General features: G+C 39.9%; 3 protein-coding genes across 3 annotated transcripts in view; 2 read left to right on the top strand and 1 right to left on the bottom strand.

Moving 5' to 3' along the window:
- Nucleotides 1-10,558, top strand: part of LOC126100190 (mitogen-activated protein kinase-binding protein 1) — a 366,221-nt gene extending 355,663 nt beyond the window's left edge. Inside the window, exon 29 of the mRNA XM_049910749.1 lies at nt 7,429-10,558. Coding sequence (XP_049766706.1) covers nt 7,429-7,781 — 353 coding nt within the window. The 3' untranslated portion in view covers nt 7,782-10,558. The remainder of the gene's footprint in view (nt 1-7,428) is intronic.
- Nucleotides 10,559-100,806: 90,248 nt separating this feature from the next.
- Nucleotides 100,807-232,833, top strand: LOC126100858 (integrator complex subunit 10). Its single transcript, XM_049911526.1, has 13 exons — nt 100,807-101,020; nt 106,828-106,895; nt 106,969-107,096; nt 118,205-118,320; nt 149,486-149,567; nt 154,411-154,538; nt 160,054-160,160; nt 160,250-160,401; nt 179,166-179,441; nt 188,393-188,592; nt 201,203-201,382; nt 216,836-217,092; nt 232,661-232,833. The coding sequence occupies exons 1-13, from the start codon at nt 100,871-100,873 to the stop codon at nt 232,818-232,820; spliced, it is 2,004 nt and encodes a 667-aa protein (XP_049767483.1). The 5' UTR covers nt 100,807-100,870; the 3' UTR covers nt 232,821-232,833.
- Nucleotides 232,834-275,868: 43,035 nt separating this feature from the next.
- LOC126100412 (innexin inx2-like) lies at nt 275,869-278,846 on the bottom strand. Its single transcript, XM_049911007.1, has 2 exons — nt 278,625-278,846; nt 275,869-278,536 (listed from the first exon to the last, which is right to left on the bottom strand). The coding sequence occupies exon 2, from the start codon at nt 278,277-278,279 to the stop codon at nt 277,197-277,199; it is 1,083 nt and encodes a 360-aa protein (XP_049766964.1). The 5' UTR covers nt 278,280-278,536; nt 278,625-278,846; the 3' UTR covers nt 275,869-277,196.
- Between the last annotated feature and the right edge of the window lie 9,512 nt (nt 278,847-288,358).

Genomic DNA, 288,358 nt, shown 5'->3' with positions numbered 1-288,358 from the left:
GCATGAGAATGTACATAATTTGCACTGTGTTTAAACTAAAAACATTTGAGCAATGCAGACTGAATGAAGGTGTCAGCTAGTGCTACAAGGAGCCGAAAGATGAAACACACTAAATGTGGTTCAACAGATGTGGGACAATGTTTACAGTGATCACAAAACTGCGCGGGCACTATAGAGACAGTTTGGAAATGGTTTTGATTGGTCATGATACCTTTATTCGTATGAACCTAGTTGATCCTATCAGCCACCATGCAGAGTTGAGTTTTTTAGCAACAGGAGATACAGCACAAATTGTTCAAACTTTTACAAGTTTACCAGTTTAAATCCACTAAGTAGAGTACCCTGGTGTCGAGAAGTTTAAGCACATAAGGTTTGTAAACACTACTTGATGGCCGACATCGTGCCAGCGTCATTTTACATTAGTTTTTTTTCGCACGAACATTTTTTCATAAAACACCAATTGTGGGAAAATTATAAATATGTTGATGCAAAATCAGATGTAAATTAACATTGTGGACATAGGAAATGTCCACAAAAAAGAACTGTAAACAGCGGGAAAATGTTAACTCCAGGAACGTAAATGTGGAGTTATATTGTATCTGCTCCATGTATGCTTTACAATCCAACAGCTAATTTCAGAATCTCTGTGTGAATGCGATGTAATCTAACTGAAATTGTCCCGTATCTCCCAGCCTTTTCCAAGTATACCTTCTCCTCTTGTGGTTCTTGAACAAAGTATTCACTATTACTAGCTGAAATTTGTTGCAGAACTGTCAGTCTTTCTCCTCTCTCATTCCTAATACCAAGCTCATATTCTCCCGTTACCCTTTCTTCTCCTCCTCCTTCCCCTACAACTGCATTACAGTGCTCCATCACTATTAGTTTTCCACCTCAACTTATAGTGTGTTTAAAATACGTTGCGATTCTTGACACTTGGGTACGGAGTGAATGGATGGAAGCATGGTTGCCAGTGTGTGCGGAGTATGCCAGCTAGCTGCCGTAATGCTACACCTTCTTGGTGCAGAAGCTAACAGGCTCGCTTGACTGAATGAACAGCAGAGCACACAAGCTGGTCAATCTGCAGTCTTTATCAAACTGTCCAGTAAAAAAAATGTGATTCTCACATGACTTACAGCTTCATTCATCAGCTTCATGATGAACTGCCTTTCATTTCTTAATACTCATAGTTATTGTGATTAAGTAAACTACTGCAATAAATTCTTAAAATTTGCAGTGAAGAATAGCGGTAGCTATGAATTTGCATTTGGTGCTTATTAGATTGTAAGTTGCTGCATACAAAATGTAGTCAACATATTGAACTATTCTTTAAACTTGGAAGGATATCACTATCTTTCTCTTACCTCAAGAAGATCGATGTACGTAAAGTGCCCCATCATAAACGCACATGCCAGAGAAAAAGTCAGAATGAAATACTCCAAAATCCATCATGCCTCATAAAGGTTGAAGATATTGAAACAAGATTTTAGCAAATGATAGTACACAAAAAGGAGAGCATTTTGCCACATGAGTAATATGTGAAACTCCCATACCTTCCACGATGTTTGAGAACTACTGATTGTTTTCAATGAAATAAGTCATTTTCAGTGTTGATCAATAGCAAATGAAACAAAAATTGGTGTGCATTTTGCAACTAAACAAGTGAGAAAGTTACATGTTTATTTTTATACTGAGAATTGGCTTTTCCATAAACTATAGACCTGTCTTGCCTTCAGTTGCTAGTTAAATAATACCCTGTTTCTGGATTCTTTCACAATTTAAAATGCATTAGAATGTTAGTGAGATGAATATTTGTAAACTTTGCTGTGTTTTGACAAAAGAAGCAGACTTTACCATGACAACAAGAAAAATTACCTATTACTCAAATCTCGTGACAGTCCTTCATGAATACATTTCTTCTCAACTACCTTCTTGATATGGCTGACAACTCGAGGCCAGTCCTCTGGTGTAACATTTATGATGGTTTCTTTGGTCAGCATTTCAACCCTATTGAGCAAACTTTTTGTTGTCTTTTACCACATTACTTTTCACCTGTGCTTATATATCTTCAATCAGATTTAAATGAGCATTATATGGAGGAAGCTTGATGCAACTATGCCTTTTAGCGTCAGCCAGTTCATTGATCTGATAGCTCTGCAAGTTCCATCAAGTATTGTAAAGTTGTTTTTGTAATGCCATTTAGCCTGAAGATGAGGTTTAACCCTCGAAACATGTCGCTAAAGAAATAAGTAATACAATAGTTGACAAAGTTTGTGACTGGTAGCGGTAATTTAAAAAAACCTTTACATATTTCTTGAGACAGTCACGGTCAAAAAATAGTCAAAATGGCTTCAAATTCCATCAACCCCACCTTATACATGCTAGTTCAACTTTATCTGTTGGAACATTTTTTTGTATCAAAAAAAAATTTACATTGTTGGAGTTTTATCCATCACAAGAGAGTAATATAGTGCCTTGTCCGTTTCTGTTGTTGAATTCCTAGGAATATTTTGCAGCAGACTACTATTGTTGTAACCAGTGAATGTGTTCTTGGACAAACAATTTTATTATGAGTCTCATGTTCAGATGTGCTGCACTGTTGTTATTAATGCAGTGACAACACAGAACTCCCATTCACAATACCTGAGGACTGCAGAACACTTCAACACAAAAAAATACCACTTTAAACTGAGAGCTGGCGAATATAGATGCATTTGATGCACATCACCTAGTAATACTGTTCATTACAATGTGACAACAGGTATGTTTTACCAACCAAACCACTGGTGGTGTGGTGTAGGTACCCATTGGTGTTATCTGCGTATTGATATCTCATCCCTTCTGGTGAGCCAAAAGTCGCAGCTAATTTTAAATGCACAATAAATAGTGAAAGAGGAATCTAGTCCAAAAATTTCAACATTTTGGGACACTGCCAGAATGGAGTGTTCCAAATGATTTCACTACTTAGGGACAGTGAAATGGATAATAGTTTCTTAAACAGAAGCAATAACATGTTCCATATAGTCTGTTAATGGATTTATTTAATATTGCAGTTATAATTTTGGCATGTGTGCCATCTTTGTAACAACTTCACAATAAACCATTTCAGTTATAGAGATGCATTCTGTTCTATAAATATTTGAAGAATTATGAAGTGGGTCTATAATGATATGAAATAAGATAAATTTTTACTCACCACATAGAGGAGGTGCAGAGTGGCAGACACACACATCGAAAGAAAAGTTTTATATTGTAAGCTGTTGGACTAAGTCCTTCTGATGCTGTTTGAGGGAGTGTGCAAGGATATGGTGGGGACAAGAAGGTGAGCTGCTAGGTGCAGCCTCTAGAGGCTGTCTAATGGGGAAAAAGGAAGAGGAGTAAATCAGTGAAATTTTTTTGCATATATGCGAAAACCAACAATCTGCAGGAAACAAGAGTTTGGAAATAAATGTTAGCTTGTTGTTAGTAATCCCCAAATACATAACAAACAAAAATAAACATTGGCCATTATAGCTTATATACGAGGTGCGTTCAAGTTCTAAGGCCTCTGATTTTTTTTTCTAATTAACTACTCACCCGAAATCAATGAAACTGGCGTTACTTCTCGACGTAATCGCCCTGCAGACATACACATTTTTCACAATGCTGACACCATGATTCCATGGCAGCGGTGAAGGCTTCTTTAGGAGTCTGTTTTGACCACTGGAAAATCGCTGAGGCAATAGCAGCACAGCTGGTGAATGTGTGGCCACGGAGAGTGTCTTTCATTGTTGGAAAAAGCCAAAAGTCACTAGTAGCCAGGTCAGGTGAGTAGGGAGCATGAGGAATCACTTCAAAGTTGTTATCACGAAGAAACTGTTGTGTAACGTTAGCTCGATGTGCGGGTGCATTGTCTTGGTAAAACAGCACACGCGCGGCCCTTCCAGGACGTTTTTGTTGCAGTGCAGGAAGGAATTTGTTCTTCAAAACATTTTCGTAGGATGCACCTGTTACCGTAGTGCCCTTTGGAATGCAATGGGTAAGGATTACGCCCTCACTGTCCGAGAACATGGACACCATCGTTTTTTCAGCACTGGCGGTTACCCGAAATTTTTTTGGTGGCGATGAATCTGTGTGCTTCCATTGAGCTGACTGGCGCTTTGTTTCTGGATTGAAAAATGGCATCCACGTCTCATCCATTGTCACAACTGATGAAAAGAAAGTCCCGTTCATGCTGCCGTTGCGCGTCAACATTGCTTGGCAACATGTCACACGGGCAGCCATGTGGTCGTCCGTCAGCATTCGTGGCACCGACCTGGATGACACTTTTCGCATTTTCAGGTCGTCATGCAGGATTGTGTTCAGAGAACCCACAGAAATGCCAACTCTGGAGGCGATCTGTTCAACAGTCATTCGGCGATCCCCCAAAACAATTCTCTCCACTTTCTTGATCATGTCGTCAGACCGGCTTGTGCGAGCCCGAGGTTGTTTCGGTTTGTTGTCACGCGATGTTCTGCCTTCATTAAACTGTCGCACCCACGAACGCACTTTCGACACATCCATAGCTCCATCACCACATGTCTCCTTCAACTGTCGATGAATTTCAATTGGTTTCACACCGCGCAAATTCAGAAAACGAATGATTGCACGCTGTTCAAGTAAGGAAAACGTCGCCATTTTAAGTATTTGAAACAGTTCTCATTCTCACCGCTGGCGGTAAAATTCCATCTGCCGTACGGTGCTGCCATCTCTGGGACGTATTGACAATGAACGCGGCCTCATTTTAAAACAATGCGCATGTTTCTATCTCTTTCCAGTCCGGAGAAAAAAAATCGGAGGCCTTAGAACTTGAATGCACCTAGTATTTATCTGAAAAAGTAATAAAAAAGCTCCTTTTCATGATAAGTCGAAATAAGTGATGTCATAGTTAGTGTTTTTTAAATATAGCGAGTACATAGGATTTAGAGGGTAGCCAATACATTGTTAAAAGCAATGTCGCTACAAATGGTATCAACTGTACGTGGTGTATGTTTTTTCAGACATGTCTGAAAGAACAGACATAATTTTGATCCTATAGCCACTCTGAATAAAAACAGAAAGGAATTAATAATACTAGCTGCCAATGGGCGCTGATTTATATCAATGGGGCAGAATGAAAATTTGTGCCAGACTAGGATTTGAACTCAGTTCTTCTACTTACTAGGCAGATGTGCTGACCACTATGCCATCTGGACACAGTGGTCACTGCAACTACACAGATTACCCTAGCACGCCTCCTGTTGGAACCAATTCCTCAACTTATACCACACACTACTGATGTAGTGCCCCTACTCATTAGCCTCATTGCCAATTCCTGTGAGAGTTCAAATATGTTGTGCATATAAACTGAAAGGATCATTGCCATCTTTGCCTTAATTATATTTATGTGGTGTCTTCTTTTGAACATGTCCGAAAGAATGTACACCATTTTGATGCTGCAGCCACCAGGAATCAAGAGGCGAAGGAATTAAAGACTGATTCGTATCAATGGGGCAAGTTGAAATGCAAGTTGTCTGCTTACTAGGCGGACATGCTGACCAATAAACCTTCTAGACACACTGGGCATCTCAAATGCATGGACTACCCTAGCACACCTCCCATCAGACCCAAATTCTCACTACTGATGTCGGACCCCTGCTAATTGGCCTCACTATGTGCATCAGCTTGCTGATTCCCATCAGGCTTTGAGGTTGATGTGCCTCTGCACTGAAGGGATCATTGGTCGTCTTTGTGGGAATGACATATATGTGGTGTCTTTTCTTGCTGTCCAGTGTTATCGGACAATTTTACGGGGTCTGCGATTATTGCATCAAATGTAATTTCTCCTCTGTTTGCACACCACGAATTTCCCATCGAAACTTTTTTGTTGCTGTGGAACATAATAGGTTGCTGTTTCGGTGTCGAATCATTTTCTGTTGTTCTGGAACACTGAAGGTCACTATTTTCCTGCCTGAAAGATCAGAAGTAGCATTTTTTGCATTCTCCAGTCTCACTCACATAAACTTGCTTTAAGATGTAAAACACTCAGAAAATTTACTAATAATTTTATTCAGCTTTTATAAGGTTGAATGTGATTTCTGCATTTCCTGCATTGAGTACATTAAATGTCAATTAAAAATCGCCTCTAAAGTAAGTTTTTGGTTTTATTCTTACATTCCTATAATTCTATCCTTATAACTATACTAGTTGTCTAATAAAAATTATCCATGATTTTGGATAAAAAAAAATTGGAAAATCATGTGCAAAAAATGACCCATAATTTTGGATGGAAAAATTTGAAAATCACCTGCAATAGAGGGTTAATGAAGGATACAATGAACCTAATTTTGATAAAGCATTAAATCTGTTATTCATCAAGTAAAGTGAGTTGGACAACACATGAGAAACAATTTTATTGCTCTGTGCCTTATTGTTAAGAATGTTAGGCAATAACAATATAAATTTTCTATTGTTCTATTAGCAACGTACAAATTACAATGTGCAATACTAGCAAGTCCTTGAGGAGCTACAGATGCCATGAAATGTTATTGGTTGGATATTATTATTCCTACCTCACCACAAAAAGTACTCTTCACACAGAAAAATTAATTTTTGGGTTTCCCTTTATTGGTAAATCTGTCTTACAGCCAGTACTGACAGGATATTTTGCAGTTTCTTCTAGCCTGTTTGTGTTAATGTGCTGGTATCTTTAATTTTTAATGTCATCCAGCATTCCATATCATCTTTATTGTCTCCCTCTTCTCCTTGCAATCTTTCATATAATGACTCTTTGTTGCAGGTGATTTATTCACAATATGTAGAAACCAAGAGGCTTTTCTTGTTCATATAATTACCACCAATTTTCTTCTCTCTCCTATGTTTTCCACTATTGATAAATAACTGGTACTGTTCAGTCAGTGTCTGTATTTATTTCCAAGACTGGTTTGTTCATGGCTAGATAGCAGATGTCTGTTAAATCATTTACATGTTAGAAAGTGACATTCATGTGTGCTAATTTATTCTGCCTGCCAGCTTCAGATGACTTTCTCATTAAGACAACGTAAAATATTCCTGGTCAAAATATAAAATGTGTAAGTTAACATTCTGAAACAATTCTTGTTTTGACAATAGACATCAAGTAAAATTATGTCTCATAAATGTCTGGAGTTTGCAAGTCTTTTGTAGCACATGGAGAACAAATACATAATTTAAAAACATTAATTTTCAGTTATTTAATTTTCAGTTATTAAGATACACATCTTTTATCAAGGATATTATGCCTATTCCTGAAGACAGTTTTTAATTTGCAATCTGTGAAAGAGATGTTTGGGTTTAAATTTTAGTGAGACATTATCAGATAAAATTTCTCCATTGTACTGAATATTTGCAGTTTACTGTAATTTCATATGTAAGAAAAATATTTCTCTATTTCAGTGTCCCAGCAGCTTTGCAGCTCTGTTGCTGAGCAGCTGACACGTACAGCAGACAGTGTGGTGCAGTTATACAAACGATTAGCTGTAGAGGGAGACGATAATGCGACAGCAGCAACAGCCATGTTACAGGCGTTGGAGGAAGCAGTAGCTGAAACACAGCGCACATTGCGTTTAGTGACTGAACCTGCCCCGAGTCCTGACCAGACATCACCTGTGTCACAGTCGACATCTCCATCTGGGCCAGAGAGTCAAGAACAGAAGAAAGTGATGGTCATGATGCAGCAATACTCGGACATGTTGCTTTCCATGGTGCATCAGCGAATGAACAGTGCTGCCCAGCAGAAGCCAAGCTAGGTTTTTCTCTAGTGTTCAAAAGAACAGGTTTACTCGTGCTGGTACTGATTGTGACAGTCAGTGTAATTTGGTGAAACAGGATTGTATTTGCACAGTCCAAGAGACTCAAATGTGATTGTTAAATTTTTAAGGAATTGTGCACCTGTAGAATAAGACAATATTATACACAATGTTTCAGATATCGTTTTTACAGCAGGCGAATAAGATTATGTTCATACATAAGCATTCGTGACTTTTCAAGATCCATGTGCAGAGCAAGAATCCATTGGTTTATGAAAGTTCAGGATAACTTACTATTGTAGCAACATATATAAATCTGTTGCAGTAAAATACCATTTGCGTGGTTTTCAGTTATGATTCTAGTAAGGGAATTTGAGAGTTGTCATCTGGTAAATGCAATGGAACACTGTCTGAATCTTAAGAGACTACCACAAAAATATTTGTAGATGGAGATGTATTTTATGAAGCTTATAAGATGCTTTCTAATGTGTTACTAAAGTGGTATCTGAAATTCTATGAAATGTGCAGTGCAGTTCAGTATCAGATCATGAGGTGTAAGATCACTTCTTAAAATGGCTTCTTTTTGGTAACTGCCAAATGCCATATGTATATTGCCAGAGGGGACAGACTTAATTGGTGGCCCTTGATTGTAAGATGATTTTGCTAGCAGCTTGTGTAACCAGCAATAGATTTGCGGATGAGTGGCATTTACCATGAGAATTTGCCACTGAGTTATCGTAAACAGTATGTGAAAACTGACCTCCCTACCTGTCTTCAAATATGTGCACCTAAATGTTTGAGAACCTCTGCCTTAAGCATTTTACTTTCACCCTCTGAAGAAGTGTGGACATTATAAACAGTAAATGATGTGTTTGACACACATGATTATAAAAATGTGGTGGTTCTGCAGTTGAAGAGATTCAGATTGGGTACTAGTCATATTCCGCAGGTGGACTTGAAAATTTACTTACTGAAACCATAAAAATATGTTGTGTGCTGAGTTATTTAACAGCCTTTACTTTGTACTTCTGAAGCATCCTTACATGAAGATTCACTTAAAATATGTTGATATAGTTTGATTTTATGTACACTATTTATAGAAATTGTAAATTTTACACAGTATTTGAAAATTTGATGTGTGCATAAATTCTTTTGAGATGTGTTAAATGGATATGTGATTTAAAAAATAATACGTCATCTTGTAACGTCTGCTTGCCGCAGGAATATTGTGATAAATTTTTATAGAATGTGTGATGATTGTATTGGTAGATGTGTTGTTCGATTAGCTAATGTTCAAGTGATTGGTGAGTAATTTTCCACAATGCCCAAGTACCATGAATCTATGTACAACTAAAACTTTTACAGCAGCTGACTTAATGTTTAACTTTTATTAAAATAACAAATTCAAAACAGTGGAATAATAATGACACAGCCACAAAGTTGAAACAAATTTAATTTTTGAACATATTTCATCAGAAGCCTTTTCAGAAAAACTGTGGATTCCTAAGTTGTGCTATTAACAAAAATATTTATAATTCATTAATTTATTCACATGTTAAAATTACTAGAGCCTTGCATATTGTCGTATGTACCAATTTGTGTGTGTGTGTGTGTGTGTGTGTGTGTGTGTGTGTGTGTGTGTGTCAGCATGAATCTCATGGCACTTGTAAAACTTGTGTTTCAACTTCGAATATACAAGATGTAAATAATTGTTTAATATGTTAACAAAATGTACAAATATAATAATTTCTGTTAAGTTTTACTTTTTAATGTTATGTGTATGACTTAGCATGTCTGAATGGTTAAAATAATAGTGTTGAGTTAATCAACTGTTACAAAAATTGTACAAAATTTATGATTCATTGGTTAAACTCCAGTGTAATTATTGAAAAAACAATGATTTTTACAATGTTACCTTAGTTTTATGAAATAATAATTTTCACTTGTGACAAACTCAAAATTAGAAATTGTGTTTTGACGTATGAAATGGGTTTGTCTAAGGTGAAATGAAATTGGTATATGCAGTCATTGACTACTGTGTGTTTTGTTACCTTTTTGGGAAGTATACTATTGACTAAAGATGTCTCCTGCCCTCCTTTCCTCTATTCCTTGTAAGAAGAAATATTTGCGGGGAAATGATTAAAAAAAAGTGAATACTGTTTTGACATTGCTGCTTCCTCTATACTGTTGCTCCTAAGCCATAGTAATATGTTTTATTCTTGACCTTTCGGGAATAATTTTATTTAACTATGGAGGATTTGCTAATGGTTCATTGGCTTGCGTTTATATTTCTTCTTGTCAAAATCACAAATTTATTGGTAGTCCAATAATGTGAACAAATCTGTTTTCGTGGTTCATCTTAACTTTTTAAGATTGTTGTTGCAGTAATGATTGCATTTTGTCACACATGGTTAAAAAGTTGCCAAAAAGTTTCTATACATAAATCTTTTGTGTAATTCTCGTTTTCGACCCAAGCTGTAAGAGTGATGTGAACTAATTGTACCACTCATCAGAAACATGAAAGATGTGTAAATTATTTGTAATGGTTTTCTGGTGAATAACTGGTGAAGAAATCATGTAATATTACTGTCACCCAAATATTAAGAAAAAAATTCTGCTGCTTGATTACAATGACAATCCTTCATTAACATGTTTGTCAGTAACTGTTTCTCCGAGGGAGGGGGCAGACATACTACTGTCTAATTTCTGTGTGAATGGTTTGCAAAAGTCCTGTAAAGTGTAGCTCAATAAAGAGAATAAATGACTGATGCTGTTTATATTTTGTTTCATTTTGTCAACCCTGCATGTTTGTATTTGGCTAAGTAATTATTGTCTTACTTGACTTAATTTCTTTGGCCCCTATGGGGGCATAGGGCATCCAGGAGAACTCGCCATCCGTCTCTGTCTTTTGCCATTTGCCTCAATTCTGCCCAGCTCTTACCAACTCTTTTTGCTTCCCCTTCCACTGTCCTCTTTTATTGGCACTAGAAATATTGTTTGATTTTGGAAAAGCTGCTAAGATCAGCTAAACTAAGCATTTTGAAAGTCATAGTTATGAAACTTCAGTTTTAGTTCTTTTTTTCCTCACTAGTACCTAGAGATATGCTTGTGAAATAAATAATAAACTATAAAACACACACACACACACACACACACACACACACACACACACACACACACACACACACTCTCTCTCTCTCTCTCTCTCTCTCTCTCTCTCTCAGTACAGTATCAGATGTTCGAAAATATTTCTATCGACTTTGCAGGATTAACACCGAGTGCCATATTATGAGCAGAATATCTTAATGAAAACTGCCACACACATAATATTATGGGAATGGCATTTTTTTGAACATAAAAGACAACATAATATTATGGGCATGGCACTCCAAGTGTTGCTATGAGGATTACATCAAATGACTGGATTAAGGTGAAAACTCCCAAATGAAAAGAAAGATTTAACAGATGGTGCCAGTCTCCAAAAGCGAGAATTCCAATGATGCCAAGCATGATATGCAAGTTCCAGACATATTTTGCTGTCAGGTATTTGTCTCAGAATCCAACTGAGTAATTGTGATACATAATTCATAGCACTTCCCAAACTACTGTGAAGCTCAAGCCACTACTTGAGCAGCATTAAAAGTCTACTTCTACTGCTAATTGCCAGAACCATTCTGTTTGTTTTAAGTGGTACTGTCCAATCCACTGATTTTTTTCCCCCACTTTTTCTTCTGTGAACAACGTAATCCCAAATTCATAAACCCCATCTTCAAAAGTTACTACCATGTCCTCCAACAACAACAACAACAACAACAACAACAGTGGCAGCAGCAGCATTCTCCAGCTTCCTACTCTCACCTCATAATATAAATAGCTGTAAAGATCATTGCAAATTCCACCCTCTGCCTCCCACTGCGCGTCTGGAGATTAGAATAGGCCCGAGGTATCCCTGCCTGTTGTAAGAGGCAACTAAAAGAAGTCTCACTTTTCGGCCCTGTAAGTTCAGGTCCCATTTCATGGTCTGACCTGCCACTTTCCAAATTCTACAGAAGTGCGGGCCACATGGCGAAGGATGCCTTATGTGATGCTTGAGTTATCCATAGTGCCCTTAGATTCGATCTCCTGAACCTCTTGTCATGGCTTTGCATCTCCACCTACAATTCAACTATTTGGGCAAGGACGCTTTCCGGGGTATGTCATCTTCTTCCGTTGCCTCCTGTCCTCTTTCACTCCCATGACAGTATTGGGTTTCTCTGTGCCCAGTATCTAGCACGGTAGCCAGTCCGTTGTGGTGGGGCCATTGTGTACCCATTTGGTGGTAGCCCCCTGACAACACAGGGATCAAACTGCTGATGCCTGAGCTGTAAACTCCCCACGTATGCCGAGGACTAGATATGTCTGTCTTCCTGGGGCATCAGGACTTCCGGTAACGGCCATCATGCCAGGTGGTCTGTGCTGTGGCCGGGTGGTGCCCGTGGGGAGAGCCCCTGATTGGAGTGGGTGGCATCAGAGAGGATGACCTGCAATGAAGTGGACTAAGTCATCTCTTGCTGGTGACCGTAAGGCATCAGCAGTCTCTAAGAAGGGCAAGATCGAGTACAATGATGACAGATAAGACCCCAAATCATTTCCCTCTCTCACTACACAATGGGAGGAACATAGGGCTAGAGAAAGAAGAGAGCCATATTTGCCTTTGCATTTAGTCCGTAGCAGAATGGACGGGGACTCCTTTCTACCTATGAAGCGTCAATTTTTTGTGGACCATCTTGAGGATAAGCTTGGGGAAGTGACAGTGCTGTCCAAGATGAGACGTGGTGCAGTTTTGATTCACATAGCATCCCCAGACCAATCCCAGGCTTTACTTGCTTGTGACAGGCTGGGTGATATTCCTGTTTCCGTCACTCCCCATAAAAGCCTCAACATGGTCCAGGGGATTATTTTCCATTGCGACCTCCTCTTGCAGTCCAACAATGAGCTCTGCGCCAATCTAGAACGGCGGGGTGTTCATTTCATCCGGCGCATTTATAGGGAACCCGAAGACAACAGGGATGCTACCGGTGCCTTTCAGGGTGATTCATTGCCTGAAAAGGTCAGGGTGATGGTTTACTGCTGTGACGTTAAACTGTACATTCCTCCCCCTATGCGGTGCTTTAAGTGCTGGAAATTCAGGCACATATCTTCCCGCTGCACTTCCAACACCACATGTCGAGACTGCAGATGTCCACGGCATCCAGATACTCCCTGTGCGCCTCCTCCCACTTGTATCAGCTGTGGAGAGCAGCACTCCCCCTGCTTGACAACTGCACAGTACTCTAAAAGGAGTGGAAAACCATGGAGTACGTGACCCTGGACCGGTTGAGAGGCTAAACGTAATTTTGAACGATTACACCATGTTTGGTTGATGTCCACGTACGCTGCAGCTACATTACCATGGCCATCACAAGTACCACTCGTACCACACTCCATGCCACGAATCGTGGGCCCTCCGGGTCTCCAGAATACATCTACCCTCTTGGTGGTAGGGGGAAATCTCCTATGAATGGATGAAAATGGGGAAGAAATGTCTTTAAATATTTTTGTTATTTACTCTTTCAGTACGAACTTTGTTGTAGAACCCTTTTTTTTACTTGTGGTGATAAAAATTCATTTAGACATAATTAAGCACATTTAAAATTACGTGAACTTTAGCAACCCTCTCATGCTGATAAATTCAAACTAACTGATTAATAACATTTATGACTTTGAAAATTATTTAAATCAAATTTTTTACGTATTTCAGCCTTGGCACTCATTTTCTAAATGCAGTGGGTTTTTAAATATTTACTGAATTCTATACCGGCATTAGCTATGGAACACAAGATTGTTTGTCTCTGTTAGCATAAAATGGTTAAATATTGCCAAGCCGACCTGAACGTTTAATCATCATTGACAAAACACACTTCACTATACGTTTAAGTTATTTGCTTTAGAAATTGAAAGAACCAACAGATTAACAACTTCAACATTAATTATCAACCTATGAATGCACAAATGTAAAACCAGTAATAAATTCAGTCAGCCTCAGGAGCGCTGTAAAAGAAAAATATTTCGTAATTAACTGCTAATTTTTACCTGCTTCCGATTTACGGGTTTGGTTAATTTTATAGCGGAACAATTTTTTAAATGTGCCGCTGCTGCAAATCGTTCGGTCAAGGCACAGCCCAGCAACACCAACGATAATCGCTAAAAGTGCTGAAAATTCTTTAAATAAATATTATAGATGACATGGGCAAGCTAATTTACGTTAGTAATACACAATTTTGATCAATTATAATGTATTTAGACCACAACAATAATTAAAATTACACACCTTTATAATTTCTCCTCTAATGGCGGCTAAAGACAGATACAGACAAAAGAAGTCTACTCATGCATATAATGCTACGTCACAGGTTCCTGTCTCTCTCTCAGCTCTCGAGGAAGACGACAAAGAATGCACATTATGTAGTGCTATTTATACTATTGCTGATTATTACTATCTCTTTGTAATCTTACAACACTATTTTCCTCTGTGGCTATATTTTTACATTTTTTCATCGCAGATATTAACATATTTCGTAATTACATTATGAGTATATAAATATTACAATCATAAATACATCGAGAATATTATTACAGAAAATATTACAATAATAACCAACGTCCTTTATACAAAATTAAATAATATTTTTTGTTAAACAATTACAGTACATACGAATTGCTTCATAGCGGCGTACATACTACAATTAAACGTCATTTCAGTTTATTAACAGTGTGTGTGCTGCCAGGGAACGTTACACAAGGTCTCCACTAACACTACAGTGGACACTCGCCATTGGCTAAAGGAGCCAAAAGCTGCTGGACGATGAGCTTTACAGTCTTCCTCCGTGCCTGAAGCTACTGTAGAGAAGTCCACCCAGCAAGTTCCTAAAGAGAAGCAAGAGGGAAAGCAAACAAAGAAGTCTGCTAAGAAAAAGGATCCTCCCGTGGCCCCATCACCACCACTCCCTACCAATTCTGAACCTGCAGATGAGGTGGAGATCTCAGCATTCCCTGAGGACCTGGATCTCACTGATGCCTCATCCACAACAGGAATGGATACAAATAAACAATCGGTGGCAACAGGTGAACCTGAGGCGTAGCGTTCCTCCTTGCATGATTCGTACCTTCCCAGTGTCACGATAACGTCATCCTCCAATGGAATTTCTGTGGTTTTTTCCACCACCTGGCTGAGCTACAGCAACTGTTAAGCTTTACACCTGCTTTCTGCATTGCCCTCCAGGAAACCTGGTTCCTGGCAATGCGGACCCCTGCGCTTTGTGGCTATAGGGCTTATTACAAGAACCATAGTGACTATAATAGAGTGTCAGATGGAGTTTGTGTCTATGTCCTGAACTCAGTATGCAGTGAACCTGCGCCCCTGCAAACCCCTCTTGAAGCTGTGGCTGTTAGGATAAGGATGGTGCAGGAAATAAATGTCTGCAACATATATCTTCCTAGAGATGATGCAGTACACCTGAATCCATTGGCTGCACAGATTCATCAACTGTCTAAATCTTTTCTACTTTTGGGAGATTTTAACGCCCATAACCATTTGTGGAGTGGTACTGTGCTTACTGGTCGAGGTAGAGATGTCGAAACTTTCCTGTCTCAACTCGACCTCTGCCTCTTAAATACTGGGGCCCCCACACATTTCAGTGTGGCTCATGGCACTTACTTGGCCATTGATTTACCCTCTGCATCCGAGGACTTCTCCCATCTGTCCACTGGAGAGCCCATGATGACTTGTGTATTAATGACCACTTTCCCATCTTCCTGTTACTCCCCCAGAGCTGTTCCCCTGGACATCTACCAAGATGGGCTTTAAACAAGGCAGACTGGGAAGCTGACGACATCATATCCTTGCTACATTATATGAGTGGGGTCTCCGGGGTCCGCTCCTGATTTTTATCCAAAAGTTCGTATCGCTCCATACTTTCCATGTCCAAGTTGGTGCCTCCCTTGATTCCCCCCCATATCCAGGAGAATGGGGTCCCGCAGGGCTCTGTATTGAGTGTATCTCTATTTTTAGTGGCCATTAACGGTCTAGCAGCAGCCGTCGGTCTCACCTTCTCTGTATGCAGACGACTTCTGCATTTTGTACTGCTCCTCCAGTACTGGTGTTGCCGAGTGGCGCCTACAGGGAGCCATCCACAAGGCCCAGTCATGGGCTCTAGCCCACGGCTTCCAGTTTTCAGCCGCAAAGTCATGTGTCCTGTACTTCGGTTGGTGTCGTATTGTTCATCCAGAACCAGAACTTTACCTTAATGATGATCCACTCACTGTAGTGGAGAAATATTGATTCTTAGGACTGGTTTTCGATGCTCGATTGACATGGCTTTCTCATCTTCGTCAGCTGAAGTGGAAGTGCTGGCAGCACCTCAATGCCCTCCACTGCCTGAGCATCACCAACTGGGGTGCAGCTCGCTCTACACTGCTGCGGCTCTACAGAGCCCTTGTTCAATCCTGTCTTGACTATGGGAGTCTGGTTTATGGTTCTGTGGCGCTCTCAATGTTGCGTTTACTCGACCCAGTGCACCACAGTGGCATTCGACTGGCAACAGGAGCTTTTAGGATGAGTCCGGTGACCAGTGTTCTGGTGGAGGCCAGAGTCCCTCCATTGAAGGGTAGGTGTGCACAACTGCTTACCAGTTACATTACACACCTTCATAATTCTCCTGCGCTTCCAAATTACCGTCCCCTTTCCCATCCGTGGTGGTTCATCTCCCGCATCGGAGGCCTAGGACAGGGCTTAAGATTGCGGTTCACACTCGATCTCTTCTGTGTGAAGTGGAGTCCTTGCCTTTACCATCTATACCTGAGGTCCATTCACGTTCACCACCACGGTGTACACCTAGGCCGAAGCTTCGCCTGGACCTTTCACATGGTCTTTAGGACTCAGTTCAGCTCATAGTTCTCTGCTGTCACTTCCTCTCAATTCTTGACATGTACCAGGACCATAAATGGTTTACACCGACGGCTCGATGTCTGATAGTCACATATTGAACAGCTCTCCTTGCCAGATGGCTACAATGTTTTCACTGCAGAGCTGGCAGCCATTTCTCGTGCTTTTGAGGGCATCTGCTCAGGCCCTGGCGAGTTGTTTCTTCTCTGTCCTGACTCCTTGAGCAGTCTACAAGCTATCAACCAGTGCTACCCCCAGCAACCTTTGGTAGTCACCATCCAGGGGTCCATCTACGTCCCGGAACGGTCCAGTTATTCCGTGGTGTTTGTGTGGACCCCAGGCCACATCAGAATCCCAGGAAGCGAAATTGCTGACAGGCTGGCCAAACAGCCTACACAGAAACTGCTTCTGGAGATTAGCATCTCTGTAACTGACCTGCAATCATTATTACGCCACAAGATTTTTCAGCTTTGGGAGACGGGATGGCATAATCTCAGTACGCACAACAAACTGCATGCCCGTAAGGAGACTTTGAATGTGTGGAAGACCTCCATGCGGGCCTCTCACAGGGACTCTGTGGTTCTCCGGCTCCACATTGGCCATATACAGCTAACACATGGCTACTTCCTCCATCACAAGGACCCACTTCGGTGTTACTGTGGCTCACATAACTGTCAACCACATCTTGCTGGACTGCCCACTTTTAGCCGCTCTGCGGTGGACTTTTAACCTTCCCAGCACTCTACCTTCATGTTGGGCGACAATGCCTCAACAGCAGAATTAGTTTTACATTTTATTCGTGAGGGGGGTGTTTATCGTACCATCTAAGGGTGGTCATTTAGCCTTCCTCTGAGGTCGCTACCCTGCCTCCATCGTAACTCTGTCACACTTTCTTTGCATTTGCTTGTCTTGGTGATTGTCTTTTCCCTACATGTGTTCATCTTGCCTTGTCTTTTTGGGTGGACATTTTAATGTGTTTTAGTGTGGCTGGCTCATCCTCTTTTATTATTGTGATCAGCCAGCCTAGACCATATGTCTATATTTTTAATACCTTCTTTTACTTTTCCTTGTGGTGTACATTTTCCCTGTTTTTTGCTCATTCCATTCATTTGCTTTTTAGGTGTGGTGTTGGTTGTTTTTGTACTTTGAGCCTTGTTTGCATGAGGAAAAAGGGACTGATGACCCTGTAGTTTGGTCCTTTTATACACCAAAAAAGCTAACCAGCTAATCCACCCCATGCCCCCACAAAAATTCCATAATATTCAGCCAACTCTAGACAAATGTCACCAGACTAATACTCTACATTAAAAGTGTGAATCAGTCCTGCTATCACCTCTCCACAGTTTCAAACCCATTACCAAATTGCTCCAAGGTAGTTACCATTGACTTCACCTGCCTGTGGATCAATAGCCCCCATGTTGATACCCATGACCTCACCATCATTAAACATACATTTCATATTGTCATGCTTCTCCAAACCTATAACCTCACTTTTTATTCATATGGTGATCTATACTTTAATCACTTGTTGTAGAGGGGAAGATGGGTAACAGATCAGTGGTGCAACTATACTCACTTCACAACCTATTTTGTCCACATGTACACAGGCCACTTACACAAATCCTTACCTCCCCACATTTATAAACCTCTCACCAGGTTCACATTCATTGGTGATACATCCATTATCTGACAGCAGGATTAGTTTAATTCTCTCAAAAGCTTCATGCACTCTTGTCACTAGCAAAAACAAGCATCACCAAAAAGGAAAAACTCTAAGAAATATAAATTTTGTTGCTCTTAAGGCTCCATTTTGTGTCCTTTGCTGTTTATAAGCTTCCTATGTTTGTGAGGTTAAGCAATGTGTGTGCAAGATGATGATGACAGTACTGTTATATGTTCTGTTGCAGCATATGAGAGGAGATATCTGGGTTCAAAGTCCAAACAGCATCCTTCCACAGTCAATGGTTTCCCCTTTCCTGTAAAACGAACACAAATCTTTATTAACAGGGATATCCAGGAAAGGCATATGACAATAATTTATTGACAAAGTTTGGGAACAATTTTTCTTGAGTAATGGTAATATTAATTGCAAGTACAGTAAAGCAAGTTCTGGGAGAATGTAAATAGGAGTAAATTTAGGAAAAAGGTACCACTCACTTAACAGAAGAAATGTGATGTCATTAAGAGACATATCTGAGAGAGAACGAAAGCTTCGTTAGCTTCTGGAATAAATCATTTGATGACCTAAATCATTTCACACACACACACACACACACACACACACACTCTTTCCTGCTCATCATATAGTACAATCTCAGATGGAGCAATTGAATTATGTCCTTCACCAGGGCTTGGATTACCCATTATCATGTTAGGAAATGATGGACATCCTACCCAACATCCTTCCCACTCTTCATAAAATGGTATTCTGTCACCCACCCAACCTACTAAACATCCTGGTCTATCCCTACACCGCTCCAAACCCCTTGTCCCAGGGGTCGAGAGCAACAAATGTCCAATGCACCCACCCAGCACCTCCTACTGCAGCCCTTTCACAGGATTATTGTAACTCATCAAAGACAGGACCAGCTGTAAAAGCAGCCATGCCATATACCAACTGCTGCAATCACAGCACAGCTCTCCACTGGAATGAATGGCTACTGCGGAACTGGGGCCAAGAACAAAGTTGACCACCCAGTGGCACAAATTCTGGAGTTCAATGGCTGCTTCTCAGTACAGGCCATATGGATTCCTCCTTCCAGCACCACCTTTTCTGAACTATGTAGATGAGAGTTACCCTTGCAATATTGCCTTCACTCCCATAATCCTTCTGACTGCAATGTCTAGTAATCCACTGTCTCCATACCCTCTATCAACCAGTTTCCCCATCTTCTGCCCTTTCATCTGTCACAATCAACACCATCGTCATCATCATCATCATCATCGTCATCATCATCAAGCACCACACCGATGCCAGTGTGTCAAATGTCTCGCCCGTACTCCTGTCACCCATCACTCCCGCATTCATATCCTACACAACTGCTGCCTCCCACAGAGCTGCTAGCTACCTGTAATTAATCTTTCTTCCCACTTCCCAACTTTTTCTTCCAATTACCACCCCAACACAACCCTCACCCCAGGCCGCCTCCAAACAGCAACCTTGGCATTGTATGTCCTCCCCCCCCCCCCCCCCTCCTCCCTCTCTCTCTCTTCTCTCTCTCTCTCTCTTTCTGTGTGCATGTTGGAGTGTAAATTTATGGACGTGAGACAATATGGAGTTAATTTCCTTATTTTTAAGCCTGCTCCATCTTCTTGTGTAATATTCTCTCTATGGTCACCTACTTCATAAAATTAACTACTATTCAGACCAGCTAGTAAAAATCTGGATACCATGCTTCTGCTCTTGCCAGTGGACTACTTGTCCTTGCAGTGTTTTCAGTGTTCGAGGCTGAAAGAAAGCAGGAATACTCCTCGGTTTTACTTATTACCAACAATATTTCTTCTTTCAACACCAATCTATTCAAGCTTCTTTAGATACTGAGCCAATTGTCATCATATGTCTATATTACAATCTTATCACAAATATGAGGACACAAGTGAGACTACAATGAGAATACATTTTGAAAAGTAAAACGACCAAGACTGTAAGACAAAATGGCAGTCTTAAAACTTCTCTTGCTCTTGCTTCTTCGACATCACTATTGTTACTGTGAGTACCGTTCTTCCGTGGTCGCAACATACCTCCGAGGTGCTATGTCCAAGAACAAGTGGCTCACAGCAGGTAGACACACTAAACTTTTTGTCCCGTCTTGCAGATATGCTGGCCCATACCTTGCATTACCTGCACTTAATAATAATAAACCATTTCTCCAAAAATGTGCTGTCTGAAACTTAACTATTAATAAAAACTTTCACTAAATGTCATGATCATCTTTAATCATTTAGAAGTACTAACAGTGTAACCCACCATTTTCCCTAAAATGGTGTGTTACACCTCAGTGTGTGTGTTTAGGCAGACTGTAAACACATTTTCTGTGGACAGGGTAGGTGGACAATTAAAGAGGTAAAAAGTATATATTTCTCATTTTGAGAAAGAAAACTTAATTGTAGTGAAACTGATGTTCATATTGAAACAAGTGCCCCAATTTAATAAACTGCACTGAGTGAAAATTTTCTTGCTGGTATATTTACATTATACAATTTTTTAGGTGTGTACATAGTTGGTAAACTGCAATGGAAACAAATTAATTAGATTTATGAAATGGGATTAGTTCATATCCTGTATAAAGGAACTTAATAATTTTTTCTTATTGATAAATGTATAGTTATTCGATTCTCATACCAAAGATTAATTTAAAAAGTATTTAACACTGATGGACAAAACAAGATTTACACTCTTCGTTTATTAGTTTTAGGAATAGTGACCTTTCTTGGTTCTCTTGTCATGGTGATTAGATGTATAAAGGAAGCGCTTGTCAAATTTGAATGAAATTGTGATAAATAATGAAAGCAACATCTGAAACACATGATGTTGTCATTTATTATACCATTGTTCCCAGCTCCTGTAACTCTGGAAGATTATTATCATTTTAATTTTTATGGAGAATTTAGATGGGGGCGACAGTCTCCTCGACATTGCTGCTCAACAATAGAGGTACTTGAACGCATTCATCTCTTTCCCTTCGTGGCTGCCAATGTCAATTTCAATATATAGGTCTAATCTGGCATGACATTCAGAACCTGCAATCTTTCTTTTCATTTAATTACAAAGTCAAATTATTTTGTTTCTTAGATGAATAAATGCATTTTAACCACAATTCTTTCTACCCATGTGACGGGGAATGATAGTACTTCGAACGTACATGTCTCTATCCCGATCATATGTTTGCATACAACTGAGTGTGTTCCGACGTAACTATACTTACGACCCATTTCCATTACAGTATTAATTTTGATTTTGAACCACTCACTCACAAATATACATGCCTGGTTATTTTGTGTAGTCAGTTGGGTGTATTCCTTAGTAACATTACTTTTAATATTCAATGGTGTAGTTTCCACAATTGACCTTTGCCTCTGTGGCAACGCTTTCTGAAATACAGCAGCATATTGTTGTCATGGCAAAACATGTGAAGCTATGGCATTTAGCTCCAGCAGCCTGTTAACAGCACACTGTGTCACTGTGTAGAAAGGCAGTCAAAACTGACCATAGGGTGAGGTGCCAAATTGAAAGGTTACTGTATTTGCTTCTTAGTTCCGTAAGTTCTTAATTATTTTAGATAGCTAGTACTGGTCCCCCATGTCTCACCCTTTCTCACATGTACATGTGGACAGGCTCACATGCTGCCAAAGTTGTCTTGACTATGCTGTAGAAGTTTCGCTAGGAAGCCCTTGCACATCCTCCATACAGCATTGAGCTCTCATCATGTGATTTCCTTATGTTTGGAGCCCTGAAGAAAGATATTTGTGGCCATGGATTTGCTAAGGACAAAGAGGTGCATGCCTGGGCACAATCACAGTTCAGTACGCAACCACAAAAATTTTTCCATGATGACATTAACCAACTTGTATTATAGTGGGATAAATACATTAACAGTTATGACAAATACTTCTGAAATAATAAAGAGTTTACTTACTTTTTTTCCATGTGTCTCATTTTCATTTGACTACCCCCTATAATACACTCCTGGAAATGGAAAAAAGAACACATTGACACCGGTGTGTCAGACCCACCATACTTGCTCCGGACACTGCGAGAGGGCTGTACAAGCAATGATCACACGCACGGCACAGCGGACACACCAGGAACCGCGGTGTTGGCCGTCGAATGGCGCTAGCTGCGCAGCATTTGTGCACCGCCACCGTCAGTGTCAGCCAGTTTGCCGTGGCATACGGAGCTCCATCGCAGTCTTTAACACTGGTAGCATGCCGCGACAGCGTGGACGTGAACCGTATGTGCAGTTGACGGACTTTGAGCGAGGGCGTATAGTGGGCGTGCGGGAGGCAGGGTAGACGTACCGCCGAATTGCTCAACACGTGGGGCGTGAGGTCTCCACAGTACATCGATGTTGTCGCCAGTGGTCGGCGGAAGGTGCACGTGCCCGTCAACCTGGGACCGGACCGCAGCGACGCACGGATGCACGCCAAGACCGTAGGATCCTACGCAGTGCCGTAGGGGACCGCACCGCCACTTCCCAGCAAATTAGGGACACTGTTGCTCCTGGGGTATCGGCGAGGACCATTCACAACCGTCTCCATGAAGATGGGCTACGGTCCCACACACCGTTAGGCCGTCTTCCACTCACGCCCCAACATCGTGCAGCCCGCCTCCAGTGGTGTCGCGACAGGCGTGAATGGAGGGACGAATGGAGACGTGTCGTCTTCACCGATGAGAGTCGCTTCTGCCTTGGTGCCAATGATGGTCGTATGCGTGTTTGGCGCCGTGCAGGTGAGCGCCACAATCAGGACTGCATACGACCGAGGCACACAGGGCCAACACCCGGCATCATGGTGTGGGGAGCGATCTCCTACACTGGCCGTACACCACTGGTGATCGTCGAGGGGACACTGAATAGTGCACGGTACATCCAAACCGTCATCGAACCCATCGTTCTACCATTCCTAGACCAGCAAGGGAACTTGCTGTTCCAACAGGACAATGCACGTCCGCATGTATCCCGTGCCACCCAACGTGCTCTAGAAGGTGTAAGTCAACTACCCTGGCCAGCAAGATCTCCAGATCTGTCCCCCATTGAGCATGTTTGGGACTGGATGAAGCGTCATCTCACGCGGTCTGCACGTCCAGCACGAACGCTGGTCCAACTGAGGCGCCAGGTGGAAATGGCATGGCAAGCCGTTCCACAGGACTACATCCAGCATCTCTACGATCGTCTCCATGGGAGAATAGCAGCCTGCATTGCTGCGAAAGGTGGATATACACTGTACTAGTGCCGACATTGTGCATGCTCTGTTGCCTGTGTCTATGTGCCTGTGGTTCTGTCAGTGTGATCATGTGATGTATCTGACCCCAGGAATGTGTCAATAAAGTTTCCCCTTCCTGGGACAATGAATTCACGGTGTTCTTATTTCAATTTCCAGGAGTGTATATCGCACCTCCCTTGGTTGCGCAGAATTCTTTCTGTTTCGCTTTGTGATTTTAGAAACTGTTCTTGTCTTAATTCTTCTTCATGTAAAGTATTCATTATTATCAATTAGGCACTCACTTGCCCAATTTTATCTTTGCTGTTGTCTCATTTTCACTTATCTCAAAATAAATGAGGAAAGCTGGACCTAATTTCACTTCTCCTAGTAGCCGTGCAGCAAAAAGAGTTGCACTTACATCTTTGCACCATTTTTGTGAAATAAATCAGTGGGTCTTACAATACAACAGTGAGGACAATATTATTCCATTAAAACACTAAATCATTTTATATTTTAGTAAGGAGGAGAGAGAATATTGACAAAATACAGCTGCCAGACTTCTTCCGCTAGTCTCAGCAGCGGCAGGAGAAAGAGTTACATGAGATACTGCTTGCTTTAATCTTTCAGGAAATATTCCTCGACTGATTACAAAGATAACTGAAGTGTGGCACTACCAAGCCAGCATGAGATTTTAGTACTGTTGCTGAGATACTGTCGTAGCCAGTACAGTTACTACCTTTAAGTGACCTGGTGATTTTTGTGATCTCCCTAATGCAGGCTGTTCCGGTTCGTCGGCTCTGTTGTGAGCCGCGGAGCGCTCCCTGCTCCAGGGAGCCGTGTCGCTCGCTGTGACCATTCAAGTGGGCCGACACGCCGGCACGTGGCACGGCTGGCTGGGGCAGGCGGCAAGGCAAGTGTTTCGATGTGCCAGCTGCGTCTTACAAGATCGACAACCTCATACTCTTAGCTGTTAAGACGTGGTGACAGACTACACCAGGAAATACGATCTTCACGAAATAAATAAGAAACAACTGTTTTACAAGAAATTGCATACTAAATTTATTGGGCCTCTGTAGCTCGACATTTTATTTTCACTACAAGATCGGAAATACCAGGCGTCAAAGTGTTCGCAGCGTTAATGCGGAGGATGGCCTTCATAGTTGCATCCTGAAGAAACGATCGTTCCTTACTTTTTATTCTTTTCATTGCTGAGAAAAGCTGCTCACAACAATACGTAGATCCAAACATGCACATGATCTGAGCGCCATTGTTGTGAAGCTTGGGTTCAAATGGTTCAAATGGCTCTGAGCACTATGGGACTCAACTTCTGAGGTCATTAGTCCCCTAGAACTTAGAACTAGTTAAACCTAACTAACCTAAGGACATCACAAACATCCATGCCCGAGGCAGGATTCGAACCTGCGACCGTAGCGGTCTTGCGGTTCCAGACTGCAGCGCCTTTAACCGCACGGCCACTTCGGCCGGCTGTGAAGCTTGGGAAATGTTTTTTTGCTGTAATGAACGATACCATCGTGAAAAATCTAACGTGTTGTAGTACCTCTCTTTCAACAAAGTTGAATTTTGCAAATTAATAATCTCCAATTGAAGTGACGATGACAAGTCATCGGGGGAAACTAAAAAGAGAATGCTGAACACCTTAAGTTCCATTTCCAAACTAGCGAGGTCTCGGAATCGTGTTTCAAACGACGTGATGAGCTGATTTAACTTTGATTGGTAATCGCCGAAAGTAGTACCTTCAGGTAGTTTTAAAGAAGCAAGACGATTGAAGATCGTTAAATGTCCATTACTCATCAGCCTCTCAAATAAACGTAACTTTTCCATGAACGCTTTGATCTGGTCGTGAATGTCAACGATTAGCTGCCCATTGCCCTGCAATGACAGATTTAAATTATTCAGATGCATAGTTATGTCAGCTATGAACGCCAGGTCTGATATCCATTTTATATCTTTCAGACAACGCATTTCTTCCCCTTTCATTTCGAGAAAAAGGGATATTTCCTCACGAATGGCAAAGAAAACATCAAGAACTTTTCCGTGACTCAGCCAACGAACTGTACTGTGGTAAGGTATATCCCTATTCTCCGCTTCTATATCTTTCAGGAACCCTTTGAATTGGCTATGATTCATACCGCGACGCCGCACAAAATTCACACACTTCACGACATCTTTCATTACGCCACCTAGCTCTACTGTTTTAGCACACAGTGCGTCTTGGTGAAGAAAACAATGAAGAGTCAAAATGTCTTTCCCGAATTCGTCCATGAGTTTATTGGTGACGCCCGATCATTTGTAGTGCACCGTCTGTCGCTACAGAATGGAGCTTATACCACGGCAAATTCATATTGTCCACTGATTCACAAACAGCTTCAAAAATATCACGTCCTGTTGCGGTGTAATCGAGTGGTACGACATCCAAGAGTTCTTCAGTTACTTGTAGCTCCATGTCAACACCACGCACAAAGACTGCAAGCTGAGCCAGTCCGATATGTCGGTGCTTTCGTCAAGCACTAGCGAAAATACAACGAAGCTCTCCGCCTTTTTCCTGAGCTGTGTCTCTAAATCCGCTGCCATGTCTAGGATTCGACGAGACATTGTTTGCATCGACAGGCAAAACCCTTCAATTGCCTGCATCTCCCTTGGAACAAACATTCTGCAACTGCTACCATGCACGATTTTACGAGTGGTCCCACCGAAAACGACTTGCCACTCGTCGCACTGATGTGAGCGACCCTGTAGCTTGCTCGAATTGCAGAGTCAGTAGTATTTTCTCCACTCTCATTCACCTGAAAACTATAAAAGCATTACAGAACACGAACTATGTTGCATGTTTTGATACCCTCCGTATTACGAAACCGTTTTGAACTTACGTCTCCTGGTATGCCTGGCTACCAGTTCTCTGCGTGCAACGCCTTCTACCTCATCGTACTGCGCTGCGTGAAGACGTGTGTAATGTCGTTATATATTGTACCTCTTTGCAGAATTAAATACTTTATGACATACAAGACACTGCCGTCGACCATCCCTGTCAGTGAATAGAAAGGTATGCTCCAATAGAGGTACAGGGTTTCTGCGGCTAGTCGTAGCTGTCATTGAACACGGATTATTGCGTGAGTCGCTACGGTCGCAGGTTCGAATCCTGCCTCGGCCATGGATGTGTGTGATGCCCTTAGGTTAGTTAGGTCTAATTAGTTCTAAGTTCTAGGCGACTGATGACCTCAGAAGTTAAGTCGCATAGTGCTCAGAGCCATTTGAACCATTTTTTTTATTACGTCAGTTGCGGCTGCATGCGGCCAGGGGGCAGTGAGTTCGCTTTCCCCCTCCACACGGCCTCCGAGCTGCCGCAGTGAGCGCGCCGGCTCCCTGGAGCTCGGTTGGAACAGCCTGCACTAATGGATGAGCCTGCAAAATCATTGTCTGGTGATTCAGTGTGCATTACTTCGCTAAGTAAATTTAACGGGTCTCTTTTGATGTACAATTTTTATCCCTAAGTTTTGAGCTACTGTTAGGAAGAACTCATTGAATTTAATAGCAATGAATTTTAATTTTCTGTCATCTGTCTCAGAGCTAGTGTCATCTGGGAGTTATGGTAAATACCATTTGCCTTGCTGAGTTTATTCGTTTCATGCCTAATGATGCTCCAAATTGTTCTTGCCCATTTCTTGGAATTTTCAATTTTTGTGCATAGTTCATGATTTTTATCTTTTGACATAAATTTTGCTATACTGCTTATAGTACTTTTGATCTGAGCTAGTCCTTTCCATTAAATAAAGGTTGTTATTCCTAGCAGTAGATATTTTTATCCTAAGCTTCCACTGTAAATTTCCCTGTCACATTGTAAAGGAAAACTGGATTCATCTGATCTAAATGTAGTGAGGTATCTCAGACAGAATGCTCTCTCCCATGCCAATGGCATGGATTCCAAAAATGTTGGTAGTACAAAACTCAATTCGTGCTTTTCTCACATAACATCCTGAAATCCACAGATCATGGCAGTCAGATACAGTACCAGTAAACTCCCAAATCTATAAACAACCAAGCTCCCACATATAAAACAGCTTCAAACTTCTGATGACTTTACAAATGAGTTAAATATTTAATGTTTAGTATATAAATGAGAAAATGTTTAGAAAAGGTTTCAAATTTTGCTTGATGTTTGTTATGAGTCAGTAAGTGCTCTCATTACCAAACTCTGGAAGCATATAGTGTGGGTAATTTACACTCCATTTGAAACAAAAGCTAGTTTTTCATGCATCTCATAATGCTTATGATGTCATATCTGCGTAACTATGTATCGTACAATGATACACTGATGCAACAAAGAAACTGGTAAAGGCATGCTCATTCAAATACAGAGATATGTAAACAGACAGAACACGACACTGCTGTCGGCAATGCCTATACAAGACAAGAAGAGTCTGGCACAGTTGTTAGATCAGTTACTGCTGCTACAATGGCAGATTATCAAGATTTAAGTGAGTTTGAACATGATGTTACAGTCAGCACATGAGTGATGGGACACAGAATCTCCAAGGTAGTGATGAAGTGGGGATTTTCCCATACAGCCATTTCATGAGTGTACAATGAATATCATGAAAACATCAGATCTCCAACATTGCTGCGGCCAGAAAAAAGTCCTGCAAGAATGGGACCAACAACAATTGAAGAGAATCGTCAATGTGACAGAAGTGCAACTCTTCCACAAATTGCTGCAGATTTTAATGTTGGACCATCAACAACTGTCAGCATGTAAACCATTCAACGAAACATCATCAATATGGGCTTTTGGAGCTGTATATCCACTCGTGTACCCTTGGTGACTGCATGACATAAAGCTTCACGTCTCGCCTGGGCCCGTTAACATCGACATTGGACTGTTGATGACTGCAAACATGTTGCCTGGTCAGACGAGTCTTGTTTCAAATAGTATCAAATGGATGGATGTGTAAAGGTATGGAGACAACCTCTTGAATCCATGGAGCCTACATGTCAGCAGGGGACTGTTCAAGTTGGTGGAGGCTCTGTAAGGGTGTGTAGCGTATGCAGTTGGAGTGATATGGGCCCCTGATACTTCTAGATATGACACTGACAGGTGACACGTACATAAGCGTCCTGTCTGGTCACCTACATCCATTCATGTCCATTGTGCATTCCGACGGACTAAGGCAGGGCTTAACAACTGGCCGGTTTTGAGCGCGAGTGCTCGCATCTGCTCAGGCACGTGCTCGCGAGCAGGTGCAAGGTCGCGGAGTAGGGAGGGAGGGGAAATGCGCGCGCACATTTGAATAGGGCCGCAGCGTGCCTATTGAATTCGCGCCGACTGTGTAACGTTTAAAGTACTACGATCAGCTCTAACAGTCACTTCGCTGGTTAAGAATCATGTCAAGTCGCCGTTGTGTAACCCCAACCATGCTTTCGCAGTTCAACCCCCATTGGGAGGAATTGTATGTTTACAGAAAAAGATGGTGTTGCAAAATGTTTAGTATGTCACAAAACGCTGAATTCTTTTAGGAAATTTAATTTGCAGCGACATTATATGTCGTACCACGCGAAAGACTACGGAAGTGGAAAATGTGATGGACCAGATCGTGCACAGGAAGTTATTAAACTTAAAAGGAAGCTATCCGAAGAAGATCTGGTCGACGAAGAAAAATCTCAGAGTTAGTTACAAAATTGCTTTGCTTTTAGCAAAATCCCTGCGCCCCTTCACTGACGGTGATTTAATAACATAATGTTTGGTAGTTGCAGTGGAACATTTGTGTCCATCTCAAGTTGAACAGTTTCGGATTGTGCCATTATCTAACATGACCATTATGCGTCGCATACAGGACATGGCAGACGACGTCCAGAGCCAGCTTGCAAATTTCTATAAAGATTTTATGGCGTATTCTCTAGTTCTGGACGAAAGTGTTGATATCACTGGAACAGCGCAGCTTGCGATATTTATTAGAGGTGTTAATAGAGATCTTCAGGTGAGGGAGGAGCTCCTCGATGTAGTAGCCATGAAGAACACTACAACCGGAAATGATATTTTACGTTGTGTTGAATAAAGTGTTGAAAATATAGGATTGTCGTGGAATTCTTTAGTTTTAGTGTCTACAGACGGTGCACTAGCGATGACAGGGAAAAAATCAGGTTTCGTTGCGCTGTTGAAGGAGAAAATGCAAAAACTGACTCTGCCGAATGAAATAAGGGGCGTTCACTGTGTGATCCACCAGGAAAACTTATGTGCAAAGAGTATCACTCTAAAAAATGTGATGAGTGTTGTTCGTACAACCAATTATATAAGGAAGCATGGGCTACAACACAGGCAAATTATATGCTTTCCTGAGGATGTAGAAAGCCAGTATGGTAGCCTGCCTTATTACAGTGAGGTCCGCTGGCTTAGTCGTGGCGAATTATTAAATCGATTTTTGTGCCTATTAGATGAGATAAATATGTTCATGGAAATAAATAACATGTGTGTTTCTGAATTGAAAGAGCCTTCATGGAAATGTGATCTTGCGTTCTTAGCAGATTTAACTAGCCATCTGAATGCTTTGAACATTTCACTACAAGGTAAAGATCTGCTAATTACTCATTTCATAGATCGAATACGAGCTTTTAAAATGAAATTGACACTTTGGGTGAGTCAGCTGGAAACAGGAAATCTAGCTCATTTTCCTAAATTATCATCCATGCAAGATGTTCACAAAGACTGTGAACGTTATTCACATAGTTTAGTTGCCCTTAAGGAAGAATTTGATCAACGCTTTCAAGATCTGACAGCACTAGACAGTGATTTTGATATGTTCTCCTCTCCATATTCAGCGAATATTGAAGAGATTCGTCCTGAGCTGCAACTATAAATTATTGACCTGCAGTGTGACAGAGAATACAGAGACAACTTTCAGAACAAGAAAAACATTTTGGAATTCTGCAGACACTTCCCTCAGGATAATTTCCTCGTTTGCACAAACTGGTGGCTACAATAATATCTATGTTCGGTTCCACGCATGTTTGTGAACAACTGTTCTCTGCAATGAAATGTAACACGACGCGCGTGAGAAACGCATTGTCTGATCGAAATTTAAACTGCACTAGACTTGGCCACTGTTTCTATGTTTCGATACAGTGTATCGATACGTGGAACTGTTTCAGTGTTTCGGAACGGCTGTGGTTCACTGTTTGGAAACAGTGGTGTTTCATTCCGCCCCTGTCTCGGATAACCGGACCAGATTCGATCTCGAGCCAGACACAGAAACTGTATCGTTGTTTCAAAATAAGGCTGTTTCAGTCCACCTGTGCTTGGAATGGACTAATTGTATCGAAACAGTGATGTTTCATTCCGCTCTGTGTCGGACGAGATTCGGGCACGGCACAGGTACTGAAACACAACATACCACTTCGTGAAACACTTTCAAGAGTGTCAAAATCTTTTTGACAAGCAATAGCATGAAGCTTAAGATATCCGAAAATGAAGTTTCGTTTCTAGCTGACTGTCCTATCCCGAAATGGCGTAACATCTGGTTTATAAACACTAACCAAACAATAAAACAACGCATACTATTCACATTCAAAATAATAAATATGTGAAAATCATTCAGTTAAATTACACTTTTTTATAACATACGCTTCTCTGTTCATGTACAGTAATCATATTAAGAAATGCAAGTAAGCCTACAACATTGTGAATAAAAAAAGGCGTAGAGTGACAGTTATTAGACATATATACAAATCTGATGTAGGTATAATTTCAAGCAATCTGTTTGGCATATCACTGATAGTGTAATGGTGAACGGGAAGGGCTGGGAAGCATGGTGAATTTATAGTAACGGTTCGAAACACCTTGAAGGACAATTTTTTTTTCTGTTATATTTTTACTATTTATTCGAATTATTTGGCATTATTTGTGAGGCTACAGTCACTGTGCCTATTACACTGTTCGACATGGGTTCTATTTCAGATATTAAAGTATGTGCTTCTAGACCATTTTACCGTGGGAAATTCAAATATGTAAACAAAATATCGTTGTCAGGGATACTTTTTATGTAATATGTATATATATGTATATTCACAATTCATGGCAAACACAGAGACGTTATAGAGAAATACGGGTATGTTGCCGCATCCAGTAGTGATAGAACGTGATAATTTCTTGTGCAACAGCAGGTGGGAAGAATCAGACATCATTAGGTTATCCCCCGCCACACCTATGTCATTAAGACCACCTGAAACATCTCATTAACTCGAACGGCGACAGCCGATCGCTGCCTCGGCAGTAAAGCTTCACGTCTCCTAGGGGCAGGTGCATCGAGTTTACAGTGGTGTTAGCCGCAATTTGTGTCAGTCTTAACGAGTGGGTGTTTTGGCTGACAAGTAACTGTCTGTCATATTTCCGAGCACGGTTGAATTTTTTAGTTCCTGTGTGTAAACTGATTGAGCCTGGTGCTGAAGGTAAAACGACTGCTTGTTTTTACACATCAGCGTTCCTCTAGTTCCCTACTATTAATTTAATACAGGTGTATTACCAAAGTGGTATTTTTAAATTTGCAGAAATGCCACGTCGTCGTGGATGTCGATATAAGCCGGACAACCTCTGCTACATCTGTGGGAAGTTCACTTTTGCCAGAAATGGGAAGAAAATTTCTTCAGTCATAAAGAAAGCATACAAACATTACTTTGGAGTAGAGGTAGGAGACCAAGATAAAGTATGGGCACCACATTTCTGTTGTGCTACATGTTACTGCAAACTAACTCAGTGGTGGAAAGGTAAAGAGAATGTGGCGTTATTTGCTGTTCCCGTGGTGTGGAGGGAGCCTAAGGACCATGTTACTGATTGTCATTTCTGTCTAACAAAAATTCAAGGTTTTACAAACAAAAAGTCGAAGAGGCACATTATTTACCCAGATCTGCCTTCAGCGAGAATGCCAGTGCAGCATTCCGACAACCTTCCAGTACCTTCAAGAGCTCGAGGTCAAATTCCGAGTGACAGTGAAATAAGTAGTACTGAAGAAATCACAGATGATGATTCTTTATATCACTGCACAAGTGAGTCATCGCCACATTTGTTAACACAGGCAGATTTAAATGATTTAGTACGTTATCTAGGACTAAGTAAACAAAAGGCGCAGCTGCTTAGTTCAAGGTCACAAGAGTATAATCTACTGCACTAAAGTACTAAAATCAGTGTGTTCAGGTACAGAGAACATGCCTTTATTTCTTATTTTTCAACTGACGAAGCACTGGAATTTTGCAATAACGTTGCTGGCCTGATGAAAGTGCTGAACTTCACTTATATTTCACAGGAGTGGAGACATTTCATAAATGCATCGAAAACAAGTCGGAAGGGTGTTTTGCTCCATAACGGAAATAGAATACCCTCTATTCCAGTAGCTTACGCTAGTTTTACAAAAGAGAATTACGAATTCGTACAAAGGATGCTAAATTCATTAAAATACAATGAACACAAATGGAAAATATGTGCAGATTTCAGGGTAATTGCTACGGTACTGGGAATGCAACAAAGCTACACAAAGTAAGCCTGTTTTCTTTGCGAGTGGGATAGTCGAGACAGAAATTCTCACTACATGAAAAATAAATGGCCTAGGCGAAGATGGAAAGTTGCCGAAAAGAATGTACAACGTGAAAGTCTGGTAGCTCCTGAATATATACTACTTCCACTGCTTCACATCCAACTTGGCCTGATGAAACAATTTGTGAAGGCCATGGATCCAACAGGCTGTGGGTTTGCATATCTAGCTACCAAATTCCCCCGTCTTTCAGCTGCAAAAATAAATGAAGGTGTATTTGTGGGCCCACAAATCAGGGAGCTGCAGAAAGATGCAAATTTTGAAGCATGTTTAACTGATAAAGAAAAAACCGCATGGGACTGTTTCAAGACGGTGTCGGAAAACTTCCTCGGAAGAAGAAGAGATACTAACTACAAAGCAATGGTGAAGGATATGATCAAAGCATATCAGGATTTGGGATGCAATATGTCTCTGAAGGTACATATAATGGACTCTCATCTGGACTACTTCACAGAGAGTTGTAGTGACGTATCGGATGCACATGGGGAAAGATTCCATAAAGACATTTCTACCATAGAAAGGCGCTATGAAGGGAAGTGGGTACCTTCTATGTTAGCAGATTATTGCTGGAATATCATTCGAGAGAAGAAAGATTCACAATACAAGAGAAAAAAGTGATGTGCATTACAAGGCAGATGCTCATTGTTTGTCAATTTTCTGTAATTTCTCATGTCAAATAAATGTTTCGAAGTGTATACACAAAGGTTACTGTGTTATATGTTAGATCCAACCCTCCATTAATGTGATGAACTTATAACATCATAAAGATGTGCATTTGTTTGTCGAATTTCACCTCACGTTTGCTGCACTATATCAGAAACTGAAAAGAGAAATAAAATTGTGATTACTCATAAACTATCCCTGACAGAAAAAAACCAAAAACAGTTTTCAATTCAGCACTCAAAATACAACTAGAATCACAATATTTTTCATCAGAAATAGAAAAAAAGGTTTTTTTTGTAGAACAGTGTTATCCACAATGATTCCCTATGTGTGCATGTAAATTAGCACGATGGGTATATTACCCATACTAACGGAATGTGGGAATCCCAGTAGCATATCCGTTGGTTCTGCAGTTTGCTCCCACCTCCAGTTCCGTTCGTGGTGGTTCTTCTGTCTTCAGCTATGGCTGTCCTCAGCCAATTGAAAAGTATGAAAGTCACACGACACGAAAGCAGCGCATTTGCTGCATGAAATACGAAACTGCCAAGACGTCTAAGTGATAGTTTCATACTTTCTGCGATATGATTAGCGCTCTCGCACCTCATTCGTGTTTATATGGACATACTTATACAGTAGACATTCAAGATGATAAAATGTGTAGTTTATTAAATTACAAAACACAAACTGTTTCACTGTTTCGAAACAGCGTATCGAAACATTACATTGTATTGTTTCATTTGTTTCGAAACAGTTACGTGTTTCAGTTTGCCCATCTCTAAACTGCATGCTGCGCTTACAATGCACAAGAACAATTACTCCAAACATAGACGCAATTGTAAAGGGGAAAAAGTACAAGATAACCGAGAATCCCACACTTCAGTGACACCTTTTATTGTGTAACAATTCACAAATTAATACGAATGTACAGGCATACACTAAGCTAATAAAATTATGCGGCACCTGTACATTCTCCTTTATTTGTTTCATTTGTCGCAGTAATAATTCGTGAGTGATATCCCTGCAGCTGGCCGCGGATTTACATTGACTGGCGGCAGCTTTTATGTGCCCCACGTGACTCTCCCCACTCTCCACTCTGGTCCGGTAGTGGGGGTAGCGTGCTCGCGCTGCTCCGTGCTCGCCCCTTGCTGCTCACAGCTTGCTCCGCGAGCACGTATGTTGTGAAGCCCTGGACTAGGGCAATTCCAGCAGGATGTAGTGACACTCTACACCTCCAGAATTGCTACAGAGTGGCTCCAGAAACACTCTTCTGAGTTTACTTTCGCTGGCTGCCAAACTCAGCAGACATGTACATTATTGAGGATATCAGGGATGTCTTGCAATGTGATGTTCAGATCTCCACCCCCTCCCCCCGAACTCTCACAGATTTATGGACAGCCCTGCGGGATTCATGGTGTCAATTCCCTGCACTTCTACTTCAGACATTAGTTGTGTCTATGCTACATTGTGTTGCGGCACTTCTGTGTGCTCATCTAAGTGATATTAGGCAGGTGTACCAGTTTCTTTGGCTGTTCAGTGTTCAGTGGTATATATTATGAAAAGGATAGGTTGCTACCCACAACATAGGTGAGACGGTGAGTTGCAGACAGGCACAATAAACAGACTGCTGAACAAGTAAACTTTTGGTCAAAAGGCATCCTTCTGTAACACCAACACCCAGCTAACCCCCCCCCCCCCCACACACACACACACACAAGCACACACGTGACCACAGTCTTTGGCCACTGAGGGAAAGGAAAATCGCAGTAATATCAGGGCAATGTGGAAGAGAGTTCTCAAAAGACTGGAAGTTCTGTCTCCCAAGAAAACAAAACTGGACAAGTCAGTTAACACAGCAATTCTTTATGATCCGATCACTATAAGCAAAGAGCAATATATCAAGGACTTGAAGAAAGAACTGGCAATTCTGAAGAGTACAAACTCTGTACTGAAGGAAAAAACTGCAGCCATGAAGAGAGTAAAGAAAAACAGGGTACGATATTTCCTGCCAGATGAAGACTGTGTGCTGGACTGAGCAAGACTTGAACTCAGGACTTATGCCTTTCACAGGCAAGTGCTCTAACAACTGAGCAACCCAAGCATGACTCACGTCTCATCCTTACAGCTCTGCTTCCGCCTGTACCTTGTCTCCTACCTGCCAACTTCAGTTAAGCACTCCTGCGAAACTTGCTGGACTAGCTTTCATGGAAGAAAGGATATTGCGAAGACATGGCTTGACCACAGTCTGGGGGATGTTTCCAGAATGAAATTTTCACTCTGCAGCATAGTGTGCCCTGACAATAAAACTTCCTGGCAGATTAAAACTGTGTGCTGGAGCAAGACTCAAACTCAAGACCTTTGACTTTTGTGAGCAAGTACTGGTCCAGCAAGTTTTACATGACAACTTCCGTGAAGGTAGTAAGGTAGGAGTCAAGGTACAGGCTGGAGTAGAGCTGTGAGGATGGGTTGTGAGTTGTGCTTGGCTACCTCACTTAGTAGAGCACTTGCACACAAGAGGTAACGGTCCAGAGTCCAGGTTTGGTCTGGTACACAGTTTTAATCTGCCAGGAAGTTTTGTACCCCCTGTTTCTTAACTTTCTATATAGCAGCAGTCTTCTCTTTCAAATAAACATTTGTACTCTCCAAAATAGCCTGTTATTTCTTCAAGTCCATAATTTATTGCGCTCTGCTTATAATGATCGGATCAGGATGAATTACTGTGTTAGCTGACTTGTCCATTTTTGTTACTCTGGCGGCCAGAGATAGTGGAGATGTGTATGTGAGTTGTTTTTGCATGCGTGTGTTGAGCACTTGCCAGCGAAAGCAAAGATCACGACTTCAAGTCTCCGTCTGGCAAACAGTTTTAATCCACCAGGAAGTTTCACGTCAGCACACACTCCACTACAGAGTGAAAATTACATTCTGGAAACAGGGGGCACCTTAAAAAACGTCTGTTCCTGACAGTATGAAGACAGAAAGAATAAATAAGGTGGTTATGACTCAGTCTTTCCCCTAAGGACAAATCCATGGTGCCTGATGAAGCAGAAAACAAATAAAAAATAAAACTATGATAGAAATGGAATTCGGAGGACACTGCCAATGCCCTTTACTAAAAACGGACAAAGCAGTTTAAGTATCAACCAGGCCTTTTAATCGAAGTGAAGCAAACCAAGCGCTGTATGATGTGTGAGATACAGAGGCGAGCGAGTGCGCCGGGACTTAACCCCAGTTCACTGCTAGTAGCGCCACGTCACCTTAACGCGTCTGCTTTGTAGCGCACAAGTATTGCACCACAAATTAGTATGAAATTAAAAATCAAAATTTATGTTTAAAACTTTGTTAAATTATAGTTTAGTGTAATAATGTTCCAAATACCAAGTATTGATGTTCTAAACTTAATAGTTTACGGAAAAATGCCATTTTAAGAGAAAAATCAGACGTGCTAAATAATGACGCTAGGAAGCCAGAATCTGGTCAGAAGGTGCAGTTAGAAGTTATAAATAAGTGATGCTGGTTTCCAAAACCACAAAACAAAAATTAACGCCAGAATCCACATTTTTCGGGAAAATCAGAGGCGCTAAATAATGGACTTAGAAACTTTAAAATTTGTTTTATGCTTCAGTACACCCCAAAAATAATAACAGAGAGTCCACGTTAATCTACCTCTTATAGTTTTTGAGTAATTAAATAAAAACTAATTTTGTAACTAAAATGTACCTAAGTGTTGTAGATTAAGTATTTGAAATTTTAATGATAGAGGATTTTGGTTACACCAGATGATCAAATATATCAAATAATAGAGCTACACCAAGTTTAAGATTTGTAACATAAATAGCATCTGATAAAAATCTTAGCAAAGTTATAGTTCAGAGGTAACAATCTACTATTAATTAGTTCCACTAAATAAATTCTATTAAGCAAAGTTTTCATTCTAGCGAGCTGAAACTTTCTACGAGCTTTCAAACTGCTTATCCGCATACCAGCAAAAATTATAGAAGTTTCTGGTGTAATTGGTAACTATATTATTAAAGATTATGTGCCCGAGATAGCGGTCGTTTGTAGACTGCCGCCAAATGCAAATAGACAGACAACATGTTTTCTCGGCAGTCCGCAGCGGCACCTTATAAATCCAGCCCCTGAAGCAGTAGAAAGGTTCACTTAATTCTCAGACACTGTGAGGTCCACGCCAGTTAAACGTCTGGTGGCGCTCTGCCTCGGATGACGTCAGAGCCAAGCTGTAACAAGCGCGTATTTGGCAGTGAAAACTGATAGTGGACTTGCGAGGACTGTACACCGTCCTGGATTGTTTAGAATTCGGTAAAATAACTGTTAGTGTGCCGTCCGTGTGAAATTCAATTCCGCGTGGCAAGTGGTGAATTTATTTCCACTTTCATGGCGAGCATTAATTTTTGAACATTTATTGCGAACTTTCAATTGAGTGATGTTAGTCAGGGCGAAAAACAATCTGGTAGGAAGTTACCGTAGAGATCACATCTGAACTGCTAAAGGTGCTGTTAGGTTAGAAAGACTTGTTTTCAATTGAACATAACGCAATTTTAAGTGTTGTTTGTGAGAAATTTTAATTAAATTAAATCTTGATTGGAACTTACTTTTACTGAAGTCATAGTCCTGATCCCGCAAAGAATTGGGAAATAGACACTTTTCTTTCAGTGGGCTGGACCGGAATGTGGCCGTGAAGACTGGAAACTAAGGTCAGTACGTTTCCCTTCGCTTTCTGGCTGACCATCAAATTACACTCCTGGAAATGGAAATAAGAACACCGTGAATTCATTGTCCCAGGAAGGGGAAACTTATTGACACATTCCTGGGGTCAGATACATCACATGATCACACTGACAGAACCACAGGCACATAGACACAGGCAACAGAGCATGCACAATGTCGGCACTAGTACAGTGTATATCCACCTTTCGCAGCAATGCAGGCTGCTATTCTCCCATGGAGACGATCGTAGAGATGCTGGATGTAGTCCTGTGGAACGGCTTGCCATGCCATTTCCACCTGGCGCCTCAGTTGGACCAGCGTTCGTGCTGGACGTGCAGACCGCGTGAGACGACGCTTCATCCAGTCCCAAACATGCTCAATGGGGGACAGATCCGGAGATCTTGCTGGCCAGGGTAGTTGACTTACACCTTCTAGAGCACGTTGGGTGGCACGGGATACATGCGGACGTGCATTGTCCTGTTGGAACAGCAAGTTCCCTTGCCGGTCTAGGAATGGTAGAACGATGGGTTCGATGACGGTTTGGATGTACCGTGCACTATTCTGTGTCCCCTCGACGATCACCAGTGGTGTACGGCCAGTGTAGGAGATCGCTCCCCACACCATGATGCCGGGTGTTGGCCCTGTGTGCCTCGGTCGTATGCAGTCCTGATTGTGGCGCTCACCTGCACGGCGCCAAACACGCATACGACCATCATTGGCACCAAGGCAGAAGCGACTCTCATCGCTGAAGACGACACGTCTCCATTCGTCCCTCCATTCACGCCTGTCGCGACACCACTGGAGGCGGGCTGCACGATGTTGGGGCGTGAGCGGAAGACGGCCTAACGGTGTGCGGGACCGTAGCCCAGCTTCATGGAGACGGTTGCGAATGGTCCTCGCCGATACCCCAGGAGCAACAGTGTCCCTAATTTGCTGGGAAGTGGCGGTGCGGTCCCCTACGGCACTGCGTAGGATCCTACGGTCTTGGCGTGCATCCGTGCATCGCTGCGCTCCGGTCCCAGGTTGACGGGCACGTGCACCTTCCGCCGACCACTGGCGACAACAACGATGTACTGTGGAGACCTCACGCCCCAAGTGTTGAGCAATTCGGCGGTACGTCCACCCGGCCTCCCGCATGCCCACTATACGCCCTCGCTCAAAGTCCGTCAACTGCACATACGGTTCACGTCCACACTGTCGCGGCATGCTACCAGTGTTAAAGACTGCGATGGAGCTCCGTATGCCACGGCAAACTGGCTGACACTGACGGCGGCGGTGCACAAATGCTGCGCAGCTAGCGCCATTCGACGGCCAACACCGCGGTTCCTGGTGTGTCCGCTGTGCCGTGCGTGTGATCATTGCTTGTACAGCCCTCTCGCAGTGTCCGGAGCAAGTATGGTGGGTCTGACACACCGGTGTCAATGTGTTCTTTTTTCCATTTCCAGGAGTTTAGTTGCCAGGTTCACGTGATTAAAGACGGCATCAAAACTTTAAACCAGTGAAGTGAAGGAACTTACTCGCCACCCCACAGAAGTACTTAGTTTAATTAAGATTATAACTGCACTGTTAACACCTTTTGAGGCCAAGGCTGTCCTAAACTTTGGTGGAATAAACACTTGACAGTCATGTGAGCTTATATCCTTTGTAAGAGGTTTGGAAATTAAATAGTGGCAACTATTTGTTCACAACTGATACAAAAGAGTTACATGTTTGCACCTGTTAATGTCATTCAAAGTAGTCACCAGTGTTGTGTAGAACCCGTTGCTAGCAATGTGGAAGGCGTAGTATACTGTTAGCAGAGCCTGTTTTGTTGATCGTGTGAATGGAGTAGTCTAAACTTATGGTGATCCTTGTGTACAACTGTGTTGTGTTTGGAGCATCAGCTGCTACCAGCTTTGCGAAAAAAGCGGCGACACTTTCAGCGCAACCCACCCATCATTTTGCACAACAATGGGCGGGCGCCTACAGCGCGAGCTGTGTGGCTGCTCTGTTCGCTCGATGGGACTGGGAAGTTCTGTACCATCCACCATACTCCCCGGACTCAAGTCTTTGTGACTTTGATTTGATTCTGAAGATGAAGGAATTGGTGTGACAATGACAAGCTTTCTAGCAGATAATCATTGCAGAATACTGAAATTGTCCTCCCCCCCCCTCGTGATAGCTGAAGTAGCTGAATGGTCAGTGTGACAGATTGTCAATCTCTGGGCCCAGGTGTTCGATTCCCGGCTAGGTCGGGGAATTTTCTCCGCCCAGGCACTGGGTGTTGTGCTATCATCATCATCATCATCCTACTATCCTCATCGCAGGTCGCCGAAGTGGTGTCAAATTGAAAGACCGGCACCCAGCGAACGGTCTGTCTGACCGGAGGGGAGGGGGGGGTTGCTGGCCATACGAATAAATAAATAAATTATAGAAATTGGAGTTGGGGTACGTGTTGTAGCGGTCACATGTGATATGGATGACATTGGACAAGCCTTCAATGACAGCGAAACATGGGAAGTGACGTAGTTCACATACGTCACCACATCCAGGTTTGCTGAGTTACTGCTATAATTCAGTGCAGCATCTAAAATTCTGACGAAAACAATAACAAACACAGTTCTTACTGGCAGCAAAAAATTTCATCCTCATAGTTAATACTCAGAACGCCTTCAACTGGATGTGATAATTTCTGTGAACTACGTCACTTTCCTTGTTTCGCTGTCGCTTAAGTCTTGTCGCTAGAATATTGTGCGGCATGGGAGCGAAAAATCAAGAAATTTGATAACAACTTGGTGTATCCACAACTAATATGTATTTTTCGAATCCTGTGGACTATCCAGTGAAAATATGTGTTTTTACGACGTACTGCATTTGCTAAAATTATTGGGAAATCACTTTATATTGACGACGAAATCACCTTTTCTGACTGTACCGTATTTATGAAGACTTTAATAGAAGCTCTTTTGCAGTACGAATCAAGTGACCTCTCTCACGTACCATATACACTGACCAACAAGAGCACTGGGTCATATGAACAGAACGGAGAGTATGGTTCAAATGGCTCTGAGCACTATGGGACTTAACATCTGAGGTCATCAGTCCCCTCAGTCCCCTAGAACTTAGAACTACTTAAACCTAAGGACACCACACACATCCATGCCCGAAGCAGGATTCGAACCTGCGACCGTAGCAGTCGCGCAGTTCCGGACTGCAGCGCCTAGAACCGCGTGGCCACCGCGGTCGGCAGAACGGAGAGTATACTTTATACTGGAAATTTCGAACATTCTCAGGTTCGCTCGAATAAAGCGAGTCGGAGAACATACTTCAACCGAGAATGTTCTCAGCGTTAGTAAAAAGGGGTGAGTGAAGTTGCTCAAAACAAAGAACTTCTACGATGTCGTAGTAAAAAATTAGAGGAGCTTCTCATAAGCGTGAAACATTCTCCGTTTCTTAAAGCGATGAAGTGATCTCTGTAGCATACTTCGAGCTAAGTTCTGTTGAGTCTGAAGGTAGTAATGGCAGAATTTATGTTGTAAAAAAAATAAAAATAAATATATGTCTGGCGAACTTACTTATTTCCAGCATCTTCAAAATCTTGAAAGAAGAGGAGGTGACCTTCCAAACGGTGTAAAAATTAAAACATTTTCGTTGCTATCTAGCAGGCTCAAGTTTTCAGACTGATGTACGAGAAGGCTTAGGTTTATGCGACACAATTGCGTCACTGACATCTCAGATGTTCGTCATCATGACTTCTCACAGTATATATATTGTATTTTGTTATGTTAGAATTAAGTAGGCGAATAAGAAAAATTAATAGTAGATTTATTACAAAACTAGCGATCTGTTTCTCATAACGAACCGCCAAGCAACCCCTTACATACTCGACGCGGAAACAGACAATTACGCGTAGTATTTCACCAAAATTACCTCGTGTTAGAAAACTCTAACAGAGTTCCGGTTTGAAGTAGATGAAAATGTCATGTGATTTTAAGATTTCGTCCGCATAGTATGTTTATCTAACTTCAACAACAAAGAAGTTTCTCGCATATCCAGACTATGTTAACATCGCAAGAAACTGCATTTTTGTAAACCATCCATAATCAACTCAATAACTTGTTGCCGCACATAAAAGTAAAATTGAAACGATGTGTAACTCTTCCAGAAAACACTGATGCCAGTTCCATATTTGTACACTGTCTGAGCGAGTTGAATGAAATGTAAGAGTACGAGTGTGCTCTGTGCCAGACACGGCATATGAAACACACAGAGAACCTTTGTAAGTAGGCTGTTTATGTTTTCTTTATGTAAGTAGGCTGTTTATGTTTTCTTATTGGCAACGTTACGTAGCGCTCTATATGAAAATCACTGGCTGTGCTGTGTGCAGTCTGTGGCTAGTTTGCATTGTTGTCTGCCATTGTAGTGCTGGGTAGCGGCAGCTGGAAGTGAACAGCGCGTAGCGTTGCGCCGTTAGAGGTGAGCCGCCAGCAGTGGTGGATGTGTGGAAGGAAATGGCGGAGTTTTGAAAGTACATATATTATGACTTTTGATGATATTAAGGTAAATACATTGTTTGTTCTCTATTAAAATCTTTCATTTGCTAACTATCCCTATCAGTAGTTAGTGCCTTCAGTAGTTTGAATCTTTTATTTAGCTGGCAGTAGTGGCGCTCGCTGTATTGCAGTAGTTCCAGTAACGAAGATTTTTGTGAGGTAAGTGATTTGTGAAAGGTATAGGTTAATGTTAGTCAGGGCCATTCTTTTGTAGGGATTTTTGAAAGTCAGATTGCGTTGCGCTAAATAGTATTGTGTGTCAGGTTAGGCACAGTCGTGTATAAATTGTGCTAAGGGGACGTTTAATATGGCGACCCTGCCAGGATTCGAACCTGAAATCTTCTGATTTTTTTCTTGTAGTTTGTGTATTTAGTGTAGCTTTTGTTTATTGCTAGCGCGTAATTATAGAGAGAATTTCCTTGGTAGTTGTGGTTTTTCATTGTTGCACAGTAAAACAGTTGTGGCATGCATGTAGATTTGCACCAAGTATTTCGCAGCTGCACTTGCAATTAACTAGATATTATTTTCAGTTCTATGTTAATGTGTTCTCTTATTTTTGCTCTTCAAATTGTGCTTTTCTGTGTTATCGTGTGAAATATTGTGACAATAATGGCGTGTGAAAAACGTAACACTAGGCTCCAAAGTAAACTGAGAAATGACAGTGAAGACAAAGGGAGTGTGTTAGTGCCACCGAGTAATGAATTAACTAATGTTCAAAGTAGTAATTTGGTAATAGTACATAGGGAAATGGAGCGGGCTGCAAACAATGGTGTAGACACTGAAACAATTAGTGAGCAGAGAAGCATTATCGATCGATCGGTCGGCAACAGCTTGCGTCAGGAATCCGAAATGACAGGACACAATCTTGCAAATACTGTAGATTCAGGTTTTGCGTCCTCACCCTTTTCTCAAATAAGTCAAGACACATTTTCTGCTTTTCAAAGTGCGAATATTGCCGGTTCAAATGCTTTGCCGAATAGCACTGAGGAACATGTTTCAGTCACCAGTGCATTGTTATTACAATTAATGCAACAAATGGGACAAAAGCTTCAAAAGTTAGACACAATGGAACAAAATCTTCAAAAGTTAGACACAATGGAACAAAATCTTCAAAAGTTAGACACAATGGAACAACACCAGAGACAAACACAGCAACAGTTACACACAATGGAACAAAATCAGAGACAAACACAGCAAAAGCTTCAAAAGTTAGACTCACTGGAACAAACTCTCGAACAAACACGTGAAGATTTAACTGCTGAGTGAGCATTTTCAACCTATTTTTTCGCGGCATGAAAATGCATTACAGAATCACGAAGCAGCCATAAAAGAACTGCAAACCATTGTTCATGAAACTCATGAGACCTTGTGGGCTAAAATTGACTCAGTTGCATCTTCCGATTCGGTTACGCAACTTGCAAAACTCAGGAAAACTTAAAGGACACAGTAGATTCGATTTCAACACAAATGGACACTCTGAAACTTGGTTCAGAAAAACACACTGAGGAAATGTGTTCACTATCGGAGAAAGTAGCCGAACTTTCGGATCAGGTCACTAACTTATCTACAAAGGTAGATGATGATCTGAATGACACAAGACCTGTAGCCTTCACTGACACAGAAGAGTATGAACAAATAAGAAAATTCAAACAAAATCAAAATCAAATCAATACACAGTACAAAAGAGAAATCCGGGAAGTACAAGATCAGTTGACGCAGGTGATACAAGAATTACATATTTCAGAGGACACTCACGCTCCAATACGGGAAGAGGAACTTAGAAATACAGAAAAGCCACAAAATAATAACACAGGGCATTTCGGTAATTATGAAAAGAATTGGCAAGGTGGACGGAATTTTGAGATGGAATTGCCGACACGACGTAACAATGACCGATATGCTACTCGCCGACATGATGACTTAGACTATAAGCTGTTCATTACTACGCGTAAATTCAAAACATTTAAGAATTCTGCCAACGACATTCATCCACAAGCGTGGCTCCATCAATTCTCTCATTGTTTTCCTCCCATCTGGTCATTAGAACACAGATTAGAATTTATGTGTGGCTATTTGGAGAATGAACCAGCTGTAAGAATGCGATCGGTCATTCACGATTGTCACAGTGAAGGAGAATTTTACCATGCGTTCCTCTCAGCATATTGGTCACAAGCTACACAAGACCGAGTAAAACATAGCATCATGATGATGAAACACTTTGAACAATCTGAATTTTCCAGTCTTGTCAAATATTTTGAAGACATGTTGCACAAGAATCAGTACCTGTCAAATCCATACAGCCCCTCAGAACTCATCCGCATTTGCTTAATCAAACTGCCTGAACATTTACGGCATATTATTTTGGCAGGACGTTGCAAAGACGACATTGAAGCTTTTCAGGGACTCTTACAAGAATTAGAAATTGACACAGACAGTCGCGGGATGCGAAAACAGGAAAACAATCACTACAGGTCACATCCGTCACAATTCCGTGACGACAGAAACAATAAATGGCCACGACAAACCTATTCTTACAACGTAAATCGTGACCAAAACAGACACCACCCATATGACAACCACTGGCAGAGTAATAGTTACAGGGAAAGATCACCTTTCCGCGGTAATGACTATCACAGAGACAATCAGAGAAACAGACAATATGGGAACCAAAACAATTATTATCAAGGGAGACAGAATAACTTTAGATGCAACGGTCCAGCGCGCAGTTACGACTCAGGCAGAAATTCTCCACCACATGACCGACAAAACAGGAACTATGTAAACTACCGACAAAACGACAGATCTGAAGTCCATCAGAACTGGCGAACTTCAAACAGGGCAGAGCCTTCTCGTCACGGTGAATTTGTGGAAGTTAGGTCTCCAAATCCCAATAACGACGCGCGCCAACAAAGAAACAGACAATGACTCGCACCGCAGGCATAATCGTGCGCCAGCTGGCTCCGAGAAAAATAACATTACATCTGGTACTGCTAATGAGATTTTAATGCAACATTTTGGTTTACTTGAAAATACATTTGGGATTTAAAGTACTTTCTGTGAGATTAAAGATGACTTAGTATTTGGTTTCTTTGACAGCTACAAGGTTATATTACGACACTACTAATGTGTGACATAATTTACATTGTTGCTTTTGCGGTGTATCTGTTTTATATCTGCACAGTTTTTTCTGAATCCTTCTGGAAAGCAAAACATGTTTTAGTAGTAACTTTTGTGGTATAGCTACAATGAGACAGCCTTTTCCATTGCACAATAATACGTTACAGCACAGTAATTTCTTCATCACAACAATAAGCGTAATAACTAAGAAATCTATATGCAAAGCATTTCACTTTTGTTTATCATGAGGTAAGTACATTGGCTTCTGCTGAACTTAGCTTTCGGAGGACGATAACTACGACACTCCCACAGAGATTATCTTACAGCAAGACGCACATTTAGCGCTACAGGACATGTATTTGAGTGATTAATTTTGTACTTAAAACATTTATTTTTAAAGATTTTTGAATTACAAAGAAAGTTTTCCGTGATACATTTCATTCCATTGCTGTAATCTGTAACACCTGAGGGTATAATTACATTAATCCTCAAGGGGGTACACGCCTACTTTGTGTACCATGTGTTTGGCAAGCACAAGGAGCCCTAGCTAATATGGTATTTGCTTATACAACTTTACACATCGGTACCATATTTCTCTAACACACAAATTACACAGCTGTCTGATCATTTAACAGAGAAACAAACATCTTTTTACTACGTCAGTGACACATGTTTACGCAATTACACAGTTGGGTAACTTCACACTTATGAAATTGTATTTTGTCTGTACTGTGTGAACTCTTCATATTTTTTCGGAACTATTGTGATAATATGAGAGCTTTGAATGATGTATTTGGTATGAGATCATGATTTTTAAAGTACGTTTGAGGCAGATGACACTATTGAAATGAGCAGAGAATATTTTTTATGGTTTGAAATTATTGCAGAAAGCTATGACTTTTTTGAGATTTGACTGAGGTGTTATGATGTTATTTTTACGACGACGATGTGTATTATGCTGTTGAGGTATGTTTATGGCAATAAGATGATGCTACCATATATGAGGAATGTGATTACGTGTTTATATGTATATGAATAATGAATAGAAGTTAGGGACTCTTGACTTGTGAAAAAGGATGTTGGAAACCAAGAATCGACTTTAAGAGTTATGAAATGTGTGTAAATGCGTGAATGTATCACAATGCCGGCGAAAATTTTTTTGGACACTGTTATATTCATAGGATTTTGTTTCTACACATTTGCAACGTAAATTCTCGACCTGTGAAATTTTTATATGAGACTGTCACTGTAGCGGAAACTGCTGTCGTAAATATTTCCGTAAGAAAGTTAAGTGACCACCTGCACGTAATGCGTCGTGGGCACGCAGCTGTGTCAGACGCCGGGATAACAAATCATTAGTGAGTGCCTAGTCAGAAGCACAGGTAGAAAAAAAAAGAAAGGGGAGACCATTGTCCTCGCTATTGACATTTCCTTGTTGAAAGCATACTGTGGAGCTCGTGATATGATATTTACTAAAATGCCTAATGAAATGATATTTACTGAAATGCCTAATTAAATGACAAGAAATATTTTTACATCTGCACACCTGATTACGACAAGCGTCTTTCTACGAGAGTTGAGAGAATTTCTACTAACTTATGAAATGTCACATGACTATTGAATGATATTTTTATGCTTTGGTTTGTGTAATTGCTTATTTCATTTGATATCTGGTTTCCAGCTGTGTTGCAGCATTGCTTTGATAAAATAAAATGCATTTGCTAATGTGAACACTTTCTGTCAACAGATCTATTAAATAATAATTTTGTAATCCACATTCTTTAAAAAAAAGGAGCACTTGGAAAGGAAAGAACAATTAGAAGGGACTAGTAACAGTAACTGGACACATAATTTTCTTTTCAAGTACATGGTAATATTTTTTTTACAGTAAGTTGTTGTGGTGCACCACTTTAATTACATAGACATTAAGATGTGAATATACATTTCCCTTATCTGCATTGTTGTTTTTACTGTAATATTTTTTCTGCTTGAGCTATGTCATGTTTAGGTGTAAGTTGCTGCTGTTTGCCAGGCATAGTGTTATTGAATTTGACTTTGTATTATTCTGTTAAGCCAGTTTTACTAATGATTTATTTTTATTATTTGCTGCACATTGCCTTAGATTAGTTGTAATATTACAATTGCTTTGCTAATTTCTTAATGCTGCTTGCTTCGCAAATCTACGTTTTTTTTTCATTGCTGTTTATATTAATTGTTTTATGTGATGCTGTATTGCCTCGTCCCTTGGTATATATATCTGAGCTCAGTAGATTTAAGTTAGCTTAAGAGGGGAAGACTATTTAAGAAACTAACTATGATGACTTGGAAGAAATGTATTGAGAAGCTATATGAAAATGGTTTGGGCAGAAAAAAAAGGATACTGTACAGTGGAGAAAAACTATTTTTGAAAGAGGATATTAACAAAAAAAGTAGGGTTTAGGGACAGCAGGTTTAGGTAGGATTTTCTTGGAAATAAATGTTGAGGTAAGATAATGGTAAATAAATAATGAGGTAAGAAATGTGTGAACAGAATACAGAAAGCATGCTTGGATAGAATTTTTTGGCTGGAGCAAATATCGAAATAAGACGAAAGATCTATGGAATTTTGGGTTGGACTGCAGTACCAAATGTTACACTGAAAACGAACCCTGTCCTTTCCTTTTGTGTTATCCCACTATGTGTTTGTGTACCCTTGTGTATTTATGTTCTTTGTATTTATACTGTATGTTTATCTGATAAGACTTATGTTGTAGAATTTTTCTAATACTCAGCTACATGAACTATGATGAGGAATAATGTTATCCTCAAATATAATTTGCATTAATAATCTGTTATGTACTTTGTAAAGGTACTTAGACATTATTTATTCTGTTCTGTTTTAATGCTCATGTGTGAAGTTGATGTTTAGCAAGTTATTCTGATCTTTTCTGTATGTACTCGTGTCATAATTCCTGTAACACTGATGTATATGGTATTTCTATTCTTTTGTAAAGCCCATATTACTACAAATGTTATCTGTATTGTTATGTTTTTAATTATGTATTTTGTACCTTTGTTATTGTATTCTTATGTTATAAAATTGTAATTGTCACCAGTTCATGATATTATTAACTTGTTAGTTACATTTCACTGCACACGTTTCTGTTGGTCACAGTAATGCACAACATGTGAGAAGTAGGGACTGTTGGTGTTTGCACGTGTGTTAATAATTCAGCAAGGGACTGGATAACAGCATTGCTGGTTCTAAGGACAATTCCAAAAACTTTGTGAGTGCACAAGTGGTGGTTATGGACTTGCTCTATTATCCACAAGACTCTTCAATGGTGATTGTGCACCTGCACAGTTGCAACAGATGGCTGCTGGCCGTCTCTACAAGGAGTACAGTGGGTCTACACCTTTGCTGACTCACCAATACCATTATTTCTACAAGGACTACAGTGGGCCTGTCCACTATTTCTACAAGGACTGCAGTGGGTCTGCACCTCTGGTGGCCCACCAATACCATACTCTCTACCAGGACTACAGTGGGTCTGCTCTGTGATGACCTACCTACCAATATTCTTCAGAACTTCGAATGACTCTGCTGTGGGTTTGCTCCATTGTGGCCCATTACCTGTCAGCATGTCAAGAGTCAGCACTGTCTTTCCGTTGGAAGGACACCACTACTTCTTCAAGACTGCATGGAAATCCACTTCTTCTGTGTGCAATTTTTTTTACTAATGAGACTTTGTGAAAAAAAACTGTAATTACTATTATGATGAATGATCAGGACTATCTTTATGGACTGTGAGAAAATTTTAGCTTTTGACGAACATTGTGTTAATAAGTGTGTGCATTTGATATCTTTGTTATTGTAATTATGAAAAATTTTTTCAAATCATTATTAGCCACTGCCCAAAAATATTTTTTAAAATTTTTTTGTGGGGAGCATGGGGGCTATGTTAGTAGGCTGTTTATGTTTTCTTTATGTAAGTAGGCTGTTTATGTTTTCTTATTGGCAACGTTACGTAGCGCTCTATATGAAAATCACTGGCTGTGCTGTGTGCAGTCTGTGGCTAGTTTGCTATATTATGACTTTTGATGATATTAAGGTAAATACATAGTTTGTTCTCTATTAAAATCTTTCATTTGCTAACTATCCCTATCAGTAGTTAGTGCCTTCAGTAGTTTGAATCTTTTATTTAGCTGGCAGTAGTGGCGCTCGCTGTATTGCAGTAGTTCCAGTAACGAAGATTTTTGTGAGGTAAGTGATTTGTGAAAGGTATAGGTTAATGTTAGTCAGGGCCATTCTTTTGTAGGGATTTTTGAAAGTCAGATTGCGTTGCGCTAAATAATATTGTGTGTCAGGTTAGGCACAGTCGTGTATAAATTGTGCTAAGGGGACGTTTCACCTTCTCAAGAAGCAGGGGCGGTAGTGAAAAGGAACTCCCCCGTCAAAGAATATGATTATAATTTTTTACTCATACGAAACAGAGAACTTTCTTAGAGAATGTTCTTTTGCTCTGAGAATCTTCTCTGGAGAATGTTCCCTTTCTTACTGATACAACAATTATGGCCCCCGACCTATTATCGATATAAACCCTTCCAGGCGATAGCAGTGTTTCCTGGCGAGGACTGACTGCTGGTCAGTCACACACAGTGCATGTAATATCAGTGAGTGTGCTGATCGTGTGTAGAATGGGGAAGGCGCACGATCTATCTGAGTTTGACCGTGGGCAGACTGCGATGACCCAGAGGCTCAGCACGAGCATTTCGGGAACTGCACGATTTGTCGGGTGTCTGAGGCGGCCACCCCTCATTACAGATGTCGGATGTCATAGGCTGGGCAGACTGGTGAAGCAGGAAAGGTGACATACTGAGGCGGATGTAACATCAGTCTTTAATACTGGACAGAGTACAAGTGTGTCTGAATATACAGTGCAGCGAACACTCCTACCGACGGTCATCCACAGCCGACGACCCGTGCATGTGCCAATGTGAACAACGCATCGGCAACTGCGACTGAAATGGGCACATGACAATCAGCACTGGACATTGGCGCAGTGGCAGAGCATTGCAAAGTCTGACGAATCTCGATGCCCTCTTCATCGTGCCAACGGGAGGGCTTCTTCCAGGGGAAAAACTCCTTGACACCTGTTAAGTGGGATAGAGATAAGATGGCAGCAGTTCCATTATGCTCTGGGGAACATTCATGTGGACACACACGAGTACAGTGGAGGTCGTGCAGGACATCACGACAGCCAAGGATTATTGCAAGCTGATGATAATATTTCCCGACATCAGTGGTATTCTTCAACAAGATAATACGCCATGGCACAAGGCCAGGAGTGTGATGGAGTGGTTCAAGGAACACAGTGGCGAGATCCAATTGGTCACCCCCCCCCCCAAACTCACCGGATCTGAACCCAATCAAACACATCTGGGATGTGACTGAATGTGGTGTCAGAGCTCATTGCCACCCTCCCTGGAATTTACAGGAATTAGGTGACTTGTGTGTGCAGATGTGATGCCAGCTCCCTCCAGTGACCTACCAAGGCCTCATTGCTCCCACGTCCTGATGTGTCGCCACTGTTATCCATGCCAAACGTGGACATTCTGGATATTAGATAAGCGGTCATATGTTCAGGCTAATCAGTGTACAGGAAGCTCAGTGAATGTGAGCAGACCTACGGTCATAACATGAGAATGGCTGCACGGCTACTTTCACATCACATTGCCTAAGCTGTGAGATACGTCTGCCGTAAAGATCGGGAAAGAAGCTTCACTGAATAGATAAGCGACGTGTTCAATGTGTTGAAGTCGAGGTACACCCAAGATCCCAAGATCAAAAAGCACCACTTAGAACTGGTTATGTCTTTGCCCTCAGGAGACAAAGGTCTTTTTACAAATTTGCTCCAGTTTAAAAAAGGACTGGTACATAAAAAAATTACTTTTTGGACCTTTCAGAGACGTGAAAAATGCTGGGGCAACCTACATCCTGACTGCCAGACTAAATCAAGATTATCTAAAAATTTCTTTACTTTCTCTCTTGGTGCATTTTATAATAATAATATGACCTTCAAAGTGAAAAACAGAATTCGCCTACTAATACTGACTGAAAATGCGATACTTACACCCTTGCCCCCGGGTGGCTGTGTGCAGGTTAGAAGGAGGTCTCTTGAGGGCTGCGACCAACCTGTCTGTGTGCTAGACACACTGGACCTATGCCTGGGTTGGGTTGGGTTGTTTGGGGAAGGAGGGCAGACAGCGAGGTCATCGGTCTCATCGGATTAGGGAAGGACGGGGAAGGAAGTCGGCCGTGCCCTTTCAAAGGAACCATACCGGCATTTGCCTGGAGCGATTTAGGGAAATCACGGAAAACCTAAATCAGGGTGGCTGGACGCGGGATTGAACCGTCGTCCTCCTTATGCCTGGAGTTATGGTCTGGGGTGCAATTTCATATGACAACAGGAACACACTCGTGGTTATCCCACACACTTAGAGTGCAAAATTTTGAGTCAAACTGATGGTTCGACCTATTGTGCTGCCATTCATAAACAGCGTACCAGGGACTTTTACCAATAGGATAATGCTCGCGCACATAGCAGTGTTGTAATCTAACACGCTCTTCAGAGTGTTGGCCTTCTCGATCACCAGATATGTCTCCAGTCAAGCACTTGTGGGACGTCATCGTATTACTGGAGCACCATACATAACCAACATTAATTGTTCCTGTATTGACTGACCAAGTGCAATTGGCATTGAACTCCATCCCAAAAACTGAAATCCGGCCCCTGTACAACACAATGACTGCAGGTTTGCACGCTTGCATTTAACATTTTGACGATTACACCGGTTTTAATGTAGCAGCATTTTACATTTGCAGTGGCTTGTCTCGCGCTTACATTAACCTGTGCTCTTGCAACGTTAATCACTTAAATATGTTACCTAGACAAATCTATTCCCGAAATTTCATTATTCTACATTAATTATTTTTGGGTGATGCATTTTTTACGCCAGTGTCCTTAGCAGGATACATCGCATTCAAGTGCAAATACATCGACAGTTCATTAGAAGCTACACCAGTAAAATGCCATGTCGGCGGAAAATTAACAGCAAAACAAGACTGCATACATGTACTTTCCATGGGTGAGTTTACTTCACCATTACCTGAGTGGTTTGCTACACTATAGAGTTATTTTTGCGTCTTTTCATAGAGCAAATATTTCAAGTTGCAAACGCGTGGTGGAATCATGAAATGCACTAACGCTGTCAAGATTTCTCCCATTCGAAAGTAAAATAATTGATTTATATGGAAGAATGAGAACTGTCTTCGCGTCAAGATCGTAAGGTGAGTTTCGTAATTCTGTCATTATATTCTGCAAATATGCCTGAACTAACGTAGCACGGAAAACTGTAAAATGTTCACTGTAGCCACGTGCATAAACACGTATGAGCGATGATCGTCTACAGCTACATTTGCAGAATGACAAGTGTTGTCATCAGTGTTTTTATCGTTTAGCATTTCCTTTCGAAAATTTCAAACACTAATTCTTTCGAATTATCTTGAACCCCATCAATGAGGTGCTCAAAATCGAATGAAAAGAAACGTGAAAATTTTTTTTCCTGTCTGAGATTCCCGTCAGCGAGTGTACGACTGCCCTATATTTCAGATTACTGCATCTATATTACTTTTACAGCAGTGCAAGAAAAATAACCAATAAATCCATAAAGTGTCAAAAGTTTGGGTGTTCACGTGCTCATGTGCTCTTCGTCTTACACAGCAGCTACCGCTGCCTCTCTGTCTTCCCTCCTCTCTTTTTTTTAACTGTGCTCTCTCGGTAGTCATCGCTGATTGTGAAAGCTCGGACGCTGGTGAAACAAAAACGCGAAAATTGGAATATCCCTAACAGTCTTCCTTTAGGTAATAATAGAATTGGTGGCCGAGCGGTTCTAGGCGCTACAGTCTTGAACCGCGCGACCGCTACGGTCGCAGGTTCGAAACCTGCCTCGGGCATGGATGTGTGTGATATCCTTAGGTTAGTTAGGTTTAAGTAGTTCTAAGTTCTAGTGTACTGATCACCATAGAAGTTAAGTCCCATAGTGCTCAGAGCCATTTGGTGGGAAACTTTGTTCCTGTATTAATAACAAAGAATTTCTTACTGACGAACCCGAGTACGACATTGATGATGGCGAGAGTTACTGTATTCCAAAAGAAACACATCGAAAGGGGTCCCGTCCGCCTACCGACAGAACAAACAACAAAAGTGCTAGAGAGAGAGAGAGAGAGAGAGAGAGACAGAGAGAGAGAGAGAGAGAGAGAGAGATGGAAGCGTCATTTTCCCAGTAGAGCTCAAAGTCTCTCCCTGTGAGGCCTTTTCTACACACGTCAAAAAACGTTTTGCATCACCACGGCTCCGAGAGTTCCGGAACAAGTGCAGAAAATTGGAATTGAGGTCAACATAAACATCATTTCCGCCGTGACTTTTCATGCTTTCCCGACGGATCTGTTGCAAATACGCTTCTCGGGTTTGCCGCCGGATCGTATTGTGTAAATCGTACAATATTTCTTCGATGCAACTGCTCGACATCATCAGGTGGTGGTAGCTGCTGCTGTCACTGCTGCAAGGAGCGACTGATGATAATCGCGCGGCGGCGTCGGAATTTAATCATGACGGGAGCAGGCAATACGCGTGCGCGAGAAGACGCTCATTGTTGGAGAAAGCGGCGCTCCTGGTGCCCCCTACTGGGAGCTGCAGAAAGGCCATCCACGCGTGCGCTTTATGACCCATTGACGCACTCCACCTTAAGTGATTATGTTGTCCCCATACACTTCACAAAGCTGCCGATAGATTTCTATCGGTGTACAGTTTTTTGCAGTCAGAAACCTTATTACAGCACGCACTTCACACTTCGCGGCATTTTCAATTAACGCTGACATTTCAAACTGTCACAGTAACTCAACGGAGTACTGCACGAACCTCTCACTAGCACGGCAAGATGCCGACTGAGCGGCGGAATGCCATGACACCAAGATGGCCGCGCTATCCCCGCCCCTAACGGACACAAACGAAAACGTACTGTACTTTGTGGATAGCCCTCGTACAATTGCGGTCAGAATTGTATGATATTTGACAATGAGTGAAGTGGCTCTGGAAATAGGAATATCTGTGCCTTGACATATTTTCCTCTTTGCTATCACGGTATTCCACGTCAACTCCATACCTTCCTTAAGACTGGGCATAGTCATTCCTTTTGCACATTTCCTGCAGGATCCGCAATAGACCCCAGTTACTGTTCGAGTGTGGATCCGCCACACGTTATATCTGAAGAGATGTTGTGATGTGGATCCACAGTACACCACATCTGGGATAGAGTTGCAGATCCACAATATACCACATCCGAGTTAGCATTAGAGTGTGAAACTGCCGTGCACTATATATCCAGAGTGATGTTCAGAGGCGGATCCACCACACGCCACATCTGGGATAGGGCTCACAGGTGGACCAACCACGCGTTGCGTTCGAAGATGTGTTCTGTGTTCAAAATTGAGTCCACCAGTAGGAGGACCGGGTCCTGGGAGCCCTCTGCGACACATGAACGTATAAATACATACAGAAAACAGAGCAAAAGCACTGCAAAAGTGGAATATGAGGGTGGAGGCGACTAGATGCAATCGAGTACAGTGCCATACTATGCCTCCTGAGCAGAAAAATACTGTATTTGCGCTAGGTATTGGCAGCTGTACTATATTTACAAGCAACTTTAGAACACGGAACGAGAGGTATGTCATGATCAGAAGGGTGGAAGTGACATAAACAATCGATAGAATTGCGAAAAATGACAGAAAATACGTATAAATTGAGGGAAAATATACCGAAATGCGGCGAAATTGAGGAAGTAATTGCGTGTCTTCTGATTGGCGCAGAACAATTCTTGTACATGGAGACAAGTATGTGACAGCAAGAGGAATGTGAGAAACGTCGGCATGGAAGCGAAGGAAACCAGGGAAACAGTCCCTTTTTTCCATAGAGGCAGCATTCTACCCTATATCTATTGAGGTAACAGTGATACACGCGAATTGACTACAGTATTTGACGCTTTTCAGAAAAACAGAGAACCATCTGCCTCTAAACGTATTTGAATCTGCGTTAAAGGATAACAGAGAGTGGATGGGGTGATTGATTGAGATGGAGCTTTAATGAGGTACGATTTAATGGCAGACTGATGATGCATTCTAGAGAGGGAGATGATGCTGCAGGTCATATGACCATTTTTTCCGCTGTTCTGTCAGGATACATCAGTCGCGTGACATATCCTGCGTTCGATTCGTATACACCACGTTTTCTGTACGTCGTGACTTAGAGCTCTGCCTACATGCGATTGATAACAGCAAATCTCTCGGTCATCAGGGAACTTCCATCTCATTTGTGATGAAATGTGACCAACCTGTTTCGACATATTCTGCTAAACGAACGAAGATTTATACGATGTACTCCATTTCCCAGTCGTTTTGGTTATAAAATCGAGACTTCAACTTCATAACTAAGGTGATTCTAAGTTAGCGGCAGGTGTTTGTGAGACACTGCAATCCTCGTGTATACATCTGCTTGACAGATGTCCTGTTTACAGTGTTATTGGTGGCATGACGTGTAATTTCACATGCCTGACACCACTGCTATTTGCTTATCTGTTTGCTTGTAATTCTCCATTGCTAGCGATCATTTTATATAAGACTGATGAACCGTGGTCAGATGTGAACAGTGGACGCTATACATCTCTGGAAAGCTATATTGCGCATGTATCACACAGAGCCGCTGTTTTAAGGAAGTAGTTTTTTCACTTTACAGTTTGTTACGACAGTTTATAGTAAAGATACCTGCATGAAGGATGTATGTCATGCACTGGAAATACATTTTCCTACAGTGGGATATTAACAGGGCTGCATTCCACGCGTATGATAGGTCGGAAACTGAAGCGATCTAACATCATAGCCGGCTTTGGGTGCAGAACCGTGTAGGCTTAGGAGTACATGTGTTCATGTTCTCTCTTACCAATACCCTCTTGGTGCTGATCCCAGACACTAGAACAATACTTTAAAATTGGTAACGTAGTTGATTTCCATAAAATTCCTCAAACTCCATCCGTCTGGAGCTCCATCGTGCATAAAAACCACCTGTTTCTTGTTCTTCTTAATCGCATTCTATCACAACACTTTCAAATCTGTTACTATACACCGATAAGGGGTGCTAACCTCCTCGTCACTGGCGAATCTAGAGAAATCTTGTGCGCTTGGATGAGCGAGGAGTCAGCAAGTTCCATTCATTCACGAGAAGCGAAATGTAGTGGTCTACTTATGGCCAGCTGCAGATTAAATTGGTAACGGTACTGCAGAGTGGATTGCTTAAAGACAGTGTGAGGGCGTCTTTCAGTCTCTAATTTTATGCTAAGTCTGCGAGAATGCTCTGTGATTCCCATCCACATAGAGATAGACTGTAAACTATGCACTATGCTCGAAGTGCTAGAAATATGTAGAGCGCTGTCTGTAAAATTGGTAAAATTGTTCACACAATCAACTGTAATGCTTATTATTTCAGTACATCGGGGCGTCTTTTCCATCCCATCCGTCCACTGGTACGGTGTTGGTTACCACATAATAATTGACTGACATCACTTGTTTGAGTTGGAGAAAGAGTTTTGGTGGAGGGGCTACACCTTCTGCGGATGGGTAGCAGTGACACAGTGATCGTGTACATGACTGCAAGATGAGGAATCAGCCGAAACAGAATGCAGAGCCATCAGCTATTCCTTCACTGTGACAGATGAGTTTAAATGTAGAGGTCGTCAATCACCTTCGGACTGCAGTTTGGAAACACTCCACGACGTCGCCATAATCTTCCAGTTTCCTTATGTTGTAACTGTCTTTTATTTAAAATCATCCAGTGTGTGTGGTATGTTATGGTAGCAGCAGTAACAACATGATTTACACTATGCGATGTCTAGTTTTTGTGAGAGGCAATGGGTCAGAACGTGTCAATGTCAGTTTAGAACCTGTCCTGTTGACTGCTTCTACACATTACCCGCCTTTATTTAGTTGAGAGAACATCGATTGTGGTGTGTGCATCAAGCAGGTGAAAGATGGGTGGAAGACACGTTTGCCAGTCCTCTAGACATGAGAAACACCTTAGTGGACTTTGTAAATTATACGAATGACATGAAATCTGTTATATCATCAACATCGGTATTTGCTAATGGAAATATCAGTTTCAAATGATAATTAAATCGAAACCCTTAGCAGCCGACAGGTGTTGGTGATATACATCAATGGGGACAGCTGAAAATATGTGTCCCGACTGGGAGTCGAACCTCCTGCTTACATGGCAGATGCTCTAACCGTCTGAGCCACCAAGGGCACAGAGGATAGTGCGACTGTAAGGACTTATCTCTTGCACGCTTCCCGTGAGACCCACATTTCCAACTGCCTATAACCTACATTCGTAGTGTTCCTAATAGATATTTGCCCATTCACTCATTACTCGCGCCAGACTAAGCTGACAAGTCCCGTAAGCGTTCAGGCAAAGTGTGTGCATTCACACATAGGAAGATCAATGGCTGAGTAGCCTTTTAACTATATGAAAATGGTATCTGTTCCTGAAAGAAAAGATACCATTGATGACCGTGCAGCTTCACTAGAATGAATTGATAACTAAATCGATTTAATTATCATTTCATTTTAGTGATTTAGATTTAATTACCATTTCATTCTATTCAGTTCAATATATTCCTTCAACCATGGGGACTGATTGACAAATATATCCCAGCTGATTCTATCTAGCTCCGTCCCTAACCTGAGACACTGCTAGAGATTATGATAATGAGTTATGTACTTCTGCTTGAGTCCAACAGTGACCATCAGTTTAGGGATAGTGCTTTCTTGTGGAACTTGTTGCTCTGGACATAGCAGCAAATCGTGTGTCGATTCATGCATACTAACAGGGTATATGAGGTCTGCCTCCACCACACACTCTACATCAGAATTAGCTGCCAGACCCATTATTTTTCCTCCTATTCCCTGTAATTCGTTTTCGGCACCCATGGAACCCACTGCTGCTTCATCGTATAAGTTATTCACATCCAATTATAGAATATAACTTCAACTGAGGGATGCATTGAACCTCACATATATACATGGGTTATTTGCCTTGGCATGTCTATGAACACACTGGCAAAGTCCCCCATGGATCCCAAGCTCAAAGAAAAGAAGCATATCAGCATCAGTCAAAATTTTGAACCTGCATCTCGTTTACTTGATCACTGTGTCCCAGGACGACCCAGGTGACATGTATTAAAAGGCAGGGTCCAGAGAGTACGTGGCCATGCATACACTCTGCAAATTTTCAGAAACATCTCGAGCAAGTGCATGTCAGTTTCCATGTATAGTCTTGCATATTCACCCATACTGGGATTGTTAAATTCCTGCAGATATTCACGACATGCTCATAATCTGCATTAGTTATGGCATCGCCAGTGAGAATACAGGTAAATGCAGATATGTAGGGTAGCCTGGTTTCGTTGAGTTTTGCCTTATATTCATAAGGGAAAACTCCTTTCATAGTCACAAGTTGAAACTTCTCCTCATTGGGATATGCAGATCGGGTAATGCGCATATCCTGCTGAAGTAGAGTGTCAAGAAGTTTCTGGAGTGAAGTCTACATGAATTGTAGTGAGGGAAGGAAGTGGAGCGTAATTTTTGGCGTCATTCGTTTTGAGCAAGTACTCTACAGTCTCAGACAGGACACTGACCTGATTTTTCTTTGTACCGCTATTAGCCAACTGCTCAACTAGAAAGTGAGCATCATATCCACTTAAATTATGGAACAAGACAGGTATGTGTTGTGATAACTTATACTTTAAACTACATGTGTTGTGAGCTGCACCGCAGAACTTCCCCATAAGATGATAATGATCTCTACAGGAAGTTTCAGGTTTTCTATCTAACAGCAGCCCAGAAATATGACAGCTGGGCGCATTGTTGTATAAAATTTTATCTCCGCTGATTCGATTATGGGGATGTTCATGTTGTAAAACCTGTTAACATCCACTGAGAGTTTTTCAAGCTCAGTGCGCAAACAAACCACAGGATTATCACTAAAATAAGATTACTAGTGGTTAAGTCTTGAATCATATGAGCATACAAGTTGGTATGCTTCCGCATACGGTACGTGTTTTTTGCATGAAGATGGTATGTGAGGCTAATGTGTTCCCTTCACAGCAGATGCAGGGGCAAGCAGACATTAAAAGGCACTGTAGACAACAAACAGACATCGTTCCTGGTGGTGAGCATTCTTGAGTTTAATGAACTTGTTTTTTCTGAAGGCATAACAACACGTACCACTTCTTTGTATTCACAATCCTGCAGATGCCTTTTTAAATACTTTTCTTCTGAAGCAAACGTGATTTTTATGTTTGTGTTTCGACAACTGTCTGTAAAGGACGTGGGACATATCTTTGATTCAGACAAAATGCTGATTATGACCTTCAGATAAGAGCAGCATGTTTACTTATAGATTACACTGACCTGCATATTTGTAAAAAGGGAATGGTCCAACTACAGTATATTTGTCCTGCTTCTGTTGCTATTTATCATCATTATCATCAGGTTCATCTGGCTTGCTTTTCTGCTTCTTCAGGCCATAAATGTGACCCAATATTCTGGGACTTTGTGCCTCAAATTTTGGTCTGTCCTGAATCTTTATGGGGAACTCGATACCATCAAAGTTCTAACATTCACAAATGTTAGGGCCTATTCTGTATCCAGATGTGCACTCTGGATTCTGTTTAATTTTTCTTTCACAAGCCGGGATTGACCATGCAAAAGAAGCATTATCCTTTTCATTTTCAAAGTTAATACAAACATGCTTGTTCGTAATATCCTCAGGGAGATTTTGATAAAACTGGCCCCTCCTTTTAACGGATCATAGACATGAATATGGATGTCGAGGTGTGGTATTTGGCTGAGTGCCTTAGCTGAACCTTTTATTTGCATCTCGGAAAGCTGGGCCACATAGCTCCCAACATGGATTCATGATACTACTCAGCAACTGATGTGCTCCAAGATATAATGCCATTATCACCCCAGATGTAGTGCATGCTTTTCTCTTCTACAGCAGAGCACTGCACTGCATTTAATGGCTTTAAATCTCAGATCGTCTATGGCTCTGACCAGCTCTGTCTCCAGCACTGGAGGTATGCTTCTAGGAACCCATCTGAGTCACGACACCTCCTGGCTGGATTCTCAATTCTAGTGAATGACATCCAGCCTTCAAAGGCCCTAGCAACTGCTGAGTATTCTAGAGGGGTCATGAGGCCGCTTATCTGATGTCCTTCACTATCAGGCTGGGAGAGAAAACTACCACCAGCCACAGGTTCATTATCATTAATACTATCATTAACACTACCGACAAAACTATGTCTAGGGTAATCCAACGACTGTGTCTACCTGTGTTTTGGGGAGGAGGCGTCTGATGTGATGAGGGGTATGTGCAGAGGCACACTTACCATTTATTTCAGGCAAGGGCGATCAGCCTGAGCTGGGGTAGAAGGAGGTGGCGGCAGTGAGGTACTTGGGAGTTCTCTGGCTGTGAAGATGGCGCTTGTTGATGTTGTTGTATGCTGGAGCCTTCATCACTGCGAGCCTGATGGGTGGGAGATTGTTGTTCTTCTTCTTTTGACTGAATCAACCACGAACGCCAGAGGGTATGCGATTGTGGAGGGATCAGCACTACAGCAGTCACAACTGGTTCCACCAGCCATAAGTGCTGCTTTATATGGTGATGCACACCAAAAAAATGGGTCAAATGGCTCTGAGCACTATGGGACTTAACATCTGTGGTCATCAGTCCCCTAGAACTTAGAACTACTTAAACCTAACTAACCTAAGAACATCACACACCTCCATGCCCAAGGCAGGATTCGAACCTGCGACCGCAGCGGTCATGCGGTTCCAGACTGAAGCGCCTAGAACCGCATGGCCACACCGGATGCACACCAACCAGGTGTGTGTTTGACATCTCTCCCCACAACCACCACTCTAGACACTTGTGGCACAGAGAGCTGTTGTGGTGGCAGAGTTGGTGAGGCCTCTGTAACAAACAAATAACAAAAGAAATTAAGTATAACACTCAAGGTTTTTTCATATATACTGTAAACAAATAACAACAGTTAAGTACATCAACATCCCAGAATAATAATAACTATATGCTGCAACGATGGCAGTTGAATTATAATCACCTTTTACACTCTGGCTCTGTGGTTGAGCAGTTCAGTCAGGTCTTCTGCTAGTTCTCCCACCCAGTCCAGTATTTCCTCCTCCTCCCTTCCATCTTCCTCACTAGCCGCCAACTCACTCATGCACCCACTCCGGTATTTCACCCTCGTCAGAACTGCCTTGGAGCCACTAATCCATCTGACTGAAGTCGTCTACAGCACGATACTGGTTATAAGAAAAAAACAACAACAATCGGTAATGAAACTGTCTACAATGAGATATTGATTACACATAACTATGAAGAAAAAGATAGATACCAGATGGAAGTGATGACTCCTGGTCATAATCCTCTATGTCTATGCATACCCCAGCCAGGTTCTCCCCTTTCTCCATTGCAATAGCTACAACAATGAAGGCTATATGTCTCACAGGACTGTGTACGATGAAAACAAAAGTCTAACGGCAATATATTACAAATTTACTTACGTTCCTGGTGTCACTGTCTCTCGGCCTCCAGCAGCTGCTCAAGTTCAGCCAGCTGCCACTCTACTGCTGCAACAGCTACACCAAAACTTCAGTAAACACTTGTTACGATTTGAATACATCATGAGCTGTCTTCTGAACACGTAAACTATCAAACACACACAGAATTTTGAGATGTGCCTTAGATGAAGGTAGCATAACCTCTCGAGCTTGTTGCTGCTGCTGCCGACTTTCATCATCCAGCTGCCGCTCGAATTCTAGAACGACAATTGAAATGTTATAAGCCTTTGTTACGATCTGAATACTTTAAGAGATATTTTCTGAGGATGTAAACTGTCACACACAGAACTTGCAAATGTGATTACATTGCTGATCCTCAGCTTCAAGCTGACGCTCTATGTTGGCCAGCATTTCGGGAATGAATGCTGTAGCAGCAAGAAGGAGAACTTTTATAACCACTTCTTACGAGAATGTATCACAATCTTGAAAAATGTGAATACTCTGATGCGAAATTTTATAGTTGTCACAATTCTAACTCATATTATTTTTATAAACACATTGTTCAAATGGTTCAAATGGCTCTGAGCACTGTGGGACTTAACTTCTGAGCTTATCAATCCCCTAGAACTTAGAACTACTTAAACCTAACTAACCTAAGTTCATCACACACATCCATGCCTGAGGCAAGATTCGAACCTGCAACCGTAGCTGTCGCACGGTTCCAGACTGTAGTGCCTAGAACTGCTGGGCCACTCCGGCTGGCACACTTACATGGCAATTGGTCCTAGATTGGACATTTCCCATCACCACTGGCACTGGCACTGCTAATGGCTGCAACATGCACGTGAGCACAGCTAGGCACTGTGCAAGACACACTGATGATGGTTGTGTGGGAGGGTGGATGGGCTTTATATACCTTCAGGATCCACCCTCTACTTTTCAGAACACCAATAGGAATTCAGAACGCCATACCAGCAAGTCAGAACATGCCTTCTTTCTGTTCATGCAGGCTGGAGCAGACTTGGTGCAAAAATGGTTCAAATGGCTCTGAGCACTATGGGACTAAACATCTATGGTCATCAGTCCCCTAGAACTTAGAACTACTTAAACCTAACTAACCTAAGGACATCACACACATCCATGCCCGAGGCAGGATTCGAATCTGCGACCGTAGCAGTCGCGCAGCTCCGAGACTTGGTGCAGGTGGCTGAGAAAACAGAACATTGCTGTGAGTCGAGAGCTATCTTTAAAAAAAATTCTGGGACAAAAAGATAGAGGGAAGTTTCGAAAACAACCTTCGTTTGCTGGCAAGCAGCTGCATGTAGTACGAAAGTAGCACACAGCTGATAACACCATTTGTTCATTCAGACACAAACAGATAGCCTGGCACTTGCGGTGTTGGCTACATCCCTTGAAATACATGTTGTTTTTCGTCAGGGCCCAGCTGTGTGAGGAAGACAATAACTTTCGAAAACAAATCTATTGTTTGTTATAGAGGGTATGGCAGGCACCCACAGCCACATGCTCCATGGATAGTGGCTCAAATTACAGTGGTATGCCTATTACCTTTGATCACTGGCTGGGCGCGAGACAGCTGTGACCCCTGCAAGGCGTGTGGTGTAGCGCTGAGCTGCAGCAGGAGGTGGGACAGCTCACGTCCCGTGTGAGGCAAAAGGTGCGGCGGAGAAAAGGGGGGCGGGGAAGGCGGAGGCGGCCCAGTCCCTGTGTGGTGAGCTCTCAATGTCACACGAGGCATCTACGACCTGACCTAGGGTGGGTCCCATGGTTCTGCTGCCAGCCACCAGAGGGCGCGCCAAGTGGTGCGAATGGTATGGCACGCATGGTTGTTCATTCAGCCATAGAAAAACGTGCAGATGACAGCCCTCACCTGACAGGCATTACGGCGTGCTATGCCATGCTGCATGTTAAATATGCGATTATGAGCGCTATGTGTAGCACCTGATGCCGCATCGTGGAGTATCTTAATGGTGGGTAAACGACAATATATGATGTGATCAGAAGTTAAACAAGTGTATCCATGTCATGCAAAATACAAATTATATTCTCCGTAGTGCATAATTCCCCAATTTCCTGTCCCCTGAATTTTTTCGATTCTACAACCTATCCCCATTCTATAAACAATTTCGATCAAAAAATTTCCGTATTATAAATAATCTCCATCAACAGTTTCTGTTAACATTAAGTTCCCTGAAATTACGATTGAACTTCGCAGCGAAAATTCAGAATTCCCGCCAAAATTCGAAATTCCTGCCAGTAGAGCAGGATGGGGAGGAGGCAGGGACCCATGTGCAGGCTGGGGAAAGCCCACGATGTCATCTGTGGGTGGGGCTCAGGGGTAATTAATTGTTCAATTTAATTAATTTGCATAATTAATTTGATATCAATTTGATATGGCAGATCAAAGCAATGCGTCAGACCAAGACCCAAACTCAAGACCTTTGCCTTTCATGGGCGAGTGCTTGACTGAGCTACCCAAGTGCTATACTTGATCTGTCCTCACAGCTTTACATTCGCCAGTACCCCATCACCTACCTTCAAAAGTTCGCAGAAGTTTTCCTGCCAAACTTGTTTGACTAGCAATAATGAAATAAAGGATATTGTAGAGAGATGACTTAGCCACCGCCTGCAGGATGTTTTCAAAAGTTTTAAACCACCAGGAAGTTTCATATCAGCACACACGGCGCTGCAGAGTGAATACTCATTCTGGCGTTAATTGAGCTTTGTGCAGAATTACCTTCGCTTGCTAAGTTATTGTTCAAGTGAAAATTCATGTATAAGACGTTATTGGGACACGTTTGCCAACATCTGAAAAGACAGAATTCTGAATAATTGTTTACCTTCAGGGCTCATGCTGGTGGTGGAGCATAGGTTTTTTGTTTGTATTTTATTATGATTCATTATCTTTGTTGTTTGGGCTTTAGGTTTGCTGTTGCTCGCCTGCAACTGATGATAACTTGCTGTTAGAAAATAAAGAAGAAATAAAACCTTGCATAGTGAAATTTTAAAACAGAGATACTGACTCTTTATTTGAAATAAAATAGAATTTGGCCTTTATTAACCTTGAGCCACAAACAACGAAAGAATAAAAGAAAAGATATCTTAAAAATTATGCAAAGAAAAGAGATTAACAATTTTCTGTAAGCTTTGTCAGAGAGTAACAGTTCAGAGATGAAATTCACTTGTATTATGTCTATCTAGATGAGTATAATCTATTGGACTCTATTTGGGGAAAATAGAAAAAGGTATTTAACCATTATAGACGATAGACGGAAAAAAATATTTGATAGTATCTGATCTTCGCCATTGTATCCCTTGCTGAAGATGTATGATGCATGATGTCCATGCAGAGACTAAGAGTGCTCAATGGCTGTAGAGTACTGGGTCGTTATCCAGAATTGTTAGTCCGTGATTACAACTACACATTGAGCAGCGCCCTCTTGTACAATGTTTTGTATGGGCCAAGGCATACACACAGATAGCTGTCGCTGAGAAAGACATCCTGAAGATGCCCATAATTATATCATTCAGCCTGTTTGAAAGCAAAATCATGACATTCAGTCTCAGGAGCGCTGCACGGACATGGCAGAGATTTATCAATACAGTGATGCAAGACTCATCATTGTGTTTTGGTTACCTTGATGGCATATTGACATTCACATCGTCACCAGAAGAACGTCACCAGCAGAAGTTTTCAAACGGCTGGGAGAATATGGCATTGTTCTGAACACAGCTGTAAGTCGATTTCCTTGACCACCAAATCTCTCTGTCAGGCTGCCTACCATACCTGACAAAGTGGAGCACATCCAGCAGATAGCCCAGCAGTCCACGTTTAAGGAGCTGTGGCGATTCGTAGAGATGTTGAATTTTTGTCGCCAACATCTACGAAATACAACGGAAATTCAAGAGCCGTTAATGACTGTGCTGGTAGGTCCAAAACGCAAAGGGAATGCAGCAATTACATGAACAGACCATATAACTGCTGCATTCAAACAAGTCATACATGCAATAACAGACACTGCATTATTGGCGCACCCGGAGCCTAGTTAACACTCGTGGTAGAAGCAAGCCAGATGGCAGTGCCACTGTGTTACAACAACGCAGCTGTGTTGTGTGGAAGCCTCCAGCCTTTTTTCACGGAAACTGTCGACATCCCAACAAAAGTAGAGAGCACACAATCGAGATCTTTAGCAATGTACGAAATAATCAAAAACTTTCGTTGTCAGCTGGAAGCCTGTGAGTTTACCGCCTTCACAGATCACAAACCAGTGATATATGCCTTTTGACAGTACTACATCAAGTGTCCAACGAGGCAGCACAACCAGCTACTTGATATTGCACAGTTCAGCACCAACGTTAAACACATATCCAGGATCAAGAATATAGCAGCACACAGTCTCTTCCGCGTCAGCAGCAAGCAAAATGTACAGACCTGGAATTGCAAGAGCTGTTGCAGGACAAGTCACCATTGGACCTGCAGTTAGTCAACGTTCCCAGTACTGTCAGCAAGCTGTACTGCGACAGGTCTACAGCAAAATCGCACTGTTTTTATTGGTAAGAATCAGGAAAATTCCGATGAATCTTTGCACAACCTGTGCCAGGCGGGCTCGCAGCCTACGATATGCCTAATCTTAGATCGCTGTGAGTGACCAGTTATGAAGAAAGACTGCCATAAGTGGAAACGACGCTGCATACATTGCCAGCGGAGCAAGGTTAACTGGCACGTTCATGCGCCAATCAGAAACTTCCCTGACGCGCCAAAGCATGTACATGTCGATGTAGTGGGACCATTACCCCCTTCAAATGGTCAACGTTATCTACTGACTATGATTACAGATTCACACATTAGCCAGAAGCTGCACCTGTCGACAACGTCTCAGCAGAAACCTTTGCGTGTCTTTTCTTGTTAAACAGTCACGATTCGGCTGGCCTCTACACATATCAACAGACCATGGTAAACAGTTCTAGTCGGATTTGTGCACCAAGTTAACAGCGTTCTGTGGAATGAGCCATCACAAAACAACCAGCTGCCACCTGGCCAGCAATGGACTGATAGAGTGTGGGCACCGAACTCTAAAAGTAGCCTGATGTACAACAATGCTTGGTGGGCAGAAGCTCTACCGATGGTTCAGCTTGAATTACAAAAAGCATACGAGTACAAACCTGATCTGGACGGTTATTCCGCAGAACTAGTGCACAGAGAGTTGTTACGACCGCCTGGCGAATTTGTAGATGTGGCTCCACAGCCTGGTACAAACCCATCTACCTTTGTTGGACGTCTCAGCGACGAGGCCAAGAAAATCCGACCCTTGCAACCGTCTAGACACAGAACTGTTTCCACGTTTGTCCACAGAGATCTCAGTACATGCCCACATATTCTGTTACGTACTGATGGTATCAAACTGGCCCCCAATCACAATACATTGAGCCACATAGAGTTATCAATAGGGGAGACTGCCCCCTGAATGTTCCAATCAACAGAAAACTTGCAAGCGTTATAATCAACAGGCTCAAGCTAACATATGTCTTCAACGACATCCCCCCTCCCCAAGACACAGTGAACACACCTCATGCATTAACAGCAACTCCGGCACCAGCATCTACCAGGACGCTGGCTCCGGAGGGACCAGCACACCACTTGATCTGGTTGATGCAATCACTTCCATGAGATTTGGTTGATCCAACAACTTCTCAGTGCGCTTCCTGGACAGGGCTCTGCTTCCCCTGAGGGAGATGTAGAGACCTGGCCAGCAATTCTCTAAAGTGTATTGCATGAGTGTTTCACACATGTGTCATGCCACGAGTGTTCGTTTTCACACTGTAAAATTAGTATCACACTGGCCGCCAGGAGTGCTGTGTTTTGTCTATAAACTCCAAACTGTTTACTCATAGGTTATAGCAATTTATCATGTTTATGTTTACGCTGAGTTGAGTTCTGTCATGACTGCCATCTTCATAGCTCATAGTAACCAGTCCTCAAGAGTCTTATTCGTTTTCTCACAAGTCTTGTCTTGGCGTACACAGCATCTAAGAGATGTTATATGTTACTTGACCTATGAACAAATAAAGTTCTTGTCATCCCCGCAAAGGAGATAACGTTTGTGCGTTATTTGTCGTCAACGAAGCTGGCTAACTGGTTGGACAGGCCAGTTCTCAGCCATATGGCTAAATGTTGTACTTTGGTGCCAGTTACACAATAATTTTTGCCTCTACACAACACTTGACACACTTTCTACAACACTTATAAGCTGTGGTGTCAGGTTTTCAACTTAAGCTAGGTGAGCAACGACTGAATCATTCACATTCATCCGATATACAAGAAAAGGCTGTGTTATAGTTAACTTCCTGATGTCTGATCGTTGCTCATGTATGAATCTCAACTTTTGCACATTCTATGAGCTACCTCACAATATGACAGATTTTACATTTCATTTTCCTCTACTGTTGAGGAAATCGGGGACATAGCCTTGAAATTTGCTCTTATTCACGATTTCAGACCGTATCATCAGTTTTAGCCAGTTGAACTCATGTTCCAATTACATCATCAAAAACTTCTTAAGCACTAAGAAATGCAGTCATCTGTAATTTTGAAACTTGAGAATTATCCCTATTTAATTTTGCGAGATCTTTCATAGAGGCTTCTTCAGCCAACGTAGATTACTTTTCATCTGAGGATATCGCGATTGAGATAATGTAATGACGCCTAGTAATGGGTGCTGACAAAGTTTTTCTGAGGAACTTATCACTATACTCATAAAACAAGTTGTGTATTTGACTAGGACCATAACTTAATGAAGTATTTGAAGAGAGAATTAACATTTTTGTACTGACTAAGTGATTTATATATTTGACTAAGCTTAAGCCCATTACAACAGTTAACTTAAGACTAAATACACTCATAATGATGAAACACAAAGAGTAAATGAGTGCACACATCTCTAAATATTAGGATCTTTATGCTTCAAAGAAACTGATACTAAATGTACTTCTTTCAACAAACCAAATAAATAAAAATAATTTTTCTCTTAATCATGACATCCCTCTTCTGAATGATGTAGAAGGTTTGTTTTCGGTCTATAAGTATATGTTACATTCCATTAATCTCATTTTATTGAAACAACTTTCATTCTGTATACTTTAACAAAGCTCTTGAGTGTTCCACAAATGTTACTGCAGATGTCAGGAAACAGAAAAGAGATAATAGCTACTGAAATGTGAGACAGATACTTAATAATCAGTGCATAAATGATAGACTTTCATCAGATTATGTTACTCATTGGTAAATAGTGTCCTGCCTTCAGATTTCACTCTCAATTGCAATACGAAGGCAAAACCAAAAAGTCAGCTAACATACTTACAATGTTTTGGGATGATGCTGAAGAAGACTAAGGCCACAATTCAGTGATATGTGGATTACCTCAACGCCTTTCCTGCTTGCATAGAAACTAATGTAACTATATTTTTCTTTTCTGACACCATTAAACAAACAATAACACAGCATTATCAAAACTGTGAGTGGCATGATCTATAATAACTTTCTAAAGTCGCAGAGAAAATTTAGGATTGGCCAAGAATAAAAAGAAAACAACTTTAGAAAATGGAGACGGTCATAAAAACTCACCTAGGAAAATTCAGACAAGAGAGAAAAGAAACATGAAAAAGAACCTTTGAAAAATGGGTTTATAGGAACAAAAGAAATTGTCATGAAAAATACTATTATAATTTCTTATCAGACATATACTTTTAGGGTATCAAACACCAAGTTCTTGGTTTAAAAATTAAATTAGTGAAATGGGAAACTGTGAAATATTGGCAACATTTTGGCAGAGCTTTAATTTTCCAATTCCAGCAGTTGAATTAGAATTTTCAGCAATAGCAAAAAATCTTGAGGAAGATTTCCCACCAATATAGCTAGAAATTCATGAAGAAATCAAAATACCCTAAACTATCAAAGCAATTGGTGAAGACTCATTTACAAGGCGATTATTGGAATGGTCATAACCAAAGAATATAATATATCAAAATTTATTTTTTCAGAATACTTGGAAAACATAAAACTTTCCAGAAGAGTAGAAAACAGCATCAATCCTCCCTTTACATAAAAGGCAGATGAACAAAGTCGAGTGTCATTTCTACTAAAAATGTTTCACAGATTTTCATTGATTTTCAATTGTCTCAAGATAAATTTCTTGGTTTTCACAGTTGTGCATAAATTTACTCTTTGTTTTTCTTCATTATGTGTGTTCATGATCTTAAGCCAACAATTGTAAAATAAGCTGATTTAGTTACATAAATAAGTCATTTGGTTGATACAAATTCTTCTACCACTACTATAAAAATATTGCCAGAAGTTCTTCTGAATGGAGCTGAAGGAACCTCAGAACTAGCTGGATGAATATCAAGTTGGTTTTCTAAAGAGAAGATCTTGCTCAGAAAAGATTTTTAACTTGAACTAAAAAATTCGCTGCAGAATGTTAAGCAGCAAACCTACAATAGTATGATTTATTGATTACAAAATTAAATTAGTTTCTGTAACCAGAGAAACAATAGACAGAATTATAAGAGAGTTTTGGCATTAAAGCAAAATTATCAAACACAATTTATAAAATTCTAAGAAATAGGAAAGTTATAGTAAGTATATGTCTGTCATTTGATGAGGGGACAACAATCATTGTTATTGCTGTTTAGGTGTGTATGAGAAAAAATGCAAGTATCTGGAATTTAGTGCTAAAAATAAATCACAATAATTCTGAGAACAAAATCAAATGGAATTCAACTATCTTTTTCAAACGATTTTGTAATAACTTCAGAAAACCTAACAGAAGAAGTTACTGATATAAATCTTCTGTAAAGTATAGCAAATGGAGTTTGTTTGAAAAAACAAAATTCGTTATCTATACTGAAAATGTAGCAAAATTCTTTCAACGACAGACTGGTAGTAAATTTAAATATCTTGGAGAAATCATGCAACACTATGGACAAGAAAAATTTATAGTAGATGTAAGAGTTAATGGGAGTATCAACGTCCTATCCTAATAATTTAAATTCAATATATTTGTTTCCCATTTTCTCAGGAACTATCTTAGGTAATAAAGCAAAGCTTTGCCAGGATATAGAGCCATGTTTAATAAAATCCCCAGATTTAATATCAAGTATCTAATTTTCTCAGGTATCAAGACTTGAATTTTTTAATCAAGGTCTTAAGAAATTATGCAATTTTCTAAAAATCATTTTTATGATCAAACTAAAGGTGCTATTTCTACCATTGAAGATCTATGTCAAAGTAATATCGCTGTCAATAACAAGTAAAAAGTTCAGAGTTTTAGCATAAGTAGTTTCTGATAATCGGAAACATTAGCAAAAAAAAAAAAAATCAAGAAATTTAAATGAAGTATATCTTACTGTTGAATGAAGAGACACCTAAAACTCTCCAGCTTTGTAATCTTTATCTTCTTGAGGATCAACGACATGCAGTCTCTTTCTCTGTCTGAAGGATCGTACTGCTTCTGCTGTATTTTTAACCATAATTTCTGCCTTGGAGTCTTGCTATGTATCTAGTTCTTATAGGACTGCTCCTATATTATGACCAGATTTAATTACATATTGCTTTAGAATCTTTATTCTACCTATATTTCTACAACTGAACGTGATCGCAACACCATTGACCCCAATATTCAGTATTTTCAAGCCCACAATACATTTTTGTGCATACTGGTCCATACAAGATTGTTCAAAGACTCATTTACGTTTTGAGTGTTTCCTGTGAGGCATTTCTGGATGTGCTAGATTCCAATACACTGGCTTTATTACTACTCAGGGATGATTGGGTATATTCGGTGTTTACACCAGTTAATTGAACACAAGTTGTGTAGTGGCTCTCATCACTTGATGTTGAAACGTCTCTGTAAGATTAGTTTCATATTATTTAACTTATATTTCATGCTGTTCATGCTTATTCATTTGTGATTTGGTTTTGTACCTCGTGTTTGTCCACATTCAGTGATACTGAGTAATAGTATCGATTTTTCCAGTAAGCACCCAGTCTCATGCATATTATGTATATGTTGTGATTCCAAAATTCCGTTCTCCCTTCATCCTCTGTTTGAATGACCGAGTGAGTGTGCATGTTGAATCTTTCTTTTATATGCTGGCAGTAAAGCATGTAGCTGTCTGCTGTGATAGTAGCAGAATAGTCTATGCAGCTTTCTCAGTCAAGGTAAAGAGATTGTACTTTTTCGGTAGTCATTGGACAGTAGTTAAGTTGCAGTGGAAAGGAGCCTTCTGGCTTCCTCCGCCTACCTGGGGGAAGCTCGTTACCGTGAGAGCATGCTTCGGCACTCAGAACTGAACCTTTGGTGAGTGAAGACGGTAGTCTTAAGAGCGACTTGATGCTCGCAAGTGTGTTAATGAATGATGGTGTGTTGCTGTTCTACCGTATATGTGCATTTGATTTGCTAGATCAGTTTCAAGTCCGGCATTCGACTTCTTATTATTTTCATCCTTTACTCGCGAGTAAATTTTCTGTGTTTAGTGAGTTTTTCAGTCCATACTTTGTGTTACCAGAACACATTATGTAGGAAGTCGTTACTCCAGTACAGGTTTAAAATTCAATTGTCTGCCTTTCCTTTTAATTGGAACGTATGTGTAAACTTTTCTGATGTATGAGTGTTTTATTTCTTCTGCTTTTCATTTCGCTTCAATTTTAAGATTGTGTAGCTTTGTTCATACCGTATGGTAGTAATTTCACAAAGTGTAATTTCAGTACCATCTCGTTGAAGTTTTGTTCTTAATTCCATATGATATTATATTGCTTTTTGTGTCTATATGGTTTAAATTTGTGTCCTAGAAGTCTTCACGAGTCTTAATAATTTGTTGAAGATTCACTGCATTTGGAGGTGTTTCTCGCCAGCAAACCTTAGTTTCACATGGAAGATCGTGCAGATAAATTTCTTTGTCAGGAAGTGTTCCATAGTATTTGTACTCATAATAATTCAATCATAGCAATAGGGATGAACCTCTGAGCCTTTGAGTTATTGTGATGGGCATTATTCTATTTTTGTGTGTGTCAATCTTGTATGTATGTATGAACCTTTCCCATGCACACCTAAGATTTACTTTTTACTTATCATTGAATCATAGCTCAGCACTCAGTACAATAATAAGAGAATTAAATAATCAAATAGAAGGTTACTACACACTATAGTTTAAAATTACTTTGTGAAGTATTAATATGATACTTTATTTCAGTAAACTATGTGAAACTGTGATGCCTGTTCCTCGAAAGAGTTCCTTCCATTCTCTAAGATTATTTTAATACATAGAACCTGATATTTCTGAATCACAAAAGACAGACCTTATAATTCCAGATTTTTGTCTGATTATCTTATTCTTTGTTGAGGCTTAAGCTCCTGCTTGCTCTGAATTATATGATTTGTAGTATGTATTTAAATTGTTTCAAGATGCTCATTACGTCTATTCACATGGAAAGTTTAATTAATGTTAACGTGTTAGAAATGCTTTCCAGTCCGGTAATTAAATTTTCCCAGTTTTAATTAAATTGTGTAGCAAACTAGCAAAAATTTGTGCCTCGCAGAACTTACAGCACAATGCAGAGTACCACATTGTCTAACTTTCCCAGTTTCTCTTGGAAAACCACTTTCCAGATAACCATTCACCCATTGGTAACCATTTAACATCTTCTGGAAAATTTTACCCATTCTGTTTTTCTTATTCCTCCCATGTGTTTGTATTCTTTCTGAAGGCTTGGACATAGTAATCACTTAGCTACTGACTGTTCTGTCAGTCAAACATTCTCTAGTAGTCTTGCCATCTTCAAGTTTTTTGCTATAAAAGCTCTGACTGATTTTATGCAGTCAGGTACCCATTTGTTTATGAAGATGATAGATACATCCTAACTTTTGGGCTGTTAGATCATCACAGGGCCTGCTGTCAGTTGTTGAGTTGAATCAACTGGAATTACCATCAACAATGAATTTAGCATGGCGCACCCCACAATGTTCTTCAGAGACTAAAAGATCTACAGAGTTGAGATACTGTCCATTCCTCCACTGGATTCCTCATATGGCTTCTGACAGTTGTGTTCATACAGTTGTTTCTTCTCATTATTGGTACCCATTTTTGTGCATCCATGGAAATGTTTTGACAATACTTCAACATCAAGCACCTTCCCGGTATCAACACTTATGGCAGCTGTAAAAGAATATTTGGACTGATTTCCTTTTTACTGTAATGATCCATCAAATGCTGTGCAAATGTCATTGTTATGATCATGTTCTTCAGCTACTTCCGCTCTTGCAGAGTCCATTGATTCTTCTACAGTTACTTATACTGTTTCCCCTAAAGAATCTGTGTATCTTAGAACACTAGTTCGGAGCATGACAGATTCATGACAGTACACAGCGTTTTTCCAGCCCTAGGGCCTTTACTGATGCATCTCAGCGTATAGAAATATCTAACGTTCGTCACAAAAAGGTTGTGGCAAATTCTGTCTCTTAGTCATGTGATGAAGGGAGTCAGAAATCACCAACACTCGATTAATCATAAAACGCTTTTATTCACTTGATGCAATAACACACTGAACAAGCATGTGAAAGTCTGTGAACAAAAGTAAAAACATATAATATTGGTCAAAAATAGTTAAAGTCAAATGGCAAAGTTAACGTTTGTGGCTGATAGTCGTGACAGAGCACCCGCTTACCTCCCACTCACATGTGACTGACAGAAGGGGTGTTCGTCGATTGGAGTAGTTTCCAAAAGCTGGGACTGGCGAGGAATGGTAACTGAGAGGGTGTTATCACCCAAGACCTTATCTGTGAAGAGGTCGTGGTTAGCATCTTTACAGAACTTGAAAGACCCCAACAGGTGCCTGATGAGTGTCATTGAGTTATCTCATTGCGTATATGAAAGGATGGAGAAAATGAACACCGTACTTTCTAACTTCGATGGAGAAGTACTCCAGACTGAGGTGGTAAACACTATGGGATGAAGGGGAGACAACCCATAGAGAGACATGTCATACGGGTTTGCAAGATCCTCGTTTATATCAGGTGTTGCATTTTGTAGAGAGGAGGTGGTGGTATCATTGGAGGCATAGGTCTCCTCAACCATGACAGATGTCTCTGTAGGTACCATCGGGAAGAAGGTGGGAGTCGACCAACGACCAGGCCAATTTCACTGTGTTCACAGAAACTGTTTGACGTTTGTCATTGAAGGAAATGTCCAAGGTATTCTGCTCGCAACTGGGGACCTTGTGAGGACTTGAATATGGTGGCTGCATGGAGTCACACACAGTCATTTCACAGAATGACAAAATCACAGTGTGTGAGGTCTGTGTGGACGAAGATTCATGGAATGGTGTGAGGCCTCGATGGAGCACTGCAAATATGGGAAATATGATCATGTACCTGCTCAATCAGAACAGGGAGTTCATTATCATTTGGGATGGGAATGTGCTCAACAAACTTGACAGAAAGGATTAGGGGATCGCCATAGAGAACGTTAACCAGTAAATCCTGTAAATCTTCTTTGTGGCTGGTGCATACTCCGAGAAGAATAAATGAAACCACCTCCAGCCAGGAACCATTGTGACACATGAGAGCTACCATAGGAGTGCGGTGTCAATGTTCAACGAGGCCATTACTCTGCAGGTGTAACCAGTGGTGTGGAAATTGTGAACACCAAAAAGTTTGCATAACTTGGCAAACAGTGACAACTCAGTTTGATGGCCCTGGTTAGAGGTAGTGGAAGTGGGGCAGCTTAAGTGAGCAATCCAATAGTTGACAAAAGCCTTGTCAACTGTGTTGGCTGTGATATTGGTCAGCGGGTTGGCATTGGCCCATCTCATAACTAGATCGACTATGTAGCAGAAGCTATCAGCGGAAGGAAGCAGGCTGACGATGCCAATATGGACGTGGCACAATTATTCATTTGGGATGCCGAATGTCCCTAGCGGACAGTGAGTATGTCTGCTGACTTTGCTCCACTGGCAAGGATTGCAAGCATGCCCTTTCACAGTGGTTACTCTTCACTCTTGCCAGATGAATAAATTGGTGGCCGGTTTGGTAGTGGCTTTCACGCCAGGGTGGGTTAGATTGTATAGTGATGCAAACACTGTCTGTCGAAGAGGTGGGGGTACTACTGGGCGAAGGTTACCCATTAAGGTATCACACAATAGACATGGGGGAACTAGATAGAAGGTGAGGCTGAGGACTCAATGATCAGTTAGTATCTCTGAACATGTGGTACCAACTCGGTGTCGTTATTTGTAGACACACTAGTTTATCCATGTGAATAGGGAATGTGATGATGCTCACCCAGGACAGCTAGTCGGCAACCACTTTGTCAGAGTCATGTATACAGCGAACGTCCGTTGAATACTGGTAGATTGGATTCATTTGGTGTAGGTTTCAGGGGGCCAATCTTTGCTGGAACTGCAAATGGCGTCAGCGAGCGGATGGTGGTCGGTAAAAATAGTGAACTCATGCCCCTCAGTATCCTCACAGAAGAATCTGACCGCCTCATAGAGCATGAGGAGTTTTCGGTCAAACGTTGACCATTTATGCTGGGGGAGTGAGAGGTTTTTGGAAAAGAATCTAAGAGGTTCAGTGGTGAGCTATTGCAGCACTGCAGCTATAGACGTATTGCCTGTGTCAATGGTGATTCAGCTGCAGCAGTCGGGTACTGGGTGAGCTAATTTACAGTGAGAGTGGAGTTGGACTTAAGGTTGTTAAAGGCTTGATGCATCTCGTCTGTCCATGGCAGTTTCTTTGCACCCAAGGTGATTTTTCCTATCAGAACATCGGTGAGAAGGGCTTGCATGGCGGTAGCGTGGGGAAGTTAATAATACTAGGGAATCTGCACAGCTTGCAGTAGTCTGTGGGTACAGGGAGGTTATCAGTAACTTCGATACAGTTGGATGTTGGTCGAATATCTTCAACTGTTAAGGTATTTCCAAGGAAGGTCTCACTGGCACTACTTAGATGGGATTTATCGTTACTGATTTTTACACCATTGTTATGAAGTGTTTCCATGACTTGAGCCAGGTGCAGTTCATGTTCCTCAACAGTGGAGGGAAACATTAGAATTTCGTCGAGGTATGTATATACAAATGGAAGGTTAAAAAGTATAGAATCGATAGAGCATTGCCATGTCCAAGATGCATTTCTGAGGCCATATAGCATGAAACAGTATTCAAACAGTCCAGAAGGAGTGATTAGAGCAGTTTTAGCAATGTTATCTTTGGACATAGGTATTTGGTGGTAGGCCTTGCTACAATCAAGTATGCTAAACACTTGTGCACCATTGAGTAGTTCAGCGATGTCCTGAATATGAGGGATTGGATGATTGTCAGTGATAGCTCAGGCATTGAGGACTATGTAATCCCCAGAGATGCAGAACGACCCATCTTTCTTTTGAGCAAGGTGGATGGGGGAAGACCAATTACTAACTGCACTGCAGTTGACAGTTGACTAACAATAGCCTTAGCATGGCGCAGTTGTTTTGGGTTGAGGAGCATATCCTTGTGACAAATGGGGGAGGGCCTTTGTAGTGATGATCTTGTGACTAGTACCATTAGTAATGCTAGCTACCAGGGCATCATTCGAGTCTACAAGAAGAACGATACTGTCTGTTTGCTTAGGAAGGTTGTACTGGGAGGGGCGATGTCACTGGCCTGAGCCACTTGTGTAGAAGGCAGCGCCACAAGGGGTGGCTGTCGAAGTGTCATCTGGGTGTACTGAATCTGCGTCAGACAACTGATGTAGTATCAAGTGAGCCTGCGCCAGTTGTGAAGATGCTGCATCTATCTGTTGGGGAAGAGCGTCATTGTGAACTTAAAGAGCGTCAGAAACAGAGTTCTCAAATGTGAGCTTTACCAGTGCAGTGGTGATTTTAGCCATCAGAGAAGATCACTCGGAAGGTGAGCTAAGGAGGGGATTATTTAGGTGGTTAAAGGGAGAAGAAAGGCCAGATGAGCCTGGGACCAGGGAGTCAGAAGCATGGTGTAGTAATGCTGCATCCTCTGTGTTAGGGGAAAATCCGAAGTGTTTAATGAAGTCAATGTCTAACACAGGTTCGTCGACATCCACTATGTGTAAGGTCCATGCAAAACTCAAGCCACCCATGAAATGGACTTGAATGTCTTTAGCACCCTGGACATTGATACTGGAGCTGTTCACAACGTATAAAGTCAGTTTGGTCAGAGATGTGTGAGCAGGGGCCAACGCAGTAGGAATGGTACTGGCCACTGTGCCAGTACCAGTGAGATATTTCAGGCCTTATGTGCTGCCCAATACGTATAGACAACCCTGTGGCATGGATATTGCATATGCTAACTGTTGCTTGATGAGGTGTGATGAGCAGGTGACACAGGCAGCTGTGCCCAAACTGCTCTGCAAGAGGAGTTCAGGAATGCACAGCATGGTCAGCAGTTTCGTGCTGCATCTCCAGATGTAGTGTGAAATTGGCACAATGAATCCATGGGGTGGGTGTATTCTGTGCTAGTTGCGCACCATTGGCTTGTGTATGAGTGGTGTTCCCTGTCTCTTTGGAAGAAACTTCATTCAGTGTGCATTCTTGAGTGGCCTCCATCGACCTGCATGGGAGCAGGGGGAAGGGGGGTGGGAGGGGGCGAAGGTAGTCATTGGCACCATCCCTATCCTCCTAGTGAGTGCCTGTGTTGGTGAATAGATGCTGATGCCAGAGAATGCTGTAAGCTCGGTCACTGAGATGTAGCTTAGGCTCCAAAGGATGTGATCCATGAGACAGTAATTGCAGTTGTAACTAGTATAGGAGTTTGACACGCCATAATGTCCATAGCACAACGTCTGGCGTGAAATCAGCATTGAGCAGTGTATGTAGAGGTCACCAGAGCTGAATCCATGATCCCAGGTTCTCTTCGTGTATGGTGTGGTGTAACACCTCAGATGGCGGTTGCGACAAATGCCGGGTGAGGGTGGCCTTTGCAAGAAAGTACTTGTGATGGGTCGGTTGACACAGAATCAAATCGGTGCTCAAGTCCATATGTTTGTATAAATGGCTGACTGAGACAGATGAAGTTCGAGTCACCACCCATAATGCCATAAAGGCTGAAGATGTCGTCAGCCAGAATGAACCAGGTCCAACGGTTTTCTTTCAACAGCAGAGGTAATTTAGGATACCTGCCTTTCAGTACCTGTTGTCTGGGTGAAAGGTGTATCGGAAGAACAGGAGGGAGTGTATGTGAGAAGCTGCAATGAGTGATGAAATCCTCATCGAGAGCAGTGAAGTGTCCCATGGTTTGCAACACAAGGTTATCATGGGGGTGGGTGGGAGTCGAGGTTGTGACCATACGTAGAACACGATGCAGAAACGCGGTTAACTGGCGCAGCAGAGATGACATATGTTGCACAGTGTGCCGACGATGTATGTACAAGCAGAGTGAGCATACTGTGTGATGCATCCCCCAAGACCCCTGTCTGGGAGGTGGGGGTGATAAATTGCAACGTGGAAGGTGCAGGAGTGTGGTCGACTCTCGTGGATAGAACAGCCATGGCTGTGAAAATTATTAATGGAAGCTGTGTAGAATTGTGCAGTACGTTGAGCAAAGCAGTTCACTGTTTTGTGGCCACTGAAGGTGGACGGCAAAGTATGAAACTCACCTACCCCACACTGGGCAGTGAGACCTGGTCCATTACACATGTAAGCAGCAGATTGTGGAGCTTGTGTAATGCAGCTGGCAGTGTGATCTGGGGAAAGCATGCAAGAAAATGCATTTGGTTCACGTCATAGTTAAAGTGATGGGGTTAGGGAGCTCAGTTGTGTTGCAGAAAGATGTGAGCATTCTTTTTCCATTTTAACAACAGCTTGTAGAGGGTAGCACACTTGAGCTTCACAGTCTGAATGTGGTGTGAGAATACCGATGTCATGAGTCGAATGATGGTTGGTTCATTGTTTACAAGGTGCAACACTTCACAGTAAATGGTCACTGAAACAATGAATGGAAACGAAAATAGTCCAGGGTCACCGATGTGGCAAATTCCGCCCCTTAGTAGTGTGATGAGGGAGCCAGAAATCACCAACGCTTGATTAATCATAATACACTTTTATTCACTTGAAACAATAACAAAGTGAACAATCATATGAAAGACTGTGAACAGAAGCAAAAGCAAAAAACATTGATCAGAAGAATGAGAATCAAACAGCAAAGTTAATATTTGTAGTCGATAGCCCCCGAAATATTATTCTTTTCAAATTTTTCAGATCTCTAAAATTCTTTCTTACTTTCACAAGTCGAAGAAGAGACTTCCAAACTAAGAACTAAGCCATATCTTTGGAAAACATTTTCAGAAATTAGTATCTCTCAATCACAGAAATTACAGCATGAAGTTTGAGTAAACATTGTGTTTAGTACATTTAAATCTAATATGAAACTGATGTCGCTAGCACTGGTTTCACTGTACATTTCATTTCCATTCACGGGCTTCTTCTTGGGAGCACTTGGTGGTGAACGACTTCATTCAGGATTGCTTAATCTAAATTCATTCTCTGTATGTAAGCTTCCAGCAGGATATGTTCTGTAGAATCTATTTTCCTTATTTCTTCTCTTCTTAAATATTCCCTTCGGTGGAGTCATGTTAAAGAGAAGAACACCACTCAATGAGCAACAGGTCAAAATACGAGTATACACAACTAAAAGTGTTAAAAGTGTAATGCACCTTACAAAATGTGGCTGATACCATGCATTACACCACAAATAGGAATAGATCTCACAGCAATCAATGTAGCCAAGTTATGCATCAGAATGTTTACTACAAATCAACAAAAATACTGCTTCTAGAGCAAACAATTCCTGAGATATCGTGTTGTAACTGAACAAGTGATCATGGAACCTGTAGAAATTACTTGTGCAGTAAATTATTTCAAACTAAATTAAAAACGCTTATTGTCATCCAAAACCAACGAAAAATAGAACAAGTAAAAGAGAAACCTCCAAACAACAATATTCCATGAAAAAACAAAAATCGACATTTTATACTCACACTAGCTTGTGTACTCCACTTTCATGAGGGATGCACACATGCAATAAAAGTGTTACCACAGCGAGCTGAATACTGCAGTTGCATGTGTGATTTCCCAGTTTTCAGCGGTATAACTTAAGAACACAACTTGCCATGACAAGTTCGACTTGGTTGTATTTTGTTACACCTCTTTCCTCTCTCCAATGCTCCTGGATGACTGTATTTTGAAACGACACAAGCATTCTATCACAGTTATCTTGCAGTAATAGCTGCTGTAGTCCATAGAACTTCAGTGTGTTTTCATTTTATTACAGAAAAAAGTCAAAACAGTGGTCCGCAGGTACAACTTTGCAGCATCTGGAACTACAGTAAGAACGACCTATATTTAATGTTCTATAGTAATGTGTTTGTGTATGTTTGTGTTTGTGTGTGTGTGTATGTGTGTGTGTGTGTGTGTGTGTGTGTGTGTGTGTGTATGTGTGTGTGTGTGTATGGTTCCGCACAATATTTGCAAACCAATGACGTAGGCCTAGAGCTAAATTTTGAAATATTTTTGGACGAATAAATAAATAAACTTAATATGTAATCAAAAAATCGAATTGTCTACCACTGTGATTTGTGAGAACAAGTACTGTATAAATTGTGGATTATATGCAGGAAAGATTCCCTGAGTGGGATTTAGCAGCTATTAAACTAAAATTTAATTATTTAAAAGTCCTAGATCAATGAATACAATGAGACTGTAGAATCTTGGAAGAGTGGCTTGTTTGCAAATAATACCTGACAGCTGTTGGTTAGTTTGCTGAAGCATATATCATTTTCGTCTTCGAGTGTTATTTCTTTTGTAAATATGTTTGTGGCCCCTGACTTATCTCTGTGTGGGTCCGATGACCTAAGCAGTTTAGACCCATAATATCTTACCATAAATTTACAAAATATATTTCTGTGTGAAGTCTATATTCAGAACAAGCATTTGGGTTTCGTATTCCTTGTGTTAAACTCTTGTCACAGCTCTAATCCCATAGCCTGCACTACACCATTAATACCCACCTACATGATTTCTGTTGACGCCATGTTGAAAACTATGAAATTATGTGGAATTTGTAACATTCTGTGTAAACAGTGCCTCATAGTGCCACTGCAGGAAGTCACAAGCTGTGACATCGCATTAGTTGCATGTGTGAACTCGACTTTCATAAAATGACAAAAGTGTGTGGTGTAACTAAAAATATCTATAACAAGAAATTAGTACAAAACTTAAGAAAAGAATGTTTATATGCATGTGAATAATTAACTAGGAATTATAAAGTGAACAGAATACTTGAGAGAAAGATTATCAGAAATCATGTGTGCAATACAAACTATACATGGTTGGAAAATGAGACATGTAGAGGACGTCTGCCATACAGTAAACATAAGAAGTTATGGCAAAGTAAAGATTAATCTTCTTTGGGCATCTCTACCAAAAGAATAGGAATAGGCTAACAAAACGAATATTCCTGTATTTGTGGAAAACGACGTCAACAATTACGTGGATTACAGATATAATTAAGGAATTAGGAAGAAGCTACTAAAAATCGGAAATAACGTGAAAGAATTTTTTTAAGACTAAAATACTGTATTTAGGACGCTCTATAGGCGGAATATATAGGAAATTATGAGCAACTTGGAGAGAATATGTATGAAGACAAAATGACAATAAAATGAAGGAGTAGTGGAACAACAGAAAAATTAAGGAAAGAAAGGGAATTAAAGTCGTTAAGTGATGTTAGTTTGTCAATACAAAGATAAACAAACAATGCAGCATTTCTAGAGTTCATTCTGTCATCTTTCCTTACAACCCCTCCATTGTAGACACTTGTTCCTACATATGGGGTAGTGACACTGGTGAATTGTCTGCTAATGCTTATTTGCATGTGTTCTCATCAGTGTAAACTGTCTCGACTCGGAGAAGATGGTTAAATCAAGGGTTTGTGTGAATGAATAATAATTTATTGTAAGTGACACTTAATATAATAAAACATTCTTCCAAGAACATGAGAACGCTGAATTCTTTTATTTCTGCTGTGCTTAGTAGTGTCTTCTACGAAAATAAAACTGAGGGAGATTAGTTGAGACAGATAAATAACGGAAGAAAATATATTTTTTACCTTGGTCTTTGCTCTAAGCACTATATTTATCGCTTAATCAGCATGTACTTAACAATATTCTAAATGTGTCTCCAGTTGTTCTTATGCTGCAGTAATTGTATGTTGAACAACATTTCTTTAAAATGGCAGCTAAATATGTGTGACAGAACTTTACTGAGAAGCAGCTAGGTTAATGTGAGATATTTCAAACCGATTAGTCATGACAAGCGGATCTTGATACAGCAATAATACATTATATAATTTATGCTCCATTATAGAGCTCACATCTACTCTGTTACAATTATATGTTGTAAGTGACAAGCCCTCATTACAAGAAGCCAGTTTTGACCAGAAAGTTCTCATGTAAAACAGGTTTTATAGAGATGGCGAGTAATCATGTGCTATGCAGTACATCTGGCACTCGACAAGCTTGAGCTAAACTCAGCGTTTCCACACTGGCATTCCACATGAACTTTTTCTGTCTTTCATCTTTCTCACCAGGCAAGAGACCACAATAACTCTTTGACATTCAGAAACACTCAGTGGGGCCAGAAACCATGAGCACATTCAAAGACTGCTGAATCACAGTTGAATCATTCACTGCATTTTTCTTCTTACAGAGATGGTGATATGTGCTATTAGCAGAGCTGAATTAATGTACAGGCAACGTATGCCTTGACCTATAATATTGAGGGGAAAGAGGGTGCTGAGAGACATTGAATGACGCTTGTATTTTCAGCAGAGTTGATAACAAATGCAGAAAAGGATAAAGAATTGAACGAATTGAATCTAATCTGAAGACATAAAAGGCATGCCAGCAGGCAACATGACTTTTATTGAAACTTCCTCGCAGATTTAAACTGTGTGCCCCACCAAGACTCGAACTCAGGACCTTCGCCTTTCGCGGGCAAGTGCTCTACCATCTGAGCTACCGAAGCACGACTCACGCCCAGTCCTAACAGCTTTACTTCTACCAGTATCTCGTCTCTTACCCTCCAAACTTTACAGAAGCTCTCCTGCAAACCTTGCAGAACTAGCACTCCTGAAAGAAAGCATACTGTGGAGACATGGCTTAGCCACAGTCTGGCGAATGTTTCCAGAATGAGATTTTCACTCTTCAGTGGAGTGTGCGCTGATATGAAACTTCCTTGTAGATTAAAACTGTGTCATTTATTTGCAAGCGAAAATATATACGTTCAAACACATAAAAAGATACGTACAAGGAAACCTGCATACTTTAATCGTTACTTTTTTCCTGATGTATCTAATAATATCATAAATTACTGTATTTCTCTCCTTCTGTCCATCACATAAAGTCAATTCAAGTCACATGATCTCAACTAGCAGGTGTCCTCAATTACTTTCTCATGGGAATTGCATATCTTCACTAGGTGGTTCTCAACTGTTTTTAGGCTGGAAGTACATGTGCATAATACGGTTGCTTATATATATATATATATATATATATGTATGTATATATGGATGTTGGAGTCTAGATTTGTACGAAAACGACACTTATCAGACTCATATACTTTTCAGCTATCATGGATAGTTTTTATATTGGAGAAGGAAGACTGAAGTGCGAAACAACACAAAAAAGAGAGCATCTGACTGAAAAATATCTTTAAGGTGTAGAGACGATTAATTTCACACATACTGTGAGGTACTTCAGGAAGAGGAATCTGCATTTAAATATTTTAGAAAGTTAAAGCACCAATTTTTCGCATTTGTTACATCAATTTGCATTAGACATAGCTAAAAGGAACACAGTGTTACGAGCTATCATCACCCTTATGAAAGATTGGTTTGTTTAAGGTTAAGTTTAGTTGCCAGTCCAGTACAATGTTTTATGCAACATGCATATCTCCCTCAATAACTTGCCCTTCAAGAGTTGTAGGTTTTATTTACATTATGTATTCGGCTTTTAATAGATCAAGTGCCTTAATTGTATTTGCGTTAACTAGTGAATCTACATAAATATTGACCACGAATACTTGCAGACCTGTCTCACACGCAGTCGGCAGAGTTACTTAATAAAAATTAGCATGCCACAAATATATATTAAAACAAACTATTCTAATATATTGTTCGATGTATACTTCACAAAAAAAGAGTTTTGCCACTATTGTAGTGTCTGACAGTTTCAGTCCACTTCTTTATCAAACATTACAAATACTTGACAACGTACAAATAAATTTCACTTACTAATCAGCCTGATTCTATCCAAAACACTTTTTCACTTCAAATTGCTGGCACACTGCAACCTTTTTCATTGTTGAATATTAAATACCGATATGTATACAAACCCACTTCATGAATGTAGTAGAACGCATATATTTTATATGTACTATTCAAAATCCATTTCTGGCACATATTAACTACAATACAAGTGTGAGAAGGTTAAGATAGTTAGGAATCAAACCTCACACGTTATTTATTTGTTCCACAATGATTCTTTCCTTACAGAGTTTGAGTACCTCCTACCACTCATGTCATGTAAGTCAGATTGCTGCCTCACTGCTTCAATCAGTCTTTTGTCATATATTGTTGTTGTTGTTGTGGTCTTTAGTCCAGAGATCGGTTTGATGCAGCTTCCCATGCAACTCTATCCTGTGCAAGCTTCTTCATCTCCCAGTACCTACTGCAACCTACATCCTTCTGAATCTGCTTAGTGTATTCATCTCTTGGTCTCCCTCTCCGATTTTTACACTCCACACTTCCCTTCAGTTCTAAATTGGTGATACCTTAATGCCGCAAAACGTGTCCTACTAACCGATCCCTTCTTCTAGTCAAGTTGTGCCACAAATTCCTCTTCTCCCCAATTCTATTCAGTACCTCCTCATTAGTTACGTGATCTAACTATCTAATATTCAGCATTCTTCTATAGCGCCATATGTCGAAATCTTCTATTCTCTTCTTGTCTATACTGTTTATCTTCTGTGTTTCACTTCGATACATGGCTACAATCCATACAAATACTTTCAGAAAAGATTTCCTAACACTTAAATCTATACTCGATGTTAACAAATTTCTCTTCTTCAGGAACGCTTTTCTTGCCATAGCCAGTCTACATTTTATATCCTCTCTACTTCGATCATCATTAGTTACTTTGCTACCCAAATACCAAAACTCATTTACTGGTTTAAGCTTCTCATTTCCTAATTTAATTCCCTCAGCAACACCTGATTCAATTAGAATACATCCCATTATTCTCATTTTGATTTTGTTGATGTTCATTTTATATTCTCCTTTCAAGACACTGTCCATTATGTTAAGCTGCATTTCCAGCTCCTTTGCTGTCTCTGACAGAATTACAATGTCGTTGGCTAACCTTTTACTTCTTCTCCATGTATTTTAATTCTTACTCCAAATTTTTCTCTTGTTTCCTTTACTATGTGCTCAATATACAGACTGAATAACATTGCGGATAGGCTATGACCTGTCTCACTCCCTTCTCAACCACTGCTTCTCTTCCATGCCCCTTGACTCTTATAACTGCCATCTGGTTTCTGTACAAATTGAAAATAGCCTTTCGCTCCCGGTATTTTACACCTGCCGCATTCAGAATTTGAAAGAGAGTATTTCAGTCAACATTATCAAAAGCTTTCTCTAAGTCTACAAATGCTAGAAACGTAGGTTTTCCTTTCCTTAATCTATCTTCTACGATAAATCGCAGATTCAGTATTGACTCACGTGTGCCGACATTTCTACAGAATCCAAAGTGATCTTTCCTAAGGTCAGCTTATACCACTTTTCCCATTTGTGTGTAAAGAATTCGTGTTAGTATTTTGCTACCATGACTCATTAACTGATAGTTCGGTAATTTTCACACCTGTCAACCCCTGCTTTCTTTTGGACAGGAATTTTTATATCCTTCTTGAAGTCTCATACATCTTGCTCACCAGAGTTTTGTCATTGCTGGCCCTCGCAAGGCTATCAGTAGTTCTAATGGAATGTTGTCTACTCTTGGGGCCTTGTTTCGACTTATGTCATTCAGTGGTCTGTCAAATCCTTCATGCAGGATGATATCTCCCATTTCATCTTCATCTACGTCCTCTTCCATTTAAATAATGTTGCCCTCAAGTACATTGCCCTTGTAAAGACCCTCTATGTATTCACTCCTCCCTCCTTTCTAGTTTCCCTTCTTTGCTTAGGACTGGTTTTCCATCTGAGCTCTTGATATACATAGAAGTGGTGATCTTTCCTTCAAAGGTCTCTTTAATTTTGCTGTGGGCAGTATCTATCTTACCCCAAGTGATATATGATTCTAAATCCTTACATCTGTCCTCTAGTCATCCCTGTTTAACCATTTTGCACTTCCTGTCGATCACATTTTTGTGACATTTGTATTTCTTTTCACCTACTTTAGCCATGCGGGGTAGCCATGCAGTCTGAGGCGCCTTTTAATCTGCAGTTCATAACCAATGAATTGTGGTCAGAGTCCACATCTGCTCCCGGAAAGGTCTTACAATTTAAAATCTGGTTCATAAATCTCTGTCTTACCATTATATAATGTATCTGAAAGCTTCCAATGTATCCAGGTCTCTTCCACTTATACAGCCTTTTTTCATGATTCTTAAACCAAGTGTTAACTACGATTAAGTTACACTCTGTAAAAAATTCTACCACTCGGCTTCCTCTTTCTTTCCTTACCCCCAGTCCGTATTCACCTACAGCTTTTCCTTCTCTTCCCTTTCCTACTATCGATGATGATGATGATGATGTTTGGTTTGTGGGGCGCTCAACTGCGTGGTTATCAGCGCCCGTACAATTTCCCAACTTTTGCTCAGTCCAATTTCGCCACTTTCCTGGATGATGATGAAATGATGAGGACAACACAAACACCCAGTCATCTCGAGGCAGGTGAAAATCCCTGACCCCGCCGGGAATCAAACCCGGGACCCCGTGCTCGGGAAGCGAGAACGCTACCACGAGACCACGAGCGGCGGACCTTACTATCGAATTTCAGTCCCTGATGACTATTCATTTTTCGTCTCCCTCAATTATGTGAATAATTTCTTTTATCACATCATACATTTCTTCAATCTCTTCATCATCTGCGGAGCTAGTTGGCATATATACTTGTACTACTGTGGTATTCTTGTGCTTCATGTCTATGTTGGCTGCCGGCTGCTGTGGCCCAGCGGTTTTATGCGCTTGAATCTGGAAACGCGCTGGTGACACGGTTGCAAGTCTGAATCCTGCCTCGGGCATGGCTGTGTGTGATGTCCTTAGGTTAGTTAGGTTTAAGTAGTTCTAAGTCTAGGGTTCTGATGACCTCAGATGTTAAGTCCCATAGTGCCTAGAGCCATTTGAACCATTAGCTAAGTTAGGTTTAAGTAGTTCTAAGTCTAGAGTACTGATGACCTCAGATGTTACGTCCCATAGTGCCTAGAGCCATTTGAACCATTTTCTATGTTGGCTACAATAATGTGTTCATTATGCTGTTCATAGTAGCTTGTTCATGTTCCTGTTTTTTATTCGTTATTAAACCTTCCCCTGCACTGACTTTGTATTTATAACCCTGTATTCACCTATCCAAAAAACGTTTTCCTCCCACCACCAAACTTAACTAATTCCCACTATATCTAACTTTAACCTATCCATTTCCCTTTTTAAATTTTCTAACATACCTGCCTAATTAAGGGATCTGATATTCCATGCTCCAATCGGTAGAATGCCACTTCCCTTTCTCCTGATAATGACACCCTCCTGAGTAGTCTGTGCCTGGAGATCCGAATGAGAGACTATTTTAACTCTGAAATGTTTTACACCCAGAGGACGCCATCATCATTTAACCATACAGTAAAGCTGCATGCCCTCAGGGAAAATTACAGCTCTAGTTTCCCCTTGTTTATTGCCGTTCACAGAATCAGCACAGCAAGGCTGTTTTGGTTAATGTTACAAGGGCAGATCAGTCAATCATCCAGAGTGTTACCCCTGCAACTACTGAATTGGCTGCTGCCCCTCTTCAGGAACCACACGTTTGCCTAGCCTCTCAACAGATACCCCTCCAATGTGGTCGCACCTACAGTATTCTATCGGTATAACTGATGCACCCAAGCCTCCCCACCAACAGCAATGACAATGGTGACAATGGTTCAAGGGGTGGGGGGGAGAGGGGGGTTAATTATTGTACAAGTATAAATTTTAGTAAAAGAGATAACGAAAATAAACAATTAACGACAAATAACAAAAATAATGAATAACAAAGACAGAATGAAAACTGATATTGTCGATAAAAAGCAAGATGGAATGAAGTTTGTAGGATGAGCACACAGCTGTGTATTGGGAGGAAAAGACCTTTGTGGTCACATGATCAACACCAGATGATGATGTCAGCTGTCAAAACTTTCTTTTTGAGAAACCCTGACGATGCCATGACATGACATGATGTGACTTGATATGAGGTGTGGATGCTGCCATTTGAAATGCATTGCAAAATGTTTTGATATAACCTGACGTGACACTATGAGGCAGTCTGTATGAACTGACCTTGAAATATTCAGACACTACAACACTGTCAAAATTGCTTTTACAATGTTACTTATAATCCGTCTTGACTGCAAAAATGTTTATTCACATAACATTGTTTATTCACGTAAGAAACAGTATAAAACCAGTGATTGTGGTATTCCTTCAGACATTATGTCTGTTTTTGCAAAAATTGCTTTTATTTTTTAAGTGTATATGAAGTAATATAAAGCTACATGTTTAATTATGTGTTCGTGGCAGGCTTATTTATTGTTAAGCAGCTTTCTCGATTGCGTGTCAAACTGCTTTGCAAGCATCAGTGGACAATATTGATGTGGTTTCACTAGCTAATCTCAGTGCAAATAAGGCACTATAGAAAGCCAGATACAAGATACAAAGGAAACCTTAAAATCTTGAAGGGAAAGGTATTGAGGAAGCTATGCCTATTGCACAAAAATTTAGACTGGACTGGCAATTAAACTTAACCTTAAACAAACCAACTTTTCATTAGGGCTGATGGCAGCTCACAACACTGTGTCCCTTTTAGTAATTTCTGATGCAAATATGTCTAACAAATGCAAAAATTGGTACTTTAACATTCTAAAATATTTGTAAAATGCAAATTCCTCTTTCTTTAGCGTCTAGAATGTGTGAAATTCCTTTCCTGATGACATTTTTCGGATTCATACTCTTTTTAGTGTTGATTCGCATTTTGGTCTTTCTTCCCTAATATCCCTGCAAGCTGCAAACAGTTTGAGTCACATAAATGTCATTTTCTTATATATGTTGACTCCAGCGACCATGTATATGAGCCACGCCACCTTATGTGCACTTCGCGCGTAAAAACAATTAAAAATCACCTTGCAAGCCAACAATTCCCGCAAAAATATAGTGATGAACAGGAATACCAGTTGATATCACATGATTTCAATTGACTTGACGGGACTAGATGTAAAAGACAGTCACTAACCTCAATATTAATTGTATTGAGCTCACTGCAGGCAATTTGCATAGACTCCGCCGTGTAGGTACCGTGACGTAGCGGAGCCGTGACAAGTGTGAATTGGGGCCTTAAGGAGAGACAAAAGCATAAAATCCCCACTATAAAATGAATGATCTAGATGAAAATAGATTGACTTTCAATGTTACCAGACAACGCCACCTTCAAAAATAATTTCCCGATAAGCTTGACGTGACGTGATGTGACGTGACGTGACGGTTTCTTTACGACCTATGTGAATTACGTCGTTTGAAATGGGATGTGAAATGATTTGACGTGCGGTGGCAGCCATTGCGAATTGGCCTAGAGTCTAATGTTGTCTTCGCGATCTCTTATAGGAATAATATCCGTCCTCATTAAATTCTTTCAGCCTGTGGCGAAAGGAAAACAAATAATAAAAAGTAGGACTATGAAGACACAAATACACGAAATTCATTTTTATAGCAAAGAGTGAACGCTATGACACTAGGTTAACTTCTAAAGGTGTACAATTCGTAAGCTCCTCTTTTAACGAAAAAAAAAACGCGTATTTAAGTGTTGCCTGTGTTTATGATAATCTGTGTGTGCCGTGCCATATTTTAATAAAAAACACTGGTAGTCAAGATGAATTACTGGATAAACCACATGTAAGTACAAGGAACTCATATCCACTTGCAAAACGTGCATCTTTGCAGCGAAATATTGAAGAAATCCGTTGTGAAATAGCTGCAAAAGAAAAAATAATCAACACTCTGTGTGACGACATAATTAAGCTGCAAAAGAACTTGATTTATTTAGAATCTTCAAACTCTGCAAATATTTTGCAAGCTTTACTGGTAACAAACAAGAGTTATTATGACGATCATTTTAGGCCTTAAAAGTTCACTCGCCCATTTCAAAGTGAAACAGTGTTTCAAATTACCGATACACCAATAAACATTCGCAATGACTTAGAGACTATCAAAGTGCAGAAGATAAGTGTGCAAATGAAACTGCAAACACAATAGAGTCAACAGAAGTGACAAGAATGATAGGAAAGCAATCTTTTAATGTAAATATTCACTCAGATAGTCACGGACGCGTACTCGCGAAAGTTCTGCGTTGGGATTATGATGTTAACTCTTGTAGCTATGTTAAACCTAGAGCACCTATGTGCGAAATCACAAATAATGTAAAAGGTGGAACTTCACGAAATGCAAATGAGTTTACAGTAAAAATGGGGGTTGCCAATGATGTCTACAAGAATGAATTATCTTGAGCTGTACTAAACTTAAAGTTAATGTTGGAATCTAATACAAAAAGCAAGCTCATCATCATTGGAATACCTCACAAACACGACCTTATAAATGACTCGTATGTTAATAAAGAAATTAATGAAGCCAACACGCAGTTTGAGAAGCTCTGTACAATGCATCAAAACATACAGTTCTTGCCTCTGAACTACCTGGAGAGAAAATGCTTTACCAGACATGGACTGCACCTTAACGGTAAGGGCAAGAAACTTCTCAGTTATAAAATTATGGAATTGTTGGTTGCAGCTCACAGAAATAATATTAATAATGTGCTGATAGCAGGAGAACCACGTTTAGCTTGCCAGCCACATACAATAGCTCATCAAACCTTACCAACTGTAGCAGCAAAACCGACACTATCTACTGATAAAACACAGATGTCACCAACTCCTTCTCTGGAAACAACAGCAATTACAGAAGAAGCTCTATTGTCACCCCAAAAACAATCACAACTACTATTACCAAAAGAACGCAAAAGAACTTGCTCCCCTTCTAACAGCCGTGTACCGCAAGTCTCTAGAGGAACAGAAGGTTCCAAATGATTGGAAAAGAGCACAGGTAGTCCCAGTCTTCAAGAAGGGTCGTCGAGCAGATGCGCAAAACTATAGACCTATATCTCTGACGTCGATCTGTTGTAGAATTTTAGAACATGTTTTTTGCTCGAGTATCATGTCGTTTTTGGAAACTCAGAATCTACTATGTAGGAATCAACATGGATTCCGGAAACAGCGATCGTGTGAAACCCAACTCGCTTTATTTGTTCATGAGACCCAGAAAATATTAGATACGGGCTCCCAGGTAGATGCTATTTTTCTTGACTTCCGGAAGGCGTTCGATACAGTTCCGCACTGTCGCCTGATAAACAAAGTAAGAGCCTACGGAATATCAGACCAGTTGTGTGGCTGGATTGAAGAGTTTTTAGCAAACAGAACACAGCATGTTGTTATCAACGGAGAGACGTCTACAGACGTTAAAGTAACCTCTGGCGTGCCACAGGGGAGTGTTATGGGACCATTGCTTTTCACAATATATATAAATGACCTAGTAGATAGTGTCGGAAGTTCCATGCGGCTTTTGGCGGATGATGCTGTAGTATACAGAGAAGTTGCAGCATTAGAAAATTGTAGCGAAATGCAGGAAGATCTGCAGCGGATAGGCACTTGGTGCAGGGAGTGGCAACTGACCCTTAATATAGACAAATGTAATGTATTGCGAATACATAGAAAGAAGGATCCTTTATTGTATGATTATATGATAGCGGAACAAACACTGGTAGCAGTTACTTCTGTAAAATATCTGGGAGTATGCGTGCGGAACGATTTGAAGTGGAATGATCATATAAAATTAATTGTTGGTAAGGCGGGTACTAGGTTGAGATTCATTGGGAGAGTCCTTAGAAAATGTAGTCCATCAACAAAGGAGGTGGCTTACAAAACACTCGTTCGACCTATACTTGAGTATTGCTCATCAGTGTGGGATCCGTACCAGGTCGGGTTGACGGAGGAGATAGAGAAGATCCAAAGAAGAGCGGCGCGTTTCGTCACAGGGTTATTTGGTAACCGTGATAGCGTTACGGAGATGTTTAACAAACTCAAGTGGCAGCCTCTGCAAGAGAGGCGCTCTGCATCGCGGTGTAGCTTGCTCGCCAGGTTTCGAGAGGATGCGTTTCTGGATGAGGTATCGAATATATTGCTTCCCCCTACTTATACCTCCCGAGGAGATCACGAATGTAAAATTAGAGAGATTAGAGCGCGCACAGAGGCTTTCAGACAGTCGTTCTTCCCGCGAACCATACGCGACTGGAACAGGAAAGGGAGATAATGACAGTGGCACGTAAAGTGCCCTCCGCCACACACCGTTGGGTGGCTTGCGGAGTATAAATGTAGATGTAGATGTAGATGTACCACAGTCAGTTGTTATGGCAGCATCACCAATGACAGAAGCATCAGCCTCCACAACTTCGGTAGAAGAAGAAACTATAGCAATAGCTGTACCAGTAGAAGACTCCTGTGCCCCACCATCAACATCTCAGCAGGCCACAACCATGGTCTCCAAGGTCCCATCTCCAGCATCACCTGAAGGAGCAGAAAAAGAAGAGATGAACAATGAGAGACACTTTTTTCAAACCTTCTACCGTCCACTGAAATATCTGCTTCCACTTATCCTAGAACAGGGGCGGGCAAACGTTGCACGCGGCTCATGAGCACACAGCGCTGCACGCGTGCTGCTCGTGTGCAATCGTCGAATGGGGCAGTGGCGACAGCCGGCAGGTTGCGGCAGTGTAGTTCCAGGCTAAGCTGCGGACGTTGAAGCGAAGCGACCACTACGTAGTGAGCGTTGTATTTCAAGAACCGGAAAATGCAGAATGAATCAAGGAAACGCAGAAGTGGAGATTTACTATCTTTTAAAAAGGAACGGGAGAATCATTTTTTCTTTGTGCAAAAACGTGAAAATTCGAAATGTATAATATGTGACAGTATTCTCGCTGGTCAGTGGAAGTTTAATATTGAACGCCATTATAATAAATTTCAATAAGCTCCCCTACTTAGTGCAATAAAAGAGGAATTTCACAAGTGATTTGGGGATATATGATACTTATCCCAAGGTTTTGAATAGTTCTCGAGACAATTTGCTGTTTCTGTAGTTGCAAATGGAATTAATAGATCTACACTGTAGATTCTACAGCGTAGTTCTCGTATGAGAGACAAGTTCCTTTTGGCAAGACGTGTAATAGATTTTTATCACGACTTTCCACAGCAAGAGTTTCCTCGTCTCCATCATGAAGCCGCGAATATAATATGCTTGGCTCGACATACGTTTGTGACAGATTTTTTTCTGTTATGAAAATTGATAAGTCTCAGTTAAGAGCAAACATCAGTAATGAAAATTTACGTAACTGTTTGCGTTTGACTTTATGTAGAAATTTTATTCCAGACATTAAACGTTTTGTAAACTCCACTTGTGATAATTAAATACAACGTATCGTAGGTAATAGGTACTCTTTCAAACCATGATTTCTTTCAAGCACTCGTACTAACCTTATTCCTTCATTCAATAAAGCAGGCCAGGAAAAACAACGCATTGCAGGGGAACACCTGTTTACTGCACACGTGCAAGTGCACCGCACACGTGCAGGATTCCTGCCCACCCCTGTCCTAGAAAAAGCCATAGAAGTAGAAGACCTGCTGTTCACGAAGACTATTTTTTATGGGATCAGTGCCGCATCAAGAAATAGAGGAAAGCACAAGTCAAATCGTAAGTAATGTGTGCACAGGCCCCTTAACAGGGAACCAGTCAGTAAATCAAGTATCAATCCTGATGTATTGAGAGATTCTAATTCAACACCCATAAACTGCAACTTTACATCTGTATTGAAAGATAAATTCTGTATATTGCACCAAAAGAAGCCTTAGACGAAAATTGGAGCTTTTGAGTCTCATGTTAAATGAAAACCAACCTCACATATTGTGCTTTACAGAACACCATGTAAGGTCTGCCATGCTGATGACCCACCTGGAAGGTTATGTTTCAGCTGATAGTTACTGTAGATTAAACAGAGAGAAAGGTGGATCTGTAATTTATGTCAAAGAGGGTATACCTCACAAATCACTTGACTTAAGTATGTATTGCGAAGAATTTAATTTTGAAGCATGTGGATCTGAAATTTTTGCTGATAATAAGTCTGCTCCTGTAACAATTTAAAGGGCTCCTGCATGGAAAATCTGTATTTTCTTAAAATTGCTTGAATCAGTTTTGGTAAAAACGTATTCAAAGGCTAAGCAGTTAGTCATTATGGGTGACTTTAATGTAAACTTCCCTTAAGGCTACCATATATATATAAACACCAGTAGAAGAGAATTGAAACATTTATTGGAAACCTTTAATTTAACTCCAATAGTTCGATTTCCTACCCGAGTGACAGATACCAGTGTAAGCCTTATTGACAACATCTTTATTGATAAGTTTAGTAGTGGTCTTAGTACTGTATGTCAAATTCTTAATGGTCTGTCAGACCATGATGGGCAGTTGCTTTTTCTTAATGACTTATGTTCTGGCATTAAAAAATATAAACCAGTTTTTAGGTCCTTCAGAACAATCAATGTGGACACTTTAGAAAATTTCAATCAGCTCTTGCAACAGACTGACTGGAGCCCAATATCCAAAGAAACAAATGTCAATATTAAATTCAACTTATTCACAGATGAATTCATATCCCTCTTTGAAGCAGTATTTCACAAGAAAACTATTAAAATTAACCCCCAGAATTGCAAAATCAAACCCTGGATTACAAAAGGGATAAAAATTTCATGTAATACAAAAAAATGGTTATATATGTCACAGAGATGTTCTGAATATCCTGCAATAAAAGAACACTACAGATTATATTGTAAAATCTTAAAAAGAATTATAAAGTGCTCCAAAACCTTACATATTAAAAGTGAAATCGACAAAATAAAAACCATCTGGGATGTCATCAAAAGGGAGCTGGGATAAAAAGAGGAGAGTGTATCCAGCGTAGCAATAAGACAGTGTGTAAATTTAATTAAAGAAACGAATGCAGTTGCAACAGTCTTAAATGAGCGCTTTCTAACAGTTTCTGAGAAAACTGGTTCTAGGGGTTCTGTGAACGAGGCTATGGACCTTCTGAAAAGATCTGGTCTGTGCAAAATTAATCAAATGCTCATAACCCCAGTTACAGTCATTGAAGTGAAATGGATCATCACTAAAATGCAAACCAAAATGCCATCTGGCTTTGATAATATCTCCACTAAGGTACTTAAACATTGTCATAATGCCATTTGTGTAATACTTTGCTATATATTTAATGAATCCCTTCAACAAGGTATTGTCCCTGATAGAATGAAGTATGCTGATGTGAAACCATTGTTCAAGAAGGGGGAAAACTGATGCTTCTAACTACCCCCCTATATCCCTTTTAACATGCTTCTCCAAAGTTCTAGAGAAACTGATGCATATGAGAATTGTAGAACACCTGGATTTCCACAAGGCTCTTAGTCAATGCCAATTTGGTTTCCAATCAGGCCTGTCAACTGATGATGCCATATTCTCCTTTACTAATAATGTTGTAGAAGCACTGAACACTAAATTGGCTTCAGTTGGTATTTTTTGCGACTTAACCAAAGCCTTTGACCATGTGAGCCATGAAATTCTCCTTTCAAAAGCATTCTATTATGATTTAACTGACACAGTGGGAATGTGGCTCAGATCATACCTGACTGACAGAAAGCAGAGGGTATTGCTGAATAATGAAGGTGGCTCAATAGCTTCATCTGGCTGGGGAACAGTTAGTGTAGATGCGCCGCAAGGTTCGGTGCTTGGCCCTTTGCTCTTTCTTATTTTTATTAATGACCTTCCTCACTGTTTTAAGGCTACCATCAAATTTAGTCTTTTCGCAGACGATACATCCCTTCTAATTGAAAAAACACCTGGAAATGATATCGCATCATCTGCCAACTTGGTGTTTCATGACCTCCATAAGTGGTTCAGATCCAACAGCCTAACATTAAACCTATAGAAAAAAAACAGTTTATACATTTCCATGGGTCAAGATGACATAAGTCTAAGCTGTAATGATCAAGATATACATCAAGTTTTTTCAACAAAATTGTTAAGCCTCCACAATGACAAAAAATTAAATTGGTCTTGCCATATTTTGGACTTGAGAAAAAGACATAGTTCAGCAACTTATGTTCTACATATTATAGCAACAACTGCTAATAGTGATGCTGTTAAGGCTGCTTATTTTGGCTATTTCCATTCATTGTTATCCTATGGCTTAATATTCTGGGGTAACCACCCAATGCCAAATAAAGTATTTGTAACTCAGAAAAGAGCAATTCGAATTATAAGTGGAGTTAACAGGAATCATTCACACAGAAATCTTTTTAAAACACACAAATACAACAATGACCTCACAATATATCTTGCCCCTTATGTGTTTTTCAGCTAAGAACCTACACATGTACAAAAGCAATTCTTCTAATCATGACTAGGACACAAGATCAAAACATGACTTTCATGTTGACAGAAAAAACTTGAGTCTGATACAAAAGGGAGTATACTACTCAAGCATAAAGGTGTTTAATGCACTCCTGTCTGACATAAAAAATCTTACCAGTGAAATGCCAAAATTTAAGAGTAAATTGAAGGAATATTTTCTGGGAAAAGCGTTTTACTCTCTTAATCAATTTTTTAATGCAACATTGTAACTTAGATGTAATACTTTACGTAATATTTGCTATTGCCACTTTGTAACTTAATACATCTTACACCAGTATGGGAATTCGTGTTCAGGCAATTGGCACTATCAAATTCCTGCTAATGTATAGTTTTTAATGTAGAAAATTATTATTTATTATTTTATAGTTTTCTACCTCTGTTTTACCATAGAAAATGCTTAAGCCTGTAACTGTTAACATATATTGTTTCTTATACACCAATTGCAATTTACATTTGTTAGCATGTACAAGTAGGCTACTGTGTTAATTTATATTGTGACTCGATCCAGATCCATGCAAGTCTTTTGTATACCGGATCTACAGAACACGAATAAATGAATAAATAAATAAGTAAATGTTAGTTGGTGACACCAACGTCCACTGATCAACATCAACAGCAAAATTTCATTTCTGTGTAACTTTGACATTGCCATCACATTTCGCTCCATTGCAATCCGTTGACAGCCTGCTGACAGCAACATCTGTCACTGCATGGCGCAAATGGCTGTGTCCGATTACGAGCGATTTCTTTCTGTCGCCAACCTTTTGCTGGTGTGGGTGCTTGCCCAGATAGCCGGCTTGAAAAGCCAACTATCTCAGCACCACTGCCACAGGCGCCATGGCGACCTTGGGACCATGAGACCCAGGGGGGGGGAGGGGAGATCGAGTGTATGGTCAACATGAATCATGATGCACGTGCGGCCGCACATGTGCGTCGATTCGTTGACCATACACTTGGCACCAGGGGACCCAGGGGGGGGGGGGGAGATCGAGTGTATGGTCAACATGAATCATGACGCACGTGCGGCGCACATGTGCGTGATAGCGCCTGTGGCTGTGGTGCTGAGATAGTTGGCTTTTCAAGCCGGCTATCTGGGCAAGCACCCACGCCAGCAAAAGGTTGGCGATAGAAAGAAATCGCGCGTAATCGGTCAAAGCCATTTGCGCCATGCACTATATAAAGGGGTATGTTAGGGTCTTCTGACAACTTACTGAACACTGCGTCTGCCTCTGACCTCGCCGAAACTGAACTTCGTGAATTTTTCGTAAGTACACTACGAAATGGTTTCTACTTTGTACAAATTGAGCAGATTTGTAATAATAGGACACCTGGACAATGCTCTCCATTCAATTGACTTATATATTCTGGATATGTCGAAAGAGGATATTATTTTACATTTTAGAAATGAAAAAATCAGTTATATTCTTTCACGTTATCGTTTATTACCATATTATATTTTTCACAACTCAGAAAATGTACCTGTGTTGCGAGAAATTGTAATAGAAGCTTCTATGTTTGGAAGAAAGTTTCGTAATTCAGAAAGGAAACCTTGGAATGAATTATGTGTATTAGCAATGAGTGATATGGAGCCTTTCAATTTCTTTAACAGTGTTTTCAATATAAGTGTGCAGTATTATTGTATTAAGATCAATAATTCATACTTGAAGAATTAAAGATGGAGAATAAATATTTGTGAGCGGTGTGTAAATATTGCTGACTGTTTTTAAGTTCTATCACAGTCTAGACTGTGGTTCCATACCACAGTCTTGTCAAGTATGCATCGATCACAGTGCGGCATCGATCTTCAATTTCAGATGTGGCATCAGTTATCTCTGAAAGTTTTGTCATAGACATTATGTGAGTAAGTTTGTAAATAGAAAACACACGTGCGTCAGTGCGTGTGTTTATTCGTATAAAAACAAACATGCCGACAATGGTATTAGTGCCAGAGACGCTTTCGGATGAAGAATATCTGGTTGAGAGAGCCAAAGAATCGTTGAGTTTTAATCGATATGAAGCGAAGTCATGGATGATAACGGCAAAAACATTATTCCCAGACAATTTTGGTGTTCAGGTAATTGTTAAATTTAATAGTGTGTAGTTTAATTCATTTGCGCTTAACATTTCTTCACATTCAAACGTTGTAGGAGAAACAGTTGCACTTATACATGTAGATGCTATTCTTAGCACGAAGTGCTACCCACTCTTGCTCGCTACTAAATTAAACGCACTAAGACTTTCTCTTGTATAAATAAGAGAAGATAGAAAAAAAAGAAACAACTCATTTCAACATGAAACACACATTTTATGACACCAAAGTGACAATCTTGGGTTTTCCATGGCTTCGTCAGTGTACAGACTAGCTGATCTTAATTTTAAATGTGCTGATTGTCTGATGGGAATACCGAAGTTAGTGGTGGTACCATACGTCGGCTTTACCCCGTGACTTCATGAAGATAGCGTACAGACTAATGAGTAACGAAGGAGGTGTATTTGTCTTAGTAGATAAGAAACTCAAATCTATTGAGATAGAATTTGACACAACATGCGAAATTTTTTGGACAAGACTGATTGGATATAAAATTGTAATTCGATCCTTCTATTGACTGCCAGACTCACCTTTTCATACAACCGAAAAGTTTCAAGAAAACCTAAGTTCACTAGTATGCTAGTTACCCGGTCGTACTGTAATTATCAGAAGAGACTTAAGTTATCCAACGAACAAATAGGATAATTACAGCTTTGTAGGTGTTGGGTGAGAGAAGACATCCTTTGAAACATTACAAAATGCCTTGTATCCCTAGACCAGGTGGTCACTGTCGAGGAGTGGAACAGTCTTTACCAACAGCGCATTGATGAACTTGTGGATAGCATGCCATGGCGAATACAGACATGCAGCAATTGCAAGAGGACATGCTGCTGGGTACAGCAATCTGGGCCACCACCTCGGAAGGCCTCACTATGTGGTGGTACAACATGCAATGTGTGGGTTTCATGAACAATAAAAAGGGCAGTAATGATCCTTATGTTGATATCTATTCCAATTTTCTGTACAGTTTCCAGAACTCTTGGAAACGAGGTAATGCAAAACTTTTTGTGGTGTATGTGTGTATATACACGTAAATTTTCCCCAAAAGTCTCACTGCTATCAATTTCAGGTTTCAACCAGCTATCTGTACCTAGTATCAGCTAAGCTTCACTGCTTTTCATGAGTGCTCCAAACTCTTTCACTTTGTTGTGAATACTTCAGCAATTTACCATTACGATTTAAATACTCTTACCTGTGGGAGGCATTTCTTTCGATCATACACTGATCCTTATGGGTTTCTACAGCTATAATTATCTGGATTGGATGGAGAGTTGCCTAATCTAAAAAGCCCTTGTGTGAACCCCACATACGGTCAGTTATCTGTGTAGCAGTGCTTACCTGACCTATTTAGGGTGACCCTGTAGTTCTCAACCATATGGCACAAGTTCAGGAAGTGGCAGCCAAGCTTGTCAGAGAACCTTTGAAATATCTGGTTTAGCCCTTTCACTCAACACAGAACCAAAGGGCCACAATCAGTTCTGGGGACAATGCTGCAAATTGTGAGCTTCGTTGAAACTCCACGTGCAAGGCTGATCTTTTCAATTCATTTCTATAATAGTAGGGAAATGCAGTCAATCTACAAAGGAGACCGTACAAACATGCGTGCAACCTGTTCTAGAATATTGCTCAGTTGTGTGGAACGCATACCAAATGGGATTAACAGGAGTTTTTGAGTGGATAGAAAGAATGGAAGCACAAATGGTCGCAGGTCTATTAGACCCATGGGAGAGCGTCACAAAGATGCTAGAAGAACTGAACTGGTAGACACTGGAAGAGAAATGCAAACTATCCTATGGAAACCTGCTTAGAAAGTTTCAAGAAGCAACTTTAAGTGATGAATTTAGGAATATGTTACAACCCCCTACATATTACTCCTATAGGGATTACAAAGACAAGATTTAGTCTAAGTACAGCATGCTGAGAGGCATTTAAGCAATCATTCTTCCCACGTTCCATGTGGGAATGGAATGATAGAAAGCGATAATAATTAGTACGCTGGGACATACTCCCTGCCATGCTCTTCACAGTGGTTTCAGGGTATAGATGTAGATACTCCTACTCTCTCTCTCTCTCTCTCTCTCTCTCTCTCTCTCTCTCTAAAAAATCGAAATAACTGTTAATGAAAACACTACCACATGTATTTGTCACTGGTTTGAAAAGCAGTGGCTTTGGTCAATTTCATAAATTCCCACACTGCTAACACTTCACACATTCTGCCACAAGGCCATATAACTGGAGAAACTTAGTTGCAGCAATCATATCGTCACCCATAGCAGCACCTAACAATTGACTAGTAAATTTTGTCATAAACTCTGTACCTGGTACCACATGAAAACTTAAAAAAATTTATTTCGAACCGTTAACAACACAATAAACTAACTCTTTCAAAGCTGAAAACATGTCACTGACAAGGCAAAAAACTGAACTCCCGAAACACAAAGTAACACATGCACCAAGTCCAATGCTGTACTAAAAACACCACACACAAACAATTTAGAAACATAAGCATCTGACGAATTCTTTACAGACGAATGGAAAAACTGGTAGAAGCCGACCTCGGGGAAGATCAGTTTGGATTCCGTAGAAATGTTGGAACATGTAAGGCAATACTGACGCTATGACTTATCTTAGAAAATAGATTAAGAAAAGGCGAAGCTACGTTTCTAGCATTTATAGACTTAGAGAAAGCTTTTGACAAGGTTGACTGGAATACTCTCTTTCAAATCCTGAAGATGTCAGGGGTAAAATACAGGGAGCGAAAGGCTATTTATAATTTGTACAGAAACCAGATGGTAGTTATGAGTTGAGGGACATCAAAGGGAAACAGTGGTTGGGAAGTGAGTGAGACAGGGTTGTAGCCTATCCCCAATGTTATTCGATCTGTATATTGAGCAAGCAGTAAAAGAAACAAAAGAAAAATTTGGAGTAGGAATTAAAATCCATGGAGAAGAAATAAAAACTTTGAGGTTCGCCGATGACATTGTAACTGTGTCAGAGACAGCAGAGGACCTGGAAGAGCAGCTGAATGGAATGGACAGTGTCTTGAAAGAAAGATATAAGATGGACATCAACAAAAGCAAAACAAGGATAATGGAATGTAGTCAAATTAAATTGGGTGATGCTGCGGGAATTAGATTAGTAAATGAGTTTTGCTGTTTGGGGAGCAAAATAACTGATCATGGTCAAAGTAGAGAGGATATAAAATGTAGACTGGCAATGGCAAGGACAGTGTTTCTGAAGAAGAGAAATTTGTTAACATCGAGTATAGATTTAAGTGTCAGGCAGTCATTTCTGAAAGTATTTGTATGGAGTGTAGCCTTGCATGGAAGTGAAACGTGGACGGTAAATAGTTTAGACAAGAAGAGAATAGAAGCTTTCGAATTGTGGTGCTACAGAAGAATGCTGAAGATTAGATGGGTAGATCACATAACTAATGAGGAGGTACTGAATAGAATTGGAGAGAAGAGAAATTTGTGCCACAACTTGACAGAAGAAGGGATTGGTTGATAGGGCATATTCTGAGGCATCAAAGGATCACCAATTTAGTATTGGAGGGCAGCGTGGATGGTAAAAATCGTAGAGGGAGACCAAGAGATGAATACAATAACCAGATTCAGAAGGATGTAGGTTGCAGTAAGTACTGGGAGATGAAGAAGCTTGCACAGGATAGAGTAGCATGGAGAGCTGCATCAAACCAGTCTCAGGACTGAAGACCACAACAACAACAAACATCTGACACTAGTGTGTGCCACCACCTACTCCAACAATCCTTCTGCAGACACGATCCATTTCAAAGATGCCACACCACAATGACGTCACATAACACAGCACAGTTACCTCATGGGCCAAAATTGGTGGGTGGTAACACAGTCTTCTGTTGACCCTGTCTAACTGTCCTATTACTTTTTCTTCCATAAAAAGTTCCTTATTTTTAAATTTTTTGTGTGATTCTCAATTTCAGGATTCTGTGTGATTCTCACTGTTGCCAATATTATCATCCTTGGTGACTGACAATTCCGCAAGCTTTCTCGTACCTCTAAAAACTCTATACAGATAAATTGTTTCCTTAGCAGCTCCTGTTGCAGGTACTGTCTGCTACACCTGCAGATATGGCAACCTTTGCCTGTCGTTTGCTGACTCAAGAGAGAGATCTACCTGCATGAGTAACAAGGACACCAGATGTTGTCTGACCAGTTTCGTTGCACCTTTTAAAGTCTACATCATTGTAACAATCGAATATGCCACTGCACAAGTCAGGATAATAGATTATACCTGGTTCACATGTACCTGCTGTGTTCCAGAATACTAGTTTTACTCTCACCATGTATTCTGTTGATGCTGAGTCAAGCATCAGGTACATCAGTGCTCCAACTACTTCTTAGTAAAAAGTTGATTGGATGGCCCAATGTCTTTTAATGTTAAGTAACATGTTTCAACATTTTCATAACTTCAGGTTTTTGGCTTATGAAATACAAATACTGTACTGAAATTTCGTGTAGCTATCTTTGATTGAATACAACCACATTTTTTCCCCTTCTTTTTTAAAAAAGTCTTGAAAGTTCAGCAGACATTCATTGACATCAATTCATTTGGCTTTGTTGTCTTCTTTCTCTCATGAAATTACAAAGGATATATTTTTATGTAAATATGTGGCTCGCAAAATTCCTTTTTCAAGGGAATATATATGCCTAATATAATTTCTAGCATTTACGAGGGTTGACTGAAAAGTAATGCCTCCACCTTTGTAACTCTTCAACAGTTGGCAGCATTGAAATGCATCAGGTACTGGCTTGTTCCGTAGCCTCTTCCTTACAGCTCCAGTTGGCAGGAATGAATGGTTGTGTTGTTACAGTGCAAAGTATGGAACCCTGTGCAGTCAGTCAGTCAATGTGATTTAAGCAACATGCAGTCATGAATATTGGTAATTAAATATCACATTCTAAGGATTATTTCTGCATTTGATTTATTGAAATATTCACATCCAAACCCAATTAACGAAGGTAGAGGCATTACTCTTCATTCACCCCTCATATTTGGCATGGTCTTTATCTTAATGTTAATATGATAATACTAGCCGGGGTGGCTGGAGGTAGTGGTCATGTTGGTTTGATATATGCTTACATGAGCGAATGTGTGTATGTTCCTCTTCTGTGAAGAAGGCTTTGGCCAAAAATTTATATGAGAGTCTTTTCATCATTCCAGTCAGCAGCTCATAGTGTCCGATTTATAGTGAGCAGCAATCCATCCTTTTCTAATATTGAGATAGTTAAGTGTATATTGTGCTCTAGTTTGGCTATTGCTTTAGTGACTTACTTGGCTGCTAGGAATACTACATGCATGGCTTGGCACATTTGTTGTGACATTATCTATTTATGTTTCTACATATGATTGACAGCTTTGTGTTAAGAAGTGCCATTTGAAGATATTTTTAATCACAATGAACATTTGCCATGAAATTGGAATGAAAGGAGTAACCATTTTACCATTATTCCCCAAACACCAACTGAAAATACATTTTTGCACAGTCTTAAGTGGAGGTGCTTCAAACTTCACCAATTCCTGTGTAAGGTGGTGAATCATAATACACCGATACCACACCAAAATATGGGAAGAAACAACATGGACAATTCATGAATTGATGTTGCTGGAATCCTTAGGAGGAGTTTGTTGATCTATCATGTATCTGTTGTTCTCTGTTGTGCGGCATTAGAAGTATTATTTTTTTTCATTTTTACTGTTAATATTAACATTTAATTTTGATTAAAATTAATTTTCTTTTTTTATGTCTGCAGTTTGAAGCGTACCAGATTGAAAAGTCAGCAAGGAGTGTAAAAGAAGCAGCAAAATGCATAAGCCAGATGTGAGTGTCAGTATTGCAGTCTTACAATTATGAAACACATATTGGCATTAGTCTAAATGAGCTGTTCTTTCAGTTTTCAGAAGTTTCAAGATGAATCTGAACTATGGCTCGAAGTTGAAGCAATTACATCGGCATTGCGAAGTGACAGTGGTGATCCAAATATGGTTTTTCTGCGAGATATGTTCAGCCATATTCCTACAGGTATGAGGCTTGTAAATGAAAAAGAAGTTCTGTTTTGAAATAAACATCAGAACAAGAAAACTGTAGATGAACTGTCAGAATGCTTTCTGAATGGAGTTGATTTGATTTTGGTATTCTCTTTATTTATTTATTTATTTATTTATTTACATTTCCGTGAAGGTCACTGCTCTGAAAGATTGAAAAAGCACTGGATATTCTTATACACTTATTGTTGCTAGACATGCTAACAAAAGAGAAGTTGTATTTTCCTGGTGAAAATATTATATGCTTGTTTTCATAAACTAGGGAAGAACAAAACAAAAAATTGCAATAAATGAAAAACTAACAAGGGAATGGTCTAAATCATCATGTCGAAACCTACACTGAAATTTGTTCCACAGGTAGAATACACTGAAACAAATGTACTACCAAAGTTTCAGCAGATAAGGCGCATTGCAGATATCTGAAAAATCGTAATAATAATAATGTTGAAGGTTTTACTGCACGAAGGACCACTTATAACAGCAGTTTGTACAGTCCTTCCTGCCAAGCATGTGAGTTGGCAAGTTAGAAGGCGCAACAAGAGAACATAGTGTGGAGTCCAAAGTGCACTCACACAAATGTTAACCAGTTAAACCGCACCAAAAATGTCTCATATCTTTAATATTTTGATAACTTTCAATTTGATTCAACAGCTAAGCCGTTGTGGATGTAATTGTTACCCAAGTGACTAGAAAATCAAGACGTTACATTGCAGACAACTTCAATCAGTTGGAACTTTAATTTGTTCACAATTCCTGTAGCACAGTTCCTATAATAATTTGTGAATATTGTATATTTTACTAACAATGAAGCAGTTCCTTGTTTGTTTCCTGCAGTCACCACAAAAATGCAAAGTGCGAATTCGATGACTAAAACAAACATTTTCCTTCCATCAGACACATCTGATAAAAGGAAAATTAATTAATCCAGGCACTTCACTGTAATTGTTAGTTTTATTTGGATGCAACTGGATGGAGTAAGAAATGGGCATGTCTGTTCTGCATACTGTACTGTGTACCAGGCATACTTGATTAAAATGACTGATGTTTAAGAATACTGTTGGAGATTGTATTTGTCTGACAGTTAAAAAAAAAATGCTTTACATCATGGAGACCTTTCTTCATCAAGAGGCTGACTTACACTATTAGTTCAGAGTGGAATCTGAATTACATTAATAGTCTTTTTGTCATCCTCTTAAAGACAGAGGTGTCATTATGACCAGGCCAAGAGTCCAACAAAAGCAGTGAATTAATTTCTACAACTGGTAAGGAAACGTTTCGGTTGTAATATTGAAAATTATTCTCTCCGATTTTTCCAGATTTTGTTACAGTGATTACAAGATTTTTGCAACTAAACAGTCCTTTTTGTTAATTTTTGGTCTTGATTTGCCATGAGGTTTGCAAAGATAGATATAAAGCTGCTTAAACATTAGTACACTGATACATATATTCTTGTATACAGATGTGGAGACTGTGTTTTTTTAAATAAGAAAGTGTGGTTTGCATATAGATATTGCACAAAACTTGACTGATTCCATATATACACAGCATTTTAAGGGATAACGAGAAGCTTCTTCTTCACAGTAGCTGTGAATTTCTCTATAGTATTACCTGTTAATGACACTTTTACTTTTAAGTAAATGTAATGATTTTGCAACTTTCTTTTCTGTATAATTTCCTAGCTCTGTGTAACCAGAGGGCACAGTCTTGTTGATCTCTCTTGGTAATGATGCATTGAATACATAATCTCTCTTGGTAATGATGCAGACATATAAGCAGTTCTAAATCTTTTGAATATTTTCTCTTTCACATTTCTGCAAGTTTCATTCTGGCTCATATTTTGTACTTAATGTAAATCTTTCTTCTGTTTATACAATTTACATTCAGATTTTATGAAACAAAACACTGCATAACTGTAAGTGCTTTCTCTCTGCTTTGCCTGGCCAAAAGATTTTCAGCCTTTTCTTTGTCTAGAACTGTCAGTTATTTCCTGCTCCTTCAAATGTTAACACACTTTCTAATGAAATGTCAATATTCAAATGAATTTCCAAGAAATTAATTAATATATAGTACATATGTAGGTCTTTAGGAGAAATAGGTGATTTTGATTGCATACCATGTTCTTCACATTTCTTCTTTAAAATGTTTAAAACATCATTACTGTGAGACTCTGGAACCTGCACAAAGACAGACGCTATTAGCAAGCATATACAAAAAAAATGTGAAGAAAATTAATTTAGTTTTATCTCCATCGTTAACATTTAGTGATACGGCAAAGGGAGCTGCTAATTATTATGGATATTAAATGAGTTGTGGATTCTGGAGACTGTAACTGCTAAAAATTGTGACACTGAAACTGTCGATGAAAACTGAAAATTGCTTTACAAATCATGGTCGCGCCATGCTGTATTATCTGCTTACTGATATGCTGACAACCAGGGATATGTGCCTGCTGCGTTGCACATGTGCTGCATGTTACAGCTACAATTGGGGTGTACATTTCTCCAACCACTTGGTGAGCTTTGAATTTGGCAGTTTTCAGAAATAATAAAAAGAAATACTTTCAATGTGTCTTAGCAGCTAAATTTTTGACATTAGTTTCTTTTGGTGTGTACTTCCTGCATAAAAAATTTCAGGGCAGGTATCTACATGTCAGATCAGACCATTCCCTTGTCAGTTATTAGCACTGAAGTTTGGTATTTTGTTAAGATAATACTGTTTCATAAACCCACTCCTTGCAAACCAGTGACACTGCAATCTCCCTGCATCATCTGTATGTAGGAAACATATTACATAATCAGGTAAAATGTATTGACAGCGGATTGGAAGCAAAGGTGGTAAAGTTCTGAAAGGGATGTCTTCAGCTAAGCAGCACCCATTTTGACTGGGAAATATTTGTATTTTATTCTTTTTTATTCAATCTTATCAGATATGGGCCTTCAGGCCATCTTTTACTCCAGATTTGGGTTTCACACTTACAGTACTTTTTATATCACATAAAATAAAATGAAGCACTGGTAGATAGACACAATAAAACAAAAACACACACACACAAATTTCAAGCTTTCGCAACCCAAGGTAGCTTTATCAGGAAAGAGGGAAGGAGAGGGAAAGACGAAAGGATGTGGGTTTTAAGGGAGAGGGTAAGGAGTCATTCCAATCCTGGGAGTGGAAAGACTTACCTCACGGGGAAAAAAGGACATGTATACACTCGCGCACACACACACACACACACACACACACACATATCCATCCACACATATACAGACACAGGCAGACATGGCAGACATGTCTGCCTGTGTCTGTATATGTGCGGATGGATATGTTTGTCTGTGCGTGAGTGTCTACCTGCCCTTTTTTCCTCCTGAGGTAAGTCTTTCCGCTCCTGGGATTGGAATGACTCCTTACCCTCTCCCTTAAAACCCACATCCTTTCGTCTTTCCCTCTCCTTCCCTCTTTCCTGATGAAGCAACCTTGGGTTGCGAAAGCTTGAAATTTGTGTGTGTGTTAGTGTGTTTTTTATTGTGTCTATCTACCAGCACTTTCTAGTTTGGTAAGTCACAGCATCTTTGTTTTTTATTTATATTTTTTCCCACGTGGAATGTCTCCCTCTATTATATTAATAAAATAAAGTATATTTATGACATGCAACATGTTCTTGTAAATGCTGAAGAGAACTGGATTCTTCTTTCGTGTATGGACAATCTGGCACTGTCAAGTCCAAAAAGTTACTCACCTTGCCTTTTACAGATAACAAGCTTCTCCATCGTAAAACTGAAATAAATATTTTCGATCACTGCCTACTTAAGACATTGCAACCAGGAAGCTCTCTTATCTTGAAATCACACTGAATTGGAGGAGTAAGGTAGCTGCTGTTCTGCTTTTTACAATCAGTTGAATTATAGGCAAGCGAGTGCTGACTTTTATTGACTGTCTTGAAATTTATGAGAAATTGTTACGACTCCCATAAAGAATGAAATGATTTATTTTAGAACTTGTAAAGTTTATTATTGTGGATAAAACAAAGAAATTTACCATACAGTAAAACATTGTGACATGCCAGTTGAGGAAGCCTGGTCTAAGATGTGCTTAGTGGTGGAAGCTGGAAACCTAACACTGAGGCATTTGGCAAGAAAGAATGAACACAATGGACTATCTGAATAGATTAAACATTAAAAAATGATGTAGAACTTTACACAAGTGCAATGAAATGCCATAGACAAACATACTGTGAAGACAGACTGTGACTGAATGTAATATTAGTGAAAGAAACATAAAAAAAGATAAAAACAGTGCTAATGGCACTGTATTATCTCTGACTGTAATTCAGATGAACTGCTTTCAGAGTATTCTGCTTCACATAGTGGTCTATGTCATTTGATGCAGTAATACCATGAAATGAATTTTTGGTGAATTTCGTTAACAGTATTGAGAAAACAGTATGTGTCAACAATATCATGCCACAAGTTTGTGATAATTCATGGCAGACCAGAGTGGAGTGAAACTTGTTAATAAAATTCATGTTTCAAATTGTAATATGTAAAGTATGGTTTAATAAAATAGAATTATGGCAGGTGTATTCTTCGAACATTAAAAAATGCCATTATGTGTCGATGATGTTTTATAGCCAGTGTTTTAAAAGTATGGCACAATCATGCACACATAATCCTAAACAATATTAGTCTTTTTAATTCAAAACTGCACAGTTAATATTCCCCTCAAAAACTGGGCAGAGTGGCTGTGGGAACCCTAGCATGTATTACAAGTACTGTATGAATAAACTGGGTCCGGCTCTACCACAGTTGACTCTTTCTGGTTTCTACAAGCTTTGCAATGTATGCATTCTGTGAAACTTTCTTCAACATTTCAATGTGTTTGCTCCACATAATTTTTGTGTTTGCTCCACATAATTTTTGTGTTTGCTCCACATAATTTTTGTCACAATTAGCTTTTAGCATCTTAAGTTCTTCATTGCAGAGTCTAAAAGTGCTTTGTTCTTAATAGATGGTTACCCAATAGATTGAAGATTGTGTGTCTGTTAATTCTTCTGTATGTTGTCAGTGTTTTTCATGTGTAATGGATAGATCCTATTGATAAGGCTTCTCTTGTCCTCATCAAATTGATGTAAGAGTATGCTAAATCTTCAAATTGTAACCGTAATTCTAGAAAACTGTCAGTGATTCTCTTTCTTTCTAATGAAATGCTGAGATGGTCACATCACACAGTCATCTACATATGTGTTCTGCCACATCCATACTCCTGTTGGCCAGCAGATCAAAAGACAAGTCAGTCTGATCTAGTCAGTGAAAGGATTCATTATATCTGTCACAGAATTGATGATGCTGTGGACATAGTTACTTTGTCTCAAACCAGCTTTACAACAGGCAGACAAACAATTGGTGGATTATTCCAATTCTGGACTTAGTTATTCCATGATGGCTTGTTACGAATTTAATAAATATTACAGTGAAAATAATTGCTATCATGGCAGTATCAATTCTCAGGGAGTAACTGATTTTTCAGTCACATTGAGCTGAACTCTCAGAATGTTGTGCTGGGTTGTGGGAAGAAACGTAGGAACAATCTTTCTTTTTTTGTCTGCATCGTATTAATAAAATTTTGGTTGAATCGTCTAATATATTTTCTCTTAACAAAGACACAAAAATCGATGGAATGACATGATGCCACATTCCTGAAAAGAATATGTAGCAGTTTTGAAAAAAGAACTGGACTTTAAATCACTGAATAGACAAAAGTGACATACATCAAAAGAATAATGAGCAATGTAGTAGTGAAGGTCAAGTTTCTTGTTGCTGGTGACAATATGCTGAAAAACATTGAAATGTCAAATGCAAAAATTGCTATACACCCAGGGATCAAGTCTCAGCAAATGAGATAACATCTGAATAAAATCTTACGTTCAGAAGAAACTTCAAGAGATGAATCCAGCTGGAACTACAAAGTTTTATACCTACATGCGGGGACAAATTTTCTTCAAATCAGCGGTGAGGAAGAAATCATCAGCAGGGCAAGAAACATAATTCAAATGGCAAGACATCTCTGCAGTGCTTCTAGGATTGCAATGAGCAGCATAATATACAGAAGATCAGTATATAGCTAGAATAAATTCTGGTATCAAGGAGCATTGCAACAGATTGTGAACAATATTTGTAGATCTTAATAAATTTTAAGTAACAAATGTTTTACATCTTAATAAACTGGATTGCAAAACACAGTAAAATGTTCACTGATACTTGTCATACCACATGAAATAAGAGAAACTAATGAGTGCTGATGGAGATGTCAAAGAACCAAAATAACTTCCAATCAATAGTAAACCTAAAATTATAACTAGAACTGACTAAAATTATAACTAGAACTGAGAGAACATATATGTAAATGGATTAAATGTCGAATACTCAGATGACAAAAGTTCCAAAATAGATGAGCTTCAAATTTTTTGTCTGAGTTTAAAAGTATTAAATTTATTTATTTAAATGGACACTGGCTTAGTGAAGTTATAGTAAAAATCTTAAACAAAATTGAAATCTTGAGGGTTCCTATGTCATATTAAGGAACCTAATTGTTGTTGTTATATCAATTTATAGAATCCCAGGGAAAGTCACAATTGAGCATTTCCTACATAAATTTGTGTTTGATAGAAATTTGTGTTTGATAGAACACGTCAGTAAAGCGAAAAAGGGGGAAAAAAATAAATGTAATTGCTGCTCATTTTAACATCAATGTGTTGAGTGAAAGCAGTGAAGCATCAAAATTCATTGATTTAATTAAAAAAAAATAGGTTTCAGTTTAAATTTTTTGGAAACAGTGAGAGAAAATGCTGTCAGGTACATGTATTGACAATATTTTAACAAATTATGTTTTTGAAGATTCACAACTTTAATCAGGAAAACATGATTTCATTTTATGACAAGCTGAATGAGACAGAATAGCAAAATATTTCAGTCAGTGGAAACTTTGAACCATTCTTAAGTGGTTTTTTGACTATTTTCAAGGAAATGTTTCCACCTAGAACTTGTTTTAATAAAGAAGAAATAAGTTAAAACATATCCCTAAAAGGTATGAAAATCTCTAGTGTTGAGGAAAGACAGCTACATAATGAGCTAAGATATAATAAAAATACTGACTTATTTGAGTATGTGAGATGATATAAACGTACATTTAAGAAAGTTGTCAAGGCAGCAAAAGCAAATGGCAAATAACAGTTTAATTTTAAGACATGAGAATAAATCTAAGGCATGTAGTCAGTTGTGATATCTGAATTAGGTATTAAAGTATCTAGTCATGAAATCTGTAAAATCAAGCTTGAAAGTAGGATTGTAAATCCAGTTAATGTTTCGGAATGCTTCAATGAATTCTTCATTAATGTATCCAAATCAGATGTCAATGTTGGAGATTACGACAACCAAGTATGTCCCTTCATACTAGATCAGATGTCTGAATGCCTCACAAAATTTAAAACAGTGTCATCAGTAGAGTTGGAACATATTATACTAATACTGAGAAACAAAGATTCTGCAGATTGATACCGACAGAAGTTCTCAAATTTATGTGTAAAATAATAGGACACCCACTATCTATAATACTAAAACAAAATCTTTTGAACATGGATGTTTCCCAGAGGTGCTGAAGTATGCAGAACTAAAACTGCTGTTCAGAAAATGATCAAGAGAGGATATGGGAAATTATCATCCGATCTCTCTTCTTCTAGACCTGTCAGAAGTATTGGAAAAAGCAGCTGCCATGCAGATTCAAAATTTTATTGAAAAATATGAGATTATTTTGAAAAATTAATTTGACTTTGAGCATTATAGATTCAATTAGCAAGTTTGTTGACAGAATTAGCACATCATTAGACAACAAAAATATAAAGTTTAAGGGATCTTTTGTGACCTTACAAATGGCTTGATTCAGTAAATTGTGCAATTCTTATCCATAAACATGTTTGTACACCATGCTAAGCAGTGGTAAGGGCCGGTAGTTTTGTGGAAGATTTCCTGGTTTACCTGGCTTTAGGAGGGCAATTATCTTGGCACATTTAAGTTCTTGGGGTATGTTTCCTGTCTGCAGTAGTGATTTGAAGAACTTTGTGAAAATAGGTTAGCAAAGCACTGCTTAGCATGGTGTACAAACTTCTGGAATGAGTACTACGTAACAGGCTCGGTCAGGCAATACTCACAGCCATCCCAGTAGAACAAGCCAGCTTTCGTCCCAACCAAAGCTGTGCAGACCACGTCCTGGCCCTTACAACACACATTGAAGTGGGATCCCAAAAGAAATTAAAAACATCTGTGGCCTTCATTGACTTGTCAGCAGCCTATGACACCGTCTGGAGACAAGGCCTACTCTATAAACTGATGAAAATAATTCTGTGTCAAAAAGTGACAAAGCTTATTGGTAACATGATTGGTAACAAAGGATTCCAGGTCGTCATGGGAAACAAAGTCAGCAGCCAGAAATTCCTTCAAAATGGCTTACCTCAAGGCTCAGTATTAGCCCTACTGCTTTTCAGCCTATACATTGCTAAAATGCCAGAAACAGCTTGTAGGAAATTTGGCTATGCTGATGACTGGGCCTTTGCAACAAGGCACACCGATTTTGGTACAATGGAAGAAACCCTGACTTCCGGTCTGTCTGCCCTGGCAGCATACTTCCATAAATGGAGGCTTAGGCCTAATGCCAAAAAGACAGAAGTAACTTGCTCCCACCTCAATAACAGAGAAGCTGACAAAGCTCTGGAAGTATACCTTGACAACACATGCCTCAACAACAACAGGGAGCCGAGGTACCTAGGGGTCACGTTAGACAGAACCGTGTCGTTTAAATCATGCCTTACAAAAGCAGCTGCTAAGGAGAGAACAAGAAACAACCTCATCCATAAACTCTGCGGAACCACCTGGGGATCAACGGCAACAACTTCAAGGATGTCTGCGCTGAGCCTGGTAGACTCTGCAGGGGAGTACTGTGCACCAGTATGGCTAAACAGTAGTCATGTGAACAAAATCAATGTCGAACTTAACAACACCGTGTGCATTATTTCAGAAACCGTTAGGTCTACACCTAACATATGGCTACCTGTCCTGAGTCATATACCTCCCCCAAAAATATGACGAGAAGGAACCTTGGTCAGGAAATACAACAAGATTGAAGCAAACCCTGAACTGCCGGTACACATCGATATACCTGATCTGAGTATCAAGAGGTTTCGTTCAAGACATCCTCCTCTTGCTCTTGACAGCCTCACTGGGGCTGACATCAACTCTTGGAGAAGAGAATGGCTCCAAAATGCCCCAACAACTTGCCACCTAATGCCTGTATTACTGAAGCAGTGCCTGGGTTTGAACAGCCCTGCAAGATCTGGTTAACTCTGAACTGCCTAAGTACTGGGCATGGAAGATATGCTGACCCACTCTTCAAATAAGGACTGCTGTCTTCGCCAGCATGTGACTGCGGCATGCCTAAACAGACCATCCAACACATCAGAGATGAATGCAGTGCCACAGCGTTTAGTGGGGACTTTGAAGAAATCCTCATGGCATCCCAAAAATCCGTTGAATATATACAAGGACTAGATATTTGTCTGTGAATATATGTAATGTTATGTAATGTAGAATAATGTGATCCAATACTGAAATGTACCTAAATGCCATACGCTAAATAAAATAAATATCCGTAAACATCACAGGTATCGAATTAGAGGTAGTGTTCTACACTGATTTACTTCATACACGTACAACAGGAAACAGAGAGTGGTTGTCTTTAGAAATGTAGCAAATTATTCTTCCAAATGGAAGGCAATAGCTCAAGGCGTCTCCCAAGGTTCTACCCTTGGACCTGTTTTGTTTCTATTCTACATTAATTACTTATCAATCAATATAAATGCCCCATCTGTTTTATTTGCAGATGACACATCTGTATTAATTGAGGAACATGAGCTAGAAACTATCCCTACCTACATCATGAATACAATAGATCATTTAGAAACATGGTTTCATCTCAGTGGATTAACTCTGAACATCCCAAAAACTCATGTGATCCAGATCAGAACAAAACAATAAACATCCCAGGAAATCAAAATAAACCACAAAATCAAAATCTAGAAGAAGTGGATTCCATGAAATTTTTAGGATTAAACCAAGACAAGAATTTAAATTGGAACGAATATGTGAAATATCTAGTAAACAAACTATGTAGTTTTGCATTTGCAATGCAAATATTAGCTAATACCACTGTCATGGACACAAGGATAATTACTTACCTTAGCTGCTTCCAGTTAGTTATAAGATATGGTATTGTATTCGAGCAACTTAATGCGCATACTGAAGTTACAGGAAAGAATTATTAGAAACGTGTGCTGTGCATCCAAGAAATCGTGTCACCCATTATTTAACAAAGTGAAATTATTAACAATAGCCTCACTATATATTTATGACATTCTAATTTTTTTGTGTAGCAGTTTAGAATTATGCAAGGAGAACTTGTTTGATCACACTTACAATATAAGAAATAAAGAAAATTTTATGCTCCCTGCTAATCGTTTAAAGTTGTATGCTCAGACTCTCCAGTACACGGGATTGAAAATTTACAACAAGCTAAAAGCCAAGAACATTCTAAGCTTGAACCTAGATTCACCAAAAAGTAAGTTATATGGTACTCTGCTTCAGTGATGCTATTACACAGCTGAATATTTCATGAACAATGAACTGAATATTTGAGCAGGATGTAGTTTATCAGTTATCTTTTTATGTGAATATGTAAATCTAGCTTCTCACAAAAGAAGTGACATTAATAATTAAACACTGCTACATCTTATTAACTTTATATCAGAGAAACTGTAGTAACCACATTTTGATGTGTCTCCTGTACTCCCATCAAATGATTAGTTTATGTATGTTATGAGATGAGTAAATCACAGTTCACCTATGCTAGGGATTTTAAAATTACGTCAAATTTCTTTGTGATTATAGTGCAACAGTATGAGTCTTATCATTTAATACATCATAGGTTAAATACTGGCCATTTAAAACATCATCTTTATCAGTCCTAAATTTTCTTTATAACTTCCAGACGTGCAGCATGAGTTGCTGTTGCAGACTGCAAGTCGCAGTGAAGATACAATGGAACATTGCCGACTACTATTGCTTCTCTTGCGCCAGTTCCCAGCTACAATTCCGCAGCATGGGGTCTGTATCAAATAAAGATATTTCAGAGCAAAAAATAGACTGAATGTGAATGAAACTGTTAATAACTCTCCCCTCTGTTTTGTCCTTTTACTTTAACACTAATTTGTATAAGAAGCAAAGTGAAAATTTCTCATCCTGCCACACAGAATCATACAGAAATCAGTGAAATATTGTTATATAACAATGTAGGATGAGACAGAAGTGGAGATACAAATTAAACTTAAGTACTGGGGGAAGAATTAATGAAAATGGGTCTTAAAGTAATCAGGACAAGACTTGGTTTGGTGCTGAGTAGGAACTCTATAGCAGTCATCTAAACCTTTGAGATAAGGAATAAACATGGTAGACAAGTTCCAGTACTTAGTGCTGTTTTGTCAGATAACATCACATACCAAGAGATTCGATACGAGAGTATGAAAAGCTTCCAAATTCTATGATGCAGTTTTTCAGATACTTTAGGATTAAACATTTGTACAAGCTTCTAAGATCAGCATATGCAAAACATACCTTTTACCTGTACTAATTCATGAACTAAAAAAGCAGCAGTAATAGGACTGAATTAAAACTATAAACAGGCAACAGAAATAAAGTGTTTCTTTTCTTCTCTGTTGAATACAAAAAAGGGGATAAAGTAATAAAGTGAGAACTTAACAGCATCCACTATGGATAAAATTCACAGAAATGAGGAAATCGGACAACAGTTAGGATTAGAAATAGCCTGCTGAAGACCCTTGAATTGAAGAAATTGGAGCACTGTTGGCATACCTGCATCTACATCTACATAAATACTCCACAAGTCACCATACAGCACTACTTGTTATTTTCTTTCCTGTTCCACATCCAAATAGAGTGTGGGGAAAAACAACTGTCTTTATGCCTCTGTATGAGCCCTAATTTCTTGTATCTTATCTTCATGGTCCTTACGTGCAATGTATGTTGGCAGCAGTAGAATCGTTCGGCAGTCAGCTTCAAATGCCAGTTCTGTAAACTTCCTCAATAGTGTTTCTCAAAAAGAATGTCACCTTCCCTCCATGGTTTCCTATTCGAGCTCCCGAAGCATCTCTGTAACACTTAAGTGTTGTTCAAACCTACTGGTAACAAATCTAGCTGCTGGCCTCTGAATTTCTTTGATGTCTTTTTTTCAATCTGACCTGGTATGGATCCCAAACATTCTAGCAGTACTCAAGAATAGGTTGCACCTACATCCTATATGTAGTTATCCTTTACTGATGGACCACACTTTCCAAAATTCTCACCCACTGCGGGTCTGGGGTTGCAATAGACCCGAGGTATCCCTGCCTGTCGTAAGAGGTGAACTAAAAGGAGTCTCATACTTTTCAGTCCTATAAGTTCAAGTCCCATTTTATGATGTGACCTGCCACTTTCCAAATTCTACAGAAGTGCAGGCCATATGGGAAAGGATGCCTTATGTGGTGCATGAGTTATCCATAGTGCCCTTAGATTCGATCTCTTGAACCTCTTGTCATGGCTTTGCATCTCCACCTGCAATTCAACTATTTTGGCGAGGACATTTTTGTAATCTTCCTCCATTGTCTCTTGTCCTGTTTCTCCCCCATGACAGTAATTGATTTCTCTGCGCCCAATATCCACCAAGGTAGCCAGTCCCTTGTGTTTGGGCGTCATGCACCCATTTGGTGGTAGCCCCCTGACAACACAGGGATCGCACTGCTGATGCCTGATCTGTAAACTCCCCACCTATGCCAAGGAGTAGATGCTTGTCTTCCTGGGGCATCAGGACTCCCGGCAACAGCCATCATGCCAGGTGACCTTTCCTGTGGTTGCATGGTGCCCGTAGGGAGAGGCCCTAATGGGACTGGGCGGCATCAAGGTGGATGACCCACAATGAAGCAGACTAAGTCATCTCTTGCTGGTGACGGTATGGCACCAGCAGTCTCTGAGAAGTGCAAGATCGAGTACAATGCTGACAGATATGACCCTAAATCATTTCCCTTCCTCGCTACAGCATGGGAGGAACATAGGGCCACAGAAAGAAGAGAGCCATATTTGCTTTGGTATTTAGTTTGTAACAGAACGGACGGGGACTCCTTTCTACCTATATAGCATCAATTTTTTGGTGAACATCTTGAGAATAAGTTTGGGAAAGTGACAGCGCTGTCCAAGATGAGAAGCGGCGCAGTCTTGATTCATACAGCATCCCCAGCCTAATCCCAGACATTACTCACTTGTGACGGGCTGGGCAATATTCCTGTTTCTGTCACTCCGCATAGAAGCCTCAACATGGTCCAGGGGATTATTTTCCATTGCATACTCCTCTTGCAGTCCGACAACCAGCGCTGCGCCAATCTAGAACGGCAGGGTATTCATTTCATGTGGTGCGTTTACAGGGAACCCAAAGACAACAGGGTTGCTACCAGTGCCTTCATCTTGGCCATTGAGGGCGATTCATTGCCTGAAAAGGTCAAGGTGATGGTTTACCATTGTGACATTAAACCATATGTGCCTCCCCCTATGCAGTGCTTTAACTGCTGGAAATTCGGGCACGTCTTCCCACTGCCCTTCCAACGCCATGTGTCAAGATTGCAGACATCCACTGCATCCAGATACTCCCTGTGTGCCTCCTCCCACTTGTATCAGCTGCAAAGAGCAGCACTCCTCCTGCTCGCCAGACTGCACAGTACTTCAAAAGGAGCGGAAAATCATTGAGTACAAGGCCCTGGACCGGTTGACTTACCAAGAGGCTAAACGTAAATTTGAACGATTACGCCTCTTTCGGTTGACACCCACATACACTGCAGCTACATTACCATCACCATCACAAGTACCAGTTGTACTACACTCTGTGCCACGAACTTTGGGCCCTCCTGGACTCCAGAATACATCTGCCCCCTTGTTGGTAGGGGGAAAATCTCCTTCCGTTGCTTCCAAAGTACCTACTTTGGGAGCAAGCCCCCCCCCCCCCCCCCCCTCAAACGCAGGAGCATCGGTCCCCTCCCCCCCAGCCGGAGAAGCAGCAGCCTCCTGCGGCTCCTCTCGTCCTCTCTCCCAAGGTCTCCACTAATGACACAGAGGACACTCACCAGTGGCTAAAGGATCCAAAAGCTGCTGGACGAAGAGCTTTACGGTCCTTCTCTGTGCCTGAAGCTACTTCAGAGAAGTCTGCCCAGCAAGCCCTTAAAGAGAAGTGAGAGGGCAAGCAAACAAAGGCGTCTGCTAAGAAAAAGGACCTTCTGGTGGCGCCACCACTGCCACTCCCTATCAATGCTGCACCTGCGGATGAGGTGGAGATCTCAGCATCCCCTGAAGACCTGGATCTTACTAATGCCTCATACACAATAGGGATGGATACAAATACACAGTCGGTGGCAGCAGGTGACCCTGAGGCATAACCTGCCTCCTAGCATGCTTCATGCCTTCCCAGCCTCACGATAACATCATCCTCTAGTGGAATTGCTCTGGTTTTTTCCACCACCTGGCCGAGCTACGGCAACTGGTAAGCTTTACACCTGCTTTCTGCATTGCCCTCCAGAAAACCTGGTTCCTGGCAATGTGGACCCCTGCCCTTTGCGGCTATAGGGATATTACAAGAACCATAGCAACTATAATAGAGTGTCAGGTGGAGTTTGTGTCTGTGTCCTGAACTCAGTATGCAGTGAACCTGTGCCCCTTCAAATCCCTCTTGAAGCTGTGGCTGTTAGGATAAGGATGGCACAGGAAATAATTGTCTGCAATGTATATCTTCCTCCAGATGGTGCAGTACCCTTGAATGCATTGGCTGCACTGATTCATCAGCTCCCTAAACCTTTCCTACTTTTGGGAGATTTTAACGCCCATAACCCTTCATCCCCTGGCCGAGGTAGAGATGTCAAAACTTTCCTTCGTCAACTCGATCTCTGCCTCTTAAATACTAGGGCCCCCACCTTTCAGTGTGGCTCATGGCACTTACTCAGCCATTGATTTAACCCTCTGCAGCCCAGGACTTCTCCCATCTGTCCACTGGAGAGCCCATGATGACTTGTGTGGTAGTGACCACTTTCCCATGTTCCTGTCACTCCCCCAGCTCCATTCCCCTAGATGTCTACCAAGATGGGCTTTCAGCAAGGCAGACTGGGAAGCTTTTACCTCTGGTGTCACCATTTAATCTCCCCCACATGGTACCATTCATGTGGTAGTTGAGCAGGTCACTAGAACGATCATTTTTGCAGCGGAAAACACGATCCCTTCTTCATTAGGGTGGCCCCGGCGAAAGTCAGTACCTTGGTATTCGCCGGAAATCACTGAGGCCATTAACGAGCATTGGTGAGCTCTACAGCGACATAAGTGGTGCCCTTCCCTAGAGCACCTAATAGCTTTTAAACAGCTCCATGCCTGCATTCGCCAGCTTATAAAAAGACAGAAACAGGCATGTTGGGAGAGGTACGTCTCGACCATTGGGTGCCATACATGACCTTCCCAAGTCTGGACGATCAGATGTGCTTGTGGGTACCAGACCCCGACAGGTGTTACTGGCATTTACATCAATGGTGTGTTATCTACCAACGCAAATGCAGTTGCTGAGCACTTTGCTGAGCACTATGCTCGAGCCTGTGCATCACAGAATAACCCCACAGCATTTCACACCCTCGAATGGCGGATGGAAAGGAAAGCCCTTTCGTTCACTGAACGTCACAGTGAACCCTATAATGCTCCTTTTACAGAGTGGGAACTCCTCAGCATCTTTGCACATTGCCCCGACACAGCTCCTGGGCCAGATCAGACCCACAGTCAGGTGATCAGACACCTGTCGTCCGATTACAAGTGACATCTCCGCGTCAACTTCAACTGGATTTGGTGTGATGGCGTCTTTCCATCACAATGGCTGGAGAGCACCATCATTCCAGTCTCAAACCCGGTAAAAAGCAGCTTGATGTGGATAGCTATCGGCTCATCAGCCTCACCAACATTCTTTGTAAGACGTTAGAATGTATGGTAAGTCGGCGGTTGTGTTGGGTACTGGCGTCTCGCGGCCTACTGGCTCCATGCCAGGGCAGTTTCTGCCAGGGTTGCTCTACCATTGATAATCTAGTTTCCCTCGAGTCTGCCATCCGAACAGCCTTTTCCAGATGCCAACACCTGGTTGCCATCTTTTTTGATTTACCAAAAGCTTACGACATGACCTGGCGACATCATATTCTTGCCACATTATGTGAGTGGGGTCTCTGGGGCCCGCTCCCAATTTTAATCCAAAATTTCCTATTGCTTCATACTTTCTGTGTCCAAGTTGGTGCCTCCCACAGTTCCCTCCATATCCAGGAGAATGGGGTCCTGCAGGGCTCTATATTGAGTGTATCTCTATTTCTAGTGGCCATTAACAGTCTAGCAGCAGCTGTCAGGCCTTCGGTCTAACCTTCTCTGTATGCAAACAACTTCTGCATTTCGTACTGCTCGTCCATTACTGGTGTTGCCGGGTGGCACTGACAGGGAGCCATCCACAAGGCGCAGTCATGGGCTTCAGCCCACGGCTTCCAATTTTCAGCCGTGAAGTCGTGTGTCGTGCACTTCTGTTGGCATCGTTCCATTCATCCGGAACCAGAACTTTACCTTAATGATGATCCACTCACTGTAGTGGAGACATATTGATTCTTAGGACTGGTTTTTGACACCCGATTGACGTGGCTTCCTCATCTGTGTAAGCTGAAGTGGAAGTGCCAGCAGCACCTCAGTGCCCTCTTCTGTCGGAGCATCACCAACTGGGGTGCAGATCACTCTATGCTGCAGCTCTACAGAGCACTTGTTCAAACCCATCTTGACTGTGGGAGTCTGGTTTATGGTTTGGTGGCACCCTCTGCATTGCGTGTACTCGACCCAGTGCACCACTGTGGCATTCGACTTGCAACAGGAGTTTTTAGGACGAGTCTGGTGACCAGCGTCCTGGTGGAGGCCGGAGCCCCTCCATTGCAGATTAGGCATGCACAACTGCTTGCCAGTTATGTTGCACACATTCATAGTTCTGAGCATCTGAATTACCGTCTCCTTTTCCCATCCCCAGCGGTTCATCTCCTGCATCAGATCCCAGGTCAGTGCTTAAGATTTCTATTCGCGTCCGATCTCTTCTGTCTGAAGTGGAGTCTTTGCCTTTACCACTTATATTCGAGGTCCATTCACGTACACCTTCATGGTGTACACGTATGCCAAAGCTTCGCCTGGACCTTTCACATGATCCTAAGTACTCAGTTAACCCCTCAGCTCCCTGCTGTCACTTCCTCTCGATTCTTGACATGTACCGGGACCATGAAGTGGTTTACACTGACACCTCGATGGCTGATGGTCACATTGGCTTCACGTATGTTCATGGAGAACATATTGAACAGCACTCCTTGCCCGATGGCTGCAGTGTTTGCACTGCAGAGCTGGCGGCCATTTCTCGTGCTCTTGAGTGCATCCACTCATGCCGTGGTGAGTCGTTTCTTTTCTGTACTGACTCCTTGAGCAGCCTACAAGCTATCGACCAGTGCTACCCCCGCCATCCTTTGGTAGTGACCGTCCAGGAGTCCATCTAAGCCCTGGAATGGTCCAGTCGTTCCATGGTATTTGTGGGGACCACGGGCCACGTTGGAATCACGGGAAATGAACTTGCCAACAGGCTGGCCAAACAGGCTACATGGAAACCGCTTCTGGAGATCGGCATCTCTGTAACTGACCTGCGATCATTATTACGCCACAAGGTTTTTCAGCTTTGGGAGACAGAATGGCGTCATCTCAGTACGCACAACAAACTGCGTGCCCTTAAGGAGACTATGAATGTGTGGAAGACCTCCATGCGGACATCTTGCAGAGACTCTGTAGTTCTCTGCCAGCTCCGCATTAGCCATACATGGCTACCTCCTCCGTCGCAAGGACCCACCTTGGTGTCACTGTGGCTCACATATGACTGTCGTCCACATCCTGCTGGACTGCCCACTTTTAGCTGCTCTGCGTTGGACTTTTAACCTTCCCAGCACCCTAGCTTCATGTTGGGCGACAATGCCTCAACAGCAGATTTAGTTTTACATTTTATTCGTGAGGGGGTTTTTTATTGTACCATCTAAGGGTGGGCATTTAGCCTTCTCTCTGAGGTCGCCACCCTCCCTCCATTTTAACTCTGTCACACTTTCTTTGCATTTGTTTGTCTTGGTGGTCGTCTTTTCCATACATGTGTTCATCTCACATTTTCTTTTTGGGGTGGACATTTTAATGAGTTGCAGTGTAGCTGGCTCATCCTCTTTTATTATTGTGATCAGCCAGCCCAGACCATATGCTCTATGGTTTTATTACCTTCTTCTACTTTTCCTTGTGGTGCATGTTTTCCTCGTTTTTTGTTTGTTTGATTCGTTTTCTTTTTAGGTGTGGTGTTGAGTGTTTTTGTACCTTGAGCCTTGCGTGCACCAGTAAAAAGAGACTGATGACCCTGTAGTTTGGTCCCTTTATACCCTAAACCAACCAACCATTCAACCTTAATTCTCCCAATAAACCGAAGTTGACCATTCGCCTTCCTTGCCACAGTTCTCATATGTTGTTCCACCTCATATCACTTTGCAGTGTTATGTCCAGACTTGACTCTTTGAAGCAGGACATTAGTAATGTTGTATCCGAATGATACAGATTTGATCTTTCTACTCATCCGCATTAACTTAGATTTTTCCATATTTAGGGATGGCTGCCATTCATCACACCAACTAGAAATTTTGTCTAAGTCATCTTGTGTCTCCTTATAGTCAATCAACTTTGACACCTTACTGTACACCATAACATCATCAGCAAACAGTCACAGATTGCTGCCCACTCTGTCTGCCAAATCATTTATGTAGATAGAGAACAACAGCAGTCCTTTCACACTTCCCTGGTGCGCTGCTGATGATAACCTTGTCTCTCATGAACACTCGCCATCGAAGACAACGTACTGTGTTCCATTACTTAAGAAGTCTTTTACCACTCACACATCTGTGAACTTATTCCATATGCTCGTATCTTCGTTAACAGCCTGCGGTGCGGCACCATGTCAGATGCTTTCCGGAAATCTAGAAGTATGGAATCTGCCTGTTGCCCTTCATCCATAGTTTTCAGTATATCATGTGAAAAAAGACAAAGCCGAGTTTTGCATGAGCAAATGCTTTGTACAGCCATGCTGATTCGTGTGCACAAGCTTCTCGATCTCAAGAAAGTTTATTCTATTCCAGCTGATAATATGTTCAAGGATTCTGCAGCAAACAGAAGTCAGGGATATTGGTCTGTAATTTTGCAGGTCCACTTTTTTACATTTCTTATATACTGGAGTTGCCTGCACTTTTTTCCAATTGCGTAGGACTTGGTACTGGGCGAGAGACTCACGATAAATGCAAGCTAGGTAAGGGGGTCAGTGCCATAGAGTACTCTTTGTAAAATCAAACTGGGATTCCATCTGTACCTGTTAATCCATTTGCATTCAAATCTGTCAGTTTTTCTCTACACCATGTATGCTTATTACTGTGTCATTCATACAGGAGTCTGTCCGATGGTCAAATGATGGTATGTTTGTAAAATTCTGCTGTGTGAACAATTTCTTGAATGTAAAATTTAGAACGTTGGCTTTCGTTTTGCTATCTTCAACTGCCATACCAGTTTGGTCAACAAGGGACTGAATGGAAGCCCTAGACCCACTTAGCGATTCTACATAAGACCAGAATTCTCTTGGGTTTTCTGCCAGATCTTTAGCCAAGGTGTGACAGTGGTAGTTGTTGTATGCTTCACGCATAGGTCTTTTCACAGACTCGTGAATCTCTGCTAACCTTTGCTTGTCATTATTTATGAGTTCACTTTTGAACTGATAGTGCAACAGCCTCTGCCTCCTCAGCATCAACTGAATTTCTTTATTAAACCAGGATGGGTCTTTTCCAACCTTTATCCACTCTAGACCATGATTTACAGTCTGCTTGAACTTTACCCATAATTCCTCTACATCCATCTTACTGGAACTAAATGGTGGCAGTTGACTTCTACGTGAGATATGTATAACTTCTTATCTGCTGTATCTAGCAGAAACACTCTCCTAGCCTTCCTGATTGATTTATTTACTTTCATAATCGTAGTTGCTATAATGACATCATGATCGCTAATCCCCATTTCTACACTGACACAGTTGATTAGGTCCGGCCTATTTGTAGCTACAAGATCTAAGATATTTCCATTGCGTGTGGGCTGCTGAGCTAGCTGCTCAAGACATTTTTCAGAAAACGTGTTCAAAAGTATTTCACATGACTGTGTATCTGTAGCCCCGCAATGAATCCATAGACATCCTACTCTATACTTAGCATTTTAAAGTTGCCTCCAGCAAGTATTGCACGATCTGGTTATTTACGCACTGTTGACTGTAGATGTTCTTTGAATGACTCTAGAACTGTCACAGCAGAATTGGGTGGCCAGTAAAAACATCCAGCAATTCACTTGGTTTCACTTACACCTGTTATAAGTGACCAGATGACTTCACTGTCACACTCAACTTTGACCTCAATATAGACAATATTTTTGTCAGCTGCAATGAACAATTGCCTCCCTATGGCCTCTAATCTTTCTTTCTGATATACGTTCAACAACTTGCTAAATATCTTGGAGTTTTCCACTTAGGATTTCAACAACTTGCTAAATATCTTGGAGTTTTCCACTTAGGATTTCAGCCAGCTCTTGGTCCCAAGAACAATTTGAGCACGAGAACTTTCCTGGAGGGCAGTAAATTCAGGAACTTAACTACAGATACTTGCACAATTTACTGATAAAATTGTGACAGTTAAAGTCTTTTTCTTCTGCACACCATTTGAGTTCCCTTGATGCATATTGACTGGCGAGTGTTCATCGGGGCATCTCAAACTACTGCCTAGCCTAAAAAACCCTCATGTGCACTCCACAAGTACTCTGGTATCTGATTAGCTGCTTCCTCTGTGTAGTGCACCTCTGACCTATCAAGGGGAGTCCTACAAATTCCTACACGATAATGCATGTATAGAAAGACTGTCACAGAGTTGATGAAGCCTTTGGTTGAGAACCTCCACTCAGCTCCAGACCAAAGGCCCTGATCAACTCTGGTAACAATGCTACAAATTGTGAGTTCTGCTTGCACTGTGCACCCAAGGCCAGCAGTCTTCGTCAACTCCGCCAGCCATATGTATGAACTGAAGATTGCCTTAGAATCCATGCAACAGGAATCATTGGCACCAAAATGAGCCACATGCAGATAACTGCACCTTGCACACTCAGTAGCCTCAGGCAAGGCCGCCTCCACATCTCAGATGAGCCCCCCCCCCACTGGCAGACACACTGAGTGCACATTGGCCTTCTTTCCAGCCCTGAACACTATCTGTCTAAGGAGCTCCATAACGCAACAAACATTGGTCCCCAATAACTAGCAAACCCTTCCCTCTGTGTGCCTTTGCAGACCCCACTGAAGGAGCAGCCACCTGTCCACACTAAAGGTGTTGAATGGGCAAGGCCAGGCGACCAATCTTCACATTGGCCCTCCGCTTAGAGTGATGCGAACGTGTCACCCCCTGCCTCTAACCCTGCTGTGAGAGTGGATACACCGCGTCGGATGCACTAGGAGGTGCCTTGGAAGCAGATTCTGTGGGCAAAACAAGCGACACTTGAGGCGTTCCATGCAATGTGCAAGAGTCTTCACCAACGCTAAACCCTGAGGTAACAGCTTGAAGGTTACCGACCAAATCCAAGAGCAAATTCAGCTGTTCGCAAACTGCGGCCAGCTCTTCCTGTGGCTGCACACAGCATGCACACATCCTAGCCATCCTATCAAGACTAACTGAAGAAGTGAACTGTAAAAGTAGACAATCCTAGATATGCAGCTTGCTATCCTCCTGATGTGTCACCAATGGACACTGATGCATTAATGAGCTACATAGCTGGCTGTTCAGTGAGCAACTATTGCACTACAGACTGAATGAATTTACACTTACAAAAATGTGAGATTAAACTTGCTAGACAGAGAAACCTGCACAAAGTTTAATAAATGTACTTTGTGGCAAACACAGAAAAAGATTAACACTTAACTTGCCACTCTGTAGATGTGTATCAGCTGAGAACTGGAGCCTTACTAACTGGCTTACTAAATGAAAGGACAGTTGCTTTTGAAACAAAACAAATTAGCAACTACTGCACTACAGACCAAATGAATTTACACCCACAAAAACACAGGATTAAACCTCTTAAAAAGAGGAACACACATGAAATTTAATAAATATACTATGTGGCAAACATAGAAAAAGATAAACACTGAACTTGCTGCTCTGTCGATATGTTTCAGCTGAGAGCAACAGCCTTACTGACAGGCTTACTAAACGAATGGATGATTGTTTCAAAGCAAATCAAATGATCTACTACTGTGCTACAGACTGAATGAATTTACTCTTACAAAAACGTGAGATTCCCCCCCCCCCCCCCCTTAAACACAGAAACACATCTGAAATTTAATAAATATACTATGTGGCAAACACAGAAAAAGATGAACACTTAACTTTCTGTCCTGTAGACATGTATCAGCTGAGAGCAGGAGAGAGGCTCCCCATATGACACTCTGGGCTTGCTTTGATCAAAATGTCCCTGGGGAGAGACCAAGAGGAAGACTTTGTGACGCCTGGGAGAAATAAAGTCTCACAGGCCTGAAAATGTGAGTTGCCAGCTGGCATCATATTATGAACGAAAGCATTGTAAGGGGAAGAAAAGTTAAAGGAGCTTATCTACAAATACATCAGGCTCATTGGAACAGGAAAATGGTGATGATGATGAAGTGATGATAATGATGATGATGATATTATAAAACCCCCTTTTTATGCTTTTCAACCAACTGACCCAGAACAGTGTAAAATGCAGGAAAGTGTAAAACACTTGTAACACAACAAATAAGAATGAATTAAATTTTGCATATCGAAAAATATCTAAAATAATTAATTATTTTTGTTTCTTTCTAACAGCAGTTAGCTGTATTTGTCTCTCCACAGTATACAAAGCATCAGTCACAAAGGCAATAGCTGAGTGCTGACACATAAACTTCGTTCCAGTCATGTCCAGTGGTGTAAATAAACCACAGAAGCAAAAGTCTCTCATGAAATGTGAAACTTATTATTGATAACCGTTATAAGATTACAGTAAATAAAACTTGTAGCACAAAATTGGTCAAAACACAAAAGGTGGCAATCTTTGTAAACATAGAACAGCAGGCACTAATTCTACAGCTTGTTGCTGACTAGGAGGTAATATGGTTCAGGGTATGTCCTGTTTGAGAAAGATGGTGGAAATTGTTGTCATGTAATGGGGTATCTTGAGGAGGATTATTTACATCTGACATTAGGTTGTACCAACCTAAGAATGTGCGTCTAGTACAGAGCAGCGTATTTCATACATAAGTAACAACAATTCGTGAAAGCCCATTATAGAGATGGCCATTTTCAGAAGCAATGTCTTTTGTAAAAATTAAATTACAGCTGTGGTAATACAATGCAGGAGCAGAAGGAAGGTTGTTAGTTTCCCACCCTTCCTAACACTGTGAACCTGTAATACAGGTGGCTGTGACCCAACATGCTGACAAAGAAAATCTTGCTTACTGTACTGTGCTAACTAATGCTACATTACGTGATCAATGACTTTGCTTATAGTCTGCATTTTCTGATTTGTTGCAAGGCTGACATTGAGCAGGAATATGAAGCACTTTTGCAGAAATGTGTATGAAAATCAGTGTTAAAGGTCGTGGTAGTATCAAAGAAAACTTAAAAACCTGAAATATTGTAACAAGGAGTCATTAATTATGGGAAAGGATTGTACTGAGAGAATAGGACTTCTGTTGGGACCAAGAAAACGAACGTAAAAAGCAGAAAAGCATAAAGCAAAACATAAAATGCAGGAACATAAAAGGGGTTGTACTATATGTTGGTTTGTGTTGCACAGCGTAAATCAAGTATCAAATACTTCAATGCATGGTTTATTATCAATGGAAATCCATCTTAAGTTTGGTAAATGTTATAAGAAGTATGTTCCTTCATTTTCCAGTTTGGCTAGCTGAATTCAAATACACTGCCTGACAAAAAAAGTGAAGCACCCAGAAGGGGAGAAGGGAACAAAATGAAAGTGCACAGGTTCAGTTGGTATGTGATGTTATTTCAGTGATCACAAATCAAGTCAAATTTACGAAGAATTTGATAGTATGAGCTCACTTATCAGTATGATGTTACACCCCTCTGGCCTGGATGCATGCATTGATTTCCTTCGGAAAGGTGTCTTAAAGCCGTTGTGTCCTCTCCTGAGGTGATCTGACCCACAGCTGTTGTAGCTGATCCTTTATTTCCTTGATACTGACACTGGGATGAAGTTGACATGTAAGTTGGTCCCATATATGTTCTGTCAAGGTTGGATCTTTGGTTCTTGCTGGCCACGGAAGTACCGTAACACAGACAGTTCATAGAAACAAATGCCATGTGTGGATGAGTATTGTCCTGTTGAAAAATGGCACTATAGTATTGTTGCATGAGAGATAACATATGAAGAAAAGAAGCAAAAGGAAATCTGAAGTTCTAAATCTCTCTTTAGAAGAAATCATTCATGCAGAACAACCGTCCTAACATAGTGCTGTTTGACCGTAGCACTGATTCCCATGTGGAGGACATAGTAATAGGTGTACTTGGCTCGAGAAAGAACTGAAAGAGTTGAAAACAAATACATCACCAGCTCTGAATGGAAACCCAAATTCAGTTTGACACAGAGTATCTATGGCATTAGTCCCTTACTTAGCTTGCATTTATTGTGAATCTCTTGTCCAGTACAAAGTCCCAAGCAAATGGAAAAAAAGCACGGGTGACTAATGTGTATAACTATGTTAAAGTAATGGGTCCACAAAATTACAGACCAATCTCCTTAACATTCGTTTGCTGCAGAATACTTTAACATATTCTGAGTTGGAGTATAATGTATTTCCTTGAGATGGAAAAGTTTCTGCCCACCAATCACCATGGATTTAGAAAGCATCACTCATATGAAACTCAGCTTGCCTTTTTCTCATGATATCCTGTGAACCTCAGATGAAGGGCAACAGACAAGTGTTGTATTCCGAGCTTTCTAGAAAGTGTGTGACACAGTGCCCCACTGTAGACTGTTAATGAAGGTCTGAGGATATGAATTAGGTTCCGAGTTATGTAAGTGGCTTGAACACTTCATAAGCAGTAGAACGCAGCATGTCATCCTCGATAGCGAGTTTTTGTCAGTGACACGGGTATCATCAGGAGTGCCACAGGGAAGTGTGATAGACTGTTCTTCTTCTCTATATGCATAAATGATCTGACGGACAGGGTAAGCGGCAGTCTGTGGCTCTTTGGTGATGACACTGTGGTGTACGCGAAGGTGTCATCACTGAGTGACTGTGGGAGGATATAAGATGACTTGGACAAAATTTCTGGGTGGTGTGATGAATGGTTTGCTTTCTCTGTGCAGATGAGCAGAAAAAATTATTCCATAATGTTCAAAGACACTAAAAGTAATGTGCTGCTTGACAGTCACAATGATTAAATATGTAGGCCAAACAGTACAGAGCAATATGAAATGGAATAAGCATGTAAGGACAGGAGTAGGGAAGGTGTATTGGGAGAATTTTAGGGAAGTGTACCTCATCAATAAAGGAGGCCATATATAGAACACAAGTGCAACCCACTCTTGAGTACTGCTCTAGCGTTTGGGATCCCCACCAGGTCAGATTAAAGGAAGAAATTGAAGCAATTCAGAGGCATGCAGATAGATTTGTTACTGGTAGGTTTGATTGACACACAAATGTTATGAAAATGCTTTGTGAACTCAAATTGGAATCCCTGGAGGGAAGATGACATTCTTTTTGTGAGATGCTATTGAGAAAGTTTAGAGATTGGCATTTGAGGGTGACTTCAGAAAGATTCTACTACTGCCAATGTACATTTTGCATAAGCACCACAAAGACCAGATAAGAGAAATTAGAGGCCATACAGAGACGTATAGACGGTTGATTTTCTCTCACTCTATTTGTGAGTGGAACAGGAAAGGAAATAAGTATTAGTGATACCTCCACCACATGCCGTACTGTGGATTGCATAGTATCTCTACCAGCTGTCACCTGAAGTCACACCCAATGGTTCCACACACCATGACACCAGGACTAATATCACAGTGTCTCCAAAACATTGGAAGAAATGGACCACTCTCCAGGTCACCACCATTCTCTCCGATGATGGTCACTTGGAGTCACACAGAACTACGACTCATCGCCAAACACAGTCTGATGCCTTTCATCAGCATTCCATGCTTTTCAGTCATGGGACCGCTCTAAACACAGCCATTTATGTTGTGGTGCTCAATCTTTCTCTAATATTTTGGATATGCCATCCTCTGTTCTTATTTTCGAGTATGTTAAGGTTTTCTGTTTTAAATCTCCCTCATTCTAATTGGTTGGCTTCAGTTTATGTCTTTGTGTGTGTGTGTGTGTGTGTGTGTGTGTGTGTGTGTGTGTTTGTGTAGTAGAGCCCCAGGTCCAGTCTGCCTCTGGCAAGTAACTGCGTGTGTGCATAAGGAGGAGGAGAGAGGAGAGTTTCAAGGTGCCAGGCAGTAACTTCCCAGGTACACCTGCCTCAAAGGGTTCAGGCCCCAGTCTTAATACTCTTGCTATTTAGCCAGCCCATGCCACGACACGCTTCCGTACTTCCACTTTCCCTACTCCTCAGCGAACTCTGTCACTTCTCAGGTGCTTCAAAAGCCTGTCACAGACAAAGGCTTCACTTTATCCATCTTTCCATTCCCATGTTAGAACTATTAGTGCTAAACAATTCCACTTTTTTATTGACAGTAACAACAGCAAGAAATGAACATGATACCATATGTGGTCACAAACACAAAATACACAGAATAACATTCACTCTTCTAAACATGATAGGAAAATCTGCTGGGCAATGCAACTGTATAACAATCACAATGCTCGAAAGCAATAAATGAAACATAAATCTAATGGGATGGCTGTCTTAGTTGATAAACAGCTTGATGCTCCCAGTGTTCTGATTGCCCTTTTCTGATCAATTTCTGGATTGACAACTAAGCGGTAGTGTCCACCACAACCTTTTCTACTTGATAGTGTCCCTCATATAACAGAATTTTGCAATTTTATTTTCAGTTAAATCAGATCGATGTTGGTTAGTCACCAGTACCAAAATCCCCTTCCTTGATGGCAGGTTTCTATGTAGTTGTGTCATGCCAGACCTTCCTAATGCTTCTTTGTGCCTTAGCCTTCTTAGAGCAACTGCTGGCTTTGTTTGAACATCTTCTTCTTGTGTATGGGGTATCTCGTCTGTAATTGCATGACTACAAACTTTCCCAAAATTGTTTTTGCCAGGGTACAACCAGTGGAGTCATGTATAAATTATTATATATGATGTCTTGAAACTGTGGGATAAATTTGACCCTGTTTCATCTGTCCCATTGAACAGTATATTTGGAGTTTGTAAATTGTACAGTGATGAAGTTCCTACCATTTTTATTGGTTTGAAGGTAATTACTGCATTGATTCCATCCAGACTGGTCATTTAGTTGACCTGACCTTGTCACATTACTAGACCTACATTTTGTGGTACAAACCTTTGGTAGCCACACTCTTTCACTGAATCAGCATCTGAAATTAAATATTACAGGCTCTACACTTAAAATAAGTCAAAAGTCTCCTTTGGAAGTTCGAAATGATAATTCACTGAGATCCTGCCAGTAAAGCCCAGGTCTCACGCAGTCTAACAATGTTTACACACAGGTAGTTAGTATGGACATATTTGGAGCTTAATAGTCACTGTTTCTTTCAGAAATAGAATTGAGCACTTTACATATGAAACACTGTGAGGCTGCATCACTCTTAATGAAGTACATACTTCATGAAACAGGTTTTATAATTACCAATGTTTTGCAGCTGAACCAAACCTGCACATTGTAATGGATACTGCTCATATCAATGAAATATGTCCATTCAGCCTTAATTAAACCAAATGTAGAAGGAACACAAACAGGTCCCACGGTTGGACTGTGCATAACAGATGCCAAGCTAATAGTGATGCTAGACAGAAGAAGATTAAATCAGAACTAAACAAACACTAAGAGCAGACTGACTGAAGTAGCATGAGTGTTGACCTTATAAAGATTCACTCCATGGTATTAATGAACTATGTTAATTTATAATAGTTTATAAATTCTGCAGGTTAGAAAGTTCGCCTTTTATTGGCTATTAAGCCTGTCATTGTGTTTTGTTTGTACGTTATTTGACATGAGCAACATCTATTAAAATATACAGTACTAATTTATGCCCATGCTGTGTAATCTTGGGTTTATGAACGTGGGGTTCATCTTGTGTGTTAAAATTTTGTAGTTTTTCATCAGAGACTCTTGCTCATCTATATGGGTGTCACTGGATTCAGAAAAATGAGGCGATCAAAAGTTTATCAACACATCCCAGAAATTTACAATAGTATAATTGGCACTGAAAGTCCAGACCATGTGATATCATTAATTAACACCATCCTTTGACCATTAAGTTTGGGCTAATGTAAATATGTTACTGAAAAGAGGAAAAATAGCTCTTTAATTTAAAAGTAGTGCCTCATTTTGAATCTATGTGTAAGTGCATAAGATTTTGCCTATGACTAGCTGCATAAAATTTTGTAACTGTGATAACTTTTGGTCACCATCATTTCTAATGAAACTTTTTAATTCATTACAATCTGAATAACCAACTGAATAATAAAGTTTTGCGAGGGAATTTGTTTCTAGAATTTTGATAATTTCCACACCATGTATTCAGTGCAAGAACTGTAATATCGGAATTTTGAAAGAAAAACTTTGTGAAAATTTTATATAGACCTTAACACATTAAATAGGATTGCACACAAAGTAGAACAGCGGGAGCCAACCTGTCTGTATTCTGGCCCTTATTTGCTGTGATTTAATCCTTCATTGTTCGTTAGCTCACAATTTCTCTTCTCTTAGAAATCATCCAATTTTGACAAATTTTTTAGGGATTGCTTAGTGTTAACTGTTGGAACAATGAGTAGTTGTCGGTTGCCCACATATTAAAGGAATAGTCTCTCTGGGGCCTATGGGTCATTTCAGGTGTCACATTTTAGACATGTTGCACCGGAAGAACTGAGGAGAGTTCTGCTACTAGGACTGTATGCTGGACCAGTCATTAAAGAGCATCTAACTCTCTACTGACATGCCCCATTCCAGAACTGGCCTAAGAATTCCCTGTTCAGTTGTGCAAAGTCTGCACAGTAATGACTCCATTATAGGCCACCACAGACTCACCTTGGAAACAACATGCTGTCTCAAGGCATGCGTCAACTGACAGTAGCTGATATTAAGAGTGTTGCACCAGGTCTAGTAGTTCTGTAAGAAGTCAACAGGGCGTACTTTTTATTATAGGCCACTAAAATGTTCCCAGTTAGGAGAAGTGAACTGTATGCTGGAGTGCCAAAACTGTGAACTGTTCATAACTTGGCCATGAAATGGTTCTTCTCTGATTACACTTCACGAATAGTTTCCTGCAGGAACAGTTGCTGCTCTATCTGTTCTTGTAAACTAACCTGCTTGGTTCTATCCTCCCACTCAGGGGGCAGCTACTACTGTAGAGAGTAAGTTTAACGGTGTCTTGGTGAGTGTGGTTCAGAGCTGACCTGTACACTTGCTGGTATCAGACACAGGGGTTATCAGCAGTGCCCTTACTGCCAATCCATTGCCTTTCTCTGTGTCGTTAGTAGCAGCTTTGTAGGAGGCATTACCTGACGTCCTATAGATAGGCCTGTCCGCACTATGTTCAGAAACTCGCCAGTCAGTTGTGCTGTGTATCATATGGCTGATGTTATCAACTAATCGTACTTGTCGCTCAGCATACTGCAACATCATCTTTCATCTTTTTTGCAGCTCCTAAACGGAATTTCTCCATCATTCCCTCTGTTAATTCAACCTTTATTTCTATTATGAAAGGGGTTCTGTGTGCCCTGAAATAGTCATACCAGTTTCTCCAACTCGTTCACTAAGTGTCTCGAGTGTAGCTTTTTGCTCCTCTATTTGGAAAGCAGCTGTCACAATGTTTCGTCAGTCCCCTGAAATTTATCCTCACATCCATCAATCTCGATCAGACTTTCACCTGTGCCTCCTTATTTGCCACAAGCACCTGATCCAAAAGCTCTCGCTGTTTTGAATACCCTGAGTTTGATTGTCTAGGTGCCCCGAAAATTCATCATGGTGAGCATCCTAAAATCGGGTTTTCATTGCTCCAGGTACTCACAACTGCTATTCGAATTTTATGTCTAATTCTGAGCTTAGCTTGTCACACTGTTTCCCTAATTTTTCTTCCAGAGATGTGTGTAATTCTCTACTTTGAGCATTTAACATTTTGTCTAACTTCACGATCAGTACGCCCATAGCTGCCAACAGCTGACCCGACATAGCCTGCATCACATCAGCAGCAACAGCTGGTTGCAAAGCAGTACTTGCCTTGGTAATGGTTGTTTCTGCACGTGGTGGTGTTGATGGCCATGCAACAGTCCCCTTACTGTCTGCTTGCTGCGACGTGTTGGTGTCAGTATCAGCAACAATAGCTGCACAGGAGTCTGCATTGGTGGCAAAGTAGACACCTCCAGCAGCGGTTGCAACATCAGTGCTGAACACACAGCTGGTCGGCATGCTGTTACTAGACAGGATGTCAATAGAAAGTGAGCCATTGAGCTCCGGGCACTGACAGTGCCCATATGTGCTTCAGCATTGGCTGTTACACTGCCACAGGTAGCAGGAATGGCCTCGATAATAACATTGGCTTCGGCGAAAGGCATTGTGTAAGACAGTGACCCTCATGGAGCATCTGACCAGTCCCTGTCTTTTTCAGCTGAGATGTCTGTGCTGCTCTATAATCTTTACCTTGTGCCAGAAAAGGTTGCAATGAGCAATGAAGGAAAAACAAAGATCTCTCTTCTTAATTTTTCTGGACTAAGAAAAACATTGCTCTTGCCATCTATAATGGGAATAGCACTAATGACTCGGTCAGGTATGGCCAACAGTGAATTCCATTTCCCATAGCCATGAGAAAAAGACACCTGGCAAAGACGGCCTAGTGGATTTTGTCATGTGAAACTGATTCGAGTCCTATCATGTTCGCCATATTCTGTAGCAACTGGAGAAGTTGAAAATCTAATAGCCCACCCACAATTCTGAGTGACTTGGCAAGCTACTGACCTACTGTAGGACAGATTATTAAAAAAAAGTCAAATGTGTGGGGAAAAGGCACAATAATTTAGCCCTGTCCCAAAACAGAGTGAGAACAGATTATAGGAGATGGACCACGAAGAGCTGCAAGCCATAGATTCTGAAATGAATGCAGCAGCAGGGGTGGCACATAGAAGCTTATCAGATTACTCCAGTGCAGTAGCTATACCGAATGCATTTAGTCCAGTTGGTATGACGCACAGTAGCACCCAGTGTAGTTGCTGCTAGTTTCCTGCCACATTGTACAATAACAGCCAGTCTTCACATGAGGTAGTTCCAAAGAATGGAAAACAACAAAGGCATTTGAAGATGACAGTAATTTCTGCTATTCTGCCATCTACAATGATATACATCCAAATTCTGCAACTGATTGCACTCGCATAGGGGCCAGAGGCCACCTCTCCATGCTTATGCAAACTGTGGTGCCACTCTGTAGTGTGCTTCCACGGGTAGCAAAAAGATTACTGTAGCAAACATAACCGCGGGTGAAGGAGGTACCAGTTGCTGTGCCCCAGGTCAGTGGGATGGTCCGTCTGTTTGAAGTTCAAGTTGGGAGGCATGATTTGATGCCATTTCTCCAAAAATGCAAACAGTTGGTGTTCCTAAATGTTGGCATGGCAATTGCTTAATTTTGAATGCAGAGCCTACAAATTCTGAGCATTTTTGCCATGTATTAGATTAACTAATTGAAGAATGAGAAAAGTACTGTGTCCTATCAAAGCTATAGTCCTCTAAGCAGGCAAGGTATTGGTGGGGTCTCTTGGCTGGAGAAAATTAATCTTGGTATATAAAATCATTAATTTAATTTGAAAGCATTTAAATTAATTAGCTGACATGTGCACATAGTGTGCACATAGTATCAGTCAACTCAGAATTTAGTAAGCATGCATTTATGTTATTGAAGTTACAGAATTACTTACATTTCATTCTTTGTCTTTGTGTTTGCTACTGGGCAGGATAGCTGGTGTGACATCCCCTTGTACAGTATATGCTTCTGAAAAGTGTTAATGGCAGCCTCCGCATAGAATGGTGATTCCCTAGTCCAGCTGCTGCTAACTGCAGTCAATGATGTGGGATGACACAGAATGTTTCAGGGAGCCCATTACTTGTACTCAGATGCCGGCACAGATGTGAAGTGATTACAATGTGCTAGGTGCACAGTACAGCGATCCTTCCCTGTGTCGCTCCGACAAAATCTACCAGGACCTTGATGAAGAGTATGCCTGCCCTCATGTTTTTGTGCAGTCCAACATAATGCTGTCACATCCAAAAGGGGGACCTTCAGTGATACGTCTTTCAAACTCTGTCAGGTGCTCATAATGCTGTCTCATACGAGTATGCAGCATCTTGATGTCTACAGTGCTCACACAACTTCTGACACTGTTCACGCCTCTTATATAATCTACCTGGCTGGCAACAATACTAAACATGAACAAAACTAATGCATTCTGGTGACCATTCTACCTGTTACAGTTGAAACTCTCAATCATTTACATATGCACCAATGGTGTGTATGTGTACAAAGTTACATTAACATCTAACCTTGTCTTCTGTTTTTTTTTTTTTTTTTTTTTTTTTTTTTTTTTTTTTTTTTTTTTTTTTTTTTGGCAGACATTGTATGTTATACTAATCTTGTAGTTGATTCATACAAACAGTGTCCCAAAATGGCAACCACGGATCAAAACACCAAGAAAGTGCTTTATATGGTAGGGGAGAAAAGGCAATTAAAGGTATATGAAATGCATGACACTGTAGAGATATCAGAAGAAATAGTATGGTCTATTTTATGTGAACTATGAGGAATCTTTGTGCAAAGTGAATGCATTGTTAATTATTGCTGACAGTGAGCAAATGAAAAATCAGTTTCTCAGGAAAAATTGTACCATTTTAAAAAGAACCCAATTGGTTTTGTGCACCAATGTATTGCTGCATATGAAACATGAGTCCATTACTTCACATCACATGTGAAAGAGCAGTCAAAGCAATGGGTTGAAGCTTACGGTCCTGCAACAAAGGTGAAGTTAATCTCATGTACCGGAAAGGATATTCTGTCAGCACACAGGTGGCAGGTGCCTTGTGATGAGGGAATGGATCCCTACTCTGAAGATTTGTTGTTGCTGTGACTTCACTCAGTTCACATTTGACTTCTCTCTGGACTATCAGTAAGCCAAACACTCGATCTCGTACCTCATTGCAACATAATCTACTGTCATTGTTTATCAGCTTCCGCTAAAGACGGAGACCTCGGAATACTGAGGTCACAACACAAACGAGGATATGACTCTAGTGAAAGCATATGGTAGCAATTAATTCTCCATAGCACTGCCCCAGGGGAAACAGTAATTGTGTAGAAGTCCACACCAGTGGACCAGCCCATAATTCCTTAGCAGTCTGAAGATGACGCAAGCCCCATTGCCAAAAATTTAATTAAACAGAACACTTGAGAAGAAATGAAATTATACATTCACAGGAAAATTTCCAATCTCTATAACCAGCATTTTCTGGTATGAAAAATCTGTTCTTTGTTTTTATAAACATAGAATTATTAACAAATTAGCTGGCATATGCTATGCAAGTCTTCTGGATCAACTAGAGGAAAAACATTGTGATAACAGACCGGACAATTCATATCCTGACAAGGGTGTTTCGGCAAACTCAGGGTATTTGATGTACAGATTGTTGGAATATCCACTTTGTTCACCATTTTTGGTACATTCTGTCTTGCACCTATTTCTACACCCAAAGAAATTTGTAGTTGGAAAGCATAAGTAATTTGACCAATAAAGACATTATGACTACTTTACAGAGTGATCTGTTGTTATTGCCTACAAAGATTAAGAGTGAGATCCACACTGAAAATGATCTGAAAGTGTCATTATAAGTTATTGCTGGAAACACCGTGTTTTAATGTATGGCCTTGTCATTGGTACTATGTACATTAATGCAACACACAGCTGCAGTACATTGGCATATACTGTTAACATTCAGTTAGTTGCTGTGGTTGACAGAAGATGATGGATATGGAAATGTTGAATTGACTGATGTCGCTTTGATTTACAGTTAGGAACATCAGAATTCTGCTGCTGTTGCATGTATGTCAGTATGTATGTATGCTGCCCATTTACCTGGCAGACGATATCCCACTCCAAGAACATTTGTGTTTGAGAGAGGCATAGGTCACTGTGCACCTGTAATAGTCAATGCTGCTAGGCTGCAGTGTCACAGGACAGTTGCAGTTGAGGGAGAATCTCTGCATTTTGTGGAACTCTGACTGATTACCAGTACTTTGAGATTAGATGCATACCTCAATTGTCACAGCAGTCTGTGTAGATAACAGTAAATGAACAATTACTGTATCCCTTCCATGTGCAATGAATCCAAATCCTGATTTTCAATGCCGTACAACATTTTGATTTGCTGCTGAACCAACACACCACAGATCAATAATTCCTCAGTAGAGTACTGGCAGTGGATGCAGCAACATTCACCAGAAATGGCATTTTCAGTCAAAACAGTTACCATGTTTGCACTGACAAAAATCCACACGCTATCTTGGAGGTAAATTCCCAGCATCAGCTGTTCATCAGTGTTCAGGCACTAATCATTGGTGATAGCTGTTTGGAAAGTTTGAACTGCCTGGATGACTATGAGGTGTCTACTACTTGCAGTATCTTCAGACATTTCTTTCTGGTGTATTGGAGGATGTTGCACTGGCGGCAATATGATAGAACGTGTGGTTGCTACATTATGGAGCCTATGTACATAATCAGCCTGCCGTGGCTCGATATTTGAGTGATCATTATCTCGGAAGGTGGATTGAATGTAACCTGTTATATGACCATCATGTTCTCCTGATCTCACACTCTGTGACTTCTGGATATGGGGCCACATGAAAGACCTAGTGTCCTCCCAGTGATGTAATATAAGAGAAAATCTGTGAAATGTAATAGAAGCTGTTGCAAATACAGTCCAGGATATGCCAAAGATTTTGTAACATGTCTGTCAGTTATGATTTAAAAGAACAGAGCTGTTTTCTGAATGCAATGACGGACACTTTTGATATCTGCTGTAGAAAATTTAGCATCCTGTCAGTGTCACATGTAATCTCTTAGTATGATGAATAATGTACCTCCACATCCTTGGAGTCTTTTGTGGTGGCAGCATTCCTGGGGAGGGGGGGGGGGGGGGGGGGAGAGAGGAAAAAAAAAAAAAAAAAAGAAAAACCTCTTTTCGGTTCACAAGCAACTTAATTTCAGATAAAATAAATTCTTCATTTGAAATGATATGAATTGTTAGCTGAGAAGAATTTATTCACGGTATATACGCGACAGTCTCGTTCTGTTACTAAGTATTCCTGGCAATAAGTTGTAGAGAAACTTTTAGTTTACATTTTAGTGTAGATTCCACTGGTAAACCTTGAAGTCCACAATTGTGGATCACCTTATATATGGGTTTTTGGCAGCCCTGTCAGAATCTTCCTCCAGCGATGGACTCTACTTGCCTGAGAGATTTTTCACAAAGTGCATTGATCTGAAAGGAGCTTACAGTAAAAAATGAGTGTATTTGATAACTAAAAATCATTATCTTTTATTATGAAGCTGAGAAAGTTTCTCTTTGCTCCTGTAGATTACTTTGATTGTCACTACTAAACATTTTACATGTCATGGACTATGTTTTAAATCAAATTACTTGTGAGATCAGTTAATGGCCTGTAGTAGAGTAGGAGGATGCGTAAGCTTAATTTGGTTAGAATATGTCGTAACTTTTAGTGTGTCAGTACTAGGTTGTTTAGTAACAAGGGAAATGAAGTTGAATTAATCACATTTCAAGAAAGAAAACACCAATTGCTTTTACAAAGAAGACTGTTTTGAGTACTTCACTGATATTTTTGGAAATTTAAAGAAATTCTGGTCAATAAACTGGGTAAAGAGTGAATTGTTAATTATAATCTTTGAACAACTGCTTGAATCTGCATCATGTCTTACATAACATGTTGGACATTCCAATATTTTCCTCACTGCTTCACTGTCTCAGAATGAGGTTACTAGTTTTTATACAATTATTAATCAAACTCTCACCTTAAATTATTTTTTCCTGTTCATTTTAATATTTCTTTTAGCCTTAATGTTCTGATTTGTCTTTCACTTCAGAAATAATTTATCTTTCGTTAGTTAACTGTCTACTTAACAAATTGCATGTTTCTGCTAAAGAGTAAAACTGAACAGTGTTTTTTTGAGGGATGTATAATGTTATCCCAGTTTGTTAAATGTTTATGGATGTTGAATTTTATTTAAGGCACAAAATTGCCAAGACTTTCATGGCTACTTGTTAACAAACTGCTTGTTGGCTTCTATCTTGAGTTCTTTGACTGATCTTTGTTTGATGATTCTTCTAACATTTCGCCAACACAAGTGCTTGGCATTGTCAAAGCTTCACTCTCCAGTGCTGGTAGTGTATTGGAGTCAAGGTCGCAGCTGCAGTTTATATGTACATGGCACGCAAACGTCCAAGAGGTTTTTTGTGGACAAGTCCAGGGTGGCTCCCCTCTTACTACCTGCAGCAGTCAATCGCTGCAACATGGAAATCCAGGGACCATTCACATTCAGGCTTTCTTCTTTCCTGCGGAAGCTGTTCTCATATTTGTGTATTTCTATAGCTTCTCTGAACAAGAGTGTGTGATAGGAGTTCTCTACAGCAAGAACTTCCATGCCAGTGAATTTTACTATGTGGTCTGTCTCACACAGCACATGTTCCACCACGGCTAATTTTTCCACCTTCCCCAACCTGCAATGCCACTTGTGTTCGGTGATTCTGGTATTGATTGATTGTCCAGTCATTCCAAAATAGACTTTTCTGCATGTACATGGTATGTGGTATATTCCCGACATTGCAAGTAGGTCCGTATTTACCTTTCCGAAACTGAGACACTCTTTACTCTTATGTGTCAGTTTGTAAATAGCCTTTACTCCTCGTTTGCACAGTATGCAGCCAATTTTGTCTGTCACTCAGGGAACGTATGGCAGAAAGGCCTTAAGTGACCTTTTTTTTCTGATGTGTTGCTTTGCCGAGTTTTTGATTTTGTGACACTTTTTATGTAACAGGTGGAGTATCCATTTCTCATCAGAATGCTTTCCAGTTGTTGCGTCTCGCATCTGAGGTGCTGCAGCTCACATATGTTGTAAAATACATGATTCTGCTAAAGAGTAAAACTCAACAATGTTTTGATGATGCCTATAGTGATGTTATTTCAATTTGTTAACTGAAAGCAAGGGGAAACTACGGCCGTAATTTTTCCCGAGGGCATGCAGCTTTACTGTATGATTAAATGATGATGGCGTCCTCTAGGGTAAAATATTCCGGAGGTAAAATAGTCCCCCATTCGGATCTCCAACCGGGGACTACTCAAGAGGATGTCGTTATCAGGTGAAAGAAAACTGGCGTTCTACAGATTGGAGCATGGAATGTCAGATCCCTTAATCGGGCAGGTAGAATAGAAAATTTAAAAAGGGAAATGGATAGGTTTAAGTTAGATATAGTGGGAATTAGTGAAGTTCGGTGGCAGGAGGAACAAGACTTCTGGTCAGGTGATACAGGGTTATAAACACAAAGTCAAATAGGGGTAATGCAGGAGTAGGTTTAATAATGAATAGGAAAATAGGAACGCGGGTAAGCTACTACAAACAGCATAGTGAACACATTATTGTGGCCAAGATAGATACGAAGCCCACACCTACTACAGTAGTACAAGTTTATATGCCAACTAGCTCTGCAGATGACGAAGAAATGTATGATGAAATAAAAGAAATTATTCAGATAGTGAAGGGAGATGAAAATTTAATAGTCTTGGGTGACTGGAATTCGACTGTAGGAAAAGGGAGAGAAGGAAACGTAGTAGGTGAATATGGATTGGGGCTAAGAGATGAAAGAGGAAGCCGCCTGGTGGAATTTTGCACAGAGCACAACTTAATCATAGCTAACACTTGGTTTAAGAATCATGATAGAAGGTTGTATACATGGAAGAACCCTGGAGATACTAAAAGGTATCAGATAGATTATATAATGGTAAGACAGAGATTTAGGAACCAGGTTTTAAATTGTAAGACATTTCCAGGGGCAGATGTGGACTCTGACCACAATCTATTGGTTATGACCTGTAGATTAAAACTGAAGAAACTGCAAAAAGGTGGGAATTTAAGGAGATGGGAGCTGGATAAACTGAAAGAACCAGAGGTTGTACAGAGTTTCAGGGAACAATTGACAGGAATGGGGGAAAGAAATAGAGTAGAAGAAGAATGGGTAGCTTTGAGGAATGAAGTAGTGAAGGCAGCAGAGGATCAAGTAGGTAAAAAGACGAGGGCTAGAAGAAATCCTTGGGTAACAGAAGAAATATTGAATTTAATTGATGAAAGGAGAAAATATAAAAATGCAGTAAATGAAGCAGGCAAAAAGGAATACAAACGTCTCAAAAATGAGATCAACAGGAAGTGCAAAATGGCTAAGCAGGGATGGCTATAGGACAAATGTAAGGATGTAGAGGCTTATCTCACTAGGGGTAAGATAGATACTGCCTACAGGAAAATTAAAGAGACCTTTGGAGATAAGAGAACCACTTGTATGAACATCAAGAGCTCAGATGGAAACCCAGTTCTAAGCAAAGAAGGGAAAAGCAGAAAGGTGGAAGGAGTATATAGAGGGTCTACACGAGGGCGATGTACTTGAGGACAATATTATGGAAATGGAAGAGGATGTAGATGAAGATGAAATGGGAGATACGATACTGCGTGAAGAGTTTGACAGAGCACTGAAAGACCTGAGTCGAAACAAGGCCCCCGGAGTAGATAACATTCCATTGGAAATACTGACGGCCTTGGGAGAGCCAGTCCTGACAAAACTCTACCATCTGGTGAGCAAGATGTATGAAACAGGCGAAATACCCTCAGACTTCAAGAAGAATAATTCCAATCCCAAAGAAAGCAGGTGTTGACAGATGTGAGAATTACCGAACAATCAGTTTAATAAGCCACAGCTGCAAAATATTAACACGAATTCTTAACAGACAAATGGAAAAACTAGTAGAAGCCGACCTCGGGGAAGATCAGTTTGGATTCCGTAGAAATACTGGAACACGTGAGGCAATACTGACCTTACGACTTATCTTAGAAGAAAGATTAAGGAAAGGCAAACCTACGTTTCTAGCATTTGTAGACTTAGAGAAAGCTTTTAACAATGTTGACTGGAATACTCTCTTTCAAATTCTAAAGGTGGCAGGGGTGAAATACAGGGAGCGAAAGGCTATTTACAATTTGTACAGAAACCAGATGGCAGTTATAAGAGTCGAGGGACATGAAAGGGAAGCAGTGGTTGGGAAGGGAGTAAGACAGGGTTGTAGCCTCTCCCCAATGTTATTCAATCTGTATATTGAGCAAGCAGTAAAGGAAACAAAAGAAAAATTCGGAGTAGGTATTAAAATCCATGGAGAAGAAATAAAAACTTGGAGGTTCGCCGATGACATTGTAATTCTGTCAGAGACAGCAAAGGACTTGGAAGAGCAGTTGAACAGAATGGATGGTGTCTTGAAGGGAGGATATAAGATGAACATCAACAAAAGCAAAACAAGGATAATGGAATGCAGTCGAATTAAGTCGGGTGATGTTTAGGGTATTAGATTAGGAAATGAGACACTTAAAGTAGTAAAGGAGTTTTGCTATTTTGGGAGCAAAATAACTGATGATGGTCAAAGTAGAGAGGATATAAAATGTTGACTGGCAATGGCAAGGAAAGCGTTTCTGAAGAAGAGAAATTTGTTAACATCGAGTATAGATTTAAGTGTCAGGAAGTCATTTCTGAAAGTATTTGTATGGAGTGTAGCCATGTATGGAAGTGAAACATGGACGATAAATAGTTTGGACAAGAAGAGAATAGAAAATTTCGAAATGTGGTGCTACAGAAGAATGCTGAAGATTAGATGGGTAGATCACATAACTAATGAGGAGGTACTGAATAGGATTGGGGAGAAGAGGAGTTTGTGGCACAACTTGACCAGAAGAAGGGATCGTTTGGTAGGACATGTTCTGAGGCATCAAGGGATCACCAATTTAGTATTGGAGGGCAGCGTGGAGGGTAAAAATCGTAGGGGGAGACCAAGAGATGAATACACGAAGCAGATTCAGAAGGATGTAGGTTGCAGTAGGTACTGGGAGATGAAGAAGCTTGCACAGGATAGAGTAGCATGGAGAGCTGCATCAAACCAATCTCAGGACTGAAGACCACAACAACAACAACAACAACAACAACAACTGTGAGCCAAATCAACTCAGACACAAAATGCAGCAGCTGGAAAGCATTCTGATGAGCAATAGATATTATACTAGTTACACAAGAAGTGTCACAAAAAAAAAAAACTTGTTGAAGTGATACACCAGAAAAAGAAATATTGTGTACGGCCTTCCTGTGATACATTCCCAGACTAATGGACAGAATTGGCTTCATATTGCACAAATACGGTGTAAAGACCGTTTATAAACTGGCAAAGAAGATCAAAAAGCATCTCAGATCAGCAAAGGAAAAAAGGGACCCACTTGCAATATCAGGAATATACCACATACCATGTACATGCGGAAAAATCTATATTGGAATGACTGGATGATCAATCAGTACCAGAATCTCCAACATAAGCAGCATTGCAGGTTGTGGCAGGTGGAGGAACTGGCCGTGGTGGAACATGCGCTGTGTGAGATGGACCACAGTAGAATTCACTGACATGGAAGTTCCTGCTCTGTACAGAAGAGCTTCACACTTGCTTGTTCAGAAAAACTATAAAAATATGAGAACAGCTTAAAGAAGAAAGCCTCAAGGTGAATGGTTCCTGGCTTCCCGTGCTGCAGCGAATGACCACTGCAGATAGTCAGGTGAGAACCACACTGGAAATGTCCTTGGAAAAGTCCTTGGACATGGCGTGCCAGCTGCATATAACCTGCAGCTGCAAGCTTGACTCCAGTCCAACACCAGCAACAGAAGGTGAAGCTTTGACAATGCCAGCCACTTGTGCTGGTGAAACGTCAGAAAAATCTTGAATCAAATGTTGGCCAAAGAACCCGAGACAGAAGCCAACAGGCAGTTTATTTATCAAGGCAATTACTCCTTTGAAATTCTTATGTAAGTGTTAAAGTTTTTGTGAAATTTGTACACTGTTAATTAAAATAACCTGCATTATTGACAGTGTGTAAAGTTTTCCCGTGTTGAAATAAGTTTTTTTTCTAAGATGGTTTAGAATATTTTCACAAAAGAGGGAAAGGTGGATGGGTAATAAGTTCAAGGAGCATAGACAACCACTTACTATATAAAAGAAAAGTAGAGGTGTGGATAAGCACATAAACAGAAGGTTACTGCCCATAAGGTAGGTGTGTGTGTGTGTGTGTGTGTGTGTGTGTGTGTGTGAGAGAGAGAGAGAGAGAGAGAGATAGAGAGAGAGAGAGATTTGGGAGGGGGGGGGGTGATGTTTGTCAGATAAGTGGAAATGTCTTTTGAAAGCTTATTTTTTACTTTGTGCACCATATTGATGTGTTAATGTAAACACCCATTGCAATAATAGGTCCATCATTTGACTTCCTACTTGGCTTCCTGATTAATGTGTCCACACAGTTATTAGAAGCGCATCTTTACAGTTGTTTAATTTGTACCACTCTATTGGTGAGGCTCTTGGGTGTAATGTCAGATGGCGTCACAGAAACATTTCACTGTTTCAGTAGAGTGCTTGTTTATGATCTTCAGGCAAAAACAGTGATGATGTGTTTCATTAACACATCTGACACTTTAACCTGAGAGGTTCAGTAACATTTTCTTTGACAAGAACATGTTAAAGAGCAGAATTTTTTGTTTTTTTCCCCCTTAGCCTAAACTTGTGGAGACATTGATGACCGCAGAGAAGCATTGTCATTACCAGAATGCTGTGAACTGTTACAGGAAGCTCCTTGGTATGACTTACAATTTTCTCTTGTAATTCAGTGCTAAAGTAATTACTAGATTCAGTGAAACTGTACATTAAATACCGTCCTTGATCCACTTGTTCAGTGTAACTGTACATTAAATACTGTCCTTGATCTGCTTGTTCTTTTGTATGTCTTGTGTTGTGTTTGCATTCATTTATTCATTCATTCATTCGTTCATTGTTCTCCATAGATCCCAACTAGAAGGATAACCTTCAGGGATGTGGGATGAGTCAAGGTATATGTTAACAAAAGATAAGAAAATCATAGGACCTTGATCTGTATACTCTATCAACAGCAAACTGTCACTATACTGCTTAATGCTGTTCATGCCTATGACAGCCAGATTTAGTTTCGAGTAAATTAGAAAGAAAGCTGTTACTTAAATAATGTGCTGCCTCCACAATTATACTACATAGCTGCTGTTTACCTGCTATTGGTAGCTTCATATTACTTTGTTGCAATGGAATTTTTCAAAGTCAGTGTTATTATTTACAATACATTGCTAATTCTTATGCAGATTTTCAATATATACCACTACTCCCCATGTAGCTAACAGACCTTTCCAGTTCTTGAATGTAGATATTGATATAATTGCATAATAACACATCTTTTTAATCTTCCTTTGAAGTTTTAGGAATCCCCAATTTCTTGCTGTATCTTGGGTGGAAGCTTATTATTTATCTTTCCATAAGAGTATACAACTCCGTTCTGCACCCCAGAAGAGGAGCTTAAGTCTGTATGAAAATTATTTTTGCATCCTCATTGTGATTGTGTAAATCACAGTTCAACTGAAATGTATTTTTTATTGTAAACAACAGAAACCATTAAGGAGCAAATAAATTGGGAAATGAATGTAAGAATTCCAAGATCCTTAAAAAAAGCTTCTGCAAGATGTATGGTTACCTATGTTACACAAAACTCTCATTGCTCACTTTTAGTGAAGAAACATTTTATTTATTTTAGGTACACTGCCCCATAATATGATTCCATAGCACAGCAGCGAATGAAAATATCACAAATAATCTAACACTCCTGTCTTTATGTCAACACAATGATATATGCTTCTAATGGCATAACATGCAGCACTGATCTTGTTATACAGCTAGTCACCAAGAAATTTTACATGCTGTATTTCATTCAGTGTATGACCATTATTATCTGCTTGTGGTGTTGAGAGACCATTAATAGTTATGTGAAACTGCATAACGTGCCCTTGCTACTCATTGAATAGTATAGGTATTAGTTGCAGACAGGCGCAATGAAAAAGAATGCTAGAAATATTTCAGCTTATGCACAAAGTTCTTATGCAGAAGCAAAAACTCACTGACATTCACACAGGAACAACTTATAAACAAAATGACCTGTCCTGTGTCATTATTATTTATCATACAAATGATCCATGGAGCATGAAAGTAACTGACTAACACTTGGGCAATATCTTTATGTGCTAAGATTATTCCTTCTTGGACTTTCTGTTATTTAATATGAATGTTTGTGAAATTAAGACTAAAACTGTTAGCGTTAAGCAACTTGTAGGTGTGTTCAGCTGTCATCTGAACTGCATCTACTATGGTAAAATTTGAGCCCATAATTTAAGTGATTGTGTCATCAGCAAACATTACAGTTTTTTAACTGCCCTTTAAAGTCATTCAAAGGTAATTTATGTTTGTCTCACTCTGTAACTTCACTTAAGAGAATTTCTATCAAGAAAAGTGCAGGAACTTTATGTGATAGAGTATTGCTTTACAATTGCTCTGAAACAATCACATATTGTGTTTCTTTGTTAACATGGATCATAGGACATTTAAAAGGACCACATGACCATTTAAAGAAAGTGCCAACAGTGTTTACACATTATGACTGTTATTTCCCACATTGAACAGCCATACAACACAGGAGATTAACATTAATAATATTATGACAAGGAAGGTTGATATTCACCATATAGTGGAGATGCTGAGTTTCAGATAGGCACAACAAAAAGACTCTCACAATTAAAACTTCCAGCCATTATGGCCTTAGTCAACACTAGACACTCATAGACGTGTGCACACGCGCACGCGCGCACACACACACACACACACACACACACACACACACACACACACAACTGCAGTCTCAGGCAACTGAAACCACACTGTGAGCAGCAGCACGAATGCATGATGGGAGTGGTGACTGGGTGGAGGTAAGGAGGAGTCTTCAGCAGGGAGGGGGAGCGATAATATGCTGGGGGTGGCAGACAGTGAAGTGCTGCAGGCCAGACGGTGAGCAGGGGAGAGGTGGAGGTGGTGGGGGGGGGGGGAGAAGTGGAAAAGGAGAGAAATAAAAAGACTGGGTGTGCTGGTGTAATGACGACTGTGTAGTGCTGAAATGGGAACAGGGAAGGGGCTGGGTGGGTGAGCACAGTGACTAACAAAGATTGAGGCCAGGAGGGTTACAGGAACGTAGGATGTATTGCAGGGAAAGTTTCCACCTGCGCAATTCAGAAAAGCTGGTGTTGGTGGGTAGGATCCATATGGCACCAGCTGTGAAGCAGTCACTGAAATGAAGAATATCATGTTTGGCAGCATGTTCAGCAACAGGGTGATCCACTTGCTTCTTGGGCACAGATTGTCGGTGGCCATTCATGCGGACTTGCAGCTTGTTGGTTGTCATGATTACATAGAACGCAGCACAGTGGTTGCAGCTGTGGATGTATGGGACACACTGCCAAACATGATATCCTTCATTTCAATGACTGCTTTAGAGCCTGTGTGATATGGATCCTACCCAACATCAGCTTATCTGAATTGTGCAGGTGGGAACTTTCCCTGCAATACATCCTACATTCCTGTAACCCACCTGGCCTCAATCTTTGTCGGTCACTGTCATCCATCCAGCCCCTTACCTGTTCTCATTCCAGCACTACGCAGCCGTCATTCCACCATCACAACCAGTCTTTTTATTTCTCTTCTTTTCCACTAATTCCCCCCTCCCCCCCACCTCTTCCCTGCTCACCGTCTGACCTGCAGTACTTCACAATCATGCACTGGTGCTGCTGCTCGCAGTGTGGTTTCAGTTGCCTGAGACTGCAGTCGTGTGTGTGTGTGTGTGTGTGTGTGTGTGTGTGTGTGTGTGTGTGGGTGGGTGGGTGCACGGGTTTGTGCACGTATGACTGTCTACTGTTGGTGAAGGCCTTAACAACTGAAAGCTTTATTTGGAACAGTCTTTCTGTTGTGTCTATCTGTGACTCAGCATCTCCGCTATATGGTGAGTAGCAGCTTTCCTTTTCTTAATATTATTTTATTCCATCCTGGATTTTCCATTGTTTGAAGGGAAAATATCGTGTGAAAGATCACAGAAATGATAGGTCAACAGGAATAAATGAAATATGGGGGAGGGGGGGATGTCCTGGGCTAGGTGGTAGTTTAATATCAACAAAACATAAAACGATAATTAACATATGCACCACAATTAACATATGCACCACTGTAATGGTAGTATTTTGAAAAGACTAGGTTGCTGCTCTCCATATAGAGGAGATGTTGAGCCGTAGACAGGCAAAGCAAAGAGACTGCTATATATTCTGAGTTTTCAACCAAAAGACCTTCTTCTAAACTAGGAAACACACACACAATCACACCAGCACAAAGCACATGCGCAACTGCGTGCATGCGCGCGCATGGCCCTCTCCCCCCCCCCCCACCCTCCCCGCCCTCCCACACACACACACACACACACACACACACACACACACACACACACACACACATGAGATGACTGTCTTTGGTCACTGACACAATACTGTGTATAGCAAATGTGCTTGATATGTGAATGGATGAAGCAGTCTGTGTTTGTAGTGAGGTTAAGGAGGATGCTATGGTGGTGAGGAGAAGGGATAGCAGGGTAGGTTTGGGGATGTACTGCTGCTTGTGGGAGCATGCAGGGATGTCGTGGGGACACGGTAGGGCTGCTAAGTGCAGTTAGAATGCTTTATTTGGGAGGCGGGAGGTGGAAAAGGTGAGAAGTAGAGGAGGGGGAAAAGACAAGCATGTGCATTGGTAGAATAGAAGGCAGTGTACTGCTGGTGTTGGTAAGAAGGAACCAGATGGCTCGACCTGCGAAGCAGTAAATGAAGCGAATCATATTGTGTTGGGCAGCATGTTCAGCAAATTGGTGATCCAGCTGCCTTGTGACCACAGTTTTTCAGTGGCCATTCGTGCAGACAGACAGCCCACATAGGAAGCAACACAGTGGTTGCAGCTTTGTTTGTAGATCACACAATTGCTTTCCCTGGTAGCCCTGCCTTTGATAGGATAGGTTGTGCCCGTGACCAGAATGGAGTAGGTGGTGGTGGTGGAAGGATGTGTGGAAGACTTCTTGCATCTAGTTTTATTGCAGAGATATGACCCATGACGCAAGGGGTTGGGAGCAGGGGTGGTTTAAGGATGGACAAGGATACTGCATAGGTTCAGTGGGCAGTGGAATACTACTGTGGGAGGGATAGTGGGTAGGATGTTTTGTGTTTCAGGGCTTGACGAGAGGTAGTCTAAACCCTAGCAGAGAATGTGACTCGGTTGTTCCAGTGCTGAGAGGTCTGCTCCTTTGTGGCTGGATAGTGGGAATGTGCAGGTGGTGGGTGACTGGAAAAGATTAGCACAAAGATTTAACATACCATGTGTTGAAGCATACATTATTCTAGAGAGTAAGGACATGGCATCTCATGAAACAATTTGTATGTGTCATATATTGTAAACTGTAATTACATGTGCTGTTTCTTGTTTGTTGTTTCTTTATTTGTAAATTTTTATGCAGTTATAATGTATTGAATCTGGTATTTGCTTTTCAGTTTATGATCTGCTGCCTTTGCTTGGGACCAGCCAAGTTGATTTGCCTCCAAAACATCTTTTCCGAATGCTGCAGAAGTCTATTGAGTTCTATCTGGCTTACCTCATGCTACCAAATAAGTCAATACCGGTAATCAGCATTTGAGTAAATTTATTGAAATTTATTTGTGTGTAACAAGTATATGCTCAGCAACAGCAAATACCTTGGGAAAGAAACTGTGTACAGTATTATAGATCACAAAAAAAAAAAAAGAATTGCTTGTAAATGAAGCCAGTGATACGCTGTTTAAAACTGACAAGATTTTTGCTTCCATTATGTGCACAGTCAGAACTTGAGTAAGGCAAATGCCTGTGCGTGTTCGTCAAACTGTGAGTCCAGTGTGTCCAGTAAAGTCTACGGTGTGGCCATAGTGAACCTCCTTTCAAGCACACAGACAGGAAGAGGGCCTCCTCACTCATGTTCACATAGAACACAGCCCTGTGGTGCATGGCTTCATGCTCTGGTGAGAGAACCCTCCTATGTGTGGTGCATGTGGCGTGCAGATCACAGTGCGCCACATATCAGTAGACTAACAATGAAAACAATCAATTATTGATAAAATTATTTAATTGGATCGTTAAAAAGCTCGTTCTTCAGGCAGAAGGATTGAAGGGGAAGGAAGAAGGGTGAATAAAAAGTAGACTGTATTTTGTATTCAGACAAGAGGACAGCAGAAGTGATCAGCCAGCCACATATTCCAGTGAATCTACTTTAGTTTTCCTCTTGTCTTACATGTGCTTTACTTGAAAGTTTTAGAACATCTGACCATTTTTAACATTGTCTTACATGATGTGTGACTGTGTAATTTTATGTCAGATTGCTTTTTCTTTCTTTTATCGTAAACACATTCATTTCTCCTAATTTTTGTATGGACACTGAGAATCTCATTGTGGAGTGCCCCAACCCAGAAACCACCACCACATTTATTGTGTATCCATTTGTGGAAGGAGCTACATGATGTAATGGAAAATGTGTTTATACTGAGAGAAGAATGATGTGAAATTAATTACTTATATACATGATTGTAAAACTTGTTTCATCCTTCATTGTAGCCATAATGCAAAGGGGAGAGGGCTAAAAAGTTTTGCTGTGTTTCCTATAATCTTCTCGATTGCTTTCATCTTGTCTCTTGAACTTTTGCAACCTTTCTTCTACATCATAGCAAAACATAAGATAAGATACTTTATTGTCACATAACATGTTTTTATACAATCATTCGATTGAGAACATTGGTGACTCGTCAGTCTTTAACCTAAGTTGTTACAGTATTTTATATACTACAGGAAATACGTCATACATACATTGCTTATTATAATAAAAATACAACATTATATTTTAAATCTTTTCGTAACTCATCGAATCATTACTATAGCCTTCACACACCTATATGAAGTATGGATGTACTGAACGGGATACAAACCGCCATATAATTCTATATATAAACAGACACAAGCAGACATTTGTCTGCTTGTGTCTGTGTACATGCGGATGGATATGTGTGTGTGTGCGAGTGTATACCTGTCCTTTTTTCCCCCTAAAGTAAGTCTTTCCGCTCCCGGGATTGGAATGACTCCTTACCCTCTCCCTTAAAACCCACATCCTTTCATCTTTCCCTCTCCTTCCCTCTTTCCTGACGAAGCAACCGTTTGTTGCGAAAGCTTGAATTTTGTGTGTATGTTTGTGTGTCTATCGACCTGCCAGCGCTTTTGTTCGGTAAGTCTCATCATTTTTGTTTTTAGATATATATTTTTACCACGTGGAATGTTTCCCTCTATTATATTTATATATAAACATGAATATAAAGTGAACATGTATACTTTATATCTATATGGCTTCGAAAGTATACCATTTGTACTTGCATCTTTACTCCCTATTCCTATTTATAAATTCTTCTAAACTGTAATATTGCTTTATATTCATTTAGAAATTCTTCTAGACTCTAATAACATTTACTTTTTAGGTATGTGCCAATGGTTCCCAATGTGGATTCACCAAATATTGACCTTATCTTATTTCTGATCTTCAGAGCCATGTAATATGGAGTATTTTCATATACTGTGAGTCAGTGACAAGGTAGCATGTATTTCAATTTATGTCTAGTTTCATAGGCATGTGTGAATGTATTTCCTTCAAACAGATGTGAGTTTTTCGGTTCAAAGAGAAGTATTTCATATATGAAGATGAAGATGGAAGGGATTGTCATGAAGTCCAGGCTTTTGAATAGTGGTTTGCATGAATGTCTACTATTGGTTCCTATCATTGCTCTGATTTTTTTTGAAGATTCGAAGGAGGTTTGTCTTTTCAGCACCCCAAAATATTATTCCATATCTTATAAGTGTCATGAAATATGCATGGTATACAGTTTTCTTCACTGTTAAATCCGTTACTTTGTGTAGTACCCTCATTGCATAAACTAAACTATTTAATCTCTTCAGTAAACTGTCCACATGGTCAGTCCATTGCAAGTTTTTATTTAAAGTTATCCCAAGAAATTTTAGAGAATCAACTGTGGTCAGTTCTTTACCTGAATATTCTATTTGTGATATACATTCAGTAGTTTGTTTGGTCCTGAAGTGTATGATATGGGTTTTTTCAAGATTTAATTTCATAGCATTATCTTTTATCCATTGTTAAAGTTCTTGTAGAGTTTGTTTCGTGGTCCTTACTAATTTGTCAGTGTTTTTGCAGCGGACTACAGCAGGTGAGTCATCTGCGTAAAGTATTGTATCTGTATTTACTTTGCTAGGCATGTCATTTATGTAATATAAGAACAGAAGTGGTCCTAATATCGAGCCCTGAGGCACGCCTGCTTGAATTTCTTTCCAGCTAGAGCAAGTTTTCTCTCCCTTTTGATGTATCACCACCCTTTGGTATCTGTTTTTGAGATAAGATGAAACCATCTTATAGATTTTCCATGGAAGCCATAGGTACCCAATTTTTGGAGCAGTAGCTTATGGTTTACTGTGTCAAATGCCTTTGAGAGGTCACAAAAAATACCAGATACACTTTGTTTGTTGTCAAGGCATTTACTTACTTTGGAGATTAGTTCATTTACAGCTTGTAAAGTGTTTCGTGCCTTCCTAAACCCATATTGGTTATTGAGAATAATATTACCTTCCGTATTGTACTTTTCTAATTGATTACATACTATTCGTTCAACTGTTTTAGAGAAAACTGGGAGTATAGACACTGGGCGGAAATTTACTAAATCATCTTGTTTTCCCTTTTTGTAGACTGGACAGACTTCAGCATATTTCAGTCTGTCTGGAAAGCAGCCCTCATCAAATGATTGGTTTATTATTTTACAGAGTTGAGGTGCAATGCTGTCACTTCCTGCCTTTATGATATTTGTTGGAATTTCATCCCAGCCCACAGATTTAAGATTTTTTAGGGATTGTATGATGTTAGCTACTTCATGACATGATACTGCAGTAAATTTAAACTCTCTTGATTCCTGCAGTACTGCATCAGGTCTTATTTGTGGAAGTAAGAAGTTATGAATTTTGTTTGTGGTTATGAAGTACTTATTAAATTCTTCACAGATGTGCCAAGTGTTAGTAACAGTATTCCCACCAATTTCTAGTTTGTAATTAAAATGTTTTATTTCTTCAGTACCTGTTTCTTTCTTGACAACCTGCCATACTGCTTTTGATTTATTTAAGGCATTAGCTATATATTTACTGTTTGCCAATTGTTTTGCTTGTTTAACTACCCGATCAAATATTTTTTTGTATTTGATTTTTTACCTAATAAATTCAGCATCACGGTTGGTTTTCGCTTCCTTCTGCATTTCCCTCTTTCTAATGCTAGAGATCCTGATACCTTCCGTAATCCATGTCTTACTTTTATTGTATTTATCATTTGTTGATATGAGGGGAAAGCATTCATTGAAAATGTTCTTGAATTCAGATATGAAAGTGTTGTAATTATTGTTTACTGAACAATGGTTGCTGAAGGTCCAATGGGTTTCCTTTAATTTCAAGATAAATGTGTTTATATTTGGCTGGCTGAAATTTCTGACCAAGTTCATTGTGGGCCTATATGTTTTGTCTATGTATGGCAATGACATAAATAGTGCTGAGTGATCAGATATTCCTAAGTCTAATACATGTTTTTGTGTATTCCCATAATTTTTGCTGCTCACTATATTATCAATGCTTGTGGCAGAAGTGGCTGTTACCCTGGTGTACCCAGTAAAATTTAATGTTAAGCCGTTTGTAGCCAACAAATCCTTCAGGGTGGTAACAAATCTGTTTTCGTCTCTTATATCTATATTAAAATCAGAGCAAATTACAATGTGTTTATATGGTTTCCCTACCGGCAACCTACTTAGCAGAGTTTCAAATTTCTCTAGAAATGGCCTAGTAGCCCGATATTCCGGGACATGATATATGCTTATGATTAGTAAACCGTATTCAGACAGCTCAATGCACCAGCTTTCGAATACCTCATTTAAACAATCGAATGTCGTTTTGGCTTCGAAGTTGTGTGTCTGTTCAACTAATGTACATGATCCCCCATACCCCTTTTTCCTGCAAAACTCGATGCTAACTTGTATCCTGAGAGTGAATTTAGTAGCTTGACATTGTCCCATTTAAGCCAATGTTCATTCAAACATATGACTTTTACAGAATTAATTTGCCCTAAGAGTATTTCTAAGTCATATAGTTTGTTCATCATTTCTCCCAACACACCACGTATGTTTAAGTGCGTTCTGAAGCTATTTTTACTGACTAAAGAATTTACAGTATCTATTAAACTGTCGGCAAAGTTTACACCGATGTGAGTTTGTACTGAAAATTTATGGTCCCTCGCTTTGTTAGTTCTTTCGGGCCTAATTCCATAGGAATTGGTCCGCCGTATTAGTTTCCCTGTGAAGGAGCTTCCATTGCAATAACAGGTCTGTTTTCGTTATCATGAGATATCAGTTCAAGTACATCGTTAATATTCGCAGCTAATCTTTCCCTACCATGTTCATTGTGATGCATTCCATGGCGTGTAAAACAGTTTCTTTCGTAAGTATCAATATCTATGAGCTATACATTTACAAATTTGGCACAAAAACTTTTTAATTTATAATTCGTTCGTCGAATTTCTAAAGTAGGCAGCTACTCGCTTGCAAATAAATGATCCTTGATGCATACGTATGAGTAACAGGATAGCAAATTTTGTGTTTTCAAGTTACCACTCTATTTCCAGTTCACACACACACACACACACACACACACACACACACACACACACAGAGAGAGGGAGAGAGAGAGAGAGAGAGAGAGAGAGGGGGGTGGGGGGGGGGGGGAGAATTAACTAACTAACCAACCAATCAATCAATCTAAAACTGGAAAAAAAATATATCAAAAGTTTTATGCTGTCACTTAATTCTGTGCAGAAGGTATCAAACAGCTGCAGATGAACAATTATCTATCCTACTTTTCCCATTCTGGCATTCCTATTGTTGTAATATTCCTTTTTAAATCAAGTTTTTAAACAATGATTGTCCAAGCAACCTATACAAAGAGTTTATATACATCAAACATTATGTAAAACAGTATCATTTTTGTTGTATTTGTGTCTGTAAGCAATGTTACAGTGCTATAATTTTCAGGACTTGCCTGAACTGGAGAGCAAAATTGAAGATCCATGGAAAAACTTATTTGCCATACAAGAGATGACTGGCAAGAAACTGAACTGGGAATTAAGTACTGTATTCTGGTAAGTAATGTGAATATTTATCATTTAACTCAGCAGCCATTGTCTCATTTCAAATTCTGCAGTCTGCATTTGTCTTACTGTGTATGCAGGAATAAAGAGATTTACTGGCAGAAGATAGTTCAGTTTCGTGCAGACCACCCCCTCACTCCTGACGATTATGCCAACCATAAGCAGATGCTGTACTGCACCACAACATTTTTCTTGTACTGCTTACATGAGTATGTTGGGATGTTGGATCCAGGTATGATTCATCTAAGTACATAAAAGTAGGATAACTGGTCATTGCTAAATGTAACAGTGGTGTTCTTCCACTCATAAAGTATAAGTGAGGGCTATTACAGCCTACTGAGTCTACATTCATCTTATTTTTTACATTTAGAACTAATACATACTCTTTGTTTTAATCCTTTATGATCTGTGAATTAACATAAGAAGAAAAATTAAACAATTGCTTTCAAAATCTAGCTTTATTGTCACAGAAAGCAATAATGCAATATAATAACAGTGAAATTTTAATTTCATAATAAAATATTTTGGTTTCAAAGTGAAACCACTGGGCTGTTATGATGAGTTTAATGGTGATATTTTTTTGTTGAAACAATTCTTTGTTTTTGTTATACACGTACCCATGTTGCATATTTTACACACTGATCTTGTTTGATGTGGCCCTTTAGCAGTACTGCAGTGCACACATATTTGAGATGGTCCTCTTTCCAGCGTATGGGATGCATTGTGAAAGCGCTTTTCTGTTGCAGCGAATGGCTTGAATCTGTACTGTTGAATCTTGAGACCTCTTGTGTGAGTAGGAGTTGATGAAGATGCTCCAACTAGACCACTAGTTACAGACAGTCTGAATTACTTCAAGCATATTTGCTTATGATTGCAATATTCATTATAAATGATGAAGGCATTTACAGCAGTGACATCAAGAAAGTGCCAGAAAATTCTGTGCCACCACTTTTTGCTTTTCCTATGAAGCTTGTAGATTGATTTGAACATATAGGCATTGAAATCCTTTGCGATATCTGGGAATGAAGTTTCTACATGATAACCATCTGTACATTTCTGAGATGCTGTTCTACTGTTTTAAATATTGTGGAAATCTGAATCAAACTGTAATAGTGTGCAATCTTGCCAAACCACTGTTGTGGTATCTTGGCTGCTACATCAAAACTGGAATTCTCCCTGGAACCAAATCTGGCTTTATTGTCACAAAAACCAGTAATTTGATTGAATAACAATAAAAACTTGAACATCGTAATGAAATATTGTTGGTGGTTTCAAATTGAAGCCACTGGGATGTTATGATGATCTTAATGGCTGCACATGAAGGTCATTACCTCCCAGTGTTTACATGAAGGTCATTACCTCCCAGTGTTTCAGAATCAAACCACCAGCATCTTTGTAAGAAAAGAAACCAGTTATTATAATTATCAATAAAAATATGTGAAGTATAAGATCAAAGCACTACCTGAAATTCCAAACATCTGTTGTAGAGATGTTGCAAATTAAGTATGTAATTAAGACTGTGGTGCATACCCCTGTACTCAGTGCAACACTACACTGAAAAGGCGGTCCACTTTCAGCAATCATTTTGCTACTGCAGCTAGTTGTCTGTGCTGATGCAACGTGACACCAGGTGCGGTGCTGGCTGGCTGGGGCAGATAAGGAAGTGAAATAAAAATATGGTTTCAGACTGAAACCACTGGGCCAGAAAGGGTTAAGTACATATCCTGTAATACAGATGTGAATGTATTTTTACTGAAAGGCCCTTTGTGATGCTCTCAGCAGCAGGGCAAACAAATTGTTTCTGACTGATTGCATCTGTTTCCTGCACTGACACTTGAATGCAAACCCTTGTTCTCATGAGAAATGCCCTTAACAACTCACAATATTCAAGTGTAACTCATAATTGGTTTCAAAGCTTGAATTGGCAGTAAGATACTAGCAGATTGAAGCCTTGAATAGGGTCATGAGTTGATAGATCAGTTTGCTAAATGTGTTGTCTATAAAAGCAAGGTTCTGGATCTGTGCTTGATGTTTCACATAATTTTAATCTGGCAAGATATTTTAGACTGCAGTACTCTTAATTCACAGAGGAGAAAGTAAGAGCTTGGCTGAAAACACGATGAGCAATAATTAACAACATTACCTTTGAAGAATCTCTTAGAAAGTTGGCTACATTACTCACTAATCTGTTTTTATGAGGGTCATTCGGTAAATAATGTTTTACAGCTGTTAATATGTATAGGAAAACTTCATTTTAGGTACTCTGTATTTAATGATACTTTTTGTGTGTGTGCAAATTTTCAAACAATGCCGACAGATGGCAGAGCTGCAGCGAACCGTCAAAATGGCATCTACACAAGGCACGTGTTACAAGGAACCTGCTGTAATTGTTCTTGGTTTTGGAAAAAGAAACTATGATGAACTTCCCTAAAAGTTAGTGTACAGTGTATTGTAATGATGCAGTTGATGTTGGGCCATGGGCAAAGAGAAGCAGGAGGTGCAAAAACTGAGCTCCCTGACCAGCCATGTTCAGGATGCCCTCTCACAATTTCACCTGCAGTGTCAGGAGTAGAAGAGACCCATGATAATTCCTTGCCTCTCATAGGAGTCTTATACATAATGAAGCTTTTACATTGACAACTTGCTATTATTAGACCACCAATCAATTTTAGCTCATTTTACAACCTTTCCCTCAGTCTTATTGCATTGCTTACTTATGGTTCCCTTTGAGGCTTTGTCCTCACTTCTCTAAATTTTACAGATGCGTGGACCTCTTTGGGAAGGATGTTTTGCATGATGCATCATCCATCCACAATGCACAGTGCTCTTCTGCATCTGTTATTTGAATGGATTTATGTTTGTATCCAAAATCAAGTGTGGTAGCCAGTCCATTCCACCACATGAGGGTCATCATCCACCCTCATGGTTGTATCCTCTGACAATGAGAGGGTTGCATTACTGATGTCTGATTTTTAATCTCCATATGTATGCTGAGAAGTAGGTGCCTGTCCAATCCAGAGCATTGGAACTCCAGGCAATAGCTACTAAGCCAGGTAGTCTTTGCCGTGGTGGGTTGGTTGGTGCCCACGGGGAGAGCTTCCGATCAGAGTGTGTGGCATCAGGACAAATGATCCGCATTGAAGCAGATTAAACTCACCCATACTAGTGACTGTGTCAAACGTGACCATCTCAGCAGGTAGAAAACAAGATTTTATATGCAGCGGCTTACAACCCCGTGGCATTTCTGTCTTTGGCTACACTAAGGGATGACAAGGAGAAAGGAAAGTGGATTGCTCACCTGGTTCTTGGTATGTTCCACAAGAGACAGAGATACTCTTGCAACAGTGAAGCCAATTGTTTCTTGCTGAAAAATATTGACCATAAGTTTGGAGAAGTTGCTGCAGTAGAGAAAATGAGAAATGGTTCGTTGCTGATGCAAACTCTGAATACCAACCAATTGCAGGCACTTCAGGCCTGTGACAAGCTCGAGGGTGCTCCAGTTACTATCTCTCCTCATAACAAACTCAACCGGATTCAAGGTGTCATCTTCTATTGAGACTTAATGCTATAAACAGATGAAGAACTGCACGCTAACTTAGAATAGTGTGGAGCGCATTTTGTTCATCACATTCAGATGAACCTTAGTATGATAGGGTGAACACTGGAGGTTTCATTCTAGCCTTCAGTGGGAATGTTTTACCTAAGAAATTAAGATCACGGTTAATAGGTGTGATGTCAAACCCAGTTTTTCTCCTCTTATGAGTTGTCTTCCTCCCCCCATGAACCATAGACCTTGCCGTTGGTGGGGAGGCTTGCGTGCCTCAGCGATACAGATAGCCGTACCGTAGGTGCAACCACAACAGAGGGGTATCTGTTGAGAGGCCAGACAAATTTGTGGTTCCTGAAGAGGGGCAGCAGCCTTTTCAGTAGTTGCAGGGGCAACAGCTTGGATGATTGACTGATCTGGCCTTGTAACACTAACCAAAACAGCCTTGCTGTGCTGGTACTGCGAACGGCTGAAAGCAAGGGGAAACTATGCCCGTAATTTTTCCCGAGGGCATGAAGCTTTACTGTATGGATAAATGATGATGGCGTCCTCTTGAGTAAAATATTCCAGAGGTAAAATAGTCCCCCATTCAGATCTCCGGGCGGGGACTACTCAGGAGGACGTCGTTATCAGGAGAAAGAAAACTGGCGTTCTACGGATCGGAGCGTGGAATGTCAGATCGCTTAATCGGGCAGGTAGGTTAGAAAATTTAAAAAGGGAAATGGATAGGTTTAAGTTAGATATAGTAGGAATTAGTGAAGTTCGGTGGCAGGAGGAACAAGACTTTTGCTCAGGTGAATACAGGGTTATAAATACAAAATCAAATAGGGGTAATGCAGGAGTAGGTTTAATAATGAATAAAACAATAGGAATGCGGGTAAGCTACTACAGGCAGCACAGCGAACGCATTGTTGTGGCCAAGATAGACACGAAGCCCTCGCCTACGACAGTAGTACAAGCATATATGCCAACTAGCTCTGCAGATGATGAAGAAATTGAAAAAATGTATGATGAAATAAAAGAAATTATTCAGATTGTGAAGGGAGACGAAAATTTAATAGTCATGGGTGACTGGAATTCGGTAGTAGGAAAAGGGAGAGAAGGAAACGTAGTAGGTGAATATGGATTGGGGGTAAGAAATGAAAGAGGAAGCTGCCTGGTGGAATTTTGCACAGAGCACAACTTAATCATAGCTAACACTTGGTTCAAGAATCATAAAAGAAGGTTGTATACATGGAAGAACCCTGGAGATACTAAAAGGTATCAGATAGATTATATAATGGTAAACAGAGATTTAGGAACCAGGTTTTAAATTGTAAGACATTTCCAGGGGCAGATGTGGACTCTGACCACAATCTATTGGTTATGAACTGTAGATTAAAACTGAAGAAACTGCAAAAAGGTGGGAATTTAAGGAGATGGGACCTGGATAAACTGAAAGAACCAGAGGTTGTACAGAGTTTCAGGGAGAGCATAAGGGAACAATTGACAAGAATGGGGGAAAGAAATACAGTAGAAGAAGAATGGCTAACTTTGAGGGATGAAGTAGTGAAGGCAGCAGAGGATAAAATAGATAAAAACACGAGGGCTAGTAGAAATCCTTGGGTGACAGAAGAAATATTGAATTTACTTGATGAAAGGATAAAATATAAAAATGCAGTAAATGAAGTAGGCAGAAAGGAATACAAACGTCTCAAAAATGAGATCGACAGGAAGTGCATAATGGCTAAGCAGGCATGGCTAGAGGACAAATGTAAGGATGCAGAGGCTAATCTCACTAGGGGTAAGATAGATACTGCCTACAGGAAAATTAAAGAGACCTTTGGAGAAAAGAGAACAACTTGTATGAATATCAAGAGCTCAGATGGGAACCCAGTTCTAAGCAAAGAAGGGAAATTAGAAAGGTGGAAGGATTATATAGAGGGTCTTTACAAGGGCGATGTACTTGAGGGCAATGTTAGAAATGGAAGAGGAACATGAAATGGGAGATATGATACTGTGTGAAGAGTTTGATAGAGCACTGAAAGACCTGAGTCGAAACAAGGCCCCGAGAGTAGACAACATTCCATCAGAACAACTGACAGCCTCAGGAGAGACAGTCCTGACAAAACTCTACCATCTCGTGAGCAAAATGTATGAGACAGGCAAAATACCCTCAGACTTCAAGAAGAATATAATAATTCCAATCTCAAAGAAAGCAGGCGTTGACAGATGTGAAAATTACCGAACTATCAGTTTAATAAGTCACCGCTGCAAAATACTAATACGAATTCTTTACAGACGAATGGAAAAACTGGTAGAAGCCGACCTTGGGGAAGATCAGTTTGGATTCCGTAGAAATATGGGAACGCGTGAGGCAATACTGACCCTACGACTTATTTCAGAAGCTAGATTAAGAAAAGGCATACCTACGTTTCTAGCATTTGTAGATTTAGAGAAAGCTTTTGACAATGTTGACTGGAATACTCTCTTTCAAATTCTGAAGGTGGCAGGGGTAAAATACAGGGAACGAAAGGCTATTTACAATTTGTACAGAAACCAGATGGCAATTATAAGATTCGAGGGACATAAAAGGGAAGCAGTGGTTGGGAAGGGAGTGATACAGGGTTGTAGCCTCTCCCTGATGTTGTTCAATCTGTATATTGAGCAAGCAGTAAAGGGAACAAAAGAAAAATTCGGAGTAGGTATTAAAATCCATGGAGAAGATATAAAAACTTTGAGGTTCGCCGATGACATTGTAATTCTGTCAGAGACAGCAAAGGACTTGGAAGAGCAGTTGAACGGAATGGACAGTGTCTTGAAAGGAGGATGTAAGATGATCATCAACAAAAGCAAAACGAGGATAATGGAATGTAGTCAAATTAAGTCAGGTGATGCTGAGGGAATTAGATTAGAAAATGACACACTTAAAGTAGTAAAGGAGTTTTGCTATTTGGGGAGCAAAATAACTGATGATGGTCGAAGTAGAGAGGATATAAAATGTAGACTGGGAATGGGAAGGAAAGCGTTTCTGAAGAAGAGAAATTTGTTAACATCGAGTATAGATTTAAGTGTCAGGAAGTCGTTTCTGAAAGTATATGTATGGAGTGTAGCCATGTGTGGAAGTGAAACATGGACGATAACTATTTTGGACAAGAAGAGAATAGAAGCTTTCGAGATGTGGTGCTGCAGAAGAATGCTGAAGATTAGATGGGTAGATCACATAACTAATGAGGAGGTACTGAATAGGATTGGGGAAAAGAGATGTTTGTGGCACAACTTGACTAGAAGAAGGGATCGGTTGGTAGGACATGTTCTGAGGCATCAAGGGATTGCCAATTTAGTACTGGAGGGCAGCGTGGAGGGTAAAAATCGTAGAGGGAGACCAAGAGATGAATACACTAAGCAGATTCAGAGGGATGTAGGTTGCAGTATGTACTGGGAGGTGAAGAAGCTTGCACAGAATAGAGTAGTGTGGAGAGCTGCATGTCTCAGGACTGAAGACCACAACAACAACAACAACAACAACAACATGAGTTGTCTTAGGCATCAGAGGTTTCGACACAGGTCCTTCTGCTCTACTAATGAGGCTACTCGTGGTACATCCAGAAGGACAATGCATAAGGGCAGTCCTTGTAAACAACCTCCTACATGTGTAAATTGCCCAGAACATGACCCGCCTTATTCACCAACATGTTCAGTTTTCATGATGGAAAAGAAAATCCAGGAATATAAAATACTTGACTGCCTGTCTTTCAAGATGCTAAGAAAAAAGTTTGAACAGCTCCATCCAATTGTCGTGATGCCAAAATTTGAAAACAATGTGTCAAAATCTACAGCTAGCATGATGAAAAGGTCTCAAACAGTGGCTCATGACCCTAGCCACATGTCAATGCCTGTTTGTCAGTTGTGGAGGGGGAATCAACTCCCTTGACCCACAAGCTCACTGTACCAGTGATAACCACCCCCATCAGCACAGCCGAAGATGCCTCATCCTCTTTTGTCACCAGAGGAGAGGACACCTGCCTAGGTAGTCCCTCCCAGGGTAAAACAGACCAGCAGCCTACCATCAAGCAATGGCTGAAAGATCCATGCACTGCAGATCAAAGAAAAGATCAAGATATAAATATCTCCACAGAAACCAAAACCTCACAGGGACAAGAAAGAAAAATTAGAAGTTAAACTGAATTCTGCTGCTCCAGTTGATCTGATATCCGTCCTCCCCTGAGGTCAAGCCTGTGAATACCGATGAAGAATCACAAACACAGGAGAAGAATGACTCAACATCAAACTAATTTGTTCTCCTGTTTCCTCTTTACTGCTTTCTCAGATCCCAGTCTGATGTTCCTTCAATTTGAACTGCAACGGCTAATGCTGCCATCCGGCCAAACTCCATAAATTAATGGTTAATTGCTTTGGAGTTGGTGTGGATCTTCAGGAGGCTCGGTTTTCAGATACCGAACTCACTACTATTAAAAATTATAAATCCTACCTTAAAAATCATTTCACTGCTGAGGGGGCATGTGGAAGAGTATGCACACTCATACGCTTCAACTCTTTCTGTGAGCAGGTCCCATTAATAACTGCATTAGAAGCTGTTGCTGTCTGTGTCCACCTATCAGTTACAGTAACAATAGGTAATATCTATCCACTCCAAGACAGATTTATACCTTATCACAAGCTGATGGTGCTAGTGGAACAGCTGCCTCCATCCTTCCTCCTACTGGGGGACTTCAGTGCCCCCATTGAATGTGCAACACATTTCAGTATAGCCCATGAAACATATTCAGCCATAGATATTACAGTCTGCAGCTCGAGCACTTCACACTTGATGCAGTAGCTTCTCCATGGCAATGTGCGCAACAGTGACCAGTTTCCTGTCACTCACTCGTTCTCAAACCACCGACCACCGGTACACACACCACACTGGTCACCTCAGAAACTCAAGCTGTCATCTCCAAAGCAAATTCTGAAACCAGTTGAGGGAAGGATATTTTGAATAAATGGTACATATTGACACAGTTATACACACTGCAAAAACAACAATGCCCTGTTCTTCAGGACCTCCTCACCACATGCCTGTGCTGTGACAGCCTGAAGGAATAGCCGTAAGTATTAGAGATCATCAAAGGATGCTTCAGTGAACAAACACCATTCTGTTACGAAGCATTTAATAGACTCAAGGAACTTCAAATGAAGGCACAGGTTTTAATTTAAAACAAAAGAGAGAAAGTAGCTGCATTGAGAACAGTGTGAATAATCTATGATCATTGCATTTGGGTCCACATAACACCCATGGTAGTTCCTGGCATCACCCACAGTGGTGACGTCTGTATTGATCCCAGTCATCATTGAATGTTTCATGGTACCCTTTGCCAAAGCATCCGCGTGCAGCAACTAACATCCTACTAATTTCCCAATACAGAAATGCCAGGCAGAATGAAACTGCTTATCCTTTCATACATGAGGCCTTGCCTGGACTCATACAGTGCTCCATTTAGTGAATGGGAGCTCTGCAGCACTTGCGGAGTATCAACACACAGCCCGTGGATGCGATAAAAGTCCACAATCAATTGCTTGAACACCTTAGCAACAACGGCGTAAAACACAAAGGTCAGCAGCACCATCAGTACTGCGCATGTTAGACCCTGTCCATAAAGTGGTGTTTGGTTGGCAACTAGTGCCTTCTTATTTGAGATCTGTACACAGGTTCCTGGTGGAAGCTAGTGTCCCACCACTGAAGGTCAGGTGCCATCAACTCATGGTGAACTATGTGGTCACAATCTCTAAGATGCCTACCCATCTCTGTTATTCAACACTTATTTCACAGCCAATAGTTCAGACTGTTGCTGTCTCGCCCAAAAATGAATAATGAATAGACCAGCTGGAATACGATTGGATGCTTTATGCAAGGACCTTCAGCTACCCCTTGTTTGTATACATAGGTTTCCCTCCTGACATGCCCCTCCGCCTCCCCCAACTCCCATGTGGTGTATACTCAGTCCTTTAATGAGGGTGGGCCTATTGTGCCATCTAAAGAAAAATACCGGCCCACCATTCTCAAGAGTGTTATTCTGTTTAGTTCTCCTTGGCTACACCAATTTAGTATACATGTACACAATATGGTTGGTTATGCTTTTGCACACATAAGGGGTATGACAAGTATTCTGTATCAAGTGCATGCAGTGTGTACACAGCAGAGTTGCTCACGATTCTGCAACAAAGGACTTCCTGGTTTGTAGTGACTCCATGGGCTGCTTACAAGGCATATCTCAGTGCTACCCCACAAAACGTTTGGTCACTAACATCCAAGACCTATTAGTTGATGTTCACAGCTCCAGAATCAATGTAACGTTCATCTGTCTACTGAGCCACTTGGGTATTCGGGGAAATCAACTTTCTGACAAATTGTCTAAGGAAGCAACTACAGTCAAACTCGAACTCAGAGTACTGGGCACAGATCTCAGATTGCAACTGTGAAATAAAATTTTAAAAATCTAGAATATGGAATAGCAGAGTTGTGATTCTCGTGAAGTCGAGGACAATCCAAGTGGCCAACAAGACATGATATACTCATCTCTGAGCCTCTCAGAAAGATGACATCGTATTGTGCCAACTGTGTATTGGCCATGCCAGACTTACACATGAGTTTCTTCTATGTCAAGAGGACTCTCCTCCAATCCAGCTGAGATAGTCATTTCATGATAGCCCTTGTTCTCACGATGTGTGCTCTGCTGAGTGATCTGAGATGAGCCATCTCTCTACCCCAGATGTTTGCAGATGATGGGATAGCAGGTAAAAAAGTGATACACTTGTGAGGGAAAGTGAATTTTACAACAAAATTCAATGCATCTCAACATTAGATGTATGGGGTTGTGATGAAGCAAGCTGGGATATTTTTACTTCCCCTCTTGTTTTGCCATCTGCCTCCTTAAATTCATTTTTTCATTTTGAAGTAATTACCATTAACATATGTGAGTATAGTCTGCAGTTACATAAAAGAGAAGGGTTGGCCCTCAGTTTCAAAGAATATAACACCAGATCTAATTTTGTGCTTCGTTTTATGTATGTAATTGATTTTTTGATTTATTTTGACTATTCCTAGTTAATACTTTTGTTACAGGGTGAAGTCAGTAATTGTTTTGTAATTTAAATTCTGTTGTTGACTTATAAACAAATATAAATTCTGTACTAATTATAAACATTTGGAGGAACAACTAATAGTATTCCTAAAGGATCTGTTTGGCTCTATTAAAAATGTGTTAGCAAAGCCAGCCCTTAATTAATTCCAAAGTAATTACCAGTTTTGGCAAAAGTATTGTTTGTGTAACTATATCTGTTAATTTCATGATTTAAACAAATAATTCAGCTTAACTTTTGCAGTAGAAGAAACTGCTAAAAAGAAGGAAGTTTTTGATGTATTCATTTAATTTAATGATTTATGTTTTAATTGTAATTTCTGTAAATTAAACATTGAACAATGTATAGTTTCAGCGCCTATTTTTGTGAGTATATATAAGGGCTTGATTTTTAATCCCAAGACAGTCAGTCCATGGCCGAGTTTCAGATGAGGAACACACAATGGTTAGATCAACAACAATGCATCAACTTAACTGTGAAATAAGTGTAACACAAATAGGCCATGTGTTAAAACAATGACAGTATCTGTTCAATACACTCCATAGTATTCTGAGAGACTGTGAACTGTGTGGTTAGGTTTTTACTGCATGGTGTATAGTGCTCTGTATGATCTGTCAGCAGCCATAATTTGATTTGTTATATCTGCCTCCACTTTGTTTTCTGATGTTATTACCGAGCCACTTTCAAAGTTGTACTCTTCTAACTGTAGATCGTGTGTGTTTCTTCTATCTCTCTCAGTTACCATATACTTAGATTTTGTCTCACTAATTTCTAAACCAAGGTTCATGGTAGCGGCTCCAATCTCTTTGAAGGCTGATATGAGCACCTCTGTACTTCTAGCACTTATTACTACATCATCTACATAGGCTAAGATTTGCAGAAGCTATTGTAAATATTGCTTTGTGGGTTTGTGGTTATTGATCTTACTGCATTGTCTAATACGAGGTTGAATAGTAATTGGAATGGTGGGTCTCCCTGTCTTAGTCCTTCTTCCATTGGGAACGATCTCGACAGACATCCCTGAACTTTAACCAGGCTTTTGCTGTTTTCCAGAGTCATCTTAGTTACTTTTATTAGCTTCTTAGGAAATTTGAATGTCTGCTTTGTTTCCCACAGTGCTGATCTTTTAACTCCGTCATAGGCCTGTTTAAAATCTGTAAAGATATGTTTTAATCTTACATTATATTTATAAGTCTTCTGCTGCATCATACGTACTGTAAAGATATGGTCAGCTGTAGACTTCCCAGCTCTAAAGCCTGCCTGGTACTCACCTAGAAACTTTTCTGCTCTACTACTTACTCTCCTTGTTATAGCCGTGGCAACGATTTTGTAGAAGATATTAAGCAGAGATATTCGTCGGTAGGGTTCTTACACTGCATGTGTGATCCTTTCTTACATGTAGGGCAGATGGTTGCTAATGTCCAGTCCTCTGGCATTTTCTCTGTTTCCCAGGCCATTGTAATTATTTTACGTATCCTCCGTACTAATATTTCACCTCCGTGTTTTATCATTTCCGCCTTTACCAGGTCGTGTCCAGGAGCTTTGTTATTCCCAAGTTTCTTTATAATTACTCTTAGCTCTTGTATTGATGGTGGTTCTGTGTCCACTGCATCATCATCTCCATCCACCTCTTGTTCTTCTTCAGTTTCTTCTCTAGCCCCTCCATTTCTTTCTTTACTTACAATGTGTCTGTTTGACAGTAACACTTCAAAATGTTGTGCCCATGTTTCTGTTATTTTTTCCTTTCCAACTATCAAACTGCCCATCTCATCTTTGAGCATGTCCACCCTTGGCTGATATCCTCTCTTTATTTGTCCCACCCCATAAAAGAATTTCCTCCCTTGCTTATTTTCAAAGTTCTTCTTTATTTCATCCATCCTTTCCCTTTCCTCTACTCTCTTTTTAATCCATGCTAAATTCTTCGCTACCCTTCTCTTCTCTTTAAACATAGCCACATTATTTCATGTAGGTCTCTGTAACATTCTTTGTTGAGCTTGATTTCTGTCATCTAGCGCCTTTGACATTTCCTCATCAAACCATCAATTTCTTTTCTGTTCTCCTCGTTCTCCAAGTGCCTCTTGAGCTGTTGTATTTAAAGCTATCTTAGTTTCCTCCCATAGTACGTTGATATCCTTTCACTCCTAGCCGCTGATCTTTTGCAACTTCTCTTGCACTTGTTCCTATACTCTTCCTTTTTCTTCTGATATTTGAGCATCTCCACATTGTAGAGCTTACTTTTCTCCAACCCATCCCTTCTGGATTTAACTGCAATCCTTTCTAAGGTTTTTATTCTTACCAAAATATGGTATCAGTCAATATCCACTCCTCGGCAGCTAATCACATCCAAAATACCTGTGGCATGCCGTCCATCTGTCAGTACATGATCTATTCGATTTCTCGTAACTCATCTGGTGATATCCAAGTCTCATTTCGAATGTATTTGCTTGGGAAACACGTGCTTTTAATCACTAGTCCTTTGCTAAAAGCAAATTCAATCAGTTTCCATACATTGTTATTTGATTCCAGGTTTTTACTATCAAGACCTGCCACCGGTTGATTCTCTTTCTCTTTACCTACTTTAGCATTACAATCCCCCAATATAATTTTGACATCATACTTTGGCAGCTTATCATATACTTGCTCCAATTTCTCATAAAATTCTTCTTTCTCTTCTTCAGCTGCGTTTTCCATTGGGCAATTCACACTAATCAGCGACAAGTTGGAGAATTTTCCCTTTGGCCTCAATCGACATAATCTGGGCTTTATTGTTTCATATTCCACCATGGCACGACTGATGGACTTCTTTACCATAAAACCTATTCCCAGTCTATTTTCTTCTTCTCCGCTATTGATCAAGGTATAATGCTGGAGATCAACCACCTCTGTTTGTTTCCGTCTTGTCTCTTGCAATGCTGCAACTTCAATTCGGTACCTCGATAATTCCTCCTCAAGCTTCCTTCTGGCTCCCGCCTGATAGATACTTCTCACATTCCATGTTCCGATATACCAAAATTGTTGCCGTTTGATGTGCCTTGGTTATTGTAACTTTGAGGCAGTCTTGTTCCCTCTGTGAACTGATTGCTGAACAGTGAGTTTTTTTTTTCCGATATGGGGTTGTTAGGCCCATGATCAACCCCCATCCTGGAGAACCTGGATTTGTATTGGGTTTACTCTCTTAGGGAGACTGGCTTCACCACATCTCTAGAGCCCTCCCTGCCCTATGTTGTAGGGAATTGAAAATAACAAGGAAAAAGGATAGGCTTAGGATAGGATAAGACAGGAAACAAGCTTAATAGGTCGTTGTGGGACACACTTCCCTTTGGCCTGTCCGGCATTGGTGACCCTGGTGGTAGCTACACTACCGCCAGAATAGCCCTCCGGATCCAGAGCACACAAATCTCCTCGCCCGCACGGGCAGTGCTACGTTAAGGCAGTGTCCCCTGAGGAGGTTGCCAATAGGTAGCTGGCCATATAACTATATATTATTGGGGGTTTGTGGACAGTGAAAGTAAAGAACTGTGAAATGCAAATATGCACCTGTTGGCTTCATCATTTAAAGTGGTCAGTCTTGAACTTCCACCCCCCCCCCCTCCCCCATTTTTCAGCCAATATAGCAATGCAGTACATTGACACCAAGGACAATCAATGAGGAAATAAAGCAGGCGACCATCACAGTATGGAAGTGGGGGGGTACCACTCACTGTGGCATGCGTCCCTCTTGGTCTCAAGCTACTTTCTCTCTCTGCACTGTCATATGTTGTAAAATTTTTATGTATATGTTTTATTAATGTAATTGTTTCAGCTAATTAGCTCTCAAATCCAAACAATCTTCTTTTTCTCACCTCATTTTCATCATACTGACTATGATGAGCCTTCTTGGTATAATTTTCAGTGCCCAGCTACAGTTTTAGCTGCTTGGGTTTTATCTCACTTTTAACCATCTGACTTGAGCTACCGTCAGGCAAATTTTCAACTGTGATGACTAGGTCGCAGACCCTAGAGCTGATAGTTCTCGTGTTTCACATCATTTTATGTGAATTTGCAGTGAAAAGAAGAACTGATAAACAAAATATTTAGTCCCTTTAAACCAATCATCATCATCATCATCACTGCTCCCAACATTATGAATTGCAGGGAGTCATTATTCATGCATACCTGTGCACCATGACTAGACAGTTGACTCTACAGTTATTGGCAATCATTGGAAGTGCATGTACAGTGATTGGGATTCTTGAATATTCAAAGATACGCTCAAGAGGGGGTCTTCAAATTATCACAGTAAGCCACAAAATTCAAAGAAAACCTGTTATTGTAGTTTCAGGTCAGTGGAGAGGCCTTTCCGTCATGAATCATTACAAGTGACAAAACCTAGGTGCATCGTTTTGACCCAAAAACGATGTCACTGGAATGGCACCATCAGAGGTAACCAAAAAAGAAGAAATTCAAGGCAGCTTCTTCTGCTGGCAAAATCACAATGACAGTCTTTTGTGATAGTGATGGTGTCATTCTCATGAATGTGTTGCCTGAAGGGTCAACTGTTAATTCAGAGTCTGAACCGTTTCTGAGGTGTTCAGTCTGAAAAGAGTCCAAAAGAAATCATGCTCCAACACAAAAATGCACACAAACACTCAAGTCTCAAAGCCTGGAAACAAATCAGTAAATTAGATGGACATCATTATCTCCCGAACCCTATATTCCAACCCTGACGCCCTAAGACTTCCATCCATTATAGGAGTCTTTATGTGGGACACACTTTGAAGATGATGACAGTATAAGTCATGCATGGCGAACCAGCTATGAACACAGGACAAGAGCTCTAGCCAACACAGAATACTTGCTCTTAAACGTCTCTGGCTAAGGCTGTAGAATATGATTGAGACTGTGTAGAAAAAATAGTACACGTAAAAGAAACATTGATTGATATTGTCACCATATTCTAATTCTTAAGAACAAATGTGTACTCTGCAAACAGCTTCAATAGTCAGATTGTCTCATCCAGCTGTTTAGGTGACATGCAGCTCTCTTCATGCAGTGCCTATTCGAAACACTTCAACGATGGGGTGGCAGGGATTGGGTTATTAAGGTCTCAGAGATTTTTGGTATGGAATCAAAGTAGCTTATGGGGACCATGTTACTGATAAGTCATTTGCTTGGCTAAGGTGTTGAAATTTCAACTCCAGATCAGAGAAGTAACAGGACATCTGTCTTCTTCTTCTTCTTCTTCTTCTTCTTCTTCTTCTTATTCTCATCCTCCTTCTTGAACTTCCTCTAGTTCCCAGATTGGGTGAGTGAATGTTATACACCAGTAAGTTCTGTAGTTGTAATTTTCTGTAAATTCATATTTTTGTTTCTATGATGTATTTATATTATGTGAATGTATACCTACATTTGTTCCACATCCCTGGAGGTTCTCCTTTTTGATGGGATCTGTGAAATGCAATGAATGAATAAATAAATCACTCTGCAAGATTATTTTTAAAATGATAAATCCATCTCTTCTACACTCATTGTATTGGCTTCTTGTCTTCAAGGCCTTTTTTAAATCACTCTCTAGGTGTTCAGGGTTCAGTTGACGAATTTTGAAGAATGTTTGTATGCTACACTTGATGCCATAAGTAATTGAGTCACACATATTTCATGTACCATTAGTCCTGCAATTATTGTGAGCTATTTGACAACCTGAAATATTTTATAATGTCAATTTTCCTCTTATTTGAAAATGAATATGAAAAGGGTGCCACTTTGAACTTATTTAGATTTTTGAAACAATGGAAGACTTTGATGCAGTGTGCTACTGGTTATTTCTTATAACATGATTTGAAAAAGAAAATTGTAACGAAATTGCAGTGAGCCATTCAAAAATGGTTCCTATGTCTTCTGGCAACTTCCCTTAGCCTCCTCTGTAACAACTCAAGCACAATATTCATTGACAAATTTTTAAGTTGATATGGCTACTTACTGTCCAGTCTAGATTCGTTGTCTTCTGATAAACTATTTTTTAAAAATTGAAGTAGTTCTTTAGAAGAAAATGTTTTCAGAATGATGATGACTCAGAGAAGATAGTTACTGTATTTTTTGACAAGTTGGTGGGAGAGGACACTTTAATACAAAAATCCACGGAATTGTGTGACATGTTTGAATTTATATCAAGACTGCATAGAAAATAGAGTTGTTGTTAGCTATAAAAAATTACTAATTCTTTCTTTTGATTGTTTTTTTAAATGAATGTTAGTTATCTAATGCTGTCATATTATAGTGGGTTACAGTGAGTCCAAATATGACTGGTTACAACAGCAAATGTTACTGTACAAAATAAGAAATCCTTAATCTGAGGCATATCTAGTCATAAATTCTGTAAATACTTACAATAAATGATAATTTGGAAATGTGTGACAGCCTTTTAACTTTAACAAACACTGAAGTCAACTGTGTAATATTTATAGCCTTCAGAATCTTGTGAAATAAGAAAGCATTCTGGGTTCCTCATTACTGTCATTTCCAAAAAACTGTGCTAGTTTCTTCAGAGAAGCTGCTTAGCCTCCAGTACAACCATTATATCAATAAAAAAGTGGATTTCAGAGTCAACTGGTCATATTAACTTTGTTGTTGTTGTGGTCTTCAGTCCTGAGACTGGTTTGATGCAGCTCTCCATGCTACTCTATCCTGTGCAAGCTTCTTCATCTCCCAGTACCTACTGCAACCTACATCCCTCTGAATCTGCTTAGTGTATTCATCTCTCGGTTGCCCTCTGTGATTTTTACCCTCCATGCTGCCCTCCAATACTAAATTGGTGATCCCTTGATGCCTCAGAACATGTCCTACCAACCGATCCCTTCTTCTAGTCAAGTTGTGCCACGAACTCCTCTTCTCCCCAATTCTGTTCAATACCTCCTCATTAGTTATGTGATCTACCCATCTAATGTTCAGCATTCTTCTTTGGCACCACATTTCGAAAGTTTCTATTCTCTTCTTGTCTAAACTATTTATTGTCCATGTTTCACTTCCATACGTGGCTACACTCCATACAAATACTTTCAGAAACGGCTTCCTGACACTTAAATCTATATTCGATGTTAACAAATTTCTCTTCTTCAGAAACGCTTTCCTTGCCATTGCCAGTCTACATTTTATATCCTCTCTACTTCGACCACCATCAGTTATTTTGCTCCCCAAATAGCAAACTCCTTTCCTACTTTAAGTGTCTCATTTCCTAATCTAATTCCCTCAGCGTCACCCATCTTAATTCGACTACATTCCATTATCCTCATTTTGCTTTTGTTGATGTTCATCTTATATCCTCCTTTCAAGACACTGTCCATTCCGTTATTCCGTTCAGCTGCTCTTCCAGGTGCTTTGCTGTGTCTGACAGAATTACAATGTCATCGGCGAACCTCAAAGTTTTTATTTCTTCTCCATGGATTTTAATACCTACTCCGAATTTTTCTTTTGTTTCCTTTACTGCTTGCTCAATATACAGATTGAACAACATCGGGGAGAGGCTACAACCCTGTCTCACTCCCTTCCCAACCACTGCTTCCCCTTCATGTCCCTTGACTCTTATAACTGCCATCTGGTTTCTGTACAAATTGTAAATAGCGTTTCGCTCCCTGTATTTTACCCCTGCCACCTTCACAATTTAATTTGAAAGAGAGTATTCGAGTCAACATTGTCAAAAGCTTTCTCTAAGTCTACAAATGCTAGAAACGTAGGTTTGCCTTTCCTTAAATTAGCTTATAAGATAAGTCGTAGGGTCAGTATTACCTTACGTGTTCCAATATTTCTAAGGAATCCAAACTGATCTTCCCCGAGGTCGGCTTCTACTAGTTTCTCCATTCGTCTGTAAAGAATTCGCGTTAGTATTTTGCAGCCATGACTTATTAAACTGGTAGTTTGGTAATTTGTATAAATAAAAAGGGGATTTCAGAGCTCTGGAACAAACTGATCTTATTAACTTAGGTATGTAGCTCTTCAGTTTTTTATCACAGTGCCACAATTTGTGCTCCCTGTAATTACATAGTAGACACTACAGTTCTGGCAACCTACAGTAAGCAGGTGATGGAAGAGAGGGTGCGTCTGCTGTACATATGTGCAGAACAGGAGATTAATATAAAATCCAACAGGTGAAGATAGCATAGAAATACCAGTACATCATGTCAATTTTAAGATCAGCATATTAGAAAAGAATACATTCCTTGTTCATACCTGATGTACATTCTTCATATAGCTTTGTTAAAAATAATTGGTATTACATGACACAACAGAGGTATTACCTTTCATGTAATAACCTGGCCGAGTCATCCTTTAATACAATAAATTATATTATTCAACAGGTGGTGGAGAACAGTCATTAGTTTTGTTGGAGGCTTTCACACCACTTACAGCAGCGTCATCCAGTGATGACAGTGGAGAAACTAAAGCAAAGCGTCGGAAGCTGGAAGCTTCTGATGAGGCCGCAGCACCTATACTGACAGGCCCACCACGTGCTGTCGGGAATTCGACGGCAACTACTGTAGGCGCAGGACTGACATCGTCGCCTGTCGTGCATAGTTTCCTTATGGCTGTGCGATGCTGGGAATTACTTTACAGTACAGAAAGCCTGGAGAGGGGTGAGTTTGTGTTTTTTGTTGTATAAAGTGCTCTGGTTTGCAGTTGTATCTTTATTTATAATGCTTTTGTCAATTTTACACACCACTTTCACAATGCATGCAACTTTGGTTGCATGTTAGTAGTGCACAATCTGATCGGAGAAAAGAAAATGTTGAAGGTGAATTAATGTGTACTTTCCACTTTCTGATCGCAACTGTGACTTTATATATTCATATGCATTCTCTATATCAAATGTAAAATATTTATGTTTCTTTTAAGACTAGGTTGATAGTTGTACATAATGAAAATTGCTTCAGTTATTCCTGTAAGTTTATTTCAAACTTTAAAAATTTGTGCTAAATTATAAATTATTACTCTGAAGTATATTACTACCTGATTTCATTCCTTATTTCAACTTCTAGTGTTGTCATATGGCTACTGCAAACTAAACTGTCCTGCAACTTTAGTGTGACACCCTGTCAAAAGCCTGAATAACTGCATTTTGCAGCACAGACAACTGTGAGATGTGCAGGAAGAGTGTCAGTGAGGTTCTAGCAGGTACCGACGCAGATATAGAGCCGTACCAACTCCAGTGCTGTGGCCAGCTGCACTTAGGTTTCTCACAGGGGGGGATCCACGGTGCGAACAGTTCGATTGAGGTAATCCCACAGATTCTTGATTGGTTTTAAATGCAGGGAGTTTGGTAACTCATCCTGGTGCTCTTTGAACCACACACTTACACTGTGAACTGTTTGACACGTTGTGTTGTCCTGCTGGTAGATGCTGTCATTCTGAGGAAAAGCAAATGGCATGTAGGTCCCCAATGATAGATGCATACTTGTGTTGATCCATTGTGTCTTCCATGTCATGAAAACATTCCGTGGACCGTAATGCTCCGTCCTCTGACCTGGACCCTTCCGACAATTGTTGCAGAGTGTTTGCTTTTGGGTGTGCTCATGTTGTGTACACCAATGACCATCTGTCCAATGGAGCATACAACATGATCAATCTGAAAAGGCCACCTGTCACTACTCAGTGGACATCCAGTTACAGTATTGGCATGCAAATTCCAACATTTGTCACCGATGAACAGCAGTCGGCACGGTTGTACTAACCAGGCAAACACAGAAGAATATACGTATCGTGTCATGTTTATATTCGTATTATTCTTATGCTGAATAGTGGTACAGTCAGAAATGAAGCACGGCAACTGACTAGATTTTTAAATCTAAGATGACACTTATTTCTGTGCAGAATGTAATGTACTAAAGAGGCGTCTGCAGAGATTTTCAAATGGAGAAAATTTTTCGCTAAACTCTCGTTCAGAACATCTTCTATCATACGCAGTTTATTATTTGGTTCTTGTTGATCATTATCAAAGAAAGTAGCAGTGTAAGTAGCAACAAATAGCAGTCTATTGCCATTGTTTCGCTTAAGAGACAATTCCTCTCTTTTGTTTTACTGTAAGCCGCGGTAGCGCGCACAAAAGCGAGCCTTTCCGCAAGCAGCAACAGGTCATAAACACTCATTATCAGAATGCGACAAACAATGCATGACACAGTACAATAATGCATTTTCAGCTTAGAGTGACGCAAACACCTATAACAAAGAGAACACACTTATCAGATCAAAGCAAAATAAGCAATCAATTCAAACCAGGCGAAGCACGTTAAAAAGGAAGGATATCCTTATAAATACGGACGGAGCGCCTGACACATAACAATGGCTACTTGGTAAAGCTTAACTGTTAAGCTTACGACTCGAACCAAACTATTGTAGCTGTATCTTTATCCATTCTACCTAAATTGTGTCTCGTGTTACAATGGACCAACTTTGTTTCGATTTGGAGGTGCGGTCTAAAACTTTTCTCCCCCTTTCAATTTCAAGTCTCAAATTTCAGGTGCAGCTTAGATTCAGGAAAAATTTTTTTCCTTGATTTCGAGTCTCATTTTTCAGGTGTGGCTTAGATTTGAGTAAATACGGTATTCTCTTGTAATTTCATCTTATTACACAGCCACAGAGCCATCTGTTCAAAGACCTGCCTCCTGTAACCCCCCCCCCCCCCCCCCCCTGCATCCTACCCTACTCCCTCTCCACTTTCATCAGCTCAGGCAATTACTTTCAGTAATGAAGTACCTGTAATTAGTTTTATCATGGTCAAGGATCTGCGTGTTTGGGTGTCTATGTGAATGCGTACTTTTGCTAGAAAAAGAGCTAGTGCTTAAAAAGGTAGCGTAAATGCTATTTTCTGTTATGTGTTGCTGTGCTCCACGCATCAGTCTACTGTAGGTGAGAGGTTGAATTAAAATTTCAGTATGTTGATCATCTGAGCAGATTTCAATGCTGTAATAAATATTTTAACAAATATAGATCTTCATAATGTCTTTGCCAGAGCATGAGATAAAAAGGGAAAATGTGACTGTTGAGAAGCTGCAGTATGCCTTTATTCAGTGATTGGTTTCAATAGAGCTATCATCTTGTGGTTGATGTGATCAGACTGGTTTGATAGGGTGAACCATTGTCGTCATATACCACACAGCATTAAAAGTTGTAAGCATCTGTAAAACGTTGAATGTTTCATGGTGTATGATGACTGTGGCTCAGCTTAGAAAATTAGTATGAGTGATAATGCCAACCAGAAGATGATTATGGTATTGGAAGTAGTCATTGAATACGCAACATTCTTCTTTACAGTTTCACAAAATTAGCTGCAAATATTTTTATTGTTTTTCTCACACAGGTACACGACATGCTTATTTTGGCATTTGTACCATTTTCAAATGTTCCTGTTGATTTTACATTTATAGAGCATTTTATTCTATATTTGTGTAACACTATTATGAGATTTTTATCTTATACTTATGTCCAAATGAAGTGACGTCCATAAAACATCTTGGAATATAATTTCTTTTATTTATTGTATTGTCAATATAGGTCACATACCTACATTCTCTAGAAATTTCATGTTACTTTTTGACGGTTGTCAAATGACAGATCAATCCATTGATGCGTTATGTGTACAAGTAAATCATATCTTAGGTACCGTAGTCAGAGAGAATTTTGCATTATGCAATTGTGTTATCTCAATGTTGTTAATTGTTTTTTGTGTATTGTATTGTGTTCATCCCTTTTTCTATTACGTTAACAAACTTTTCCAGATAATTTTTATGTTTATAAGGTCTGTTTGTTCATTTAGGATGTCAATCGGATATCAGTTTATGTGTGAGTGTAAATTTCCAGTTCTTTCAAAATGTTCATGATCTGACCTTTTCTGTCCTATGTTGAATTTTCAAAGTGTTTTTGATGGTATTCACTCTTTGGTTTTTGTTTCTTAAGTGTTGGTAAAAACTTGATTGGTCTCTTTCACAGTCTCTCGTGTGTTCTTTAGATCTTATACTAGAGCTTCATCCTGTTTGTCCAATGTAGAAACTATTGCAGTCACCACAGGAAATTTTGTATGCACCTGGATTAGAAAAGATAGGGTCATTTCTTTTTTCTGATCTCAGCTTTGTTTGTAAGTTATCGTTAGTCCAAAATGCTAATTGTATTTTTGTATTCTTTAACAATTTGTTCATTTTGTGTGATATGTTGCCTATATATGTTGTTGCTATATACAGCGTGATTATAATTAAAGTTAAACTTTCAAACCACTGTAGAAATAACACCACAGGCCAGCATGACATCAGATTGCAATGGAATATTATCAGAAAAGGGGGAAAACGTACGGCATAGGAAAAATAAATAGTTACACAATGTACTAATAGATGGCGCTGTAAGCATCATAATTTAATAGTGGTCTACTACAAATGACAAATGAATCATACAACAAGCCGAAGGTGTACGTTTGACATTAAACAAACTGTGCTACTCAGTGTGTGTGGGTGTACTGGTGTGATACTGTTAGTTACATAAGCCCATCCACCACAGCAAGGTCATATCACATCAGATGGGAAAAATCAGTTTTTAACTGTCCTGAGGTCGAAAACCTCATAAAAAATGTCAATCAAAATAAAATTGGATTATTAATTTCCGTGTGACTGGTGCAAAACATGTTCAGTATGCTGTCCACTGTTTTCTGCAACAATTAGAATGTTCCACAACAGATCAAAGAGTTTCTGTGGTCACTTTCAGAATGTGTTGTGCAATGTGTGCCTTCAATGCAGCTAAGTTTGCAGTTGGAAAACTGAACACAACGTCTTTCAGATAGCCCCAAAGCCAGAAGTCACACAGATTAAAATCAGGTGATCAGGATGGCCAGGTTTTAGTGAAATGGCATCTGATAATTCTAGAATTTATGAAATGGCGCTTCAGCAGCTGCTTAACCAGATTTGCAATGTGCGTAGGTACGCCATCTTGCACAAAAATGATCCCATCCACACATCCATGCTGTTGGAGAGCTGGAATGACATTTTTGCACATAAAACATTCATAGCACTTACCAGTGACAGTACAGGTAACAGGACTGGTAGCACCCGTCTCTTCGAAAAAATATGGCCCTGTGATAAATTATGCCATAAACCCACACCACCCAGTGACCTTTTTATAATGACTTGCATGTGGATTTTCCATTACCCATATTCGACAATTTTGTGTATTGATATATCCTGTCAGATGGAAGTGGGCTTCATCTGCCCACAAAATCTTCCACGGCCAATCACTGTCCACTTCCTTGTGAGCGAGAAATTCTAAAGCAAAGGTCTCTCTTGCTGGCAGTTCAACAGGAAGCAACTCATTCACATGGGTAATTTTGAATGGATAGCATAAAAGGATGTTTTGTAGGATTTTATGCACTGTGCTCACAGATATGTTTGGGCAATTCTCCATGCTCTACACATTTGCACAACACCACTCATCTCCTTCTGCATTTCTGTGGTCTCTGCATCCACTGACATCGAATCAATTCGTTTCCTCCTTCTACCAGGTTGCACACTAAAAGAACCTGTCTTTTCAAATTTCCAAATCATTTTCTCCAGACCCATGGCAGTCATCGGACCAACATCGTTTTTCAAACCCTTCAGTGTCCGAAATTTCTGCAGAGCGACATGTGCACAGTCATCATTCTTGTAATACAGCTTTACACACAGAGTGCTGCATTGAGACAGTCATGGCGAACGTCGCAAACACGAAAGGAGGAAAAACCGTGTACCCGACGTGTTTATACCAACTTCAGCGGGTCATACACATGGCAGTTGTTTTCATTTACTTGTGTCTGCTTGTGTCTGTGTATCTGAGGGTGGATATGTGTGTGTGTGAGAGTGTATACCCGTCCTTTTTTCCCCCGAAGGTAAGTCTTTCCGCTCCAGGGATTGGAATGACTCCTTACCCTCTCCCTTAAAATCCACATCCTTTCGTCTTTCCCTCTCCTTCCCTCTTTCCTGACGAAGCAACCGTTGGTTGTGAAAGCTAGAATTTCGTGTGTATGTTTGTGTTTGTTTGTGTTTCTATCGACCTGCCAGCACTTTCGTTCGGTAAGTCACATCATCTTTGTTTTTAGATACATTTACTTATTCTGACGCATAACAGCGCCATCTATTGTTCAATTATCACACTATTTTTTTTTTTTTCTTCTGCCTTGCGTTTTCTCTCGTCTCCAATAATATTCCATTGCAATTTGACATCATTCTGACCAGTGGTGTTATTTCTACAACGTTTTGAAAGTTTAGCTTTAATTATAATCACCCTGTATATATCAGTTTGGTGTCGGTTTTGTTATCTCTTGTTTTTGTTATTTCTGTATGTATGTTGTCTGTTTTAGGTTTAGTATGATATTGATAGTTTTTGAGTGCTGTATCTGGGTCAAAATTATTTTTCTGTGCTACTTTTTGTAGTGTTGTGGTTTCATTTTTTATTGTTTGTTCTTCCATTGGTGAATTTATAATTCTGTTGATCACTGATGTAAAGTATGCATATTTATCCAATCGGGTGGCATAAATTATTATTGATTATGGTGTCTGTTGTAGGTTTCGTGTAAATTTTAAATTTTTGTTGGTTACTACCATTGCTTATTATTAGGTGTAAGAAACTGGTGGATTTGTTGTTTTCTGTTTCCATTGTAAATTTTATTTTTGGATGCTGCTTAATTGCTGCCGAATAGTGTGTATATCCTTATTGTCTCCATTTATTAGTAGTGATGTATCATCTATATACTGGTAGTAGTAGATAGTTTTGTTAAGGGATAGAGAATTGGAGGGGAAAATTTTTTCTTCTATGCATTGAGAAATATGTCTGTGATAGAACCTACTATACAATATCCCATTGCTACTCCATCTTCCAGTTGTATATTTTCTTATCAAACCATTCAAGTTTTTATCTACTCTTAAGAAATAAGAATCATAAAGTGAACACTTTGAAAATTCTGCAAAGGCTACCAGAAGGTCAAACCGTAAACATTCTCGAAGAACTAGAAATTTATACATATGCAAACAGATATCTGAATGACATCCTAAATGAACAAATTGACATCAAACATAAAAATTATCTAGAAGACTTTATTAACAATACAGAAAAAGGAGTGAACACAACACAATAAATACATATGCAAAATTATCTCTGGCAAAAAATCTCTGACTACCTAGGATATAATTTACTTCCAACAATGTAGAGAAAGGTAGACTGCTACTTACTGTAAAGATGACACATTAAGTTGCAGACAGGCACAATTAAAAGACACTTACACTTACACTTTGGCCAAAGCCTTTGTCAGAAAAAGACAAGACAAACACACACCATTCATTCATGCAAGCAAGCATACCTCACATACACATGACCAACAACTCCAGCTGTTCGGAGCTGTCGAAGTTGGCAGTGTTGTGTGCGTGAGGTGTGCTTGCTTGTGTGAATCATTTGTGTATGTTTCTCTTTTTCTGACAAAAGCTGTGGTCAAAAGCTTATGTGTTGGCATCTTTTAATTGTGCCTGCCTGCAACTTAAAATGTCATCTTTACGATAAATAGCACTCTATCTTTTCTTACAGTATTTATATTCCTGACTAGAATTTCCAGTGTTTGATATAATTTGCTTGTAAACACTATGCATCAATGGAACAATTTGTCATTTGGCAACTGTCAAAAAGTAACACAAAATTTCTATAGAAGATGAAGACATGACTTATCTTAACAACACTGTAAATAAAAGAAATTATGTTCCAAGATGTCTTATGGACATCACTCCATCTAGATATAAGAATAATATGAGGGTGCTTTGAAAAGTTCTCAGAACAGAATAGAAAAAAAAGTACTTACATCACTGAAATATTTTTTATTTTTCAATGAAATCTCCTTGTAGATTAATGCACTTGGTCCAACAATGTTCCAGTGCCTTGATCCCATCTCAAAAATGAGTTTCCTCCAGGTGTGCAAAATAGTTGTCAACTCTGGCTATCAATTCTCCGTTTGAAGTGAATCTTCATCCTCCAAGAAAAATTTTCAGTTTTGAAAAGAGATGAATGTCTGACGGAGCTATATCAGGTGAATAGGATGGGTGTGGAACAATTCATACCTTAGTTCTTTTTGTCATGGCAATGGCACATGTGTACGGGTGTGCATTATTTTGATGGAACATGACTTTCTTCCTTTCTGAACCTGACTTTCTTCCTTTCTGAACCTGACTTTTTTTGCATATCTTTTGTTGCAATTTGTCCAGGGGGTTAGTATAGTGTTCTCCAGTAATTGTTTGCTCAGTGGAGAGATAATCTACTAACAGAATTCCTTTCACATCCCAGAACACTAGTACCATAACCTTTCCTGCCGAACGAATTGTCTTTGCTTTCTTTTGTGGCAGAGAATCAGCACGTTTCCACTGCTTTGACTCTTGTTTTCTCTCTGGTGTATAGTAGTGCAACCAAGTTCCATCTGTGGTCACAAATCGGGGCAAAAAATCTTGTTTGTTTCTTCTAAAATGGGCCAAACGTTGTTCCAATATGTCCATTCTCATGCATTTTTGATCCAGCATCAAGAGCCGCGGCACCCATCTTGCGGATAATTTGTCATCTCTAATTCTTCATTTAAAATGTGATATACCCTTTTAGATGACATCTGGCAAGCGTGAACAATTTCACGCACTTTCAATCGGCAGTCCTCCATGAGCCTTTTGTGCACGTTTACAATGATTTCTGGAGTAGTGACACATCTTGGCCAACAACTGCACGGATTAACATCTAAGCTCTCCTGACCAAATTTAAATTCATTTGTCCACTTGGCAACAGTTGAATATGAAGGAGCAGAGTCCCCCAGTGTATTCTGGAAATCAGCATGAATGTCCTTTGCTTTCACACCTTTCTTTACGAAGTACTCAATCACTGCCTGAATCTTGATTTTTTTTTTTCCATTTTCGCAAATCAGTATGCTGGAAAAACAACAGAGCCATGTCACCACCCCAGCTGTCTTCCAAGAGCACTGACGTGCCACGTGTTTACAGGCAACAGTCCAATGAATATCACATGAACAACTCATTGCGCTAGGGCAGCCCTCTCGTGGTGATTCCGAGAACTTTTCAAAACCACCCAAGTATAAGAGAAAAATCTCATAATAGTTTACATAGATGTAGAATAAAATGTTTTGTAAATGTAATGTCATCAGGAACACTTCAAAATGACGCAACTGCCAAAACAGGCTTGTAATGTACCTATGTAAAAACAACAACAAAAATATTTGCAGCTAATTTTGTAAAAGTATAAAGAAAATGTCATATTGTGATCTTACACAAGGTGTGGGCCCAACAGAGAACAAGATAACTAACATAACATTCATATTTCAGCGTCTTAGCAGTAATGTATTCTTTTTTCCATTACTTAGAATCTGTGGAACAGCACCTTCAAAGACAATGATACAATTTTATGCAATTAATGACTCATTGTTCTTGTAATCTATTTTGATGTCATCAGTTAGACATGTCTTTCTTTCATGATTGAATTAGTAGTAGTGTTCCCTGAATGGAATATGTCATCACTAACAGAACTATTTAAATTTGAACAGAGTTTTCGCGTTTAGCACAACACCTGAAATTAGATGTGTGGTTGCAAGGCTTTCTCATGGATGCTGCTCTCTACAGTGGAAATTTTGAAAGTGCACTGTCTCTTGTTCGAAGTCAACCAGAACCCCCTCCTACATCACTTGCTGCCTTACGTCGTCATCTTCGACTTGCGAGTATCTGCTATTGTCTTGGCCAGTATCAGGTAAGGATGACTGAATGTAATATTGATAAGTAAAATGTTGCCTTTGACTTCTGTCTCCAGATTTTCAGCCATTTGATTCATAATTTTGCTGATGTTTTGCTAAAACTAATTTTTAAACAAACATCAACAGCAGATCCTGAGGCAGTAGCCAACGCAATTTGTGAACAAGTGCCCATGAAAGCCTCAACGAATTTGTGCCAAGTAAAATGGCCCCTTTTTTTTGTGAATACAAAGATTTTCCAGCTTTATAGTGTGCAACATATTATTTCTTTCTAAAGGACACAGTCATAATTTCCAGTTGATGCTATTAAAATTTCTTACCTGTATCAATTATTTTTACTCCTATTTTCAAAATCCATGTGTGTCTTTAATACAGGGATTCTCAAGCCATAAATCATGATCAGCTGGTTGATCACCATGCTTTGTTGTTGCTGTTGTTGTTGTGGTCTTCAGTCCTGAGACTGGTTTGATGCAGCTCTCCATGCTACTCTATCCTGTGCAAGCTTCTTCATCTCCCAGTACCTACTACAACCTACGTCCTTCTGAATCTGCTTGATGTATTCATCTCTTGGTCTCCCTCTACGATTTCTACCCTCCATGCTGCCCTCCAATACTAAAATTGGTGATCCCTTGATGCCTCAGAACATGTCCTACCAACCGATTCCTTCTTCTAGTCAAGTTGTGCCACAAACTTCTCTTCTCCCCAATCCTATTCAACACCTCCTCATTAGTTATGTGATCTACCCATCTAATCTTCAGCATTCTTCTGTAGCACCATAATTCGAAAGCTTCTACTCTCTTCTTGTCTAAACTATTTATCGTCCATGTTTCACTTCCATACGTGGCAACACTGCATACAAATACTTTCAGAAACGACTTCCTAACACTTAAATCAATACTCGATGTTAACAAATTTTTCTTCTTCAGAAACGCTTTCCTTCCCATTGCCAGTCTACATTTTATATCCTCTCTACTTCGACCATCATGTTATTTTGCTCCCCAAATAGCAAAACTCCTTTACTACTTTAAGTGTCTCATTTCCTAATCTAATTCCCTCAGCATCACCTGACTTAATTTGACTACATTCCGTTATCCTCGTGTTGCTTTTGTTGATGTTCATCTTATACCCTACTTTCAAGACACTGTCCATTCCGTTCAATTGCTCTTCCAAGTCCCTTGCTGTCTCTCACAGAATTACATCATCAGCGAACCTCAAAGTTTTTATTTCTTCTCCATGGATTTTAATACCTATTCCGAATTTTTCTTTTGTTTCCTTCACTGCTTGCTCAATATACAGATTGAATAACATCGGGGAGAGGCTACAACCCTGTCTCACTCCCTTCCCAACCACTGCTTCCCTTTCATGCCTCTCAACTCTTATAACCGCCATTTGGTTTCTATACAAATTGTAAATAGCCTTTCGCTCCCTATATTTAACCCATGCCACCTTCAGAATTTCAAAGAGAGCATTCCAGTCAACATTGTCAAAAGCTTCCTCTAAGTCTACAAGTGCTAGACACGTAGGTTTGCCTTTCCTTAATCTAGCTTCTAAGATAAGCTGTAGGATCAGTATTGCCTCACGTGTTCCAGTATTTCTACGGAATCCAAACTGATCTTCCTCGAGGTCGGCTTCTACTAGTTTTTCCATTCGTCTGTAGGAATTCGCGTTAGTATTTTGCAGCCGTGACTTATTAAACTTATAGTTCGGTAATTTTCACATCTGTCAACACCTGCTTTCTTTGGGATTGGAATTATTATATTCTTCTTGAAGTCTGGGGGTATTTCGTCTGTCTCATACATCTTGCTCACCAGATTGTAGAGTTTTATCAGGACTGGCTCTCCCAAGGCCATCAGTAGTTCTAATGGAATTTTGTCTACTCCCGGGGCCTTGTTTTGACTCAGGTCTGTCAGTGCTCTGTCGAACTCTTCACGCAGTATCATAGGTCCCATTTCATCTTCATTTACATCCTCTTCCATTTCCATAATATTGTCCTCAAGTACATCGCCCTTGTATAGACCCTCTATATACTCCTTCCACCTTTCTGCTTTCCCTTCTTTGCTTAGAACTGGGTTTCCATCTGAGCTTTTGATATTCATACAAGTGGTTCTCTTATCTCCAAAAGTCTCTTTAATTTTCCTGTAGGCAGTATCTATCTTATCCCTAGTGAGATAAGCCTCTACATCCTTACATTTATCCTCTAGCCATCCCTGCTTAGCCATTTTGCACTTCCTGTCGATATTATTTTTGAGATGTTTGTATTCCTTTTTGTCTGCTTCATTTACTGCATTTTTATATTTTCTCCTTTCATCAATTAAATTCAATATTTCTTCTGTTACCCTAGGGTTTCTACTAGCCCTCGTCTTTTTACCTATTTGATCCTCTGCTGCTTTCACTATTTCATCCCAAAGCTAGCCATTCTTCTTCTACTGTATTTCTTTCCCCCATTCCTGTGAATTGTTCCCTTATGGTCTCCCTGAAACTCTGTACAACCTCTGGTTCTTGCAGTTTATCCAGGTCCCATCTCCTTAAATTCCCACCTTTTTGCAGTTTCTTCAGTTTTAATCTACAGTTCATAACCAATTGATTGTGGTCAGAGTCCACATCTGCCCCTGAAAATGTCTTACAATTTAAAACCTGGTTCCTAAATCTCTGTCTTACCATTATATTATCTATCTGATACCTTTTAGTATCTCCAGTGTTCTTCCATGTATACAACCTTCTTTTATGATTCTTGAACCAAGTGTTAGCTATGATTAAGTTACGCTCTGCACAAAATTCTACCAGCCGGCTTCCTCTTTCATTTCTTACCCCCACTCCATATTCACCTACTACGTTTCCTTCTCTCCCTTTTCCTACTCTCGAATTCCAGTCACCCTTCACTATCTGAATAATTTCTTTTATTTCATCATACATTTTTTTCAATTTCTTCGTCATCTGCAGAGCTAGTTGGCATATAAACTTGTATGGTTCAATCCCGCATCTGGCCATCCTGATTTAGGTTTTCCGTGATTTCCCTAAATCATTCCAGGCAAATGCCGGGATGGTTCCTCTGAAAGGGCACGGCTGACTTCCTTCCCTAATCCGATGAGACCGATGACCACGCTGTCTGGTCTCCTTCCCCAAACAACCAACCAACTACTGTAGTAGGCGTGGGCTTCGTGTCTATCTTGGCCACAATAATGCGTTCACTATGCTGTTTGTAGTAGCTTACCCGTACTCCTATTTTGTTATTCATTATTAAACCTACTCCTGCATTACCGTTATTTGACTTTGTATTTATATCCCTGTATTCGCCTGACCAAAAGTCTTGTTCCTCCTGCCACCGAACTTCACTAATTCCCACTATATCTAACTTAAACCTATACATTTCCCTTTTTAAATTTTCTAACCTACCTGCCCGTTTAAGGGATCTGTCATTTCACGCTCCGATCCGTAGAACACCAGTTTTCTTTCTCCTGATAACGGCGTCCTCTTGAGTAGTCCCCTCCTGGAGATCCGAATGGGGAACTGTTTTACCTCCGGAATATTTTACCCATCATCATTAACCATACAGTAAAGGTGCATGCCCTCGGGAAAAATTACGGCTGTAGTTTCCTCTTGCTTTCAACCGTTTGCAGTACCAGCACAGCAAGGCCGTTTTGGTTAGTGTTACAAGGCCAGATCAGTCAATCATCCAGACTGTTGCCCCTGCAACTACTGAAAAGGCTGCTGCCCCTCTTCAGGAACCATACGTTGTCTGGCCTCTCAACAGATACCCCTCCGTTGTGGTTGCATCTATGGTACAGCTATCTGTATCGCTGAGGCACGCAAGCCTCCCCACCAACGGCAAGGTCCATGGTTCATGGGGGGAAGGCGATATTTCACTCTGTTTAAATGAGCTGTTTTGGTAAAACACCAATTTGTTGACAATGAGCATTTTGCACTGTATTTGTAGGAGGTAACTGTGACAACAATACTTCTAAGGACCGATGATCTCAGCAAATTGGTCGTTTAGGAATACACACACACTCACTCACACACACACACACACACACACACACACACACACACACACACACACTGCTTCCAGTAGGCAACACAAACTGCTGTTTTTGAGCTTCCATGAAACAACAATGTGCACAACAGAAGTAATGATCAGTTAAAAACTTTGCGTTATCAAAACTGAGATTGTTGTTTGTATTGACATGTCAGGTAAACGCCTCATCACTCATTTTTGAAACAATAGCGAACAAAATAGTGCAATAGTACATACCACAGCAACAGCAACATTGCAGTCAAATACGGTGAATAGTATGCTGTACATTTGGCAGTGAACATATCCTAACCGCTACAGCGTGAAGTCTCCTGATTACCGCCAAGTGCTATTGATCAGAACTAGGGAATCCACACGCCATGTTATAGTTCTCCCACAGTAACATGTTTGTGAAAAATGAGTACAGCTAAACACTGGAAAACATACCACTTCCGTTGTGAGTGGGGAGAATAGCTTTTTGTCACTCTGTGTAAAGATAGGTGTATGTGTTTGATAATGTAATGCTACTTTAGCCATACCTAAAAAGATAAATACTGTATGCCAGTTTAAAACAAGTCACAAAGAATCAGAAGCAGCTATTGGTAGTGAGTTGAAGAAGAAGAAGAAGAAGAAGAAGAAGAAGAAGAAGAAGAAGAAACTCTCTAATCTTAAAAGTATATTACAACCACAGCAATCGTTTTTTTTTATAAGGCCTGTATGAATTTATTTTATTATTTACCCATCATGTTCCGTAGGACCAAATTGAGGAGCAAATCTCCAAGGTCATGGAACGTGTCATTACATGAAATTACAACATAAAAGTAATAACAGATAAAAATAAATGTTTATTAACCCGAAAAACATCAGTCCATAAGTTTAAGTAAATGCCATCAACAACAAAACAAAAATAAGCTTAATTTTTCAAGGAAAAAGTCTCTCATCAAACATAGCATTATTCTGTGTATCAGAAGTACTGATGAAACATGAACCAATTGATGATAGCTCAGTTGTTAAAGAGTGCTTTCTGGCAGCTGGTGAGTCCTTCTTTCCACATGCAAAAATAAGTCAGAGTATCAACCATCAAAGACATGCCTCTTTCAGGTCAACTATAATAAGAAAAGTGCCTTTAATGGCAGTAATTATGAAAGGTCTGCTAATAATAGGTTTGGAATCCTGCATGCGTTTCTCATTGTGGTTCGACAAGTCCATAGATGAAGTTGATTCACCTCAAGCTATGATTTTTGTAAGATTGATGTTTTCAGATTTCCATGTAAAAGAAGACTTTTTTCCAATTTTGACCTTGAAACACTCTACACAAGAAAAAGTTTTGCACTGCATTCAAATCATTTCTGAAGATGATTTGCCAATTCAGAAACTTGCACATGTTACTACTGATGGAGTGCCTTGCATGGTAGACAATATAAAGGGTTTATTACCTTGTGTGTGAATGACAATCTTTCCTGTCTTTCTTTAAGTATAATTGTTTCGTGTGTCAGAAAGTGCTTTGTGGACCTATTTTTAAATTGGCACATATGAGTACTGTCACAAAAATTATGAATTCAGTTCACTCACAGTCACTACAGCAAAGAAAGTTCAGAGTGCTATTAGAAGAATTGGATAACCAGCTTTGGAGGCTTGCTATCTGCAAGCCAAAGTTTGATGGTTGAGTAGAGGCGTGCTTGTAAACAGATTTAGAGAACTTTTGCCAGTTATAAACTCTTTTGTGTCTGAAATAGAGGAAAACTACTCACAACTGCTTTAGCTGAGCTAGTTGTTGGATCTAGCATTTGTAACAGATATGTCAATTGAATTAAATGAGCTAAACAAAGAACTTAAAGGGAAAAACATAATTGTCATAACTCTGAGGTCTTCTGTAAAGTGTTTCTTACAAAACTTGACCTTTGGATTGCGCAGATACAGAAATTAAATGTGGAACACTTTCTTCAGATACAGTCAAAACTGTTGGATCAGTGAGCATCGCTGTATCACGAAGCTGCAAAGAAGTGTATGGCCAGCCTGTTAGCACTAAAGACAGAGTTTTAAAACTGAGTTTCAGATTTCAGGGCAGTGGAACCGGTTCGAGCTTTCATAAATCAACCTTTCCAAAAAGTGGATGTGGAAGATATTTCAGGAAAAATGAGTACTCTTTTTCTCTTGCAGTGAGACTGAACTTGAAGAGAAAATAATACAATTTCAAAATGACTTTTCCTTAAAGTCAGAATAAAATGAAGATAACTTTTTATAAATTAGTGTTTGTGTAAAGACCCACCCTAGCATTGCAAAAGAGGCATCATATGTTTTATCATTTTTTGGATCAACTTATCTATGTGAAACAGTGTTTTCAACGATGAACATTGTGAAATAGTGATGAACATAGTGAAATAAACTGACTGAGTAATGTTGTCTCTAACAAATTATTTACCAGTTTATAATAAACTTGCCAGTGATATGCAAAGCCAAGTATTTCACTAAACTTTTTCAACATTTATGATGGTGTAAATGTGTAATATCTTGAAAATTTAGTAGTAGGCCTGCAACTTGTTACAGAGAGAAAATTACCTTTTATATGTTTTCATGTGGTTTATGTGTTAATTGTGGCCATGGGGTTTCTTTTTTGCTTAAACCCTTATGATATTTTAAGTCAGTAGATCCCTAGGACTAAATTGTGTGTAGTAGATCTGAAGCATACAAAGATTGAGCACTCCTGCTTTGGTATATCAAATTACAAAACCGATATAAATAAATAAAAAAGAACTTCTGTTGCATACTGAATAAGATATAGACAAGTAAAAGAGCTGAAAAATCACCAGATTTCTGACTTATGGGTTTTTTCCGTATGACAAAAGAATGAAAAGAAATAAAACTACACAAATATTATATGGAAAAGACACTCAAGAGTAAAGTTTGAGGAACATACAACTCAATAATGAGAGCATTCAGTGAAGGCCTAGCAGCAAGACGTGGTATGTGGAAAACACACACATTACTTGTGCAGAGAAGCAGATTGGGAGGGACTGATAGTAGGACTGTAGAATATGAATATGCAAAGATAGGCAATGTAGGTAAGTATTGAATTTATAAATATGCAAAAATAAAAAGATAGTGAAATAGGGAGTAACGTTTTAGGGTAAAATGATAAGAGGATGAAGGGAAGATATGTAAAACTGAACAGACAGAGAAAGGAAAGTCAGTCTAGTTCATTGATGGAAGAGTGTATTCCAGGACACAGGATTTTCCAGTATGGCTGCTGGGACATTGGTGCTTAATGATTCAGATTCTAAATTGTGTGTTCAGCTTCATATTGATGTGTTCCAAAGAGTGTTTTGTATGACACTGCATAATGACAACATAGACTGCTGTAGTAATTAACATTCAATAATAATTTTAATTTTTTGCTATAACCCAATGCATAATGCCTGGATACATGCCCCAGCACCAGTCCATTGGTGCACTACACTCCAAACAGTCCACCAGCGGCATCTGCATGGGCCAGCCAGCAGAGGCCACATAACTAGTGCACACGGCAAGACATCCTTACCGAGCAAGGTGGCGCAGTAGTTAGCACACTGGACTTGCATTCGGGAGGACGATGGTTCAATCCCGCGTCCGGCCATTCTGATTTAGGTTTTATGTGATTTCCCTAAATCGCTCCAGGCAAATGCCGGGATGGTTCCTTTGAAAGGGCACGGCCGACTTCCTTCCCCGTCCTTCCCTAATCCGATGAGACCGATGACCTTGCAGTCTGGTCTCCTCCTCGACAACAACCTCAACCTCAAGACATCCTTTGCATCGTCTACGAGAGCCCTCCTCTGTACAAGCAATGTGCAGCCGGCACTCATTCTCAGATTGTGTTCTTACTGTTTATTTGCATCAGCTTCTAAGTTTGCTGTTCATTTGAATGTAGAAGAATAAACTTTGGTTAATTGCAGCTGCACTGTTGTTTGTGTACTGCATTACAACGCAACTGATGACGAGGATGGTGTTCACTTTCATGTGCTCAGTCTATTTGCTTATTCCATCAGTGGAGGCTCTTATGGCTGCTATCACAAACTTGTCAGCCACAATGCAGGCTTCTAGGCTCTCGGCATTTTTTACTGCCGCATTGTCTCCCTTACAATGCTGTGGCTGAAGAGTGGGAGGTTTACGAGAAGTGACTTTTGCAACACTTCTTCACTTTTTGTGTCACTGATGAGAACATGTATTAGGCTTTGTTCCTTTCTGAATTTTTCTTCAGGTGTACCAGTTACCTCCACTCCAGGAATCTACATTGATTTTGTTCAACAAAATGTGTAAGTTGTTGTCAAATTATGACCATAAACCCATGCATGTCATTGCAGTGTGTGCAGAGTTGAACTGTTGTCATAAACAGCCTCTCCAGTCCTACAGGGCTTGGGTGCCCAAACTCCATGGCCGCAGTAGCATATGTAATTTTGTTACCATTGCTCATCCGGGCTCCGATGTTGATTCTATGGTCTGTGAAGATGCCATCATTCGGTTGACTCTTGACGAGGACACGCATCAGTGCACACTACTGTGCGAGAATCCATATTTAAGCTGAAGTGTTAAATATTGCTCAGTCATTTGAGGTATCTCATGCTGCATGTGAATCAGATTGAGGCTTGGTGTGACATCAGTGCAGTGGCTTCTGTTCGTAGTTGTCAGATGTCAGTTAACTCCCCGGGGGAAGGCAATGTGACAACCATACAAACATGCCCTCTATGCTGCACTGGACAGCAACGTGCCAAACACCACCACTTACTACTACTACTACTACTACTACTACTACTACTACGTGTCAGTGTGTCATTCCTGGCCCCTTCCTGTAGACATGACGTCAATGTCAATTATGTGTTTCCAGTGCTTATGACTAAAAAAAAAACTGTTTATTGAAGTGCAATTGATGGGCAAAGTGCTTGGACTAGAAGTGGACACTGGTGCAGGTGTGACTTTACTGAACTCGCAAACTTGTGTAGATTTGGGATTTCAGATGTTGTCTCCGGTTACTCAACATTTGGTGGGTTACGAGAAGCAGCATATTTCCACTTTGTGACAATTTATAGCTCCCATTATCTATAAAACTGTGGTTCGTTCCTTGTCAAACTGTGAGCACCAGTTCCATCCACTAGCCAACAGTTTGTTCAGGCTGGATGCTTTCTGTGCCTTTGGTTTTTCCATTTTAGATACGATGCACCTTGTTTCTGACTAGGTCCCTTACCAGTAGTTAGGTTCCCTGTGTTCGGAGTTCTCATCTCTTTTTTGGGTGGGTTAATATGGTCCACTAATTTTGTAGCCCACATTACCTGAAACCTCTGGTGCAGCCGCACTTTTTCTATGCGTGCTGTATTCCATTGATTTTGTGCAATAAAGTGAAATCAGAATTGGACAGATTGATGCCATTGGAGGTTGTACAGCCTATTATGTTGAGTAATTGGTCTATCCCCTCTTGTGACTGTTAAAAAAGCAACTAGTCTGCTTCACCTCTGTGGCAGCTTTCAAGTTTCAGTTCATACTCAATTGGCACCTGCCCTTTGCCTTGTCAGGATGAGTTATTGGCCAGATTCACTGGGGGAGGGGGGGGGGGGGCAAATTTTTTTCAAAATTGATGTATCTGGAGCCTATTTACAGGTTCCGTTGGATGAGGATACTAAACCTTGCATTTAACACACCATTCGGGTTGTGCCAATGGCAGCACCTCCTGTTTCGTGCAGCTAGTGCCCCGGTGATTTTTCAGCGTTTTTTGGAACAAGTGATGATAACCATTCCAGGGTGCAACAACTATCTGGATGATACTGCTGTTATGGGTGCATCCATGGAGGAGCATTTACGTAACTTATGCATCTTGTTCGCAGTCATCCATACTGAAGGTCTGAAATGCTACTTGGCCAGTCAAATTTTTTCAGCCATCCATTGTGTACTTGAAGTTTGAGGCATTAAGCCTTTATATCATCATGTTACCCATGTCACAGCTCTGCCTCGCCCTATCAATATCGAATAACTCCAAGAATTTTTAGGCAAAATTGCATACTATCATAACTTTGTTCTGGGTGCAGCCACATTGGCCAATATTCTCCGTGAGGTGCTCCACAAGAACATTCCTTTTTGACGGCTGCCAGCCTGTGAGCACAGGTTCACACTTTTGAAACCTAACTTACATTCTGCATCTTGTTTGGCTATTTTGCATCCTGACTGATGGCTGGTTTTGGATATTTATGCCTTTTAGTGTGGCGTCGAGGCCACTCTAGCACATCGCTGTGAAGATGGTTCCAAATGTCCAATACATTACATATCAGAAACACTCATCTTCACTCAGCAACATCACTCCAAAGTGGAAAAGACTGTGCTTTCTATTGTCTATGTCCTAACAAAGTTTCATGTGTTCCTGTATGGATCTGAATTTCACATCATTACTGACCACAAGTCCTTAGTTTCATTGTTTAATCCTTCTGCTTCTTTGCCCAACACAGTGGCACATAGCCTCTAGTATTGGGTCTTGTTTCTGTCTCGCTACAACTATAAAATACATTTTCAACCTTGTGTACAACATGCCTATGCCAATGCACTGTCCCAACTTCTGATGGGACTGGATCCAACTTTTGACCAGATTGAACTCCTTTGTTTCCACTTAGATGCGGCACAATGTACAGTGCAAGGGTTTCCTATTACGGATTCCCAGATTGCATCTTATCCGGTTTTGTGTTAAGTTGTCTGCCTCAATCAGAATGGTTGGCCAGGCCCTCTGATCCTTTGTGTAACTATTTTGCACTTTGTCACCGCCTTTCGGTATTTGATAGTGTTCTCTTAGTTATGGACAGCCTGTCACCCAGGGTTGTGATTCTGACTGCCCTGGGGAATTCCTACATCAGGGACATTAGAGAGTGTCACATACCAAATCATTGGCTTGTTGGCAAGTGTTTTGACCCGTCATTGACAGCAACATTTTGCTCTTGTCATGGCTTCCCCTCAATGTGTTACCCAATAGACAGAGCCATGGGCATGCATGGGAATGCGTCCATGTTGATTTCGTGCAACCCTTCCTAAATTCTTACTGGGTTTTGGTTGTCAATGCTTTCTCTGAATTTCCATACGTTATCTGATGTCCTTCAATGTCAGCTGCAGCTACTATTCAGGCCATCTCTGAATTTTTTTTTTTTTTCCTGGAAGGATTGCCTTATATGCTAATGACAGATAATGGCCCACAGTCTGTGTTCAGACCTTCCACAATTTTGCACCCATCAATGCATTCGCCAAGTGACTGCCCCTCCCTTATGCCCCTAATATAATGGCAAGACAGAATGTCTCATCCATGAAGAAGTATGCCACAGACTCCTCCACAGATGATGCCGTGCCTCATTTCTTGAGTACCTACAGGTCTACGCCAGTGAGTGGTCCGAGTCCAGTTGAGATACTCAACACTTATCAGCCACACGCCCTCCTGCATCTGCTGATGCTGCTTCACCAACTGTTGGCATATTCCTTGTCATGGTTCGCTCTTGGATCCACGGTCTGGGTTCGAAGGGTTTGGCCACCAATCCAAGTGGATTCTGGTCAAAGTCCAGAGCTGCCACAGGTGTCACTCTGTATGGTGTGCAACAGTGAGAGGCTAGTGGCATGCCACCATGGCCATTTGCATCCTCGCACCATGGCGAGGGCTGCGGATCGTCTTTTGCCACCATCACCTTCTCCCTCAGCGCCTTTCCAGGCCTCACGAGGCATCCCTGCTGTGGGGGCAGACCTGCCCTCCTTGTGGATGTCACCACCTCCTGTCTCTCCTCTTGAGTCTGGCCCTCATGTAACTGTTGCCAGCCCGTCCTGCTATTCTGCCACTGGCAGGACTGGTGCTGTCAAGTCCTCCAACTCTGGCATCCCTGGCAGCCCCGCCAAAGTGGCTGGCACCTTCTCTGTCAGTGCAGTTCCACCACATAATGGACCTGGACCTCAGGATACTACTACTCCCTTTGTTACATGTCTTCAAGGGGGACTGGCCACTGCACATGTCCTTGGACACGCAATGTCCACTCCTGTTCACCAGTTCTGACCAGGAATCTCATGCCACCTCTGCCATCGTCATCACCTGCGGCACCCGCCACAGAGGCTGTGCCTGTTTCAACAGTCACCCTGATGCCCTTATTGTAGGAGTGCCCTTTCCCCAAAGATGGGTGGATGTTATAACTCTGTGCATAATACCTGGATACATGGCATAAAACTAGGCCTCCGGTGTGCTAAACCACCAATGGAAACTGTGCGGACTGGCCACCAGAGGCTGTCTGCAGTGGTCCACATGTCTCATGTGCATGGCTTGACTTTCACCACTCCATCTATTGGAGTCCTCCTCCATATAAGTACAATGCAGCAGGCACTTGCTCTCAGATTGTGTTCTTACTGTTTAGTTGTATCAGCTTCAATATTTGTTGTTCGTTTTTATGTGGAAGAGTAAACTTCGGTTAACTGTGAACCAATTAAGAACTAATATATCCCTGTTAATTGTGCATTTGTTGAAATGTTGCAGAATATTTCATTTAATCAACACAGCTTGTTGTCAGACATGTATTTTCTCTATGGTATGCATTGACAGAATGTGTTCCCCATTTCTGTTCCAGGCAGCAGTGGAACAGGTGATGCAAGTGGTCACTATTTTGTCAGCAGTGCCTGCTTCCTCTCCTTTTGTACCAGGAAGCTTACAGCAAGTATCCCGCTCTGGTCGTCACCTGCACTTCCTTCCCATAGGGAGGTCTCATCTGCTGTACTACTGTGTGAAGCTAGTATTAGCCACGCTTAAGGTACTTCATTAGCTTTAGTTAGTTAATCATGAATTAAAGAGGGTCCACTAGTGTTTTCCTTTAATATCCAAACATGTTTTTCCACAATTATGACATCCTCAGTGTGTTTTTTCTTTTATTTTTTCCTGAGATACATACAGATTTTATTTAGGGTAAGAAATATGTTACATTGGATTTTGTTGTTATTTAAATCTTATGCACTTTACCTTTGATTTACATTGTGTGTCTCCTGTAGCTGCAAACCAAAGTCAGCCACAGGTTTAAAGTAATACACTGTATCACCTGCAAACATAAAGGATGTTAGGGCATTGATTGCACTAAATCTTTGTTTAGAAACACATTCCGGTAAAAACATGGATTGTGTGCTTTTTTTAGCTTTACAATTGCTGTGTTTGGCTTTCCTGCTCTGTGACTGGTTTTTATTTGCATGCCAAACATGTTCTTGTTGTTGTTTGTGTGTTTAGAATTACCTCTGGACATTGGTAAAAAATTTTTGAGAGCCGTTGGTATGGAGAACTGTTTGAGGTGATTGTTATTCATGGATTATTTTTCATTTTTAACAAAGTTTACTCATGTTTTGTCTTGTTCATTGGTGTATTCTGTGTCTTGTTATATTACTGGGCTTGTGCACAAATTTTTCTGCAGTTTTTTGATATGCGTTTGACGGCCTTTGGTTCACTCTTTTGTTATCGATTGAAAGCTGCAAAATTTGATTTGTGTCATTTGTTTTCTTTGTATATTGGGGGGGGGGGGGGGGGAGATGAGGGGTACGTAGTTCATTTAGAGTGTTGAGCCCTGTGTATAGCTCTGTGGATGTCATAGTTTCATTCTATTGTAAAAAAAAATGGTACAAATGATTGCTGTTTTAGGATCTGTATGTCTGTTTCTATACCACTGGAGAAGTGGCTGTTTTTAATGGGGTGGTTTGACAACAAAATAATGCAGTACCAGAAACATTATGGGAAAACAAGGTATAAATGTGACATATAGAACAATCAGTACTCTGCAAAAAAATTAAGAAAGTGTTCTTAAATGTTCTGTGTGTCTTGCCCTGAAATGTCTACTTATCTGTCTGATGTATACTGAAGCATCATCTTTGCAGGTTAATTAGTATATACCTACTGTGTTATATTTATCTATGGTGATGTTGGGTATTTTTAATTTTTTCTACAGAGTATTGTTTGTTCTATTTGTCACATTTATACCATATTTCTTTTAATGTTTCCAATTCTGTGTTATTTTGTTATCAAATCATGGTGCATGATATGTATTCTTGTTGATTGTGGTTTTTTCGTCTTGTATTCTGTGTGTGTTCTCTTCTGTGTGGTTGTTACTGGTGTGTTGAGCTGTAATATGTTGCGTGTGTTCCATGTTAGTTGTGTTCTTATTTTGTGTTTCAGAGTATCTACACTGTTTGTTTTGTAACAATTTTCTGTGCCAACCTTTTAAATTATGTTTCGTTATTCTGTGTATCTCTCTCTCCATTGGAATTCTGTTCAGTCTGTGTAGTTTGTGAATAATCGTACTGGTGGATGTAGATTTTTCCATGTATTGAGAATCAGTGGATGATTTTTTTTTCTATTGTGATGTCTAGGAAAGTTATTTTTTGTCTGTTTTGGTTTCAAGGGTGAAATGGATTTTTACAGTATTGATGTGTCTGTGTAACTGTAGTATCTGATCATGTGTTTCATCTACCAAGCAAATTATGTCATCAATGTATTGGTACCAGTACCAGAATACCTTTTTTATTGTTTTGCTTTTATTATTACTTCAAAGATTTTGTTTTCACATTTATTATGGAAGATGATGGCGAGCAAGCCACTTATAGGTGATCCCTATAACTAGTCATTCCTGTTGGATGTACAACTCATCTTTAAATATGAAATAATGATGTCCTGTGATTACTTTCAAAATTGTCAAGATTTCTTGTGTCTTTGTTTCTGGGATATGAAATAATTTTGTTCTGTGATTACTTTCCAAATGGTCAGGATTTCTTTTTTTTTCTGGGATAATGTTTATCTCTGTCTTAATCGTGTGTCAATTATTTTGATTTGTTTCTTCAGCAGGTATGTGTGTGTTAGACACACAAACAAACACAAACATACACACAAAATTCAAGCTTTCCCAACAAACGGTTGCTTCGTCAGGAAAGAGCGAAGGAGAGGGAAAGACGAAAGGATGTGGGTTTTAAGGGAGAGGGTAAGGAGTCATTCCAATCCCGGGAGCGGAAAGACTTACCTTAGGGGGAAAAAAGGACAGGTATACACTCGCACACACACACATATCCATCCGCATATACACAGACACAAGCAGACATTTGTAAAGGCAAAGAGTATATATCAGTGTAACCTCAGATGCCCCCCATGAACCATGGACCTTGCCGCTGGTGGGGAGGCTTGCGTGCCTCAGCGATACAGATGGCCGTACTGTAGGTGCAACCACAACGGAGGGGTATCTGTTGAGAGGCCAGACAAACATGTGGTTCCTGAAGAGGGGCAGCAGCCTTTTCAGTAGTTGCAGGGGCAACAGTCTGGATGATTGACTGATCTGGCCTTGTAACATTAACCAAAACGGCCTTGCTGTGCTGGTACTGCGAACGGCTGAAAGCAAGGGGAAACTACAGCCGTAATTTTTCCCGAGGACATGCAGCTCTACTGTATGATTAAATGATGATGACGTCCTCGTGGGTAAAATATTCCGGAGGTAAAATAGTCCCCCATTCGGATCTCCGGGCGGGGACTACTCAGGAGGACGTCGTTATCAGGAGAAAGAAAACTGGCGTCCTACGGATCGGAGCGTGGAATGTCAGATCCCTTAATCGGGCAGGTAGGTTAGAAAATTTAAAAAGGGAAATGGATAGGTTAAAATTAGATATAGTGGGAATTAGTGAAGTTCGGTGGCAGGAGGAACAAGACTTTTGGTCAGGTGATTATAGGGTTATAAATACAAAATCAAATAGGGGTAATGCAGGAGTAGGTTTAATAATGAATAAAAAAATAGGAGTGCGGGTTAGCTACTACAAACAGCATAGTGAACGCATTATTGTGGCCAAGATAGACACAAAGCCCATGCCTACTACAGTAGTACAAGTTTATATGCCAACTACCTCTGCAGATGATGAAGAAATAGATGAAATGTATGACGAGATAAAAGAAATTATTCAGGTAGTGAAAGGAGACGAAAATTTAATAGTCATGGGTGACTGGAATTCGTCAGTAGGAAAAGGGAGAGAAGGAAACATAGTAGGTGAATATGGATTGGGGGGAAGGAATGAAAGAGGAAGCCGCCTTGTAGAATTTTGCACAGAGCATAACTTAATCATAGCCAACACTTGGTTCAAGAATCATAAAAGAAGGTTGTATACCTGGAAGAATCCTGGAGATACTAGTAGGTATCAGATAGATTATATAATGGTAAGACAGAGATTTAGGAACCAGGTTTTAAATTGTAAGACATTTCCTGGGGCAGATGTGGATTCTGACCACAATTTATTGGTTATGAACTGCAGATTGAAACTGAAGAAACTGCAAAAAGGTGGGAATTTAAGGAGATGGGACCTGGATAAACTGAAAGAACCAGAGGTTGTACAGAGTTTCAGAGAGAGCATAAGGGAACAATTGACAGGAATGGGGGAAAGAAATACAGTAGAAGAAGAATGGGTAGCTCTGAGGGATGAAGTAGTGAAGGCAGCAGAGGATCAAGTAGGTAAAAAGACGAGGGCTAATAGAAATCCTTGGGTAACAGAAGAAATATTGAATTTAATTGATGAAAGGAGAAAATATAAAAATGCAGTAAATGAAGCAGGCAAAAAGGAATACAGACGTCTCAAAAATGATATCGACAGGAAGTGCAAAATGGCTAAGCAGGGATGGCTAGAGGACAAATGTAAGGATGTAGAGGCTTGTCTCACTAGGGGTAAGATAGATACTGCCTACAGGAAAATTAAAGAGACCTTTGGAGAGAAGAGAACCACTTGTATGAATATCAAGAGCTCAGATGGCAACCCAGTTCTAAGCAAAGAAGGGAAGGCAGAAAGGTGGAAGGAGTATATAGAGGGTTTATACAAGGGCGATGTACTTGAGGACAATATTATGGAAATGGAAGAGGATGTAGATGAAGACGAAATGGGAGATAAGATACTGCGTGAAGAGTTTGACAGAGCACTGAAAGACCTGAGTCGAAACAAGGCCCCGGGAGTAGACAACATTCCATTTGAACTACTGATGGCCTCGGGAGAGCCAGTCATGACAAAACTCTACCATCTGGTGAGCACGATGTATGAGACAGGCGAAATACCCTCAGACTTCAAGAAGAATATAATAATTCCAATCCCAAAGAAAGCAGGTGTTGACAGATGTGAAAATTACCGAACTATCAGTTTAATAAGTCACAGCTGCAAAATACTAACGCGAATTCTTTACAGACGAATGGAAAAACTAGTAGAAGCCGACCTCAGGGAAGATCAGTTTGGATTCCGTAGAAATGTTGGAACACGTGAGGCAATACTGACCTTACGACTTATCTTAGAAGAAAGATTAAGAAAAGGCAAACCTACGTTTCTAGCATTTGTAGACTTAGAGAAAGCTTTTGACAATGTTAACTGGAATACTCTCTTTCAAATTCTGAAAGTGGCAGGGGTAAAATACAGGGAGCGAAAGGCTATTTACAATTTGTACAGAAACCAGATGGCAGTTATAAGAGTCGAGGGACATGAAAGGGAAGCAGTGGTTGGGAAAGGAGTAAGACAGGGTTGTAGCCTCTCCCCGATGTTATTCAATCTGTATATTGAGCAAGCAGTAAAGGAAACAAAAGAAAAATTCGGAGTAGGTATTAAAATTCATGGAGAAGAAGTAAAAACTTTGAGGTTCGCCGATGACATTGTAATTCTGTCAGAGACAGCAAAGGACTTGGAAGAGCAGTTGAACGGAATGGACAGTGTCTTGAAGGGAGGATATAAGATGAACATCAACAAAAGCAAAACGAGGATAATGGAATGTAGTCAAATTAAGTCAGGTGATGCTGAGGGAATTAGATTAGGAAATGAGACACTTAAAGTAGTAAAGGAGTTTTGCTATTTAGGGAGTAAAATAACCGATGATGGTCGAAGTAGAGAGGATATAAAATGTAGACTGGCAATGGCAAGGAAAGCGTTTCTCAAGAAGAGGAATTTGTTAACATCGAGTATAGGTTTAGATGTCAGGAAGTCGTTTCTGAAAGTATTTGTATGGAGTGTAGCCATGTATGGAAGTGAAACGTGGACGATAAATAGTTTAGACAAGAAGAGAATAGAAGCTTTCGAAATGTGGTGCTACTAGAAGATGCTGAAGATTAGATGGGTAGATCACATAACTAGTGAGGAGGTATTGAATAGAGTTGGGGAGAAGAGGAGCTTGTGGCACAACTTGACTAGAAGAAGGGATTGGTTGGTAGGACATGTTCTGAGACATCGAGGGATCACAAATTTAGCATTGGAGGGCAGTGTGGAGGGTAAAAATCGTAGAGGGAGACCAAGAGATGAATACACTAAGCAGATTCAGAAGGATGTAGGTTGCAGTAGATACTGGGAGATGAAGAAGCTTGCACAGGATAGAGTAGCATGGAGAGCTGCATCAAACCAGTCTCAGGACTGAAGACCACAACAACAACAACAACCTCAGATGGTAGTAGTGTAGCTGTGTTGGGCATATTCATAGTTTTGATTTTCCCCACTTGGTATTATTGGTGTTTTCTAAGCTTCTGTTGTTTGTATATGTGGAGTGGCTTCACAGAAAAGTGTGCATGTGTCTTGCTAAATGATATGCTGGTACAGTTTTGAAATCTAACACAGGTCTGATTGGAACATTGGGCTTGTGAATTTTCTGTAGACTATTGAGTGTGAGTGCTTTGGGGTTATTTTGTATTGTTCTTTTTATTTGGCTTTGTGACAGGGTGGATCTGTTGTTTGCATGTCTCTTTGGAATCCTTGGATGAATTCACTTTTTAAATTTTGTTATTTTGCTTTCTGTTATGAACAACAGTGTTTTCTTAATGTAGTCCCTTTCATATGTGACAACCATTCTTCTGTCCTTGTCTGCCCTTGTGAGCATTGCATTGTGTTTTTTTCAGTTTTTTGTACATGTCTGTGCCAGTTTTCCCCTCTGTGGTTAACTTGAACCATTGATAGTATTTTTGTTCTTCCTAACAATGTCTGGTTTCTTCTGCTGCCAGTTCTCTGGTGAGCTCTACATTGAATTTTCCGATACTTTTTCTTTCTTCCTGTTTTATTGTATATTTATTTTCTATAATAATGTTTTCTATTTTTCTTTGTGTGATTTGTGTTTTTAGATTGTATTTAAATCCCTTTTGGGGCAGTTCTTCCTGTGTTGAGAACATTATTTCTGTTAAATTGCCAACTTGTTCATAGAATGTGTGTTGGTGTGCATTATTCCTATTGTGTGTTTTCTGGTCTTGTTTCTCTAGCTTCTTTTACATTGTTGTTTCTATGTGAGATTTCACCTGTTCAGTAATGTCATTAAGTACTGTAGATTGTTTGATGTGATTGATTAATTCTAAATGTTTTTGTATAGTGTGGCTTTAAGAAGTTATTTCTTCAAGTACAGTTCTTGGATCTCCTTTCCAAGCCATGCAAATTCTGTTCTTCTTTCTTTTTTTCTGCATATGACGTGTTTACATTAACCTTGGCATAGATTTAACATTTTTAGATAAACATACTTTGTTAAACCTGATGCTTATTATGGTTTGCTGGAACTGCATTGCTGTATTTGTTGTAGAGCTTCGAGAAAAATGTCTGTAATGGCATGGAAACTATCGTACTGTGATTTTTAACTCTGTTTCCATGCTTGCAGAAAAATAATAATGAATTAAAGATGGGTCCACCCTTTTGCAAGTACAGAATTAATGTTTTTCCATAAAACCCAAACATGTTTCACCACAACTGTGGCATCCTCAGTGGGTTTTTTCATGAAATACGTACAACACATTTTATTTAGTTAATTAGTTAGGACCATTAATTATTCTGTTATGTTATGTTGTTTTTGTTGTGCATTGCACCAAAGTGAACGGGTATTTTACTGTTAATGTTTGACCATTGTGACTAAACAAAGGTAAATGGAATGTGGCTGTGTCAAGATACCCTTGCATGGAAATATTGGAGTGAATAACTCAAAATAGACATCAGTCACTCCAGGTGCCAATGATCAGTAATGTATGTCATAAAAAAAGCAATAGAGTCCCTTCATGTAATTTGCTGTCATGGTGGTTTATTAATGTTCTTTCCAGCTAATTCCCCATGTATCAAAAATTTTGATTCCTTGTTTTGCTCTCAGAACTTCCCCCTTCCTTGTACTAGTTCTTCAGGGTGTGTCACGGAAGATGCCTGGGAGAGGTCTACAGGTTGCGTCGCAAGGCCACAGCCACCACCACCACATCCTCCGGCTGCCACTGTGCCCAACTCTTTGCCACTAATCTGCCAGTAGTCAGCTGCATGCACACTTCTCCTGAGTTAAGCATAAACAATGTTGCCATCTGATTAACTTAAGCTTACCTTTATATACAGTAGGTGCTCAAAATGATGTCCCTATGTGGTAAAAGCAGCCTGGCATCTCCTGAACACTTTAGCAAACACTCAACGAATTTCAGCTGCCAAAATATGGGAAATAATTAGCCAAACCCTGCCTTCCAACTCTTCAAAAGTGGTGGGATTGGTTGCGTACACCTTCTCTTTTAACATTCCCCAAGGATAAAAATCACACCAATTTAGATCTGGAGAATGAGGACACCAGTCAATTGTCCTATCATCAACACACTTTGTATTGCTGTCATAGAAGCATTGGTGATGTGTGGTCTTGCGTTGTCGTGCATGAAATAACTGTACATCTGTTGGTTAGGTGTTAGTTCTTAAAAGACGCACATACCTGTCAGAATGTATTGCTTTATGTTAAAAGATTAGTCCAGTAATTCATCTTGCACTAACTGCACACCACACTCCTGTTTTCACATTTCACATCATGCACAGGCTGTTGATGTAATTCGTGAGGATTTTTGGAGCTCCAACATCGATTGTTTTGAGAATTTATATATCCTGACAAATGCAGCCATGCTTGATCGGGAAAAAAAAGCTTCTCAGGATCAACTTCCCCATTGTGCACAGACAGTAACAGCCAGTTGCAATAATGATGTCACGCAACAGTATCTGATTTCCTCAATTAATGCACTATCACTATTTTGTATAGTTTCAATTTCAGTTTGTGCACAGCTCTGTGATCAGATGCTCGTGACACTCCAGTCTGAAGTGCCAAATGGTGCAGAGATCTACTTGGATTTTTTTCAAGGCCTCCCGTATCTTATCTAATTTGTTTTTGGTTAAAAGATTAGGTTCTATAGGCCTTTTGTTTGTGTACTCAGATCCAGTCTCATGAAATTTCTTCATTAATCTGCATATCATCGAATCATTGGGAACATGTACACTGGGAAATTTTTGTATGAATTCAAGCTGACATTCCACATACGATTCTGTTTTTGCATAGTTCAACACAAGAAATGCTCATTGATCCTTCTTGTATACTGTACCGAATGGAAACTTGACAGGAAACCCAAAACAAAATACCTTAACACTCAGTGTAGAAGACGCGCTCAAGGTTTCTGTCTGAGGGCTGGACCCAGTGGCATACGAGCACCACAGATTTGGCATAGTTATAATAATTACATCTAGCAACAATATTTGAAGAGATTAAAATTGACAACAAAGGAACTCAAAAGAAAACACCAGTATACCAGATGGGCAGTGTAGGGAGCATGCGCAAAGTATTGGCGTCCGAGAACTACGCATAGCGACAACTGGCAGATGCAGCATCAGCAGCTGGCAAACATGCTGCAAGACCTGCAGACTCCTCCAGGTTGTCTTTCATGAGACACCTGTATAATCATATGGAAATGTCTTGAATCCCTGGTGTTGAATGCTTCAATTTCCATGATTTCCAGGTAACTGCAAAGACGATAATACTGGAGATATTTTATTTATCTTGTCATATTTTATTGATGATGAGTTGTATTGTGGTCTTGTTTAAAAGACCTCAGATATGCAGAGGTCTCCCATATCTCTCCTTGATCTTAATTCTCTGGCAGAAAAACCCCTTCCCATCAGAGTAAAATCGTCTGTGTCCCACTCTGTTGTTAGCCACTTTCTCAAAGTCCTCAGTAGCAGGAACCTGACTCTGGAATAACCTCCCACAGTATATTAGAGAACTGAATAACATCTCCAGCATCAGAAGACAGTTAATGACATATCTGCTGAAGCACCAGTAATGATTGTCATTGTCCATGCACACCCTTCTTTCCAATCAGATCTTCCTCATTTCCCAATATTCTTAGGTGGTGCAGTCTCCTTAAATTTCCTTTCCTCAGAACACGCTATATCAGAAAACATCTATTTTGTACACCTTTAAATTCTTTTTATATCTGCTACTATCGTTATTGTTGTCATTATAACTGTTACTATTACCACCATTAGTGGCAGCAGCAGCAGCAGTAGTAGTACACGTACTACCAGTATTAACTTTATTAGTTCATAGTCAGTACTATTTACTGACTTGTCTCTGTAAACATTCAAATCATTTTAATACTATTTGTCATATTAAAATTGTTATTCCCAAAGTGAATAAAAAGAAGTACTGTGTGAGAGAAACCATGGTCTGATGTAAGAGAGGGCTTGATGGACCTAATGAGACCAGTTTAAATAAATAAATCTGCTGACAATACTATACGCTTAGCAGTGTGGAAATACTGGAAATTAGTGCCAAGAAAACACTGAACGCTTTCCATAATTTAGGTACCTACAAGCCTTATATCTAACAAATTAAGATGCAAGTAATTATTAAAACCATATTCTTCAGATGTAGACTCTCCTGTCCACTTCACTCAATCCTCCTCAACTCAGAGTGCCACTTTCCTGCATGTTGGCCTCCTCCTCTGCTGGCTCCATCCACACCTCTATTCACATTAAACCCACCAACCTCCCAGCTGTACCTGCATTTCAACAACTGTTACCCCTTTTACACCAGCCTGGCCACCTGGGTGAGGCATATCTGCAGTGATAAGTACTCCTTTGCCCAGTATGCTGAAGGTTTCACCAACACCTTTTCACAGACAGGCACTACCCCTCAGACCTAGTCCACAGATCTTCCATGTCATTTCCCCACATACCCCCAATCCTCCCACCATCCCCAAGAAACAGCTACTAAAGAGTGCCCTCTTCTTCACCCAGTACTGTCCCAGACCCTTCATCAGGGCTTTGATTAACTACATATCATGCCCTGAAATGAGGGATAACCGAGGTCCTTCCCATCCCTCCTAAAGTGACCAGTCTCCACAGAATCCTAGTCTGTCCCTATGCCACTCCCAGTCCCAACCCCCAGCCACTCCCTGTAGAAGATCCTGTTGCAAGATCTGCCCAATCCACCTCCGAGCACTTCCTACTATAGTCCTGTCACGAGCTTACCCTACTCCATCGGAGTCCGGGCCACATATGAAAGCAGCCGTTTGATGTACCAGCTCTGTTGCAATCATTGCACAGCTTTTTATATTGGTATGACTACCAACGAGCTATACCAATATAAAAAGCTGTGCAGTGATTGCAACAGAGTTGGTATATCACACGGCTGCTTTCATATGTGGCCCGGACTCCGATGGACTACCAACAAGCTCTTCCCCCCATGAACCATGGACCTCGCCGTTGGTGGGGAGGCTGGCATGCCTCAGTGATACAGATAGCTGTACCATAGGTGCAACCACAATGGAGGGGTATCTGTTGAGAGGCCAGACAAACGTGTGGTTCCTGAAGAGGGGCAGCAGCCTTTTCAGTAGTTGCAGGGGCAACAGCCTGGATGATTGACTGATCTGGCCTTGTAACACTAACCAAAATGGCCTTGCTGTTCTGGTAACTGGAAACGGCTGAAAGCAAGGGGAAACTACAGCCGTAATTTTTCCCGAGGGCATGCAGCTTTACTGTATGATTAAATAATGATGGCGTCCTCTTGGGTAAAATATTCCGGAGGTAAAATAGTCCCCCATTCGGATCTCGAGGCGGGGACTACTCAAGAGGACGTCGTTATCAGGAAAAAGAAAACTGGCATTCTACGGATCGGAGTGTGGAATGTCAGATCCCTTAATCGGGCAGGTAGGTTAGAAAATTTAAAAAGGGAAATGGATAGGTTTAAGTTAGATATAGTAGGAATTAGTGAAGTTTGGTGGCAGGAGGAACAAGACTTTTGGTCAGGTGAATACAGGATTATAAACACAAAATCAAATAAGGGTAATGCAGGAGTAGGTTTAATAATGAATAAAAAAAAAAAGGGGTACGGGTAAGCTACTACAAACAGCATAGTGAACGCATTATTGTGACTAAGATAGACACGAAGCCCACGCCTACTACAGTAGTACAAGTTTATATGCCAACTAGCTCTGCAGATGATGAAGAAATTGATGAAATGTATGCTGAAATAAAAGAAATTACTCAGATAGTGAAGGGAGACGAAAATTTAATAGTCATGGGTGACTGGAATTCGAGAGTAGGAAAAGGGAGAGAAGGAAACATAGTAGGTGAATATGGATTGGGGCTAAGAAATGAAAGAGGAAGCCGGCTGGTAGAATTTTGTGCAGAGCATAACTTAATCATAGCTACCACTTGGTTCAAGAATCATGAGAGAAGGTTGTATACATGGAAGAACCCTGGAGATACTAAAAGGTATCAGATAGATAATATAATGGTAAGACAGAGATTCAGGAACCAGTTTTAAATTGTAAGACATTTCCAGGGGCAGATGTGGACTCTGACCACAATCTATTGCTTATGAACTGTAGATTAAAACTGAAGAAACTGCAAAAAGGTGGGAATTTAAGGAGATGGGACCTGGATAAACTGACTAAACCAGAGGTTGTACAGAGTTTCAGGGAGAGCATAAGGGAACAATTGACAATAATGTGGGAAAGAAATACAGTAGAAGAAGAATGGCTAGCTTTGAGGGATGAAATACTGAAGGCAGCAGAGGATCAAATAGGTAAAAAGACGAGGGCTAGTAGAAACCCTTGGGTAACAGAAGAAATATTCAATGTAATTGATGAAAGTAGAAAATATAAAAATGCAGTAAATGAAGCAGGCAAAAAGGAATACAAACGTCTCAAAAATAATATTGACAGGAAGTGCAAAATGGCTAAGCAGGGATGGCTAGAGGACAAATGTAAGGATGTAGAGGCTTATCTCACTAGGGGTAAGATAGATACTGCCCACAGGAAAATTAGAGAGACCTATGGAGATAAGAGAGCCACTTGTATGAACATCAAGAGCTCAGATTGAAACCCAGTTCTAAGCAAAGAAGGGAAAGCAGAAACGTGGAAGGAGTATATAGAGGGTCTATAAAAGGGCGATGTACTTGAGGACAGTATTATGGAAATGGGAGAAGATGTAGATGAAGATGAAATGGGAGATATGATACTGCGTGAAGAGTTTGACAGAGCACTGAAAGACCTGAGTCGGAACAAGGCCCCCGGAGTAGACAACATTCCATCAGAACTACTGACGGCCTTGGGAGAGCCAGTCCTGACAAAACTCTACCGTCTGGTGAGCAAGATGTATGAGACAGGCGAAATACCCTCAGACTTCAAGAAGAATATAATAATTCCAATCCCAAAGAAAGCGGTGTTGACAGATTTGAAAATTACCGAACTATCAGTTTAATAAGTCACGGCTGCAAAATACTAACACAAATTCTTTACAGACGAATGGAAAAACTGGTAGAAGCCGACCTCGGGGAAGATCACTTTGGATTCCGTAGAAATGTTGGAACGCGTAAGGCAATACTGACCCTATAACTTATCTTAGAAGAAAGATTAAGGAAAGGCAAACCTACATTTCTACCATTTGTAGACTTGGAGAAAACTTTTGACAATGTTGACTGGAATACTCTCTTTCAAATTCTAAAGGTGGCAGGTGTAAAATACAGGGAGCGAAAGGCTATTTACAATTTGTACAGAAACCAGATGGCAGTTATAAGAGTCGAGGGGCATGAAAGGGAAGTAGTGGTTGGGAAGGGAGTGAGACAGGGTTGTAGCCTGTCCCCGATGTTATTCAATCTGTATATTGAGCAAGCAATAAAGGAAACAAAAGAAAAGTTTGGAGTAGATATTAAAATCCATGGAGAAGAAATAAAAACTTTTGAGGTTCGCTGATGACGTAATTCTGTCAGAGAGAGCAAGGGACTTGGAAGAGCAATTGAACGGAATGGACAGTGTCTTGAAAGGAGGGTATAAGATGAACATCAACAAAAGCAACACGAGGATAATGGAATGTAGTCGAATTAAGTTAGGCGATGCTGAGGGAATTAGATTAGGAAATGAGACACTTAAAGTAGTAAAGGAGTTTTGCTATTTGGGGAGCAAAATAACATGATGATCGAAGTAGAAAGGATATAAAGTGTAGACTGGCAATGGCAAGGAAAGCGTTTCTGAAGAAGAAAAATTTGTTAACATCGAGTATAGGTTTAGATGTCAGGAAGTCGTTTCTGAAAGTATTTGTATGGAGTGTAGCCATGTATGGAAGTGAAACGTGGACGATAAATAGTTTAGACAAGAAGAGAATAGAAGCTTTCGAAATGTGGTGCTACTAGAAGATGCTGAAGATTAGATGGGTAGATCACATAACTAGTGAGGAGGTATTGAATAGAGTTGGGGAGAAGAGGAGCTTGTGGCACAACTTGACTAGAAGAAGGGATTGGTTGGTAGGACATGTTCTGAGACATCGAGGGATCACCAGTTTAGTATTGGAGGGCAGCGTGGAGGGTAAAAATCGTAGAGGGAGACCAAGAGATGAATACACTAAGCAGATTCAGAAGGATGTAGGCTGCAGTAAGTACTGGGAGATGAAGAAGCTTGCACAGGATAGAGTAGCATGGAGAGCTGCATCAAACCAGTCTCAGGACTGAAGACCACAACAACAACAACAACAACCAACGAGCTGTCCACCAGGATAAACAACTACCATAAAACTGTGAGGCAGAGCAAAGTAGACCACCCTGTATCATAATATGCAGTGAATATAATGTACTTTTTTTCAGTGGCTGCTTCACAACCTGGACCATCTTGACCATTCCCTCCACCAGCAGCTTTTCTTAATTGTGCAGATGGAAGTTATCCTTACAACACATTCTCCACCCCCAAAATTATCCTGACCTCAACCTACAGTAATCTACTGTTCCGGTACCCTCCACCCAACAGTTTCCATCCCGTCTGTCCTAGCATCTCCTCCCTGTTCACATCAACTCACCCTCATTGTGTGCCACCCTCTGCCAGTGCACCCGTCTTTCCTCTTCCCTGCTCCTCTCCTTCTCCATTCCCTGTTTCCTCCCCACCTCCCTGCCCCACTGCCTCTCCATGCTGCACCTGGTGACAGTCTCGTTGTGCCTCCCATCTAGTCCCTGCACGCTCTGCCAGATGGAGACCTCCTCTCCCTTCAACTGTATCCTGCTGCCCCTTTCCCTTTCCTGCCGACTCCAGATTGCTGCTTTCATTCTAGTGAAATTGCATTCCACTCTGAGCTGCCGGAGATGGCACTCATGCATGCATGACATGTGCTTGTTTGTGTCTGCTATGCAGCATGTAATCCTTATGGTGAGTAGCAATATATCTCTCTTCTGTATATTTTAGACTGTGGTGAGCTACATACAAAACTAATGATGCCATGTAACCTGGAATGTGAAATGACCTTGACTACCGATGTTTGTCCTCATTGAATAATTGAGGTACCAGGCCACATTGACTTCTGCTCAAATAATGATAGCAAGTCTTCATTATTAAATTATTTCCTTAGAGAACTTGTACACTGCTGACATCACTCAGTACTTTTCTTAAAATTACATGTTGTGTGGTATCCAGTAGCTGGTTTATTTCTGAATTCCTAGATGAAAATGGAGTAAAAGAACTCTCTTTGTAGTCATTTTATTTTAAGGTCTATCTTGATTTTTTCCTCCCTCCCCCTCCCTCCACCCCCCACCCCCCCGCCCACCCCCTTTTGCATTGTTATGTCATCAGTCACTAACATTATTGTTGGAAACATGTTCTCATTCTTCCTGTGCTACTATCTAACATGATTGAAGTTTTAGGACTATATGATCCTTTTCAGTGATGATTTGCACATTTTTTCTTACATAAGATGAATCACATGAAAAAGACACACAACATATGCATTATCTTACTTGTCTGATGTTGGAAATGGAAGCCCCAATGTGGTTTTCATGAAATAATAATTTACTTTTTACTTTGTGGGTGTAAGATTGATAATGAGGGAACTGTAAGACAAGTGGGCAGGTATGCTAAGTGAAATGCATTGTAAGATTATAACTGGTTGGTGATTTTTCTAATTCACACCTTTTTTCCTTTTAACTGTGACAGATTATTTGTTTACAGAAATGTCTCCAAAGACCTGACTGTGACACGGATTTAATAATTGGGCACATGACAGTTCTTGTTCAGTTAGACTGGCCTCTGGAAGAAGAGCTTATGGATCAACTGGTGCAACAGATTCATCACAAGGGCAGTTTTACTTACTCTCCGTTCCAGCACTATGTCATTTCCATTGATCTCCTTGAAGAATTTGTGTACCTCACTACGGAACAAGGTGGAGCTATTCCACTTGAAATTGTGCCCAGCACACAACCATCAAGGTAATAAATCTAAATATTCTCATGGAAAGTGGTGTTTAACCTCTTTTAGATATCATGTACTAAAATGTGACTATTTATTTAGAAGCCTGTGAAACAAGAATAACTGACTTATAAACACACACATCTAAAAATCATCTTGAGGGTGAAGTTCTTTTGTCTGTGTTTGCTTTAACAGTAGCAGATGTTTTTGGGTGGGGTCCGCCTTTAGCAAAACACAATTTTGTTTTTTGTCCCAGACATGTTTCACTGCAGTTGCAGCATCATCAATGTTTTTTTTTATTATTATGGCTTCTTACCAATACACAGAGCTTCTCAATACACAGAAGTTGACAGTGAAGAAGATGACATAAAAAGAAAGGTTGCGGATGACAAACTGTAAAGAAAAACAGACACTGTAAAAATGTAATACAGCAGGAAAACCACACCATGTGGTAAGAATCCATAATAATAATAAAATAAACCTGACAATGCTGCAACTACAGTGAAACATGTCTGGGACAGAAGACAAAATTGTGTTTTGCTAAAGGCGGACCCCACCCAAAAAGCACATCTAAAAAGTTTTTTTGAATCTGTAAATGGTATGCCAGAAAGAAACTTCCAGGTTTAAAAGAACATTATGTTGAAAGCTTAGCAAATTTGTGGACAGCAGAAAGCAAGTGCTGTAGTGCCCTTGCTGTTTTCTTATTTATCCAGTCATACAACAGGAAAATGGGAAGCCTTAGAAATTAAACAATAATTAAAAACCAAGTGGAACTATATGGTTCCAGAGAACTTTTAAAGTCTCAAACATCTGTGATGTATACACGCAGACTGAAGCAACAAATGAAAATTTGTACTGAGGCCAGGATTAGAACCCGGGCCTCCTGCTCACTAATCGGATGTGCTACCCGCTACGCCACTCTGGCACAGAGGCTTTGCACAGCTGCACGGACCACCCTAGCACGCCTCCCTTCTCAGTCCAAATTCCCATTCACACTTCAGCCCACTTAGTATTCTCCCTTAACTAGAGCAGCATTGCAAAGGCTCTCCAACTGTGTAAAAATCAGACTGAAGCATGAATGGGAATTTGGATTGAGGAGGGAGACACACTAGGGTAGCCTGTGCAGGTGTGCGAAGCCACTGTGCCGGGATGATGTAGTGGTAAGCACATCTGCCTAATGGGCAGGAGATCTCAGTTTGAATCCCAGCCTTGGTACGAATTTTCATTTGTCACTTCAGTCCACATATATAAATAATTAAAAACAACAATGTAAGAAAAAAGATTTTTTTCTTACTGTAAAGAAGACATGTCAAACTTCCTGGCAGATTAAAACTGTGTGCCCGACCGAGACTCGAACTCGGGACCTTTGCCTTTCGCGGGCAAGTGCTCTACCAACTGAGCTACCGAAGCACGACTCACGCCCGGAACTCACAGCTTTACTTCTGCCAGTACCTCGTCTCCTACCTTCCAAACTTTACAGAAGCTCTCCTGCGAACCTGCAGAACTAGCACTCCTGAAAGAAAGGATATTGCGGAGAATGGCTTAGCCACAGCCTGGGGGATGTTTCCAGAATGAGATTTTCACTCTGCAGCGGAGTGTGCGCTGATATGAAACTTCCTGGCAGATTAAAACTGTGTGCCCGACCGAGACTCGAACTCGGGACCTTTGCCTTTCGCGGGCAAGTGCTCTACCAACTGAGTTACCGAAGCACGACCCACGCCCGGAACTCACAGCTTTACTTCTGCCAGTACTTCGTCTCCTACCTTCCAAACTTTACAGAAGCTCTCCTGCGAACCTGCAGAACTAGCACTCCTGAAAGAAAGGATATTGCGGAGAATGGCTTAGCCACAGCCTGGGGGATGTTTCCAGAATGAGATTTTCACTCTGCAGCGGAGTGTGCGCTGATATGAAACTTCCTGGCAGATTAAAACTGTGTGCCCGACCGAGACTCGAACTCGGGACCTTTGCCTTTCGCGGGCAAGTGCTCTACCAACTGAGCTACCGAAGCACGACTCACGCCCGGAACTCACAGCTTTACTTCTGCCAGTACCTCGTCTCCTACCTTCCAAACTTTACAGAAGCTCTCCTGCGGACCTGGAGAACTAGCACTCCTGAAAGAAAGGATATTGCGGAGAATGGCTTAGCCACAGCCTGGGGGATGTTTCCAGAATGAGATTTTCACTCTGCAGCGGAGTGTGCGCTGATATGAAACTTCCTGGCAGGAGAGCTTCTGTAAAGTTTGGAAGGTAGGAGACGAGGTACTGGCAGAAGTAAAGCTGTGAGTTCCGGGCGTGAGTCGTGCTTCGGTAGCTCAGTTGGTAGAGCACTTGCCCACGAAAGGCAAAGGTCCCGAGTTCGAGTCTCGGTCGGGCACACAGTTTTAATCTGCCAGGAAGTTTCATATCAGCACACACTCCGCTGCAGAGTGAAAATCTCATTCTGAAGACATGTCAAGTTGCACACAGTCACAATCAAAATACACTCTAATAAAGCTTTCGGCTACAGCCTTCGTCAGTAAAACACACACACACACACACACACACACACACACACACATATCTCATGCGCACACGACCACCAACTGCAGCAGCTCGGGCCAGAATGCAACATCACGTGGGTTGCAAGCAGAAATCTGGTCGGGGTGGGGAAGCGGGATGGGATAGTAGTGTACGGGTGGGGAGAAAGAAGAATGCTGTCTTGTGGAGTGTGCAGGGACTAGACAGCCAACGGGTGCAGCATCAGGATGTCCCATCATCTCCTCCCTATTCATCTCCCACCCTGTTTATTTGTGGCCCTCTGCCAATGCATCTGCCTGTTCTTCCCCACTCCTCTCCTTGTTTGCTTCTTTTTTTCCCCACCTCCTTGTCCCACAACCTCCTGACACTGTGCCTGTTGGCAATTTAGTCCCTGTACTCTCCACCAGGAAGTGTCTGTCTCTCTCTTTCTCTCTCTCCACTCATACACTAATATCTCTTATCTCTTCTCCTCGCCAGCCCCCTCCAGATTTCTGCTTACATCCCACATGATGCAGCATTCCAGCCCAAGATGTTCGAGTTGGTGCTCGTGTGTGTGAGGTGTGCTTCCTTTTTGTGGTGTGTGTTGGGGGGAGGAGGGGGCGGGGGTGTCTTTTACTGACAAAGGCTGTGGCTGAAAGCTTTATGTGAGTCTTAATTGTGCCTGCCTGCAGCTCGACGTGTCTTTTTTATGGTAAGTAGCAATCTGAAACTTCCTGGCAGATTAAAACTGTGTGCCCGACCGAGACTTGAACTCAGGAACTTTGCCTTTCGCGGGCAAGTGCTCTACCATCTGAGGTACCGAAGCACGACTCACGCCCGGTCCTCACAGCTTTACTTCTGCCAGTATCTCGTCTCCTGCCTTCCAAACCTTACAGAAGCTCTCCTGCGAACCTTGCAGAACTAGCACTCCTGAAAGAAAGGATACTGCGGAGACATGGCTTAGCCACAGCCTGGGGGATGTTTCCAGAATGAGATTTTCACTCTGCAGCGGAGTGTGCGCTGATATGAAACTTCCTGGCAGATTAAAACTGTGTACCTGACCGAGACTCGAACTCGGGACCTTTGCCTTTCGCGGCAAAGGCAAAGGCCCCGAGTTCGAGTCTTGGTCGGGCACACAGTTTTAATCTGCCAGGAAGTTTCATATCAGAGCACACTCTGCTGCAGAGTGAAAATCTCATTCTTCAGAGTAGCAATCTGTCTTTTCCTACATTGCCCATATTCCTATCTGGAGTTTCTATTGTTCGACTAAATGATTAAAAACATAGCCTACTTGTAAATCTACAAAGAATTTAATTAAGGATTTGTTATTTTTGTTAGATAGGTGACTAGCAGCAATACTCGTGGTAAAAAAGCTTCTCTTCTTGCGGCAAATAGCTAAGTGTGGTTTTATGATAAATAGCAATGAGACTATGTAGATATTAAGCTAACAATAGAACAGTAGGAGCATTTTTTCTTCCTTTCTTTTCTTTTTGCTGCCAAAATGGCAGTTTTTCTGCTGACTGTATTACGCTGAATTTAGCATGAGTAAACACAAATAAAGTATTTTAACAGTAGTTAACTATTAATGCAATTTGTAACAGTTACTTCTCTTTCTTAATGCACATTTGACTCACACCAGACCCCTGAAGCTTATCCATTTTGATAGGATCCACAGAATATTATGAATTATGTAAAAGAGGAAAAAGGCAAAACTCTGCAGCAAAATAACCAGTGTGACAGTTCACTCTCATAGCTAAGTAATGATCATGTAAATATTGTGCTGAATGAGTCTTCCAAGACAGGTTACATGTATGGCTCACAAGATGGCCTTTCCTCAGTTTCACATGTGTGGCTAGAAGAAAGATATGTTAGAATTAAGTTTCCCATTGACGACAAGATCATTAGAGGTGAAAACTAGCTGATGGAGGATAGGGAAAGCAGTTGGTCACAGTTTTGGTGAATTTTGGAACCATCCCAGCATTTGTCTGTAATGTTGTAAAAACACTACAAAAACCCCAATCAGGGTAGCCAGATATTAGTGAAACTGAAAAAGAACATAGAATATGCAGAAAATTTTAAATATGTATGAGTGTTGCTTGTGACTAAGTGCACTGCTGGTGTATAGAAGCAAGGGAATTATCCAAAAAATGGGAACTTGAAACATTTGTACTCGGAGCCAGCATTCTGCTTCTGCAGCATTCTGTGGCGGTCATAGCTCCCTCAAAATTTCTTTTCTTCTTTCATATGTGAATTCTGATGCTTCTCATGATTGTTCTGTTTATTGTCACAGCAAAAATGCTAAATAATTAATATTTCAATGGCATCTAGGAATGTAATCATGCTCATAGTGATGGATACAGTTTTTTTCCTCACTGCCAGTTTGTTTTTGAAATAATTAATTGTGTTATATCATTTAAGAAAAGTATGAAATTTTAAGACAGAAATACTGGCAAGTACTTACCTTCAATAAGCATAATATTTAGTATTGACAATAGGCGGTATCCTAGCTCTCAGAGCTCTTAATTCCTCCCTCAAGGAAGGAGGGAGGTAGGTCAGGGAAGTTTAAGAAGAAGGAAGGGCAGATCACCCAAACACACAGGCAATGAGAGGTACCCAGCTGTTGTGATTATTCAGTGGAACTTTAACAGATACTACTGTCAGTGTCATTCTCCAGGAATCTCATTCTACTGATGGTCTCTAGCCGACCCTTTGTGGGTACTGTATTTCTGATGGTACCAGTTTGGCCCTGTGAGAACTTCCGGTGGTGCCTGGACATTGGTCCATATGGATATTGTTAGTACAGTGATCCCACTTTGTACCATGTTGGAAACAGTTGCTGATCTGGTCCACTTAGACTCTGCCATCACAGTTTGAAATCTTTGCAATCTCTATCTCCCTCCTGCCAGGCCACCTGCGTATGCTACCCTAACTGCCCCTCCCTTCCTCCTCCTTGGGGATTTTAGTGCCCATCAGCCTTTCTGGGGCACTGCTTCTTCATCTAGTCGGGGGGAGGCTCCTCATTGACCAATTTCTAGTGGACCACAACCTGTGCCTTCTTAATGATGGTTCCCGTACTAATTTTAGTGCTGCATATGGCACTTTCTTTGCCATTGAGCTTTCACTCTCTTCCTCTCCCCTTCTCCCTACCTTACACTGGTCATCATACAATGAACTCTGTGATGATAGTGACCACTCCCCATTGATTCTCTCGTCCCCCCCCCCCTCCCTCCCCCCAATGACCAGGTTTCTCTGCCGAGCTTTCCAATGTGCTGACTGGCCTCCATATGCCTCCCAGGTCATGTATCTGCCTTCTTCGTCAGTTTGTATTGATGAAGTTGTCTGTGATCTGTCTGATAAGATAATCCTTGCTGCTGGCATTGCCTTTCTCCGCGTGACAGGCCCCATTCACTGTTAGCCAGTTCCACAGTGAAGCATGGCTATTGCCACTGCTGTCTGTGATTGTTGTTGCACCTTGCAACATCTTATGTGGCACCCATCCTCAGCCGGTTTTATTACCTTTACTTGTCTTCATGCCAAAGCCCGTTACTTGATCAAATAGAACAAACTGGTGTGTTGTGAATGCTTTGTCCCCTGTCTCGGTTCATTTGTCCCTTCATCATGGGTGTGGGCTATAGTCTGCACCCTCCAAGGTTGTCAGTGGCAGTCTTACATTCTGGGCCTTGCCCTTCCAAGTGGCCTTTGTACAAATCCATCCATTCTTGCGGAACACTTTCTGACCCATTTTGCAATGACATCGGCAACAGCCTCCTCTCCGGCTGCCTTCCTCCATCTGAAATAGCTGCCTGAAGCTTCCCACTTTTTTTTTACTGCTTGTCATGTGGAATCCTACAATGAAGCTTTTACTGAAAGTGAGCTGCTTTTGGCCCTCTCTTCTTCTCACAGTTCAGACCCTGGCCCTGACTCCATCCACAACCGATTGTTTCAACACCTCAGCCCTCCACAATGTCAGTATCTCCTCCAGGTGTTTAACTGTATTTGGCTCCAAGGTGTTTTCCCCTCTCAATGCAGAGACAGTATCGTGGTTCCTGTCCGCAAGCTTGGCAAGAACCAGTCATCTCTTTATGGTTACTGGCCCATCAGCCAGACAAATGTCCCCTGCAAGTTACTAGAACAGATGGTGGCTCAGGACCTTTTATCTCCTACCAGTGTGGCTTTCGAAAGAGACAGTCTCCGATCGATCATCTGCTTTGAGTAGAATCCACAGTTTGGCAGGCCTTTTCTCAGCACCCCATCTTGTCGCAGTTTTCTTTGATTTCCATAAGGCCTATGACACAGCTTGGTACTGTCACATCCTCCTTATGCTTCATGAGTGAGGTCTTTGGGCCGCCATCCCGATTTTTATTCGCCAGTTCCTGTCCCACCAGTTGTTCAGAGTCTGGGTTGGCACTGTTCTCCGATCTCTGCAGATTCAGGAAAATGGCACCCCATGGGGAGCCGTATGAAGTGTCCTTCTTTTTCTAATTGCCATTAATGGACTTGGGGCCTCTGCTGGACCAGCGGTCAACTCTGCTCTGTTGTGGATGATTTCTATATTTGTGCTAGCTCCTGCTCGGTGGCCTCTGTGGAACGACAGCTCCAGGGTGCCTTCCAGTGCGCTTCCCTGTGGACACACTCATGATTTTCAATTCTCTTGCCTTAAGTTGAGGTTGGTGCATTTCTGCCACCAGACTAAGGTCCATCCTATTCAGGTCTCTTTATCTCGATGCCCAACACCTGACCATGGTCCCCCAGTTCCATTTCTTGGTTCTCTCAGATTCGTCATCTGAAGCTTGGCAGTTTTTGTAAACTCAATGTTCTTCACTTCATTGCCCACACCACCTCGTGGGGCACAAATCATTCGACTCTTCTCCGTCTTTACCGGGCATTAGTTCTGTTGCACCCAGACTGTGGTTGTCAAGTTTATAGATTGGCTGCTCCTTCCACATTGCTGCTCTTGGACTCAGTTCACCATCGTGGCATCCATTTAGCCACTGGTAACTGCCGGGTATCCTGGGTAATGAACTTGCTGATAATCTGACTGGAGGGCGACCACAGCCAACTACCCCCATTCTCCGTGACCCTTCCAGGAGCAGATTTGTGGCTTTACATCAGTTCTCTTTTCGCTCAATCATGGGGTGACACCTGGGAAGCTACCCTCTGTCTAATGAACTTCGTGCCACCAAAGAGATTCTCACCATGTGCTGTTCTTCCCTCTGCCTCTCCCGGCAGGAATCTACCGTCCTCTGTCATCATTATATTGGCCGTACTAGGTTCACCCGTTGTGTTTTACTCTGCAATGAGTGAGCCACCCTCCCACCCCCCTTTGTAGTTGCGGGGTTCCGCTCACAATTATCCATATTTTGCTGGACTATGCCGCTTTTCAGCCCAGCATACTGAATATGTCCTCCCACCTTCCTTGTCTCGTGTGTTAGGGGACGATCCTCGTGTGGTTATGTCCAGCCTTGGCTTTCTTCACAAAAGTGGTTTGTACTTGCAGATATAAGTCCTTGACTTTTCCTCTGGCATTTGAGTTTCTCAGTAGTGTAGGTGGTGGTTATAGAGTCTTTGGCCTTGCCTCTATACTGGACAGGTTCTCCCCACCTTTTCCCTATGTTTTGTCTGATCTGTTGTGCTGTTTTGTTTCCTCTTTTCTTTTGTGTTCTTCCCCTCATGTTGCCATCATGATAAAGGTATGATATGGTGTTGGTGTTGGGATGAGTCAGTGGCAGTGCTGGTGCTCCACTGCGCATAGCATTTCGGAACATCCCAGCTTTCCCCGTTCCTTTTCCCTCTTTGCACTTTCTCCGTTCCCCTTGACTGGACTGTGCTGTTTGTGTTGTTCCTCCCTTCACTTCTGCCATCCCAGATCATGGGACTGATGATCTCACTATTTGGTTCCCTCCCCCAAATCAACCAACCATCATGCTTATATGGCAAGCCAGTACTATGCAAAGAAAGGGGAGCAGGATGGTGGAAGGAATAAGTATAAAAGTTATGCAAGGGAAATTAACTTTAAGGCAATATTATAGAAAGAGAGAGGAAGTAGATGAATATGGGCTGGGAGATTTGATATTACAATAAGAATTTGACAGAGCATTGAAAGACCTGAGTTGAAAAAAGCCTCCAGTAGTAGATAACATTCCCTTAGAATTATTGAAAACCTAGAGAAAACATGACATAATGAAACCATTCCACCCGGTGTGCAAGGTATATGAATCTGGCAAAATACCTGCAGACTTCAAGTATAATTAAATAATTTCAATTCCAAAGAAGGCAAGTGCTGACATTTAATAATATTACCAAACTGTTAGTTTAATAAGTCTTGATTGCAAAATACCAGCATGAATTATTTACAGAAGAATGGAAACACAGGTGGAAGCCGACCTCAGGGAAGATCAGTTTGGGTCCCAGAGAAATGTAGTTAAATGTGAGGCACACTGACATTATGACTTATGTTAGAAGACAGGCTGAAGAAAGGTACACATACGTTTAAAGCATTTATAGATTTAGAGAATGCTTTTGACAGTGTTGGCTGGAATACCAACATTGAAATTCTGAAGATAGCAGATATAAAATACAGGGAGCTATAGTTTATTTACAGCTAGTGCAGAAACCAGACTGCAGTTATAAGAGTTGAAGAATGTGAAAGGGAACCAGTAGTCGAGAAGGAAGTGGGACAGGGTTGTAATCTATCCCCAGTGTTGTTGAATCTATTTATTGAGCAAGCAGTAAAGAAAACACAGAAGAAACTTGTAAAGGGAATTAAGTGCAAGGAAAAAAGTAAAAACTTTAGGTTTGCCAGTAACATTGTAATTCTGTCAGAGATAGCAATGGACTTCAGGAGCAGCTGAATGGAATGAATAGTTTCTTGAAAAGAAGTTACAAGATAAACGCCAACAAAAGCTAAAACAAAGCAGTGCAGTTCAGTTAGACAATGCAGGGGAAATTAGATTAGTAAATGAGACACTAAAAGAAGTTCATGAGTTTTGTTATATGGGCAGTAAAGTAACTGACAACTGCCAAAATAGAGAGGAGATAAAATGCAGATTGGCAATATCAAGAAAAGTGTTTCTGAAAAAGAGAAATTTATTGACATTTTATATAAATTTGAGTACATAGGTTTCCATAGCCGGTGTCATTTTGGATAAAATAATTTTGGGTATTGGGCTGTGTCATTGTTAACTACTAAAACAACTAAACTGCTGACATTTTGACCAACTTGCTGTGGTCCTCTTCGGAGCAGTTCAGCGCCGTGTCTTTCTTTATGTACTGTCATGTTATTTATCTGCTGGCTACCAACTTCACATATCTGAGTTGTCATTTGAATAGGTTGTTATGACAGGGTAGCTGTATGGTACGCTGTTGCCTCTGCTATCCCGGTGGCTGATTGGAAGGAAACTCTAGTAGGTGATTGACAAAAGGTAGGATATTGCCTGTCTGTTGTCTTTGCCATTATGGTAACTGATTGGTTGGCAAACTCCCATTGGTGACTGGAAAGCAATAGCTGATCAGCAGCTTGTATCCAGGGGGTAGTGTTTTCCTGCAGCAAAGCATTAAGGCTCACAGCAATTCTCTTGCGGCCACTGTTTATACTGTTAAACCCAGGTCAAGTGGTGCTGGTGGCTGGCGAACACACGCAGTCCGCCAGGCTGGAATTGCTGGCAGGCAGGTCATAGGTAACTTGTAGCCTTTCTCCCTGTTCATGTTATGAGAGCCTTAATTGTTTCAATAGCCTCTCCTGTTTTCCATTGCTACATCCACGGCTGATAAGCAAGCATGCGAGTTTCTTGAAAATTGATAGGACAGCCGTATTCCTGGTGGTGTCCTGCTACAGCTGACGTGTTGTTCTGTACCAGTCATATGTAAAGTTCATGTTCCTAAATGTAAGTGCTAATAGGTCTCCCCCTTTCACCAGCATAGACTTTACTGCATTCACACTGAAGCTTGTAGACACTTGCAGTGTGGCGACCATTCACTGGATCCTTAGTTTCAGAGCATGAACATTATGTACAACTGGGACAGAATAGCAAGTCAGCTGTAGCAGAACACTACCAGGAATATAGCTGTCCCATAAATTTTCAAGAACCTTGTGTGCTTGCTCCCCAGCTGTGGACGCGGAAACAGAAAATAAGAGAGGCTATTGAAATAATTAAACCCCCTAACAGAATGAACAGAGAGAATGGCTACAAGTTACCTATGGCCTGGCTGCCAGCAATTCCAGGCCAGTGGACAGTGTGTGTTTTCCAGCCAGCAGCACCATTTGACCCAGTTTAATAATATAAAAAGCGGCTGTGAGAGAAATACTGTGCGGTTTTAACGCCTCGCCGCAGGAAAATGCTACCACCAGATGCAAGCTGCTGATTTGTTATTGCCTTCACATCGTCAACAAGAGTTTGCCCACCGATCGCTTATCAGAGTGTTACAGGCAACAAACAACCGATACACTGCCTTCTGCCAATCATCTACTAGATTTTCTTCCAGTCAGCCATGAGGGTAGCAGAAGCAACAGTGTACTGTACAGTCACCCCTCCATAACAACCTCTTCAAATTGTCCAGTGACATTTTAAATATGTGACATTGGTATCCACCAGATAACCAAAAATTACAATATATATAGAAATTTCATCAGTATATAAAGGAAGGCATTCAGCAGCACACAACAGTGAATAGCCCTAAAGAAGACCACAGCAAGTCGGTCGAAATGTCGGCAATTTAGTTGTTTTAGTAGTTTTTAGTTGTTTTAGTAGTTTACAGTGTCATGCCCCAATATGCAAAACTATTTTATCCAAAATAAATTTGAGTACTAGGAAATCTTTTCTGAAACTATTTGTCTAAAGTGACGCCTTGCAGGGCAGTGTAACACACAAGTAGTTCAGACTAGAAAAGAATAGTAGCTTCTGAAGTGTGGTGGTACAGAAGAGTGCTGAAGATTAGAAAGGTAAGTCACATTGCTAATGAGGAGGTTTAAATTTATGGCACAATTTGACAAAAAGAAGGGACCAGTTGAAAGGACACAACTGTGGCATCGAGAAATTGTCAGTTTAGTAATGGTGGGAAGCTTGGAGGATAAAACTTGTAGAATGAGACCAGAGCTTCAATAAAGTAACCAGGATCAAATGGATGTACTTTTCAGCAGTTATGCAGAAGAGGCTTGCAAAGTATAGACTAGGGTGGTGAGTGGCATCAAACCAGTTTTTCGACTGAAGACCCACCACCACCACCACAATTACAATAACAAGTAATATTCATTAATAAAACTTTGTAAAAATATTAAATGTTTTGTTATTAATATCATTTCCACTGTGAAAATTCAGGCTGCATATGATACCATCATAAAGCTGGTTATCTATGTTGGCTGATTTTTCTTCCTTTTTTCAGACAGACACACTTTGTTCTGAATCTTCAGGTTTTCGTGGCGCAAAGACTGCTCCATTAAGTTTCGGGAATGCAGCCGCATGAATTCTGCTTCTTCTTCTAATATTTCGGCTGTATACCTTTCAGCCATCTTCAGAGAGAGCCGTACGACTGACGCTCCAGCGCTCGCTCCATCCTTTTAAACTCGCGGACCGCGCCACTGCGCATGCGGCCACAGATAAACAAGGCGCCAGTAATGTTGATCGGCGGCAAAGACGTACAATGTGCATGAGTTACATCTTTGGCTGTGCATTAGATCAACGATTGGACAAGCTACGACATTTGAGAGCGAGATTATTGAGCTCTTTAAGTTTTTTACTGAGGTGCCGTGACCATGGCATAATTCCGAAGTTTGCCAGGTTAGTACATTTTATAAAATCGACTTCCATGAATAAGATTTTAATTAAAGCTGGTTCTGCTATCGTTAAGGAGAGGATCCGATTTACACGAAGGAAGCTGGATCTTGTTTCTCAAGAACTTTATCGTCTGCACCTGAAGATGTCTGTGGAGTTACCCAGCAACTCTTGGAACTGGATAGAGGGTACAACATGGGCCAAATCAGACTGGGTTCATGAGGTAGCGACATCAAGACAGACTGCAAAGTTCAGCCGACTTGAGCCATCTCCACAGCAAGAAAGTATCATTCGACGCTCCGTCATTAATATGACGGGTAGAGATTTGGACGATGCTACGATGATGGTCTTAAGCAAAGGACTGAATTTTGCACCCACGCCAAAGGTTTTGCCTATACCTGCATTCATCAGTGCCATTGAAGAAGCCGTTCGACCACTCTCTACGGATTCTGCAGATGAAATAAGATGCGAAACTTGTCAAGCTGTTATGAAGGCTCGCCCACAAAGAAGCAATATATCTGTGGCAGAGAGGACTGCACTACGTATGCTCCGCCAAGATACCGAAACGGTGGTTCTCCCTGCTGATAAAGGTAATGCCACTGTTTTAATATCACGTGACGACTATCATGATAAGATATACAGCTTACTGAATGATAGTATGTACCGGAAGATCAGTAAGGACCCCACCAACAAGGTGGTAAGGAAGACGGCGTCGCTTTTGAATGCCTCCACATTTCCACCGGAAGTCATACGAAGACTGAAACCAAGTGGTGCAGTGCCTCCAAGGCTTTATGGACTCCCAAAGATCCATAAGAAAGACGTTCCTCTACGTCCTATCGTGAGCAATATTGGTTCTCCCAACTACGATTGTGCCAAGCACCTGGCGTCACTATTGAGGCCGCTTGTGGGAAAATGTGATCATCATATAAGGAACTCTGCAGATTTCATTGGCAAATTAAAATCTTTGAAACTGAACACCTCCGATCTATTAGTTAGCTTTGATGTAGTGTCGCTATTTACTAAGGTACCTCTCTCTGAATCTTTAGATCCCATTGGAAAAAGTTTTGGTAAGGAGATTTTAGCTTTGTTTCACCATGTGATGACCTCCACATACTTTTTATTTAATAACGACTTTTTTTGAACAGACTGACGGTGTTGCCATGGGTAGTCCTTTGTCACCCTTGGTGGCCAATTTATTTATGGAGGACTTTGAAGAGAAGGCCCTGGAGTCTGCTAGTTTGAAGCCTACAGTTTTTGGAGGTACATTGATGATACCTTTGTAGTGTGGCCCCATGGCGAGGACAAATTGCAGGACTTCTTAAACCATCTGAATTCCATCCATGGACAAATTCAGTTTACAATGGAAGTGGAAAAGGAGGGATGTCTTCCATGTTTGGATGTCTTGGTTCGGCGCAAAGAAGATGGCACTTTGGGTCATGCAGTATATCGGAAACCGACCCATACGGACTTATATTTACATGCAAATAGTTGTCACCATCCTTCGCACACGTCATATCTGATGAAAGTAGTTTAAAAGACGAACTTTTACATCTGAAGAGAGTTTTTGAGGACAACGGGTATTCTCCACAACAGATACGTAAGGCACTACAAATAAAACCTAAAGTGTACGTAAGGAATGCAGAAGATGACGAGGAAACATTTAAATCCATGGCTTTCCTGCCGTATGTGGGAAGCCTTTCATCCAAAATAGGACGGATCCTCACTAAACATAAAGTAAAAGTGATTTTTCGTCCACCGGCGAAGATGGCTGCACTCCTGGGTTCCATTAAAGATGACTTACTACTCCGCAAGCCTGGAGTTTACAAGATACCATGTGAATGTGTCCTTTCATATATCGGACAAACGAATCGTACAGTCCAAGAGAGGTGTACGGAACATCGCAGGTACACTCGGCTCTTACAACCCAGTAAATCGGCTGTGGCAGAGCATTGTATTGATTCTGGTCACTCTATGGTATATGAAAATGTCGAAATTCTGACTTCTGTTTCATCTTTCTGGGACTCCGTAGTAAAAGAGGCCATTGAAATCCGCTTGACGAAGAATTTAATTAATAGAGACAGCGGTTTCACATTAGATAAAGCATGGAATCCGGCACTTTCAATATTGAACTTACAAAGACGTCGCTACAGTTCAGCTCCCAGTAATACATCGACCTCCCAGCATGGATCGAATGCGCAGCCAAAGACGTAACTCATGCACATTGTACGTCTTTGCCGCCGATCAACATCACTGGCGTCTTGTTTATCTGTGGCCGCATGCGCAGTGGCGCGGTCCGCGAGTTTAAAAGGATGGAGCGAGCGCTGGAGCGTCAGTCGTACGGCTCTCTCTGAAGATGGCTGAAAGGTATACAGCCGAAATATTAGAAGAAGAAGCAGAATTCATGCGGCTGTATTCCCGAAACTTAATGGAGCACACTTTGTTCTGTCTGAATAGAAGTTCTTAATATTTTAATTATTTGTGAGAACGTTGTAACTTCATGGAAGTCACTGTTACAGCATTAGTGTGAAGCTATAAATTCAGTTCTTTTTCACAAGTGTTAAAGTGTTAATCCACTGTTTCTAGTTAAGATCAGGGTTGGTTCCAGTTGGGCTGGGGTCAAGACTAATTGCAGTTTTTGCCAACATGTCTGAACAGAAACTGGAGGAATATTTTGCGCACATTTTAAGGGATGATTTACACTCTTCTTGAAATTTTATTCTGTTGTCTCATTGTTTTTGACTATATTCAGTTCCTTATGAGAACTGAACACCGAAGAAACAAGCTTTTTGGGATGTCATTTACCGTGGCCAATGCAGAATTCTTCAGTACTCCTGGCTTATATTAAACCTTTCTAAACAAGGTAAGAACGGTGCATTGTGTGTTGTGTAGAAACTGAACTAATGGAATACCAACAAGCTGTTAGATAATACAACATCAACAAATTGTTAAATGTCAGTATACTTCATGATATGTGGAGCAGTTCCTACTATGCTCCAACGACCTGACAGAATAAAACTTGAGAAGAAAAATATCAGAGCTAGATTGTTTGGATCTTATTGTGCTGGTATTTTTTGTAATATAGGGTGTAGAACTTGCAGTAATGAGATTGTGGTTGGAAATATGCAGCAATAATGCCAAATAACATCACTCAAGAAAGTTTTGTAAAAAGAATGTAGATGCTGCTCATCACGCCACAGTCTTTATTGCAGTGTCATGCTCTGGGTAATTAGTGAGCCAGACTCAATAACAAATACTCCCGAGGTAGTTCATATTTCTCATAAAATATCAAATTCATCAAAATGATGCAAATTATATTCTCTCTACAGTCAGCGGCGCATCTCTACACGAGGAGCGGATAAGGGTGTGAAAGAAGACTTTAAGCAAGCAATGAGGCGACAAGCAGCCAGAAGCATTGAGCCACTGGAACCACTGATCATCAGATTTCTTACTTCGGAGAGGACGTTACTAATTCAAGCTCTGCATTAGTTTTGTCTTCAAACTACAAAAAAGCTAAAATGTATATTTAGAATACTTAAATAAAGACAGTTTTCCAGTTGATATCAAAGTTTAAAATCTCATAAACACAGGTTTTGTCACCATAAAGCTTTATTGTAAACAATGAAATCTTTTACAGTGTAAGATTAGAATTTCACTGTCATTGCTCAGTATATTTGTACAATATTTTGTTATTAAAAATGAATTTATTCAGGAAGAGTAAATAAAATATTATGTCATTGATGGAGGTGTTTTCATTTCTATTTCTATCATGTTGTTTTAAATATACAGTATATTACAGACTTATCTTGTATGCAGACACTGTTACTTACAACAATAATGCCAGTATTGTTCATGATAATTATCTTTCTTGATAAACTGCCCTAGATTTAGTTTAGCACATTACAATAGTGTTATCAGTAGTAGCTGTCTGTGCCAGAAATATTGTCAGTAATATTTGACTTAACAATTATTTATATCAATTATATAGTCATACCCTCATCAAATACAATTCTCCATTTTATAAAACATAAAACAACCTGATTCATCTTAAGTGAAACTCTGTCTAAGAGGCAGAAAAAATCTTGGCACCAGCTACAGATGTTGAGGTTCACTCGTGATGAAAACCTTTTAAAAGTTCAAAGGGTACACTAGAAAGAAGTCTGTAATTCAGACAGCTTAAATGACAATATAGTGCATTTCTAAAATCGTCAATTTCTATGACAACTTGTTTGTATTTGAGAAATGCAGCAAGTATGTAACACTAATCAGCAATCAGTTTGGATAACTAATGACATGTAGGGAGAATGGGAGCTGCATCATAGTCTGAAGGCCAGAGACAAATTAAGCAGAGAATTTACTAGACAATAATGAGAAATGCTGAAGAACATGATGTGACAGGCTTAAAGAAATCATTAGTCTTACTAAGAGAATAGAGCGCTACTCAAACAATACTAAAACAATATGGTCAGTTGTGGAAGAAGTGTAAGGGAAAATTGTAGCCATTTAAAGATAATACGTCTGTTCTATGCAAGGAATGTCAGCGATTGATCAGAGTTGTGCAAAATATTGAACAGCCATTTCCTGTCATTGGTTGGCAAATTAAAGCAAAATTTTATTGATACAAGAAAATATGCAACACCCTTAAAAGCTGATGTCCCAAGATAATTATGTCACCTGCTGGCAGCAAGAAGCAAATTTAATCCCTTAAACCGCTGAAAAGTCAAAACTCAATATCAATGTGATGAAACATTCAGTATGCTAATGAAGGATCTCTGTGCCATACATTAGCACTTTAGTTCTTAGTAACCTATGGAAAGCATATTTCCAATTCAGTCAGTTTCCAGATAGATTAAAATCCTCATTAATAGATTAGATTAATAAAAAGTGTGAAAGGGATAATGTAAACAATCACAACCTGTTCTCACTTCCTGTATTTTTCAATGTTTTGAACACGGCAATGTATGAGAGAGGATTTTTTTATATTTTTAATTTGTTTATTGGTGGTAGGTGTATATACTTTCAGCCAGCATTTTAACACATAGACAGTAAAGCTGATACTTAAAAAAATGTAAAGATGTGCAAAGTACATAATAGCTGATAACTAGTGCTCGGATTTTTAGGTTTTTATAAAATGGATTTTAGCCCCTTTATTTTCTAGGAATAGTCCTTTCTAGATTCAAACAAACTATTTTAACCTTTCTGGAGTCCTTCAATGAAAAATATAACGAACACTAAGATTAGCATAGAAAATTTTATGATTTTGACACATTTAGTCCAGTCCTTTGTGAAAAATAAACAATTAACAATTCCTTATACTGGCACTAAAAAAAAGCATAAATAATAGGGATGTTTATCCAGTTTACAGTTATTTTCTTTTTAAATAATATTTTAATGAAAAGTCTTTTACTGAAAAATTCTTTTCATGTGTCACTCACATAAAAACACACACTTCATACGTGTACCTATATATGACCACAATTAATGGCCTAACGCTACACTTAAGAAGGAATTTCAGCTTCTTGTTGTTGTCTTCAGTCCGAAGACAGGTTTGATGCATCTCTCCATGCTCCATGGAATATTATATTACATTTTGGTGTTGCAGTACATAATCACATTTATAAGGGGCAGCAGCCTTTTCAGTAGTTGTAGGGGTAACAGTCGGGATGACTGACTGATCTGGCCTTGTAACACTAACCAAAATGGCCTTGCTGCGCTGGTAATGTGAACGGCTGAAAGCAAGGGGAAACTACGGCCGTAATTTTTCCTGAGGGCATGCAGCTTTACTGTATGGATAAATGATGATGGCGTCCTCTTGGGTAAAATATTCCATTCAGATCTCCGGGCGGGGACTGCTCAGGACACTGTTATCAGGAGAAAGAAGGCATTCTACGGATCGGAGTGTGGAATGTCAGCTCCCTTAATCGGGCAGGTAGGTTAGAAAATTTAAAAAGGGGAATGGATAGGTTAAAGTTAGATATAGTGGGAATTAGTGAAGTTCAGTGGGAGGAGGAACAAGACTTCTGGTCAGGTGAATACAGGGTTATAAATACAAAATCAAATAGGGGTAATGCAGGAGTAAGTTTAATAATGAATAGGAATGCGGGTAAGCTACTACAAACAGCATAGTGAACGCATTATTGTGGCCAAGATAGATACGAAGCCCACACCTACCACAGTAGTACAAGTTTATATGCCAACTAGCTCCGCAGATGAGGAAGAGATTGATTAAATGTATGACGAGATAAAAGAAATTATTCAGATAGTGAAGGGAGACGAAAATTTAATAGTCATGGGTGACTGGAACTCGACAGTAGGAAAAGGAAGAGAGGGAAACATAGTAGGTGAATATGGAATGGGAGTAAGGAATGAAAGAGGAAGCCGCCTGGTAGAATTTTGCACAGAGCATAACTTAATCATAGCTTGGTTCAAGAAACATGGAAGAAGGTTGTATACATGGAAGAACCCTGGAGATACTAGAAGGTCTCAGATAGATTATATAATGGTAAGACAGAGATTCAGGAACCAGGTTTTAAATTGTAAGACATTTCCAGGGGTAGATGTGGACTCTGACCACAATCTATTGGTTATGAACTGTAGATTAAAACTGAAGAAACTGCAAAAAGGTGGGAATTTAAGGAGATGGGACCTGGATAAACTGAAAGAACCAGAGGTTGTGCAGAGTTTCAGGGAGACCATAAGGTAACAAATCGCAGGAATGGGGGAAAGAAATACAGTAGAAGAAGAATGGCTTGCTCTGAGGGATGAAATAGTGAAGGCAGCAGAGGATCAAATAGGTAAAAAGACGAGGGCTAGTAGAAACCCTTGGGTAACAGAAGAAATATTCAATGTAATTGATGAAAGTAGAAAATATAAAAATGCAGTAAATGAAGCAGGCAAAAAGGAATACAAACGTCTCAAAAATAATATCGACAGGAAGTGCAAAATGGCTAAGCAGGGATGGCTAGAGGCCAATGTAACGATGTAGAGGAGCATATCACTAGGGGTAAGATAGATACTGCCCACAGGAAAATTAAAGAGACTTTTGGAGAAAAGAGAACCACTTGTATGAATATCAAGAGCTCAGATGTAATCCCAGTACTAAGCAAAGAAGGGAAAGCTGAAAGCTGGAAGGAGTATATAGAGGGTCTATACAAGGGTGATGTTCTTGAGGACAATATTATAGAAATGGAAGAGAATGTAGAGGAAGATGAAATAGGAGATATGATACTGCGTGAAGAGTTCGACAGAGCACTGAAAGACCTGAGTCGAAACAAGGCCCCGGGAGTAGACAACATTCCATTAGAACTACTGACAGCCTTGGGAGAGCCAGTCCTGACAAAACTCTACCATCTGGTGAGCAAGATGTATGAGACAGGTGAAATACCCTCAGACTTCAAGAAGAATTCCAATCCCAAAGAAAGCAGTTGTTGACAGATGTGAAAATTACCAAACTATCAGTTTAATAAGTCACGGCTGCAAAATACTAACACGAATTCTTTACAGACGAATGGAAAAACTGGTAGAAGCCGACCTCGGGGAAGATCAGTTTGGATTCCGTAGAAATGTTGGAACACGTGAGGCAATACTGACCCTACGACTTATCTTAGAAGAAAGATCAAGGAAAGGCAAACCTACGTTTCTAGCATTTGTAGACTTAGAGAAAGATTTTGACAATGGTGAGTGGAATACTCTCTTTCGAATTCTGAAGGTGGCAGGGGTAAAATACAGGGAGCGAAAGGCTATTTACAATTTGTACAGAAACCAGACAGCAGTTATAAGAGTTGAGGGGCATAAAAGGGAAACAGTGGTTGGGAAGGGAGTGAGACAGGTTGTAGCTTATCCCCAAAGTTATTCAATCTGTATATCGAGCAAGCAGTAAAGGAAACAAAAGAAAAATTCGGAGTAGGTATTAAAATCCATGGAGAAGAAATAAAAACTTTGAGGTTTGCCGAAGACACTGTAATTCTGTCAGAGACAGCAGAGGACCTGAAAGAGCAGCTGAACGGAATGGACAGTGTCTTGAAAGGAGGATGTAAGATGAACATCAACAAAAGCAAAACGAGGATAATAGAATGTAGTTAAATTAAGTCGGCTGATGCTGCCAGAACTAGATTAGGAAATGAGATGCTTAAAGTAGTAAATGAGTTTTGCTATTTTGGGAGCAAAATAACTGATGATGGTCAAAGTGGAGAGGATATAAAATGTAGACTGACATTGGCAAGGAAAGTGTTTCTGAAGAAGAGAAATTTGTTGACATCGAGTATAGATTTAAGTGTCAGGAAGTCGTTTCTGAAAGTATTTGTATCGAGTGTAGCCATGTATTGAAGTGAATCTTGGATGATAAATAGTTTAGACAAGAAGAGAATAGAAGCTTTTGAAATGTGGTGCTACAGAAGAATGCTGACGATTAGATGGGTAGATCATATAACTAATGAGGAGGTATTGAATAGAATTGGACAGAAGAGAAATTTGTAGCACAACTTGACTAGAAGAAGGGATCAGTTGGTAGGACATGTTCTGAGGCATCAAGGGATCACCAATTTAGTATTGGAAGGCAGTGTGGAGGGTAAAAATCGTAGAGGGAGACCAAGAGATGAATACACTAAACATATTCAAAAGGATGTAGGTTGCAGTAGGTACTGGGAGATGAAGCTTGCACAGGATAGAGTAGCATGGAGAGCTGCATCAAACCAGTCTCTGGACTGAAGACCACAACAACAACAACAAAAAGTTTTGTAAAGTGAAACTTCATGTGTTTTCTCTCAGTACATTTTTGTAGGCTAAGAAGGATCTTTTTACAGTGGTGATCACTTTCTTAATAGTGCCATACCTGGGATTCTTTGAAGAATATTCCTTAATTTAGTGACACATGTTGTACACACTCAACCGAGTATTTCCTCCAGATACCTCTGCACCTTGGAAATGCGCTCTCACAGCATTTGTGGCTAGTAACAAGAACTCGTCAAAGGGAACTGCGACATTCATTCTACAAACACTCACCAAAAAAATTATTGGCATTTAACTAACATTTGCATAATCCATTATTCTGCAGGTTGCATTTTCTGTAGGCTTTTAGCAGAATTGAAAATTTTGAATGATGAACCATACGTTTTCAAACCTAATTTGAAAATCTTATGTGTGGTACATTACTCAATCTTTTTTCTGAATGTTGAGATTAGGGGAATAGGCATGAAGTACTGAACATGCTTTTTACCCTTTTTTATGAAGACATTGACTACAACAACTTTTAACCAGTCAGGTAACACATTGTCTTAAAAAATACAGTTTCTTATATTTACTAATGGTTTCTCTAACTCATGTTAACATTTCTTCAGTAGAAACAGAGAAATTTCATTTAACCCTGCTGATTCTTTGCTTCTGAGGCTATTGATAAGCTGCAGGATGTTGTCAGTGTATACTTCAGATAGTGTACTGCAGTTCGATTTTTTAATTGTCTCATACGAATGCTGTGCATTCTGTTCATGCAGACATCACTTTTAGCAGTCTATGTAAAGTAATCATTAAAAATATTCTAATTGGTAGAGGTTCAGAAATGTCTTAATTATTCACAGCTCATATTCCTTTATTCATTTTATTTTCTCTTGCATCATTTCAGATTTTATTTACAATTGACCAGCAAGTCTTTGAAATTTTATCTGAGCTTCATCTCTGCTGGTTAATTCTTTCTGCTTTTAATTTCTTGATTTATTTGCAGAGCTGATATTTGCAATGCTCACAGAGTTCTTTATATAACTTGCAATTTGTCTGTGCAAGCTATCCATGCTTTCCATTTTTCCTTTCATCTCTTGTTTTAAATAAAAGGGTATAGATTTTCATTTTAAAGGTGGATTTTTTTATATTAACTTTTTTAATGCTTATGTGCCCAGCTAGTACTTTAAGAACATGTTTAATTTATTATTGATCCACAATGGTAGTAATTACTCATTCCAAAGATTCCTGATTTTGACTGTATCTTACTATACCAATGTTGCCTGCAGATAGTACACACTTGTGCTCATACATTTTGTTGGTTTCAGTTTGGTATTACATTATAGCACTAAAGTCTGACCTAATGATCTTAGAGATGAGCATTTGTAATTTCTGCTGAGATGATCTAGTCATAATTTGTTATAACATAAGTTATTGAACTACCGTGTGATAACTATTCTAGTGTGTATCAGTCCATGTAGATCCTTGTCCCCTGAAGATAGGATATAATCTGTAAAGTATTTGCTTTGTGACACTCACTCAATGTGTCAATGTTCATTTGTCTGAGTATGATGAAATTTACACATTTATGACCTGACTTTAACTGAGTCAAAAAACCTGTCAAGTGATTTCAGAAATTTTCTTTGGGGAATCTATACATACCCACAACAAAAAAAGAAACAGTGGAAATATGAAATTGAGCATTGTACTTTTGAACTCATTATCAACACAAAAATCGCTGCACTTCTATTTATTTATTAAGCAGCTTATGATATATATCTATGGAGCATGTCTAAGTACATATTTGCTTTGTCAGTTTTACATTAAAAACATTGCTTTTACTGACTCAAACTGCAGGTTTGAACAATGGAAACTCCAGGTAGAAATGTCAACAATGTATAAAAAGATAGATTACTAATTACCATAAAGATGACACATTAATTTGCAGGCAGGCAGCACAATTAAAAGACACACATAAGCTTTCAGCTGCAGCCTTTGTCAGAAAAAGAGAACCATATGATTTTCATTCACACAAGCAAGCACATCTTGGCACACATAACAACCAACTCGGACAGCAACTATCACATGGGATGGAAGCAGCAATCTAAAGGGGGTGGGGAAGGGGAAGGGATAGCAGTGTACAGGAAGGGGGGGGGGGGGGGGAGAGGAGCAGTGTTTGGTGGAGTGTGCAGGGACTAGAATGGTAACATGTGCAGTGTCAATAGATTGTAGGGCAGGGAGGTGGTGAAAACGGAGTGAAAAAGGAGAGGAGTGGGAGAAGTTGGGCGAGTGCACTTGTGGAGGGCAGCAAACAAAGATGGGAGATCAGAATGGGAAAGAGGGGGGTGAAAACTGTTGGTTGGAAGGTGTGAGGACAGTATATTACTATAGGTTTAGGATGGGATAATTACACAAGTGGAAAATGTGTTGTAAGGATAACTACCATCTAAGCAGTTCAGAAAATCTGGCGGTAGAGGGGATGATCCATATGGCTTGGGTAGTGAAGTGGCCATTGAAATCAAACATGTTATGTTCAGCTGCATGTTAAGCCACAGGAGGGTTTACTTTGCTCTTGGCCACAGTTTGGCGGTGGCCATGCATCCTAGTGGGCAACTGTTGGTAGTCACATCAATATAAAAAGCTGTGCAATGATTGCAGCAGAGATGGTAAATTACATGGCTCCCTTCACAGGTGGTCCAGCCTCTGATGGGATATGATAAACTTGTGACAGCACTTCTTTGGTGCTTCAGTGTACAAATTACTTCATTATCTTTGAGCCTGTGCTCAGTTACACAAACAACAGCACAATTTGGAAACTTGATAAACAACAAGCCGGAAGTCGAAAACATTTTGAATAATCATTTTTTAAATGTTGTAGATAAAATAGGATCTAAATGTTCATTAGAAGAAGCAAGGCAGTTAATGGAAGAGGCCTTACCCACACCATTTAATACAATTGAAATTCCACTCACCTCTCCATCTGAAATTAGGAAGATAATAAACTCTCTCAAGAATAAAACCTCACATGGGATTGATGGCATTTCCAGCAGGATAATAAAAGCTTGTTCCCAAGAAATAAGTGGGATTCTTAGCCACATATTTAATAGCTCTCTAAAGCAGGGTATTTTCCCAGATAGACTGAAGTATGCCATTGTTATACCACTGCATAAAAAAGGGGATACGTCTCATGTCAACAACTACCGCGTAATCTTTCTTCTGACTGCCTTATCCAAAATTCCTGAAAAAGTAATGTATTGTAGAGTAGCTTCACACCTTTGTAAAAATAAAGTTTTAACAAAATGTCAGTTTGGTTTCCAGAAGGGTTTTTCAACAGAAAATGCTATATATACTTTCACTAATGAAACATTAAATGCTGTGAGTAACCGGAAGTCACCCATTGGGATTTTTTGTGATCTATCAAAGGCTTTTAATTGTGTAAATCATGGAATACTTCTAGATAAGCTCAAGTATTGTGGTATGAATGGGACAGTGCTCAAATGGTTTAAATCATACCTAACTGGAAGAGTGCAGAAAGTTGAAATAAACAGTTCACATAATATGCAAAAAAACTGGTGATTTCTCAAACTGGGGAACAATCAAGAACGGGGTGCCGCAAGGTTCGGTCTTGGGTCCTCTGCTGTTCTTAATATATATTAATGACTTGCCATTCTATATTCGTGAAGATGCAAAGCTGGTACTTTTTGCCGATGATATAAGTATAGCTATCACACGTGACAGACAAGAATTAACTGGTGAAATTGTAAACGATGTTTTTCAGAAAATCATTAAGTGGTTCTCTGCAAATGGGCTCTCATTAAACTTTGACAAAACACAGTATATACAGTTCCACACAGTAAATGGAATGACCCCATTAATAAATACAGACTTCGATCAGAAATTGGTAGCTAAGGTAGAATATTCAAAATTTCTAGGTGTATGCATTGATGAGGGGTTGAACTGGAAAAAACACACTGAGGATCTGCTGAAATGTTTGAATTCAGCTACTTATGCTATTAGGGTCATTGCAAATTTTGGCGATATACATCAGAGTAAATTAGCTTACCACGCATATTTTCATTCTCTGCTTTCGTATGGCATCATATTCTGGGGTAACTCATCATTGAGTAAAAGAGTGTTCATTGCACAAAAGTGTGTAATCAGAATAATTGCTGAAGCTCATCCAAGATCATCCTGCAGACACTTATTTAAAGAGCTAGAAATCTTCACTGTAGCCTCACAATATATATATTTACTTATAAAATTTGTTATTAACAATCCGAACGAATTCAACACTAGGAGAAAGGATGACCTTCACTACTCAAGGTTAAATCTAACTTTGGCTCAGAAGGGGGTAAATTATGCTGCCACAAAAGTCTTTGGTCACTTACCTAATAGCATCAAAAGTCTGACAGACAGCCATATAGCATTTAAAACGAAATATTAAAAGAATTTCTTAATGGCAACTCCTTCTACTCATTAGATGAATTTTTGGATATAGTAAGTGGGTGATTTCCCAAACCCCCCCCCCCCTCCCAAAAAAAAAAAAAAAAAAAAAAAAAAAAAAGTAATATCTTGCATAGACACCTTTTATAAACCTGACACGTTCCACATCATTACGAAGTGTCGTATTCATTATCTATGGAACAAGTACTACTCTAATCTAATCTTAATTCTATATCACTGCTTTCTATAGCTAATTGTAAGTTTAAAGCTTATTTTTAATGGACTTTATGTTTTGATGTGTAGTTATTATCTGATTAAGTGATGTATTTACTTCTCCTGTACTTAACTTTTTGCCATTTTTATAGCTCCCATCAGAAGAAATCTCTTAAGTGAGCTGGAGTTACTCTTCTGTAAATGAATTATTGGTGGTTCTTTTTATGTTGAGAACTTCACTTCTGGTGAGACTGTATCTTCACACTCTGTGCTGGAACTGTGTCTTTCTCTGCTTCTGCTGGTCTTCATTAGATGGTGATTTTGATGTTGTCTTCTTTCTGTTGTGCAGAAGGTTAGTTGATGTTTCTGATGCCAGTTTCACTTCTTTGGAGGTATTTGATCAGTTTGCACTTCTGTATTCTGTTCTGGTTCTTTTATTTTCTCCAGTGGAGAATGATTTTGTAGTTGTGGTTTAGCGATTGCTAAATGTTGTTGTGTACCTGAATTGCAACAACAGAGGGTCAGCTTTTTATCACAGGATTTGTTCTGCCTTTCTAACACAATATTGCCTATTTGTTTGGCTATCATCTGTTTCCCATAATCGTTAAGATGCAGGCCATGCAAAGTATGAAATCTTTGCCCAATACTGTTAACGTCTATAATCTGCAAATTTCTGACGTTTATCTGCCATTTCAGTTTCTTTGTTCACACAGGACCATTGTGGTAAGTCATATCTATGTGGTATGTTTATATGAGTAAGGTGGCTTAAGCATCTTTTCAAATTTTGTATGGCTTTTTGAGTTTCATTTTTATGCACATTGTTCGATCCTCCTAATAATACAACAAAATCATTTTGATTAAGATTGGTACAATCAGCAAATTGCACTAACTTCCCTACGTTCGAGAATGGGGTGTTTGGTGTATTAACGCTTGTTGCTTTTAGCTAAACTGACTTATTGAAAATTTCTGCTAGTCCACAACAACATGGCTGTTCACCAACATTGTTATTTTGCTTCTGATATTTACCTTTTTTTCATGAGTAGTTCTGTGATTTGTTTGTGTTGATTAACTAATGCATTTTGCTAATTGAGGCACTCATCTTGTACTTCAGCTATGTTTTGTTGCTTCTGTTGCAATAACAACCCACATCTATGCTGTAAAGCATGACTCTCTTGAATTAACACTGATGTAATTTCTGATTTATTTCTTTGTTGTGAAGTTTAAGCATACAGTGCAAATCCAGGATTCACAATCACACAACTATTGGTACACTGTTTTACATGTTGTGAACATTACACCTTTAGTAGGACTTTTTTGCAGTAGCACTGTTTCGTAATCATCATTTATTCCGTTATCTTGTGAAATAATGTTGATGCTTCACAGGGTGTACTGTTTTTGCATTTGTTGAGTTTCTTATCCCTTAATTCACTAAAATTTGAGACTACATCACATGCTATTCATGTTCTTACATTATAAACATTGAGATTTCCACATGTTGAACACTTTTTCTCGTTTTGATTAGCTAAAACACTGGGGGCTATAAAAAATACAACTTACACTAGGCACCATATTGTAAACTTTTTCTATGTGTAAATTGAATGTGGATGGAGGAGAAAGGAAATGAAAGGGAAGGGGCTACTGATGTGAGCTGCATCGGGAGTTTACACAGAATCAGCAGCAACAAGTGAAAACGTGTGCTGGACTGGGATTCGAATCCGGGATTTCCTGCATACTAGGCAGTTGCATTAACCACTGTATCACATGAATACAGTGTTTATCACAACTGCACAGACTGTCTCGGTATGCTAGGTGGTAGTGTGGGTTGGCCAAGAGCCATTCCAAGACAGTCCACACACTTGCGATAAACACTGTGTCCGGTTGGCGCAGAGTGTTAACGCAACAGCCTAGTAAGCAGGAGATCCTGGGTGTACATATAAAGTATCACAGCTGCAGATTACATATGGTTTATGTTCTTTAAGACCTGTCCAAAAGAATAGACACCACACATTCACAGGACTCTACAAATCTCTGATGGTTGTCAGAGAACATGAGTGGCATCTTTATAAATTATGACATTGTCCAAGACTTTGCTAATGCTACTAGGGACTTCTTCAGAATGCTCTGTTACAATTTCTGGGTAATTGTTAGATTGGGTTTGTGTTATGAATAAATTAATCACTAGAATTTAAGTTAAACTACTTGTCTACCTGAAAAAGTCCCCTAAAAACCAATTTAAACCATAGAGGTTTTTTTTAAAATAACTGTTCTCAACCCTGCTTGTGTCAAGTGGAGTAGGAGAGAGGAAGAAAGCTACACATTCTTATGCCATGCAACAACTTCCTCTCCTTTCCACATTTCCATCACATGCATCTGCTGCCTGTATCACACTGATTGTAGTGGTTAGCACACTGGACTCACAATCGAGAGAACGACCGTTAAAACCCACGTCTGACCATCCTGATGTATGTTTTCTGTGGTTTCCCTAAATCACTTCAGGCAAATGTGGGAATGGTTCCTTTGAAAGGACATAGCTGACTTCCTTCCCCATCCTTCCCAAATGGGACCGATGACCTCGCTGTTTGATATCCCCCCGCCAATTCTACCAACCAATCAACACAGTTGTATAACATTTTACTCTGAATTAGTGCAGCTGTTCGAGGGTATTGCAACAAAAGTGAAGCTTCTTTGAACCATTAACAATGAAAACAGAGATTACAAAGATATCTGCTGTGCTCAGGAAGATGTTTGCATGCGTAAATCTGTGTAACTATGAGCATCACTGGATAAAACATGTGGAGCTACAGTCATGAGCAGTTGAAAAAGACGTAGGTGCTTTGTTGGAATTAGCACCCTTGTTACCATGGTGCATGGAATAGTTCAGCATATCTCATGATTGAGATGTCATCAGACCTCATGCTTGTCATGTGTGTTATCCTAATTTGGGGAAAGTAATAGAAGAGATACATTCATAAAACCCACTTTAACAGTCCTGTTGAAGGAGAAGCTAGGCAGTGAGGGATGGACACTGAAGAACATGAAGACTGGTTTGATGCAGCTGCATACATTAGTCTATCTGTGAATAACAGCTGCAACCTACATCCACTTGAACATGCTTACCATAGTTGTGCCTTGGTCATCCAGTAGAAATTTGAATATTCAATAGTTGCTTCTGTTTTCTCAAAGATTTCTTTAGTTTTCATTTATATGGTGTCTATGAAGGGTGTTCAGCGAGTAATGCAACACTTTTTTTCTCAGACAATTTCAATTGAAAAAATGCAGTATTTGTTGTGGGGCATTCTGGAATATCCCCACTTCAGCCTCTTGAAGTTCAGACAGGTGGCTACACTACACTTAGCTTTCAAAATGGCTTCTGCAACACAGGTGCAAGCAGAGAGGTGTCATTGAGTTTATTTTGCCGGACAACCAGAGCATCATAGATATTCATAAGTGCTTGTAGAATGTCTGCAGAGACCTGACACTAAACAAAAGCATGGAAGAGTCACTGAGGAAAGCATCATCGCAACAAGGTCATGCAAACCTGTCCGATATTCCTTGTGCCGGCCAGCCGAACCAACTGTGACTCTTGCAATGTTGGAACATGCAGACACTCTCATTTGATGTTATCAAGGAATCACAATCAGCTTCCTCACTGCATAACTGGACACCTCAGTTTATAGTGCTGCTGCACTCATTCAACAGTTGGGGTACTCAAAAGTGTGTGCCCGCCCGCTGGGTTCCTCACTGCTAACAGAAGACTACAATTAACACTGAATCATGTGTTTGGCTCAATGATGAATGCACCCCAAAGAAAGCAGTATGTGGGTGATAGGGAGGTTATTGATGCAGCAAGATCTCATGTTGACCAGTAGAGTGGTGCCATGCAGGCATACAGGCCCTCCCAATAAGGTGGTGTAAGGCCGTCACATTGAATGGAGTTTACGTTGAATAGTGTTTTGTGGCCAAAAGAGTGAGGAATAATATTAGGTCTACAACTTTGCTTCTGCTGTTTTGCAATAGACAGCAGTAGTGGCAAGTGGGGTTCAGGTGGTTGGTCATAGGTGTAATACAATAAGCTTAGGCATCTGTAAACATAATGCCATAAAAATATTAGTCGATTTGTCATTGCATCATAAGGTTATTCTTGATTAAATACGTCAACTTACGTACCCATTTCTCACAATTTGTGGGAAGTTTTAATTTTCTGCTTTAACAAGAAGAAATCTGCAGCTGTGGCTCTTAAAATGCTGGGTAAGATCTATGGTGAGGAAACTATTAGTGGAAGAATGTTCAGTGAATGTTTTCAATGCCTTATGAACAGTGATTTTGATGTCAAAGACCGGCATGGTGGTGAAAGACAAACGTTTTCGTAGCTACTGAAACATATGAAGACAGTCACAGGACATCATTATCGAAAGCAATTGATGTGTTCGAGCCCAGCACTGAAACACAAGCGGTCACAATACAGCAATAGACACGAACAGGTAATTTTGTGGCAGGTCAGTGCTCGACCCCATGTCGCAAAACCCGTCAAAATATACATGGAAATGTTGAAATGAGAAGTCCTATCCCTCCCGCTGTATTCTCTATACGTTGCTCTCTCTGAATACCACCTTTTTCAATCAGTGGCATACGGTCTGGCTGACCAGCACTTCTAATCATATGAACAAGTGCAAAATTGAATTGATTCCTGGAGTCCCACAAACGACGCCCAGTTCTTCCGCCACAGGATTAGTATGCTATCCAAAAGATGGGAGAATGTAGTGGCCAGTGATGGGCAATACTATGAATCATAATATTTTTTTGGGAAGTTTTTTGCAATAAAGCCCCGAACTTTGAGAAAAAACATTGGAAGCAAAGTTGTAGACCTAGTATATGGTGTAATGGAATCCTGAAATAAACCAACCTGCTTTCAGAAAAAAAAGTTTTGTATTACTTTTTGATCACTACTCTTATATTTCCCATAGTCATGCATGCATCTACAGCATTACATTTATTCTCTAGCCATTTCCACTTTGCTCTTTCTGTCAATCTCATTTTTTTTTAGTTATGCTTAATTTAATGCATTTTTGTGTTATCTCCTTTCTGGTGGACCATGTCTTGTCATCTAGGTATTGTTCTGCTCTCTTCACAATTTCATCTCTCCAAGCTATCCATTCATCTTCTATTGTATTTCTTTTTCGTGCTTCCATCAAGTCATTGCCTAATGTTCCCTTTGGAACTCTCAGCAATCTCAGGTTGTTTCAACTCCTGTCCTTGATTTCCTACCTTTTTAGAATTTCTTCAGCTTTAATCTGCATTTCATAATTAATAAATTATGATCAGAGATAACACCTGCTCCCAAAAATGTTTTGCAGTTAACAATCTGTTTTCTAACCCCCTGCCTTACCACTGTATAACCAATCTGAAATCTTCCAGAAACCCCAGGTCTCTTCTATGCACAAAACCTTCTTTCACAAGTTGTGCTCCGTATAAAAACCCAGCATCTAGCTCCCCCTTTCATTTCCTTCCCCCAGTCCATGTTCTCCAGCTATTGTTACTTCTTTTCCTACTATTGAATTCTAGTTCCACATCACAATTATTTTTTTTTCTTCTATAACATATTAACACAGATTTAAATTTTCACAAAAGTCATTTATCAATTTTGCTTCCTGTATAAGGCTTTCGTAACAAAATCATGTGGTTGTTGTTAGACCAGATATCATCGGATAGTATTCATTATACTCTAGAAACATCCTGCCATAGATTCCATAAGACAAGTGATGGCATTGTCATTTATTGAGAAAAAGTAAGCTTATAACTACCTTTTCAAGCAGATAGCATAAATATTGCACGCACTGTTAAACTATGAAATGTGCTTTTAGAAAGAAGTCCGGACACAGAATGGCACTAGAACCATTTCACTATCTTGCTAATATGTTAGATCCAACATTTAAGGGCAGAAGATTAACTGTTGAACAAGAAAGAAGTGCAGAAAACTGACTCGTAGAGTGTTATGCTGTTTCTGATATTTTTCCTGCCACAATGTTTTCTGATCCAGTCATAACACAGTTCCAGCCAAACAAAAGGTGGAAGACAATGGACCTGAAAAAAAAGGAAACTTGCCTACAGAATTTATTAATTTTGTGAAAAACTTCATTTCCTCCCCTGCCAGTGCTGCATCTATTGAGAGAATATTCTCCATCTATGGGCTCATTTGGTCAAAATTAAAGAATAAATTAAGAGAGAAAAGACCCGAGGAATTAGTGAAAGTCTATAAATTTCTACCTGCTTCCAAAAAGGACGAAGCTGTACTTTAGGGCCATCATGATTCTACATCAAGTTATAGTTTTTTCTGGAAATTAAATGTTATTTAATTATGTTTCTTACATTGCAAGAAAAATTAAGACACAATATTAATAAAATAAATTCCTTTGACTGTAAATAGTTGTCTTCAATAAGTAGGGTAGCTCTTTTTAATTTTTGTAAGGCTAATTATGTAATATTTTATATGCTAATTATATTTTCATAATAAAATATTGTTTAATAATACTCACATTTTTTGGGTCACATTAAATTGTAATAACCCTGCACCCAATCTATTACCCCAGTCAAGTTGCTGAACTGCAGTCCTAGCACACTGTATTCAGCACAACGTATCATTACTGATGCGTGTGTTTACTCTAGCTTGAAAAAGGATTTGTTCAAAAGCTAGCTAAGTTTTCTGTCTAAATTGAACAATTCCAGGGTGAAAGAATGACAATATTGTGAAAAGGATAGATTGTTTCTCACCATATAGAGGAGATGCTGAGTCACAGACAGGCAAAACATAAAGACTGTTACAAAGAAAGCTTTTGGCCAAAAGGCCTTCTTTTAAATTAGGCAACATACACAAACATATTCATGCAAATGCAACACACACACATGTGAACACTGTCTCTGGCTGCCAAAATGAGACTGCAAGCTACAGCACATTATGGAAGAAGCAATCTGGTGGTGGAGATATGGAGGGGAGGTTGGAGCAGGGAAGGAGAGGGATATCAGGTTAGGGATGAGGGGTGGTAAATGTGAAATGTGTTTTATTCATTTCATAACATACACAGTTTCAGAACATATGTCTGATGTACAGGAGACATATCAAGGTTACAATTTGCTTATTTAAGATTTTATCACACTTACAATAATACTTTGTGTAGAGTTTACTTACTTGAAATTTGTCAAACTTACAGTATTTACATCTACTATAACTATCATAAACTTTTATTCCATTTTAGGTATCCAGCGCAAAGTATCACTCCGTCCTTCATGAAATCTTCCACAGGGTAGGAGCATCATTCAATTAGAAAATAATGTAACTTGCTTTTTAAAATATTTATCTTCTTATTCATTGTGTCACACCCTTTTATTTTGTTGTGAATTTTCATGGCTATATACTGAGGAGTCTGAGCACGCAGTTTTAAGTGATGAGAGGTGAGCATAAAGTTCTCTTTATATCTTGTGTCATAAGAGTGTTCAAAATGATTTTTCTGAATAGATCAGATCTGCTGTGTAGGAAAAAAAACCACCTCAAAGATGTATAAAGAGCGGACAGTTAATATTTTTAGGTCTTTAAATAATGATCAACATGATGCCCTCGGCTGTGCAGAGCACATGTTGCGAATGATTCTTTTTTGCAACTTTAAAATTTGTGTAACATTTCCTGAGTTTCCCCAAAAAATTATGCCATAATGCTGCTAGTGGGAACATAAAGGGATGAACTGGGGAGAGGGTAGGACAGCTAGGTGCAGTCAGGAGGTTAGATGGAGGGAGGGGGAGCAGAAAGAGAGAGAATTAAAAATACTGTGGATGTGTTGGTGGAATAGAAGGGTGTGTAGTGCTACATTGAGAACAGGGAAGGAGACAGGTGGGTGAAGGACAGTCATTAATGAAGGTTGAGGTCAGGAGGGTTAGAGCAAAATAGGATACATCCTATGTTCCCGTAATCCTCCTGGCCTCAATCTTCATTAGTCGCTGTCCTTCATCAACCTATCCCTTTCCCTGTTCCCACTCCAGCTATGCACAGCCTTTTATTCCACCAACACAGTCTTTCAACTTCTTCCCCCCCCCCCACCCCCCCCATCGCCCTCCCCTCCATCTTACCTTCCAACTGCACCTAGTTGCCCTACCTCTCTCCACCTTAGGCCTGTGTGTCCCACAGGCAGCACTTACCATCCCACACCCCTACCCCGCTATCCCTCCCAGTCCTCGCCCCAACCTCCTACCCAAATTGCTTCTCCCACCATGCGCTGTTGCTCGTGGTCTGGCTTCGGCAGCCAGAGATATGGTCATGTATGTGGGAGTTGCTTTTGCATGAATATGTGTTGTGTGCATGTTGTCCAATTCAAAAAAAGGCCTTTTGGTCAAAAGTTTACTTGTTTAGCAGCCTTTTTCTTGTGCCTGTCAGCGACTCAGCATCTCCACTATATGATGAGTAACACTCTATCCTTTTCATAATAAAGTTTCCTGTCTTGTTTTTGTGCCTGTTCGCATCTCAATGCCTCCACTATCAAGTGAGTTGTTATATTATTTCTAAATTATAAATAAATACTCCTTTAGAGACATATCTCATTTTGTTCCCAACCCAATGGCTCTTTGCACAGAGGCTGATCGTCATATTATCTACATCTATCTGTATACACACTTTGCACAACTGCTGGGAAGTCTCCCAAATGCTTTACCTACAGGATACAAATTGCCAGACCCTTATATTTGTATGAATTGAATGATTTCATTTGTGACTCACTGGTACAGTAGGCAGAGGATACTTTTGTTTCTTCTTCTTTTTCCTTTCTGTGAAGTGCACAATTTTACATTTTTGCCAAAATCAAACAATGGAAAATTCAGGAAGGAATGTTACAATATAATGAAAAGCATAGTTGCTGCTCACCATACAGCGGAGATGCTGAGTTGCAGCAAGGTACAACAAAAAGACTGTTGGAACGTTACCTTTTGGCCAACTCCAACAAGGACTTTGTCAGAAATAGACAACACTCACACACACATACAAATGCAACTTACAAACACATGACTACAGTCTCTGGCAGCCAGAGCCAGACTGTGAGTAGCAGCACATTATGGGAGAGGCAACCGGGGTGCAGGGAGGGAGAGGGATGTAAGGTGGGGGATGGTAAAGTGCTGCTGGGAGCATGCAGGGACAAGTTGGAGAGTAGGGCAGCTATGTGGAGTCGGGAGGTTAGACAGAGGGCAGGGGAGAGAAGGGAGTAGCAGAAAAAGGAGAGAAGTAACAAGACTGGGTGTGTTGGTGGAATAGAGGGCTGTGTAGTGCTGGAATGGGAATGGAAGAGGATAGATGGGTAAGGACAATGAGTAATAAAGATTGAGGTCAGGAGGGTTATGGGAACTTAAGATATATTGCAGGGAGAGTTCTCACCTGCACAATTCAGAAAAGCTGATATTGATGGGAACAATCCAGTTGGCACAAGCTGCGAAGCAGACATTTAAATGAAGAACATTGTTTTGTGCTGTGTGCTCAGCAACAGAGTCGCTCAGTTGTTTCTTGGCCACAGATTGTTGGGTCCAGCTTGTTGAATGCCATGCCCATGTAGAATGCAGCACAGTGGTTGCAGCTTAGCTTGTAGATCACACGACTGGTTTCACAGGTAGCCCTGGAGTGCTTGTCAGTATGGATGTGATGGCCATGGTTGGCTAGGCTGTATGGAATGGACTTCCTGGTATGGAGTAATGGCAGCTGTTGAAGTGGAGGTATTGCTGGTGGTTTGTAGGATTTGTGTGGACAGAGATACTGATATAGCCATCTTTGAGGTAGAGGTCAACATCGAGGAAGATGGCTTGTGGAGGACAGGTGAAGTGAATGGGTTGACATTCTGAAGGAATGTGGATAGAGTGTCCTCACCCTTCATCCAGATCACGAAGATGTCATCAGTGCATCTGAACCAGATGAGGAGTTTGGGATTCTGGGTGTTTAGAAAGGATTCCTCTAGATGGCCAACGAATAGGTTGGCACAGGATGGTGCCATGCGGGTGCCCATAGCCGTACTCCAGATTTGTTTGTAGGTAATGCCTTCAAAGGAGAAGTAACTGTGAGTGAGGATATAGTTGGTCATGGTGACTAGGAAGGAGGTGGTTGGTTTGGAATCCATCGGGTGCTGGAAAAATTAGTGTTCAATAGTGGTAAGGCCATGGGGATGTTAGTGTAAAGGGAGATGGCATCAATAGTGATGAGCAGGGCATTGTGGTAAAGGAACAGGAATGGTGGTGAGCTGGTGGAGGAAATGGTTGGTATGTTTTATATAAGAATGTAGTTTGAGAGTAATAGGCTGAAGATGTTGGTCTACGAGAGCAAAGATTCTCTCAGTGGGGGCACAGTAACTGGCCACAATGGGACATTCTGGGTGGTTGGGTTTATGGACTTTAGGAAGCATGCAAAAGATATGAGCAAGGGGATTGGTAGGAGTGAGCAGAGAGATGGACTATGGGGAGAGGTTCTGGGATGCACCTAAGGATTTGAGAAGAGACTGGAGATCCTGCTGGATTTCTGGAATAGGGTCACTGTGGCAGGGTTTGTAGGTGGATGAATCGGACCAATGGCGGATCCATTCTGCCAGGTAAACCTTGTGGTTCAAAACAAGTGGTAGAGCCTTTGTCAGCAGGTTGGATTATAAGGTCGGGATCAGCTTTTAGGTGGTGGATTGTGGATCTTTTTGTGGATGTAAGGTTAGTTTGCATGTTGAGACATTTGAGGAAGGGTGGTGAGACAAGGTTCAAGGTTAAGAAATTATGGAAAATTAACAGAGGTTCATTTGGGGCAGTGAGGGTAATCATAGTTGGATGGAGGAGTGTTTGTATGTTGTCTATTTTTGACAAAGGCATTTAAAGCAAGTTGCCAATCTATTTATCACTTTGAAATCTTATTGGGATTTGAGAGAATATTTGTGCAGTGTTTTTTCAGATAGTGCTTCATTATAAATAACTGTATCATCTGCAAAAAGACTGACATTACTATGAATATTATCTGCCACACCCTTAATATACTACAGTCAGTTCCACAAAAAAGTGTACACAATAATTTTAAATGGAATGTCCACAAAAAAACACCTCTGGTAGTGGTCTCGAATCTGTAATCCATGTGCTTTTGCACAGTGTACAGATAAACAGTGTGACAGTTGAATGTTTGATTTTGTTGATTGTAGTTTAAGCTGAGTTCAAAACATCTGAAGTGTCACGAGGCAGTGTTCCTTGTAAATCATCCAAAGGGACCAAATCTTTCATAAGAAACTGCTGCTAAAATTCCTAGAAAGTCAAAGACATTCATTGTGAAGTGGTCAAATTATATTTAGAGGTTGAAAATGTGGATGATTTACCGGAGAAAGGGTTAAGGTGGCAAGCTATCATTGATAATGGCGATAAAGTAAGAGCCTACGGAATATCAGACCAGCTGTGTGGCTGGATTGAAGAGTTTTTAGCAAACAGAACACAGCATGTTGTTATCAATGGAGAGACATCTACAGACGTTAAAGTAACCTCTGGCGTGACACAGGGGAGTGTTATGGGACCATTGCTTTACACAATATATATAAATGACCTAGTAGATAGTGTCGGAAGTTCCATGCGGCTTTTCACAGATGATGCTGTAGTATACAGAGAAGTTGCAGCATTAGAAAATTGTAGAGGAATGCAGGAAGATCTGCAGCAGATAGGCAGTTGGTGCAGGGAGTGGTAACTGACCCTTAACATAGACAAATGTAATGTATTGCGAATACATAGAAAGAAGGATCCTTTATTGTATGATTATGTGATAGCGGAACAAACACTGGTAGCAGTTACTTCTGTAAAATATCTGGGAGTATGCATGCGGAACGATTTGAAGTGGAATGATCATATAAAATTCATTGTTAGTAAGGCGGGTACCAGGTTGAGATTCTTTGGGAGAGTCCTTAGAAAATGTAGTCCACCAACAAAGGAGGTGGCTTACAAAACACTCGTTTGACCTATACTTGAGTATTGCTCATCAGTGTGGGATCCGTACCAGGTCGGGTTGACGGAGGAGATAGAGAAGATCCAAAGAAGACGGCACGTTTCGTCACAGGGTTATTTGGTAACCGTGATACCGTTATGGAGATGTTTAGCAAACTCAAGTGGCAGACTCTGCAAGAGAGGCGCTCTGCATCGCGGTGTAGCTTGCTGTCCAGGTTTCGAGGGGGTGCGTTTCTGGATGAGGTATCGAATGTATTGCTTCCCCCTACTTATACCTCCCGAGGAGATCACGAATGTAAAATTAGAGAGATTCGAGCGCGCATGGAGGCTTTCAGACAGTTGTTCTTCCCGTGAACCACATGTGACTGGAACAGAAAAGGGAGGTAATGACAGTGGCACGTAAAGTGCCCTCCGCCACACACCGTTGGGTGGCTTGCGGAGTATAAATGTAGATGTAGATGTAGATGAACTATTTGGTAATTGTGCAATTATTAACAACATGTATTTTTCATATATTTATAATAGTGTCTTTTATTTCATACAGGTAACTGTACACTTTCTTGTGGAACTGACTGCACATGAACAGAAAGTATCCCAATACACTTCCCTGGAGCATATCAGAAGTTACTTCTACTTCTGTTAATGGCTCTCCATCCATGATAACACGCTGCATCACCCTACAAATGAATCCTAAAATCTATTAAAAAATTTGATTTAACACCACATGTGTTTGCTCATCTCATACCGAGTAAAATGCTCATCTCATACCGAGTACTGTGTATGAAATAAAATGAAATGAGCGTATGGCATCGTTGGCCGGTAGGCCCCTATTCGAGGAAGTTCGGCCGCCAAGATCTGTGTATGATTGATGTTCCCAGAATCCATACAGGTTGGCATGGAGGAGAACATTCAGTCTGAGATAACACATTATGTTTGAGTTATTATTATGTTCAAAGATTCTACAGCAGATGGGCATCAAAGATTGGACGATTGTTCTGTGGATCACATTTGCAACCCTTCTTCTTAGTGATTGAGATACATGTTTTCCTTCAATCACTGGGCACAATTTTTTGTTCCACGGATCTACAATATATTACAATAGTTGAAATGGAATCTAATTCACTTGCACATTTTTTATAGGATCTGAAAGAGATTCCATTGGGTTCTAGAGCATTGTTTAATTTTAATACAAATTCATATCTGCCTTCCTCTTAATTCTGTGTTACTTTTGCTTACTCTACATCTGAAATTTGACAGTGTGCATATGAACTTATTAAAATGAAATGACCTTATGACATTATTGGCTGGAAGACCCCATCGGAGTTTGTTCTGCCATCTGGTGCAAGTATTTCTGTTAGACGTTATTTCGGTACCTCATGTGTCAATGGAGACGAGATGAAATGATCAGGATAACAGATTTATTATCTTCTTATTAAAATTATTTTATTTTATTATTACTTTTTGCTTATAAATGTACATCATGTGTCAATGGAGACGAGATGAAATGATCAGGATAACAGATTTATTATCTTCTTATTAAAATTATTTTATTTTATTATTACTTTTTGCTCATAAATGTATGCAGTAAGTTATTTTCCTGATAATGTATTAAATCTGAGAGATTCATTCTCTCTGCACTCTAAATGCCTTGCCAATCATACTTCTTTTGTATCTGGATCACATATTATATTCACAGATTTAGTTATGAAGTAAAATATTTATGGAATAGTGACAAAAGAGAAAGAAGCACTGAAGATGACAATATTTATATTTTAAAAAAGATACAAGTCATATTATTACAAATGTAGCAGATATTCTTAAGACTTCTTTGACATTATAGATGAGAAGCACAATTCGTGCACCTCAATTCGAGGTGAGGGGTTGGGAAGGGGAACAAAAAAATGCACTGATAGAGCAATACTATAGTTAGATCGTCATTTCTTGTTTCAAATAATGGTAATATCAACCATTTGAAAAACAAAATTGGATATGTCAGCTACATTATCTTTAACAAAGGTCATTTGACATATTATTATTGGACAGATTCAAATTAAACTAGCAAAGTTTTGTTGTTTCATAATCGGAAACTTCATGAGAATAAGTGACAGTCAACAATTTAACCTGTCCATGTGTGTATTGTAACCTGGAGTTTGTGCACATTTTCCCACATTCAGTTCACATTATTATCGAAAGGACACAAACAGAGAATACTTTAGCTGCAAATCTTGGAAATACAATGTAGATCACTGTTTTTACCAAGATAAAGCACCACTGAAATCACTACCATCTTCTGCTGGAATGCACATCTATTGTGCATTTTGCATCCCAATGGTCTCTTGTATGTTCTCACCTTCTCTCAGCAACCTCCTGCTTTGCTGCATAAATGAATTATTCCGTGATGAAGCCAACAAATTAAAGATCCAAGTATGTCATTTTCAGTTTGTGACTTCTCCAAGCATTATGTTGCACACCATATACACCCATGTTGCTACTGTGTACAGTATTTTCTAACATCATATATCCACTGTTCTTGAGATACTGTGGTCTTTTCTTTTCTCTTAAAATTCAGCAACATACTTCTTCAGTCCATCTATCTTGTATTCAGTTGATTACATGCTCCACCAACCTACAGTCACAATCACTTATGTCACTTGGTTTCCAAATCCATTTCTTTGTTCTCGTGTTTCTCCTAAAAGACCCAACATCCATCTCTCCACTGCTCAGTGAGTACCCTTAGTTCTGAATGGTTTTGACATTAAAATTCTATGTCTCACTTCATGTCAGGAATGGGAATACACAGGGATGATGAATATTCCATTTAAGGGAAGCTATTTCCACCCATTTATTCTGGTGCCCCATTTCCAGCCAATGCTGGATCAGGACTCTTATGATACTTGCAGAAAGCAATACTTCTATATAAGCTATTATCATGATGCTGTTGCCAAAGGCGTTTCAATGCGGGGAGGAAACAATGCACCCCTCCTGTCTGCATCTGGTGAAACTGCATGCTCAAATGTGCTATTGTTTTTTTTTTTTTTTTTTCCCCAAAATGTTTGCACAATACACAACTGAGGCAAATCTGGAAACCAGCCCAGTAACCACCTAAGTGGATGTAGAAAATAGCACATAAACAATATCCATCCTGGCGAGCACGCCAGCCTCCATCGTTAATCCACAAGGCCGCTTTGATCCAGGCCAGTGCATCTCCCTTTGCCCAGAAGTGGGTGCTTTAACATAGTCAGCTATCCAGGTGGGCCCAGGGAAGCTATTTAGTGTACCAAAATCACTTTACACTGTTTTCACTCTCCTGTTGATTTCTTTTGCTGCCCATTCATCCAATCATCTTCAGCTTCCTCAAAAACTGCGCAGCTGGTTCTGTTTATTACATTACATTACATTACATTTTTATTGGTCCTTTTGATCATTTGTTGTACCACAAATTAATTTTTTCACGTGTTTCTGATAAAAAGATACCGAGTAATGGACTTTCAAAATTTGAAAAAATGACAAATTTTTGACTCGCAGAACAATGTCGTTTTCTTTATAACTCGTGTTCTAATTAAGCTAGAACAATAAAATTTACTTCATTGGAAAGCTCTTTTAAAGAGCTTTTATATGATACCAAACGTCATTAGTTTAATATATATATACACATTGTTTATAAAAACAACATTGTTGAATTTATCGAATTTTGAAAAACTGTATTTTTAAAATTCTCAAAAAAATATATATGTGAAAGATACACTTTACATCTACATATTCTGAAGGTTTCAACTTGGGATGAGCATGGGATCACTATCAAAAGCAATTTTATGTTTACCATGATTCTCCAAAATCAGTCAGATAGGTGAATTTCTATTATTTTGCTACACATGAAAATATTACAGTGTTAGTTATTGTTACATGGTCCAAAAATTGTACTTTTGAAACGAATAACTGCTTATTAAACTTTAGTGTTAACTATTTATTAATAGCTGTAAAATCATGGGAAAAAAAGAAAAAAAAGGAAGCTATCTCTCATTTTAAAGATTATATATAAAATGATTCTTTGGTGTTACTATCTGCAATCTATTCAGTATTTTATCTCTGGTTAATATTGGCAGCAATTTTCAGCTATTGTTGAAAGTGACCCACACATTCTTTTGTTGTGAGGCAGCTGTAGTGAAATTATGTGATTAACTCTGAAACGTGTTTTGCATCTAGCTTAAAGGTACTTTCGTACAAACCTCACAAGAGTCTGTAAGTTTGTATGCCTACAACGAGTTAATGTTTGCATACTATTAACATAATGAAACATTTTTTTTTACAGGAAGTGAAAGAATAGAGGAGTAATAGTGTGTAGTATTGAATATAGAAAGCTGGAGCATTCAACTTCAAAAACATTTTTCTTAAATTAGTTTGTTCACTTGAGAAATATAAAATGCCTAAAATTTCAGCTTTGTGCTGTAATCCATTTAATGAAAAGGGCCACAATAACCACAAGAAAAACTTACGGCCTATTTCACAATGGATGATAGCAAGAAAACCTTTCTTAACTTTAAATCAAAAAGTGTGAGACAACTGCCGTAAAAAATTGCAGGAGTAGAAATTTGTGATACATCTAGCACAGAAAATGACAATGATCTACTGTATTCTGTGGTGAAACAAGAAAGTGAAAAGGTTTTATGTGATAGTGACATACAAGACATTGCAGCAAGTGAGGCCTTAGAAAAGCTGAATGCTTCTTTGCAGTCTGTTGGTGAATCACCAATTAAGAAGAAACGACTGTGTGAAGCAAAATATCCTAAGGAAAAACTAATTAAATTAATTTCAACAATTCAAACAAAGGTATTATTGCTTCCTTCCGAAAAAGAAGAGGAGGTACATGATCATGCAGAATCTGAGATGATCAGTCAGCTAAAAGATAAATTTCGTACATGTACATCTCGAAGTAAACACATGGAAATTCTTACCATTTTCCCAAAAGCTGGAGTATTAAGAAGCTTCGTGATGAATTTAAAGTAAAAAATTACATGGCTCGAAGAGTAAAAGATTTGGTGAAGGCCAAGGGAATTTTGTCTTCACCAATCCCAAAACCTGGCAAGACTCTTGATCAAACAACTGCTGATTTTGTTAGAAACTTTTATTGTTCTGATGAGATAAGCAGGGGAATGCCTGTGAAAAAAGATTCTGTGCTTGTGAGAGATAATGGAGAAAAATTGCAAGTACAAAAACGGATTGTTTTAAGTAATTTGAAAGAAATTTACGCGAACTTGAAAGACAACCCTCCAGAGCTCCACATTGGATTTTCAAAGTTTGCAGACCTACGTCCCAAAAATTGTGTTTTAGCTGGAAGTAGTGGTACACATAGTGTCTGTGTATGTACTACTCATCAAAACTTCAAACTCATGCTGACTGGATGTAACATTCCTCAGCTGACAAAGGATGAAGATAGTCCAATAAAAACTTACAAAGACTGCATTGCAAGAGTTGTATGTAATCCGTCATTATGTGCTTGTCATTTTGGTGAATGTAAATTCTGCCCTGGCCCAGAAACATTTAAGACATATTTACAAGATTTGTTGAATACTAATGAGATTGATAATATAACTTATCAGCAATGGGTTTCTGTTTATCACACATCTCTAGAAACAATCATAAAATCATCTGACAACTTTATTGATTGTTTTTTTTTTTTTTTATAAATTAATATCGCTTACACGACATTCATTTGTTGCTAGTCAACAATCAACCTTCCAAAAGAGACTGAGAAAGAAGGCGAGGTCTTAGCGATCTGTGACTTTTCTGAGAATTACTCCTTTGTCATCCAGGACAAAGTTCAAGGCTATCACTGGACAAACATGCAAGCAAAGATTCATCCCATTGTTGCTTATTACAAGGATGGGAACAAACTCGAGCACACAAGTCTTGTAATCATATCAGAATGCCTAACGCATGACACTGTTGCTGTGCATTTGTCCCAGTCGTACTTGGACTTCCTGACTGTTAAATTCGGTAGAAAATCAAGAAAAATATATTATTTCTCTGATGGAGCAGCAGCTCATTATAAAAATAGGAAGAACTTTATCAACCTGTGCCATCATGAAGAAGATTTCCAAACTGAAGCTGAATGGCATTTTTCAGCCACCTCGCATGGGAAGGGAGCTAGTGGTGGCGTTGGTGGAACAGTTAAACGACTTGCAGCTCGAGCAAGTCTGCAACGGCCATACAGTGATCAAATAATGACACCAAAACAACTTTATATGTTTGCCAAGGATAACATAGAAGGAATGAACTTCAAATATGCTACTAAAGAAGAACACAAAAATGAAGAAATGAAACTTTTGGAGAGATTTGAGAAATGCTGCAAAATTGTAGGGACACAAAAACTTCACACTTTTATTCCTGTTAGCAAGGACAAAATAATAACAAAAGTGTATTCAAACTCTGATGATAGTAAAATTGAACTGGTGACAGTTTCTGACAGTGACAATACCTTTCAAAGACATAAAAGGATATGTTGCTTGTGATTATAATGGACACTGGTGGTTAACCTGTGTACTTGAAAAAAACCAGAAGGATGAAATCACTGTTTCTTACATCCACATGGACCATCACCATCTTTTAAATTTCTGAGTCATCCAGACATTCTTTCCATAAGCAGTAGGGAAGTAGTGGCAATCGTGAACCCTGAAACTGCTACAGGGCGAACATATAAGTTATCCAGTGCATAAATGTTGATGTGCAACAGACTGATTAGTTTGAAGTATGAAGAAGTGCACTAATAGGATGCCTATTTGTAAATAGTAGTAATTACTAACAGAATCTAGGTCTGACCTCAAGTATTCATCTTTCTGTGTTTATTTATTTATTTTTAAATTTTCATTTTATATTTATTAATTACAGAAGCACAAAACATATGTTCTTTTGTCATTTATAAGTTATTTTTAATTTCCACATTTTACAACAACATACAGCTGGTGAGAAGTAGGCCTAATATCTAAAATAAATTAGTTTTTACGAATTGTTAAAGCACCACCCTTAACGTAAAATTGCTTTTGATAGTGATCCCATGCTCATCCCAAGTTGAAACTTTCAGAATATGTAGATGTAAAGTGTATCTTTCACATATATTTTTTTGAGAATTTTGAGAATTTTAAAAATACAGTTTTTCAAAATTCGATAAATTCAACAATGTTGTTTTTATAAACAATGTGTATATATGTATTAAACTAATGATGTTTGGTATCATATAAAAGCTCTTTAAAAGAGCTTTCCAATGAAGTAAATTTTATTGTTCTAGCTTAATTAGAACATGAGCTATAAAGAAAACAACATTGTTCCACGAGTCAAAAATTTGTCATTTTTTCAATTTTTGAAAGTCCATTACTCGGTAACATTTTATCAGAAAAATGTGAAAAAATTAATTTGTGGTACTATTTGTGAGTACTACAGGCATACTTAATTTCATTTAAATCCAAGAGGGTAAGGTTGTAGCACTTGTTGATTTGACATGGAATTGCCCAATACGATAAAGCTACCATATTATGACATGGTCCCACAGCCAGAAAATCTGACTAGAATGGATTAACGTCTTCAAATCATATGCTTATAAGCTGCTGAACCAAAACATTTTTACCACAGCCCACCACGAGACTGAATGCTGCCTGGGGGGCATTGCAGACACGCAATGTGGTAAACAAAGTATGCATGTAAGTGAAGCGAGATAAATGGAGAATCATTCTAGTAATGATACAGGGCATAAATGAGGAAATTCACTGACATAAACAAATCTAACATAGGGCACACTTTTACAGCTTAGCTCTTGGAATGAACATCTCAGAAATGGCAAAGCTGGTCGACTGTTTGCAATCTACTGTCATGAGCTTCTATATAAAAAAAAAAATGCCTGAAGGACAGTGAAACCATAAGTAGGTGAAAAGGTGTCCTACAAGCTGTGACATAGTCCACACCTCATTACAGATGAGGTCAAAGGCTTGCCCCCTCTGTACAGCCGGGCAAACAACAATCTGTGGCAGATATATGACAGAGTACAATGTCGGTGCAGGCACAAGTGTATTGGAGTACATTGTTCAGTAAAAGTGATTGAACATGGGGCTCTGCAGCACATGACTGCTACTCGTTCCCAAGCTGACCCAATGACATCAATAACAGTTGCAGTGGGCACAAGATCATCGAGATTGGATTGTTGATCAATGGAAACATGTTGCCTGATCAGATGAATCACATTTCTTGTTACACCTGGTCGATGGTTGTTTCAAGATACACTGTCATCTAGGCGAACAATTGCTTTAAACGTGCACCATAACATGGACACAAGCTTGTGGAGCCAGTACCATGCTATTGGGAACATAGGCTTCCATAGGATCTTTAGTAGTAACTGAAGGTGTCATGACAGCTGTGTTATTGTGGACTATCTGCATCTCTTCGTGCTTGATGTCTTCCCTGATAGTGATATGGCAATTGCATCTTTATGCTGATAACTGTCTGTGACACAAGATTAGAACTGTACTGCAGTGGTTTGAGAAGAATGATAGTGAACTGATGCTGATGTCTTGCCCATCACATTTGCCTGATTTGAACCTGATGGAACGCATCTAGGACATTTATCAGGTACCAGCTCCATGCACACAAACCGGTAATTTACAGGAGTTGTGTGACCTGTGCCTAGACATCTGCTTCCACATACCTCTGGAAACCTAAGGACTTGTTCAGTCCGTACTGCACAGAATCACTACCATACTGCATTCCAAATGTGGGCCAACTTTTAAACATGTGGCCATAATGTTTTCTCTCATCAGTGTATGTAGCATTGATGTATATTATCTTCAGTGCACTAATACAAAGCCTTGTTCCTCACGGGTTGTTAATACATATTGTAATGTTGAAACTACATAGAAAGCTTCAATAAAATTTATGAATTCCAAGCAAAGTGAAATTCACGCTAATAACACCAGATACTATGTTCACTTTTATAGTGTGGTTGTTCCTTTGCTTAATTAAAATCCAGTGTTTTTATATGCTCTTGGTAATGATTTTAACAAATATCTTGTTCATTACAGATTGGAGGTGATAAGTCTAGAGTTTTCTTACTGTGTGTGTGTCCTGTCCTGCAAAACAGAACAATTACACTACTGTTGTTGGTTATTCAGAAATAGTCTTCCTCTGCATACAACCAATAGATAATTTTGCAGGGTTGTTTTGTACTAATTTCCTCAAGTTATAATCATTTCCAATAAAACACGATCATCTCCATATGCCTTTTCTTTCTTTGTGCCTTAAATGACTTTTAAACAGCTCATCTGGCATATCTTCAGGAATCTCATTATTGTCACTGTTAAATATCTGTGTATCTGAACCATTTCTTGAACTATTTCGGTACAATATTCTCTAAATTGTTAGTGACTGGGTCATTTTCATAGACGAAATGCGGTGTCTACCCAACATAAGTTCGTAGTCTGTTTTCTAAACTATCTTTTTATTTTATTCTTTTTCTCCACCAAATTTCCACTATACTTTTTCACATTGTCTCAAAGACATTTCCTCCATTTGAGATTTGCTTTTCCTTCCCCTTTGCACTGGCAACATATTTTCCTGTTGACTTATACTATGGTTAAATAATTGCACCTCTCAGATATGTAGGTATAATCTTCACTTTCTAAGATGCTGAACATGTAAATTTAATCTGGTACATTTCTCATTTTAAATTCTCAGGATCTATATTTTATTTACTTATTTTTATCCATCATTCAGCATAAACATGCAATCGATTTCTGTATTTTTGCCTCTTTTATTCATTTACAATAATGTACGGAAAGTTCTAGTTGAGAATTATGAATTATTTATAAATAAAGGAGATGACTCACCGAAAGGCAGAAGCTTTGCATTGTTGATAGGTACAGAAACTTCTGTGTGTGTACCTATCAATGACACAGCACTTGTACCTTTTGGTGAGTGGTCTCCTTTGTTCCTAAATAATTCTTTTATGTATTTTTAGCTTTTGGTATATTTTTGTTCTATGTCCTACTGTTCTGTTCTTGTTGCTGAGGCCTTCAACCTGAAGACTGGTTTGATGCAGCGCTCGATGCTAGTTTATTCTGTGTAAGCCTTGTCATCTCTCCATAGCTACTGATACTTTCAAATAATTGGCCACCAAATTCAATGATTACATCTTCATAGAGGCTGCAAACATTTCACTCATTAAATAAAAATAAAAAGCTTATTTATGCAGATTGGATGCACCACCAACAGACATTAGTTTCAAAAATAAAACACCTAAGGAGATTATAACTCACTAAAAAGCAGTAGCTCTACTGTCTAAAATGGTGTTCCTAGCAGAATATTGCAATCTTGTGCTGACTTGATAGGATTACTCTTAAGCCATATTTGTAATCTCTCAATGACTCTTGGACATATTTCCTGACAATGTAAATACAATGTAATAATATTCATCTACAAAACTGGAGGTGAGCAAACAATCTCTAATTACAGACCTAGATCACACTGGTCATTTAAAAGTGTTTGAAAAAGTGGCATATGATAGAATACTGACTCATTTAACTGAGTAGAACTTGTTAATGCCTCTCAGTTTGGCTTTCTTCAAGGATAATACAAGATCTCACAAATGAAGTGCCAACGCCAACAGAGCTAAACAACAAAAATAATACTGTTGGTATATTCTGTGAACTTGTGAAAACTTTGCGTGGCTCACAAAATTCTACTTAGCAAAGTAAAATGTTATGGCATTCCTCTTGCATGGATGGAATCTTACCTCCAAAACAGAAAGTAAGTGGTCTCATTGACAGACTATACCTCAGGCAAGGTAATAACCTCATATTGGGGGAATGTAACTTGTGGAATACCACAGGGATTGGTATTGGGCCCTTTTGATTTACATAAATGATCTTCCAATGACTGTAAAGAGCAGTGTTTACTGATGACACAAGCAAAATCAACTGTTGATGCCCTACTGATTGATCTAAGCAAGGTATTTGACTTTGTGACTCATTGGTATCTAATAGACAAACTGAGATGGCATGGAATTCGAGATACAGAACTCATATTTATAGAATAGGAAGCAGATGACACATTTTTAATGGCATGAGTTCTGGATTCCTAGATATTGCAAGAGGCGTGCCTCAAGGTCCTGTACTGGGACTCATTAAGTTTGTGATCTATACTAATGACCTATCCAATATTATGCTGTGTAAATCTGTTCTGTATGCTGATGAAAGCACTTTCATTGCAACTGGAAATGGTATAGAGGATCTAAATGAACAAAGCAGAGCCAAAGTACGAATATCTAGTAACTGGTTTAAAGACAATGAATTAACTGCAAATCAAAATAAAACCAAAAGTGTAATTTTTAGTTTATGCTATACCAACAATGATTTATGTTAGTAAACTTCCTGGTGTACACGAACTCCAAATTAACTTGGAACCTCCACACAGATTCTATATGTACTAAATTATAAAGAGTAATATATCTGCTACATAAACTTAAGAGCATGTGTGAGTGGTCAGCTCCTATTATGCATTTTTTCATAGCCACTTAACATACTGCATACTGCTTTGTGGGAGCTCCACTGGGGAAAACAAGTTTTTTATGTAGCAGGAAAAAGGTTTCAGATATTCAGTGGGTATTTTCAGTCAATAATGTATCTTTTAGGCCACTTTAAAACTGACTGTGTGTCATGATAGTCCCGTTATTATTTACACTGATGAGCTAAATTTATCATCCTAGCAAAGATATGAGCAGCAAATGTGGAAATCCGTTAAGATAAACAACTTTGACAGAGGGCAGATGATTATTACAGAGTGTCTGTGAACAAGCTTATTGAAAACACCGATGGTATCTGTTCTTTCAGACATGTCCGAAAGAACAGATACCATCTTCATATATTTACAAGAATAAGCGAGACTCACAACAGCCGCACATACCTTCGAGTAAAACTGTGTAGTGCAGTGCCACTAGAAGTACACACTACATTATTAAAAAATCTTTCAAATTGTTCCACAAAATTGGCTTGAAAAGAAGGCTTTCTGTGCCACAGAGGTATTTTTTGACTGTGCAAAGGAAGATTTAAAATTTTAGCTTATACTCATTGTATATTTGTATGCAAATCTATATGATTTAACTGTTTTCTTTATTATTGTATGTACCATTATTTATTATTCAATTTGTACAAACTACTAGTATCAATAACACACAAAATACTCAAAGATGAAATAAATAAATAAAGCATTTTCATCATGGCTCGAAACTCAATCCTAGCACACACAGTTCAGGTGGTACCTGAACAGGCTTACAAATGGTTCACAGCTAACAGTTTACATCTTAATCCCATAAAGACTCATGTTACGCATTTTCAAACATGCAATATTGGTATTTCAGCATCAAATGTAGGCATTAGTGATCATACATAGAATGAAGCACAATGTGTAAATTCCTTGGGTCCAGCTGAATATCACGTTAAAAAGGAGCCAACACATGGATAAACTAATTGAGAAGCTATGTCCTTGGAAGCATCTCCCATTTTGTCAATCTAAAGACAAGAGCATTGGCTTATTTTGCTTTTCACTTCCTTTTGTCTTATGAAATTATCTTCTGGGACAGTGCGTGTAAAGTCAATAAATTGTTTGATCAGCTGAAGAGAGCAGTGAGAATGTTATGTAAAGTAAAGAACTGTATATCTCACAGAAGCCATCTTAATGATCTTGGAATCCTTATATTCACTTCCCAATACATTTACCCCTTAGTGATTTTTGTACCTGACAAAAAAATCAGCTTCAACTGAGCTGTGATATTCACAGTCACAAACAAGACACAAAAATAATTTTTATGTAGACTTTGCCTTTTTGTCCAAGATTCTGAATGGAGCTATGCACTCTGACAGTAAGATATTCAACAAGCTTCCATCTAACATCAAGCTAGAAACTGAGAATCCCTACCAATTGAAAAGAAAATAAAAATACCTCATTAACCACTCTTTCTGTAAATTATCTGAATATCTAGATTCAGAGATTGAAAAGTTGTGCTAGCAACAAAACAAGTAGTGATGTTTGTTATATAGCTTTGCAAAAATACCATTCCAATTTAGTAAATATTAAGTTGCCAACATCAGTCAAACAGCAGCTGTATAGTAAAACTGAGGCAGTAGCACTTTCTTTTTAAAGTAGCTACTTCTTTACTAATTTATTCATTTAAATTTAGATGGCATAAGTGTGAACAGCATTAAGTAGAATACTTATAGTGAACTGATATAAATATTAAGTTTATAAGATGTCTTTGTTTTATGTTAATGAATACCTTGACCTGGTCCACATCCATACATGTTCTTCTTCCTGACAGGATAGTCAAAACACACATGAATGAATGAATGAATGAATGAATGAATGAATGCAATCTACTCCTATTTATACCTGTGTACTTTATTTATTGTGATCAAAATTCTACCAAATGTTGGGAAGGACTCAAAAGAAAACAGATGAAAGCTGGACCAACTGGTCTGGGGCCACTAACAGTGTCACTAACGGCAGATCACCAAGTGTGAACAGAAAGACAAACAATAAGTAAATGGACAAGTGGAGATGGCGTTACAGATAAACAAGTCCAATGAGTAATCCTGAGAGGGAAAACATGAGATTAAGTGAAAGTGGAGGGCAAGAACCGACAATGTGTTACAACAAGAAGCCATTGAGTCACATTTCACTGTGCGTGTGGACCTACTGGTTAGCCAGGAGCTCAAACTGGCTGGTGGAATGCTGTGTCATGCTGCAGCAAAATGATGCTGCTGCTTGCAGCTGGAACAGCCAGATCCAGTTCCACACTCTCTGGTGAACTTTCGATGTCTACAGCCAGAATACCAGATCCCTCCCCCATGAAATGTACATATGGTCAAAGCATCCTGGATGACATTTCAGAGTGTGTAATGGTGGTATGATTGGTGTCACAGCACTTAAGCACACCAGCTAGTGTGAGAAACTGAGAACATATGGCATTATTCTGGGATGTGAGCATTTTTGGCTGTACATGGACAGGCTGCATGGAAATCCCCATCTCCATGATTTTGTTCACTATAACTGTCCCTGGTTTTCTTGGGCCTGAGTTATATCTGTGAGGTTGTGGGGCTGGTAATGGCGTGCTTTCTAGTTCAGAGTGTATCCACTGGTGGTGGAGCAGTTGGTAGGTCTGGGAAGGGTTGGTTTATATGAAAGCTCTCCAAACATTTTGGTATGTCAACTGACGTAATGCACCTTCCATGGGTGTTAACCACTGTTGCTGGTATTCACTTGTCATTCACTCGATACGTGCATACCCACTCCACTGTATCAGCCTGAAAGCCGGGTCTGGGTTTTCTGGAGCTATGGGGCCAGAGGGAGGAGTGTTTGCAGTTGTCTCCTATGGAGAAGCTCTGCTGGACTATGGCCTTGAATGGCAATGGCTCTGTACATGCTCAGGAACAGTGTAAGCACTGCTATTGTGATGATGATACCGACAGCTTTCAGCATTTGCTTCTTAAATGTCTCCACCATATGCTCTGCACACTCACTGGTGGATGGGGGAAATGGTGGACTAAAAAGACGTTTTACACCATTTGATGTGCAGAGTTGTTTGAAAGCCAATGCTGTGAACTGGGATCCACTGTCTGCTATTATAGTTCGGGGAAGCTCTTCAGTGGCTAGAATCTGGGCTAACATGTTTATTGTGGCTTCTGAAGTGATGGATGCACCATGCTTATTACATATGGATATTTGAAGTAGGCATCCATTACTATTAGCCACATGGAACCCAGAAACGGGCACACAGGGACCAAACAAATGCGGGGGGGGGGGGGGGTTGCCTCATGCCATGAACAAGCTGAATGGCCTGTTTAAGTCTGGACAGTAAGCATGTTGCTTTGCTAGGGCTGTCATCCAGTGACCTCGATGAAGAAGTTCAAAAACATTTGGCCATAGGGTGGCTGGGATGACAACAATGCATGTATCTGCTTCAGCATCTATTATGAGGACATCTTTGATGACTGACAGATGCCTGTAGATATGAGAGCAGGTCTGGTGCTCGATTTTTGAAATTTATGTGGGCCACCCATGTAGCACATACTGTGCAACTTGTAAGATTGGGCTGCAATGCGTATCTGCAGTGAATCATAAAGCTATTATGGAAAATCTTTCCAAGGTCTGTCTCCATTCTGCTGTGTGAAAACATAAGATTTCCTGCTGGTGAAAGTCTGGGTCTGGACCTACAGGAATGTAAGATAGATTGTCTCCATGTGTGTTTTGTGCTGTATTTAATTGTATAATTGCGAGATTTTGGGAAAAATGCCCAAGTTGGAGGCACTATGTTATTCATTTAGAGAGATGAGTGTGGCCTTAATAGTGTTACCAGCAGTTTGGGGTCCTTGATTAAAGTGAACTTTGTCTGGAAGAGGTGAACATGGAACTTCTTAATTGAGAGAGAGAGAGAGAGAGAGAGAGAGAGAGAGAGAGAGAGAGAGAGAGAGAGAGAGAGGCATACAACCAGCTACTCAGAGAGGTCATAGACACAGCTGATACTGATGAAACATGACACCACCATCTTGGAAGTGGGACACTGATACTTCGGTTCCCGTGGTGTGATGTGGAGTACGACTGGCTGTTCATAGATCCTGGATACTACTCATGGTCAGACAATGTGGCACTTGTTTGCTGCCTGTACAATTTTGAAAGTGTGTGCGATAGTCAAAATATCTTCCAATGATGGGCTGCCTAGTTTGAGGGCTGACATGTGTACGTCTGGTTTGGGAGCCAAATAGACCAATATCTCTCTAATTAACCCCCTAAGTGGGTACTTTCCATGCACACTTCTCTGCCTCAGTAGGCAATTCCCCCTAGCATTGGCTGGTGTAGTCACACTGTGTGCCCCATTCACTCATTACACCATTTCTGTGTGAAATATTTTAAAATACAGTGATGCATAGAGAAGAACTTTACATTATTAACATTAATGAGATGTCTCTTTTTGATGTCTACTCATGCATACTCTACACCTCCTAGTTGTTCTTTTCTTCATTGTGCTTGGCTAAAATTCTGGAAAATTTGTGGCTATAAGACAAGTTGCTTTTGGTGTTCGAGATGGTCATCTAGCTGATGGTTTTTGTTGTGGATAGGATACAGGCAACTGTTCATTCATTATTTGTTGTAATGTTTTTATATGGAACATTCAAACCTAAAAGTCTAGTAAATGGTGAAAAACCTGATGAATTTTACTATTTTGCTCCTGTCCATTTGGTAGCTTTGTAGCGGGAAACTGCTCCTGTCCACGTCTACCAATTCTTGTTTTAATCCACGACGATGCTAGGCCTTCACACAATACCATTCTTTGAAGCTACTTCTATAAATGTATCGTTGTGGAACATGCTGACCATCACACATCTCTCTTCCTTCCTTTGCACCAGCATATGTTTGTTTCTGCACACTGACAATTATTCTCCCTCTTCGGTTTTTCATTTTTTTTTGCGATGTCGAGAAACTCCTGTTTTGCTACGCTGTGTCACCAACAATGGTGTGTTTGGCAACCAAATCTGGATAGTGCTCCAGGCATCATCATAAATACAATAAGCTTTACTGAACAAACAGTGATTTACCAGTATAAACAATGAAAAACATCATATCTGACCAAGAATGCATTACCTTGACTAATGAGAGGAATAATCTAGAAGAGAAAGCATTAACTAATAGTGCTACAACACCTGCCAACCTGGCTACAAGCCACAGAATGCTGCTGAAGAACATATCCATTGATTTAACTGAAAACAGGCAGGCAATGACTGACATACCCATTATGCCCACTTAAAGGGTTAAGGGGTCTGCATATGATGTTTTGCATGTTTAGCCAGCGCAAATGAAATCACTTTAGCAGCTTAACCCCATAAATCAATTTGCTGCCCGTTTTCTTTTAGGAGGAGGAGGAGGACAAAAGTGACATTCTCAGAAAAGTTCTCTCCCCACTGACTTTTGCCATTTCCAACATCACATTCAAAGTTCCTCACTGACGAATCTTTATGTTCATCTTATGCTCACATTAAAGTTCACTACTATTATCTTGCAGTGTGATTTTTTTTTTTCCATTTAACAGTTAATGTAACCCTTTGTAGCGGTCTGCTACCTCCTCATTAGCATGTCTTGAGGCATAGACTTCTATGATTCTCATGGAATATCTTATTTTTAAAATAAATCTTCCCATTCTGTCTACCATTCCATCAATATATGTAATGTTCTTAATTTTCCTCCACTCAAAGCCTCACTTTGGCCATCTACAATAAAGCATGTCCCGATTCTAATTATACTTGGTACCTCTTGTTTCACCACAATTCTGTTCTACAATATTTCCATTTGATGTGATTGCATTTCTTCAACTCCACTTGCCTCTCTTTGGCTCATAAAAGTTGTACTTTTTGATACCTAAATAAGAAACTAGTATTGCCCGAGTTTGCTTCAGTACTATTTCTGTTCTGTTTTGAGGATGAATACTAACATACCTACTGGTAGTAGGGCTCAAAGAGTCCTACCTGCAATATACTAGTCTACCAGAGCATGAAGAGTTTTGCAAGGCTATTGATCAGCTGGATATAAAGGAATGTTTGATACAGGCCATCGGCTTTTGACCAGTGACATAGGAAACATGTGATAAACACCATAAACAATATGGTGACTAATGTGATGTTACTGGAATTTTTTTCAGATGGGTTAAGCAACAGATGTGTGACACCACAACCAGATTTTTTTTTAGTATCACATTCATTGGCTTCACCAGTTCACAACTGAACTGTCACCTTCCAACCTAACTTATATCTCGGGCTAAGCTATATATCAATTTGTCACCACAACCAGTCTTTTAAGTTTTCAAATTCATTGGCTTTGCCAACTAAGAACAAAACTGTGAATATATGCACCAAAAGATGATGTGACAACAGCCTTTAAGATTATGTTACTGGCCAAAGCTGATGACCCTTAAACATTTATCTTCATCCAACCAGTGCTATACCTTGCCAGAGCTATTCTCTCGGCAGTATCAACCCAGACCAGAGTACTTCTAGTTCATTTATTAACACTCTGTATTACTCAGATTCCATCACAAACTATTTGGAGTGAGTCAACTGGCAGCAGAATCCACTGCAGGCTACCTCTGTAAAATAGTGTTGCCATGAATGCATCTGTGTTGTTAACCACAAATAATTTTAGGAAATACCTGTCACTTAAGTGTCCGAATCTCTCTTTCTAAAGCTATTCCTACAAGATGACTGGTTATCAACTAAACAAAGTACCTACTGCACACTTCTGTGGAATAAATGCTTTTTTTCTTTTTTACATTTACTGCACTATTAAATGCAATAGAACACTGTGTAAAAGTGCACAAAGGGTCATAGTGATCCCACATGTAGGTCAATACAGTAAGAGAGATTCGTAAGTGCAGGCCTTATCCAATGTATGTCATTAATTTCTACTGTTGCATCATAATATTTTGTAATTGTGTAGTATGAATATAAAAGTAGAGTTTAATCAGCTTACTGTGAGCCAGTTGTAAGACTATTAAGAATTCACGGACTTCATTGGCAAATGATTTGAATTCAACTAAGTCTTTCTGACTAATGTCATCAGTGAGTTTAATAGAATTTGCCTTACTGGGTTTATTCATTTAATGCTCCAATTTGCTTTTGTACTTGGAATTTTTAATTTCCTGTGCATATTAGCTGGTCTTTGCCTCTTTTAGGACAAAGAGCAGCATTTTGCAATAGTGCTTCTAGTGGTCATAAGTCCTCAGTGTAAAATAGAATCCTAACTTCATGGTGCAAAATGTGATCTACACTTTCTCTCAGTTTCTGTTAATGTCCTTGACCCACTATAAAAGAAAACTATGTTTCATGATGCAAGAATATTTTTTTTTTCCAGATTTAATTAAATTTCTCGTCTACTGTGCATCTTTGGTAAACTACTTCCTATTGTTCATCCTGTAAATTCGGTTTGAATAATGTAGACAAGTTAATATTCAAAGTTCTGTGAAACTTTACTTTACCTTTCTTAGCTAAATCTGATTTATGGGTATGCTTTTTTACTGCCACTGGCCATCGTGGTCAGGTAAACTATTTATTAATGGGCTCACATCTATTTCATGAAAGATAGTTGACTGCAGAAAAACTGGCAGTCACTGTTTTACTGTATCCTTTTCTAGTTTAGATTACTACTTTGGGGGGAAAAACACTACTTGGACATCAATAAGTACAGTCACTCAGTCCCATCAGAGATGAAATCACACGAATCTAGAGACCTCAAGCTTCCAGTCCATACCTTCATTTAAGAGTTAGTTTTTGTGCAACTTGCAATGTTTTTAGCCTAATCGGCAGCAGAACTTTATGCGCCGCATTATCTGCATCCACTATATATCCAAGATTGTTACCTTGTGGATATGATACGAGATAAATGTACAGAATGAAATGGAAAATGGGATCCACCCTAGTTGGTCCCCTAATTTCTGTATGGACCCCTCCCCCCTCCTCAGTCTCATTTTTTAAACATTGTGCATTTATGAGGTTTTTGTGCTTCACTCTTGTATCAAACTACATTCCACAGATATGCAATTTTCTTAAATACTTTGCACGCTATAGCATATACAGAATGCATCACAGACACCACATGTAAACTCATATGTAGGCCACCACCAAGTCCTACTACAATGGAAACAACCAAGTTGCAGATAAGTGTCTAATAAAGTGTTCCAAATTTTCAAAATTGCATAGGTTCACACTTAATGCTCAAATTTCTCTGGCTTTTGAAAATAAGTGTCAGATTTTCATTGAATGTGTCACACTAAATGATCTTTTAGAAGGATTTTCTACTTGGCGTATCAATTACAACATAATTGTGCACAAGGAGGCACACAGTATTTTAATGAATGGCATAGTCTTCTTCAGAGAGTGTCAAGAATGATTTTCAAATCAAAATGTTGATAAAAATGAAGTCAACAGCCTCTTAAACCAGGAAAAAATCCACCATCATTCAAAGTGAGAAAACATGATAAAGGATAATATTTGATATATATCTTCTTCCAAATGACATGATCACAATGAAATTAATCAGCAATTACTTTTTAAAACAGTTCCATTAATACTGATAACATATCAACACCCTTAGTCCTGGCACCTGCGAAATGATTGAGTACTCGTAGGATTTTCTAAAATCCAACCACAAAATTAGACATAACTGACAGCGAAAGTAATTTAAAAAAATTGATTTATGACTTACAGCTATAGTCAACTTGGCATAGAAAACCTGTGATAATTGCAGCAAGCTTTGTGCAGCACCTCCACCAACCACGTAACATCATTTTGTAAACGTATATGTGACAACACGTCTAGTGTTGCCAGAACTCTAGAAATGTTTCACATACAGCAGTTTGTGCTTCCAATGATGAAAGCTGTCAACTGCACTGTCAGCAGTTGGGGATCTTGCACCGACCCCGTACTGTAGTTTTGTTTAACAAAACAATTTTCTGGAATTAAAATCCTGAACTTCAACACTATTAGCAACTGAACATGCACCATAGTTCCTCAGTCTATTAATACCTCATTTTGAAAATAATCCCTACCCTGTGGTTACACCATTTTCTACTGTATACTTTTTCATGGTATTTTAGTGCAGCAAGGACTGTACAATAACACGTGGAATTTATAAAGTACAAGACAGCCATTAGACTGACATTTTTGCATCAAGCCAAAGAGCACATTTTGACAACTCAGTTGCTAGAAGAGCAAGGATCTAGGTTTGTCTAACTGTCCCACACACATTTTTAAATCGTCAGTTTCATTATAGCATACATAAATATGCAAAGAGAATAAACTCTTGTGGACAAACTGACATTCCACTTCGTAAGAAGTTATCACAGACAGTCAGTGCAACACAGAAGTAACATTTCAGAAATAATTCTCTTACCCAAATAATTATCTTCACAAACATTTCAAGGGCATTGCAACAATACATATATCAAACATATAGGACCAACTGTTTAATCTCATTAATCTTGCAATAGTACTTATTTTTGGAGTCTGCAATGAGCAGAATATTTCAAGTCTAATCTAATCTAGTGTACTCATGTCTGCACTAGCCTGTTAAATGGGAAGGGCAGTAATGTAAACACCTTAAATGAGCAATTAAATTTATTTCTACACAATTTATTATATAAAAGTACAAAAAGTAAACACTGTCTCAATAAATTTATAGAAAATTTTCTTCCTACATGTAAAACATGGATTAACAAGTAAAGATATTGCTTGGAAGACATTAAGATGTAAACATAATGATTACATGTACATCTTTAATCAGGAACAGATGAACACAAACATGAGCAGATCTTCAAAAACATTTCATCACCAACATAAAACTTTCATGATTGGTTACTCAACAAAATTTTTATCTTGGCAAAAATACACAAAGTCATTTTCAAAAATGAAATAACCAACAACATAATCAGTGGCAAGATCTACAAAAATAAATTCTTAAGAATGTTACACAGTCCACTGAATCTACTTTGGAATTACACAGCTGCCTTGTAAAATGCATCAACAGCTGCCTTGTAAAACACTTCACGTAAAACAGTCTTACCATATTCGGCACAGTTCATTACTTGTATTACATGTATACCACCAAACGGATAAAAGCTATAAGCAAAATAATTACAATGACATGTAAATCCACTTCTTAAAAAGCAGGAATGTGTTAATGTTCTTTATGCAATGAAAAGTAATTGTAAGGAATCAAAGTTTTAACAAATTTAAACTAAAACAATAGAAGTCCAATAGCAATTATATGCCCCTTAACACTTTGGCAAGAACATACAATAGAAGCAAGATTAAGCGCTAAAATTCTGATTAATATTCTAATGATATCCCTGCATTAGGGAAAAATGAAAAGTGACTCAGAAAAAACATAAAAATAAAAGAAAAAATATTCCAGGACATCAGGTCCTTGTGTCAATAATGACTTCAACATCTATGCAAAAATTAATAAATTGCATACAACAGTCTTTAGTTCATCACAGCACTAATTTTCCTTCACCATACACGCTAGTGGCCCACAAGAATAAAACAAAACAGGTAAGTAGGAAATTCCAACTGCATATAACCAAGCGACCACTTAAAATGATTTACACTTTCACATTCCATCTGTGCACACATTTAAGTCAGCTATATTGACGGTGACTAGAAAAAGAATTTTGGATTGAGACATCTAAAACTGTAAAACAATAAATTTGAACTGAATGGTTCTCAAAAGCAAAATTAAGAACTTAAGCAGATCTTTTGCACATTTGCCATAATGCTGAGCTTTCAAAGTTTTCTGTATTGTAATGTACTAAAGAAAATTGTATGTTCACATCTCAGCATTTTCAACCTAATTTAACAAGACTCAAAAATTTAACACACTTTCAGATTCTAAACCTTTAAAAAAATTTTTGCTCTGGTAAAAGCCGAGGCACAAGTGTAAAATGGAGCATTAGTCTCAAGCAGGTTGCTTCATGGTACTCAACTTTCCAGCAAGATCCGCAATGAATTCTTTGTAACAAAGAGGTTCTATATTTTTCCCAAGTTGGTATAAAAGCAGCCAGTCACCAATTTCACAATTCTTAGCTATTATTTCTATTTGGCTTTGCAGGGCAAGGCGAGAACGGGCACGAAGAAGATACATACGCATACGAGAGCCAAACATAACAGCAAATCTATAAGCAACACCAATGCCAGACAGAACAGACAATATTATGAACCAGAACCACAAAAACACATATATTTTCTCATTGACAATATTTAAAGGCAAGACACAGAGCCCATCAAAGGTCTGGACAGATCCAGAAGGACCATACTTGTGGAATGAACATTTGGTTACCTTAGGAAATACTCTACTCATTGCATCTGTCCTATGTTCAGGCTCCATCTCTGTGAACTTGACAACATCTGCACCATATGTTGTAAATTCGCCATCCAGAAAAAAGTCCATAAAATAAATCTGCCCAAGGACATTGATAAAGTTCAAGGCTTCACACAGAAAATACCGGTAGGCATAGAAATTGTGGGTATGCAAAGTGGTAGAAAAATATTCCACCAACAGCTTCTTTTGTTCGTTTTTATGCTGTTCAGGTACAACTGGACTATGCAGTTCGAAGGCAAGCATCTTCAGACGCCCTCCTTCCCACGTCTTCCACAAGTATCTTGGGATATAGAACAAAATTGCTTGAAAGAACAGCACAAAGCACACCCACTGATAGTATTTATGATATTTCACTTCATCTTGGCCACTCACGTGTGAGCTCACTCCTGGGTGTGCAACTTCCTTGCCTACCTTTCCATTCAAACGATTAGGAATGGTAAATGTTGAATAAATCCAGCAATAGGTGTCCATTACATGAAGTGGAATTTCATCTACAATACAGTCTATCGGGTCGCCAATATATTGGCGTGAAGTTACCAGCAAAGAAAATGCAATTAGAATGATAACCGTGGCTTTGTAATGCAAGCGGAAAAGGTTATTGTCAATACAAATAGAATCGAGCTTTAGAAGCCCTTTCACGGAGCCGAATACATCAAACATGATGGTTTTCTAGGAATAAGCTGTTTGCAGTGTCTAAAAAGGAATATTCCACAATTCACTTATTCTCGTGGCTGCAGCAAAATTATCACTTTTATGTTATACAGAGAAACTGGATTGCAGCTGCAGTTACGTCTTCCATTCAACATAAAGAAACCGCAAAGCTAACATCGTCCATGACTCGTCCAATGTTCTTCGAAGAAAGAAAAGAAAAACTGCTTACGTTCTTCAGACACAATGTGAAGATGCACCGAGGTATGCTGAAAGTCGCAATGTAAATCAAACTGGCAGAATTCCACAATAGATATGGTATTCACAGGAAACAACCACCTTAATACCCGCACTCACCCACTGCCTGTTCATCTATGAAACATTCCTTTCACACTTCCGCCAAAGAACCTTCCTAATTTGCGGTATACGAACAAAGCGAAGTGAACACAAATACCTCAATGAACTGTAAAATATGTAGTCAAAGAGTAGATAAAATATACGTCATAAGTTCTATCCTGATAATCGTGTTTCAGCTATGTTTCGTCCGACAGAAATTGCAACATTCATAGTGAAATCGAACGATCATGTAGTTCCCGTAGTTAGGTACCAACAGGATTCGGTTTACTTTGAACGGTCTTGCAAAGCTACGTATTACTAATGTGAGAGTTTACACGATCAAAGTTAATGTACACAAATTTCTAGAAATATGTGAAGAAACATTACAAAAAATATTTGCTGGCGTTTTCTCTTGTTGAAAATGGACGTCGTAACTGCAATTAAAACACAAATGAGAGTGACTCTCTATGCACTCCACTGCATACACTATTACAAGAATATTGCTTGTGCAGCGTATTGCTTGTTTGGAAATGGGTTATTCAAAAATAACATACAGGGCAACGGACAGGATACGTAAATACACAGGAAGATTCGTATTATACATAGGGCCTGTTGGCCCTAGAGGGCATACTGGTTCTTGGTTTTCAGTAACATTCTGTTACATCTGTTTCAGATATTGCGGTTACAAGTTTTTATAAGAGTATTCTTTTGTACAATATTTTAACAATATTACAATTCTGTTTTTATTTATGCCAGGTATCAGCAAGGTCGATTTGCTTGTGGATGACAGCTCCTTCTTCTACCCGGCATTCGTTCAGTGGAAAACCATCAGAAAAACCAACAGCAGAGCGGCATCTGGTACCACTGTTTCATCAAGTTACACTGTCTTCGTACAGCTTAGAGAGCAGCCAGGTAGGATGTCATGATAACACCAAAATGGTGTGACAGGATGCAGTGCCATCAGTAAGGTAGGTCTGCATTCACGTAGTATAGAGGAAGAGTGCTGCAACCTGCAGTAAGTAAGATGGCGGCTAGTGTAAAAATTCGTTGTGCGTGCCCGAGAAAAAGTGTGAATTTTGCCGTGAAAAAGAAAAATTGTGACAGTTGTAAGTATGAAATTACAAAGCTCAGCGAACGGGTGTCTAGTTTACAATTTATTATCAGTTCCTTGAAGATGGATATCAAGAAACTTAAAGAAGAAAAAAGTGAACGGAACATGAAAAACACGCGCCATGAAAGTACGAATATGTCGGAGAATTGGACGGAAGTGAAGTACAAAAGACGCAAACAGATAATACAAGATACAGAAAACGGCGAAAGAAACATAAATATAGTGAACGAAAAGTACTTTCAAGCTCTTTCGACTACGGATTGTGAAAGTGAAGTTAACAGTGCGAGTGTACCATGTGGAAAACAAAACGACTTTGTGAATAAGGTAAAACATGGAATATTTCAGCAACAGTTAAGTAAAAGATCATATGCGAAAGTGCTCACGAAAAATCTTCCACCGCTAAGCTGCTCTACTGAGACAATATCGACATGTGTTAGCAAAAAAGGCACAATAAATAGTGCCAAACAAGACTTCGCTTACTGCAAAGGTAGGCAGAAAACAGGTAATCTCGGAACAGCAAGTACCGGTAGAATTGAACTGTATGCCGACAGCCAAGGACGAAATACAGCCGCTGAATTTCGGCGTACAAGTAGTCAGAATTTTAGTTTTAACTGTACAATAAAACCAGGAGCAAAATTCAGTGCTGCTACGTCAATGAGTCAAGAAAAAATTTCCTCATTGAGCAAAAAGGACTTTTCCATCTTCCTGGCGGGATCAAATGATATAGCTAGGAACGAAAAAAACGATCTCTTAATCTCGCTAAAAAGAAAACTGTATGAGCTGAGAGGAACAAATGTTATTGTTTTTTCAGTGCCACACCATTACGACTTGATAGAATGGTCCTGTGTAAATAAAGAAATTGAAACTGCAAATAAAGAGATGCAAAATTTTTGCAAGCGGTTTGAAAATGTAACATTTGTGAACATCAGCAACTTAGGGAAAAGATTTCACACAACACATGGTTCCCATCTAAATGTACTTGGAAAAAATGTAATAGTAACAAAAATTTTAGAACTTGTAAATAAAATCTCAAATGTTAAGTGTGATGATAGAAAAGTCATACCTCTCATGGACAGGAAGTGTGTGTATCCTGTAGACTCCAATGTGAAATCTGCTGTCAGTGAAGCTACACCTCTCCAAGACAAATGTGAAATTTTATTAATGCAAGTGAAGACTCCAAATGTTAATAATTCACAAAAAGGCACAGCAGTTATGGAACAACAAACACCAGAAATAAGTGAAACAGCAGCAGCACCATCATTATCAGCAGAAGCAGCAACAGCAGCAGAACCAACAACTGGAGCAGCAAGACAGCAATGCTTAAGGAGGAGCCAAAGGAAAAATACATCTGTGCCATTCAGTGATAATTTTTTATGGTTTCAAGCCACGAAGAAAATAAAAATGTGAAAAACCAGCCTGCTAACTCACAGATAAGTCACAACAACATCCTATTTTTAAACATTCAGGGTCTTGAAAATAAAGTTGAAATTCTGGAGGAGTCATTGCCACAGAATAAGTATTCTTTCTTATGTCTATCAGAATATTGGCTTAAACCAGAACTAATACAATACTATGTACCAGAAGGTTATAAATATGGAAACAGTTTTTGCAGATCTCAGTACCGTAATGGTGGTACTGTTATCTATGTTTCAAATGAAATAGAGTGTAGAGAACTAGATCTTAGTTGGGCATGTGTAGAGAAACACTTTGAAATTACCGGGATCATATGTGATATAATGAAACTTATCATAGTATGTATCTACCATTCCCCTGACTCAGATGATAAAACGTTTTTAGATAATTTAGACAGTGTACTCTGCTACATAACGAAATGGAAACAGTATGTAACTGTAATTGGGGGAAACTTTAATTCAAGCTTTGATGTAACATGTAACAAACCCAGTGTAAATAAGTTACTGAGTATGCTAAGGCAGCACAACTTCCATCATGTAAATTCAGAACCAACAAGACTACAAGTGTGCTTGGATAATGCTTTTGTCAACTGTGCTCATGATATGTACTCCACCAAGGCAAAGGAATTTGTTTTCTCAGACCACTCCATGTTAACAGTAGAGTTAGGACATTTTATAAAAGGGGATGAGAGCAAGGCTGCACAAAAGTTAACAAAATCTAATACCTTAATATTAACAAAACACAATCTCATAAAACTAACACACCAGCTGAGCATAACAAACTGGGACAAATTATTTCCAAACTGTGATTCCAGTGCCCAAACAGTTTATGAAACATTCCACAATTACTTAACAGGTATTTTAAAAGCCCATCTTGTTCAAAAGAAATACCATAAAACAAGAAAGGGTAAATTTTGGTACACCAAAGAACTGGAGAATCTAAAAAATAAGCTACTGCTGTTGAAGCGCCTTGCCAACGTAAACAGTTCTAATGAAATTAAGGATCTCGAAAAAATCACTAAGAAACTGTATAAGAAAGAGTTGCAATTGGCGAAACTAAGATACAACACAAATTTCATGAAAAATAGTAAAAACCAATGTAAAACAGCCTGGTCAGTAATTAATACTGTTAAAGGTGAAGTCAGAAACTTCGACAAGACAGTCCCAATACCAGCAGATACATTCAATAAATATTTTGTAAGCTGTGCTGATGATATCAAAAAGCTGATCAGTAAACCCAATGTAACATGTATAGATTATCTGAAGAGAGCAAACCTAAATCATAATAGGGCCAGATCATCATTGAAACACTTCAAAGAGGTATGCCAACATGAAGTTCTTAAAATAGTCAAAGAAATGAAAAATTCATACAGTACAGATATTTTTAATATGTCAAACAATCTATTGAAAGAAATCATACATTACATTGCAGCACCATTAACATATTCTATAAACCTGTGTCTCATAGAAGGGTTTTTTCCTGATCCTCTCAAACTATCCAAGGTAACTCCAGTCTGTAAGAAGGGTGTCAAATCAGATCCTGCAAACTACAGACCAATTTCACTAATTTCAGTACTAGGAAAAGTCTTTGAAGGCATAATATATAAGCAGATGTATGAGTACCTATAACTAAATGGTATGTTAAGTGCATCACAGTTTGGTTACAGAAAAGTAAGGTCAGCTATACATGCCATAGAGCTCTTAGTCAGAGACATTCTAGCAGCATTTGAGGACCATGCGCATGCACAGGTAACCTTATGTGATCTGAGCAAAGCTTTTGACTGTGTTGACCACTCACTTCTGCTCTCTAAACTTGAGTACTATGGAATATGTGATAAAAGTTTAAAACTCATCAAATCATATCTCAATAAAAGGAACCAGGTGGTGAGTTCAGGAAGTCATCTGTCAAACATACTCGAGGTTCAACACGGAGTGCCACAGGGATCTAAATTGCGACCACTTCTTTTCCTTGTACACATAAATGACTTACCAGGAAATATAGATGTAAAGACATATATGTATGCAGATGACACAACTTTTCTATCTGTAAACCATGTACTTGATAACCTTGTAAGTGATATGAAATTGGCAAAAGAAAATGCAACATCATGGTTTAATGCCAATGGTCTGCTATTAAATGAGGAAAAGACCCAGAATATGTGGTTCAGTCTATCAAAGACTACAAAAATAGAAAAACAAAAGGCAAAGTTTTTAGGTATTGTACTTGACAACAGTCTAACATGGAACTCTCATGTTGATCACATAGTGGTTAGGTTGTCAAGAGTTATATATTTGTTGAAGAGACTGATGTGTTGTGTGACATTTGAGTATGTAAGGACCACGTACTTTGCCTTTTTTCAATCTGTTTTAAGGTATGGGTTAATACTCTGGGGAAACAGCAGAAAAATAAATGAAATTATGGTGATCCAGAAGAAAGCAATCAGAGTAATGGCTAAGGTAGATAATAGAACACATTGTAAACCATTGTTCATTAAATATAGAATTTTAACAGTAATTAATTTATATATTCTTGACAGTGTTAACTACATACTTGCTGAACTACCTAATTTAAGTGTAACAAATGAAAGGCATGGCTACTATACAAGAACGTGTACTTCTCTGCTGTTGCCGTAAAATAGATTAGCTAAAGCTAACAATAGTCATAAGTATATAGCAGTTAAAATATATACAAATTGTCTAAAAATGGGTCAATCAAGCCTGACAAATTATTCAAAGATAATGTTCATAACTTCTTGTTAACCAATCCATTCTATTCATTAGAAGAATTTTTAGAAATGTCCAATATCAACTTAAATATGTAAAAATTTATTTTGTAAAATTAATAGGTTAAGCGAACTGACGAAGTCTATTGCATGTAATAATGCTGAATGATTAATAAAGAATCTGAATCTGAAGTAAGACAGTAGAAACAGTGAGTCATAAGTTTAATCTCTGGAATTTTGGTTTCAGTTGTTGGTACCTGCTGAGAATGTGGTAACCATTATTATTTCGTTTATAGATTTCCATGTTTCGTACTTGACATTTTCGTTGTGATTTCGTTGTTGGTATATTTGTGCTCAGAGGTAAGAAAAATATCTTTTTACTAAATATACATAGCTGGTTTCTGAGCAGACCTTTGGTATTTTCAAATAATTTCATTAGGCACTCAAAACTACGGTTTTTCCAAGACATATAAATCCCCTTCATTGAAATGTTGCTTTAAGCTGAATGTGTTTGGAACCATTTTGAAAAAAGTTTGCAACTTGGAACAGTAAAGGCCCGTCCACACGCAACGATCTGTCTGCGTAAATGTCTGCGCACATCACATGTGCACAGACAGATCGTTGCATGGGGACAGAAGATTTGCACCAACCTGAGGTGTGTGCAAACATGGAAGTAGGAGTTGGAGGTTTGAGCGAAACCTCTCAAATCTGTGGGTTCAAACCACATCTGCGCAGACAAGTTGGAGCGTGTGGACAGGAGATCGCCGCAAATCTGGCGCGAAACAGCTGTTTGCTCAGTCTAGTGTTTGTATTTCAGCGCACAGGGCATTAAAATGGATGATACTCGTATGTGTTCTCGAGAGTTTGTAAGTGAATTCCTTTGAACTATAGAGAAACCACCCATGTTTGTGGATGATTAAAAGTAAAGAATATAGTGACCGAGACAAAAAGACAGCAGAATACAATGCTCTACTTGAAAAATTGCGGGCAGTTGACGCCTCGGCAAACAGAGAAACACTAATTAAAAAAAAATTCGTTGCGCACTGTTTATCGAAAAGAGTTATCCAAAGTTCAGAAATCTAGAAGATCTGGTGTAGAGGTAGATCAAGTATACCAGCCACCGTTATGGTATTTTGATCTGCTTGGCTTTCTCAGTGGTCAAGAAACGCCAAGACCAAGAAGGAGTACAATTGAAGATGAAATTGGAGTGTCAATGTGCGAGGAATTGGTGTTAAACAATATATTTCACATACGTTTATGAAAAGTTTATTCAAAAGAATATATTTGTGTGCAAACATAATGGAAAATTAACAGCTGTCATAAAAAGAAACATGAATATATTTGTCCATGTTTTACAAAACAAAGTTTCTTACGATACAAATCCATTCTGCCATGGAACAGCCCCAGTAGTACTGAAATAATGTTTATATTTATTTCTAACACTTTTTGCACTTTCAAAAATTTGTCCACTCCTTCCACGCTGCAGGGTGTGCATTATTTCTTCGTCACATCTTTCGCCCAGTTCAAGAGAACATTCTATGATATTTTCGCGATCCAGTGACTCACATGGTGTGTACAATTGCGGGTTTCTTCTGCGCAAGAAGTGTAAAACACAGCAAGTTAATACCACAGTGTGAATATTCTCCAGCCTCAAGTTTGTGGTTTTATGGAAAATGCAGAACCTTGATGTCAATATTCCAAATGTATTTTCAACAACTCTGCGTGCCCTAGAGAGGGGGTAATTAAAGATTCTTTTTTCCTTTGATATTTTTCTTGACGATATGGCTTCATTAAAATTCTTTTTGCAACACAAGTTGCGAACACAGACCACAACAGAACTTCCTCCATTTCTATATTTCAAAATAACTGAATTACATTTTTGACGTTTACGGGGAGCATAGTCGCTTGCCACTGATATTTCTTTTCTACATTGACAGATGGCTGGCGAGTAGTAGATTGGGGTTTGTGTCGTGTGAACACACCACATTTGCAGCGATCTTTTGCATGTACAGACATCTGTGGCGTTGTCTGCGCAAACATATCGTTGCGTGTGGACCGGGCTTAAGACATGAATATTGACGGTACAGAGAGACATGTCTCACTGTTCCCAGTGCTTGTTCGTAGTGTCTGACAATGCGTGCTTGCTGTATAAAACAGTGATTTCTGTAGATTTAATTGTGCAAGGTTATAAAATGCCCTGGAGAAAGAAGACTGATAAGGAAATAGGAAGGATTACAGAATCTTCAGTGACGGAAGCTGTCATGCTGGTGATAGAAAATAAAATGAGCATCGGGAGTGCATCTGAGCTGAAAGGCTTGTCCTTTCAAACACTTAGTCGATGCATTATGAAATATTGTGAGGATAACACTTCAAACATGTGTCCCAACCATTTTTCCACCAGAATTGGACCTTAGTTTGTGTGAATATCCAGTTGTGTGTTCTAAAATGTTTTATGGACTTACTATGAATGACTGCTGTACCTTAACTTATGAATTAGGTATTAAAAATAACATTGTTTTGCCCAAAACGTGGAATGAAAGTGAGAAAGCATCTATCGACTGGATGAAAGGTTTTTGACAGAGATTCCTTCAACTGTCTCTTTGAACCCCGGAAGGATACAGCTTATTTATCTAGAGCTACAGGCTTCAATAAATTTAATGTGTCAAATTTCTTCGATAAACTGGAAGAAGTAATCAAACGTCATCAAAATTTTGCTGATGGATCGCGTATTTTCAGTCTTGATGAAACTGGAACAACAACAGTGCAGAAGTCACAAAAGATTTTGGCCTTAAAGGGTATAAAACAAGTTAACAAGGCAACCAGTCCAGAACATGGAACACTGGTTATGGCATGTATTATAAATGCTCTCAGTAACAGCCTACTCCCTGTCATGATATTTCCACGTATGAATTTTAAAGATCATATGATATTAGGAGCACCTGCTGGCACATTAGGGCTTGCCATTAAAGGAGGCTGGATGAACTCATAATGTTTTGTAAAGGTCATTCATCACTTCATCAAGTTCTCTGCCAGCTCAAAAGCAAATCCATCTTCGTTACTAATGGATAATCATGAAAGTCACCTCTCAATAAAGGCAATAGACCTGTGCAAAGAGAATGGGATAACGATTCTGACAATTCCACCTCATTGCACCAATAAACTGCAGCCTTTAGATGTCAGTGTCATGAAATCTTTCCATACATTTTATGATGCTGCTGTACATACATGTATTATGTCTCATCCAGGTGAAACATTTCAATTTACAATGTTACTCATAGTGTGGGGATAGCATGTCCCTGAGGAATGACTCCTGTCAATATCATTGCCAGATTTAAGAAGACAGAAATATTTCCTTTAGATCGCCATGTGTTCAATGAGGATGATTTTCTTCCATCTTCTGTTACTGACAGACCTCTAAATGAAAGCCTGGAAACACTCATATCACCCGAAAAAGACCTTAAACCTGAAACTGATGTGGGACACCCATCACATGATGAAAGTGAAGCAAAGTCTATAGCATCCAGTTCTTCACAATCACATAGAAAATGTGCACAATGACTTATCTCTCTCCAGAAGACATACAAAGTTTCCCAAAGGCAGAACCAAGAAAAAGTTGCAGTCACCAACGGCCTAAACGAAGAACAATGATTGCGACTGATACACCAAAAAGGAATGAACTACAAATGAAAAGGAAACGAAAAGACATTAAGCGACCTAAAGCAAAGTGAGCTTTATTCCTCGTTGATGAAACTGATGCTGACGAAAGTGAATTAATTTTGTAAGGTTCTTCAGATGATGAGACCTTTGATCAGATACACCTGATTTGAAAACTTACAGCGCTCACCCAAAGTGGGTGACTTCGTTTTAGTAGAGTTTGACGCAAAAAAGAAAATATGTTATATAGGAAAAATTCTTTCAATTGTAGGAGAGTCTTCTGAATGCGAAGTTTGAAACTAGGGAACAAATTTGTGATGCCTGTAGTTCCAGATATTTCGTTCATTGACACAAAATGCATAAAAATGTTATTGCCTAACCCTACTACAACACATAGCAAGACAAAAAGACAACAATCTGTTGTTTCATTTGAGATCAACTTTGCTTCTTATGATGTTCGTTAGAATTTGATGCACTGACTCACAGTACCTACCATTAAAAATTCATGGGTACAGTGAGACACTTTCATGATTAATTTTTTAAAAAGGAAAGACAATATATTAAAATATTACTGTACCACTTCGAACATACTTAAGCACAGTATACATGGTTACCTTAACATATCAAACCAATAAAGAGTTTTTTTAAAGTGTAATTTGGATTTCAAGTTTTGCATCTCACTCTGGTGTACATGAATTAAATAATACAACAAACATTAGTTTAACTCCCAGGAGGTAATATACTGGTCTCAATGACCTTACAGAGGCAAATACTTATCATGTACCGCATTTTACATAAAAGAGGCACAAGAGTTGGCAAAACAAAATAAAAAACAAATCCAATCAACATAAATAA

The sequence above is a fragment of the Schistocerca cancellata genome, chromosome 9 (genome assembly GCF_023864275.1).
Source record: "Schistocerca cancellata isolate TAMUIC-IGC-003103 chromosome 9, iqSchCanc2.1, whole genome shotgun sequence".
Taxonomy (NCBI): Eukaryota; Metazoa; Arthropoda; class Insecta; order Orthoptera; family Acrididae; genus Schistocerca; species Schistocerca cancellata.
Note: the sequence above shows the minus strand (reverse complement) of the source record. Positions and strands in the feature narration are given on the sequence as shown.

Excerpts from the sequence above, each read along its gene's own strand:
- LOC126100412 (XM_049911007.1), bottom strand. The coding sequence starts at position 278,279 with ATGTTTGATGTATTCGGCTCCGTGAAAGGGCTTCTAAAGCTCGATTCT.
- LOC126100858 (XM_049911526.1), top strand. The coding sequence starts at position 100,871 with ATGCCGACAATGGTATTAGTGCCAGAGACGCTTTCGGATGAAGAATAT. Across the intron at positions 107,097-118,204 it reads GTTCAGCCATATTCCTACAG|ACGTGCAGCATGAGTTGCTG; the intron begins GTATGAGGCTTG and ends TATAACTTCCAG. Across the intron at positions 160,161-160,249 it reads GAATTAAGTACTGTATTCTG|GAATAAAGAGATTTACTGGC; the intron begins GTAAGTAATGTG and ends CTGTGTATGCAG.